The sequence below is a fragment of the Desmodus rotundus genome, chromosome 2, assembly GCF_022682495.2.
Source record: "Desmodus rotundus isolate HL8 chromosome 2, HLdesRot8A.1, whole genome shotgun sequence".
Taxonomy (NCBI): domain Eukaryota; kingdom Metazoa; phylum Chordata; class Mammalia; order Chiroptera; family Phyllostomidae; genus Desmodus; species Desmodus rotundus.
Window position 1 is genome coordinate 77560971 of NC_071388.1, and position 288358 is coordinate 77849328.

General features: G+C 37.9%; 5 protein-coding genes, 3 non-coding genes and 1 pseudogene across 13 annotated transcripts in view; 4 read left to right on the forward strand and 5 right to left on the reverse strand.

The window, feature by feature from the left end:
- PCNP (PEST proteolytic signal containing nuclear protein) overlaps positions 1–4919 on the reverse strand; it is a 14399-nt gene extending 9480 nt beyond the window's left edge. Inside the window, exons 1-2 of the mRNA XM_024558174.3 lie at positions 4772–4919; positions 1674–1888 (exon numbers count right to left, since the gene is read on the reverse strand). Of these exons, the coding sequence (XP_024413942.1) occupies positions 1674–1888; positions 4772–4835 (279 nt within the window). The 5' untranslated portion in view covers positions 4836–4919. The remainder of the gene's footprint in view (positions 1–1673; positions 1889–4771) is intronic.
- Positions 4920–14458: 9539 nt separating this feature from the next.
- Positions 14459–21958, reverse strand: TRMT10C (tRNA methyltransferase 10C, mitochondrial RNase P subunit). Of its 2 annotated transcripts, XM_045193573.2 has the most exons (3): positions 21803–21958; positions 20340–20425; positions 14459–18408 (listed from the first exon to the last, which is right to left on the reverse strand). In XM_045193573.2, exon 3 carries the CDS (start codon positions 18394–18396, stop codon positions 17137–17139), a length of 1260 nt encoding a protein of 419 aa, XP_045049508.1. In that variant the 5' UTR covers positions 18397–18408; positions 20340–20425; positions 21803–21958; the 3' UTR covers positions 14459–17136. The 2 variants fall into 2 exon arrangements, with proteins under 2 accessions (XP_045049508.1, XP_024413978.1); XM_024558210.4 differs by lacking the exon at positions 20340–20425.
- A 3068-nt stretch (positions 21959–25026) lies between these two features.
- Positions 25027–35383, reverse strand: LOC112302587 (putative protein ARB2BP). The gene is made up of 2 exons (XM_053918295.1): positions 35085–35383; positions 25027–26435 (listed from the first exon to the last, which is right to left on the reverse strand). Exons 1-2 carry the CDS (start codon positions 35307–35309, stop codon positions 25353–25355), a joined length of 1308 nt encoding a protein of 435 aa, XP_053774270.1. The 5' UTR covers positions 35310–35383; the 3' UTR covers positions 25027–25352.
- Positions 29474–29576, forward strand: LOC112302646 (U6 spliceosomal RNA). Its single transcript, XR_002974582.2, has one exon. It is a non-coding gene; the product is annotated as a U6 spliceosomal RNA (small nuclear RNA).
- SENP7 (SUMO specific peptidase 7) lies at positions 34846–154488 on the forward strand. 5 transcript variants are annotated; one of them, XM_053918294.2, is made up of 25 exons: positions 34846–35042; positions 45049–45101; positions 47447–47535; positions 48978–49076; positions 52076–52173; positions 69415–69612; positions 78508–78702; positions 95529–95647; positions 99260–99441; positions 101079–101418; positions 102211–102368; positions 105671–105808; positions 111202–111235; positions 121421–121600; positions 122941–123203; positions 124817–124950; positions 126357–126473; positions 137303–137425; positions 139294–139386; positions 147054–147187; positions 148149–148201; positions 149487–149530; positions 149622–149690; positions 150578–150728; positions 152685–154488. In XM_053918294.2, exons 4-25 carry the CDS (start codon positions 48987–48989, stop codon positions 152820–152822), a joined length of 3051 nt encoding a protein of 1016 aa, XP_053774269.1. In that variant the 5' UTR covers positions 34846–35042; positions 45049–45101; positions 47447–47535; positions 48978–48986; the 3' UTR covers positions 152823–154488. The 5 variants fall into 5 exon arrangements, with proteins under 5 accessions (XP_053774269.1, XP_045049473.2, XP_045049476.2 ...); XM_045193538.2 differs by lacking the exons at positions 34846–35042; positions 47447–47535 and adding an exon at positions 35309–35528; XM_045193541.2 differs by lacking the exons at positions 34846–35042; positions 47447–47535; positions 78508–78702 and adding an exon at positions 35309–35528.
- On the reverse strand, positions 61434–61540 carry LOC112302645 (U6 spliceosomal RNA). Its single transcript, XR_002974581.1, has one exon. It is a non-coding gene; the product is annotated as a U6 spliceosomal RNA (small nuclear RNA).
- On the forward strand, positions 79246–79352 carry LOC112302642 (U6 spliceosomal RNA). Its single transcript, XR_002974578.1, has one exon. It is a non-coding gene; the product is annotated as a U6 spliceosomal RNA (small nuclear RNA).
- Positions 154489–158319: 3831 nt separating the features above from the next.
- On the forward strand, positions 158320–233789 carry IMPG2 (interphotoreceptor matrix proteoglycan 2). Its single transcript, XM_045193572.2, has 19 exons — positions 158320–158615; positions 159075–159329; positions 170208–170374; positions 175505–175536; positions 175641–175664; positions 186180–186229; positions 187135–187217; positions 192150–192311; positions 198165–198223; positions 199676–199696; positions 204775–205019; positions 209599–209684; positions 221689–221992; positions 222973–224270; positions 225343–225562; positions 229835–230045; positions 231234–231422; positions 232810–233011; positions 233706–233789. Exons 1-19 carry the CDS (start codon positions 158531–158533, stop codon positions 233787–233789), a joined length of 3777 nt encoding a protein of 1258 aa, XP_045049507.2. The 5' UTR covers positions 158320–158530.
- On the reverse strand, positions 164518–165505 carry LOC112302630 (mortality factor 4-like protein 1; annotated as a pseudogene).
- Positions 233790–288358: the final 54569 nt, after the last annotated feature.

A 288358-nucleotide genomic window follows, 5' to 3' on the forward strand; every position in this document is an offset into this window, starting at 1 on the left:
ATTAGTGAAATCTCTGTGAAACAACATTAACCATTCCTTCTTCTAGAATATAAATACCTTTTATAAACAATGTTTCTGAAGGAATAAAAAAATGTTAATTTGGATATTATGCATAGTGCCTCTAGAAACACCCCATAATCTTCTTTTAAAGAAGTCATGTATTTGTTGTAGATAAAACCTAAGACAGTAAGTATTTGTTGGCTGAATCGACTATATCATGTAATCGAAAGCAACAATTCCAATTATTTTTTATATCCTATACTTCAACTCTCCCCAAGAAAATTATGTTTACATTATTATTTTATAAAAACAGCTTTTTGTTTTCCAAAAAGTAAGTTTTACTGAGTAGGCTTTTTTCAAACATAACCCTCCCATCTAATATGATTAACAATTACTAAATCATGTGAATGATTTAGAAAAAGTAGGAATCTGGTATCTAGTTTAGGGGGTGTGTTGAACCATAGTAAAATTTACTACCAAGGGTAACATCTGTATGAGAAGTGTACGTGAGAATGCATGTTTAATCACAATAAATAAATAAATAAATAAATAAATAAATAAATAAATAAATATATATATTTATATTTATTTATTTATGCAGGTAAGTCTATGCAACTTAAAAAAAACCCAGATTAAACAAAAAGAGTTCAGGTAGGGAGACTTGTCATAAGTAATGAAGTTACAGCTGAATGTCTTTTATTTATACTGAATTTTTTAAAAAAGGAAGAAAAAGAAAAAGGCAAAACAGCAAAAAGTGGGAACAGGGTTCTGAGGAATGGTAGCTCTTTTAAAACAAGAAGTATGGCTGAAACTTATAGCAGAAACTTGATCCGTATATTTTAAAGATCTTTGAATGAATATCTAATGCAGAAAAAAGGTATATGCATCTACCACCTGAACATTAATTTTTGTAGAACAAACATGAATAATGAAAGGCAGTTTTAGGATTTTTCTCCTTATACAAGAATGTAACTATTTTCTAAAGCCAATAGCAATCACTATAAGTAACTTTTTTTCCTTAGAGATTTACATAAAATAATCAGAAATAGTCCAATTTCTAATTTCTAGTGTGCTTCAATCTAATGTTTCAAATACTTTCCAGATAATCCGTAGTTCATAAGTACTAATTCATGGTTTACAATACATACTAAAACAAGAGATAAAAAGTTATTTGTAAGGAACTACTGTCACAGGATATGAATGTCATGTGTAAGGTAATTAGGAAGCTTTTCTTATCAAGGAATACTTTATTAATAGTAACCTTTTAAGATAAAAGAACTGATTTCTAGAGATATTATTTTTAATATTACTAAAATTGGAAGATACGAAAAATATACTGAAAATCTTTCTGAAACTGTTTTTTTAGAAGTTTCGCTCAACTTAGAAAAATTCTAAGCTATTACTTTATAAATCATATAATCCCTGTAACAGTCGTTCATTCTTGTATTCTAAATCTTTTAAAAAACTAACTTTATTGAGATATAATTTATCTAGATTTTTCTTAAACACAAAGCTAATGACTCCTTAAATATGTACAGGTAAGTTAATGTACCTTTTTATACTTATAAGTTAATGTACCTTTTTATACTTAATTTACCGAAACCATAAAAGTAGATTTCTGAAACAAATTCTTAAGACCTATTACAAATACCACATATAAAATAACAACTCACACTTGATCCAAGTTTGATGGATATGGCTGAGGCTTTCTTTGTCGTCTGACTACCTATGGCAAATCCAAACTTGGAGACCTTTGTAGGCTTTGTTGGGAGGTCTGCAGCTTCTTCTTCAGCTGATCGCTTCTCAGCGCTGCGACTGGAACTTTCCCCTCCATTACTGGAAGAAACAGTCTTAGTTTTCACAGGTTTTTCTGCTTCTTCTTCAGGTCCTGGTGAAGTCGAAACAACTTACCAAGATGAGCTATTTTTACTGAGCAGATTGATGGGAGCAGCAACCTCAAAAAGCATCATTTATAAGGAAGATACCTCTGCAGTTGTCACCTACTGACCCAACAGTCTCTTCCACTGTTTGTTAGAGTATACAGCAGGAACTGAGATTGTGTGGCAGTAGAAGAGGCTCCCATGAATTAACTAGCATAAAATACAGAGCAATTTAAAATTATAAACACAGAGTTCACAAAAAGTAAAGACCTTTCTAGAGTTCACAAGAAATAAAGACCCTTCAGCTAAACACTGTAAATTATAAAATAATCTAGTTCTTTGTGAGATTTTGCTTTTTAGAAATTAAGTTCTGTAAATTGTTCTACACAATCTAGTTAGTTAGCAATTAGTCACATCACAGGATAATACATTTGACTAATCAATTCTAATATTCTTCAGTAAGGTACTATTAGTTACACAAAGTACCTAGTTACAAACACCCCATTATAACCTGAACTGAAATGTTAATAAAGCCTGGAGTAATTTTCTTGAGTGATATGTTCCTCATGCACATTTCACACAAAACTAATATTTTAAATATATTTAATGAAATGTTTTGTATTTTGGGACTGTGGAAAACAAAATTTTGGATGACCATAGATTTTTGAAAATTTTTGTTGACTTATATTTTAAAGGATGAGTAAGTATGTGGTCAGTTTTTAAAAAAATAAGTCACAAATCAATTTATAACAACACATGAATAGTTATATCAAATAACTATATTCTTTATCAAGGAATGTTTTAATAAAAGGCATTTTTATCTAGTTTAAATTCATTCTGAACAATATATATAGATTAATTAATATGAAATCAAATTACACATTGTACAAGCACTTCCCCCCCTCCCCACCAGTGAACAGCTGAGGAGGGGAGAGCCTTGGAGCACCAAGGTATCTTACTTTGAAAAATATTACCTAATAAGAAAGTTTAGGAGTACCCTTCATGACCCATTTACACACTGGTAGCTTCTTCATCTGAAAAAAAGGGCACACAGCTACCTAACAGGACTGATGTGCAGCTTCAACGAGAACATGTTCAAGACACTCCTAGTGTCTGGAATAATAAACGTCCACTTAAAGTAGATTAACTTAAATAAGCTAAAATATCCTGACATGGCCATGATTATGATACGAATAGTTCTTTTCTAAAATTTCTATTTATTTCAAGAAGCTACACAAAAATGTAGCCAAAGGGACCAAAAAAAAAAAAAAAAAATCTACCTAAGGCCTCACCCTTGGCATTATCTCTCCTCTTTAAGATAAGAGGTGGTTTGAATTAAGCAGCTTCTCTTAGTGACATAAGTTTGTAAGTTATCTTATAAAAAATACTTGTGCTTTCAACTTACTATTCAATAGAAATTAAAAATCACAATATTTTCTAAATAAGCCCTTAGGGCAAACTTCATAGTGTATCAAAATAGTGCCTACTGGCCAAAAAATTATCAATTTACTGGCACTTACTCTAAGTCACCTACAAGGAGACTATTCATACGAGAGTTAATTGTCCCTAACTGAAAGGGTGGTGGATAAATTATAGTGGAATTATGCTAATACTTAAAAGTACATTTTGACAGCACCTTAAATGCACCTCCTATACTCTCAGTCAAGACAGTTTAAAAGCCAGATAAGATTCTTTAGGCTACCGATTTTTGTTTTTCCTCAAACAACTAATGTTGAATGTAATTTTACTCGATAATTTCCAAGGCAACATTTGAAGGAAAAAAGTTCCTAGTGAGGTAGCAAAAAACGGGGCAAGTGCGGAGGGAGGGGAGTTTGGCTCAACTAAGCACTTTACATATTTTTTTAAAAAGAACTTCTGGGTCCAAAGTAACTGAACATTACACTTTTCTGAATTTTTGTTTCCAAGACAGTTCACATTAAACATAATATTAATAGTTCCTCATAGTTGCCTTCAAATGCTATTACTGTTTTGTATTTGCTCACATTAAATACTTCCAGGGATAAGAACCTGAGGGAGTTAGACAGTAATACTTAAAACGTTCTAAAGATATTGTTATCAGCTAGCACGTGTTTAGTCGTCTTGTGACGACAAAGGGTGGCTGGAGAGATTTCCTTAATAATGCACAACACCCACATTTACAGGGGTGGAGGGGACAAAACGAAGATAGCCTGAATACAGGAACAGTCACACTAGCTTATCTGGCCACCTAAATGTGTGGCACGCAGAGCCGGCAACAGCCTAACTCAGAAAAGGTGGACACTTCAATGAAAGGAAACAAAACCCTAACTCCACACCCCGCAGCTTAAACCAGCCGGCAGACAAAGGTTTCATTCCTCTTTCCCCCCACGGCCTCAACCCACCCCGTTGCGGGGTCAGTATTCGGCTTGAAAATAAAGGTAAAAGGCCAGGGTCGTCCGTCTCCCCAGCGAAAAGCAGCAAACTGACCCGCGGGTGGAACTGAGAGGCCGGCTCTGTCGGAAACTTGGCCTGCGGCCACCGCTCGCTGACTCCCACTATGTGTGTGCGTGTTTGTGGGGATGTGCGTCTCCAGTGTGGCGGCAGCGGCTCCTGCGCCGCCGCTCCGGGTCCCACCCTGAGTTCGGATCCCCTTTCTCGCGCCCATCTCCCTTCTCCTCGGAAGCAGGGCCTCCGCTGGGGTCAAAAGGTGATGAACAGTGGCCGACTAAGCCGGTCAGGGAGGCGAAGTGGGGCCGGATCCCAGCGGGCCGCACCGGGCGTGCCCGGGGTTCATCTGGGCCCAGCACCTGGCCGGGTGAGCGCCAGATCCGCCCGTTCTTGCCCCACCCCGGGGAGCTCAAAGAAAGGCCCAGAGCATCCCACTCAGCCCGCGACGCTGGGGTTGTGTTCACCTCCGGCGGCTCCAGTTCGCTGCGGCTTCTCAGGCCTCTCCTCTCCCGCCTTCCCGTCCGCCATTTTCCCCGCCGCGGCCTCCTGCAGCCACGCCAAGGACGTCACGGTACCGCCCAGTAACCACCGAGAGGCGGCGCCGGCGGGCGAGGCGGCGGCCTAGAGCGGTCCCGGAGAGTGAGGAGGCCTTTGGAAAGAGACTGGATGTGATATCGTCGGCCAGCGACCTCTGAAGGAAGGGCGGGGAAGGTGGGGCGGTCTCTGTGAGGACTGGCCGGGGACTTTATTACTGGAGGTCTGTTAAGTTTTCATGGTCTGGCGGACCCAGAGAAGTGAGAGGAGGTGGGAGCAGCACCCTGGAAACGTTGGTGGTAAAGGTCCTGCAGATAGGGGTGTAGTTGCAGCTTAAGCTTGCGGACTCTTTCATTTTGGTGTTGCTGGATCGCATTGCCTAGTCAAAGAAACAGAAAATGTAGGGCTGTATTTTTCGCTACTTAGAGTTTATCGGGTGCCCTCTTGTGTTAGACACGATTTCGTTGACTCCCCAGAATTGTTCAATGCGGAACTATCCTCTTAATTGAGTTGAAGCCAAAGAGTAATTTGTCCAAGATCACATAGCCAAGTGGTAAAACTGCTTTTCCTAAAGGCTGTAAGTTCTGTATCAAGTTAAGAGAAATTTATTAAGTGAAGACTGCAGTGATTTCTGCTTTGCTTAGAAATCTTTAGCGGAGCCCCAGTGTTCGCAGAATGAAGTCCAAGCATTATAGTGGGCCCCAGCCTAACTTTTCAGCCTTGTTTGTGTTTCTCCTTTGTCTATATTACACTGCCCCCTTCCCATTCAGGGTTGATTGCTTGTCTATTGAACTGGAGTTTCTCAGTTTGCCCTACAATATAGAGTATTACAGAAACTGATCTTGAGGAGTCAGAGCTTGTGTTTTTCTTAAAATATATTTTATTGATTATGCTATTAGAGTTGTCACATTTTTCCCCCCCTTTATTCCCCTCCCACCTTGAACCCCCCGACCAGCATTCCCTCCACCCACCCCCACTTTAGTTCATGTCCATGGGTCGTACATATAAGTTCTTTGGCTGCTCCATTTCCTATACTATTCTTAACCTTCCCCTGTCTATTTTGTACCTACCATTTATGCTTCTTATTCCCTGTACCTTTTCCCCCATTCTCCCTCCTCCCCGTCCCTACTGATGACCCTTCAGGTGATCTCCGTTTCTGTGATTCTGTTCCTGTTCTAGTTGTTTGCTTAGTTTGTTTTACTTTTTGTTTTAGATTCAGTTGTTGATAGTTGTGACTTTGTTGTCATTTTACTGTTCATATTTTTCATCTTCCTTTTCTCATATAAGTCCCTTTAATGTTTCATAGAATAAGGGCTGGGTGATGATGAACTCCTTTAACTTGACCTTATCTGGGAGGCACTTTATCTGCCCTTCCATGCTCAATGAAAGCTTTGCTGGATAGAGTCATCTTGGATGTAGGTTCTTGCCTTTCATGACTTGGAATACTTCTTTCCAGTCCCTTCTTGCCTGCAAAGTTTCTTTTGAGAAATCAGCTGATAGTCTTATGGGAACTCCTCTGTAGGTAACTGTCTCCTTTTCTCTTGCTGCTTTTAAGATTCTCTCTTTAACTGTGGGCGACTTAATTATGATGTGCCTTGTTGTGTGCTTCCTTGGGTGCAATTTCTTTGGGACTCGCTGAGCTTCCTGAACTTCCTGGAAGTCTGTTTCCTTTGCCAGGTTGGGGAAGTCCTCCATTATTTGTTCAAATACGTTTTCAATTTCTTGCTCTTCCTCTTCTCTTTCTGGTACCCCTATGACTGGATGTTGGAATGTTTAAAGTTGTCCCAGAGGTTCCTAAGCCTCTCTTCATTTTTTGAATTCTTGTTTCTTCATTCTGTTTTGGTTGAATGTTTATTTCTTCCTTCTGCTCCAAATCGTTGATTTGAGTCCCGATTTCCTTCCCTTCACTGTTAGTTCCCTATATATTTTTATTTCACTTTGCATAGCCTTCACTTTTTCCTCCATTTTGTGACCATACTCTACCACTTTTGTGAGCATCCTGATTACCAGTGTTTTGAATTCTGCATCTGATAGGTTGGCTGTTTTTTCATCACTTACTTGTATTTTTTTCTGGAGCTTTGTTCTGTTTTTTCATTTGGGCCATATTTCTTTGTCTTGGCATTCGTTTTATGTTATAAGGGGCAAGGCTGTAGGCATTTGCCAGGGCAGGGCAACCCTCTTTGCTATGTGGTGGTGATGTAAGTAGGGAGTGGTCATAGAGGGAACAGTGCCACTTGTTTGGCTCTTGGTCAGTTTCCTGTTACTTCCCCTGCTACCCACAAGCAAATTGGGCCCTTCTGGTGCTGATTGCCGGTTAGGTGGGTTTGTATACATTCTACGACCCTGTGGTACTCTCCCATGAACTCTTCTGGGAGGCCAGGAGTCTGTCCTACCACCGCAACCCCCACAGGTTTTTACAGTCAGAGGTTTTGAGGCTTTATTTCCCCGTGTTGGAACCCTGGGTTGTGTGGTCTCTCTCGCTCCCCAGTTGTTCCTCCTGGTTTATCTGCATGAAAATGTGGGACCATCTGATCTGCCGGCTGCTGCCACCTTGCCTGCCTGGTCCTCCAGCTGCCACCTTTCTGAGCATCCTGTCTGCCCCAGCTGCCCATCTCTGCCCCTCCTACCAGTGTGAATGAAAGTTTCTTCTTTAACCCCTTGGTTGTTGGACTTCCATACAGTTCGATCTTTCTGGCAGTTTTTTTTTTTTTTTTTAAATTTGTTGTTGGCCTTCTTTTGGTTGTGCAAGGAGACAAAGTGTATCTACCTATGCCTCCATCTTGGCTGGAAATCAGAGCTTGGGTTTGAATACCCTGATCTGTCCTTGACTGGCTGATTAAATCTTAAGAGTTTCTTACTGTCAACAGGACCTACATTTCCTTCTATAAGTAAAAATAGTATCTTCTTGAAGGGTGTTCATAGGGATCAAGTGAGATAATTTCTATATACTGTTGTTTGGTCACTTTATACTTCCTTCAGTATGTGGTTTTATTTTTTTCAAGTTGTCTTCCTAGATGGCTCAAAAGTTCTGTGAATGAAAACTAAAAAAGAAAAAAGAGAAAAGTTCTTTGACAACAAAGACCTTGCCCCACAAACAGAGATCATTAAAAAATGTTTTCCTTCACAGCACTTTGTAATGTGTATTTCATAGGTGCTCAGTATGTACATGGATGGCTCCTCAGGTTGCAAGTCCAGAGAATGGAGAAAGACTCAAAGTATGTCCCATGACAAAAGCAGGGTGGTTTGGTGGTGATATGGTGATTATGTGATTTGACCTTCCTGGTCCACCATTTTTGACAGTGTATATAAATGTGTCCAGCAAAATATTATACATAGAGCAGGTAATTAATTCATGTTTGTTTTATTTTTCCTAGATGTGATCTTCACAAGTTATTTGATCTCACTTTTATCATTTTTTAAAAAAACACAAACAAGACATTTTTATGTGAAGTTGTATATATTTTTTATAGATGCCTGTATTTTTAAATGAGGAAAATTAAGTTCAGAAAGGTCAGATATGATATCTAAGAACAGATTGAGTTTCATATACTACACTGTAGACCAGAAGTGTCCAATCTGCGGTCTGCATGTGGCTCTGGATGGCTATGAATGTGGCCCAACACAAAGTTGTAAATTTACTTAAAATCTATTTATTTATTTACTTTTTTGCTCATCAGTTTTTGTTAGTGTTTGTGTATTTAGTGTGTGGCCCAAGACAACTCTTCTTCTTCCAGGGTGGCCCAGACATGCCAAAAGTCTGGACACCCCTGCTAGATGTTAAGAATGGACAATATTAATCCATTCACCTGTAAGTTTCTATGAGTTTCTATCTTGCTCACCTTTGTTTCTCCAGGACCTAGATTATACCTGTTTCAATATATATTCATTGAAGAAATGAATGCAAGCTTCCAGTAACCTCCAACAAATGGGTTAGGGAATGAAAAGTCACTGTACTGCAAGGTAAAGAACAATAGCATTGCATCAGACAAATCTGAATTTAAATTCTAACTGCCATTTGCTAATTCTGTGAGTTTGAACTGATAAAACAATTTTAGAGGGAGGACTTCCAGTCAAAATGGTGGCATACATAAACATGCTTTGGCTCCTCACACAACCACAGAAAGAATTACAACTAGACCTCAAAACAAATAACATCCAGACTTTCAAGTAAGAAAATCGAGCTCTATGGAAGTCTGACAACCAAGGATTTAAAGAAGCCACATTCATCCAGACGGGTAGGAGGGGCAGAGATGGGGAGATGGGCTGAGAGGTGTGGAGATGCTGTGTGATGCGACAGGTGGCAGCGGCATAGTGGGCAGTCCCACATTCACATGTGGTAGATAAAAATTGAGAGGGATACCTTGGGAGTGAGGGATCCCAGCTCCAGGCCAGACTGCTCAGCCCAAAGTTCAAGCACCAGGAAGATAAATCCCCATAACTTCTGTCTGTTAAAACCAGTGGGAGTTGGGGTGGCAGAAGAAACTGCCAGATTTTCAGGAGACTCTACTTAAAGGGCCCGCACAGATTTAGAATGTATGCAGACCCACCTACTCTGGGATTCAGCAGCAGGACAGCAGCTGGAAGGGCATCAGTCACATATGGGGAGCAAGTGGGGTGACTATAAACAGGGCTAGTGCTGGGCAAACCTCCAGAAGCCAGGCAGCAGCATTGTCCCCTCTCCAAGCTCTCCTCTCCCACAGAACCATAAAGCAGTGAAGTGGGTTGCCCCACCCTCGTGATAACCTAAGGCTCCACCCCACACAATTTACAGGTGCCTTTTCTATAATAGGCCACACTTCTAAGACAGCGAGTCAAAGCAGCTCTACCTAATATACAGAAACAAACAGGGAAGCTGCCAAATTAAGGAGACAAAAAAGTATAGCCGAAATGAAAGAAGAAAACAAAACCTCAGAAAAAGAACTAAACAAAACAGAGATAACCAACCTATTGGATTCTGAGTTCAAAACAGTGGTGATTGGGATGCTCAAAGAACTCATTGAGTATGTCAACAACATAAAAAAGACCCAAGAAGCAGTGAAGATTACACTAAATGAAATAAGAAAAATCAACAGGGAACCAATAGTGGAGGGGATAAAGCCAGGATTCCAATCAATGATTTGGAACATAAGGAAGAAATAAACATTCAACCACAAGCGCAAGAAGAAAAAAAATTCAAAAAAGTGAGGATAACATAAGGAACACTTGGGACATCTCCAAATGTACCAACACCTGAATCACAGGGATGCCAAAAGGAAAAGAGGAAGAGCAAGAAATTGAAGACTTATTTGAAAAAAATAATGAAAGAAAACTTCCCTAATTTGGTGAAGGAAATAGACATACAAGTCCAGGAAGCACAGAGTCCCTCAAATAAGTTGGACCCAAAGAGGACCATACCAAGAAACATCATAATTAAAATGTCAGAGGTTAAAGATAAAGAGAAAATCTTAAAAGCACCAAGAGGAAAGCAGAGTTACCTATAGAGGAGTTCCCATAAGACTCTCAGCTGATTTCTCAAAAGAAACTTTGCAGGAAAGAAGGGACTGGCAAGAATTATTCAAAGTGATGAAAAGCAAGGATCTACAACCCAGGTTACTCTAGCCAGCAAAACTGTCATTTAGAATGTAAGAGCAGGTAGAGTGCTTCTCAGACAAGGTAAAGCTATAGGAGTTCATCATCACCAAACCATTATTATGTGAAATGTTAAAGAGACTTATTTAAGAAAGAGAAGATCTCAACTATGAACATTGAAATGGCAACAAATTCACAACTATCAACAACTGAATCTAAAAAACAAACTAAGCAAACTATGAGATCAGGAATAGAAATCATAGATATGGAGATCATTTGGAAGGTTATTAGCTGGGAGGGGGAAGAAGGAGAATGGGGGAAAATGTGCAGGGATTAAGAAGCATAATTGGTTGGTACGAAATAGGGGGATGTTAAGAATAGTATAGGAAGTGGAGAAGCCAAAGAAGTTATATGCACAACCCATAGACATGAACTAATGGGGGGGGGATTGCTGGAGGAAATGGGGGTTCTAGGCAGAGTGGGGCAAAAGGTTGTCACAATCTAGGGCAACTGTAATAGCATAATCAATAAAATATATTGAATAACTTTACTGATTTTTTAAAAAGTTTATTTTTATAGAGAGGGGAAGGAAGGGAAAGAGAGAAACATCAATGTGTGGTTGCCTCTCATGTGCCCCCTACAGGGGACCTTGCCCAAAACCCAGGCATGTGCTCAGACGGGAATTGAATCCATGACCCTTTGGTTCACAGGCTGGCACTCAATCCACTGACCCACACCAGCCAGGGCTACTGATCGTGTTTTAACTATGAAATGTAATTAATATTTATAGTGTTACTGAGAGGATTGAGATAATACAGGTACAATTTGTAATACAGCGCTTGGCTCCTAGTGGGCTGTTGCTTAATGGTAGCTATTGTCCGTAACCTCTGAAGAGCGATTCAATTAATGGTTTAAACAGCTGGAAGGGACAGGAAATATGCACAATTATTATTTTAATTTAAATGTGTAATTTCTGAGGTGACTGCTATAATACCCAACATATATTCATGCTTACTATATGCTAACCATAGTTTGCAAGTTTTTAACATGAAATCAAGTACATTTAAATAATCACAATGCTAAGAATTAAGTGCTCCTATTCCTCTCACTTTTATGGAAGAGGAAACTGGATCACTGAAAAGGTAAGAGGTAGAGCTGAACTTGAAATTCAGATAGAGAGCTACAACAAAATCAGAGAGGAAGAGTAGGTAATCATGGTTTCACTAACCTTGAGTAGGTTCTTAATGCAGCCTTGTAATCCTGTTATAATTCCCTGTACCATTCTCAAATTTTAGTGTACATCAGAATCATCTGAAAGGCTTGTTAAAATAGAGAGTTAAAACCCTGGTACCACAGTTTTTGATTCAGTAGATTCACTGGGAGGGAGCCCCCAAATTTGCATTTCTAACTAGTTTCCAAGCAATGTTGATGCTACTGCTCTAGGGACCATACTTTGAGAACCACCAACCCTAATTCATTCATTTTCCTAGAATATTTCACACTTTCTGCATGATCCAAAAACATCCAGTATCTCCTCCCCCTCAACTGAATACTTTGCTTCTTATTTTCACTGAGAAAATAAGACATTCTATATATTCTCACCCTATCTGTGGTGGTACCTGCATTTGTACTTAATTTTTTGTCTTCCTTTCTGTTACTTATGTAGTAGATCCCATCTGCCTTACTCACACAAAGTCACCACTCCACTGTTTCATCAGATTTTTCTGCCTACAACAGCATACATGCATGGCTGTATAGTTCTGTCTACAAAACAAGAACAAGACTCTTCTCTTGATCCTATCTCCCTCTAGTTCATTACTTTCCCCCTTCCTATAGAAACTCTTTGAAAGGTTTGTTTATACTTACTGTCTCCAATATCTCTTTGCTATTTGGTTATTAACTACTCTGCTATCACCCTGGTCCAACCCACTGTTACCTTTCACCTTTGTTATTGCAGTAGCATCCTAACTTGTTCTGTTTTTAGTATCAACACAGTAACCAAAGTGATCCTTTTAAAAGGAATCATTGGGACAACTGTAATAAAATAAACAATAAAAAAATAAAATAAATCACAGGAAATTAGATTCATTCACTCAAGAAATTTTAAATGCTCATTATGTGCCAGGCACTGTGCCAGGCCTTAGGGATACAGCAGTGAATTAAAACAAACAAACAAAAAAACCCCACAACAAACCCTCATGGAGCTTACAATCTAGTTATACTATTTTTTTAAGATTTTATTTTTAGAAAGAGGGGAAGGGAGGGAGAAAGGGAGAGAAACATCGATATCACACATCTATTGGTCCCCTTGCATGCCCCATGTGCCCTGACCCAGAATCAAACCAGCAACCCTTTGGTTAGCAGGATGATGCCCAACCCACTGAACCATACCAGTCAGGGCTAGTTATCCTGTTAATTCATCAGGAACATGTCACTTCTTTGTTCAAGATCATCTGATTTTCCCATCATGTTCAAAATAAAAACCAAAGTCCTTACAATGGTCTAAGAGGCTTGTATGACAGACCCCTATAACCCTGATCTCACCTTCAGCTCTCTTTAGGTACTCTGCTTCTGTCACTAGCATCCTTGTACTTTAAACCCTCTCAAAGAGCCGTTGCATTCATTCCTCACTTTACTTGGAACCCTCTACCCCCGTATCTCCATAGCTCACTCTTACTTCCTTCAGATCTCTGCTCAAATATAAATCTTACTAGTCTATGCAAATTAGAAAAGAGATGCTCTCTTATTGGATGCAAAATTTTAAGCATATGATTTAAAGGCAGATAGTGCCTTTGAATGAAGAAAATGGTGCTTCTTCCTTCTTAGCAAATATAGTCCTGCACCAGACTGCACAGCTTGGAAGGGGTGGTATGGGTGCTCTTGTGCAGTGAACAACCTGCTTAGAAGGCAGTTCCCAACCACCTTTTATAAAATGTAATGCCAACTGATGCTAGCATTCCCCTTTCTCCCTTAAGGGTTTTTTTTTTTTTTTTTTGCCTTAAACAACAAACATTTCTCTCTCACAGTTCTAGAGGTGAAAAAGTTCAAGATTAAGGTGCCAGTGTGGTCAAGTTCTTATGAGAGCTTTTTTACTGGCATGAAAATGGCTGCCTTCTTGTTGTGTCCTCATACAGTGGGGGGTGGGGGAAGAGAGGAGTGGGAGCGTGCTAAACTTGATATCATGACCACTTGACATTTTACATAATTATGTCTGCCTGCTCTCTGCCCAGAATTTAATATCCATGACGGCCAGAAATACTTTGTTCATTACTGTATCACTAACATCTAAAACACTTCTGGGCTGGGCACATACCAGGTTCTCAATAAATATTTGCTAAATGAATGAATGAGCCAATGAGGAAGATAAGCTGCTAGAGTGGGAAAAATAAAACAATTGTGACATGGAAATCAAAGAGGAAGTTATGCCATGCAAATGGCCACTGAATCTGGTGAGAAACGATAGAACTGATATAAGCACAAAGCAGAGCACAGGGTTATCAAGCAGTGCTGTAGAGTTGCAGTGTTCAGTGTGATAGCCACTAGCTACACGTGACTATTAAGCACTTGAAATGCTTGCTTGAAGAATCTGGCTTAGATATAAAGTTCAACTAGGTAATATTATAGGGATAATTGTAGCAAGTAAAGGCTTCTTTTTTCTTTTAAAATTGTTCTAATTATTAAAAGCTGGGAATTTGGTAGCATGTTTGACAAGAGCAAGAGAACTAGAAATAGCATTCCATAAAAACATGTCTGTAATAGGTAAGAAGCAAAGACAATTAAAATATAGGCAACAAAAGTTGCCTTCAAAGAGGAAGAATACTATAAATTATTAGGTGTTTCAGATAGAAAAGCCATTACTCTCTACTTAGTGCCTGGGAAATTAGATCCTCTTGTTTGGAGAAATTGAAGCAGCATCTGAGGTTTTGTTAGTTCCAAATTCTGGAAAATTTGGAAAATTAAAATCAGTATGAATTCAAACTGGATGATGTTGCCATTGTGATTTATCTACATAAGAGAAAAGCAGCCTTAGAAATCAATTACAACTTGGCTGTTTGAAAGAAAGTGGTCTTTATTATTATTATTTTTTGCATTTCGACATGTTTAATAAATGAAGAAATCACATAGCATTTTTTCTCAGAGTACTGTGCCTAGTGAGAGCCTGAGTCTCTCTCTTTTTTAAAAAAAATATTTTTTAACTTTTTATTGTTATTCAATTACAGTTGTCTGCCTTTTCTCCCCATCCCTCCACCCCACCCCTGGTCTTATTTTTAATTCTAGTGTTGCATTACTCAAATAACTGCTTACTGTTACACAGAAGTAAGAATGTGCTACTTAAAGGGACACAATAACTTGTATAGTACTACTAAAAATTCCATACATTCCAATGAAATTCCACTCCATTTTGAATGTATATTCTGAATTTTTACTTAAAACTTATTGCCCTGGATAGTGTGGCTCAGTGGATTGAATACTGGCCTGCGAACCAAAAGATTGCTGGTTTGATTCCCAGTCAGGGTACATGCCTGGATTTTGGGACAAGTCCTCAGTTGGGGGTGTGCAAGAGGCAACAGATGAATGTATCTCTCACACATCTTTTTCTCCCTCCCTTCTCCTCTCTAAAAACAAAATCTTAAAAAAATAAAAAGCTTATGTGCCAGATACTGAATTGTTTTACATGAGTCAAAAAATACCATGTTTTGCTGTAATGTACACATTTTGCCCAAATTTTTGAGGGGAAAAAAAGGATGCGCGTTATACACGGGATTATTACAGACCATGGGTGTAATAAAGGGTATAATAATCCCGTGTATAACGTGCACAAAGATGTGGGTGTACACTACATGAGTGCATTATACACAGCAAATACGGTATTTCTAATCTTTTTATAGATGAGAACAAATTGGGATTCAAGAGATTAAGCAATTTGCCACGTCAAGAGGCTGCAGGGTGGAGCTGGAACCCTGGGAATAAGGCTGGGAGACTAGTGAGGTGCCCCTAGGAGCCTTATTTGCCTCACTCGAGTGCTGACCCTGCCAGGAAATCTTAACCTCTTATTCTTTAACCTCTATGCTATTTTAACTGCAGTGTATCTCAAGCAGTTCTAGTAACACCTTGCCACTTTAATAGGGTCTAACAGTTGAAATTCATTCATATCACACTTGTCATCAATTCTAAATTAACACATCACTTCCTCAAGGACCTTCCTGATCCCCTTTAGGTTAGGCATAGCCATATTTTTCCATTGCATTTTATTCTCACCTTATTAGAGTGCGTGATTTATAGGTTAAAAGCTGGGACTTTAAAGTCAGATCTTTTGAAATACTTAAAGGCCGAATTATTTTGATTAAATTTTCCTTATCTGTAAAAAAGATATTAATAATGGTACCTATAACTTGTTTAAATAAATCATGTAAACTGCATTCTGTTTGGCACAAAGTAGGTACTTAAGTATTTGGTAAAATTTAGGCCCTGCTTTAAGAAAGGTATTGAATAGCATTTTACGCTAATTTTCAGTTCAGAAACTAAGTAGAAATGCTTGGCCATATATCTCTATTTCCCTATGTTTTCAACAACTTTAATGGTGCAGTTAGTCTACAATGATTATGGTTCCTGAAGTTCACTTCTCAGAAAACAAGTATTTTCTCAAGTATATTAGGACTCATTAGGTAGCAAACCTAACTCAAACTGGCTTAGGCAAAGGAGAATTTATTAGAGGGATGCTAGGTATCACATGTGGTTTGAACAACCAATAAATGCTAAAGGAAATCTATAGCTAGACCTGAGTCAATTGGAAGCAGGGACTTGAACAGCTCCAGAAATTGTCCTTATTTCTGTAGGTAAGCTTCACTCTCTCCTGGCTTCTTTCACCGAAAAGGACATGTCCACGACCAATTTTAGAGCTTTTTATCTGTCCAAACCCACCACAAAAAAGGAACTAACACAAGCTATCTTAGTTATCAAGTCCAAAAATCTTGGACAAGTGTTGTGACGGGTCTACCTTAAAGTCAGATGCCCATCTCTAAACTTGAGTGAGGTATCTACTTGGGGATAATCAGCTGTGGCCAGGGCAGATAGGTCTGTAAAAATAGGACAACTTCCATTCGAATCAAGTGGCTGGAGGAAAGAAACTATTTCCTAGAAAAGGAAGTACTGTATGTAACACTCACCAAATAAAACTTTTTAAGAGGACAAGAAATGAGTTTTATCTCCCCAAACCCATTTTTTCATTATATAGCCAAATCCCATGGCATGCTATAGGACTGCTTACCTTTTGTTTAATATTCAGTTGAACAATATACCTTAGTGCCTTATGACATGCCCAGCACTGTACCAAATATTACTTTAATAAGTGAATGACCCCTCGAAGTTTAGAAATATTTTCTCTATCAATTTTTGATAAAAGGGTAGTTGTTGACATAGCTAAAAGAACATTTTAGAAGGGAAAATGGAGGCAGAGACTCAAAGTATTCATCAAAAAGCCACAATGATACAACTGGTTTACTGGCCTCAAAAAACCTGGACAACCCTTTTTACTAAGATTTTTCTTTATAGTAAAAAATATATACATTTCCAAAGTTTTGCAGATATTTACTTAATTGGGGAAAGTACAATACTTCAGTCAGTTTGGAAAGACAACCTCTAAGAGCAAGTGAATTCCATTCAGGAAGAGACTAACAACTGTATTTCCAATCTATTTACTTTTTAAGCTATCAAATGTTCTCTTAAGTCATCTTTTCTGTGTGTATATATTCAGAGAGCCCTTTTGAAATGACTTAATAGTCTTTGCCTTCTTCAATCTGTTGATAAACTCTTGAGAATGCTGAGGAATCTCCAGATAACCAGTATGTTTTCTCTTTGGAACAAACTTCAGAGCCTCTTCCCAACTACCATTGTTTTTCAGACATAACAAAATACGTATTACTTGATCTAAGGTGAGATTTTTTGTACCAGTGTCCCACTGTAAATACTTATCTAATGGAAGGCATTCCGTTGCCAGATTCAGCCGTTTTGCCTTGGCTAGGGATGTGCCTGGCTGCATATTCTTATCAACAAAAGCTCCCACTATATAAATTTTGTCATGCTTGAAAGTAGTCATAACATTGGGAGAATCTGCAGTTAAATATACAATACTGTCCTTTGGGAATATATCTATGTGTGACTTCTCTGTTGCTGTTAAAAGCAGTTTGTTCCACTTTTCTCCATAACGTTTAATTAACTCCCTATGAAAAGGGCCATCTATTTTAAGATTGCAGAAATAAATATGGAAAGGATCAACATCTCTTCTGTTCCATCCTTCGCTTTCTAAAAGTTGGGAAACAGTATTCTGTAGCTCTTTTGGTTTCATGTAATTATCATAAGCCATGTCAAACACCAAAGGTTGCCCAAACTGCATGGCTTGGGCACCCTTCCAGCCCATTGCTATGTCCATATTCCTATCCCAAAGTCGTAGAAATAGGAAGTTTTGCTGTTCATTTTCCTTAGTGGTTTCTAGTAGCTGGTCTTCTTTTGCTTTTTCCTTTGCTGCTGCTTTCATTTCCCTTTTAATTTGCCTAGCTTTTTTCATTTTTTCCTTAACATACAAAAATTTTAAATATTTTTTTTTTGATGATTTAGAAACACATTCCATAATCGTTTTTAGCTCTTCCTCACTGATGTGTTCTGGAACTTCTCTGCCAAGCAATCTCCACATCTCAATTAACTCCCTAGTGGCCACTAAAGGATCTTCATCCTTGGTACTTAAGACTCCTGAAACACCTTCTTGCACACCAGACTTCATTGTAGTTTTCCACCCATCCAATTCCAGCTGTTCAGGTGATGTACTCTCCTTATTAGGACAGGGCACAGGTGGTATTTTGGAAGACGTGTATCTCTGCAGAATTGATGAATATAAAACACTTCTCTTCCTGTTAAGGGTAAATGGCACCAAAACTCTGGCAAAAGGTCTCACGAAGGTGATGCTAACACTCATTTTGAGGAAAACAGTCATGAAAGAAAACCCCTATAAAAGAAGAAAAACGTAGTGAAAAGTTATACAAAGATTTTAAAAACCTCAACTAACTCAGCACGTATAAATCTGAGAGATCAAAATACAATCAATTTCTGAAACACAAAAGTGGAATCTTAGTACTTTATTTGCTGCACCATTAATTTTTCCTAGACTCCTGTGGCTTAGAGCCTCTGATAAATAAGGGTAAAACTTATTTGGGTTGTTATTTTAGACATGAATTTCAATATTGCTTTAGACAAAATACTTTGAAAATCCTTTTTATTTTTTTTAGATATAAAATTTTTATTTTTATTTTTTGTCATTTTCTTATTGTTATTCTATTACAGCTGTCCCAATTCTCCTTCTGCCCTCCTCCACCCATTCCACCACCCCCTGCCCCACTCCCACAGCCAATTCCCACACTGCTGTCCATGCTGAAGATCCTTTTTAGATTTGAGTCTAGGCCCAGAAAAATCAATGTTACTAGTTAACAAAGTTATATACCACTGATGTGGCTAAGATCATGGTGCTGTGTTCTTCTCTATTCTATACTAAACCAGATACAGGGTGGGGCAAAAGTAGGTTTATAGTTGTTCTTATGGAAAAATACAATAATTAATAAATAATAATACAAGAGTAAACTGTTTCCTGTACTCACACTGTAACCTACTTTTGTCCCACCCTATACAGACCCAAATATAAGATCCCTAACATAAGCAACACATGAAGGCAAAGGGCTGAAAAGTTATAGAATATGGCAACTAGTAAAAAAAAAAAAAAAAGCACTTAGGAGTTGCTGTACTGGTTTCCAAAACAGAAATATAGAAAGATCTACTGATTTTAAAACAAAACAAAACAAACTTCCTTTCTCCAGTACAGACTTTATTTGCAGCAAATAATGTTACTGCCAAACAAAATGTCCAAAATTAATACTCTGGTTTCTCTTCAGAATGCACAAATCTTTCGCCTTTTACAAAATGTCCAAAATTAGGGCAAATATATAAAAGCTCTACAATTTTATCCTAAGGGCCTGGAGGTCCACAAAACAGTGAAGATGCTTAAAGATGTGAAACTAGTGCCCAATTTGAAGGAAAAGCAAAAAGGAATTCGGTCCTGGCTGGTGTGGTTCAGTGGATTAAGTGTTGGCCTGTGAACCAAAGGGTTGCTGGTTTGATTTGCAGTCAGGGCACATGCCTGGGTTGTGGCGGAGTACCCAACTGGGGATGTGTCAGAGGCAACCACAGAAAAATGTTTCTCTCCTTTTTTCTCCTTCCCTTCCTCTCTCTCTAAAGATAAATAAATAAAATCTTTAAGAAAAAAGAACTTTAAAAAAAGGGAATTCAACTTTTTACAAAACGCAACTAAAACACCTGAAAAGAAAATTTTCTTCTTCCTTTGGCTTCTTTTAATGACTCTGCACCCTCCTGGATCTCCTGCCTCACTGACCTCATGGGTGCACCCATGCTCAGATGCTCCATACCCCCACCCCCTTTAAGGGTGCCTCTGAGTTCTGTCCTTAGCCCTTTTTTCAATCTAAACATATTCCCTATGAGGTCGAATTTACCTCAGTAGCTTCAATCACCATGAATCAGAAGACACCTCAAAAGCAACAAATTGAAATAATCTCTCTCCCTTTTCTTCCCAATCTGCTTCTCCCTCTGCCATTGTTTCAGGGAGAGACACAGCTATCCATTCATTTGCTAAAGCCAGAAACTGGGAGTCATTTGATTACTGTTCTCTCACACACACATCATATCTAATCCATTTGAGTTGTATTCACTTTACTTTCTATACATTTCTTGGATCCATTCATTTCTCTTCAACCCCATTTTTTTTCTTTTTAAAAATTTCTTATTAATTTGCCTTGATGGTGTAGCTCAGTTGGTTGGAGCATCATCCAGTGGCCAAAGGGTTGCAGTTTGATTCCTAGTCCGGGCACATACCTGGGATGCAGGTTTGATCCCCTGGTCCAGGTGCGTACGGGGGGGAGGCGGGGAACCAAGCAATGTTTCTCTCTCTACCTCTCTCTCTGAAAGCAAAGAAAAAAATGTCCTTGGGTGAAGATAAAAAAATTTTTATTAATTAAATTTTTGAGAGAGAAACATTGATGCATTGTTCCACTTATTTATGCATTTGTTTGTTTTTATTATGTGCCCTGACCAGAGATCAAACTCACAACCTTGGCATATTGGGATGACACTTTAACCAACTGACCTGTGCAGCCAAGACCCAACCCCATTTTCTTAATTGTATCTTCTATCCTCCAGATTTGCTCTCCCTCATCTTTAAGCCATTAGGAGCAAGTGCAAATCTGATCAATGAAGTAATATGTGTATTTCTAAGCCTACAGCTGCCAGATTAAAGTCAACATTTATAAAAAAAAGTTTACAAAGTTTTTCACAATGTCATCCTTTGCTCACCTCTTCAGCTACACCTTTCTAGCAATTCACCTCAAACTTTAGATCAAGTATTACTATTAGTTCTTATAGCACCCTGTATTTCAATAACATAGTACATAAGTTTTTCCACTGTAATTGCTTCTTATTTGCCACACTAGATGGTAAACTATCAGGACAGAGATTGTGTTTACATTAACACTGAATTCAATGCTTGGCAGTATACAGCTCTCAAAAATCACTCAAGTATTGTTTTCCTTTTTTTTTAAGAGAATTTTTCTAAGGGTTTATTTGAACCAAACTGACCACATATACATATGCAGGGAGCAAGATATTAAGTGCTCAAGTATTTTTCAAATAAACACATTTTAAAGAAAAAAAAACCCAATTTACTTTAGACTCCCCAGAATATTTAACTTGGAGTCGTCAGCCCCAATATGAGAAACTGTGATTTCAGAATAAATGTTTTTTGAGTTTTGTCTCTGTAACTGGTAAATATTTTTATACCATAGAAATGAAAACCCAAAACATAAGAAAGCGATTAAGGGTCATTTTGGGAAACACTGCTCTTGTCCGGGTATTGCACTATTTATAGTTTCGTAAATCACCGGGCTTCCATTTTTCATTAGAGAATACTTTGTTTCTGTAATCAAACTCATATAGATAGATAAGGCCTTAAATGTTTACCAAAGTGCATTACCCACATACAAATAGAAAAAAAATATGACGTTTTTAGACCAATATGGCTGTTAATTTCTGTACAATGCCAACCCAACACGGTACAACTGGGATACTTTTTCCAAAGTCGACAGCACAGCTAAAGTTTCCAAAAATTCAAATTTTATGTATTATATATATCGACCAATAGCACTATGTTATGCATCACTATGGGCTTCCTCTTAACTGCTGGTCTTCTGAGTGCACGCGCTACACTAAGTCTTATCTTAGAATGTTTCCCGCGTCCTTCCACTTCAACACACACACTGGGAGATGACAACAAACGCCCATACCAGGACTGCACAGACAGTGGCTCCTGCCGGAGAAGACGCAAGACTCCGCGGTGAAGTGCGGCCTCTCAGGACGACCGCCACACCTGCTCCACAGCACGAGTATCAGTTCTCGCAGAAACCGTCACTGACCCGCGATCCGCGACTCGCAGCCGGAAATCCCGCCCTCTCCTGTCGGCGCGATATTATGACGTCACGACGCAGGGGCAAGTATTCCAGTCTAGAAAGCGGTGCTGTGGGATAGGAGGGTGGTTCCTGCCCGTGTTCCAATGAGAGCAACCCTCTCAACCTAGACGTGCAAAGTAGGTGGGGGTTCTTGTTCTGTTCTCCCATTTTTTCTTTTTCTTTTTTTTGTTCTTCTATTATTTAAAACTCTTTCAAACCCCTTCTCTTAATCTACTTCTGCACAGTCCCTTTATAAGCATTTACTCACGCAACCCTAAAATAAAACGATGTTTTCACAAATTTGACTCAGTTTTGAAATCCTTAATGCTAGAACTTTAATTTACTAACCTTTTTGACCAGTTTATCGCCAGTACCTGGTAGAATGCTTGAACTCTGATAGGCAACACTGAATATCTCTCCCTGCCCTTAGCTCATTTGAAGATCTAATGTGAAAATGAAGTTAGGGCACATGCTGTGAATTACTGGCCTTTGGGTCAAAATGGAGTCCGTATGTGTTTCGTTTAAGCTATCACATCCCCCCCACCCCCACCCCCCGCCAGCCCAGCATTTTAAAGTGTATTAACTTAGTTGTCATTATGAAAACATAAGGCACACCATCATTTACTGGGGGAAGGAGAGCCTTTTCAATGAATGGTGGTAAACAAAGTTAGACCCTTACCCTAAAACCATACACAAAAATTAACTCAAAATGGATCAGAGACTTCAACATAACAATGAAAACTATAAATCTCTGAGAAGGAAACATAGGGGGAAAATGTCATGGCATTGGATTTGACAATGATTTCTTGGATATGACCCCAAAAGCACAGGCCACAAAAGAAAAAATACATGTTTTGGGCTTCACCAAAATTAAAATCTTGTGTACATCAAAGGACACTATTAAGAAAGTAACAAGACAACTACAAATCATACATCTGACAAGGGATTACTTTCTAGAATATACAAAGAACTACTACAACTCCATAACAAAAGAAAAGCAAACAACCAATTCAAAAGTGGGCAAAGAACTTTTAGAGATTTTATTTATTTATTTTTGGGAGGGGAAGAAAGGGAGAAAGAGGAGAGAAACATCATTGTGTGGTTGCCTCTCAAGCAGCCCCTACTGGGGACCTGGCCAGGCATGTGCCCTGACTGGGGATCGAACCGGCAACCCTTTGTTCACAGGCCGATGCTCAATCCACTGAGCCACACCAGCCAGAGTTAAAAGTGAGCAAAGAACTTAAATAGACATTCCTCTAAAGAACATACTGAAATGGCCAATAACCACATGGAAAGATGTTTAACATCACTAATCATTAACAGAACTGCAAATCAAAACTACAATGAGATACCTCCTTATACTAATGGCTATTGTGGATGAAAAGGAGGTTCTGTAGTAAAATTCACAAGTGCAATGATGGAAAGTAATCTCACAGGGTGACCTGATTATAAATTCCTCATTGGGCCCTGGCTGATGTGGATCCATAGGTTGAGTGCTGGCCAGCAAAATGAAAGGTATACACACACACACACACACACACGTATGTATATGTGTATATATACATATTTATCCTCACCTGAGGCTATGCTTATTGATTTTTACAGAGGGAGAGAAACATCTATGTGAGAGAGAAACATTGATCAGTTGCCTCTCATACGTGCCCCAACTGGGGACTGAACCTACAACCCCAGGCATGTACCCTGACCAGGAATTGAACTGTCAACCTTTCAGTTTACGGGACAATGCTCCAACCAACTGAGACACACCAGCCAGGGCAGGATATTCTTTATAAAATGTGAATCTGATAATAGTCTTCTGTCTAAAACCATTCAATGGCTTTCATTGTCATTAGCATAAAGTTGAAAATGTTAATGATGGACAATGAAGCCTTGCATAAGTTGCCTCTGCTTATTTCTCTAACTTAATTTTCCAGCTACTAATAAAGAATCTCTCCTTAACCAAATCTGAGTCTGGCTCCTCTAAGCCCTCCTGTCAACTAAGCTCCAGTGTTGGACTCTGTACTTAGTCGGCTTAGCCCAGTTTTAGCAAGAATTCTGCTGAGTCAGTTCAGTGAGAAACTCCCATCCTTGATATTGGATTATCCTTCATATGTGGTAAAATACTTCATACTCCACTCTTAGTATTGTATCACCCTGGCTTTTCTTCAGCAAGAATCTTTCTTAAGCCCTGATGTTATCATTGAGTAATTTTCCATTCAGTGACCCTTCCCCTGCTCATTGGCTACAAATCCCCTCCACTCATCCTCATGTTTTAGAGTTTATCCTAATCTCCATGCCCTACTGCAAAACCCCCATTGCAGTAATTCCTCTTGAATGTAGTCTTCCTTACTGTTGTTAATAAATGTCAATGCATAATGTTTTCTTGGCACTACTGCCTCATAATTTTTTAGCTTTAGCTGAACTGGACTTTTTCCTCCTGCTTAGTGTTCTTTTTCTATGACTGTTTTCCCAGTTAACTACTACTGTTCTTCAAACTAAGCACCATTTTCTCCAGGAACTATTCTTTGAATGCCAAGGCTTGTTAGGATCATATTAGATGTTCCATGGGATCCTTTATTTTTTTAACACTCTTCACACTTGCAATTTGTTGTTCATTGTAAACTCCATAAGGATAAAGGCAATGTTGGCCTTGTTTGCCTGTGTCCCCAAGACCTAGTATTGACTGGCACATAGTAGGCACTCAAATATTAGCTGAATGTATGAGTAAACACACACACGACAAAAAGTTTTAAACAAAAGAACACAGACATACAAAGGATGGGCCCTGACCAGTGTGGCTCAGTTGGTTGTGTGTTGTAGCACACAGTGAAAGGCTGCTGGTTCAATTCCTGGTCAGGGCACATGCTAGGTTGTGGGTTTGGTCCCTGGTCGTGGTGCCTATGAGAGGCAATCTCTCATGTGGATGCTTTTGTCCTTTTCTTTTTCCCTCCCTTCCCCTTTCTCTAAAAATAAATAAATAAAAATAAAAAAGCATACAAAGAATGGAATTCACTTATGATATTTAATTTTTATGTTCACATGTAATTTTAATATGGCATTAATCACATAGAATCAAAGATTTACTTAATATTTAATTTCTATTGACTAAAGTTATGGTGTCATTCTATTAAACCATAAGAAAAGTCACTTTTCAAAAGAAATATCCTCTAACTTAACTAATACTACAAAATTTAATGATGGTATGGACTGACTTCCTGGTTCATCAATAGGCTACAAAAGAGAAGATATTCACTTTAGAAAAATTAACAAATCAAATCTTAATCCAGAATATAATATTGTGTCTGAGCTAGAAGTTTTTTCTTCTAGTATCTACCTTAGCAAAGTTTCAGTGGAATGAAAAAAAAATCTTACATGACAAAAAAGTAACTTAAGCACTTTGCTTTATTTTCGTGGAGCTTCTAGTTACTTTTGGCACAGGGGAGAAGTTAATAGTTGTTTTGGCTTTCAGAGCTCTTTTAAAGTATTTAAAAATGGACTGAAGGCTAGAGGAAAGGGCCAAGTCATGTTTTTCCGTACCAGCAGAAACCATAGGAAACTCTTTTTTCAAAACAGTAGTTGCAGGTTTATCCAGAGGCTTAGGGCTTGTCACCCATTCACGGCAGTGGTGCTTTATCCATGCTAACAACTGTACATCACTTCCCAGCTGGTGTCCTACATGATGTTGAGAGTCAATGAGCGCAACAGCATATACTTTGCTCATCACTTCCCACTTCCTGTGAACAAGTAAGTCCATGAAAACCAAGCCTCCGTAACCATGTACAATGAAGGCAACATCCTTGCCTTCAGTCTTTGAAATGAAGTAATCCCAAATGTAAGCCATGTGTTCTTCAGGAGTGTTGCTGCATCTTTTTGGAATATACTGGAGAGATAAAAAGCTCTCAGTTTGAACCATTTTTAGGGAAGAGGACTCAATATTTTGTGTTAAAAGACCTTTCCATTCTTTTTCCATCTTTAGGTCCACAAAATTGTCATTGGGGTTTAGCACAATTACATCATAATGTGCCTGCAATGCCATTTGAATACATGGTATCTGACTTCCATGTTGCAGCCCATGATGTATTATTGCCTGCTGACTCCACTGACCAGCTCGAAGGACCCCATGGTCTTGAAGAAGGACAAGAAGAGCAGAATGATGATTTGTTAATGCTGTCTCACTCATAAAAAAAAAGCTTCTTGGTTCCTTATCAGCTTCTGGTGGGATGTATACTTTTTGTAATTTGCACACTTTCTCCAAAAGCTCATAAATGTATTTTTCGAGCAAATGGCCAAGGGCCTGGTAGCGCTTGCAATTCCTCTCAGGGAAATTTTTGTAATAATTATAGACAAATGGCCTTTGTGTCTCTAGGTGTCTCAACTCAGCTTTTTCATTGAAGTCATATTTAAGTTCTTCTAGTAAGTCAGATTGTTCAATAAATTTTTGGAAGCTCAGTTCCTGTGTCATTGGTAACCACTGAAAGTGAAAAGAAATAATATGTTAGTGGTAGAAAAAATAAAATATTCAGCTTGCTAAATTCTTCTGGTGGGAAATCATGCTAAATTAAGCACTTCACGAAGACATTAACCTCTTAGCCTATTGTAATACTCTAACTCAAAATAACTGTGAGTGATGCAAAGTAGTGAGAGACTGAACATACTAAGAAACAATGTCCAGACCATATATAAACATAGAATTTTGAAAAAAAATAGAACTTTTACCCACAACCTGCAGCAACTTGCCCAGGAACCAACCCCTTGTCTACAACAAACAGCTAGCCTCATAAAGCTAGCCTGCTGTAAGGCAGACTTACAGGAAGTCAGACTGCTACTTTAGTGACCAGGAAGCTAAACAGTAACTTTTGTTACATTTGACCCCAAATGACCAGGACTTGATTAACAACTGACAGCTTTCCTAATTTTTATCCCCACTTTCACCTTAGGACCTACAGGAGAAAGCCAAGTATGCACCCCTAACCAATCACATAGGATGCCCCATTCCTATAGTTAGCCTGCCTACAGCTTCCCCATGCCAGCAGGCTTTCCTCTCTTCCCATTATGAAGCTTCCCTACCCCTCTGCCTGCCTTTGAGTGTCTGCCAAAGTGCAAGTGAAGGTGGCTGACTCCCTTATTTTGGCAGCTCAGAATAAATAGGTTTTGCTTTTTCTCATTTAGTTGGTCTTTATTTCCACAGTAAGCATTTAATAAATTTTACAAGGGATAGCAGTGTAGGTTATAATCGGTTTATCTAATAATAGATGATTTGGTTATTCTGATATCTGAAAAGAAAAAGAGAAGTTAAGGAATTAATTTAGAGTTATTATGGACAAAGCCTAAAGGGAAACGAAAAGGCTTTGAAAGGTTAGGGCTTGCCCTAAAGCCAAACAACTATTAAATAAACGATTAGATACTGAGAGTGGTTGACTTTAAAATTTATGTTCTTAACAAATACATTAATACTCTCTCTCCCTAATTTCTTAACACTGACACTGGCAATCCACAACCTACTTCCAGTCAGTAGCATAAGCTCTTACCTTCCTGCAGTCTGTTTTCCATGATCTTTTTTAACATCTAAATTGGATCTCACACCGTAGTTCAAAATTCTCAATTTCCCCTTTCACTTTAGGAATAAAAGCCTAAGTCCTTACCAGGGCCTACAAAGTTCTACAGGGCCCTTAGCTCTCCAATGTCATTTCCTTCCGTTCTCTTGCTTATGTACTCATGTAGCTACATGACCTAGCTTGTAGCTCATTCTCAGGTATCATTTCCCACCATTCTCTTGCTTACTTCACTTTAGCCACAACTGGCCTCCTTGCCTCCAACTTGTGGAGCAAGCGACTGCTTCACGGCATTCTCCCTTTCTGTACTCACACCTTGGAACACTCTTCCTCTAGATATCCATAGGGCTTCATTTCCTTAAGGTTTCTGCCCACCTGTTTAGTGACCAGAGAAACTTTCTCTGAGCATTCTACCTGAAAGGGCAATTCCCTCTAAGCCTTCCTCCTTTCTTTACTTTTCTTTCTCTCTCTTTCCTTCATTCTCTTTCTCTCTCTTCCCCTTTCCTTTTCTTTTAGTACTTATTACCAACTGAGATATACTTGTGTATTGTCTGTTTCCCCCCTTAGAATGTAAGTTCTATGAGAGCAGGGGCAAGGACTTCGTTTAGTTCACTGCTGTTTCTCTAGTTCTTGGAATAGTGCCTGGTGAACAGCAGGCAATTAAATATTGTTGTTAGAATTTTATGATTTTTGCTAACAGCATAAGGAAGTATGTAATAGCAAAAGTCCTGTAGCTGTATATACAGGAGAAAGATGCATGCACAGCTTTAAAAAATTATAAAGACTTTTTCTATAATCCTAAAGTTAATAAATGTCAATTTATGAGTTATTTTTAGAGTATCTTATGCATCTATACACATATTTGTTTTCTCTCTTGCAAATCAAGTCGGTCCATTAAAATAAAGGAGAGCATCAAACTGTTTTATGTGCTTAGTTTTCCAAAGAATGGATTGGAGTAAGATAGCTTAGCTTCAAGAATAAGATTGTTAGAGCTGCAAGGGATGTTACTGATGATACTCTTAGCTACTCACTTTATAGAGAAGTGAGGCTTTCACAGGTAAAGTTACATACCCAAAGAAACTCAGGCAGGTCTAGGAGCCAGAGAGAAGATTAATTTTTACCAGTGATCTTAACAATGTATAGTATTTGACTGTTTATTTTATTCATTCACCAAAATTTACTGAGGGCATTTCTTAGTTATTGAGTTTCCTATAATGAGTAATCTAGTCATTTTATGTTTAATGACGTAAAAAAAGGAGAACAGTATATAATAATTAATGAGACTTTCAAATTAGGTCCTTCTGGTAATCTGGATTAGGTGGTGACACAGCTGTAATGTTTTACTGTAGATATGGTTATTATTTTTAATTGAGGTAAAATATACTAAAATTTACTGTTTTAACCATTTTTAGGTATGCAGTTTAGTGGCATTAGGTACAATCACATTATTGTGCAACCATTATTGCTATCAATCCACAGAACATTTTCATCTGCAAAACTGTAACTTTATACCCATTGGTAATAAATCCTTATTTCCCCTTACCTCTGGTTACATAGTAATACCCTATTACAGTAATTACTGTCTGTTGGCATATTTAAAAAAGTAGTTCCTTTTGTGTATCCTATGCCACTAAGAAGTACAGAATGAAGGATGCCTCTACAATATTTTAAAATATCTAAAATACTTTTTTTAAAAAAAACAATGAACATGCATTAATTAATTTATGTAGAAAAACAAAACAAAAAAGCCATTGGAAAACATATTTTAAGAAAACAATTACTGTTTTGGTACAAAAGAAGCATTATTTTTATTTTCCCAACACAGAATGCAATTATGAGGTTTTTTAAGAGAACATAATTATGCTTGTATACAATTCCATTTAGTAAATGTAAAAAATAGTAGAAAATGACAGAGCTTATAAAATTATATAGATAGTTGTTCGAAAAAAACCAGTCCCTGCTCCGGCAGCACATCTACTAGAGTTGGAGTGGCGCAGAGAAGATTAGCACGGGCCCTGTGCAAGGGTGACACACAAGTCTGTGAAGCGCTCCATATTAAAAAAAAAACTAACTAAATAGTATCCCTCCCCCCTGCCTACCTCTCAGCCAGGAAAGACAAAAATGGCTGAATTTAATCTACCTGAGGTAAAAACCTACAGAAAATAGGATATTAAGGACAGAAAGAAAAAATTCAGATGTCACCAAATCTTGGGGGTCCCAAATTTGAGTATGCAGCAGAATACCCTGGGAATATTTTAAAATTAACAGTTTAGTGAACTATTTTAGAGAGAAACACCACACAGCTGTCACTGCAACAAAGGTAGGGGATCACATATCCATTTATGTTTGTGTGTGGATGGAAAATGTCTCCTTTCTGAAAAGACACACAAGAAACCATTAACAGTGGTTGCCTTTGGGTAGAGGAACTGGGACAGGAGGTTCCTGGAGTGAGAGGAGTCTCATATTTCATTGTATATTTGTTAGGAGATTGAAGTTTTTCATCAAAAAAAAGAAGAAGAAAGAAAGAGAAGAAACACCCCTGTAACTACCCTAGGCTGGCTTTGCCAACCATCCCTAATGTGCCTTCAAAAGTCATGTCCCTCCCTCCAAAAGTAACCACTGCTTTCTATTTCCTTATGATTTATATCTCCTGAGTGTGCAGCCCTAGGATCTATAATTCAGTAGTTTAGTTTTTTTTAAATTTAATTTTTATGGTATTTTTTCCATTACCATTTAGTCCCCTTATATCCCCCACCCCCAGCAATTAGTAGTTTAGTTTTATACTTAAAAAGAAAAAATCTCATAATGTCTTCTTGGGAAATCTTTTAAACATATGGATTTTTAGGCCCCACTTCTAGGAGATTTTGATTCAAAAGATCTGAAGTTGGACTTGGAAACAGGTAATTAAAAAAAAGATGCTCCCAGCCCTGGCTGGGTAGTTCCTTTGGTTAGTGTGTTGTCCTTGAGGCTGTGGGTTCCATCTCTGGTGAGGGCACATACATGAATCAACCAATGAATACATAAATAAGTGGAACAACAAATCAATGTTTCTCTCTCTACTTTGCTCTCTCTTTTTAAAAAAGATTTTATTTACTTATTTTTTGAGAGAGGGAAAGGGAGGGAGAAAGAGAGGGAGAGAAACATCAATGTATAGTTGCCTTTTGCACGCCCCCTACTGGGGACCTGGCCTGCAACCCAGACGTGTGACCTGACTGGGAATCAAACCAGCACTCACTTTCTGTTCACAGACCAACACTCATTCCAGTGAGCCACACCAGCCAGGGCATCCTCTCTCTTTCTAAAATGAATAAACAAATTTTAAAAAAAGGTGCTCTCAAGTAATTCTGACAGCTACTTATTGGATTTACTGGCTACCTAAACTCTCAATTTTACTAAATTGTAACATGAAATATATATATTTTTTAAATTAAAAATCAACCACCCTAGCTGTTGTGGCTCACTGGATTGAGTGCTGGCCTGCGAAAAAAAGTTCGCCAGATCAATGCCTATTCAGGGCACATGCCGGGGTTGCAGGCCAGGTCCTCATTTGGGGCTGTGCCAGGGGCAACCAATCAATGTATCTTTAACACATTGATGTTTCTCTCCCTCTGTTTCTCCCTCCCCTCTCTCTAAAAGTAAATAAATACATCTTTAAAAAAAATCAACCAAATGTAGAAATGCTAAAGAAATACACATTAAGATAGAACTCTTCAAAGAAGTTAGTGGTGTATGTACAGGGTACATTGGGCTCAGTCCCAGGGCCAAATGACTGTTGAGGGATCTTAGGTTAAAGGTTTGTGCATATACTATTCCTTCTACAGCTTCCTGGATAAAAGATTACCCATCTGCTGTTCAAATACCCTGAGTTACTGCAGGTTTTCATAACTTCTGGGAACAGGCTATTTCATTTTAGGGCAGTTGCAATTATTGATTGCCCTAAAAGGGATGTTATCTTTGAAATCAAGCAGCCTACGTGCATCTTTTAATCAATCACATGTTACTTCATTTATCTGTGGAAGAGAAACTTCCTTCATGTAAAAATTCTCAATATTTTGAAGATAAGAATGAACTACTCGTGAAAATGAGGTGAATAGCACCATGATACAGTACTCCAAATAATCTCTGCAAAATCTGCTTCCCTGGATCCCACGTTACGAGCTCCAGATTGCTCATTTCAATTTTTAAAGCAGTTCAGGAAGTCAAGATATCTCCAGTGCACATCCAAACTCATTTACTTTCATATTGCACTTAAAGTTGATTCACTTGTGATGAGAAAGGGGCTTTGTAGATTTCATTAATCTCTCTTCAAAGAAATTGTTAATCAAGGGGTAAAATAAAGGGTTGACTAATTTCACACTGTCCCTAGGTCGTGAAACTGTTAAAATCATACCTACTACTTTTAAAACAAAAATACAATGAATACCCAAAATTTTAAATACTTAATAGACACTTTGGACACTCAATAAAGAACACTACCCATTAAGGTCAAACCAGTTCATCCTCTCCTCTTCTTACAAACGCTGGGCTGATGAATTTCTAATCTCAAATGATTTTAATTTAAAAGGCTTTATACAGTGTGAACTAAATGTACATAAAAAACGACATTATCCCCAAATATACTAAGAAAAATCATTCACTTTTTGGGGTCTTCATATTTTTCAAATAAGAAATCTTTCAGCTGAACATCAGAAAACATCTTAAAAGAAAACATTTAATTAGTCTTTCATAAAAGGCAAAATAGGCTGTTAAATAATTCCCTCAAAAGTAGAAGCTAAACTTTTTAGTCCTCTAGTTGTTTGCAATACAGTCAACTGCAGCAGAGACTGTTAAAGCTAAAACAAATACTGGTTAAAAGGCGTGCGCTATTGTTTGCCTTTTCCTCTTATTCTTTGAAAATCTTGGGCTTAAAGGCCATTTATCTTTAAATGTTATTCAAAACAAGCTCCAACTCAAAGAAACAAACTGGTTCATTAAGTATTAGCAGAAATGTTGTATTTGGTTCAGTGAGAAGTTTAAATGATATATTTGCAAGCTGAATAATTTGATTAACTGCTTACAGTTTCATTTCTCATATGTTTACTTCTTACTGCTAAACTTTAAAACCACTTTTATGGAAGATGCTAGTTTGGGTGGAAACAGATTAGGTTTACTTACGGTTTCCCTTTTTACGTTTCCATCTCTCAGCTCCATTTCCATCTTTTGCAGTTAGTTCGTTTTCTATGAAATTGGCTAATAAATCAAGCCAGTTTAGTTCTTGAGGTAAATGATTCAATTAAAAAGGTTTATTTATAAGTAAACTTAAAAATCAGATATTTTGCAGTAAGCAAAGTTTTTGTTTGTTAAACAGAAATAAACGAAGGCCTCTACATGAAATCCTTGTAGTGAATTTCAGTCTCAGCAAGTTCTTAAGTATTGCTGCTGTTCAGCCATCCCTGCCTTTGAAGGCACTGCCCCCTAACCCAATAGCCAGTTGCACCTGGAGGCTTACCTCTACCTCAACACAGACCTCACAGTAATTAAGATGCAGGACTCAAGCACGAGACTGGGTTGTAGTGGTGCGCTGGGAAAGTCCCTTTGTTGACCTTGGTATAATTGGGAGAAGGGAATGGGTATTATACTCAAGGATCTCCAGGATGCCTTCTAGCTTGGAACAGTACAAGCCTAATCATTTTTGCCTCTGACCAGAGTGCGCTGCTGAATTTTGTTCAGGGTATTGTGATTAAAACTTACTCATTTAAAAAAATTATTTAAGCCCTGGCTGATGTGGCTCAGTGGATTGAGCATTGACCTGCAAATTGGAAAGTTGCAGGTTCGATTCCCAGTCCAGCACATGCCTGGCTTGTGGGGCCAAGTCCCCAGTTGGGGGTGTGTAAGAGGCAACTGATTGGTGTTTCTCTCAGACATGTTTCTCTCCCTCTCTTTCTCCTTCCCTTCCCCTCTCTCTAAAAATAAATAAATAAAACCTAAAAAAATGATTTAAGTATATACATTATTGCCAATCAAATAGGGCAATTTTCTAAACCGGTGGGTTCTTTGAAAGAACTTAAAAATAAGCAGTCTAAAAATTGAGTTCAGCCCTGGTCAGGAAGTTGGTTAGAGCAACCTCCTGATATGCCAAGGTTGTGGGTTTGATCCCTGGTCAGAGAATATACAAGAATCAACCAATGAATGCATAACTAAGTGGAACAACTAATTAATGTTTCTTTCTCTAAAATCAATAAATAAAAATTTAAAAAAAGTTGAGTTCATTTAGGACAAGACTATGCCCTTAAGTGCAGTAATGAAAGTTAGTTGAAGGAATTCCAGTTTACATTCACCCACTTTCTATCATCATCTCAGCATTTTAGTATTTTAAAAATTGATGTCCAGTTTATGTTTTTTTTTCTGGGCCTTAAAAGTAAGGATCTGGAATTTAATTAATTAACTCATTCATGCATTTGCCTTTTAGAGTATAAGCTGAGGACAGTGAAACAAGGAAGGACCTAGAATAGAAAAAGCAACAGGAGAGAGCCAAGGCAAGATGCTTTGGCTCTCAAGAATGTAATGGGAAGAAGTGAGCCCAGGCAGGTCTACTGTTAGCTTACTGGAAAATCAGAGAAAGGGGGGCCTTGGAGACAGGTTCAGGGTGTAAGAAAGGCAGGAGCTGCCACTGCAAAAGGAGATTTGAGTGGGTGTGCCCTAAGGAAGGCACATCTGGGAGCTTGAAATTTTTTTTTTTAAACTTTAAAAAAAAATTGAGCTTAGTGAGAGGAAGGGAGAGAAAAACATCCATTTGTTGTTCTGCTTATTTATGCATTCACGGGTTGATTCTTGAATGTGCCCTGATGGGGGAATGAAACAGCAACCTTGGCCTATGGGGAACATGCTCTAATCCACTGAGCTTGTATTTTTAAATAAATCCCCTCTGACTTTTTTTTTCCTCAGCTGACCTAATTTATTTTCACTCAAACTGCTAAAGCAATTACCGGATCTTTTTGTTTCTCAGTTTGGGAAGCGCCTTAAGGACAAATATATAGGAGACACCTTAAGGAAGGTAATACTGCAAAAGGAGTAACGTTTTATTCCCATGTTCCTGGGGCCATCTGGCGGGATCCAGTGAACTGGTAGAATTCCTAGTTTCCCGTTTTTTAGTCAACCTAGTCTTCCGTGTCAGCAAGGCCTTTGACGATCTCCAGTTAAAACTTCGCACCCGGCTGTACTTTGTCATTGGGAGAGAGAGACAATGAAAAAAAGCGTCACTCAAAACTAAACAACAAAACTACACACTTGAAGTGGCAACCCGCAGAGAAAACAAGTCCCAGGAAGTAATTTCCGCGTGGTGGTGGGAGGGGCGCCTGATTTCCGGTCTGAGGGCACGCGACGATTCTTGCGCAAGCGCCACACACACTTTCCTGTTTTTTTTCCTTCTCCCCTCCCCCTCCCTCCCCCAAACAGAGGGGTCTTGAGGTGACAGCGACAGCAATTGCGACTACTGCAGCAGTAGAAGATGGACAAGGGGAAGGCCGGGCGACGTCGCTCTTCACCCGGTGAGAAAGGGTCGGAGGAGAGCCGAGCAGATTGTCTCCTACCGTGGGCAATGGGAGGCGCTGGCGGCGACGGGTGCCCGCGGCCCGGGCTCCGGCTGTAGCGGGGGCGGGGAGGGGCGTGGGGGGTTGGAGCGGAGGGGCGCACACAATGGAAGACTCCGAGTTCGCCCGGGTTCCCCGAGTGGAATGCCCAGTCCGAGCTGCCACGGAAGCCTCCCCAGCGCATCGCCCCAACACCCGTACAATCTTTCTTCCCCTTGGGAACATCTTGCCAGGAGCCTTATCGGCCCCGGATCTTTCCTGCTGGCTTGCCGCTGCCCTGCCACGCCTTCCCCGTAATTCCACCAATGCTCCAGTTTCATTTCCAGCTTCTTAGCGCCGGAGTCCACTTATTCTATTCCTTTGATCTCGACTTTGCTTCTTTCTTGCCCCTTACCTTCGGCTACATAGTAGCGGCTGCAAACGTGGGACGGTGGGGCTTGCCAGGTGAGGGGCTTGGTAATTCACTCTTCGTTCTTCAAAGAAATACTGCAACACGTCTCATTCTTCTGACCTGGCCCGCTGAATAATCTTTTTCTTTTCCAGCCTCCCCGTGCGTCTTTCAAAAGTGATTGAAAAGTCAAACGAAAGATTTAAAGCCGTCCTTAGGTTGTGTTTTTTATTCTCAGCATATTTGTGTTTTTGAAATTGCTTTACTTTCCGGTTTAAAAGACTATCTTCAGTCTTGGGTACTATATCACAAACTAACACCTGGTGAGCCAGTTATTTTGTATCATTTTTCTCATTTTTAAAATTGATTTATTGATGAGAGAGAGAGAGAAAGAAAGAAAAAGAGAAAGAAAGAAAACCACATCGATTTGTTGTTGCACTTACCCAGGCATTCATTGGTTGATACTCATTTGTGCCCTGACAGGGCTCGGAACCGCAACCTTGGCATATTGTATAGTCCTAGTCAACTGAGCTACCGGTCAGGGCCCTCATTTCTTACTGCACAGTTTATTTTTGCAGAGACAGCTTTAACAATGCCAACTTTATTTAGGAGTGCTCTTGTGGCAGTGCATCTCAAACTTAAATTGTTTTCTTTTTTAATTTATGGATTTTAGAAAGCGGTAAACTTGACTATGTTATTCCACTTATCCATGCATTTGTTCGTTGCTTCTTGTGTGTGCCCTGACCAGGGATGAACCTTCAACTTTGGTGTGTCTGGAGAATGCTCTAACCAACTGAGGTAGCCAGCCAGGGCCTCAAACTTTTTTGGAGGGGGCCCTCATCTGCAACAGGGATTCCGGGGGACATTGCCTAAAGCAGTTGAAAACCTAAAATCCCTTTCATAAGCAACCAGTGTTAGCGTTTGTGTGTGTGTGTACTTTAGAGATGTTCTTTGCCTTTGAAAGTACAAATACAGTTCCTCTCCCTCTTGGCAGTGCTTTTCCCTTCTCTCTTTTCTCCCCTCCAGGCAAGTTACCTTTGCTTTTCTCTCTCCTAAGCTCCGAAGGCCCTTCTTTTGCTTCTGTAATTTGTTTCCTAAGCAGCTGGCTCACTTCTCTTACCTCTGTAACTTTCTAAATAAACTGGCTCTTATATAGAGATATGTATGCCTCCAGTCGATCAGTGCTTGTTTTAAATACTTTCTTCCTCCCCAAAACCTTCAAGTAAAATTGACACATTAGGAAACTGCACACTGTTTATCTGATGTCATTTGTGTGCTTCCTAACACAGCCTTAGGGGTGGTCATTGCCTTAGTTTAAAATTCACTCATGAGAAGCTTCTCAATCCTTTCCCTGGAGTATATTGAGTCTATACTTTAAAATTATTTATAAGCATGATTATCTTATTTCCAAGTTCACTAGGATATCAGAAACAGTAAATTAAATGGGGAAAAATTAAAAAATATATTGGCATATGAGATGGTTTACTAACAATTGAATGAATTAATAATTAAATTCATGGCTCATTCAAGGGAGAATGACTATTAAAATGTTTAACAACAACAACAAAAGTATAACATACATTAGAGTTATAGATCACAATCTCAGATGGGTTATTGAACTAAAACTGGAAAGTTCAAGTAAACTTTAGGTTTTCAACTGGTTGCTTCAGGCAACATTCTTCAAGATCTGTGTTCATGTTCTTTTGGGTTAAGTGTACATGTCTTTTTGAGTACTTAAGTGTTAAGCAGTTGGTAAGGCTTTTACACACTTTAAATCTTTCAAAAGCCTTATAAGGTGGTTATTATTTCCAATTCACATATGAGGAGGCCGGGACTTAAAACTTTGTTAGCAAAAGTTAGTAATCCGGAAGCAGTGCTGGGATTCAAAGTCTGGGCTTTCTGATCACAAATTTATAATTTCAACCTCTTCTATTGTCACAGGACATTAATGAGCCTACTTGAAAAAAAGTTTCCATGGACAATTATGTGTGACAACTGTAGTTATAATATCTTTTTATTTACTGCAGGGTTTTTCAGAGCCTTTGCTATGCTACTGTATGTTGTACCTCTTCAAGAGAGTAACTCAGCATTTAGTGTTTCTCAGACTTGCTTGATTTTGAAACTCCTCCCTTCTCCCCCAGTTTTTTTGAGTAGAGAGAGACTTTCAAGTGGTATTGGGTTAGAATAGAAAGACAATTAGGGACAAGTATAAGAACTATTAATGTAAGTAATCTTGAAAGTCTTTGTTAAAACAAATTGGAGTTTGTAGTAGTAGCTGCAGTTACTACAATTATGTGACTTTCTTCAGCAGTGTTAAGTAGTCCAGGAAGAAGAATTTGGAAGAAATACGAATTTAGTTTTAATTAGGGTTAAAGGACATGACAGGATGTCAGGGCAAAAAATGGGTTCAATGTGAGTGAGGAAAGGGAAGGGTCAAAGGGCAGTATGTAGTAGAATGAGAGGTTCACATTTGAGAACTTGAAAAGTGCAACATTATTCCTTAAATCTGTTCATAAATGTATGTTTCTGAAATGAGGATGTGTAGAGGAAGTTTGTTAGAGTAGACTAAATTAAGCTGAGTCCTCTGTATTGAGTTGATTAATAGAAGTGTTAGAAATTCACACTGATGGTAGATTATAATTTTAGAGAGGAAAACCATGAATCAAGTAATAGAATATTCTAGTAATGTTAGAGAGCTGGTCTTGGCTCAGTACATGGCGATCACAAATATGGGTGGGGTAATATATCCAATTTATGGGAATTTTAAAAAATAAATTACTGCAGTTAAGATAGAATATTCATTGGAAGTGGTAGTTGAGGGAGGAGATTGTTAATCTCTACCCCTAATTTTGTAAGTTGGAGAAGAATCTTGAGAGAGTACAAAAAATAATGTAGTCAATAAAAAGCTAGGATTCAGTTAAACTAAGGTGGAAGAAATGTTCAAGGAAAAGATTCAGAACTTAAGGAAATTGTATTACTGTGCAAAGGCATTTAGTGAGCTAGAGAAGAAAGAGAATATAGATGAAAGGGTAGAGTTGAATTTCATGAGATGTAAGGCTGTAGGGATTGGCATCTTGGGTGGTGAATGTGATTCCCTGGCCTGATGAATGCAGGCAGAGGACTGGAAAGTAGATTAGAGGGACATGTAACCCAGGAAATACGTTATGGGTAGGACTGAGTAACTCCAAAGATCTAGACTGGAACTTTGTTATGGTGCTGTCTCAAACCTGTCTCCCAGATGGATCACTCTAATGGGAGTCTTCATTAATTTAGGAGGCTGGCTAATATGAGCTGCTTCGTTCCAGCTGCTGGTCAAAATTTACTCATTATCTAAAACTTAGCTCAAATTGAACCTCAGTTCAATTATGCCTTCCTAAGAACTATCTCTTAATTCAAACTTTAAGAAACATTATACCTATTTCTGAATTTTCAGTGGTTACCAATGACACAGGAACTGAGCTCCCCAAAATTTATTAAACAATCTAACTTCCTAGAACTTAAATATGACTTCAGTGAAAAGCTAAACCTCAATGGGTTCTTCCTTGCACCTCTTACATGATGTTTATCAAGATTCCATCATATATTCTACCTTGCTGAGTTGTTTAATTTGTGCTGTTTTACTGTTGACTCTGTGACAGGGACTGTCTTATCTTTAATCCCCATAGTATCCAGCATGCCTAGGGTATACTGGTTAAGAATACTGCCTCTGGAATCAGATTAGTGATGGATCAACATGGTGACCTTGGGCAAGTTATTTGGATTCTTTAAACCTAAATTCTTCATCTGTAAAATAGAGATAATACCTTTACTGATCTCATGAGACTTTTTAAAAAAAGATTTGATTGCCTCTCACATGTCCCAACTGGAGACCTGGCCCACAACCTAGGCATGTTCTCTGACTGGGAATCTATCTAACTTGCAACCTTTAGGTTTGCATCCGGTGCTCAGTCCAACAAGCAATACCAGCCAGGGACTCATGAGGCTTTTATATGTATTAAATAAAATCATTTGTGAAAAGTACTTAGCATAGTGCCTGGCAATGGTAATTGCTATTATCCTACATAAGTGTTTATTGAATAATTAAGTGAATGAGTGATCCAGAAGTTACTTGGGAAAAAGTCATGCTTTTTAATTGTTTGACTCATATTTAGAAGGAGAATAGAGAGATTTTTCTCTATGCTAATACTAATATATACTAAAGTCTCTTTTGTTTTCCTGAATACAGTTGTTTCCATTTTCCCACCACTACTTTCCCCCACCCCACCTACCCCCACCTCCCACCCTTCATCCTTCCCCCCTTTGCCTTTGTCCACAGGTCCTTTGTACATGTTTCTTGATGACCCTCTCCCTTCTTTAAAGTCTCTTAAAGTGGTATATTTTAATAGTTACCATTTATTTTGCACTAACTATATGACAGACATGATGCTGAACACTTTAATAGAGACTATCTAACTTTAGTCTTTTTATAAAAAGATTTTATTTATTTATTTTTAGAGAGAGAGGGAGGAAGAGAGGGAGAGAAACATCATAGTGTTGTTACCTTTCCCGTGCCCCCAACTGGGGACCTGGCCTACAACCAAGGCATGTGCCCTGACTGGGAATCGAACTGGTGATCCTTTGGTTTGCATGCCGGCACTCAAAATCCACTAAGCCATACCAGCCAGTGCCTAACTTTGCCTTAACAGTTGGAAAGCTATGTACTCTGAGTCTTAGAAAAGTGACAGCTAGTAAGCAAGATGTAAATTTAAGTTGTCTGGCTTTAAAAACTGTACTCTTGAGCACTATGCTATATCAGATAATCACAAGTAGAGGTAAATCTTCTTATGTTTATTAAAATGCTCTAAAACCAACCTAGTATAAGGTGGAGCAACTCAGTTATAAAAACTCCTAAAATTTTGGAAAGTCACAATAGTATTAAAGAAATAAGGTAACATGCCACAAAACAGTATAGCAGCACTTTTAACTCAATGAATCAGTTTGGAAATAGTAATCCATAAATTGTAATTTTTTTTTAAAAGTCCTCACCTTAGGGTTCATTATTGATTTGGGAGTGAGAGGAAGGGGCACAGAGAGAGAGAGAGAGAGAGAGAGAGAAAGAAGGACACTGATGTGAGAAAGAAGTACTGATTGGTTGCCTCCCATACCTGCCCAGAATGGGGATTGAACTGAAATATAGGTAAGGGTCCTGACCAGAGATTGAACTCACAACATTTTGGTGTTTAGGATGGTGTTCCAACCAACTGAGCCACCCTGCTGGTGCTGTGAATTGTAATTTAAGCAATTGATATTCCCTTCTTAAAAATCCATATTTAAGACTTCTGGCCAAGATGGAGGTGTAGGTAGATATACCTTGCATCCTTGCACAACCAAAAGAAGGATGACAACAAATGGAAAAAAAAAACAAACAACCAGAACTGCCAGAAAATCGAACTGTATGGAAGTCTGACAACCAAAAAGTTAAAGAAGAAACTTTCATCCAGACTTGTAGGTGGGAAGGAGACGGGCAGCCAGGATGGAGAGCAGCAAGGCGTCGGCTAGAGGACCAGGCAGTCCAACATTTGTGTGCGTATAAACCAGGAGGAACAACTGGGGAGTGAGATAGACTACACCAGGGTTCCAATTAAGGAAAAGAAAGCCTCAAAAACTCTGACTGTAAAAACCTGTGGGGTGTTGGGGGTAGTGATGGCAGGAGAAACTCCAAGCCTCACAGGAGAGTTCATTGGAGAGACCCACAGGGTCCTAGAATGTATACAAACTCACCTATCCGGGAATCAGCACCAGAAGGGCTCAATTTTCTTGAGGGTAGTGGGAGAAGTGATTGAAAGCCTGCCGAGAGTGGAGCAAGTGGCATTGTTCCCCCTCTGGTGTCCTCCCCCACATATAGCACCACGATGCAGTGATGTGGGTTACCCCACCCTGGTGAATACCTAAGGCTCCACCCCTTAAACATAACAGGTGCTCTGAGACAAAGAAATGTGGCCCAAATGAAAGAACAGATCAAAACTCCAAAAATAGAACTAAGTAATGAAGAGATAGCCAACCTATCAGATACAGAGTTCAAAACACTGGTAATCAGGTTGCTCACAGAAATGGTTGAGTATGGTTGCAAAATGGAGGAAAAAGTGAAGGCTACACAAAATGAAATAAAGAAAAATATACAGGGAACCAACAGTGAGGGGAAGGAAACCGGGACTCAAGTCAACGATTTGGAGCAGAAGGAATAAATAAATACTCAACCAGAACAGAATGAAGAAACAAGAATTCCAAATAAAGAGGAGAGGTTGAGGAACCTCCGGGACAACTTTTAAGTATTCGAACATCTGAATCATAGGGGTGCCAGAAGGAGAAGAGGAAGAGCAAGAAATTGAAAACTTATTTGAACAAATAATGAAGGAGAACTTCCCCAATATAGCAAAGGAAATAGACTTCCACGAAGTCCAGGAAACTCAGCAAGTCCCAAAGAAGTGGGACCCAAGGAAGCACACACCAAGGCATATCATAATTACATTACCTAAGATCAAAGATAAGGGGTGAATCTTAAAAGCAGCAAGAGAAAAGGAGAGAGTTACCTACAAAGGAGTTCCCATGAGACTGTCAGCTGATTTCTCAAAGTAAACCTTGCAGGCAAGAAGGGGCTGGAAAGAAGTATTCAAAGTCATGAAAGCACAAGGACCTACATCCAAGATTACTCTATCCAGCAAAGCAGTCATTTAGAATGGAAGGGCAGATCAAGTGCTTCCCAGATAAGGTCAAGTTAAAGGAGTTCATCATTACCAAGCCCTTATGATATGAAATGTTAAAGGGACTTATATAAGAAAAATCAACAATACCAACAATAAAATGACAACAAACACAACTGTCAACAACTGAACCTAAAAAAACAAAAACCAAATAAGCAAACAACTAGAACAGGGACACAACTAGAGAAATGGCGATCACATGGAGTCTTATCAGCAGGGAGGGAGAGGGGAGAAAGGGTGAAAAGGTACAGGAAATAAGCAGCATAAATGGTAGGTACAAAATAGACAGGGGGAGGTTAAAAATAGTATACGAAATGCCGAAGCCAAGGAACTTATACGTATGGCCCATGGATGTGAACTAAGTGGGGGAATGCTGGTGGAGGGTGGTACAGGGTGGAGGGGAGTAAAGGGGAGAAAAAATGGGACAAGTGCAATAGCATAATCAATAATATGTACTTAAAAAATAAAAGTCCATGTTTAAATTGACTAGAGAAAGACTACTTTTGGGGTAATTTCTATAGTTTGTTACTAGAGAGGTTGTTTTGAATATACAGAGTACCTGATCCCTGAGGTGGAGGTACAGCATTCTTTACAAAAAATTAAAAAGATAAAATAAAAATGATTAGAAAGTGCAATTTAAATAAGGTAAAGGGTAAAAGTTATTTAAAATAATCAAAAACTGATATAGAGTTTAGAATTTTACGTCAGGGTTTGCTCAAGAAATGATTATAGCCCTGGCTGGTGTGGCTTAGTAGATTCAGTGTTGGCCTGTGAACCAAAAGGTCACTAGTTTCATTCCCTGTTGAGGGGCATGGCTGGGTTGTGAGCCAGGTCTGCAGTTGGGAGTGTGTGAGAGGCAACTGATGGATGACTGTCTCGCACATTGATGCTTTATATGTACGTATCTGTGTAGTCATCACTTAGATCAAGATATAGGACATTTCTAGCATTTCAGAAGGCTGACTTGTATCCCTTCCAGTCAATATTTAGGACTTTTGCCCATTTTGAAGATTGGGTTGTCTGGTTTTGATTTATAGTTCTTTATTTATTTTGGTTGTATGAATTATTCTTAGGGCTTTGCCCATTTCCAAGATTGGGTTGTCTTGCCTTTGCTTTGGAGTTTTTTTTTTTTTTTAAGATTTTATTTATTTATTTTTAGAGAGAAAGGGAAGGAAGAGAGAAAGAGAAGGAGATAAACATTGATGTGTGAGAGATACATCAACAAGTTGGCCTCTTGAATGCCCCCAACCAGGAACCTGGCCCACAACCCAGGCACAGTCCCTGACTGGGAATAGAACTGGTGCCCTTTTGTTTTGCAGGCTGGTGCTCGAATCCACTGAGTCACACCAGCCAGGACTGCAGGAATTATTTATACATTTTAGTTATGAGTCAGGTGTATAAATTATGCAGTATTATTAACTGTAGTCATAATGCTGTACATATTTAGATATATGTATTAGAAATAATCTTTTTTTGGTCTGTGCTTTGCTTTCTCACTCTCTTAATGATGAGGTTTGATGAACAGAAATTCTTAATTTTTTTAAAAAGGTTTTTTAAAAAAGATTTTACTTATTTTTAGATAGATGGGAAGTAAGGAAGAAAGAGAGGAGAGAAATGTTGATGTGTAAGAGATATATTGGCTCGTTGCCTCTCTCACGCTCTCAACTGGGGACGTGGCCTGCAAACCAGGCATGTGCCCTCACTGGAAATTGAACCAGCGACCTTTCTGTTCACAGGCCAGCGCTCAATCCACTGAGACACACCAACCAGGGCAGAAGTTCTTAATTTTAATGAAGTCTAGTTTATTTGTCTTCTTCTTATGATTAATACTACTTGTGTCTTGTTTGAGAAATCTTTGCCCGCCCCAGGTCATGAAGATACTCCATTCCTTTTTATTCTAGAAGCTTTACTTATTTATTTAGTCTAGAAGCTTTATTTGCATTGTTTTTTTCTTTGACATTTGAATCTATAATCCATTTAAAATTAATTTTTATGTATAGTGTGATGTAGAGGTCAGGTTTATTTATTTATTTTCCCATTTGGTTATCAAATTGCTTCAGCATTACTTATTGAAAATACCATCCCTTCACCACTGAATTGCAGTGGTGTGTTTTTTGTAAATAACTATTTATATGTGTGGCTATCTACCATTTCTTTTTATTGTAAAATGTGATATTCTGTGATATATTCCAGTAAATTGTAAGTTCCAGGAAAGCTTGTACTTTCCTGTTTAATTTGCTCATTGCACTGTATTCACTGCTTAACACCGTGCCAGGCAGATGATAGACATTCAATAAATATTTGCTGATTGAATGAGAGAATCATTAAAAAAATCTACAGGAAGACTGAAAAATATTAATGAGGAGAGACTTAAGCTGTTCTCAGGTACATCGGTGATTAAATATGTAGTATAATTGAAAGTTTTTTGTAAAATATTTCCCACTTCTACTTCTTAGTTTCTGCTTTGTTCCCACCAATCCCAATCATAAGAATTTGAGAATTTGTCTGGTTATATGGTTCAGCCAACATTTATTGAACACTTATTGGATGTTATGACATTTGCCAGGGAATTTCTTAATTAGTTCTTAGAGCCAAGTTTACCTCTCTTTTTTAATTGTCACCAAACATATTGTTTAATGCAGACATTTTATAAGAATCTGCGACTCTTTTGGTTATTTTTTGACCTTTATGTTTTTAGTCTGTCAGGTTTTGTAAAATGTATCAATACAAATTCTAAATCTAGTAAGTCAATTGAAAGCAAAGGATGACTGTGAAAGGATTTTTTTAATTGTTTATCTCATTTGGATATTAAGTGATAACTTTTATGTCTTTGTAGAAATTGTCACAGAAGGAAAAAGGAAAAAGTCTTCACCTTCTGAGTTACATAAGGTATGCATTAGTTTTCCTTTTAACCTGTTATTTACCTTTAGAGTTACTGATATTGAAAGTATTTTGCTATTTGTCTTTTATTTATTTGGTTTTTTATCCTCACCTGAGGACATTTTTTTTTCATTGCTTTTAGAGAGAGAAGGGAAGGGAGAAAGAGAGAGAGCGGCATCAGTGTGACACAGAAGCATCTTTTGGTTGCTTTCCTGTATGCTCCCCTACCGGGGATCAAACCCTTAATCTGGGTATGTGCCCTGACTGGGAATCAGAGCCCCAACTCTTCAGTCTACTGCAAGAGTCTGGGGTGATGCTCCAACCAATTGAGCCACATTGGCCAGGGTGCTATTTGTCTTTTAAATAAAATTTTAAAGAAAATACTGTCAAGCTATAACTAGTATTTTTTGGAGAATGGTGTATCCTAACTAAACAAGGGTTAGCCAGGAAACCCTCTTTGGAAACAGCCTTGTTTAAGTCATTGTAAGATGTACCAGTATACTTTCTGAGACTCATTTTAGATTTTATATAAAATGTAAGATAGTATTTCTTTGATGATTGAATGTATTAGAGCACCTCATATTCACTTATTATAATACTGTAAACATACGAGTTTTACTCAAGTCATGTGCTGAAATTACTATTTGGAAGATGACACTTTAAACCTCTTTTTAGAAAAAATTAATTAATTAATTATTTTATTTATTCATTCATTCTCTATAAGTCAAGAGTAGCAAAACAAGCAAAATGAAGTTTCTACCTACATAGGAAGTGTTTAAAAACATTAATCCATTTTTAGAAAAATAATTTTTTCCTGTAGAATTTTGTGATTTAAATGCAGTATTACCCTAATTTACATTGTAATAATTTATTAGACACTTTTCTTTGAAGCATTTCAATTTATGTACAGAAGACTTTAATTTGGCATAGAGATCTTTAATTTGGTACATTTTGTGGAAAAAGGATGGCTATGAGAGGGAATCAAGAGTACCTTATAAGACCACAAAGAATACTCTAGATACTCTATTTCTACCTTGGCTTACTTCAGGTTTTTGGGATGTGGTTTCTTTATGTAAAATTCTGGATTCAGCTTGAGTGGGGTAAGTGAGGGAGGTTAAAAAAAGATCTTACATTGCTACTATATCCAGTTTTAATTAACTGTGTGATGACTCCTACTTTTCTGTTTAATATGTCCAGTGAAGTGAAATGCTCTGCTACAGGCTGTTGCTTCGTGCAATTTAATCTGAAGTTCCACCATTAGAAATTCATAATATTGAGTAGATACGTTTTTCTTTTTTATTTTAGATGTCATACAGTATTTTTTAAACTTTTTTTCAAGTAACTTTAGAAGTATAGAAACATTACAGAAATAATGCAGTTCTTGTCTACCCTTCACTCAACTTTTCCCAATGTTAGTATCTTACATAACCTTAGTATAATGATCAAAATTAAGAAATTAACATTACTATAATATTTAAACTACAGACATTATTTGGATTTCATCAGTTTTTCTAATAATGTCATTTTTCTGTTCCCGGATCCAGTCAGGGATCCCACATTGTATTTAGTTGTCATGTCTTCTTGATTTCCTGCCATCCATGACAGTTCTTTAGTTTTTATTCTTTCATGACACAGTTAAAGAATACTGGTCAGTATTTGGTTACATATCCCCCAGTTTTGGTTTGTTTCAAATTTCTTATGATTAGACTAAGATTATGACTTTTTGAGAAGCATACAACAGAAGTAAATGCCCTTCTCAATGTAACCTGTCAAGGGATACATGATGATCATATGTCTTATCATTGGTCAGTCCTGATCATCTGCTTAAGATAGTGTCTGCCTAGTTATTGCATTGTAAAGTTACTCTTTCCCTTTGTAATAAATAGATACCTTGGGAGAGATACTTTGAATCTGTGCAAGTATGCTTTCTCTTAAACTTTGAACCACTGTCATAGTGTCTTGCAATGGAGCTTGCCTGCAACAATTATATATATGATATTCTATTGGTGATTTTCTATTTCCCTCATTCCCTCTGTATTTATTAATTGAAATTCTTTTGTAAGGGAGAGCTGTCCATCTTCCCCCTTATTTAATTATTCAACTATTTACTTGTATCAATATGGATTCATAGGTATTTATTTTATTCTATGGGTTATAATGTATTACTATTTTTATTGGTTTATTGGCCAGAGTTTTCTAGCTTAGGCATTGGAGGGCTTTGCAGTTGGCTTCTGTGTTTTTATGACATGGTCCTATCTTTTTTTGAGCACTTCCTTACTTTACAGTACTACAAAGTACTTTCCAAGGAGGCCTGGTTCCTTTTTTTTAAAGATTTTATTTATTTATTTTTTTAGAGAGAGGTGAAAGGGAGAAAGAGAGGGAGAGGAACATAGATCAGTTGCCTCTTGCACGCCCCCAACTGGGGACCTGTCCCACAACCCAGGTATGTGCCCTGACTGGGAATTGAACTGGTGACTTTTCAGTCCACAGGCCAGCGCTCAATCCACTAAGCCACACCAGCCAGGGAGCCCTGGTTCTTTTTATTGAAGAATGATATGTGGAAATCTGGGTCTGGGTGTTAGGTATGCTCATTGCTGCTGTAGTGTCATAGTACATAGGCTCTCTCAATAGACAGGACTAGAAAAATATATGTATAGTCACCCATACACATGCACATCTCTATATTAATTTCTCTATTTACTTATCTGTACACTTACAAAAAGCCATGAATTCAATACTGATGCTTTCAATTCTAATTCAACACCAGCTTATTCTAGCCTTCCCCCTTTCCTTATTTTTAACTTTTTCCCCCATCTCTAATTATCTACAGTATATTTACTTAGTTGTTCAACAATAATATACATATAAAGTTGTACTACTGCATTTTAAAAAATGTAGAAATTCCTAGAAAATTAGCACATTAAATTCATGTTAGTAGTTTATATCATTGCTTTTTCTCTCAAGGCAGACAGGGAAATAAATTACTGAAAGAACTAGAGCTTTGATGGATATAAGGACAAGACACTGATAATATTTTGAGTTTAAAGTATTTAAAAAATATTTCTAAAACAAATCTAGTTTGTTGCAGAGAAATTAGAAAATTCAGTTGAGCAGAAAGAAGACTACCTAGACAACTAAAAACTAATACTTTGGTGTATATTCTTCTAGTTTGCCTATCTATACATCTATTTATAATAAACAAATACTTTATATATTAAAAAATAGAAATCTACAAAATACTGTTTTATAATTTGCTTTCTATTTAACTATGTTGTAAACATCATCTTTAAAAAAGATTTTATTTGTTTTTAGAGAGAGTAGAGGGGAGGGAGAAAGAGGGAGAGAAATATTGATGTGTGAGAGAAACATCTTTGGGTTACCTCTCCCATGTGCCCCTCTGGGGATCAGGCCCACAACCCAGCCATGTACCCTGACCAGGATTTGAACTGGCAACATTTCACCTTGTGGAATGATGCCCAGTCAACAGCTACACCGGTCAGGGATGAACACCATTTTCTAAAATCAGATTTAAAGCATTGCTATAAGTAATGGGTACCATCGTTGTATTTTAAGTATTGTAGCCGTACTTAGATCTGTGTATTAGAGAACTCGGGGGATAGTGTTTGAAAGATTAGAAGGGGAAGGGACTCTAGGTAAGAGGATATTTATGAAGCTATTGTGATACTTCATTTGTCAACCTTTATACTGAATGAGAAGCTTTTAAAGATAAAATTATATGTAACTGCCTATAAATTAAGCACTAATTTAAAACTCTTTAAAACTAATAGCAAAATATCAATGCAGGGTAATATAATGGTTCTGTTAGCTGATTCAGCTCTTACTTGTATTTTAATTAAACTGATTATATTCTCATTCTGGTTTCAGATAACAAAGATGTTAAATGCAAAACCCGAGGATGTTTGTGTTAAATCACCACTGTCCAAACTCAGAAGCTCAGAACGGTGGGATTTCCCTTCACAGGGGGTATATAAAAACTTACTTCTTTTAAGTATATAGTATTATTTGCTATGTTTAAAATACTGTAGTAAAACTAATTTTTTCTTTTCTTCTATGTCCTCTGTGTGTGTGTGTGTGGTGTGTTATTTGTAGTTTAAAATTAGTTTTTCAAGCGTGTTAGTATTTCAGGTGTATGTTGAACTGATGCTTTAAGCTTAAGGTCTTCAGTTTAAGTATACCTTATGCATTGCTTTTCTTCATGAATTTAATTCATTATAAAAAATTAATTTTAAGTCTATAAAATATTAAGCTTGTTAGAATCATTTGCTCTTTTACTCTTGCTTTGTAAATTTGAGAGGGTTTGTCTTAAGGGGTAACACAATTATTTTTGAAAAGATATTTTGATTATAAATCAGGACTTTAATTTTTATCACTATTAAGCATTATGATAGAGATTTCATGAATGAGGCTTAAGATAGCACCTTTTTGCTATTTTTTTCTTTTGCTTGGCACAGCTCATTGTTAATTTTTTTAAAGTAGAGTTTTTCTCAGATTTTCCAATTTATCCACTGGGTATTACAACAGTCTGCTGGGGCTAACATAACAAAATAGCACTGACAGGTGGCTTAAACAGCAGAAATTTATTTTCTTAAAATTCTGGAGGCTAGAAGTCTGACATCAAGGTGCCAACAGGGTTGGTTTCTCTGAGGCCTCTCTCCTTGGCTTACAGATGGCCATCGTCTTGCTGTGTCCTCACGTGTGCTCCCACATCCCTGGTGTTTCTGCTCCTATAAGGACGCCAGTCCTGTTGGATGAGGGCCGTGCCCTTAGGACCTTATTATTTAACCTTATTACCTCTGGACAGGCTCTGTCTCTACATACAGTTATATTGGCAGTTAAGGCTTCAATACATGAATTTGATGGGGGGAGAGGACATAATTCAGTTCATAACAGTAGATTTTAAGGTAATAAGTTTTAAATCACCTTGAATATATGTTTTTATGTTACAAGAAAAACTAATCATTTATTATAACTTGTTCTCAGAGGAAAGATTTGTCATTAACATTAGTTGCTTTGACATTATTTAAACATTTAATTATGAAATAATTCTTTCATATACAAGATACTAAAAAGGGAAATAATGAATAGGACTAGATGACATCTGTTGATATGAAAAGAAACAAAATATTTATTTAAGGTTAGAAAACTTGGACTGTCTAGAAAGGTACAGGTGAAGGTAATAAAGATTCCTTCTCTGTCCCACTTTCCTAAAGGCATACCACTATTAACAGTTTTTTCTGTCATTCCTCTTAAGAGAAAAAAATCTTATGTCAACATATGAGTTTACTTTATTTTTCGGTTGTTGCAGAAAAGGATTGTGAAATATATATTGTTGTATGCTTTGCTGTTTTTGGTTAATAATACAGGGCAGGGAAAAAGTTTACAGTTCTTCGTGTGGAAAAAGTCATGCGTGTTATGATTTTTACAAAAGCTTTATTAACTCACGTTTCTTACAACTGTAAACCTACTTTTGCCTCACCTTGTATATCCTAATTTTTTTTTCATTTTAACATTTAGATTTACCTCTTTTATTTATTTTTAAGTGGCTTTGTAGTATTCCAGAGATATACTGTGCTATAATTTATTTACTTGGTGCACTAGTGTTAGTTTGTTTTCTTTCAAAGTTTTGCTGATAGAAACATTGTTGCAATGAACATAATTTTTCATATATAAGGAACCATTTTTGAGTGGTATTACTGGGTCTAAGGAATTTTTATATTGTTTTAATAAATATTGCAAAATTGTCTCACAGAAAATTAGTACTAAATTATATTGCCACCAATGAGAGCTGCCATTTTCTCCAAAATTAGTAGCACTAGATGTTATCACACAGTGATTGTTACCAACTTAATAGAAAGGAAAAAAATTATTTTAAGAAATTTTTTTGTCTCTTTGCATTTATGTACTTATGTTTTAATATATTGAATTTATTTTGGAGTAAAACATACATAGTTGGCCCTTCCTTCTCTGTGGGTTCACCATCTGTGGATTCAACCAACCATGAATTGAAAATATTCAGAAAAAAAGTTGCGTTGTGCTGATGTGTACTATGTAGTTGTCTCATTGCCTAGGTAATTACAGGGTTTTAGGAGCTCTGTGCCAGGAACTGAGGGCAGAAAATGAAATATATTTTTCTATTATTTCATAGTTGGCAAGGTTCATCTGTGATATAATGTGTCAGAATTTCCTTCTTTTTGAAGACCTGATATATTTCATTTTATGTATATACTATTACTTTGTTTATCCATTCATCCGATGGGACACTTGAGTTGTTTCCACCTTTTAGCTGCTGTGAACAATGTTTCTATGACTGTGCATGGCTGTACAAATATCTCTTCAAGGAAAACAGTGTTTTAAATGTACTCTGTATATAATCATCATACATCCTTATTAGATTGCTACTATTACATTTATTTCCAAATAAGGAGACTAATGCATAGAACTGAAATAATTTGTCTAGATTCCAGTGGTATTTAAGTATGTCAATTTTAACTTTTGTTTCTAGTAAGATTAAATCTAAACTCTGTCAGTGAGATGTTACTCTTTCCTAAAATTTTCCATGCAGCAATTCGTAGGAAACCAATTGTAATCTCTTCCAAATGTTATAGACTCAGTTAATTCAGAATCATAGGCACTATTTAATTTCTCATGTAATAATTTTTATTACTTCCTCTAGGCACATTAAAAAATTTTCATAGTTATTTAAGCTTTAGAATCTCAAAAGTTGATTTCCTGACTAAAATTACTTTGAAACTTTGAAAATTCATTCCTATTATTTTTTGGTGGACATCTATTTCTACACTAGCAAAAGAGCCAAGTGTTTTGTAGATTGCACTTTTCCTCACTCTGTGTGAACTACTATGAATTGGACTGTTTATTTTGAATTTCTAAATAAAACAAAAATTTATGTGTTTCTTTATTGTCATATTAGTATATTTATTATTAAAATTCCATTTTTTTTTTAGTGGGAAAGAAGCCTAAGGAACAAGGTCCTTTCTCTAGATTATAAAAGTAAAAAAGGTGGCCGTGGGCGTCCTGTCACTTCTAAGACATCATCAGAAAGGTAAGATTACATGTGTATGTGACTAGGATGGGCTTAATAGTGTGAGCATGGGTGACGGGTTTGTTGTCTTCAGGTCTCAGTTAACACAACTTTTAAAATATAAGGATTAAATTCAGTGGTCTCTAAGGTTCCTTACAAGCTCTATCTTTCTTTGTAAATCATCTTACCTCCTTGTATTTGTGCATTGGGAACATCACCTTTTTCTGTGCTGCTTATATCTATGCTGGTTTCTTTTTTTTAATAAATTGTTTTATTGTTGTTCAAGTACAGTTGTCTGCATTTACCCCCCACCACTCCCCCCAACTCCAGCCATCCCTACCTCTCTCCCCTGATTCCACTCCCCCTTGGTTTTGTTCATGAGTCCTTTATAGTTGTTCCTGAAAACCCTTCCCCTTTTTTCCCCATTATCCCCTCCCACCTCTCCTCTGGTTACTGTCAGATTGTTCTTAATTTCAATGTCTCAGGTTGTATTTTGCTTGCTTGCTTCTTTGTTTTGTTGTTTAGGTTCCACTTATAGGTGAGGTCATATGGTATTCCTCTTTCACTGCCTGGCTTATTTCACTTAGCATAATGCTCTCCAGTTCCATCCATGCTGTCACAAAGGGTAGGAGCTCCTTCTTTCTTTCTGCTGCATAGTATTCCACTGTGTAAATGTACCATAGTTTTTTGATCCACTCATTTACTGATGGGCACTTAGGTTACTTCCAGCACTTGGCTATTGTAAATTGTGCTGCTATGAACATTGGGGTGCATAGGTTCATTTGAATTGGTGTTTCAGGGTTCTTAGGATATAATCCTAGCAGTGGAATTGCTGGGTCAAAAGGCAGATTCATTTTTAGTTTTCTGAGGAAATTCCATACTGTTTTCCACAGTGGTCTCACCAGTCTGCATTCCCACCAACAGTGCACTAGGGTTCCTTTTTCTCCACATCCTCTCTAACACTTGTTTGTTGATTTGTTTATGTTGGCCACTCTGACTGGTGTGAAATGGTATCTCATTGTGGTTTTAATTTGCATCTCTTTGATGGCTAGTGATGCTGAGCATCTTTTCGTATGTCTCTGGGCCCTCTGTATGTCATCCTTGGGGAAGTGTCTGTTCAAGTCTTTTGCCTATTTTTTAATTGGGTCGCTTGTCTTCTTAGAGTGGAGTCGTGTTAGTTCTTTGTGTATTTTGGAGAATAAAGCCTTTCTGAGGTATCATTGGCAAATCTTGATAAGCTTTAGCTGATGATGGAAAAGTTTCATACAGACTAGTTACAATGCTTGATTTATCATTTGTGATCTGCAGTGAAAAAGATGCTCCATTTAACAACTGTGGTCCTATAGTCATAGTATTAGTGAAATATGGATATACTGGAGTTAAATATATGGGGGATTCAGATTGTGATTATTCACAGAAGGAACTTAGAACATTCCAGGGCTGACCATCAGTAAATAATTAGAAAGTTGTTATTTTACAAAAGGGTATTGAATTTATTTTTAAAATAGTAAATGAATAAAAAATGATAACAGCAAGGTAAAATTTACAGTTACTCAGAGGATCATACAAATTAGAGGAGTAACTGGAGTTCTTGAATTTATGTCAGGGTACTCTATAAGCTACTTAGTTTTATTCTCTCCTTTCTCTAGGAAATATACAAACATTTTGGTGATTCCATAGAAGTTTATGTACCTCCTGATCCTCTGCCATACAAGGGATAAATTGTCATGAGGAACATGCAGTGATTATGCTTACAGCTTCAGAATAACCATGAACTCAATTTATATAGACTTGGTTTCTCCAAAGATTATTGTGGTCATGTCAAAAGCCGTTTTTGATTTGAGAGATGGAATACTAGGAGTAGAGGTATCATTTTTTAGTGAAAATAATCATTTTCTGAGGGTTTGCATGTACAAGGTTGTTTTTTATTGGAGACATATCCTAAAATCCTTGTGTACTTCAAAATTTGTATCATTCAAGTTTCATTTTCCCATGAGAATGCTCTTCAAGTGGTGAGAACAGGTTCTTTGAGATTATTAATGTATTGCTCCTTTAATATTTGCCTTTTAATCTTCTGGCATTGTCTCTGATATTTTTCAGTTTGTTTTTTCCTAAATTACCAGCCCAGCATAAAGTGGCAATTGTTTGGCTTTTCTTATAGAATTTACCACATCTAACTTATTTTCCTAAGTTACCGATTTTCAGGCATATTATTTGATTTGCACTGTGATATATATTTAATGACATTGTTAGAGGATTAAAAAATATTTTAAAATTTAATAGCAGTGGGTATTGAACTATTGTAAAAGTATAGCAGTGACCAAAATTAGCATGTTTTTAAAACACACAAAAAATAACAGTGTTGACATTATCCTGACAAAGGAAGGTAGATGGTTCTTTTTATTGGTCAAAGTGATTCAACCACTAGGCAATAGTGTAAGCAGTTTTATAGTTTACTTAGCCAGTTTTGGAATAATACAATGGGATTTTTTAAATTTGGAGGGCTTTATATTATTCAGAAATTGTAGCTATGTTACATTAGTTCAACTTCACAAAGTTAAAATGCTCATAAGATAGTTCTGCATTGTATTTGTGGGGAAATGTGCTTGCATATTTAAAAGTGGGGTTTTTTGCACTCTTCATTCTGGAAGCATGCCTACACTTGTCTTCCCACTCAGGTGTACATTTCCTAAACTCTAAGGGTCCCCATGAGACTTACAGAGAGCAGAGCAATGGGCAGCAGCAGCTCTTCCCAGACTAACCCCAAACCTGTCTCCTAGGCCCCTTTTTCTCTGACTTGCCAGTTAGCTGATAGCAGTCCCGCCTAGGCTCTTTGCTGTTGCTTGTTCTGGTCTAAGCCCTTCCTTGTTTCACTGTCCCCAGCTTTAATAAATGTACTCTAAAAAAAGTAGATTAAAAAAAAATCTCTGATGTATGATAGAGAGTACCTGACCAAATCCTAGTGGCATAAACTTAGGAGTGAATACCTCTGTCTCTGTACTTTAGTTTTTCTCCGCCTTTACTGAAGGTTCTCTAGAGCTTTTGATTCTTAACTTCAGATAAGAACCAATTGACTTGCTTATTTTCCAGGAGTTTTCCCTCTTTTGATCTCATTTTTACTACCAATGAGCTTTATAGAATTTGTAGTCATGGACTTAGTTCTCTGGTAATGTAATGTTCTTATTAAATCACTGTTCTTTCTACCCCACTAATTCATTTCAGCATATTAATAATGGCGTACATGAGTAATATTCTTAAGCTGGATCTGAATACCCTCTATTTATAATTATGGCAGCTAACATATATTGGGTGCTTATTACATGCTAGGAATTAGGTTAAGCTTGAATTATTTCATTTAACTTTCACAAGTCTCTGAGATGTAAGTAGTATTGTCCTTATTTCACAGATGAGGAAATTTAGGTGTTCTAATTTATTACAACATGGAGGAACATTGCTAGTATGTTTCTGGAAAATTTATTTTAATATTAGTAGACTTAATATTTTTGTTTTAGTCATATATTATTGAGTTCTGCTAGGCTGTCTGAAACATTTTATAAATTGCTACTGTACAGGGAAGTAAAAACAACAAAAATATATCTGGAGAGGGGAAAAAAATCCCTTTATATTTGTATGACTTGAGAACATGGAATCCTGTCTACTGTGTTTGCTCACTTTTGAAGATTGTAATACCTTTCAGGGTCTTTTAAAAAATTAACAGTTTTACTACAATTTAATTTACATATTTTAAATTTTACTAATTTAAAGTCTATAATAATTTTAGTACATTTAGAGAGTTGTGCAACCATCACCACAATTTAATTTTGGAACATTTTCAAAACTGCCCCCACCCTCCCCCCAAAACCCCCCGAAACATGTATTCATTCTCACCTATAGTCCAAGGCAACCACTAATCTATTTTCTGTTTCTATAGATTTTCTTCTTTTTGGATATTTTTAATGCATGAAATCGCACAATATGCTCTTGCATGTATTAGTACTTCGTTTCTTTTTATTGCTGAATAACATTCTATTCTATGGATATTTGTTGTTTATCCATTCACCAGTTAATGGACATTTGGGTTATTTCTACTTTTTGGGTATAGTGAATAATGTTGGCATAAATACTCCTATACAGGCTTTTGTGTAGGCCTATGTTTTTATTTCTCTTAGGATTGGAATTCTAGGTTGGAATTAAACTGTTGAATTGTTTTCCAAAATCACTCTATCATTTTACATGCCCATTGTCAGTATATTACTTTTCCAACTTTTCCACATCCTCACCAGTACTTATTTTCCCTCTTTCCCTCTTTCCATGGATGTCATAGTGGGTGTGAAACAGTATCTTGTTGTGGTTTTGATATGCATTTCCTAATAACATGAAGTGTTTTTATATATGTGCTGGATGGTCATTTCTTTACCTTCTTTGGAGAAATGTCTATTTAGATCCTTTGTCCATTTTATTTCATTTGATTTTATTATTTATTTATTTATTTATTTATATCCTGTGCCCATTTTGAAATTGGGATTTTATACCCATGTTTTTATTTTTGTTGTTGATTTGTAAGAGTCCTTTATATATTCTGGGTACAAGTCCTTATCAGATACATGATTTGCAATTATTTTCTCCCATCCAGATTTTCACTTTAAAAAAAAAATTTTTTTTATTGGCCCTGGCTGGTGTGGCTCAGTGGATTGAGTGCTGGCCTGCGAACCAAAGAGTCGCTGGTTTGATTCCTGTTGGGGCACATGCCTGGGTTGCAGGCCAAGTCCCCAGTAGGGAACACGTGAGAGGCAACCATACATTGATGCTTCTCTCCTTCTCTTTTTACTTTCCTGCCCCTCTCTCTAAAAATAAATAAATAAAAACTTTTTATTGTATTTTTTACTTTACCATTTAGTCCCCTTATGCCCTCTACACCCCTGCAATCACCATACTGTTGTCCATGACCATGAGTCCTTTTTCCTTCTTGCTCAACCCCTACACCGCCTAATCTCCTCCTACCCTTTAGCTGTCATCCTGCTCTCTGTGGGTCTGTCTTTATTTCACTTAATTCAGTTTGTTCATTACATTCCACATATGAGTGAAATTACATGGCCTTTATCTTTCTCTGACTGGCTTCTTTTGCTTAGCATAGTGTTCTCCATCCATACTATTATAATATGTATATAATATGCATAGGTCCATCCATACTATTATAAAGGGTAAAATTTTCTTCTTGTTTATGGCTGAATAGCATTCCATTGTGTAAATGTCCCATAGTTGTTTTATCCACTCATCTACTGATAGACACTTGGGCTGCTTCCATTATCTTGGTGATTGTAAATAACACTCCTATGAACATAAGGGTGGTTATGTTCTTTTGGAATTAGTGGTTTGGGTTCTTTCAGATATATTCCCAGAAGTGGAATCGCTGAGTCAAAAGGCAGATCCATTTTTAATTTTTTGTGGTATCTTCATACTGCTTTCCACAGTGTCTGCACCAATCTGCATTCCCACCAACAGTGCAGAAGGGTTCCCCTTTCTCCAAATCCTTGCCAGCACTTGTTATTTGTTGGTTTATTGATGATAGCCATTCTGACAGATGTGAGATAGTATCTCATTGTGGTTTTAATTTGCATTTTTCTGATGATTAATGATGTTGAAAATCTTTTCATATATCAATTGGCTATTTGTGTGTCCTTTTAGGAGAATTGTTTATTCAGGTCCTTTGCCTATTTTTTAAATTGGATTGTTTGTTTTTTGGTGTTGAGTTTGGTAAGTTTTTAAAAAATTTTGGATATTAATCTCTTATCAGATATATCGGCTCACTTTCTTCCTTTTTTTTTTTTTTTGTTGTTGTTGAAATATCTTTGGGTCATAAAGTTGGAAGCAATTTCGTGCATTTTTGTGACCTAGTCAGCTTGTCATGGTTTTTTGTACAATGCCTTCCATATTGCATAGAAGGCTCCTGTGGTGGACTGGAGAGGCAGATACTGCTGGTGGTTGATTTATCTTGATGGTTACAACACTGGCATTGAAGGGAATCTTTGGAGGTGCCCCTTACACTGACCTTAAATGCATGGAAGAGACATCTCTTTGAAGCTTGTCAATTTTTGTCTCAGGTAAAGCAATTTTGTATTTAGGAGTTTGAATTGGTTAGACTGATTGTCCATCTTCATCCCAAAGCCCTCTGTTATTGAAGTAAAATTATCCGTTTTAACTTCAAACAAATCAAATGTAGGCATGGGAGCATTAGAGGTCATGTTCTTTTCATCATTGGCCCAATTTTCTTTTTGCTCTTGCTGCTTACTTGGAGAGTTCCTCTGTGGCCACCTCATCCATCATTGGTTCTGCAACATCTAATGCCGGCATACTGTCTTCAGGCTCAGACTTGTTCTCCAGTGCCCCTCCAGGGCATCCATAGTGCTTTGGCTTAGAAGATGGTTCAGCAGATGGTGTTTGTGGCTGCTTTTGGCATGGAGATTCCTTCTTCATGTTGAGGTTTTATTGTTTGGCTATTTGGTGGTTGTGTTGATAGTTCCATCTTTTCACTTTCTTATTTATTTATAAATTGTATTTTATTGATAATGGTATTACAGTTATCCTGATTTTTCTCCCATTGCCCCCCTTCACCCAGCACCCCCTACTCCCTCAGGTAATCCCCACACCATTGTTCATGTATCATGGGTATAAGTTCTTTGGATACTCCATTTCCTATACTGTACTTTACATCCCCATGGCTATTCTGTAACTACCTATTTGTTCCTCTTAATCCCCTCACCTCTTCACCCATTATTTCCCTCTGCCATCTCATCTCGCAGCCATCTGGTAACTAACTTATTTTCTCTTGCTGCTTCTAAGAGTCTCTCTTTATCTTTAACTTTTGAGATTTTAATTATGATTTCTTTTGTTGTGGGCCTATTTCCATGCATCTTGTTTGGCATTCTCTGTGCTTCCTGGACTTGATGTCTGTTTCCTTCACCAAGTTAGGGAAGTTTTCTTTCATTACTTTTTCAAATAAGTTTCCAATTTCTTACTCTTTCTATTCTCCTTCTGGCATCCCTATGATGCAAATGTTGGCATACTTGAAGTTTTCCCAGAAGTTCCTTGCACTCTCCTTGTTTTTTTTGGAATCTTTTTTCTTTTTGTTGTTCTGATTGGTTGTTCTTTGTTTCCTTATGTTCCATATCATTGATTTGATTCTCGGCTTCATCCACTCTACTATTGATTCCCTGTAACTTATTCTCTATTTCCATTAGAGTACTCTTCATTTCTGCATGGATCTTTTTTTTGCTGTTGATTTACTCACCAAGTTCCTTTAGCATCCTTATAATCAGTGTTTTCAATTCTGCAACTGATATATTGCTCAACTCCATGTTAAGTTCTTTTTCTGGAGTTTTGTTCTGTTCTTTCATTTGGGCCATGTTTCTTTGTCTCATTTGGCAGCCTCTCTGGTTGTTTGTATTAGGTGGGCATGCTATGACTCCCTGTCTTGGTAGTGTGACCTAATGTAGTAGGTGTCCTGTAGGGTCTAGTGGCACAGCCTACCCTATCACCCAAGTGGGTACTTGAGGTGTACTCTTTGTGTGGGCTGAGTACACCCTCCTCTTGTAGTTGAGTGTTGGTTGCTTTTGGCTGATCAATAGGAGGGATTTACCCAAGATAGTCAGCTGCAGGGACCACTGACCACCAACATTTGCTATCTGTGGAAAATCAGCTGTGCAGGGACAGGGTAGTGGTGCTCCGATGTGGTCCAAGCTATCCACTGGGTGTGCTGGCCCTGGGGTTTCCAAGGTGGTGCAGGCCAAGGTCAGCCCCCACCAGTGTTTTTACCAGGGCCACCCTCCCTGAGCTGTGAAGCAATCTGAGATGGCTGCTGCTTATGCTGGGCTTGGAGATTCCCAGGTGAAGCCAAGCTATGAATCTGAGCTGGCTGCTGCTTGTGTGGGGCCTGGGGCTCACTGAAGATAGTTGTTTCTTGTTTGATAAGATTTAGGAAGTTGTGAAGCATGGGCCAAGACCAGCCTTTCGTATAGAAAAGCAACTTGGTGGGCTCATAGTTGGGTGGGATGGGGTCTCTGGGAATCTTGAGGGCGGGTCATACTGTATTAGCCAGTTGATGGAGTCTCAGATATGGCACCAGTTTACTGGCTCTATGAGGGGAAGGTTTAGCAAAGGAATAATGGCCTCTGCTCACCTTGATGCCAGACACTTCAGTTTCTCCCTGTATATCACTGGTGTCCTTCAAGCTGCTACCCTAGTGCTGGGGCTCACAGGGAGTGAGTCTGAGTAGGTGAGTGCATGTGTGGGTTCTTTAAGACGAACTGCTCAGTGCTCCTGCAGTTTCTCCCACCGACTCAATCCTTCCTGGTTGTTGCAGCCAGAAGTTGTGGGGACTTCTTCTCCTAGTACTGGAATCCTGGGCTCTGGGGCCTGGTGTGGGTTGGGACTCCTTGCTCCTGAGATACCCCGCCCAGATTTTTATCTGTGTAGGTGTCAGACCAGCCTGTTCCTTGTCTGCACCCCTCCTACCAGTTTCAATGGATGTGGTTTCTTTAATTCCATAGTGGTCAAACTTCTACTCAGCTTGATTTTGTTGTGTCAGACTTCCATTCAGTTTGATTTCTGGCAGTTCTGAGTGATGGTTGTTGTATATTTTAGTTGTAGTTTTGATGTGGTTGTACAAAGAGGTGAGCCATGTTTGCCTATGCTGCCATCTTGATGGGAAGTGCTACTTGGGAAGTTTTAAGCCATTTTTTCTTCAGATATTTTTTCTGCCTCTTTCTCTGTTTCTTTTCTTCCTGGCACAGTGTGTCTGTTGGTCAGTTTGGTGGTGTCTCACTTACCCTTCGTTTATGTTAATTTTCTTTTGTCTTTTTCTTTCTGTTCCTCAGACCTGAATTTTCATTGAAGTATCTTCAAGTTTGCTGATTTTTTTCCTTTTGCTTGGTAAATTTTTGGTCGCTACTAGGTCTGGGTTCTTACACTCCCTTCCTGAGGTGTAGATATTGCTTATCAAGGGTAATTGACATAACCTCTAATCCTTAATTGCTTTTCTGTAAAATTGGGAAGACAGTCATTAATGCATTCTTCCAAATTCATTGATACTTCTGTTTGCTGAAACTTGCTTTTGTATTCCTGTGAATTTTATTTTAATTACTGTCTTTTAGATCTAGAATTCCTTCTTATTTCTTTTTAAATGTTCTACCTCTTTGTTGATATTTCCATTTTGTTCATGTATCATGTTCACTTTCTCCAGATCTTCCTTTAGTTCTTTGAGCATCTTTAATATAGCTGTTATTTAAAATATAGAACACTTGTCGAACTTGCTTGTCATTCTTGCCCGGGTACCCTGCTTATCTTCTCTGTATTGTTGCAATTTTAGTACAGGTGCTGCTGAAACAAGCACTAACACAGCTGTTTTGAGGACTCCCTAGTACATCTGCCACATCTGCCATCTGGTCTTTTTTAGGGACAGTTTCTGTTTTGTTTTGTTTTTTTCTTTGAATGGGTCATACTTTCCTATTTCAAGTTTTACTTGTTTTTGGAGATTGTTAGAGGCTATCTCTTTGTCAAAGTTCAGCATGACCTGTAAACTTAAGGTTGTGTCAGGTCTTTTTTGAACCTTGTCCTGTGTATGTGTGTTAACTTTTGGATTTCCTCCTTTTATGAATTTAATTTTGAGTGTTATAGTCTTTAATGTCTGGTCCCCAAGAAGGGAAAAAGAGGAAAATGAATAGGAAAAAGCATGACTGGCTCTTTAAATCCTCTAGAAGTTACTACTGCCAGACAGGGTGGGTCTTGGAACAGTGGGAAGGAAGGGTAACCCCAGTGCCTGTCCCTTGTTCAGAAAGCTTGTAAAAGGTTCTGGCTGGTGTGACTCAGTTGGTTGGAGCTCTGTCCCATAACCGAAAGTTGGTGGGTTTGATCCCTGGTCTGGGCATATATGATCCCTGTTTGAGGCACATATGGTCCCCCATCTGGGTGCATACCAGAGGCATCCAATCGATGTTTCTCTTTCATGTCAATGTTTTTCTTTCTAAAAAGCAATGAAAAAATGTCCTTGGGTGTGGGTTAAAAAAAAAAAAAAGCTAGAAAAAGCTCTGGCTGTTGTAGCTCAGTTGGTTGGAGTGTCATCCCGTAAACCCGAAGGTCATGGGTTTGATTCCGGGTTGGAGGACATACCTATGTTGTGGGTTCATCCCTGGTTGGTGCATGTAGGAGGGTCTCTTGCATTGATGTTTCTCTCACTCCCTTCCTTCCCCTCTCTCTAAAATCAAGAACCGTGTTCTCAGGTGAGGGTTAAAAATAAAGCCAGAAAAAATGTTGTTAATGAAAGGTAATTACAATTATTTTTACTCACAATACTTCTGACACCAAAGTGCGTGCATATTTTCCAACACCATTTCTCCAACTCCCTGGGTAGAAGCTGTCCTACACAGGTTAGTTCAATTCAGACAATATCTACATGCTGTTAGCATCAGGTTCCAATTGAGGGCTCAGTCCCACAAAACTATACTCACTTCACATACCAGTTGCAAGTCTCAAGTGTGTCAGTAGTACTTCTGACTGATTTGTTATAAATTGGAGCTTCCCATGACCCCCTCTTCAGGTTTGATAATTTGTTAGAATGGCTCACAAAACTCAGGAAAATACATTACTTACATTTACAGGTTTATTATAAGGGATAAAATTCAGAAACAGCCAAATGGAAGAGATGTGGGACGAAGTATGGGCTTGGGGTGTGGAGCTTCCATGACCTCTTAGGGTGCGTCACCCTTTCAGCATCTCGATGTATTCACTGGAGACAAAGACCAACTGTAATTCTCATCATAGCACAGCACTAAATTGTAAAACTTTTTTCTTCTGTTATGTCTGTCTCAACTTGTATGGTGTGTATTTTTATTTATATGTCCTAAGTTAAAAGGAATTTAAATTACGATGAATTTTACTGTTCACCTTTATATTGTGAACTGCCACATTTATATTTAGATATAAGAGCATCGAACCTTTATATGCACTTACTAAATTATAATTTATAATTCATATTTCATAGTTTGTACACATATATTTCAATCTTACAATAGCAGTGGAAATGCTGCACAAAAATAACTCTGTTGCTTTTATTTTACTTTTTTATACATCCACATTTCACCAGTATACTTTACCGTTGGCATACTGATGTGTAAGGAATGACTGAAAGTAAAAGGAACCCAGAGTTGCCCTCATTCCCTTTCCTGCAGTGTCATCATTTTCAGTGTGAGTGGTTTGCTAATACAAGAAATTATTTCAAGTAAGAAAGGATATAACCCTGGCCAGTGTGGCTCAGTTGATTGGCACGTTGTCCCATAATCAAAACATTTCAGGTTCAGTTCCCATTCAGGGCACATACCTATGTTGTGGGTTCAGTCCCTGCTCTGAGAGTGTGCATTCCCCAGTCCAGATACATGTGGGAGGCACCAATCAGTGTTTCTCTCTCTCCCTTCCTCTCTCTCTAAAAGCAATGAGAAGAAAGTGTCCTCAGGTGAGGATTAAAAAAAAAAAAATACAGGAAATAGTAGAGTACCTTGGTTATTCGTGTTTTGTAGGATGGCGTTACCTTTGTGTGTGTGTTGGAACTATTGAATGGTTCGAATGAAGTATGTAGCCTTTCAGGACTTTCAGTGCCTCTGCTTATCTTATTTGCACTTTGAACCTCACAGACCTGTTGCATGTGGTGAGTCCACCAGAATTTTCTCCTCATGGACATCTCAAATTCTATATGGAGCAGCCAATATATGGTAGATACACATATTGTGAATATATTCTTGCTCATGTGCTGCATACTCTATTATTCTGTCAATTTATTTGGGAAACACAAATTCAAAGATAAAATTATTAAGATTTTCAAGATAGCAACAGCAGAACATTAAAACAAGTTTGGGGCCTTGAGCTCAGGGCCCCATATGCTGTTCAGATTGCATGTCCATGAAGCTGGTGCTAGATGCACCATTTTGGCTGCCTCTTTGTGTTTGTTTCTGTGTATTAGGTGGATCTGCAAAGACTGGTGCAGTCCTGTGTCACACGCTTCCTGTGACTGGTTCTGGGCAACCTGTTTGGATCCACAGCTTGTGGTTCTCTCTACTGGGTGTGGGTGCATGTGGAAAGGATCAAGGTGTACACCAAGGCTGGCTTTTACCAGCACTCATCCTGGGGGCAGGTCAGCAAAAGTCTCAAGGCACCCAGAAATCTGCCTCCACCTGCAGGCTGTCAGTTAGGTTTAGTCACTGGAAGAGCCTCTGGCTGTACTGTTCAGCTGGGCTTGTGCTCTACACGGCAGGACAGGAGGGATTTCTAGAAAGATGGCTTCTGTGATGCGGGGGGATGACTGAGCACAGGAATCCATGAAGCTGACCCTGCAGCACTCTTCCCAGAGTTACCAGCCCCAGAGTCTCCTCGAATGGCTGTAGTAAACTCTTCCCTGTCTCCGCCAAAGCCCAGGCTAAGTGGCTGCAAACAGAGTTTTGTGCATTGGCCTTTTAAGAGGGTGACTGCATCTTCTGTCGTCCTCCCTGCCAGACAGAAACCCTGCTGATTTTTACAGCTAGATGTTATGTGGGCACCTTTCCTAGTTTTGGTGCTCTAGGTTGGGAAGCCTGGCTTGGGGTTTAGACTTCACACTTTTCTTGGGGAACCCTCCACTCCCTGCAGCTGAGATATGTCTCCAGGACTTCAGCTGCCACTGGTGGGAGGCCAGCCAGCCCTCTTGTGCCCTTGTACCTTCTTCCAGGCTCATTGTGGCTTCTTTTGTAAGTCCTTGGTTATAAGGCTTCTCTCCAGCTAGTCTTCAGTTGGTTATTCAGGATGATTTTTTGATAATTTAGTTGTGATTTCACTTTGGTCGTGGGAGGAGGTTAGTGTAGCTTCCACCTACTTTGCCACCATCTTGGATTTTGGGCCTAGTTATTAATCATTTTATTTGTCCTTCTCAATTGCAGAACAGTTACCATTGTACCTCATAGAGTAATTGTGAGGATTAAGTGAAGTAAGTCATTGTAAAATGCTTAGCATAGTGCCTGATATATAGTGCATATTCAGTAAATATTGACCATTCTTATGTCATTTCTTAGGAAACTTACCTTTTAATTACTCTGTCTCCTGTATTTTCAACCTCTCCTGCTCTGTTCACCATTTCTCCTAAGTTCTTAAACTTACACAGATCTTTTCTATCTTAAGCTAACTAACTAATCAACCAATAATTAAGAAATCTTTCATGCACCTCACATCTATCTTCAGGTTTTGTCCTGTACCCTCTATTCACAGTCACATGTCAACTGCGTATATGTTTTGTATCCCTTTCCCAGTTACTCATCTCATTGTGTTCTGGTTTCTTCTCCCACCATTCCACTCATCTACCCCGATAAAGTCACCATTGTGTATCCAAATTGATTCTTACTGTCCTTTGACTTCAGTGTTCCCAGTTCATTTTTCATAGAAGATTAAAGCGATCTTTTAATATTTTAATGATTTATTTTTAGAGATAGGGAAAGGAGAGAGAAAGAGAGGGTGAGAAACATCAATCAGCTGCATCTCGCATGCCCCTCAACTGGGAACCTGGCCCGTAACCCAGGCCTGTGCCCTGACTGGGAACCAGCAACCTTTTAGTCCACGAGCAGTGCTCAATCCACTGAGCCACACCAGCCAGGGCAAAGTGATTTTTTTTTAAATATATTTATTGATTATGCTATTACAGTTGTCCCATTCCCCCCCCCCTCATTCCACTCCATCCTGCCCACCCCCTCCCTCCCACATTCCCCCCCTATAGTTCATGTCCATGGGTCATACTTATAAGTTCTTTGGCTTCTACATTTCCTACACTATTCTTACCCTCCCCCTGTCTATTTTCCACCTATCATCTATGCTACTTATTCTCTGTACCTTTCCCCCCCTCTCCCCCTCCCACTCCCCTGTTGACAACCCTCCATGTGATCTCCATCTCTATGGTTCTGTTCCTGTTCTAGTTGTTTGCCTAGTTTGCTCTTGTTTTTGTTTTAGGTGTGGTCGTTAATAACTGTGAGTTTGCTGTCATTTTTACTGTTCATATTTTTGATCTTCTTTTTCTTAGGTAACTCCCTTTAACATTTCATATAATATGGGCTTGGTGATGCTGAACTTCTTTAACTTGACCTTATCTGAGAAGCACTTGATCTTCCCTTCCATTCTAAACGATAGCTTTGCTGGATACAGTAATCTTGGATGTAGGTCCTTGCCTTTCATGACTTATAATACTTCTTTCCAGCCCCTTCTTGCCTGTAAGGTCTCTTTGGAGAAATCAGCTGACAGTCTTATGGGAAGTCCTTTGTAGGTAACTGTCTCCTTTTCTCTTGCTGCTTCTAAGATTCTCTCCTTCTGTTTCATCTTGGGTAATGTAATTATGATGTGCCTTGGTGTGTTCCTCCTTGGGTCCAACTTCTTTGGGACTCTCTGAGCTTCCTGGACTTCCTGGAACTCTATTTCCTCTGCCAGATTAGGGAAGTTCTCCTTCATTATTTGTTCAAATAAGTTTTCAATTTTTTGTTCTTCCTCTTCTCCTTCTGGCACCCCTATAATTCGGATGTTGGAACGTTTCAAGATGTCCTGGAGGTTCCTAAGCCTCTCCTCATTTTTCCGAATTCTTGTTTCTTCATTCTTTTCTGGTTGGATGTTTCTTTCTTCCTTCTGGTCCACACCATTGATTTGAGTCCCAGTTTCCTTCGCATCACTATTGGTTCCCTGTACATTTTCCTTTGTTTCTCTTAGCATAGGCTTCATTTTTTCATCTGGTTTTCGAACAGATTCAACCAATTCTGTGAGTGTCTTGATAACCAGTGTTTTGAACTGTGCATCCGATAGGTTGGCTATCTCTTCGTTGCTTAGTTGTATTTTTTCTGGAGCTTTGAAGTGTTCTGTCATTTGGGCCTTTTTTTTTTTTTTGTCTTGGTGTGTCTGTTATTTAAAGGGGCAGAGCCTTAGGTGTTTCCAGGGCGGGGGTTGTAACGCTGGTCGCTGCGCTGTGATGCTGTACGTGGGGGAGGGGCCAAGAGGGAGCAATGGCCCCTCCACTCTCCACCAGATTTCAATCTTTCACCCCACTACCCACAATCAAACTGGGCCCCTCTGGTTATGGTTCCCGAGTGGGTGGGCTTGTGCACGTTCTAGGCCCCTGTGGGTCTCTCCAGCGACCTCTCCTGTGAGGCTGGGAGTCTCTCCTGCTGCTGCCCCAAACCCCACGGGCGTTTTCAGTCAGAGGTTTGAGGCTTTATTTCCCCGGGCCGGAGCCCTGGGTTGCGAGGTCTGCTTTGCTCCCCGCCGTTTGTCCGGTCGCGGGGTGCTACCTGCCGCTCTGCCTGCCCCGCTCTCTGCCACTCTGAGTCTGGCCCTCTCGGTTTATCTGCGCGAATGTGGGGCCACAGGATCTGCTAGTGGTCGGATTGCCTGTGCCATTTGTCCCACACTCCGCCAGTCTCAGTCCCGCCACAGCCACGCGAGTCCTCTCTGCCCCAGCTGCCCGTCTCCGCCCCTCCTACCAGTCTGGATGAATGTTTATTTTTTATTTCCTTGGGGTCGGACTTCTTTGCCGTTCGATTTTCTGTCAGTTCTGGTTGTGTGAGGAGGCGCAGTGTGTCTACCTACGCCGCCATCTTGGTTCTTCTATTACTTATGCAAAATGATCTTTTAAAAATGCATCCCTGAGCTCATCATTCTCTTATTAAAACTAGAAGGTTTCTGTTGTTGACTTAAAGTCTCAAATCCTTAATATAGTCTGCAAGGTCCCACCTAAACTGCCCATCCTTGTCTTGCACACATTTCTTTTTCATTCTAAGCTCTTGAACCAGGTAAGTCATTTAATTTCCCTTAACAAGCATTACTCATATCAGAGCCATTTTCATTTTGTCCCCCCTCTTGGAAAACTCTGCATTTTCCACCTGTCTCCTTTGGATAGCACCTGTCCTTTGAGGTTTCAGCTTAAATGCCACGTTCTCAGTAAAACCTCTCCTGACTTGGTTCAGATGAAGTGCGGCCATCTGCACTTTTCCTTCATATCACTCATCACAATTGTAATTAAATAATTAATTGGGTAATTCTTCTCTGGAATATAAACACTATAAGGGGAAACTATAACCATCTTATTCATTGCTGAATCTCCAGATTCTAGAGTTATTCTGCTAGCAGGTATTCAGTAAGTCTTTGTTGAAAAAAGAATGAATTCTTATTCATTCAAAGAAATACCACTCATGTCTTTATTCCTTAATAATAACTCTAAAACCTATAGGTTAATTTTTAAAATCTCAAAATGTTTGGAGTGTCAGTGCTTTCTATGGAGGTTCCCCTGAAGACTGGTAACCCCTCCTTTCAGAGGACCTGGAGATATAGTCCCAAGTTGCTGGGGTAAACGTATGACTTCTTTGAGATCATTTTATCTTTAAAATACATGAGCACTTTGCTTTTTGTTTCTTAATATTTGTATGTTTGCTCAACAAACAACCAAAACCTAAAACTGGTATCAGGGAGTAGAATAGATACTCTCATGATTAAATATTTCTAATTCTTTCAGCCATTCCTTATTTGGCATTGTTTCATGACTACTTGGTAGCCTGTTTACACTACTGCAAAAACTATATTCCATGATTCCATGATTATCAGCCCAATGATGTATTGAATGAATAATGGGAAAAATGTAAAGTGGTAAAAAGCTGGAAATGCTGGCATTTATTAGTTCTAATTTTGAAATTGGTATAGGTACAATAAAAGTAAATGTTTTAAATTGACCTACTTTTAGAAATAAGGTAAAATTATATCGTATTTTAAGACTATATAGGCTTAAGACTGTAGATGATGTACTCTTGCACCCTTAGTTTTAACAATGTTGTCCAAGTCAGTAAATGCTAAAAGAGAAACATGTTTAGTGCGGAGTGGTTGCTTCTGCGTGCGATGTGCAGATCTGTATCGTTCCACTCACAGTGAGAGTAGGCCCTGTGGGTTACCAGGAAGCCAATGGCTGTACATGTGTGTGACTACAGTTGTTGTATAACAGACAGAATTCTGAAAAAAATCCCAATTTAAGTGAAATAGTCTTTACTTTTTAATGTATATTTGAGAATGGTTAGGCAAATTTTTTACTTATGATATGTACTCTTCTATTTAATTGTTTAAAGAACTGAAATTTAGAATTCCTGGAGATTTTCATTTGTTGTAGTTTGTGATGAATTCATGCATTACACATTGTTTAGTACTGTATGTATTAATTATTTATGTGTGTAACAGGCAACTCAAAGTTATGTTGACGAATGTCCTATGGACGGATTTAGGACGAAAATTCAGAAAGACCCTACCTAGAAACGATGCTAATTTATGTGATGCCAACAAGGTGCAATCAGACTCATTGCCTTCGACATCTGTTGACAGCCTAGAGACATGTCAAAAATTAGAGCCTCTTCACCAAAGCCTTAATTTATCTGAAAGGTATGTTGTTCAGTATTGATTTTGTTCAGCTTACCACATTTAGAAATAAGTCCAATAGCCTTTAAAATAAAATTGTTGGAAATGGTCTTGAAAATCTGCACATGCAGGTGTGCCCCATTTGAAAACAAATCTTAAAGCTGACAATCTTAATTTACAAACTTAATGGTACTTCTGTACTTGATTAAGTAGATTGACGGAATTCTTTTAAAAACAAGTATCAATACATTAACTTACTTTATAATTTGACTTACATATACACATTTTAAGATTCCTCTTAAAGATGTAAAATGAAGAGATGTATACATATAGGTAATGACCTAGATTAAATAACATCTAAAAGGTATGCGAACATATCTTTTCTATTTTCTGAATCTCTAACATACCTTTTAGGTGTTACTTACTTTATTTAGGTCCTTACCACTTTCAACCCATTTGAGCTTTCTTGTATTTTACATAGATTTAAAAAAAAGATGATAAGGAAATATTATCATCAGATTTTTAATGTAAGCACACAATTTAATTGTGAAAACTAGCAAGACCAGATTTGTGTTTTTTACAAGAACTGTGTATGGAGTTTGGAGCTGAAATAAGGATTAGCTCTAGAAATTTGTGATCTGTAACATAATACTTTTAATGTATTTCCATGTACAGTTTAAACTCTTAAGTGAATAGTGTTTGGAAGAGGTACTTTGCTTTTATTTAGAATACTCTGTCATTAGCTTTGGTTATATGGTCTTTAACTGAATGACACTTTATCTATAAGCGTTTTAAGCCAAGATCCAAACAAATACCACTACTTTTCAACAGTTATTTCAAAAATAAAAGTAGATCTCTGTGAAAACACCTGAATGTAATATTATATATTACTTTAAAAAAGGACACTTCTTTACAAAAGGTGAAAACATAAAAAGCCAGATAATGAGTAGTCCCTTTTATATCACACCTGATGTAAATTTAATTTCCTAAAGCACTCTAAATCTTTGGCAGGTTAGCTTCAGTAATTTATGAAGCAGTTTGTTTTCATTCTGGCTTCTAGCATTTTTCTTTTTTAGTGTGGGTGAACTAGTCCCTTACTGTGCTGATAGATTAAGGGAGGGGAGGGTGGGGTGATAGTTAAAGGATTAGCCCTTCCAATCCCTAAGACTCTTTTGAAGAGAAGCTTCAATTTTCTTGCAAATGAAAGTCTCATCAGTCCCCTCATTTCACGTCTGTCCTTTTTTAGCTAAACAGTATAATGTTTCATCCTCTTAAAAGAATAGTTTGCCTTGGCTAGTGTAGCTCAGTGGATTGAGCACCGGCTGCAAACCAAAGGGTCGCTGGTTCGATTCCCAGTCAGGGCACACGCCTGGGTTGCAGACCAGATTCCCTAGGGGGCCTTTAAGAGGCAACTACACATTGATGTTTCTCTCCCTCTCTTTCTCCTTCCCTTCCCCTTTCTCTAAAAATAAATAAATAAAATCTTAAAAAAAAAAAAGAATAGGTTGTCTCACCAGGAATTGAGTCCTAATGAGATTCTAATTTGGTTTTTACTGTGTCTGTGCTTCCCCCCCCCCCCCCCCCCCCCCCCCGCAGTTCACTTCCTGAGGTGAACTACCAGCTAGTATAGAGTTTTATTCTTATTTCCAGGTTTTGTAAATTTAACTCTTTCAAAGAAAATGAATCATCTTTGTTTTCAGACTTGTTCCTATATCTGTATCCTCTCCCTGTTGGAATATATGACTTCTCTATACACTCAGTTCTCCAAGTTAGAACTTTGTAATTGTCCTGACTCCTTGTACTTTCTTACCCTGCACATCCAGTCATTTATCATGTCTAGTTATTTTTACCTCCTAAGTCTGGGAATTATCTCCTACCCATGTTTATTGCCACTGCCTCAGTTCAAGCCCTAATAACTCCGTGCCTTTATTACCACAATAGTTAACCAGATTTGGCTTCCTGTGCATAGTCTTCTTTGTTATCTCCCTATATTGTTGCTATATTATGTTAATTCTAAAAGCAGGTATTACTTGTTACTGTCTGGTTTAGCATCTCTCTATAGCTCAACATAACCTTTGAGATAAAGTTTAAACTCCTTAGCTTGGCATATAAGGTCCTTAATGATCTCACCTTTGCCTGTTTCTAGCCTTGTATCTGTCCACTCCTCTTCATTTGTACTGTGTTTTAGACTTAGGGAACTATTGGTAGCTCACTGAACGTAGAATGAATGCCATTTTATCCTCTGAGCTCATGCTATTTGTTCTCTAATCTTGGAAGCAATTCTCATTTTTGCTTTTACGGACTTTTGTTGACCTTTAATGTTGTGCTTACAGGCCATCTTCTTGGGAAGCCTTCCTTGATTCCACCTTCCACATCTACTTTTAATCACTTTGTTTTGCTAAGCAGCCTGTTGATATATCAGAGAACTCATTATGCTACATTGTGAGTTTTGGTTTCTCTGCCTCCCTGACAGTAAGCTTCATGTAGGCAAGGACTGTATTTTATTATATTTTTCCCTATTACCATCCCTAGAACAGTCCTGGACATATAGTAAATGCTCAGTAAATGTTTGCTTAATACAAGGAAGAGATTGCTTCTCATCAGAAGCAATATCTCCAGTCTCTTTGAGTGGAATGTAGTTTCCTCTGTTAGAACCAATTATTTGCTCTATAATTTTGGTGAAAGAGAAAGGAAAGAGATCACAAGCTTCAAGTAAGTAAATTGGAGAACTGTTTAGGGTATGGCTTTAGATAGATGTTTTCTGTCTGGTACTTCCTACCTGGAATGGGAGAGTTACGCTTTTTTTAATCTTTGCTTAACTTTGACATGATGCTTTTTGTCTTATTTTTACTTAGCTAGGACTTCATTATTTCAAAAGGATGAATGGGAAAAATTTATCTTTGGTTTTAAATTTTATCTTAAAAGTTTAACTATTGAGTAATCTAAAAATTACTCATTTAATCCCAGAAATGGCATTTTGTTAGAAATTTTACTTGCATTCTGGGATCTAAAGGTAGTGATCTAAATATGTTGCCTTTTACATGAGGACAGTTTAGCCTTTTAATTTCTGGATAAGATTGAGAAGAAAAATGGAAAACACATGATCCAAATCAGTCTTCCTAAATAACGAAGAAAAGGGGCAAGAGTTTTAGAAGTATCCGACTAGCAGTATGTGAAATGAACAAATTTCTTTCTCTTTTAAAAGATTTTTATATATTTCTTTATTCATTTATTTTTTTCACATTTTTTTATTGTTTTTCAAGTACAGTTGTATATATTTATTTTTAGAAAGGAGAAAGAGAGGGAGAGAAACATCGATTGGTTGCATCTTGCATGCCCCCAACTGGGGACCTAGGCTGCAACCCAGGCATGTGCCTTGTCTGGGAATCGACCGTGCAGCCTTTTGGTTACAGGACGATACTTGACCAACTGAGCCACACTGGGCAGGGCAAGTAAACCATATTTTAGTATAGTTTTTATTCTCCATATATGGTTTAACATCTTTTTTCTTGGGAGAAAATTTTTAGAGTTTTATAAAAAATCTTGGTCAGTAGGCAAGAGAGAGCCTGGTGGGACACAAATACAAGGATTTTGAGAAGATAAACTGTCTTTCTCCTGCTTTAATCAATTAGCACCAGAGGTTTTTAGAGAAATATGGAGACAGTGTACCCATATTTTTAAGAAAAGTTAGCTTCCGGTTCTTGAAATTTCCGTAAGTGGTATAATTATATTTATTCATTTTTCCTAAATTTACATATGTTTGAAGTTTTAAAAAAGCACATATTCCAGATATTGTGTTGATAAGACTCTTTGGACACTACGGTACGTCTAGCACCTTAAGATTTCTTTAAGCTAGTAATATTTTAATTGAGTGATAATTTATTCATTTAAAATTTAGCTTAGTGAGAAAAAACAAATTTAGAAAATATGTGAATCTCATTAAGGAAATTATTTAAAAATTAATTTTTTTCTCTATATAGCTTAAGAGACTAATTTAGAAACTTTGGAGCATCTGAGTTTAGAATAGATGTATGAGAACCTTATTGAAACATCACATAGCAGTTTTAGAAAAGCATTCATGTAAATCATAACAAAGTGAAAATTAAATTAGTATTGCAATTAAAAAAAACTTATTTATTGGTTTTGAGAGAGAGAAGGAGAGAAACATCAGTTTGTTGTTCCACTTATTTGTGTATTTATTTTTTGATTCTTGTATGTGCCTTGACCGGAGATTGAACCAGCCACCTTGGCTTATTAGGAAGATTCTCTAACAAACTAAGCTACCTGACCAGGGCTGTTGTAATTTTGTTTTCTTTTTATATTATATCTTTATTACCATATGTAATTTTGTTATCTTTCATCAAGGGTTCCATTTCTTTAAAAATTTGCCGTTGACCTGAAGTTTATATTAATAGCTCTTACCAGTTTTTCAAGGTTCTTCCCCATTTAATCAGTTATTTGAATCTTACATTTGCCTTGCTACTTAGGCAGGGAAGGAATTGACAATTTGTAATTGAGAAAATTAATAATCAGAGAATAACCACGCAGAGACACAATAAATGGCATTACTTCTCAGGCCAGTATACTTTCTGCTTTCTCTCATTGCGTTACAAAATTTGTTCCTGCTTTAGTTTAGCATATGATATTTTTAAGTGTGATTTCAAAATATTACTACAGTTAAACAAATCTTGTTTTATTTTACTGATACTATCTACATACTTGGGAAAAAACTGGATAGACTGTATGAAATGACAATTTTCAGTCCTTTTATATTGAGATAGCATGAGAAATGAAGTATACACCTTTGTGTATATCTTTTAAAAATTCAGAACCTCTTGAAATGCTAGCTATCCCTGGAATTTCTGTTGCAGTGCTAATTTATATAATTGTATACCAAATAACATCGTTGGTATTATGTACTTAGTCATCATTTTATAGATTTATATTCTGTAAGACTGTCACACAAAACTCTCTGTTTCTTCAGGGTACTCAAATTGGATAAGTTGCCAGTAGTTGATGAAAGATGACTGGTCTATGGCTCTGGTATTGAACAGTTGGGTGTGCTGTAGGCATTGCCAACTTTTTAATTAGCTATTAGCTATTAGCTGATAGCATATTTTTATCAAGATTGCAGAACAAGATAAATTATGACAATTATGCACTATTTGTAAAAGTGTAACTTATAACTTTGAGCAAGGTATCAGTAATAGGGAAATTAAAATGAGTTTCCATTTATTGCGTACTTATGATGTGCCAGGACTGGTGCTAACTACTACATCTATTATTTCATTTAACCTTAACAACTTTGTCAAGTAGATATTGTTCTCCCCTTTTTAGAGATGAGATCAATGCTAGAAGGCATAAATTAAGGTAAGTAATTTACCTAAAGTGTATACAGTCATTAGGTGTTAAATCAGAACCTGACCCTATGTTTGTCTGACTCTAGAACCCTTCTCCTTAATTCCTGTGCCATACTGTTTTTCACTCAAATGAACTTTAATTTCTTTTCAATAAGTAGGAATTGGACTTTATTATGCATTTTATATGATGTCTGTTTCATTAACCTTTAAATATTCTACTTTAAATTTTTCCTTGTGGAATTGGTTCACCTTGTAATTGAGTGCTTTCTAATGGAAACGTATACTGTGATAGACATGCTGAGATAGTTTTTTGAACTTTCTGATAGCCTCAAAGGTGTATAATCTTTTCAAATGGTTTTTGGGTGAATTTTGAAATTTTTCTCTTTTAGGAAAGACTTAGCTACTAGTTTAGCTTAAAAGGCCTTATCTATACTCCAAAGTTCTTTTCTCCTATCTCTTCTTTGCTTTTTGTTCCTTTGAAATCTAGCAGCAAAGCAACTTATACAAAAATAGGATGATCATTTATTAGAAGAGAATCCTAATCTTTAAAAACTTACCCTTTCCTTGCTGATATTTATACTTTTTGTTGTTGTTGTTGATTCTCTTTAATGTTTTGTATAAGACTAGTCTTCTATGGACAATGTCTTCCCTATTTGGAGAGACAGCATTTTTTAGAGACTCAATATTTTGAAACAAATTTAAGCATACTTGTATAGTCAGACATTTAAAAGAGACACTAAATGATAGCTGACATTTCTTTGATGCGTTTCCTTATATGCCCCAAATTTTCTCTTTACTTAAATATTAGAGTTTTTGGATTTTCTTATAAGGCACATTTTAGAATTTGGTAACAATAGGGGTCTGTAAAGATATAATTCTTAAAATGAATGACCAATTTAGTATATCAGATTCTCTCATTTCTTAAAGTACAATTTTATTTATACTATAGTATTTATCTAGAAAAGGTTAGTTCTGACCTGAATAAAATTGTTCTCTGCTAATATTCCTGTATTTTTCCTAAAGTATTGAGAACCACAGTTGAGTTTTCTTTAACAATTTATTCATAGCAGTTTCTAGTGAGAGGTCACATAAAAGAAATCTTGAGACTCCTTACTGGGCCTATATTGACCGTATTTACATTTCAAGTCCAGGAGTTTAGGAAGGGTTCTGTCAGGCATCAGCTGTACAAAACAGACAATAATAAATAGGATCCTTAGAGATATAAGTAATGCGGAGTTGGAAAAATATCTCTGCCCTCCCCTCCTCACAATTAGTGGTTGTATTGGTTTGGCCAAAAAGTATGTTTAGTTTTTCCAAAAAATAAAAGACATTTTTCATTTTCACCAATAACTTTATTGATTTGGATATTTTGAGTATGTCGGCTGTCTCCTGCATGGTGTAATGTTGATTGTTCTCAATTAATGTCTTGATTTGATCACTATCAACTTCAACTGCTCTACCTGTTCATGGAGCGTCGTCCAGCAAGAAATCTCCAGCACGAAACTTCACAAACCACTTTGATACATAAGTCACAGCACCTTCTCCATACACTGCACAAATTTTTGTGTGTGTTTCAGTTGTGTTTTTTACCTTTCTTGAAATAATAAAGCATAATATGCTGAAAACGTGTATCTTCTTCTGTCTTCACTATTAAAATGGCTACATAAAAATTTACCAGTTCTGATAAGTTTTTTTTAAATGTGTGCTGATACGATAGCTGTAACAATACAGTCTAACGAAATTGTTTCAAATGAAGCTAAAGACAACTAAGTGCTTCTAGAGCCAACTAGGTGCTGGGGAAAAAACCAAACGAACTTTTTGGCTAACCCGATATTAGAAAACAGACTTCCTTTCCCTTCTTTCTTCATTTAAACACTGAGTTCAAGGAGTTGTACTGGGTTGGGCAAAAGTAGGTTTACAGTTGTTTATATGGAAAAAGTCATACAGGTTATGATTATTACAATAGCTTTATTAACTCTGTGTTTTGCATACTCACAACTGTAAACCTAGTTTGGTCCCACCCTGTATTCACTATGTCTTTGTTTTTAGATCATATGTACTACATAATTATTGAAATATATATATTTTTTGTGGTGGTTGTGCTGGAAATGAATACTTTTTAAAGGTTTCTTGAAGTATCGATAGAAAAGCTTAGTTATCTGGATCCTTTGGCATGTTAGTATTGAGGATACAATGTAATGGAATAAAAATAAAACAAAACATAATAGATCCAGATTATTCTAGGAAGAGTTCCATATACATGGACAAGCATTTAACTTTTCTGAGCTTTCAGTTCTTCATATTTAAAACAAAGAGAAAACTAAATTATTTTAAAGTTCTCCTAAGACCTGAATTTCTATGCTGTCTGGAACATCATGAAAAGAACATAGTGCCTCTGTAGCGAAAATGGAGTACCTCTCTAAGTACCACAGCAAATAAGGTGTAAGGAAGCTCACATTTTTCACTTAAACAAAAGTACTTTGACCTTTCTAAGTATTCATCTATTGTCTCGCAAAGGGTCAGTAAAGTGCTGCTAATGACATATTGATAACAGTGATACAATCTTAAAAAAATGCAGTAATAGAAACTTAAATTTATAATAATTTGTCTTGGGCCAGTCAATTCAGGGCCAAATAGTAGTCTTGAGGGCAGCATTGTAATGTGGAGAAGTCTATCAATTGTTCATAATACACTGGCCAACCAAAAAAAGATTACACTGTCCTGTTTAAGAAGACACCAGGCTTACACACAGGGTCTGGCACAAATAATGCCCCCTTTTTATTACAAAATCCCAAGCATGTAATTCTGTAACGTAACAATATCATGCCCAAGTACACCATATGACATTTTAGGTGAGTTAAATGTTCAAATTAAAACTATAAATTATTACACTCATATTACCTTACCAACCACACTCGAGCAGGCCTTACTTCTGCCTGACCCTGTAGTACATTTGATATGAACCCTTCCAATTTTAAAAGTTTGGAGCTTTAAAAATATACTTTAATTTTCTAAACACTTAATTTATTGACTCTTTCCTGATGCTATTATATAAACCATGTATATTGCTGTCAATCTATGTGCTGTTTTACTTATGGAATCTGTCATTACCATAGTTAGAATCTGAATGGTACCTTCCTTGTTGGATTTAGCATTTGTTCTTTCCCAATTCTAGGTATATAATTATTAAGGACCTTTATGATGAATGAAAAGAATAATGACTTCTTGAAAAGACTTGTAGTAATCTGTGTTTTTAATAATGACTGGAAAAGAGAAAGAAAGCAAAATTTTAAACAACCAGTAGCAGCCATTATGACAATTAAAGCCATTGTAGTGGTAGGTGAATCTATGCTAATCAGCAAGACACATGTACTTCTAGAAACAAAAAGAAATAGTGTTCATCCAAAATTTTTAGTATTTACAGGTTGATTTTTAGGATGACATTGTTCTTATAGCTCACTTGTGCTAAGATGAAAATGTTTGAAAATTCAACTTCCTAGAATATAATTTTTTATTGCAGACTTCAGTACAGTACAGTGTTTGTTATTTTGTGTGACAGGATACCCAGAGTTATATTGACGAATGTCCTGGGAACGGAGTTAGGAAGAAAATACATAAAGACCTCTCCTGTAACTGAGGCCAGTTTGGGTGATACAGACAACTTGCAATCAGAGCAGCTTTCTTCAGCATCTGATGGCAGCCTAGAATCTTGTCAAAATCTAAATCCTCACAAGAGCTTCTTTTTATCTGAAAGGTATGTTTAGTTATAACTTAACATAAATATTACACTTAGACTCATGAGCGCTTCTCTATTCTCCCCTCACAGATACATTGCATGACTGCTAATCAGTTTCAAAAAATCACTGGTCTCTTCACTGGTGATTTGGGAAAATGAATGCAGACTCTTAATGAAAATTTAGTTTCCTATTTCAGTATTTCAGTTAATGTGTCTGGTATAATTGAAATTCATTCCCCAAATATCTGTCTATTCCTCCTCCTTCTCTGTCCTATTCATCCATCTGACAGGCAGGCTGTCTGTCTGTCTGTCCATTATTCCATCCCTCCATCCCCCATCTTGTTTACTGTTTTTATATCCAGATTCTAGAACTGTACTTGGCACTTAGTTACTTAGCAATTACTTTTGAATAAATGGCTGAATGTATTTCTCACAAAAATGGTTTGAGATAACTAAATTCCAATAATAAACGTGGCTACTGTGGCAATAAGAGAAATAGAAATTCGAAGTTGCTTTTGTTTAAATTCTGTAAGAATGAGGATTATAAATAAGAAATTGTGGGTGCTCGTTTTGGCAGCACATATACTGACATTTGAACGATACAGAGAAGATGAGCATGGCCACTTTACAAGGATGACTTGCAATTTCGTGAAGTGTTCCATATTTTTAAAAAAGCATGGGAAAAAAGCTAGGGGATGTCGGTTAGTAAATAATAATAGATCTTTAACTTTCATTTTATCATGAACTTTTCTATTTAAGTTTTTGCTTTCAGCTAGTGCAATAAATAGTTTTGATTTGAATGAAAAATTATTGAAAAAATATGGAATTATCTTTAAGAAAATATTGTATTAAATTTATTGGAGTGACATTGGTTAATAAGATTATATAAGTTTCAAGTGTATGATGTTGTATCATCTGTATACATCAACTGTGTACCTGGGTAGGAGCCTGGTAGAGGTCATGTCATGTGTGATGAGCAGTCAGATGGAGGCAAAAAATTCTTGTTTTATGCCAAAAGTGAAGAAATAATAGAAAATACCAAGGATGAGTAGGAAATTTAAAATGGTCTTTCTGAAGTAGCATATTTGTTTTTTTCTAGGTGAAAATTTATTTTAACATATACATATTTATGGTATTAAGCATTATATTACTCTTGTAACAACTTTTAAGTAGTATTTATTGTCTTTACTATGATAATTACAATGTGAAGAATACCATGCCTTTATTAACTTATTTAATAAAGGCTTGAATTACAGCTCAAGCAATTTGCTTAACTTCTTTCTCTGTGCCTCAGTTTATCTCATCTGTAAAATAAGGTAATACCTAGGTATAGTGGAGGAGTAAATGAGGAAATCCAGCTTTTCTTTTTTAATTTGATAACTTTCCACATCAATAGAGCTCTATTTTTATCTTTTTTCTATGTCCATACTTCCTTATGAGTGGACATTTAGGATATTTTTCATTTTTTGTCTATATAACACAGCTATAGTATGTGGGTTACAGATATGACTGTATTCACAGAACTCCTTGTAGTGTCATTCTCTTGTATTTTAATGAGAATTAGGTGTTATTAAAATTTTTTGATAATTTCTTGGCAAAAATAAATAGTTTTCCTTTCAATATTTTTTATTTTTAGTGAAGGTGAATTTTGTATTTTTTATGTAAATTTTCTCTTTAGTCTTCATAAGTATTGATTGGGGTATTCCATCTATTTCTTACTGATTTGTAAGAACTCTTATTAAAGGTATTAACTCTTCATTATATGTGTTGCAATTTTTTTTTCATGTTTCCTATGTGTAATTTTACTTTGTAACATCTCCTGTAGTATATAAATTTAAAATTTTACTTTGTAAAATCTGTCAGTGCTTGATCCCTGTGTTTTGGTTTACCCTTGGGAAGACCTCCTCAACCCCAAGTATAGAAATAGGTCAGTCAACTACAGTTTGAATTTTTGATACTTATATGAGTTATTAGATCCAGAATAACAGTCTGGAGATTACTAACTGAAGTTCTAATTCTGTTTTGCCTTTCTGTAGTCTGATTTAAATGTCTCTGGATACTTGGTTTGTTTCTACGTTTTGGCTCTTGTGAATAACATTATTATGAACATTGGTGTGCAAGTATTTGTGTCTTTGCTTTCAATTCTTTTGGGTGTATACCCAGAAGTGGAATTGCTGGATTATATGGTAATTTTATTACTACTTTCTGAGGTACTACTGTACGGTTTTCTGTAGCAGCTGTACCATTTTACATTGCCACTAGTGGTGCTCATGAGTCCCGTTTTCTCGACATCCTTGTCAACACTTGTTTTTTTCTGGTTTTGCATAAGAGCATCTTAATAGATATAAAATGATACATCATTATGTTTTTGATATGGATTTCCCTAATGATTAGTGATGTTGAACATCTTTTCATGTACTTATTGGCTATTCATATATCTTCTTTGGAGAAATGTCTGTTCATGTCCTTTGCCCATTGATGAATCAGGTTTTTGTTTTTTAATTTTAGGAGTTCTCTCTATATTGGGAATATTAATATCTTTTCAGAAATGTGGTTTGCAAATCTTTTCTCCCATTTGTGTGTTGCCTGTTTATTGATACTGACCTTTGCTATACAAAAGTTTTAATTTTGATGAAGTTTAAATTTGTTTATTTTTCTGTGGTTGCCTATGCCTTGGAAGTCATATCCAAGAAATTATCGCCAAATTCAATGTCATGAAGATTTGCCTTTGTTCTAAGGGTTTTATAGTTTTAGCTCTTTGGTCCATTTTGAGTGAACTTTTGTAGATAGTATGTGAGTGAGTGTCCCACTTCATTCTTTTGCATGTGAATATCCAGTTTTCCCAGTAGCATTTGTTGAAAGAGCTGTTTTCCCCCAATTGAATCATCTTGGCACCCATGTAGAAAATCACTTGATCATATATGTGTGGGATTATTTGGGGGCTTTCTTATTTATTTATTTATTTATTTATTTTTTATTGTTATTCAATTATAGTTGTATGCCTTTTCTCCCCTTCCCTCCCCCCACCCCGGCTGAACCCACCTCCCTCAACCACCCCCACGGGGCTTTCTATCTATTCCATTGCTCTATATGTCTGCCTTTATGCCAGTACCGTGCTGGTTTGCTTATTGTAACTTTGTACTAAGTTGAGAAACCAGGGAGTGTGAGACCTCCAAATTGTTCTTTTTTAAGGTTATTTTGACTCTTGGCTCCCTTAAATTTCTGTGTGAATGTTAGGATAGGTTTTTCTCTCTATTTTTTAAATAATTAAAAAGTTTCCAATTACAGTTGAGACACGATATTATATTAGTTTCAGGTATATGACATGGTGATTAGACATTTTTACAACTTATAAAGTGATCACCACGATAAGTCGGAAATGATACATAGTTATTACAGTATTATTGATGGTGTTACCTGTACTGTACTTTATATCCCGGTGACTGTTTTCATAACTGGAAATTTGTAGATCTTAATCCCTTCTTCTTTTCACCTTTTCCCCTAACTTCCATCCCATCTGGTAACCATAAAATTTTCTTTGTATCTGTGAGTTTGTTCCTGTTTTATTTGTTTATTTTGATTTTTTAGGTTCCACATATAAGTGAAATGATATATTTCTGTTTCTCTGTCTGACTTATCTGGATCCATCCATGTTGTTGCATGTTGCAAGATTTCTTTCTTTATTATGGCTGAGTACTATTCCTGTGTGTATGTGTATGTGTGTGTATAAACTTCCTCTTTATCCATTTGTCTATCAGTGGACAGTTAGGTTGCTTAACATAAGGGTGCATATATTTTTTAAATTAGTGTTTTGGTTTTCTTTGGATAAAACTAGAAGTGGAATTGCTGGGTCCTTCTTTGTCTCTTGTATTAGCTTTGTTTTAAAGTCTATTTTGTATGATATAAGTACTGCTACCCCAGCCTTTTTTCTAGTTCCATTTGCATGAAGTATCTCCCTCCCTTTCTTTTCAGTCTGTATGTGCGTTTTGATCTGAAGTGGGTATCCTTTAGACAGCATATGTTGGGGTGTTGTTTTATTATTGATTCAGCCACCCTGTGTCTTTTGAGTAGAGCATTTTAGATTAGATCATTGGGCTTAGGGAATTACCTAATAATTACCTTAGACCATTATTGATGAGAGTTATTGCTATTTTATTCATGATTTTCTTCTTCTTAAAGAAATCCATTTACAATTCTTGTAATACTGGTTTTGTGGTAGTAAACTCCTTTAGCTTTTTCTTGTGTGGAAAGTTCTTTATCCGTCCTTTGATTCTAAATGATAACCTTACTGAGTAGAATAATTTTGAATGTAGGTCCTTACTTTTCATCACTTTGAGTATTTTGTGCCAGTCCCTTCTGGCCTGCAAAGTTTCTGTTGAGAAATCTTATGGGAGCTCCTTTGTAGGTTCCTCGCTGGTTTTCTCTTGCTGCTTTTTTAAGACTCTCTCTCTTGCTCTAACATTTGGCATTTTAGTTATGATATGGCTTGGTCTGGGCCTCTTTGGGTTCCTCTTTTTTGAGACTCTCTGAACTTCCTGGACTTGTATGACTGCTTCTTTTGCCAGGTTGGAGAAGTTTTCCATCATTATTTCTTCAAACAGATTTTCAGTTCCTTACACTCTTCTCTTTTTGGTACCCCTGTGATGTGAATGTTATTATGCTTGGTGTTGTCCCAGAGGGCCCTTAAACTATCCTCATTTTTTTTGTATTCTTATTTCTTCTGTTCTGACTGGGTGTTTTCTGCTTCTCTAACCCGTTAACCTCTGATTATCTAATCTGTTCTCAGTCATTGAATACTTATCTAATCTATTATCAGTTATTGTATTCTTCATTTTTGACTGCTTTTTTATGTTTTCTGTCTTTATTTTTGATTCCCACTTGTTTGTTAAAGTTTTCATTTGTTTGTTACACTTCCCCTAAGTTCATTGAGCATCCTCATAACCAGTGTTTTGAACTCTTCATGTGGTAGATTGCTTTTCTCAATTTCATTTAGGTCTTTTTCTGGAGTATTGTTCTTTTATTTGGAGCATGTTTCTATGTGTTTGTTTCTATGTATTAGGTAGATTGCTGTGTTTTCTGGTAATGGTGGAGCAGCCTAATATAGTAGGGGTCCTGTCGGAATTCAATGGCACAGTCTCTCTGTTCACTTGAGCTGGGTGCTTCTGTCAGGTCTCTTCTGTGGATTGTGTGTGCCCTCATGTTGTAGTTGAGACTTGATTGCTGTTAGCATGTCACTGGGAGGGATTGACCCCGAGGCTGATTGGTTGTGAGGAATGGCTATGACTACAGCAGACAAGGTGTTGTACGGGTGCTGACTCCATGGAGCAGAATTTACTTTAGCAGGGTTCTGGTGCTTGCTGAGTCTTCCCTTTGGGATTGTCATATGTGGTGATGGATGGGTGGTGCTCTGGTGTGGTCTGAAGCTGGCCACTGTTTATGTTGGTTCTGGGGCCTCTTGGGAGGAACTGTGCTGCAGAATAGAGTTAGCTGCTGCCTGTTTCTGGCCCAGGGTCACCTGATAGAACCTACAAAGTGATCCTTGGTTGGTAGCTGCTTGCTCTGGACTTGGAGGTGTCTGGGAGAAGCTAACCTATGAACCTAAGGTGGCTGCCACTAGAGTGAGACTTGGACTCTCTTAGCAAGAGATACAATGCATGCCAAGGTCAGATGCTACTTGTTTGGGGTTTGTGAACCTTTGAGAGGTTTTAGGAAAGTTTACATTGTCAAGCAGAGATGAGCTATTTGTATGGAAAAGCCACTGGAAGCAGCTTGGGAAGTTCTGCAGGTTGGGCGTGGCAGGGTCTTAGGGAATTACCATGGTGGAGTGAGCTTTGTTACCTGGTTTGATGGAGACTTGGACTTAGCATTAGCATACACCTACAGGCTCGATGAGGGAATGGCACCTGGCAGCACTTCTTTCCAGGGTGGAGCTGTTCCTCCATCCCTTGTCCTGAAGCTGTACAATTTACTTCTTACGCAAATGTCTCTGATGCTTTTTGAGCTGCTGCCCCAGTCCTGGAGCTCAGAGTAGGCGAGTCTTTCAACAAGTAAGTCCATGTGTGGATCCTTTAAGAGGAAGGTCTGGGACTTTAGAAGCCCTTTGTCTCACTCAGCTGCAGTCCTCACTGCTTTCACAGGCAGATGTTACTGGGATTCCTCTTCCTGTCACTGGAACCCTGATGTTGTGATGGGATTCCTTGCTCCTCAGGGGGGACTTTGTGCCAAGATATCCTTCATATGGGTGTGGGCCCAGCCTGTTTTGCATCTCCTTCTCTTCTACCAGTCTCCATGTGGCTGCTTCTTTGTATCTTTATTTATAAGAGTTCTGTTCAACTAGTCTTCAGGTGGTTCTGTAATTTAGTTGTAATTTTGCTGTGGTCATGGGAGTAAGCCAACACAGCATTTTTCTACTTCACCATCTTGGCCAGAAGTCTCTAGGTTGTTCTTTCTGCAAAAAACATCATGCACTGAATCTATAGATTGCTTTGGTTGGTATTGACATCTTAACAATATTGAGTCTTCCAATACAAGAACATGGAATGTGTTTCCATGTGTTAATGTCTTCTTTAATTTCTTTCAGTCATGTTTCGGAGCTTTATTTTATAAGTCTTTTGCCTCCTTGGTTATGTTAATTGCTAAGTTTTTTTTTAAATTTTTATTTAATTCTTATTGAAGCTATTGTAACTGGAATTGTTTTCTTAATTTCTTTTTTCATTTTATAACTCTAACAGGTTTTTTGTGTGTGGTCTTAGAGTTTTCTACATATCATATTATCTGTGAATACAGATTATTTTATTTCTACCCTTTCAATTTTAATGCTTTTTAATTTATTTTTTCTTGCGTAATTGCTCTGCCTAGAACTTTCAGTATTATGTTGACTAGAAATGGTGAAAGTAGTCATCTTTGTCTTATTCCTGATCTTAGTGGAAAAGTGTGTAGTCTTTCACTATTGGTTAGATTCACTGGTTTTTTTTTTTACATGTAACTTCTATTATATGGACATAGTTTCCTTCTATTATTAGATTGTTGAATTTTTTTGTCATCAGGAAAGGGTGTTGAATTTTGTCAAGTGCTTTTTCTGTATTAACTGAAGTGACCATGTCATTTTCCTCCTTTATTTTTGTTAATGTGGTGGATTAACATTGATAGATCTTTATATGTTGAATCATCCTTGCATTCCAACAATAAATCCATCTGGTTATGTGGTATAGCCATAATCAGATGTTGAATTTTGTTTGGAGTATTTCCTTGAGGATTTTTGTATCAATGTTCTTAAGGAATATTGGTTTGTATCTTTTTTGTGTCTTTTCTGGTTTTGGTATCAGAGTAATGTTGGCCTCATAGAATGAGATAGGAAGTATGTCTTTAGTTTTTTGGAAGAGTTTGGTATAATTCACCAGTTGAAGCTATTAGATCCAAGGCTTTCCTCTGTTGGTATGTTTTTGGTTATTGACTCAATGTCCTTACTAGTTACGTAGCTAGTCACATTTTCTTATTTCTTTGTTATTTAGCATTGGTAGATTTTTATGTTAATAGGAATTTTCCTATTAAGATAATCCAATTTGTTGGTATATAGTTATTCATTGTACTCTCTTATACTTCTTTTTATTTCTGTAAGATTCATAGAAATACCCTTATTTTTACTTGTGAATATGTTAATTTGAATTTTGTTCTTAGTTCATCTAGCTAAAGGTCTTTGAATTTTGTTGATCTTTTTGAAGAACTAACTTTTGGCTTTGTCGATCATTTTTTTTTCTGTTCTTTTTTTTAATCACTGCTCTAATCTTTATTATTTCCTTTCCTCTACTACCTTGAGTTTAGTTTCTTCTTTTTCTAGTTTCTTAAGTCATAAGTTAGGTTGCTGATATGAGCTATTTCTTATTAATGTAAATATTTACAGTTACATCTCCCATACCACTGCTTTTGCTCTGTCCCATAGTTTGGATATGTGTTTACTTTCATTTATCCCTTTTACTTGTGATTTATTTTAGACTCATTTCTTGTTTAAGAGTGTGTAGTTTAATTCCGACAAATGTGAATTTTTCAGTTTTCCTTGCATTATTGATTTCTAACTTCATCCTGTCTGGTCAGAGAAGATGTTTTGTATGTTACTCATTTTTCTAAACATAATCGAGACTTAATTTGTTGTCTACAGCATTGTCTATACTGGAAAATGTCTAATCTGCACTTGAAAGAGGAGAATATGTATTCTGTTGTTGTTGGGTAGAGTGTTCTGTTTATCTCTATTAAATCTAGTTGCTGTATTGTGTTGGTTATGTCTTTTAATTATTTGCTTCAGTTGAATTGTTCTGTTTGTTGTTGAGTGGAGTATTGAAGTTTCCAACTATTATTGTGTAACTATTTCTTCTATTAATAGCTATCAATTTTTGCATCATGTATTTTGATCATCTAATTAGGTGTATAAGTGTTCATGCAGTTGACCCTAGAACAACACATTTCAACTCCACAGGTCCACTTATATGTTGCTTTCTTTTTTTCAATAAGTGTATAGTTGGTCCTCTCTACCTCTACGTTTCATGTATACAGTATTTTCAATCTGTGTTTGGTGATCCGCAGATTCAGAGGGCTGACTGAGTGTATTATTCTATACTATCTTATGTAAGGGTCTTGAGCATTTATGGATTTTGGCATTCATAGTGAGTCCTGGACCAATCCCTCATGCAAACCGAGGCAAAACTGTATGTAAGTTTTTGGGGAGTTGAGTTATATGCCGATTTTTGACTGCATGGGGAGTTGGCACTTTAAATCCAGTGTTGTTAAAGCATGAACCATGATTTTTAAATCATTTCGTTTTAGTAATATATAATGTCCTTTGTCTCTTGTAAACTTTTTGATTTAAAGTCTGTTTTGTTTGATATTAATATAGCCATGCCTGCTCTCTTTTGACCAGTGTTTGCATAGAATACATTTTTCTACCCTTTCACTCCTATTCGTGCCTTTGGATCTAAAGTGAGTTTCTGTAGACAGCCTGAAGTTGGATCATATTTTTAAAAATTGATTCTGCCAATCTTTGCCTTTTGTTTGGAGAATATAATTACATTTAAAGCAGTTTATAAGAAGTGACTTTTTTCTATCAGTTTGATACTTGTTTTCCCTTATTTCCTGATTACTGTCTTTTTCTGTATTTCCTTGTTTTTCTTTGTGAAAAAACAGAATTTTTGTGGAGTGAAACTTTTTGATTCCCTCTAATTTCCTTTGTCTATCTTCGGTAGGTGAATTCTTTGTGGTATTCATGGGGTTTATACTTAACACTCTAAAGTCAAACACTGTAATTTGAATTTATAACAACCCAATGTTAAAAGCATTCAAAACTGTGCATCTGTACAGCTCTGTTCTCACCTCCTTTTAAATATTGATGTCATAACATTATATTTTTATGCTTTGTGTGTTCAAAAACATAGTCTAGTAATTTTTTAAAAAGCATCAGTCTTTTAAATCATGTAGAAAACATAGAGGCAAATTACAAACTAAGTTATAATAATACTAGCTTTTATAATTATCCATATATTTACCAATACTTATTTCTTCATATGGCTTTGTGTTACTGTCTAATGTCCTATCATTTCAACCTGAAGTATTCTCTTTAGTGTTTCCTGTAGGGCTGGTCTAGTTGTAATGAACTCCCTCAGTTTTTGTTTATTTTGAAATGTCTTCACTTTGTCCTCATTTTTAAAGGACAGCTTTTCCAGATGTAGCATTTCTGGTTGAGTTTTTCTCTTCAGTACTTTGAATAACCAATCCAGTGCCTTCTAGTTACCATGCTTTTTGATGACAAATCTGCTTAAAATCTTATTGATGATTCTTTGTATGTGGCAAGTAGATTTTTCTTGGTATTTTGAAGAGTCTCACATTGCCTTTGACTTTCAAATGATCTGATTACAATGTTTCTCATTGTATGCATCATTGAGTATATTCTATCACTAGTTCCTTGGGGGCCTTGGATGTTTATGTTCATGTCTTTCATCAAATTTGGAATTTTTTTGGTCTTATTTATTCAAATCTCTTCTGCTTATTTCTTTCTTCTTCTGAATTCCAATAATGTGTATATTGGTCTACTTTTTGGTGTACCACAGATTCCTTAGGCTCTGTTTACTTTTCTTAATTATTTCTCTTTGTGTTCTTCAGACTTGATAATTGTCATGGTCATGTCTTCAAGTTTACTGATTGTTTTTTTTGTTTGTTTGTTCGCTCAAATTAGTTTTTGAATCCCTCTAATGAAATTTTAATTTCAGTTAGTGCATTTTTTAGCTTCATAATTTCCTTTTGGTTCATTTATATATTTTGTCTCTGAATATTTTCATTTTTTCGGACTTTTTTCAAGACTTAGTTCAGCTCTTTGAGGATCTTTAAGATAGTCATTTTATGTCTTTTTCTATTGAGTCTGTCATCTAGATTTTTCTCAGGGACAGTTTCTGTTGATTTATATTTTTCTTTGAATTGTCCATTCTTTCCTTTTTCTTTATGTGCCTTGTGATTTTTTTTTTTTGAACACTTGACATTTGAATCTTATATGGCAAATCTGGAAATCAGATTCTTCCCCTTCCCTAGGGTTTTCTGTTTTTTTTTTTTTTCTTGTACGTTTGTTTGTTTCTTTGTATTGTTGTAACATGTCTCTGTTCCAGAGATGAACCTGATATGTAAACATAAGGTCTCAGGTCATTTCTAAGTCTGTATCTTTCCTTGGTCATTACTTTCTAAATTTTCTTATACATGTGATTGTTTTTTAATGTCCTAGTCCTTAAGTGTTTGGTTTCCAAAAGGAATAAACAAGGAAAATGAAGAGGGGGGGATAGCTGCTAACCCTTCAAACCTTCCAGAAGTCATTTTAGTTGGATGTAGAGAGTGTTGCAACAAGGGTGATGGTTGTTGCAACAATGGCTGCCTGTCTGTGTTCTGCTCATCCATGATAAAAAATGGCCATCAGTGATCAGAATACAGATTCCCAGTATTTGGAGGGCCTTGTCAAGTCTGCTTACCTTGGCCTTTGCAATCCCATGCAAGCTGTTTTAGGAACTTGGGCATAGCAGCTTGCTGTGGTACTGGGAGTAGGGGATTGTTGGTTTGTTGCTACCAATTTAAGAGCTGAAATTGACCAAAATTAACTGCAAAATTTGCTGAACCCTTTGATTGCAATCATTTAATAGACTCTAGAATTCCAAATAGTTATATCAGACGAATTTTGCCTGATGCAGTTGTTGTCTAGGTGTGAATGATAGGTGCTTCCTAATCCCTAATCTGTCTGAGGTCATTTGGTATATGTTTCGTAGTTTACTATACAGGAATTTTGATTTACTTTTTAAAATATTTTTTATTGATTATGCTGTTACAGTTGTCCCATTTTTTTTCTCTCCTTTGTTCCCCTCCACCTTGCACACAGCTTCCCACTAGCATTCTTCCACCTTAGTTCATGTCCATGGGTCGTACATATAAGTTCTTTGGCTTCTCCATTTCCCATACTATTCTTAACCTTCCCCTGTCTATTTTGTACCTACCAATTATGCCACTTATTCCCTACCTCCCCCTCTCCTCTCCCCCCCAATGATAACCTACCATGTAATCTCCATTTCTGTGATTCTCTTCTTCTAATTGTTTACTTAGTTTGTTTTTGTTTCTTTTTTTTAAGTTCAGTTGGTGATAGTTGTGAGTTTTTCATTTTACTGTTCATAGCTTTGATCATCTTCTTTTTCTTAGATAAGTCCCTTCATGTAATAAAGCCTTGGTGATGATGAACTCCATTAACTTGACCTTGTCTGGGAAGCACTTTATCTGCCTTTCCACTCTAAGTGATAGCTTTGCTGGATAGAGTCATCTTGGATATAGGTCCTTGACTTTAATGACTTAGAATACTTCTTTCCAGCCCCTTTTTGCCTGCAAGGTTTCTTTTGAGAAATCAGCTGATAATCTTATGGGAACTCCTTTGTAGGTAACTGTGTCCTTTTGTCTTGCTGCTTCTAAGATTCTCTCCTGTTTAATCTTGGGTAGTGTAATTATGATGTGCCTTGGTATATGCTTCCTTGGGTCCCACTTCTTTGGGACTCTCAGCTTCCTGGAAGTCTGTTCCCTTCATCAGATTGAGGAAGTTCTCCTTCATTACTTTTTCAAATAACATTTTCAATTTCTTGCTCTTCCTCTTCTCTTTCTGGCACCCCTATGATTCAAATGTTACAATGTTTAAAGTTGTCCTGGAGGTTCCTAAGCCTCTCCTCATTTGTTTGAATTCTTGTTTCTTCATTCTGTTCTGGTTGAATGTTTATTTCTTCCTTCTGCTCCAGATTGTTGATTTGAGTCCTGGTTTCCTTCCCTTCACAGTTGGTTCCCTGTATATTTTTCTTTATTTCACTTTGCATAACTTTTACTTCTTCCTCTATTTTGTGACTATACTCAACTAATTCTGTGAGCATCCATATTACCAGTGTTTTGAACTCTGTATCTGATAGGTTGGCTACCTCTTCATTCCTTAGTTCTATTTTTGGAGTTTTGATCTGTTCTTTCATTTGGGCCATATTTCTTTGTCTCATTGCACCTGTTAGGCTCTAAGGGGTGCAGCCTTAGTTATTCGTCAGGGCAGGGCATCCCACTTTGCTATGTTGTGGCACTATCTGTTGAGGAGGAGTCCAAGAGGGAACAATGCCACTTGCTGTGCTCTCGGCTGACTTTCATTCACTTTCCTCTGCTACCCACAATCACATTGGGCCCTTCTGGTGCTGATTCCCGGGTGGGTGGTTTTGTGTATGTTCTAGGAACCTTGTGGGTTTCTTCAGCAAACTCCTGTGAGGCTGGGAGTTTCTCTTGCCACCGCAACCCCCACAGGTTTTTTTCTGCCAAAGGTCTTGAGACTTCTTTTACTGTGCTGGAACCCTGGGTTGCGTGGTCTGTCTGGCTCCCCAGTAGTTCCTCCTGGTTTGTCTCCTCGCAAATGTGGGACTGCCTGGTCTTCCAGCTGCCGCCTTGTGGTGCATTCTCTCCACCCTGGCTGCCCATCTCTGCTCTTCCTACAGGTCTGGATCAGTGTTTCTTCTTTAACTCCTTGGTTGTCAGATTTCCATATAGCTCGATTTTCTGAGTTCTAGTTTTTTTTTTGTTTTTATTTGTTGTTGGCCTTCTTTTGGTTATGTGAGGAGCCAAAGTATTATCTACCTACACCTCCATCTTGGAAGTCTGATTTACTTTGGTATCTGATTTTTTTGTGCTTTTATAAATGGTATTGTAAATATTTATGTTTTTAACCAATTTGAAATATAGTAATTACTGTATTTATATTTTATTATAAAGGAATGCTTTAGGTTAATAATTTTATATAGCTTTTTCATTTCAAAATTTTTATCCACTTAAATAATACCATAGTGAGGTTTTTTTATTAATAATTATCATTGGAAAAAGTATTCCATGTAAAGATTGAATAATTCTATGGCTATTTGAAATAGTACCATAATGATTTCTCAATGGTTTTTTATCAATTTATTTTAAAAATTAGTGAATTTTATTGTTAGATTACTGACAGATGAAATTGTATTAACTTTAGGTATACAACATAATTTAATATATTTATTAATTGGGAAATGATTAACACAGTAAGATCAGTTACCATCCATCACTATACACAGTTACAATTTTTTTCTTGTAATGAGAACTTTTAAGATCTGTTTTGGTAACTTTCAAATACACAATACACTCACAATGGAAACTTATGCCTTTTTACCATCTTCACCTATTTTGCTGCCCCCACCCCTGCCAGCCACTAATCTATGTACATCTAGTTTATTTTTTTTTTGAAAGTGTCAACATATATATGATGTCATATAGTTTTTTTTCTTTCTCTGTCTGACTTTCCAGGTCCATCCATGTTGTCACAGTTGGCAGGGTTTCTTCCTTTTTTTGGCTGGATAATATTCCATTGTGTGTGTGTGTCACATTTTATTTATCCATTCATCTATTGATGGACGCTTTGGTTTCTTCTGTGTTTTGTAAATAATGCTGCAGTTGAACAGGGGAGAGTGTGCAGATATATTTTTGAGATAGTGATGTCATTTCTTAAGAATAAATACCCAGTAATTGAATTGCTGGATGATATGGTAGTTTTATTTTTAATATTTTGAGGAACATCCATGCTATTTTCTGTAGTGAATGCACCAATTTACATTTCTACCAACAGTGCACAAGGGTTCCCTTTTCTCCACATCCTTTCCAACCCTTGTTATTTCTTGTTATTTTTGATAATAGCCATTCTACCAGATGTGTTGTTATACCTCATTGTGGTTTTGATTTGCATTTCCATGATAATTAGTGATATTGACTATCTTTATGTCTTCTTGGAAAAATAATTACATAGTTCCTTTGCCCATTTTTCAATTGGATTTTTTTGCTACTGAATTGTATGAGTTCTTTATAAATTTTAGGTTTTAATCCCTTTCTGAATATATGATCTGCAGGTATTTATCCCATTTCATACCTTGCCTTTTCATTTTGTTGATAGTTTGCTGAAGACAAACTTTTTAGTTTGATATATTACATTGCTTTTGTTACCTTTGCTTTGATGTTATTTCCACAAATTATTAAGGTCAACATTCAAGGAGCTTACCCCCATGTTTTTTTCTTCTAGGAGTTTTATAGTTTTAGGTTTCATTCTCATTTTGAGTTGATTTTTATGTATAATTTAAGATACTAGTGCAGTTTTGTTCTCTTGCATGTGGCTGTCCAGCTTTCCCAACAACATTTATTTCCCCATTGAATATTCTTTGCTCCTTTACCATAAGTTAATTGACCACACACATGTGGATTTTTTTAATCCTTACCCAAGGACATGCTTTGATTTTAGAGAGAGGGGAAGGGAGGGAGAGGGAGGAGAGGAACATCGATTGGTTATCTCATATGGTCCCCAACTGGGACTGAACCTGCAACCAGACATGTGCCCTGACTGGAAATCGAACCCATGACCTTTGGTTTACTAGACAACACTTCAAGCAACTGAGCCATACTGGCCAGGGCTGAGTTTATTTTTGACTCCCTATTCTGTTCCATTGATCTATGTATCTGTTTTTTGACCAGTACCATACTATTTTGATTTTGTAATATAATTTTAAATCAGAAAATGTAATTGTTTGGCTTTGGTCTTTTTCAAAATGCCTTCACCATTTGGGTCTTTTGTGGTTTCATAGAAATATTAGGATTGTTCCGTCTGTGAAAAAGGACATTGTAATATTGAAAGGGATTAAGTATTGACCTATAGGTTGCTTTGGACATTTTAACAATATTAAGTCTTGTAATCCATGAGTATTGAATGCCAATACACTTATTTGTGTGGTCTTTGATATCTTTTACCAATCAGTGTCTTACAGCTTTCCATGTACAGGTCTGTTTACATCTTGGTTTGATTTATTCCTAGCTATTTTATTCTTTTTGATGTAGTTGTAAGTGGAATTGTTTTCTAAATTTCTCTGATACTTTGTTATTAGTGTATAGAAATGGAACTGTTTTTCTAAAATTTTCTTTTGATTTAAGAGAGAGAGGGGAAGGAGAGAGCAGTGGGGCCGGGGGGGGGGGGAGGAGAGATAGGCAGACATAGTTGACCCCCATATACTCACTGGCTGGGCATCAAACCCCCAACCTAGGAGTGTGCCTTCCCTGGAAATCAAACCGCAGCCTTTTGGTGTACGGGATGATACTCCAACCAACTGAGCCACCTGGCTAGGGCTCAAGGTATTTCTTGATCTCTCTTTTGGTTTGTTCAGGATCATATGGTTTAATCTCCATATATTTGAATTTTCCAGCTTTCCTCCTGTTACTGGTTTTTTGATTCATAATTTTGTGGTTGAAAAAGACACTTGGTTTGATTTCAGTCTTCTTAAATTTGCTAAGATTGTTTTGTGGTCTGTCATATCATTTTTCCTGGTGAATATTTCATGTGCACTTAAGAACAATGTATTTTGCTGGTGCTGGGAGGCATGTTCTATAAATGCATGTCAGGTCCATTTATCTAATGTATGGTTCTATTCCAGTATTTTCTTTTTTCTTTTTTTTTTTTTTTGGTCTGGATGATTTATCCATTACCAAATTGGGCTATTGAGGCCTGCCATTGTGCTTATCATCTTGTTTTTCAACTTTGTATTTTATGTATTTAACTGTTACTTTATATTTGAAATTATTTCCTCTATAGCTAAAATTTGTTACCACACTTGCAACTTTTTAAAAACATTTTATTTATTTATTTTTAGAGAGAGGGAGGGAGGGAGAAGGAGAGGGGGGGAAACATTGATTGGTTGCCTCTTGCATGCCTCTAACCTGGGACCTGGCCCACAACCCGGGCATGTGCCCTGACTGGGAATCAAACCACTGACCTTTTGGTTCATAGGCCAGCACCCCATCCATTGAGCCACACTGGCTAGGGCTTTATTTTGTATTAATATGTGAACCATGCTTGAAACATATTAACAATTACCTTTGACTTACAATTTTTAAAATACATTTAGATGTGGTTATCATGTACTTATGTTTGTGGAATTTTTACTCTTTAGACCTATTTGATGTGTTTAACACTTGTATTATTAATTTGCTCTTTTTGCATATGCAGAATTCTGTGGTGTTGGGGATCTTGTTTTTTCTTTTTTCCCCTCAAAGAAACATGGAGAATTTAAAGGTAGAACAGGGATGAGAACTCATTTCTCAAATCTTAGTTCATTGTTATTTTTTTTTTCTGTTCAGATCTTACACTCTTCTACATGGGACTTATTTTTAACTTACTGATTTTTGTCTTGAATATATGTGAACTGACTTCAGAGTTTACTTGGGTTTGGAAGAATTAAATATATTATTATTTTGTTTTGCAGGGATTCTCAACCAAGTAAGACAGTAGATAAGAATTATTCAAAGCGGGCTGCACATACCAAAGAAAAGAGAAGAGGTGACGAAGGCATTTCTCTTGTAGTGTCTGATACTCAGTCTAAAGGTCTGTTAACTTTAGAAAACTGTTGTCATTTGAATTTTTGTGTTTTGCATTCGTAGTAATTTTCAATTTTTAAATAACTTTATTTAGTTTTACATTTAAAGGATATGTGAAAATAAAGGGGGATTATTTTAGCAACTCAAAGAAGATTGCTAAATTTACTGCTTGAATTCTCTTGTATATATCTCTTGATCTATTTATTAAATCCATAAGTAAATTTGAATATTTTTTGTGTTGTTGGGGCTGGGCATATACCTGTAAAGCTATAATGTTAGTTTTGATATTTCAATTAAGTGTTGTTTCCATGGATATGTTTGGGAATTGATATTACTGTTAACTCAGTTATTAATATTAGCTTTCCATTGTTTATCCTCCTATGAAATACTTACTTTATTCATTAGAATCTCTCTCAACTCCAGGAGGATGCCAGTACAAGCCACTATTAGCATTTTTAAAGGTAAATACATCCCAGACTACTGAAAGTTCTTTGTAGGCCTCCTGGCATGTAGGGTTAATGAATTAATTTCTTTTTCCTTTTTTGTCTCTCTTTTAAAATTTTAAAATAATTTACAAGAATTTTCACAAGAACACTTTACTGCATTAGTCAGAGGTGAAACTAACATCTTTAGGGGTCTCTTGGATTATCAATAGCTCAATCTGGTGAGGTTATCTTGTTTTCTAAATGATTTTTAAATTATTCATAGAAAAAGATGGTCCTTTAATGACATTTACAATATTTCTTTGTACTTCTTTGAAACATGGCTATTTACACATTTTTAGTAGCTTTTTCATAGAAGAAAACTTAAAAGGAAACTAGACTAATAACTTTGATGTATACAAGAAACCAGCTGCAACTCTTGAGGGCAATCTTTAGAGAAAACTTTGTGACTCTGTAGTCATAATGTTTGAGTCAGTCACTTAGTACTATCTGCATATAATAAAAGACATTTCTTTTCTTATAAATTATGTTTTTCCCAGCAATAATACCTTTAGTTATCAAATACAAGTATTTGTACAAGTGGGCTCAGTTTAGGTACTATCAAGATACTGTTAAACCCTTACATTCTACTGCTTTTCTAGGGAGAGTAGGAATAGTTGAATAAAAAGGTTTCTGATTTGTGTCCTTCAGTACTTCAAAGTCGGAGTGGAATTTTAAATTTACAGAAAGGAAAAAAATGCATGATAAAAGAAATGTTTTATTCTTAAAAATTTTTTTATTCATTTATTTTTAGAAAGAGGGAAAGGGAGTGAGAAAAGAGGAGAGAAACATCAATGTGTGGTCGCCTCTCATGCGTCCCCTACTGGGGATCTGGTCCACAACCAGGCATGTGCCCTGACTGGGAATCAAACTGGCAACCCTTTGGTTTGCAGGCCAGAACTCAATCTACTGAGCCACACCATCCAGGGCAGAAATACTTTATACTTTCTTAGTATTCCTGAAGGTTCTCCATATAGGTTAGGTGATTTTAGGAAAATTACTGTATTTTTCAGACTATAAGATGCATTCCCCCCCAAATTTGGGAGGAAAAGGGGGGTGCGTCTTATAGTCTGAATGTAGCTTACATTTGGATTGGTGAAATACTATGTTATTTATGTTATTAAATATTTTATCACATTTTTTGCTTCAAAAAATTTTTTTCCTATCTTCCTTCTCCAAAACCTAAGTGTGTGTCTTATAATCTGAAAAATACAGTAGGTATTGAGCCCTGGCCAGTGTAGCTTGGTTGTTTGGAGTGTACACAGAACACAGGTTTGATTTCTGGTCAGAGCACATGCGCACGCTGTGGATTTGATCCCCGGTGGGGGCATGTAGAACAAGGTATCCAATCAATGTTTCTCTCACATAGATGTTAGTCTCTCTGTAAGAAAATTAGGTATTGAAACTTTGTTAAAATTCACCATGTTTTTATCCTGTTGATAACTGTGTCTAATACTGGTTTAACAGGAGGCCATAAATTAATGAGAATTCTGAATTACCATTGTCTTGTGGAAATTGCTTTTATGAAAATAATGCATTAGAAATATTAAATATTTTTGTTTATAGGAATTTTTTTATCTTTGATATATGCTAGTATATTTGCAAGTTAAATTATATTTATTATGCAGGTAGAATCCTGTTTTCACAATGTCTAACTATCTAATAAATTTATTTATGTTTTCCACGAGATAGTCTTGGCCAATGTGCAAATAATAAACTGTTCAAAGGAAAATTCCTGTATAATAAATTTTTTCAAGCCACTTTCATCAGTCTTTTTTGCTATAGTATTTATGTTTAGAAATTTTAATTCGGTAACAGTTTTTCTGTGTAGGAATTGTATTTAACTACTTTTACAGTTAACAAATCACAAATAAAATTTAATGTGCATTTCAAAATAACTGCGTTGATGATTTGGGGGGAGTTTGTTTTCCTGGGGGAGGGAGTAAAGAGTATTTTCTTTGGAAATTGTAAAACTGTTGACTGTCTTGGAGTTTTGCCGTCAGTCCTGTCCCAGTGCCTGCCTCTTAAGCAACAACAAAGATATGAATCATATCTTTATGAGTCATAGTCATTAGGTGTCTGTGAAGCTAGAATAAGAGCACGAATAGTTCGTAGTATTGAAGGAAATTTGAGTGAATAGAGAAGTCAGGCTAGTCAGTGTTACATGATTATAAATTATGAACTCAAGGAAGCTGTTTGTGACTTGCTGTGCGTAAACTTCCAGTTTGTATTTGAATGATATAGATTCAGAAAACAAAATAATTCAGGATAACCTTCAGTTAGGTAGAACCTATTGGAAGGTATTTTTTTGTACAGTGCATGTATTTGATAACTGAAATGCTAATCATTTTTAGTAATACTTGCCATGGGTTTCAAAAGAATGCTTTCTTGACTTAAAAAAAGGGAACGCTTTCTCTGTAGGGTAGTAGATTTTTTGGAGATTTCATATGACAGGGTCTTGATTTTTTAAAAAGAAAAAACTAACCATATAGCAAATTGATAGCTTAGTGAATGATTTTATATCCCATATTACAGATGCTGAGGCAAGGTTTTTTGGCTCTTTTTAAAAGAACAGCGATTAATACTCTTTCAAATTATTGTCCCTTTTCACTTCAAAATGTGTGTGTGTATATACACACACAAGTGTATATACTATACATGTATATATTATATACATATATATGGATGTATATATCCATACATATAAAACTTACAAGTAAAACTTGAAAAGACAATTTCTAACAAAGCATTGAATTATCAAAATGTTTTAAGACATGAATTTTCCAAATTTTATTAAGACCCACATCCCCCCACCCTCTTTATTTTGATATTATAGTTGAATGCAGTTATAGCAAAAGGTAAAAACATGGTTTGGTTGCTTTGACTTGGTTACTAATGAATATTCCCTTTTTACACATTTTTCTCATATTTATTGTACAGTGAACATTCAGTTTGTGTATGCAGTGTAAAATAGGGTATCTCTTTATATTCATCCATGTCAGTATGAGAATTTAGCAGTGGACTTCTTTATAAAATTAGATTTGGAGGTAGTATAGCAATTTTGATGTTTCTGAGAGATCTTCTAAAAGGAGTTCTTTCCGGACTTTCTGGTTATGTTTATGTCTCTTGTTTTTAAGACCTTAATAGTGGGAGTAGAGTCTATGATCAACTTGACGAGGGGACCAGAAACCAGGATGGTGCACATTCTGATTTGAAAATGGAACCCACTTTGATTTCCAGGAAGAGAAAGAAAAGGCTTAGAAGTAATTTACCTGATTCTCGTAATTCTACTTCTTTATATAAGTCAGCAGAACAGACAGTAAGTAGAGGTATTTAGATGTCACATGAAATAATTTGTACTATGATAAAAATGAATTGACCATGGCCAAATGATGTTTTCCTAGCTTTATGCTTTTATCATCAAATTTCTTTCTTTTCTTTGTCTATTTTTTGATTTAAAAAATAATTTTAATGAAACTTTTTTTGCAGTAAGTACAGTTACTGGCACAAATTTTAAATATTATGAATGACTAAAAAAGTTAAGCTTGTCCCTCCTCTGATACCACTCCTTACTTAGTCCTGTTATATATCCTTCAGACTTGTTTTCTTTTCCCTCATTTTAACCAAATTATATTCATGTTGTCTACCTAATTTCTTTTTTACTTGCCCTGTAAAATTATCATTTATTTTATCAGTAGTAATTTACTTACCTACTTCTTTAAGCTTCTGTTATCTAGAATTTAGAGAATTTTTTGTAAGTAAAGAATTATCATACTTAGTGTATACATTACCTACAGAGGGGAGGACCTAAAAAACCCCAGAATTTATTTATAAGAACTTGTGTATTTATTCTTACATGTTTAAACTTCAGGCACCTCCAAAGTGCTCTCCATTTGATGCAATACACTTATCAGACATTTTTTCCACTGCTCGAAACAGTTTTTGAACTCATCAATTTCAATGCTTTTTAGTGCTTCTGTTGTTTTTTTGTTTCCCCTCTTTCCACATCAGCAAAATGTTTCCCTTTGAGGACTTCTTTCATCTGGGGAAACAAAACAAAGTTGCTGGGGTGAGATCTGGTGAATATGGAAGGTGGGGCACAGGGATCATGCAGTTTTGGTAAAAAACTGCTGAACACTCAGCACATTGTGGGCAGGTGTGCTTGTAAATCATCCATCATGAGATGGGCAAATGCATTGAAAGAGTCTTTAAAAAAAATTCACTGAAGCTGAATGCAGCCTCTCACAACAATGCCAGCTGGTACAGGTGGAGTTCTAGAACATTCACCTAGTTGGGGAAGTCTGTACTGCAAGGGGCCTGCCCTCCAGAAGGTAATTTTGGGGGTTTTTTGGTCCCCCCTGGTATTTTTAAAGATTTAGTATTGGGTAACAAATATATAAATATATAAAGACAGCCTTTTGATTTCCCTGAATCACAGGGCATTTTAGGACTTGCAGTGCCCTTGAGTTAAATGAACATGATTTAGATTTATGCAGTAACAGAGATTTGAAAGCAGTGATTGATATTCTTAATTTTTTATAATGTTATCCTCTTTTAAGTTTTTAATTTTTTATTCTTGTTACTAGCCACATGATTTCATATGGCCTCATTACTTTTGTAAAATAAAACTGTAAAAATAATTCTCTCATTCTAAAGTTGACATAGATCATGGGAGACCATCTGAAGCACTTGTAAAAAATATGGGAGACTCACCATCCCATCTTTTTGAAAAAATGTTTAGGCGTCAGATTGGACAGACCATACTATATTTTTATACTTGAGAAACACTGGCAAGAGTATGTAGTATAATAGAGTAGATTCCTATTCCTGTAGTTACAGAAATGACATAATGTTTTTACTTTTGTATTCTTTTAGAATTTAAACTTTGGTAAAATTCTTTATGCTAGCCAAATTTGAATAATTCTAACGTTTTTGTATGCATTTATTTATGTTCAGGAAGAACAAGAAAATGACTCAACAGTATCTTCTGAATTTGAAAAGTCAAGTGAAAACCATTATGAAGACCCAAAACTGCATGAAGAAATTACACCTGAACCTGTAGAAAGTGATTTTACTAAACTGTCCTCACTCAGGAGTCAGGAGTTGGCTTCAAGTGCTGCCCCCCAAAGCACCTCTGACTGTTCAATAACTGAAACTTCTGAGAACTCTGTTTCCACTGATACTGTGGGGACATCTACCCTGGTTGAGAAGGATGAGGATAATTTGAACATGATAGAAAAGCCTGTTTTAAGTGAACACAGTGAAGGGAACCAATCGTTGATCTTAGCTGAACCAAGTAAGTAACAGGAGGTTCTTAATTTTTTCTGTTCTACTTATTTTATTTCTCATCTTGCCCAAAACATGGCTAGGCAATAAGCCATTTATGACATTACTATGGAATTTACTAACTTTTGGGACAAAAGACTTGGGATTTTGGGACTTCATAAAGTTAACAATATTGATTTAGGTAAAAACAGTGGAGTACTTGGAAGCAAAAGTAATTTTTTTTAGATTAGTGTTCCATAATTCACCTCATCAGATTTTAAAAGATTCCATAAGGACCATTATTATCATTTGGTTGATGAAGCTGAAATACACAGAGTTTAAGTGCTATTTAATTCTTGTCATTAATTTTGCTTTAATTAATTTCTAAATATATTGATGTTATCACATGGTACACATGAAAGGTCCTGAAGGATGAATAGTCTTCCACATCTTCTCCTAGCCATCCATTTATCCCTCCTGGAAGAAACTAATGTAGCAGGATTTAAAGTACAATTTTGAGTGGTGGCACAATACATGATTAGGACTAGAATTTATTCTGGAGTTCTTCTCATGGCTTTATACCTTTTAAAATGTCTTCATCCTTGGACCTGCAGGTAACTGCTAAATAATAGCACTGATTTGGAAACATTGTACATAACTAGTATAAATCAGATAATGAATGATAGACCAGTTTTTAAGTTGAATAAAAATAGTTGATTAAGGTTAATGGGATTATTAAAGGTATATTGCATGAATTAGAAAGTTCTCTTTTTGATATGTGATTATTGAGATACATTTGAAAAAACACATTTTTCCTTTTTAGTTGTTGTTTCTAGTGATGAAGAAGGACCCATTGAACATAAAAGTTCAGAAATTCTTAAATTACAATATAAGCAAGACCATGGCGTCACTAATGAAAATGAGAATATTTCTGAATCAGCGTTGTCAGAACTGCCATCGATTACATGTGAATCAGAACAGGTAATTTATTTCTGCCTTCTCACAGATAGTGAAATACTCACTGTTGGCTAATGACTATTTTTTTGAATCATCAAAGAGAATGTTGTAATAAAAATTTAAAAAATTTTAGTTTGAATTTTAAAACAAACTAAATATATTAGTTTGTTTAATACTATATTTATAAATAATAATATATTTATAAATATTATAATATATTTAACTTCCATATTAGTTTCAGAGAAATAGGAAATTGTCTTTATTTCAAAGGGAAGGGATTATACCATTTTTTTCTGGTCATTTATATTTTTTCAGTGTAAATATTCTATTCCTTGAATATTTTTCTTTTTTAATGGTTCTCATTAGACATTTAAGTGCTTTATCAAAACTTTTCTAGAGTTGCAGCTTCCAATATTTATCTGATCTTGCAATATTGTAACTACTTGGAATTATTCCTTTTCCTCATGTGCTATTAAACCAGTACAACACAAAGGAAAGAGGATGACTGTGGGAGATATCCAGACCTGTGTTCAAATCCTGGATCTGCCATTTTGGCACAGTTACTTAATTTCCCTAAGCCTGGTTTTCCTCATGTTATAAATGAGGATAATGACACCTGCCTCACAAAATTATTTTGAGTATTAAATAAAATAACATATGAAGGATTTAGAACGGTGTCACAAATCTGTCAGTTTGTTTAGTTCTTTGTATCTTTTTTCTTATAGAAAAATCATAAATGGTAGTTGCTGATTGTTTAATGTCAGGCACTGTGTTTTTGACATAGCACGTTGAAGAGTCTAGCTCTAAAGTAAGGTTCAAGTCATTTATTGTCAATATTTATTCACATATGAACCTCTGATTATCTTATTTTTAACAAGTGATTATCAGTGGCTACCAGTACAGAATTAAGGTAAATTTCTGTTGGTTTGTTTTTGAATAATGTCACAGGCTGTTACTCTATGGAGTGTGATGAAGAATTTGGTCAGTTTTATGAAAACTATCAGGGTCTGATTAGTTTCACGGGTGTTTCTATTGCCTTAGGAACTCCATACAGAGATCACCTTAGCAACTGGGTTCTAAGTTTTTGTTAAAATGTGCCCATTCTTGCCCAATGGGCCAACAGTGTAATTGATAGTTTAGTTGTACTTGTGAGTAAAGTAGTGTCATTGTTGACAGTCAGTTCAGACTTCCAGATTAGTGATTTTCAACCTTTTTCATCTCATAGCACACATGAACTAACTACTAAAATTCTGTGGCACACCAAAAAATAAATTTTTTGCTGATCTGACAGAAAACAGGTATAATTTTGATTCATTCACACTGGATGACTATTATTGTGTTGGCTATTGTCATTTTTTAATTTGACAATCTAAGGGAAAAGAGGTTACTGTGCCTATAAAGTCAGGCAGGTAGTATATATTTTAAAAATATACAGCACACGTGTTGGAAATTGCTGTTCTAGATGACTTACAGTTCCTTTGGCAGCACGTACGTTTACAGTGCAGTATGAAATGATTGTATTGTAAGGAAATAACAGGTCTTGGCAGTATAGCTCAGTTGTTTAGAGCATTGTCCTGATAAGTAAATATTGTGGGTTTGATCTCGTCAGGGCACGTACAAGAAACAACCAATGAATGCATAAATAAGTGGAACAACAAATTGATTTTTCTTTCTCTTTCTCTAAAATCAATAAATAAGAAAAATTAAAAGAAAAAAACATCTCTTGTAGAACTGACAGAATATGATCACAGCCAAACAGCAAATAATGCGGAGATCTACCAAGATCTGTAAGGCAGCCCTGACTGGCATGGCTCAGTGAGTTGGGTATGGTCCCTCAAAGCAAAGGTCACTGTTTCGATTCCTGGTCAGGGCACATGCCTGGGTTGCTGGCCTGGTTCCCATTTGGGGAAATGTGGAGAGGCAACCAGTCAGTGTTCTCTTGCACATCGATGTTTCTTTCCCTCTCTTTCTTCCTCTCTTCCCCCCTCTCTAAAAACAAGTAAAATCTTAAGCAGAATACCATAACATTTCCACATTCTCCCTTGTTTCCAGTTGTAAATGAAATTATGAGAAACATGGGTTGTTCACTTTCAGGAGGCATTTAGTCTTTACAAAATGTGAATCCCAATAAGAAATTTCTGTTCTATCCTGTACTTTTACCACACACAAACACACACTGTTCTGTGACTGATTAGAGTCACCTGTAGTTGATTTGACTCCCCTTTCAACTTGGGATATAAGAACAGTTTAGTAAACAATGAAAGATGAGAATGGCAAAGAAATTCCATTAAGCAGGTAAATGACATTATTAACTGGGTTAAAAATAATGAGTACTGTGTATGTTTCAGATGAGGACTAACCACATTTTCTAGAGGCATATAGAGAGTTAGTACACATGCATGGTTTCTCTATTGAAAATTTATTTGATTACTTGTGATGTTAGGGTTAAAGGGGGATAATGTGCAAAGACTAGGCATATGTGGAGTTGAAAAAGTAATTTCAAAGCAGTGTAAAATTCAGGAGAGATTGTGGGCAACAGCTCCTGCTGATTCTGTCTGGTCATCTGTTGTAATTTAAAAACAGTTGTGTAATTGTGTAGAAGTGGTATGATTTTTAAGGTTTTAGGCAACTGGTTTGGCCACCCTTCAGACACAGAGCATATAGTAATGTATGTAGATTTCATGTAACAGATGATTTTTAGGCACTTACATCCCTTCATTGTTCACTAAACTCTCAATAGTTGAGAACATCATCCTAGTTTATGGAAGCAATTTTATACGGTTGAAATAACCCTTGACTTGGAGATAGAGACATGAATTTATTTTAGCTTTGCCTTTTACTAACTGCATTACTTGGGCAAGTCACTTAACCAATCCAAACATCTATTAATTTAAGAAATGGAAAAAAGAATATTACTTTATGTAGTGGTTGTGGTGATTAAAAGAGAATATATTTAAAAACTCATTTTAAATTAAAACTATATCTTAATTTACTTTTGTTGAGTTAAATATGAATAAAGGGAATATTGAGTTTGAAATCATGGCTTTGATACAGAGGGAGATAATTTCTAGAGCTTAGAGTTATGAAATTAATTTCATAAGTCTTAAGGGTTTAGATAGGATTCGACTATTTAGAGTAATTTTCTCAAGGTGGATCATGTACTATTTAAGAAAAAATAATCTAGATAATCATTTCTTCACAGTATAAATCCCTTCAGCTTCATTAATAGTAATTTAAGGTATTTTATTTTGGAAAATCATTGTTGGCATATATATATATATATAATATTGAGGGTTATAAGCATCGTATAATTTATTCCATGTTAGGTTTCATCTGAATTATGTCCTGTCATGGAAAACATTTCCTGTATTACACCTAGTAATGAGATGGATCTACAACTGGATTTTATATTTACTTATGTTTATATTGGTAAAATAAAAGGAGCTTCTAAAGGTTATGTTACAGTAAGTATATTTATTTATTTAATTTTATTATTTTAGTTTTGGATCTTGGACAAGGCATTTCAGATCATCTTCTCTTTTTAGTGCAAATGAAAATAGAACTGAGAATAATTTTATGTGGGACACTTTAAATATGTTATTATACATACTTTGAAACATGTCTTTAATTAGAGGGGCATTTCTAAAATCAGGGGTATGTCCTAAAATTATATTTCTGATGTGACTATTCTAATGGAAACCATGTGTAAGAACTACGTACTGATACTCTTTGGCCTCTAAAGCTAATTTAGTAGTGAAGTATATTTTTATTCAGGGCGTAGTTGGGAGCACAAATAAAATATCTCATTTTGCTGGTTTAAATTGTTGTAAACTGACTTCTCCAAATCACTAAACTTGTTATTTAAGGATCGCCAAGAACAATTCCTACTCTGTTTTTCTACTTTTTTTTTTCTTCAGTATTCTTCCTCATGTAATGTTGATGAAAGGCAGACTGGATTTTACTTTGTTTTCTATATTTTCTCAGCATTCCTGCCTGCTAAAATCCTAGTAATCTCTTAAGGAATATGCATCATCCAGGAATCCTTTTTTGATTTCTCCTTCCTACTCAGAATTAACTTCTCCCTTTACTGTTTACAGCACTTTGCACATGTATTATAATATTTATTTTACATGTTTATAATTGTTTATATTCTTGCCGGAACCTCTCCATTAGCCTTAAGCATCTTGTGGTAAAGAGCTATGCTTTTATTCTCTTTTATCCTTCCTAAATGGCTGAAACTAAGTAGACCCTATAAACTTCAGTTAAATTGAATTGACTCCATCAGATTTATAACTCAGGTATTTTCCTAGAAGTTTTATTACTGTTTCACTGTGTTATTAGTAGAGCAGGGAATATAACAATGGTAAGACGTGGTCTCTGCTTTCAAGGAACTTGTAGTATAATGGAAGTGACAGGCACATAAATAGATATTTACATTATGGTAAAATGAACAAGGAAATATGTACAAAAGGGTACATACGAGAATGAGTACCTGTATCTGTCTGGAGGAACCGGGGAAGGCTTACAGAGAAGACAGTGCATCATTTAAGACATAAAATAGATGTTTACTCGGTGACACTGGGGGAAGACTTAATCTCAGTAAACATTATGTACAAGTCCAACAGATCTTGGGAACTATAAGTAACGAGGACTATGATAGAGTTAAAATTGCTTTGATTGAAAACACAAGAGCAATTAAGTTTAAAATTAATATTCCCTGATCACTAGTTTTCAGATAATAATGATTTTGGCATGCTTGGGGTGATTTTACAATTCTTTTGCTTTAAGGAATTTTGTTCACTGTTCATCCCCCCCTCAGCATTTTGCTTTTTCACTTTAAATTTAACCATTTTTTTTTTCTTGAGTACTTTGTAATGGCAAAATTGGGTTCTTCAGTATATGATAATAATTGATTAGCTGGGGAGGAAAACCCAACATAAATATTCAACAGTTATTTATTACAGAGTCAGGTAGGCTTGTTATGGGCAAAAAACAAAACCAAACAAAAAACTACAAATGAATTAAGGAATAATAAGAACACTCATAATCTTGCTTATCTGGAGACAACTGCCACTAATTATAAAGTGTATATCATTCTATATTCTTCATATTAGAGATATATATCTGTTTAGAATAAAAGGGTATAGCATACACACTGTTTTGTAGCTCACCATAATTATATTAAACTAATTTAATTCATTGCTTTAGGGTTCTTGGTTTGTCCTTAATTCCTGACTGTTGCACATTCCAGTTCTCTCAGTATTTTACCATTACAAATAGTAGGGGACTGTAGATATTCAATAAATGACATAAAGCAGGTCTTAAAAAAATCTGTTGCTCTGGCCGGGTGGCTCAGTTGATTGGAACATCATCCTGTACACCAGAAGGTTGCAGGTTCGATCCCAGGTCAGGGCACATGCCTAGGTTGAGGGTTCAGTCCCCTGTTGGGGCACATATGGGAGGCAACTGATAGATGTTTCTGTCTCATATTGATGTTTCCCTTCATCTGTTTCCCTTCATCTTCCCCTAAAAAATCAATAAACATGTCCTCGGGTGAGGATTAAAAAAAATATTTGTTTGTTGGAACACTTCTTATAATTAAAGTAAAAAACTTAAAAGTCTAATTATGAGAAAGTCATTAATGTACTTTAGAAAGTGCAGAGTAAATATATGCATATAAAATATATGCGTGTAAGCAAAGACTGAGAGGAAGTCTGCAAAAATGAAAAGTTATGTTATGATGGAGAGAGCATAAATAATTTAAAAAATATATAAAAATATGATTCAATCAAAGTAAGTCTTTGAGTTTTTTAAAAGGCTTTGAATATATATATATTTTTAGGCAAAGTTCATGATGCTCTGTAACTTAGAAATTAAAGAACTTATTTTTGGTGGGGTGGTAAATGTATTAGAGAATTGAACTCAGTCATTTTCCAAATGCTTAGTGAGTGTCTGCTATGTTCTGTTGCAGACACTGGAGATACAGATCTCACTCTCATGACGGTTACAATTTAGCTGAGCTGAAAAAATGCCTATTGTTGTAAACTTACATAAATTAGAGCCATTTTTTAAAACAGTTGAACATTAAGTTACTATTACTTTTTTTTCCAGTGTAGAGCAGCAATTTTCAATCTTTTTCACCTTATAGAACATATAAACTAACTACTAAAATTCTGTGGCACACCAAAAAATATATTTTTTGCCCATCTGACACCAAAAATTAGGTATAATTTTAATTCATTTACAAAAAAGTAGTAGTTACCTGCCCTTTTTGCTCCAAAGTGACTTTCTAAAAATCAGAGGCCTATATTTGTGTATAAGGATTTCTGGTACCAAGAATTAACCAATCAGATGCAACCTTATTATGCAACATGACCAATAAGATGCAATTCTGTAATATGACCTATATATTTATGGTTCAAAACAGGGCATTCACACCAGATGGCTATTGTTGTGCAGGCTGTTATCATTTTTTTTATTTGACAATTTAAGGGAAAAGAGGTCACTGCCTCTGACTAAATAGTCAGGTATTGCAAGTTTAATTCTTGTGCCATGCCGGTTGAAAATCGGTGGTGTAGAGAATGCTCCAATAGGTATGCACATTTCATGTTTAGGTCTCAACTTTATTGATAGCAGGAGAATATTTATTAAGTAGCTATTATGTTCAGAGAACTGTACTGACTGTTGTAATAGCACTTATACTCATCCTTTATTTTTAAGTTTAAATAGATATGAAATGATTTCATAGAACTGGTTTACCTTACTGCCACAGGAAACATGTTTCTTACTTTCTTAACTGGAGATTAAATTTTTGCTGGGAATAGGGCTTTGCCTTTTAGAGAGGTGACATGTTGGCTTGATCATCATCCAAAGATGTGAATGAGTATCAGATCCTTGCTGAGCTGAAAGGTTTGATAGGGCAAGAATACTTACAGTGAAAGAATGAGAGAATAACAGAAAGTAGAGGGTAAAGATACAGAGGTGCACTACTCCTAGTTCATAGTTTTGTAGTAATGACTATAAAAATTTAAAAACAAACACTCATGCATTTTGTATAACTAGTTATTTTCATTTACTAAGATAAATTTTTTTGAGATCAAAGATCCAGTGAAACATGTCAGAATTTGGCAATGGGAAATACACTCCAAATATATATAAGGTTGTGTGAAAATGACAATAATAAGGTGAATTTGACTAAATTAAACTAGATAATATACTTAATCAGATGCTCGAGTCTAATGATAATAGTTACCTTTGATTAAGGGTCTTATCTAAAGCTGAGAGAAGTTTAGTAAGTTACCTAATTTATCTACTTACTATTTGTCTAAGTAGTAGAGATAACAGAGGCAGGATTTGAAACCCAAGCTTAGCTTTAACTCGTGCATTTTGTGTGAATTTTGCTTTAGTGCCTAACTTACACAATGAAATATGAATTTTATATTTGTGAGACTACAATATGAAATAATTTTTAAATTGGCAGAAAAAAATGGAGTCACAGGAAACCTGTGGTTTCACTGAACATTGTTTTTTTATTTATTTAGTACCCATGTACTAAGACCATGCTTGATTCTGTTTTGTGCTCACAGACTGTATATACCCCTGATTTGGTCAACAGTTTCATAAATTTGTTGCTCAAAAGAGAAACATAACCAAAGAATAAATAAATAAGCATAAATTCATTTAGCATTAATAGAAAAACAAATTCAAAGCCCAAGCCTATTTTAGATGGTACATGTACGATTTAGGTGCTCTAGAAGTCTTGAGAGTTTATTATCAAAGCAACACTTAGGGAGATCAGATATGTACACAAGAGGTACCGAGAGAAAATTAGTGTCCTGGCAGAAGGACCAGAAACAGCAAGAACCTTACGGAATCCTCAGTCAGACAGGAATTTGTAACACGGAGCAAAGAAAGATGAATGTTGGGAATGTCAAAGCCAAGCATCAAACCCTGTTTTGTGGTTGGTTTATTTATCAAAGTCAGTGACATCTCTTGGCAGTTTCTTTTGGACTTTGTCTTATTCTTCTTTAAAAATTAAGGAAACATTTTGAAAAATATATTAAGCAAAGTCTTACTTGGGTTTTTAAATGAGCATATTGAGAATTAAATTATTTGCACAGAGTTCTTTTTTAAATTGAATTTATTGGGGTGACATTGGTTGATAAAATCATATAGGTTTCAGGGTTACAGTTCTATAACATGCCATCTGTACACCGTGTTGTGTGTCCCCCCCAGGTTAAGTATCCTTCCATCACCATTTATCCCCCTTTACTGTCTCTTGCTTTCCCCTCCCATCCTCCTTTCCCCTTGGTAATCGTCATACTGTGGTCTAGGAGGTAGTTGTTTTTTTTTCTTAATCCTTTCTCCTTTTTTACCCAGTCCTCCTACCCCCACCCCCTGACAGCTGTTAGTCTGTTCTCAGTATCCTTGCCCCTGTTGCTGTTTTGTTCATTGGATTCCACATATAAGTGGAATCATGTGGTATTTGTATTTTTCTGACTGACTTATTTCACTTAGCATAATACTCTCCAGGTCCTTCCATGCTGTTGCAAAGGTTAAGATTTCCTTCTTTTTTAAAGCTGAGTAGTATTCCATTCTATAAATGTACCAAAGCTTTCTCATTCACTCATTTACTGATGGACACTTGGGCTGCTTCCAATTGTAAATAACACTTGCACAGGGTTCTTAAATGTCAGTAAAACTAAGTGAAACATATTCTTGGCTTATTGATAAAAAAGCTTCAGCATTTTTAGTGTAGATTTTTAATATATTCTTGTTTGAAAAAAAAATTGAAAATTTTGAATGGAACAACATTTTGAGTGGTAACTCATTTTTTGCTTTTATATTTTTCTTTTAGTTCACGCCAAAGTATGTTAAGATCCCATTTCAAGGTAAGCTGTCATTGTCTTCTGGCCTCTTTTACTGTAATTTGGAATATAAAATTATTGGTCAGCTAAAATTCTGAAACCTTTCTGCAACAAGTTTTCCGTAATTTTTTCTAATATAGAATTTAAGTAAACCAAGGTTAATAATGTTTTTCAACTTAACACTTTTTTTTAGCAGCTTCAAAAGGAGTTAAAATGTTTAAAAATGCTGAACATAGTACACTGTTGTTTTAATGACTTTAAGTCAAGTAATATAAAGGGACTCATAATTTTTGGGGATTAACAGAAATAATGTTTTGATAGCAAGAAGAATTTTAGTGTATAAAAATAGAAGCAATAAGAACTGTAAGAAAAGAAGCATAAGGAAAATTTTTATTTTTTAAAGATTTTTTAAGTATATTTTATTGATTCTGCTATTATAGTTGTCCCATTTTTTTTCTCCCTGTTTCCCCCTTCTCCCTGCACTACCTCCACTCTCCAGCAGTCCCCCCTTAGTCATGTCAATGGGTTGTACAAATATGTTCTTTGGCTTCTTAATTTCCCATACTATTAACCTCCCCCGGTCTATTTTGTACCTACCAGTTACGCTTCTTATTCCCTGTACCTTTTTCCCCATTCTCCGCACTCCCTCTCCCCATGTGATAACTCTCCATGTGATCTCCATTTCTGTGATTCTGTTTCTGCACTCCAGTTCTGTTGTTTGCTTAGTTTTTGTTTTTTAGTTTCAGTTGTTGATAGTTGTGAGTTTGTTGTCATTTTACTATTCATAGTTTTGATCTTCTGTTTCTAAGTCCCTTTAACATTTCATATAATAAGGGCTTGGTGATGATGAACTCCTTCAACTTAACCTTATCTGAGAAGCACTTTATCTGCCCTCCCATTCTAAATGATAGCTTTGCTAGATAGAGTAATCTTAGATGTAGGTCCTTGCTTTTCATGACTTTGAACCCGGTCCTCCAGCCACCGCCTTGCCCAGTCTGCCTCCTTACCTTGCAGGTAGTGGGGGGATCTTCTCCATCCAGGTGCCCTGACTATCTGTCTCTGCTCCTTCTACCGGTCTGGATGAATGTGTCTTTAACTCCTTGGTTGTTGGACTTCCATGCAAATGGTAGTTGTGGGTGGTTCTTTGTTTTTAAATTGGTTGTTATCCTTCTTTTGGTTGTGGGGAAAAAGCAAAGTGTTTCTGCCTGTGCTTCCACCTTGGCCAGTGGCTCTATTTTTAAAAGATTTTATTTATTTATATTTAGAGAGGGGAAGGGAAGGAGAAAGAGAGGGAGAGAAACATCAATATGTGGTTGCCCCTTGAACGTCCCCCACTGGGGACCCGGTCCGCAACCTACGCATGTGCCCTCACTGGGACTGAATTGGTGACCCTTTGGTTTGCAGGATGGCCCTCAATCCACTGAGCCACACTAGCCAGGGCAGGAAAATTTTAATGTATATACACATGTAAAATAGTTTTGCATATGGGTTAAGAGAGATTTTTAAAAATACCATTTTTTTATCTGAATAATGCAAAATAGATTGGGAAATACTTGCAACCTTTAGATACTCAGGGCATTTTCTCATTCTCTGTCCATTTGAAAACCTTTCAAAATAAGTAATGATGCTAAGAAAAATAATAAGAAATATAGAGGATGACTTGTGAGAGAGTGGAATGAAGAGGAAAATATATACACAAATAGCATTTCAGAAATGAGCTAGGTAACAGGAAGCTTTAGTTCCAAGACTGAAGATGTGATCAAAATATCTTTCACTGGCCCTGGCTGGTGTAGCTCAGTGGATTGAGTGCTGGCCTGTGAACTAAAGGGTTGCTGGTTCTATTCCCAGTCAGGGCACAGGCCTGGGTTGCAGGCCAGGTCCTGGTTAGGGGGCGTGTGAGAGGCAACCACACATAAATGTTTCTTTCTCGCTCACTTCCTCTTTCTCTAAAAACAATTAAATAGAATATTTTAAAAAGTAAATAAAATCTTAAAAAAATATATCATTCATGGACTCACCAGATACCATGTACAGAAATCACAAATATATGACTCTAATAATGATTAGGTAATATGATAAGGCTATGATGATGATTCCAATAATTAGGAAGTTACTATAAGTAGTAACATTACATAAGGTACAGAATAAATACATTGATAGTTCTAATTAGGGCATTTTTATGTTATTATGGAATAATGTAACATTAGCAATTTAGCAGAAACAAATAAAGACCTGTGATTCAAAAGGAAGTAATAAATTCAAAAAATACAGGGCTATATTTAAAGACCTATGTAACAGAGTTACACATCAAATTCTTTTTTTTTAACTGAGGTATAACTGATGTATAACTTTATGTTAATTTGAGGTATGCAACATAATAATTTGGTGTTTGTATATACAGTTGACCCTTGAACAATGTGGATTTGAACTGCATTGGTCCACATACACATGGATTTTGTGTAAATAAACAGTTGGCCCTACATATCCCCAGGTTTTGCATCTGTGGGTTCAGCCAACTGTGGATTGAAGACAGTGTTTTCCATCTGTGATTGGCATTCCTCAGATGGAAATTGTTTGCTTTGTTTGGTGCCATTTTATATAAGGGATCTGTGCATGTACTGACTTTGGTGTGTGTAGGGGTCCCGGACACTGGCACCCTTAAGCCTTGTGTGGTTTGAAGGTCAACTCTATTGCATAGTGATCACCACAGAAAGTCTAAACATGCATTCCCTTACTAAGTAATAAAGAATTATTTTCATTATAATTAGGATTTTTAAGAAATCCTCTTAGGAACTTTAAAAATATATATATTTTATTTATTTTAGAGAGAGAAGAAGGTAGGGAGAAAGAGAGGGAGGGAAACATCAATGTGTGAGGGAAACATCTGTTGGTTGCCTCTCACACACACCCTAACCGGGGCCCAGGCCCACAACCCAGGCATGTGCCCTAACCAGGAATCAAATCAGTGTCCCTTCACCTTGTGGAACAACGCCAACAAACTGAGCCATGATGGTCAGGGCTCTCTTAGTGCCTTTCAAATATGCTCAATACAGTATTTTTAACTATAGTCACTGTGTTGTGTAGTAAGTCCTCATGATTTATTTATTTTATAACTGAAATTTGTACCTTTGGACCCCTTTACCTGTTTTGCCCACCCCATCCTCTGCCTCTTGGAACCATCAATCTGATCTCAATTTATGAGCTTGGTGTTGTTCTAGAATTTGTGTAATAAGGGCTATTATATGGTATTTGTCTTTCTCTGTCTGACTTATTTTAGTTAGCATAATATCCTCAAAGTCCATCCATGTTGTCACGTATGGTCATATTTCATTCTCTTTTATGGCTAAATAATATTCCATTACACACACACACACACATACACACAGTATCTTCTTTATTCATCTATGATGTGGGAACACTTAGGTCATTCCCATATCTTGGCTATTGTAAATAATGCAGCAGTGAACATGGTGATGCACATATTTTTTTTGAATTAGTGTTTTTGTTTTCTTTGGATAAATACCCAGAGTGGAATTGCTAGGTCACGTGGTAGTTCTATTTTTAGGTTTGTTTTTTCTTTAAGATTTATTTATTTATTTATTTTTAGAGACGAGGAAGGGAGGGAGAAAGTGAGGGAGAGAAACATCAGTGTGTGGTTGCCTCTCGCGCGTTCCCTACTGGGAACCTGGCCTGCAACCCAGGCATGTGCCCTGACTGGGAATCGAACCTGTGACCTTTTGGTTCGCAGGCCAGGGCTATTTTTAGGTTTTTGAGGAACCTTCCTGCTGTTTCCCACAGTGGCTGCAACAATTTATATTCCCACCAGCAGTGCACCATTGTTCTCTTTTCTTCATATTCTGACCAACACTTATGCCTTATCTTTTTGAAAATAGCTATTCTAATAGGTGTGAGGTAGTATGTTATTGTGGTTTTGATTTGTATGTTTATGATTAGTGATTCGAGCACTATTCATGTACCCATTGGCCATCTTTGGAAAAATATTTATTTAGTTTCTCTACTCACTTTTTAATTAAGGTGTTTGTTTTTGTTTTTTTCTAGTGAGTTGTATGAGTTCTTTATATATTTTGGATATTAACCCCTTGTTAGATATATGATTTGCAAACATTTTGTCTTATTCAGTAGGTTTTCTTTTTACTTTGTTGTTGATTTCCTCTGCTGTGCAGAAGCTTTTTAGTTTGATGTAGTTCTACTATATCTAACTATAATCTATAAAGGCCTGTATAACAGGGCTACCTCTCAGATTCTTATGATACAAACCTCAAAAGTGATATTTTAGGTTTTCATAGTTAATATTTCTACTTTGTTTCAAATATTGCTTTCTTTTATAACTTTCCTATCCCATATGATTTTAAAAAAATGATTTTAATTAAAAAATCTGGAAAAATAGTCAGTGGTAATGGGTTTATGATTTTATAATGGAAGAGGAAAATATTTATCTTCTTCCCAAAATTCAGTCTATGATAAGTTCCTTTACACAAAAATCTTTTAAAAACAAGACATGCATATATAATTTCTTTTGTAGATGTAGAAGCCAAAGGTCTAAATGTTTATTCTTTTTCAATAGCAGCTAAGGGAAATTGATTTATCCGTATTTATATTAGCTGCACATTATATTTGGCTGTGCCTTACAGAAAATAGTTTGTTTTTCCCTCACAATGCAGAAATCCAGAAGTAGTCTGGAAAGGGCTGATATGGTGTTTCTTTGGTCACCAGAGGCCCAGGCTTACTTACTTTTTTCTACTTTGTCATCTCTGACACATGACTTTCATCCTCAAGCTTCTCTCACGGTCCATCTGGCTGCTCATACACCAGTCATCATGTTCGTATTCCGGGTAGAAAGCAGGGGGACGGGGAAAATGGTTAACAGGACACATACCACATAACTCTTGCTCTTTTAAGGAGCCTTTTTAGATGTGCAGGCCACCTAACATCTTCTGTTTACATATTTTAGCTTGAACTTAGTCATATGATCACACATCCATTTGCAAAGGAAGCTAGGAAATAGAGCTTTTTTAATAAATATATTTTATTTATTTACTTTTAGAGAGGGAGAAGGAAGGGAAAAAGAGAGAGAGAAACATCAGTGTGTGAGAGATACATCTGTGTGTTGCCTTGCTCCCAACTGGGGACCTGGTCCACAACCCAGGCATGTGCCCTGACTAGGAACCAAACCAGTGACCTTTCCGTTCACAGGCGGGGGCTCAATCCATTGAGCCACACCAGCCAGGGCAGAAACAGAACTTTTAAAAGCTGGGTGTCTTGCTTCCTAAATAAAATTAGGGTTCTGTTAGTAAAATTTCTATCAATGGGTAGTAATAGTGATAGGCAACTCCTACTTTCAGTGTCTGCCATAGCCCTATAACAGAATAAACCAAATATTTGGGGAAATTTTGGTAATGAGGTAAATATTTCTTATGATGGTGTTAAATTCCTTTTTTAAGGAAAAAATTTAAAAGCAGTATTCCTGAAGAAAATTTAGCATTCATAGTAAAAGCTTGGAACATTTGGATTGATTTTAATTATCTAGACTTCACAGAGATACTATGAACTATTTGGGGCTGTGAGCTGCTTGAGGAAGAAATGCTGAGAAGTTTTGCTGAAGATTCTTACTCCTATTTTCTTTTAATTTAATCCGTCTTTGCTGCCAGTTTCACTGACAATTTTCAGAATGGGTGAATTTCAGTGTTTATGGATTGGAAGAGTTAATATTAAAATGTCTATACTATCCAAAGCAATCTACAGATTTTGTGTAATTCCTATCAAAATTCAGTGGTCTTTTTCACAGAAATAAAATAAAAAATCCCCAAATTTGCATGGCACAATAAAAGATCCCAAACAGTCAAAACAATCCTGAGATAAACACAGCTGGGGGCATCACACTTCCTGATTTCAAACTATATCTCAGGGCTGCGGCAATCAAAAAGTATGATATTAGCATAAAAACAGACACATAGATAAATGAAACCAGAATCGAGAGACCAGCAATAAACCCACACCTATTTGATCAATTAATTTGCAACAAAGGAGCCAAGAATAAATAATGGAGAAAGAATAGTCTCTTCAATAAATGGTGTTGGGAAAGCTGGATAGCCACATCCAAAAGAATGAAATTGAGCCCCTACCCCTACCATACACGAGAAACCAATTCAAAATGGATTAAAGACTGAACATAGGTCCTGAAACCCCTGGAAGAAACCCCTGGGAGAAAACATAGGCAGTAAGCTCCCTAACATCCATTTTGGCAGTGCTTTTTTGGGTTTGACACCAAAGCAAAGGATACAAAAGTAAAAATAAACAAGTCGCACCACAACAAACTAAAAGCTTCTGCACACCAAAGGAAACAACAAAATGAAAAGGCAACCTACAGAATGGGAGCAAATGCTTTCAAATCATGTATATGATTTGGGGTTAATATTCAAAATATAAAAAGAACTCATACAACTCAATAGCAAAACCAAACCAAACCAAAGTAAAAAAAAAATTTGATTAAAAAATGGGCAGAGGAACTGAATATTTTCCAAAGAAAAGATACTAATGGCACATGAAAAGATGCTCAACATCTCTAAACAATAGGGTAATGCAAACCCAAACCATAATGAGGGATCTCTCACCCTCACACAAGTCGTATGCGCAGTTGGGGGAAATATAAATTAATGCAGCTATTATGGAAAATAATATGGAGGTTCCTCAAAAAAAAAGTAGAAATGTTATATGATCCAGTCATCTTACTTCTGGTTATACTTCCAAAGGAAATGAAAACAGGATTTTGAAGAAATATCTGCACCCCATGTTTATTGCAGCATTATTCACAGTAGCCAAGATATGGAAACAATGTCAGTGTCTGTCAGTAGATGGATGAAGAGGCGGTACACACACACACTGGCGTATTATTCAACCATGAGAAAGAAGGAGAAAGAATGGGTGGACCTTGAAGGCATTATACTAAGTGAGAGAAGCCAAACAGAGAAAGACAAAAATAGTGCATGATATCGCTCACTTAATTGTGAAATCTAATAAAGCTGAACTCACAGAAACAGAGACTATAGTGGTGGTTAGCAGGGCAGGAGCTAGGGGGTGGGGATTGGGGATGTTGTTTAGAGTAAATACTCAGTTATAAGATGAATAACTTCTGAGGATCTGATATGCAGATTTGTTACTATAGTTAATAACAAATACTTGAAGTGGCTAAGAGTAAATCTTACATGTTCCTACCACCAAAATGAAATGGTAATATGTGCTGTGACAGAGGTGTTAGCTAACATTATGGCGGTAATTGTGTCACCAGAATGGGGACCTGGCCCTGAGCAGGTCTGTCTGTGGCCAATCAGTAGTGTGTGGGTTCTTGACTTCGTGCAGGAAAGATTTCACAACACAAATCTAGGTGATTTTTAGAGGACCTTTATTAAATCTGGAGATAGTGAAATAAGGAAGGGCCTGGGATAGAAGAAGCAATAGGAGAGGGAGTAGGTGTGGAAGTGAGCCTAGGCTGGGCTTCTCTGGCTCACTAAGAAGTCAGAGAAAAAGGGGCCTTGGGGACAGGGTAAGGGGGGTTATCTCAGGATGAGCTGCCTCTGCCCATTGCTCCCAGTTACAAGCCTCGTGAGGTCCCTTAGAGTTGAGATACATGCCTGTGGGGGAACAAGGGGAACAGAGAGGTGAGGGCTTGCTCCTGGGAGGGAGAGCATGCTGGGACCTTTGTTTGGAGGGGTTTTAAAGGCTGGGGGTTCAGGGGAGGTCTCAGGGAGGATCACAATAGAATATGGAGATGTGCCACAGCTTTATGCAGATGTGCCAAAATGAGATTTATTCTGTTAACTTCATCTGTCTGTGGGTTGGCAAAAGGCACTAACTGGATTTCTGCTAATCCTGAGTAGGGTGATTTAAGTTGTTTACTCTTGGGTTAGGAAGAAGTACAAACCATTTACTCTTAAGTGTCCTTGGTTTAGGGAAGATAGGATTCTCTAGAAGGCTGCAAACTGATTCTGTCTCAGTTTCCTTATCCCGCTTGCCCTGACTTACTAGCCTGTCCCAATTACAATGCAGAAAATAAGTGTATCAAATCAACATGTTTTATACCTAAACTCACACAATGTTTTATGTCAGTTACATCTTAATCAGCTGGAAAAAAGTGGAAGTCAGTATTTAAAAAAATACAGTAAAATAAAGAAGGATAGCTAGGGAGGGAGAGAGTAAGAGTGAGAGAATGGACTTTAAAAAGTATGAGCCAATAGAAAAGACTGTAAAATAGGTGTGAAGAGAGTTAGAACAAAAGCTAAGATGAAAACAATAGTGTTTGTTTTTCTTTGGAAGAGCCAGGAAGAAAGGAAGGAGGGAAGGTGGAGAGGGAGGGAGGAATGGAAGAGGAAAAGAGGAAGGGAGAAATAAAGTGGTGAAGGAAAGGAGGAGGAAGGAATGAAGTGAGGAAGGAAAGACAAAGGAAGAAGAAAGAAAAGGCAGACAGGCATGCAGGGCACAGACAAGCTAAGTATAGAGAAGGAAAAGGACAGGGAGCAAAAATGGAGTGAGGAAATATATAGAAAAAGGCTATAAAGAAAGAAGGAAGGAGAAGGATACAAAAGGAAGTGGAAAGAAAGAAAAGTTTGAAGTAATGAGTCTGTAACAAAGAGTAAAATCTAAAAGTGAAAGAAAGAATGTGAGTGTGAGGATTTGAAAAGGAGGAGCTACAAAGAAAATTAAGTATGATTTTGAACAGTGGGGAAAGAAATCTAAAAAGAAATCAGTTGAAATATTACAGTAAAATATAAGATGGATGACAGGTAGATAGGAAGGTTAGGTAGGTATATAAAATATATAGAGAGTCATAGATAGGTGAATGATCTATTCAAAGGAACCAGTAAATAGAGAGTAAAAGAAAGAGGGGAGATAGGGTAGGACAGGCTAGGAAGAGAGGAAAGGCAGGCATGCTAGTAGGTACAGAGGATAAATAGGAATATAGAAAGGGTGCAAGAAGATGACATGGAGAAATGGAATGAGGGAAGGAAAGAAGGAGGAAATTAAAGTGGATTAATTTATAAGAAAAAGTAAAAAAATAGAATGGCTGGCATGGGAATGTTTATTGTAAAATGCTTTTAAACTTTAATGTGCATGTGAATCACCTAGGCTTTTCTGTTAAACTGAAGATTCTGATTCAGTAGATCTAGGGTGGGGCCTGATTTGCTGTGTTCTAACAGGCTCCCAGATGATGCCAGTGTCAGAGGCTGAGGAATACATGTTGAGTGGCAAAGTGCCAGCAGATGATGAGGGGAGGAGTACTAAAAAATCTGTTTCCAGTCAGTACCCATCTTGGGTTTATACTTAGCTGATATTTCTATCCCTAGTTTAGCCGCTTGTTTTCTTAAAGTTGTACCAAATGATCTTCAGGACTTCTTTATACAAGTTTTATATATTTCTTTGAATTGAAAAAAAAATTCCTCAGAGGAGTTTTTTTTTTAGCCCACTAAGAGGGAGGAAGAGTAATAATGTAGAGTGATTACCTAGAGGTTCTGAGAAGTAAAACCTGTAAGAATTTTAAAAGAAATATCATCTTAGACCACTCAGAAGCTCATACTATTGTTGACAATCTTTTAATAGTGGCTGATCTGTGTAGTAGAATGCAGATATTTTGGGAGAAGAAAGATAGGCATACAATGGCTTATGGTAGCATTTGGAGGCTTGGTTGATAGTAATTGACCAAGATAGAAATACATAATTTTCTGTTATATTATGCTTTTTTTTTGCATTGGTAAGATAGTCTTACTCTTCTTCCTTTTCCTCCTTCTCTTCTTCCTCTTCCCCTCTTCCTCCTCCTTCCCCTCCTCCTTCTTCTTGTGGTACTCTTATTGGGACACTTACTAAGAACTTTCTCTGGTTTTATGCTTTGGAAATTTGCATTCACACTTTCCATTCCTGGATATAACTGAGATCATATAGTATAAGAGACTAAATTCCTATATTTCATTATTTAATAAATATTTGGCCCTTTCTAATTGTAATGTGATCTTTTTTACTCTAATCATATTGTTTGGGGTATTTCAGCTATGTTTAGTGAAGTGCACTGGAAATGATATTTTTGAAAAAATTGGCAAATAATTCTTTTTTGACATACAGTATACTAGAGTTAGATAGTGCTTACGTGTTGTATTTCTAAGTAGAGTAATTTATTAATTTGTTATATTTTATTTGTTTTAGTGTCCCTGAATGAGGTTTTACTGGTAGTGGATACCACACATTTAAAGAGGTTTGGCATATGGAAAAGTAAGGACGATGACCACAGCAAAAGGAGTCATGCTATTCTTTTCCTCTGGGTCTCTTCACATTATCTGCAGGAGATTCAGACCCAATTAGAGAACTCTATGTTAAGCCAGCAATGTGAGTATAAAATGATTTCTAAATTTCAAGATAACCTGAGAAGTCCTGTAAATAAAATTTTCTTTTAAAATAATTTAATAAAATGTAATTTCATGCCCAGGCTGGTGTGGCTCAGTGGGTTGAGCATGGGCCTGCAAACTAAAATGTAATTTCACTGAATTAAAATTAAGTTCATTGAATTAAAATTTTTTATCCCTTAATATAATGTAACATGAATTATTTTATTTATTCACATAATTTTTCCTGATACCTTTACTCAACCAAATGACCTTATTGTCTAACATAAAAGGACTATCTTATCTTTTAGTCAGTTACCATCCTTGACTCCGTTTCTTACGAGTTTCTTGCCCTTATTTTGTAATGAACTCTGAATGAGCTAATCAGTGGTGAAGTTAAGTAAAATACAGAAGTCTTTACCTTCAATGTTTTCTTTAGTTTCTAAAAGAGAAAATCAATTCACTTATATGTGTATCCTTTCTCTAAGAATGGGTTGAGTGCTTTTCTGTATGCTCCCACAATACTTACATAAATATGTGTATATATATTTAAAGTTAGTTATTTTGCTGTCCTAATTACTTCCAAATTAATTGGGGAAATTCATGATTACATAGCTGAGAAGTTGGAGATATACAATGAGCCATTTGTAGTCATTATGGGGGAAGAGAATGTCGTTTGAGACCTTTATGGAAATGATTGATTAAAGAAAATGATATTGAAGGAAATGTTCTAATTGGAATGTATATATATATATATATGTGTATATATATATATATATATTTTAAAGGTTTTATTTATTCTAGACAGAGGGGAAGGGAGGGAGAAAGAGAGAGAGAGAGAAACATTGATAAGTTGCCTCTTGCTCGCCCCCAACCAGGGATCTGGTTCACAACCCAGGCATGTGTCCTGACTGGGAATAGAACCAGTGACCTTTCGGTTTGCAGGCTGGCATTCAACCCACTGAGCCACACCAGCTGGAGTTGGAATTTGTTTTAATTAATAGATTTGATATATGGAGGAGGGTAGAAGAAAAATTAATTGCTTAGTTATCATTCATTTATTCATACATTCAGTAACAAATATTTAGTACTACCTACTAAATGCCAGGTCTCTAAATACAGAGGTCAGTACCATTGTGGAGTTTTCATTCTAATGCAGTAGGAGTCTAAAAATTGTGAATTTTGGTTCTAGATTACTAATGGCCTATTTTGTGATTAATTTGCCTGGGTTAGTACTTTGTTAGTAGTTATATACCAACCTTACTGTTATTAATAATCAAGTTATTTAAATGATAATATCCTTTAAAATAATACTATTGATAAAAGTTGTTTTTTTTTTAATAGCAAAGTCCAGTGAATTCATTTTCCTTGAACTACAAAATCCTGTTTCACAAAGAGAAGAATTGAAATTGAAAGATATTATGACAGAAATAAGTACAACCACTGGAGAATTAGAACTTTCTTATCCATTGTCTCGGGTTCAGGCACTTCCTTTATTTCAAAGCCTCTCTTCAAAGGAAAGTTCTTTTATTCATTATTACTATGCTTCAACTTGTTCTTTCCCTGCTGCTACTGCTGAAGAAACAAAGATGAAATCAATATCTCAGGTAAGCGTATGGCTAGTATAATTAGTGAGGGGGAGGGAAAAGGTTTGGTAAACATTCTTTCATTGAAATTAGGCTTATTTCAAAATGCTGTTTTGCCAAAATGCATGATAGCTAACCTAGAAGAATTCTCACTGCCAAAGCTAGAGCAGTTTGATTAGCAAAGTCAATAATGATAGTGTGTGATTATTACCAAAGATTAAAATGAATACCGCAGAATCTATATTGCTATGAAGAACTGAATTAATTAATGAATACATAAATAATGAATGATGGCTAAAGGACAGTTCTTTATTAGAGAAGTATTCCAATTAATAAAATATAAAAAGAATAAGACAAATACAAAACCAACTTTGGAAAAAACATAGTTAGGTTGTTGCAGGCAACGTCCAAAAGATGCTAAACTTCCTGGGTAAAAACTGAAGGAGAAACAGGATATGTGCATAATCTCAAAATCTCTTCCCCAATACATTTATCAGTTACAAAAAATAATAGCAATGGAGAATCCTGGCGGACATCACCTTAACCTAGGTGATCCAAGTAATAAGACGTTTCAACATAATGTACCTGTCACATCATGCACTGAGAAGGGTACATCACTACTGTGGCATTCTTCCCAATATTGCATAACCTCAATCTAACCTTGAGAAAAATCAGAAAAGCCCAGTTACAAAATAATTAACTGATAGTCTGTAGAAATACCAAGGTTGTGAAAGACAAGGAAAGACTGAAGCATTGTAGTAGGGGCCTGACACAGAAAAAAGACATCAGTGGAAATCAGAATAAAGTCTGTAGTTTAGTTTATAATGTTATACTAAGGTTAATTTGTTAGTTTTGACAATTGTACTATGGTTATGTAAGATGTTATTATTACTGGAATTTAGGAGAGTCTTGTTTGTTTTTTGGCAACTCTTCTGTAAGTCTAATATTATTTTGAAACAACAGTAAGTTTAAATATGTTGCGTTTTTTTAAAATAAGAGTTTGGTAATATACATGTGGCTTGTGTATCTTTGCCAAATACCTCTAGAAAGAAAAGTGATCATTAAGTTTGCTGTGGTGCATGCATATGCACGTACATGCTCACACACATGAGTTTGGTCTCTTATTTAAATCTGTTATTTAAAAGGCTTATAGGAAGCCACGTTGGGAAGACAAGGCATGAGACTACCTCTGTATGTTTTGATATTTATGTTGTAAAAATTTTGCATGGTAACTACATTGTATATGCAAATTTATATCATAGTTTTCCATTTATTTATAGAATCTTAATTTATATTATTATAAACTCAGTCTCTTTTAAATTTTTTCCATTATTTTATCACCTCTTTAGTTCATTTTAAACTGCAGAGTTTTCGGATTCTCTTTTAATTATAAGGCCCAAATCTGTAACACAAGTGAAACTTTGACCGTTGTATGTACAGTGTCTTTTGATCAAAAATATTGTTTTGATGTTTATATTTTTGCAGATATTATAAAAGCATAGATATAACTCATTGATTTGGATTTCTTTTAGTCATATATTCCTTATAAGTCTAGGTTTTTGACTGTCCTTTTGAGAGTCAATTTGTATTTGTATATTTATAAGGAGACTTTTTTTTTTGCCATTTCCTGTCAGGCCTCAAATATAGATACAGCCAAACCTAATTACACCTTCCTGCAGAAGCAAAGTAGTGGTTGCTATTCACTTTCTATTACATCTAACCCAGATGAAGAATGGCGAGAAGTCAGGCACACTGGACCTGTTCAGAAGTATGTACTGTGTCATGTCCTGTTTGTAATAGGTGGGCTCACTACTGAATTTCATTCATGTTGCTGATTTCAAGTAGTTTACCTTTTTAAATGTTTTGAGTTTTATTTTCACGGTAACAGCTAATAATAGAAATGTTTTTTTAAAAACTTATGAGAAAGTTAAAAAAATGTTACTAAGGAAACAGTTGGTGCAATTTTATTTAGTTTTGTGTTAATAAGACAGAAATGGCAGTCAAACTGTCATATTTGGTAAGATTAAAGCATTTACTAAAAATATTTGAATAGCAGTGTATGATTTTTAAGATTATATATTTCATATCTGCATATAATAGGAAAAATGAAATTGTTTACTTGAGTGTATCTCGATTTAAGGTACTTTGGAGTTTATCAGAACTTCCCTTTCAGAAATTACTTCTTTGTTTATATTTCATATTTATCTTCTCATGGTGAGAACGCAGAATTGGAGGTGTGTGCATTTGAGGGTGATTTTATTCCTCTATGTGATTCCTTTACTATGTTTTAGGGGGGGAAAACCACACAAAAACATGGTGTAGGAAAATAGCCATTAAAACAGAAGCCATAATATTAGCATTTAAAATTTTCACATATTCTTTTTTGATTTAGGTGCTATGGTTATCAAGATTAAATCAATTATAGTTGACTTTTATCTTCTTGAGTCTTTGTGATTCAAAAAGTGCATATTATACCTTTATTATTGACTACATTTGTGCAATGAGTATCACATATAGCCAGGAATTCACAACTGGTCTTATTTCTGAACTTCAAGAGGGTGCCAGAAGAAAGATGCCTAAGTAGTTGTCATCTTTTTCTACTTATTTTTGGTTGTGTTCTAATTATTCATTTCCCTATGTTCTCTTTAGTTTTACATTGTGAGCACTTTATTATGAGAAAGTTGCCTCCTAAACCTCGCATGTTATTTCTTTCTTACCCAGCTGCTGGTTAGACTAGCCACCAGTAGAAAATAGTTTCTGACTGCTGGCTTTTCTGAATGGAAAGGAACTAGGAATCTGAATAGGGATTCACTCAGAGTTGGAAAGTAGAGTATAGGAAAATCTTCTATGGTTTATTACATGAGTTTGTTGAAAGTTAAAAATTAGTCAGGAGAAAGACATCCTCAATGGTATTGTAACTATAACCCATTGATTTAACAGATGTCGAGACTAGCCCACAGGACAAGGATTGGAAATGAAAAGTTGATCAATAAGAGTACTATAAGTAGCTTGTGAAAATAAAGGAAAGAAAATATAATTGCTTGTATCCTGTCAAATTTTTTTACTCTACATATTTTAGTTATTGAATACTACTTCCCTATCACTATACCATATAACAAATCTTTTAGGTACTACAATTTTCAATACTAATATACATTATTTTTACTTTTTAAGGTTGATTGTATACCCTCCACCACCTACTAAGGGGGGATTAGGAGTAACTAATGAAGACCTGGAGTGCTTAGAAGAAGGGGAATTTCTTAATGATGTAATTATTGATTTCTACCTTAAGTAAGTATAATGCTAAGTAATCTTATTTGTTTTACAGGTTTTGATGGAAATCTTAAAGTAAATGTCTTTATATCTGAAGTATTTAATTCTGGATAAAAGTAACCTGCCAAGATACCAGATTTGAAAAAGTTTTGCCTACCTAAGGTTTTCTAGAGTTGACTAATTGAGTTTGATTCCTTTATTTCCAATAGATACTGTATACTTCAGAAGAGCTACTGTTTTTTGTTTGTTTTGGTTTTTGATTTATTCTTCTTTGACTCTTAACTCTGGTGAAAGAAGTACTTATGTAATTACAAATCAGGGAACTAACTGAAAAGCAATTCTGTGTAGTTACCTATTTCACCGTTTTAAAAAAAACAGGGATATAGAATCTTTAAACATTTTTTTAAAACATAGATTGGCTAAGAGTTCTGTAACTGGCTTTTTTCACAAATAATATATTTTAGACATCATAAAATACTAGTACATAAAAACTTGCTTCCCTTTTATTGCTGCATAATGTTCTGTCGTTTAAAGTCCATTTAACCAATCATTGTTAATGAACATTAAGGTGTTTCCAGTTTTATTGCTATTGCAAGCAATGACTCAATGAAGATCTCATACATATATCTCTGTTCATGTGTATGTTTCTGATGAACGGTTTCTTAGAAGTTGAATTCCTACTTAAGAACATGCATGTTTTCAATTTTTAGAGACTGCCAAATGGCATTTAAAAAGGCTTTATCAATTTGCATTCTCATTAATACTGTATATTATTATTTTTTTACTGTCTAGCAGTCTGATGAGCCAAAAACTGGTATCACATTGTTACGCTTTGCTTTTCCCTGATTACTTTTGCACCTGAACATATGTTTATTGGTGATATTTTTATTGTATTTTATTTTCATTACCATTTATCTCCCTTAAATCCCTTCCCTCTGGCAATCACTACACTGTTGCCCATGACCATGAGTCTTTTTTCCTTTCTGATTGATCTCTCCACCCCAGCCTTTCCCCCTAGGACTGTCTGCCTGCTCTCTATCTGTGAGTCAGTTTCTATTTTGCTTGTTAGTTCAGTTTGTTCATTAGATTCCACGTATGAGTGAAATCATATGGTGTTTGTCTTTCTCTGACTGGCTTATTTCACTTAGCATAATGTTCTCCAGGTCCATCCATGCTGTCAGAAAGGGTAAGATTTTCTTCTTTTTATGTCATAGTAGTATTCCATTGTGTAAATGTTCCATAGTTGTTTTATCCACTCATCTACTGATGGACACTTGGGCAGCTTCCAAAGCTTGGCAATTATAAATAATGCTGCAGTGAACATAGGGGTGCTTATGTTCTTTTGAGGTAGTATTTTGGGATCCTTTGGGTATATTCCCAGAACTGGAATTGCTGGGTCATAGGGCAGCTCCATTTTTAATTTTTTGAGGTATCTCTGTACTGCTTTCCATGGTGGTTCCATCAGTCTGCATTTCCACCAACAGTGCAAAAAGGTTCCCCTTTCTCCACATCCTCGCCAGCACTTGTTTGTTGATTTATTGACGATAGCCGTTCTGTCCAGTGTGAGGTGATATTTCATTGTGTTTTTAATTTGCATTTCTTTGAGGATTAGTGATGGTGAGCATCTTTTCATATCTACCGGCCATTTGTATGTCCTCTTAGGAAAAATGTCTATTCAGGTCCTTTGCCCATTTTTTAATTGGATTGTTTGATTTTTTGGTGTTGAGTTTGTTAAGTTCTTTCTAAATTTTGGATATTAACTCCTTATCAGATGTATTGGTGAATATGTTCTCCCTTTCAGTGGGTTGTCTGTTTTGTTGATGGTTTCCTTTGCTGTGCAAAAACTTTTTAGTTTGTTGTAGTCCCATTTGTTTACCTTTTGTTTCTCTTGCCTGGGGAGATATATCATAAAAAGTATTGCTATGAGTGATGTCTGAAATTTTACTGCCTGTGTTTTCTTCTCGGATTTTTATGGTTTCATGTCTAACATTTGTCTTTATTCCATTTTAAATTATTCTTTTATTTCTTTTTATTGTCTGGTTGCTGTGGCCAGGACTTCCAGTACTACGTTGACTAAGAGAGGTGAAAGCGAACATCCCTGTCTTGTTCCTGATCTTAAGGGCAATGCTTGTAGTTTTTGCCTATTGAGTATGATGTTGGCTGTGGGTTTGTCATATGTGGCCTTTATTATGTTGAGGTATGTTCCCTCTGTTCTCACTTTGCTGAGAGTTTTTATCATAAATGGGTGCTGGATTTTATGAAATGGTTTTTCTGCATCTGTTGATACAATCATGTGGTTTTTATCCTTTATTTTGTTTATGTGGTGTATCACATTTATTGGTTTGTAAATGTACCAACCTTGCATTCCTGGAATAAATCCCACTTGATTATGGTATATGATCTTGTATTGCTATATTTTGGTTTGCTAATACTTCGTTGAGGATTTTAGCATCTATGTTCATCAGGGGTTGGCCTATAATTTTCATTTTTTTGTAGTGTCCTTAACTAGTTTTGCAATCAGGATGATTCTAGCTTTGTACGATGATCTTGGGAATCTTTCCTCCTGTTGAATTTTTTGGAATGGTTTGAGAAAAAGAGGTATTAGTTTTTCTTGGAATGTTTGTTAAACTTCATCTGTGAAGCTATCTGGTCCAAGGCTTTTGTTTGTTGGGAGTTTTTTCATTACTGCTTTAATTTCAGTAAGTGTGATCTGCCTATTCAGATGCTGATGATTCCTGATTTAGTTTTGAAAGACTCTGTGTTACCAGGAATTATCCATTTCATCCAGGTTGTCTTTGTTAGCATGCAATCCTTGGTATTTCTTTGGTGTCAGTTGTTATTTCTCCTCTTTCATTTCTGATTTTATTTATTGGGTTCCTCTCTTTTTTTCTTAATGAGTCTCGTTAAAGGTTTGTCAATCTTGTTTATCTTTTCAAAGACCAGCTCTTGGATTCATTGATCTTTTGTATAATTTAAAAAAAAATTTATTTTGCTTATTCCTGCTCTGATCTTTACTACTGCATTTTGCTCCATATATGCGCTGCCATGTAAAATGTGCACCCCCATTTTTGGCCCAAATTTTCAGGAGGAAATCTTTCATTTTAATTTTTTAATTCATTTTTTTATTTATATATACAACCGATTATTGTATTCCATAGTATTATATTGCATACGGATATTGTTATTGCTTTCCAGCATTATACTTTTAATGTATAAGCATAAATAAAATAATTAAAAACATTTATATAGATACAGAATTAGTACTACCTGTGTATAATGTGCATCCTTATTTTTTCCTCAAAAATTTGGGCAAAAGGTGTGCATTATACGAGGCAAAAGGCAGTATTCTTTCCTCCTACTCACTTTGGGCTTTGTTTGTTCATTTTCTGGTTCCTTTAAGTGTAAAGTGAGATTGGTTATTAGAGCTTTTTCCTGTTTCTTGAGATAGGCCTGTAATGCTATGAATTTACCTCTTAGGATTGCTATATCTGTGTCCCACAGATATTGGATTGTTGTGTTATCATTTTCATTTGTTTCCAGGTTCTTTTTGATTTCTTCCTTGATCTCATTGTTGACCCATTCAGTGGTTAATAACATGTTATTTAGCTTCCATGTCTTTATGTATTTTTCAGTATTCTTGTGATTGATTTCTAGTTTCATAGCATTATAGTCAGAGAGAATAACTTGATTTGAGTACAGTCTTCTCAAATTCATTTAGATTTGTTTTCTGACCTAACATGTGGTCTATCCTAGAAAACGTTCCATAAGCACTTGAAAAGAATTAATATTCTGCTGATTTGGGGTGAAATGCTCTGAAGATAACACACCCATTTGATCTAGTGTGTCATTTAAGGTTGCTGTCTCCTTGATTTTCTGTCTGGAAGATGTATCCACTGAAGTCAATGGGGTGTTAAAATCCCTTATACTGACTGTATTTCTGTCGATCTCTTCTTTTTTTGTCCATCAAGACTTTACATATTTAAATGCTCTCTTGTTGGGTACATAAATGTTTACTAGGGTTATATCCTGTTGATGGATTGTTCATTTATCATTATGTAGTATCCTTCTTTGTCTCTTACTATATCCTTGGTTTTAAGTTTATTTTGTCATATATAAGTATTGCTACCCCAGCTTTTTCCCCCTATTTGCATGAAATATCTTTTTCCATCTCTTTACTTTTCATCTGTGTGTATCTTTTGTTCTGAGGTGGGTGTCTTATAGAGAGTGTATGTATGGTTCTTGTTTTTTTATTCATTCAGCTACCCTATATCTTTTGATTGGATCATTTAAGCCATTTTACATTTAAAGTGATTATTGATAGATATGTATTTTTTTGCCATTTTATGTTTTAAATATTTCCTTTTTTTTTTTTTTTACTTCTTTTCTTCTTAAAGCAAGCCCTTTAACATTTGTTGCAATACTGGTTTGGTGTTAACACTCGTTTAGCTTTTTCTTGTCTTGGTTCTCCTTATTACTCCTTCAGTTTTAAATGATAGTCTTGCTGGGTAAAGCAGCCTTTGTTGTGGGTCCTTGCTTTTCGTCAACTTGAATATTTCATGCTACTCCCTTCTGGCCTATCTAAAAAGATTAGATAGAAGACACTCAGCATTTCCACAGGCCAGGGGAATAATACCTTTTCCTATCAGCCAGGCTAGAAAACCTCATGATTAATGAGGCATTAGGTCCCAGATCCAACAGATCCAACAGACCCAACAACTTAGAACAACAGACCCAATATCTTAGAATAGATATTAGAATAAGTAGAAAAGCATACTGAAGCAGTTATTGTAACTATATTCCAAATAGTTATCATAACTAAAGAGAGACAAGGCAGATGTAAAAAGACCCAAATCAGACTTCTAGAGATTAAATCTGTGTATCTAGGGTAAAGAATAAATGACAGTATGATATTTCAGGCCTGAGTGACTGGAATAAGTATTGAATTATCAGTCAAACAATATGGCTTTAAGTAAAATAATCATAAATTTAGTCTCAGAGGGGTCAGTGAAATAGAGTCAGTTCAAAGAAGTGAGCTAAGCTCCTGCGGGGATATTTTAGTGTCTAGGGGATTCCCATTGAGAACTGTGAGGTCTAAACCCCAAGCTGGGCTCCCCAGCCTAAGCGTGAGAACCAGGAAAGGAATCCAGGTAACATCTAGCTGTGAAAAGCAGCAGGGTTACTGTCCACCAGGGAAAGACTGCTAGAGACACAAAGATCCTCCTAAAGGGCCAATGCACAAAATTTCGTTTGCAGCCACTTACCCTGGGCTCTGGCACAGGGAGGGCAGAGTGGACTAGAGATGTGTGAGGAGATTCTGGGGTTGGTGGTTCTGGGCAAAGAGCTGAAGGGTCAGCCTCCAGGATCCCTGTGCTGAGTCATTCCCCATACTGTAGAAACCATCTTTCTCCCTCCATGTGGCATCAGCCTAGGGGAAGAAATAGCCCCCACCTGCATGAATCCCTCTCTTCCCACCATATGTAACTTAAGCCAGGTTGCTGAGGAGTACAGCTGGAGGCTATTTCAGAGACAAAGCCTAACAGAAAGTTTGCAGACCAAGACCAGGTCTCTGGGAGCGCTGAACCTCCCTCAAGGCTGGTGCTGGTAAAAGACACCCTTGGAGTACATCTTGGGTTCTTCTGCACACAACATGCCCAGGCCCAGCACGGGGAGCCACAGGATGTGGATCACTGATAGCTCCAACAGGTTGCCTAAGGCCAAGTCCAGGCAGCGTCTGTCACAGGCTTGCACCAGGGTCTTTGCAGATCTACGTAATACATAGAAAAAATACAAAGAGGTAGCCGAGATGGGAAAACAAAGGAACAAGCCCAAAATAAAAGAACAAGAAAATGCTCCAGCAGAAGAACTAAATAAAATGGAGGCAAGCAATTATCAGATATAGAGTTTAGAGTAATGATTATAAGGATACTCAACAGCATGGAAAAAGACGTGGAAACCATAAAAAGAGCCACCCAGAATTAAAGAATGAAATAACTGAAATAAATAATACAATGGCCGGAATAAACAGCAGATGACAGAGAGGATCAAATCAGATTCTGGAAAACAAAGTCATAAAAAACAGCCAAGTAAAGCAGCAAAAAGAAAAAAGAATTTAAAAAATGAGAAGAGCATGAGACACATTTTGGACAACATGAAGCACACCAACATCCTCATCATGGGAATACCAGAAAGAGAAGAGAATGAGCAAGGGATCAAGAATCTATCTGAAGAAATGACCGAAAACTTCCCTAATTTTGTGAAGGAAAAAGACACACAAGTGCAGGAAGCACAGAGAGTCCAAACAAGATGGACCCAAACAGGCCCATACCAAGGCACATCATAATTAAAATGGAAAGGCTTGAAGACAAGGAGAGAATCTTAAAAGATGCAAGAGAAAAGCAGTTACATACAAGGGAGCTCCCATTAGACTTTCATATGATTTTACAACAGAAACATTTATATGTCTCTCTTTAGTTATGATAACTGTTTGGAATATAGTTACAATAACTGCTTCAGTATGCCTTTCTACTTATTCTAATATCTATTCTAAGTTCTGGGTCTGTTGGGTCTGTTGTTTGTTTTTTGCTTCTTTGCATGATTGGTCATTTTTTATTTTGGGTGCTGGGTATTTTTGTATTATTTATAAATATTCTTGAATTTTGTTCTGGAACACAGTTTATTTGTAAGCACTCTGATGTTTTAAGAGTAATGATTTTTGTGATTGGTTAGCCAAGACCAACAAATTAATATATACTTCTGAGGAAAGACCTTTCTGAGTATTCTACCTAATGCCTCATGCATCATGAGGTTTTCTAGCCTGGCTTATAGGAAAAGGTATTATTCCCCTGGCCTGTGAAAATGCTGAGTGTTTTCTATCTAATCTTTTTAGGTAGTTCTTTTCTTGGGTATTTTCCTTAAATCCCATACAGTGATCAGTATTTTTCTGATTGCTTGAAGAGGACTTTCTGAAGATGTTTGGAGTTCTCTCTATATGTGTACAGCTCTTTTCTTTCCAGTATTCAGATCTCCAAACTCTGGCTGCCTTGGTCTTCCCTGATTCTCATCATCTTTTCAACTCAGGGGCTCTGCCAGGCTTCAGTGGGTTACTCCTTCTTGTGCTGCAGCCTGGAAACTATCAAGGCAGTAGGCTGGGACATTTGTGGAGCTTACCTTGTTTGTTTCACATTTCTCAAGGGCCACTGTTCTTTGCTACCTGATGTCCAAGGTTTTGAAAACTATTATTTTAAATATTCTTGTTTGATGTCCTGCTATTTTAAGCAGGAGGATAAATCTGTTTCTTATTATTCAGTCTAGGCTGGGAGCAAAATCCCCATTATCACAAACTCTTCACCCTCCTTTCAAACCTCTTTGCATATTCACTTCCCAATTGTTGTAGATTCTGTCTCTCAAATTTATTTAATCTCTTTATTTTGTCATCATGATCTTTCTAGTTCTCCTTATCTTATTGAAATTGTTATTATGTCTTTAAGTAGACTCTGTATCTTTTGTCTCTGTTTTGCTGTTCATCGAATATATTTTTAAAGCCATTATTTTTCTTAAACTGCACTAAGAAAGCATTTCTTAGAAACTTTTAGTAATATCTTATTACCTATCAAAATGAGTTCAAACACAGTTTGACATTTGAGAGTCCTGATAGTATGATACTAATCTGTCTTTTTAGCTGTCTGCTAATATAACCCTACATATTACATAGTACAGCAAAATTGAATTTTAAACAGTTTACTAAACAAAGCCTATTCCTATTTATGCTGCTGTGTTAACGCCCTGTTTTTCTTGCTTCCTGGAATTCTCATCTCTTTATCTTAACTTGTTGAAATTTTATTCCTCTTTCAAGGTTCCTCTCAAGTAGTACCTTTATGAAATTTTTCCTGATCTTCTAAACTGATATTATTAACACCTATGAAGCTTTATTTGCATCTCTTTTATGGTACTTATAATATTTTACCTTATATTAAAGTTATTTGCTGGTTTTATGATCAATCTCCCTTTAAAGATTTAGCATCTTGAATTTTACTTATTTCTGTATCCCTATAATAGTATCAAATTTATATTTTGTGAGATGAATTGGGTCATTTTTGATACTACTTTTAATATGTTTTATTGATATTAACTTATAATTTTATTTTTAATTCAGTAGTAACTGTATCTTTCTATACTTCTTTTCATGGAACTGCCCGTACCTCTGTCCTTTATTTTCAGAGGGAATTCTAACTTTATTTTTAAACTACTTTACATTAATTTTTTAAATTGATGAACAACTTTCAAATAGTGTACAGCTCATGAGTGTTCACATATGCATCATCAGTCAGGTCAAGCATTCTTTGTGTCTTCTTCCATGCCCTCCCTGTAACCGCATTATGAAAAAACTTCAAGTTGTCTTTGTTTTTTATGCTTTTAGAAAAAGCAATTACAAGGTTATTTTCAAACTTGAGTAAACATTAAGAGTAGCAGAGTTCTCTAATCAGGAAGGGTTTAATTTTTAAATGATTGAATTATAATCTTAGGTTGAAGAATTTTTAGTATAGAAGTGGGCTAAGAATTTGGAAATTAGTCATGTCTCAGAGTTATTAAAATTTTTCTAGATTTATTTAGGATTGTCAATTTCAGTTTCATATTTGATTGATTATTTGGTTAATATTTCCTTCTATGCTCATTCCTCTGGATTGTAAGTTCTATGGGGGAAGTACTTTTTTCCTCCTCTTCTTTTGTGTCTTTGGTGTAAAAATGATGATCAACACATGTTCGGAATTTGATAAATATTTGTTAAGTAAATAAATGAATAAGTGAGCAACTTCTGCTTTAAACGGTCTTAATGTAGGTGAAGTAACTAAAGAACAAAAATAACCAAAATCAGAGCAAATTGTAAGATTACTTTGAATCTAATTGAATTTACAAATGAAGATTTCCAGAACACATAAGGTAACTGGGGGGAGTTCTGGCTAAGATGGAGTCACAGGTAGAAATACTTCACTTCTTCACACAACGAAAAGAAGGATAACAACTAATTTAAAAACAATAAAAAACCAGAACCAAAAATCAAACTGCATGGAACTCTCACAACCAAGGAGTCAAAGAAACATTAGTCCAGACTGGTAGGAGGGGTGGAGAGGACCCGTTGCAAGATGGCAGAATGCGTGGGTGAGGTGGGGGGCTGGCTGACTGGGAACTAAAGACTCAGCATCTCTGGCGGTAAAGACCTGTGGGGGTTGCGAAGGTGGGAGAAACTCCTAGACACAGGAGAGTTCGTTGGAGAGACCCACAGAGTCCTAGAATGACACAAACCCACCCACCTGGGAATCAGCATCTGAAAGGGCAATATCCATGTGTGGGAAGCAAGGGAAGTGATAGAAAGTAGGGGTAGAGCAGAGCAAGTAAGTGGCATTGTTCCCTCTCTGGCCCTTCCCCCATAGCACCACAATGCAGCAAAGAGGGTTGCCCCACCTTGGCGAATACCTAAGGCTCTGCCCCTTACAACATAATGGGTGCTCTGAGACAGACAAATATGGCCAAAACGAAAGAACAGATCAAAACTCCAAAAATAGAACTAAGCGATGAGGAGATGAATAACCTGTCGGATGCAGAGTTCAAAACACTGGTAATCAGGATGCTCACAAAAATGGTTGAGTATGGTTGCAAAATAGAGGAAGAAGTGAAGGCTATGAAAAGTGAAATAAAGACAAATATACAGGGAATCAACTTTGAAGGGAAGGAAACTGAAACTCAAATCAACGATCTGGAACAAAAGGAAGAAAGAAACATCTAACCAGAACAGAATGAAGAAACAAGAATTCAAAAAAATGAGGAGAGGCTGAGGAACCTCTGGAACAACTTTAAACATTCCAACATCCGAATCATAAGGGTGCCAGAAGGAGAATAGGAAGTGAGCAAGAAATTGAATACTTATTTGAACAAATAATGAAGGAAAACTTCCCCAGTCTGGCGAAGGAACTAGACATGCAAGTCCAGGAAACTCAGAGAGTCCCAAAGAAGTTGGATCCAAGAAGAAACACACCAAGACACATCATTATTAAATTGCCCAAGATTAAAGAGAAGGAGAGAATGTTAAAGTCAGCAAGAGGAAAGCAGAGAGTTACCTACAAAGGAGTGCCCATAAGACTGTCAGCTGATTTCTCCACAGAAGCCTTACAGGCAAGAAGGGGCTGGCAAGAAATATTCATAGTCCTGAAAGGCAAGGACTTACATCTAAGATTACTCTATCCAGCAAAGCTGTCATTTAGAATGGAAGGGCAGATAAAAGTGCTTCCCAGATAAGGTCAAGTTAAAGGAGTTCATCATCACCAAGCCCTTATTATATGAAATGTTAAAGAGACTTATCTAAGAAGTAGAAGATCAAAAACTATGAATAGTAAAATGACAACAAACTCACAACTATCAACAACTGAAACTAGAAAACAAAGACCAAAAACTAAGCAAACAAGTAAAACATGAACAGAACCAGAGAAATGGAGATCACATGGAGGGTTATCAGTGGGGAGGGGGAGGGGGAGGGGGAGGGAGAGAATGGGGAGGGAGGTACAGGGGATAATAAGCATAATTGGTAGGCATAAAATATACGGGGGGGGGGGTAAGAATAGTATAGGAAATAGAGAAGCCAAAGAACTTATATGTGTAACCCATGGGCATGAACTAAGGGGGAGCAGAATGCTGGAGGGTAGGGGAGTGCAGGGTGGAGGGGAGCAAAGGGGAGGAAAAATTGGGACAACTGTAATAGCATAATCAATCAATAAAATATACTTAAAAATATAATTGGAGGAAAACCAGGTAAAATTTGAAAATAACTTAATTTTATGGTGTTGCTATTTTACCAGGTATCTTCTTTTGGAGAAGGCATCAAATGAACTTGTTGAACGAAGTCATATTTTTAGTAGCTTTTTCTATAAATGCTTGACGAGAAAGGAAAGTAACTTAACAGAAGATAATCCAAATCTTTCGTAAGTCCATGTTCCAATGTACTTAAGTTTTGAGAGGCAAATATACCATTTTGATGTTCTTAATAGAGTATCTTCATGTAGTATTCCCTAGAGTGAGCAATATTACCACTTGTGTGGGTCTTGGGTTTGTTCGCTCTGTGAGACCATCTCACCCTCCCGTGGTACTGTTCCTTGTCATAGGGAGGCTAGCTCTTGCAGGTTTCATTTCCAATTACATGTCCTTTGGGGGACACTGGAAGTTGGAAGGTAAGGAAGGAAGAGGCGAGGCTATTTTTGTCTTACCTTCTGCCTTGGGCAATAATTCTGATAGTTTCTCATCCTAAAGTATATGCTCTGTGAGGTCAGGGACTTCATCTATCTTATTTTCTACTCCATCCTTAGTGCCTTTTGCTCAGTGCTTGGAACATACTAGGAACTCAAAGTAAAAGATAAATAATAATGTGTATTATTGAATGGGGAGAGAACTGTTAGATGTTAATTGAAGGTGTTCTACACAGTTAGGAATTGAAAATAAGATTAAATTGTGGCTCCGATGTTCTCTTCTGTCCTCCTTGCCCCGTCCTATGTGTACTATGTTCCCAATCAAATAAAGTTAGTATTATCAGGAAATCTACCAAACACCAGCATAACAAAATAGAAAACTAGTTATCTATCCTTTTGATCTGCAAATGGAAAATTCACAGACTATATACTAGTGGAAAGCAATTGTTTATAATCTTGTAATAGTTGGGTCATTCTGAAATAAGACAGTTCAGTAAATATGACTCCTGATTATTTTATGAAGTTAGTTTTCCACATGGTGTTAATTCCTACCACATCTTTTAGTCCATTCTGGATCCCATCTTACTCATCATGTCTAGCGCTCTGAATTTGGTTAGCCAGTCAGGTGTACGGGGATCGGGCAAAGATGTCTGTCTTCTGTATCAGTTCATATATAAATCTGTAAGAACTTAATGATTTGTTTAATTCCCTGCATAAAAGTCTCTTGAGTTTCTTCAAGAGACTAATCCCTGATCTAGAAGTCACATACCACCTCCTTTATGCCACTGTTAAATGCCAGCCCCTTCCTAAAATTCTTTTTTGACATCCAAACTTGGTTTGATATTTCCTTTCTTAACTTCCCTGATGATTTAAAGAAAAGAAATTGTTTGTTTTGTTTCTGTGTCCCAGTCTTTTTATAGGTGGCTTTCCTAGATGCTGTAACATAATTCCTTCTGACCCTTAGATTTAACTTATTTGTTGTGGGGTTTTTTCGACCCTCATTTTAGAATAAATTCCTTCAGGGTGGTGTGGGTGATTTTCATTACTTGTTCCTAGGAACCTAAAAGATATTGTTGAAGAAATAAAATGGAAGATGGATGAATGGTGGCTATGCTTAACTCATTGTCCTGCAGCTTCTTTATACGTAAAATGGAGATAAATTTTATCTTTAAAAATCTAAGAACATTTGTCTCCTTCCTCCTCTTATATTATGTTTTAAAACACCTCCTTATTCACAGATATAACATGTAGACAATTCTATTAAGGCTAATAACAATAATTTATATCACGCCCAGATGGAACTAAAAAGAATAAATAGGCATAGTTGTTTATATTCAGTTGTTGTACCACTTTTATAATCTATAAAACATTTAATAAATTGTTACCTTTCTTCTGTCTATTAAATTATTTATAAATAGTGATCAGATTTAAGAATACCTGGGAGTTAATAAAAGGAAATAATTTTCTATTGTGTTATATATTATATGCCTCGAAAAGAATCATTAAATAAATCAAACCTAGCAATTTCCAGTTATAAAAATGACTCTTGAAATCCTTAAGTTTTTAATTTTTTATATATCAACTGTCTCTATCTTTCACATTCCCAGAATGGCACAAAAAAGACATAAAAGGGTGAGAACATGGACTCGCAACATAAACATCTTCAATAAGGATTACATCTTTGTGCCTGTGAATGAGTCGTGAGTATTTTAGATTATTATAAAACAAACTTGAGAGGGTGATTATTATTTAAATTAATAATCAGTAAGAAGTTTGGGTACATAAATTGCAGGTATTATTTTAAATCTTTTTCTAAAGAAATAGCTAAACAACGAGTTATTTTTCTTGGATTTTGGTTTGACAGTGGTTATTCTGTAAGTATAGTGGAAAAAAAATGACAAATCAACATGAGACTGTATGACTGAGACATTGAATTTTTTGTTGGACTTAAGAAAAGATTTTATAAATAAAAGATGAAAAGATTTTTAGAGTGGATCTTCAAAGATTTGAGAATAAGCTCTTTAAGCTCTAATAGGAAAAAAGGTAATGCTATGAGTCTCTTTGTTAATGCAGATTCTTTTTCTTTTTAAGGCATATTTTACTGATTATGCTATTACTGTTGTCCCAATTTTACTCCCCTTTGTTTACCTCCCTCCTGCATTCCCCTCCCCTCCCACCAGCATTCCTCCCCCCTGCAACCCCTTAGTTCATGTCCATGGGTTGTACATATAAGTTCTTTGGCTTCCATTTTCTGTACTATTCATAAACTCCCCCTGCTATTTTGTACCTAACATTTATGCTTCTTCCTCTTTCTTTTTTGTGGTTATACAACTTTTTTAAAAATATATTTTATTGTTTATGCTATTACAGTTGTCCCACTTCTTCCCCTTTATTCCCTCTGCCCTGCACACCCCCTCCCATCCTCATTCCTCCCCGCTCTTAATTCATGTCCATGGGTCATATATATAAGTTCTTTCGCTTCTACATTTCCTATACTATTCTTAACCTCCCCTGTCTATTTTCTACCTACCATTTCTGCTACTAATTCCCTGTACCTTGTCCCCTTTTCTCCCCCTCCCCTTCCCCACTAATAATATTCCATGTGATCTCCATTTCTGTGATTCTGTTCCTGTTCTAGTTGTTTGCTTAGTTTTATTTACTTATTTATTTATTTACATTTATGCTTCTTATTCCCTGTACCCCCTCACCCCCCATTTTGCCCTTCCCTCTCCCTGCTGATGACCCTCCATGTGATCTCCATTTCTCTGGTTCCGTTCCTGTTCCAGTTGTTCCCTTTGTTTTTGGTTCAGTTGTTGGTAGTTGTGAGTTTGTTGTCATTTTACTGTTCATAGTTTTGATCTTCTTCTATTTCTTAGGAAACTTCCTTTTTTGTTGCCATCAAAGGTTTTATTCCAAGAGCAACTCCATGTATTACAGAACTTAGAGTGAGCCCTCTGGGAGCACATAATTTTAGCAAATAATTTGGGAATTCTCTTTTCTTTTCTTTTTTTATTTTATTGTTGTTCAAGTATAGTTTTCTGCCTCTTTCCCCCACCACAGTCCAACCCCAGCCCTCCCCACCTCCCTCCCATTTCCACCCCTCCTCCCCCATTATTGTCCCTGTGTCCTTTATAATTGTTCTACAAACCCTTCACCCTTTTTCCCTGAAATTCCCTCCCCTCTCCCCTCTGGTCACTGTCAGCCTGTTCTCAATTTCAATGTCTTTGCTTATATTTTGCTTGTTTCTTTGTTTTGTTGATTAGATTCCTATTAAAGGTGAGATCATATGGTATTTGTCTTTCACTGCCTGGCTTATTTCACTTAGCATAATGCTCTCCAGTTCCATCCATGCTGTCACAAAGGGTATAAGCTCCTTCTTTCTCTCTGCTGCATAGAATTCCATTGTGTAAATGTACCATAGTTTTTTGATCCACTCATTTACTGATGGGCACGTAGGTAGCTTCCAGCACTTGGCTCTTGTAAATTGTGCTGCTATGAACATTGGGGTGCATAGGTTCTTTTGGATTGGTGTTTCAGGGTTCTTAGGATATAATCCTAGCAGTGGGATTGCTGGGTCAAAAGGCAGCTGCATTTTTAGTTTTCTGAGGAAATTCCATACTGTTTTCCACAGTGGCCGCACCAGTCTGTATTCCCACCAACAGTGCACTAGGGTTCCCTTTTCTCCACATCCTCTCTAACACTTGTTGTTTGTTGATTTGTTTTTGTTGGCCACTCTGACTGGTGTGAGATGGTACCTCATTGTGGTTTTAATTTTCATCTCTCCGATGGCTAGCAATACTGAGCATCTTTTCATATGTCTTTGAACCCTCTGTATGTTCTCCTTGGAGAAGTGTCTGTTCAAGTCCTTTGCCCATTTTTTAATTGGGTTGCTTGTCTTAGAGTGGAGTCGTGTGAATTCTTTATATATTTTGGAGATTAAACCCTTGTCTGAGGTGTCATTGACAAATATGTTTTCCCATATGTTTGCTTTTCTTTTTATTCTAATACTGTTTTCTTTAGCCATGCAGAAGCTTTTTATTTTGATGAGGTCCCATTTGTTTATTCTTTCCTTTATGTCCCTTTCTCTAGGGGACATACCAGTGAAAATACTGCTGTGTACAATATCTGAGATTTTCCTGTCTATGTTCTCCTCTAGGACTTTAATGGTATCACGACTTATATTTAAATCTTTTATCCACCTTGGATTCATTTTTGTGTATGGTATAAGTTGGTGCTTGAGTTTCATTTTTTTTGCGTGTACGTGCCCAGATCTCCCAACACCATTTGTTGAAGAGGCTGTTTTTACTCCATTTTATGCTGTTGCCCCCTTTGTTGAAAATTAATTGACTGTAGAGACTTGGGTTTATTTCTGGGCTTTCTGTTCTGTTCCATTGGTTTATCTGTCTGTTTTTATGCCAGTACCAGGCTGTTTTGATTACACTGGCCTTGTAATACAGTTTGGTATCAGGTATTGCGATCCCTCCTGCTTTGCTCTTCTTTCTCAAAATTGCAGTAGCTATTCGGGGTTGTTTATGGTGCTGTTGGGAACCGCCCTGCCTGGTTTCAGAGGCTGTAACCCCCCATGGTTAAGGCTGAGTCAGAGTTGGGACCATAAGCCACTAAGGAGACACAGCTTATCTCCCTGGCAGGTGTCCCACCCCTGCCCACTTCACCCTGCTTGGCCCTGAGCTTGGCCAGTTAACCAATGACGGGTAAGAACCCTCAAGGGAGGATCAACTTAAGACAGGCTCTGGTCACCAGGAATAAGCTCGCAGGGAAGGACTCAGGGCGATGGGGGGGTGGCTGTGGAAACAGGGAGTGATGGACCCTCGCCCCTTGGCTTTGAAATAGCCTGAGTCCTCATTCTGTCTGCAAGAAGTCTCCTAATCTCTTGGCTGCCTTACTTCCCTTGCCTGACTTAAGCCTGAAGCAATAACAGAGGGCAGTGCAGTCCTGTGCTGGGAGGGGCGGATTCCCTGGGGAATCAGGCCTAAGAAAAATACATACATTCCTGTGAAACCTACTTAATTTGTACCCTTAGCTTAAAAGATAAGGGTCCAGACCTGAGAAGAGTCCGGCGCCTAAAGTTTTATGGCCCTCTAACTAATTGGCTGTAACTCAGAATAAGCCCTCAAAGTTCTCTGTAAATCATGTATTGTTTACCCCTTACTGCCTAACAATGATTGATGAGCTTTATCTGTATTCCTATGCGAATGAACCTAATAAAAGCCCATGGAGAGAAAGGCTCTGGGCTCTTCTCCTTTGAGAGATTGGCCACCTCTCCTCCCCAAGCAGATCATGCCTTGGTAGACTTATTCTTCATCCATGGCGGACTGGGGGGCTGCGTTAAAGCCCCCCGACATGGTGCCATATAAATTTTTGAAGTGTTTGTTCTATATTTGTGAAATATGCCATTGGTACTGTAATAGGTATTTCATTGAATCTATAAATTGCTTTGGGTAGTATGGACATTTTGATGATATTAATTCTTCTGATTCATGAAGGGTATATATTTCCATTTGTTTGTGTCTTCCTTGATTTCTTCAATGTTGTGTAGTTTTCTGAGTACAGGTCTTTTACCTCTTTGGTTAGTTTTATTCCTAGGTACTTTATTTTTCTTGCTGATATATCAAATAGGATTTTTTCCCTGATTTCTGCTTCCAATGTTTCATTGTTGGTATACAGAAATGCCTTTGATTTCTGGATATTGACTTTGTATCCCACTGTTTTGCCAAATTCATTAATTTGGGAATTCTTTTACTTGCAACTAAAAGCATTCTAACTTACAACTTGCATTTGAAATTCATTTCTCCTTTTTTTAAAGTATTTTTTATTGATTATGCTATTACAGTTTTCCCAATTTTTTCTCCCTTTATCCCCACTCCACCCTGCCCTCCCAAACCTCCAGCATTTCCCCCCTTAGTTCATGGGTTGTACATGTAAGTTCTTTGAGTCCTGTTTCCTATACCATTTTTTATCTCTCCCTGTCTGTTTTATACCTACTAATTTTGCTGCTTCTTCCCTGTACCTTTTCCTCCCTATTCCTTCCTTGCTACTACCCACTAAAATACCTCCATGTGATATCCATTTCTCGATTCAGTTCCTGTTCCAGTTGTTTGCCTAGTTTTTGTTTTTGTTGTTTTTATTTTCTTTTAGGTTCATTTGTTGATAGTTGTGAGTCTGTTATCATTTTACTGTTCATATTTTTTGATCTTCTTTTTCTTAGATAAGTCCCTTTAGCATCTCACATAATAATGGCTTGGTGATGATGAACTCCTTTAACCTGACCTTATCTGGGAAGCACTTTATCTGCCCTTTCGTTCTAAATGACAGCTTTGCTGGATACAGTAATCTTGGATGTAGGTCCTTGCCTTTCATGACTTGGAATACTTCTTTCCAGCCCCTTCTTGCCTGTAAGGTGTTTTTTGAGAAATCAGCTGATAGTCTAATGGGTACCCCTTTGTAGGTAACTGTCTGCATTCCCTTGCATTTTTTAGGATTTTTGTCTTTATATTTAATCTTGGGTAACTTAATGATGATGTGCCTTGGTGTGTTCCTGTTTGGCTCCAACTTCTTTGGTACTCTCTGAGCTTTGTGGACTTCCTAGAAGTCTTTTTCCTTCGCCAGATTGGGGAAGTTTCCCTTCATTATTTGTTCAGATAAGTTTTCAATTTCTTGCTGCTGTTCTTCTCCTTCTGGCACCCCTATAATTCAGCTATTGGAGCATCTCAGGTTGTCTGAGAGGTTTGTAAGACTCTCTCCACTTTTTTGAGTTTTTGTTTCTTCATTCTGTTCCTGTTGGATGTTTATTTTTTCCTTTTGTTCCAAATCATTGATTTGAGTACTGGTTTCCTTCCTGTCACTGTTGGTTCCCTGAATATTTTGCTTGATTTCACTTTGGGTATCTTTCATTTATTTTTTTTTCATTTTTCGACCAAGCGCAATTATATCTGTGAGCATTTTGATTACCAGAGCTTTAAACTCTCCATCAGATAGGTTGGCTGTGTCCTCATCATTCAGTTCTCTTTCTGAGGTTATGCTCTGTTTTTTCACTTAGGCCCTATTTCTTTCTCTTGGCACACCTGATAAATTGTAAGGGGGTGCAACCTTAGGTATTCATGGTCAGGGCAACCCTCCTTGTTGTGCTGGGGTGCTGCCTATGGCAGAGGGGCCAAAGAGGGAACAGTACTACTTGCTTGCTCGTCTCTAGTGGATTCTTGTGACACTGGGAGTTTCTTCCAATGTAGCAACTATGTATCAACTCTGAGTCTCAGTTTCCCCTTAACTCAGGCCCTCCCACGTAGCCCATTACCACACCACAGCCAGTCCTACCCCAAGGTCCATGGAGTTGCCGCGGTTTTTCCTCTGCTGGCTGGCCCTCGTGGTCCATCGCCTTACCGGTCTGGTTCTGATTGATTTTTTTCTTTAATTCCTTGGTTGTCAGAGTTCCATGCAGTTTGATTTTCTGGTGCTTCTGGTTTATTTATTTTAGATTGGTTATTATCCTCCTTTTGGTTGTGCAAGGAAGTGAAAGGTTTCTACCTATGCCTCCATCTTGGCCGGAACTTAGAAAAATTCTTTTAACAGTTTTTTATAATAAGGGCTTGGTGATGATGAACTCCTTTAACCTGACCTTATCTGGGAAGGACTTTATCTGCCCTTCCTTTCTAAATGGTAGCTTTGCTGGATAGAGTCATCTTGGGTGTAGGTCCTTGCTTTTCATGACTTCAAATACTTCTTTCTAGCCCCTTCTTGCCTGTAAGGTTTCTTTTGGGAAATCAGCTGATAGTCTTATGGGCACTCATTTGTAGGTAACTCATTTGCTTTCCTCTTGCTGCTTTTAAGAATCTCTCCTCATCTTTAATCTTGGGTAATGTAATTATGATGTGCCTTGGTGTGTGCTTCCTTGGGTCCAACTTCTTTGGGACTCGCTTAGCTTCCTGGACTTCCTGGAAGTATGCTTCCTTCACCAGATTGTGGAAGTTCTTCATTACTTTTTCAAATAAGTTTTCAATTTCTTGCTTTTCCTCTTCTCCTTCTGGCACCCCTATGATTCGGATGTTGGAATGTTTAAAGTTGTCCCAGAGGTTCCTAAGCCTTTCCTCATTTTTTTGAATTCATATTTCTTTCTGTTTTGGTTGGATATTTATTTCTTCCTTTTGTTCCAGATCGTTGATTTGAGTTTCGGTTTCCTTCCCTTCACAGTTGGTTCCCTGTATATTTGTCTTTATTTCACTTTTCATAGCCTTCACTTCTTCCTCTATTTTGTGACCATACTCAACCATTTTTGTGAGCATCCAATTACTAGTGTTTTGAACTCTGCATCTGATAGGTTGGCCATCTCTTCATTGCTTAGTTCTATTTCTGGAGTTTTGATCTGTTCTTTGATTTGGGCCATATTCCTTTGTCTCAGCATACCTGTCATGTTATAAGGGGCTGAGCTTTAGGTATTTGTCAGGGTGGGACAACCTCCTTTGCTGCATTGTACTGCTGTCTGTGGGGGTGGGGTCTGAGAGGGAATAGTGCTGCTTGCTTAGCTCTTGGCCAGCTTGCAGTCACTACCTCTGCTACCCACAAGCAAATTGGCCCTCCTAGTGCTGATTCCCAGGTGAGTGGGTTTGTGTACATTCTAGGACCCTGTGGGTCTCTCCAGCAAACCCTCCTGTGAGGCTGGGAGTTTTTTCTGCTGCCTCAAACCCCACAGGTTTTTATCGCCAGAGGTTTTGAGGCTTTCTTTTACTGTGGTGGAACCATGGGTTGCAAGTTCTGTCTCGCTTCTCTGTTGTTCCTCCCAGTTTATCTGCACATAAATGTGGGACTGCCCACTCTGCCAGCCGCTGCCTTGCTGTGCTGGTCCTCAAGCCACTGCCTTGCTGTGCTGGTCCTCAAGCCACTGCCTTGCTGCATGTCCTCTTCAGCCTGGCTGCCCCTCTCCACCCCTCCTACCAATCTGAATGTATGTTTCTTCTTTAACTCCTTGGTTGTCTGACTTCCACATAGTTTGATTTTCTGGCAGTTCTGGTTATTTTTTGTGTTTAAATTTGTTGTTGTCCTTTAGTTGTGCGAGGAGGCAGAGTTTATCCACCTACATCTCCATCTTGACAGGAAGTCTCTAAAGCAATTTCTTAATAGAAATGCTGACTATATGAAAGTAAATAAGTTTGAATTACTCAGCTTTTTCCCTAAGTATTCTTACTTCTTAGTTAATTAGTTTTGAAATGTGTGGTCTATATTATATCATGTATTGAAATTGACTTCAAAATTGATACACAGTTTGTCATACACACTTTCTTATCTGTAGCTCTGGAAGTATTCTTCTGCATTGTTTAGATACTGTGTTATTAAGAGTGTATTTCTTTTTCAACAGGTCTCACTGGTATCTTGCAGTCATTTGTTTTCCATGGTTAGAAGAAGCTGTGTATGAAGATTTTCCACAGACCATACCCCAGCAAGCCCAGGCTCAGCAAGCTGAACATGACAACAAAACAGTAGGTGATAAAGGTAATGTGAGTGGTGTTTTTAATAATGATGAAAACAGTGAAATGGTTATTGGGAACAGTATGATGTTAAAAGATGGCATAGTTATTATCATTAAACTTATTAGAAGAATAAGTCTGAAATTTTTATGATAAACGCTAGATTCATGTATAGATAAAATGTAATTCTTGAGTTATACTGTTATATCAAGTTTCATCGTATCAGTTTTTATAGAGTAATCTTGCTGACATAATTAAGAATCCATGTGATAGCCTAAAATCTTCAGGCATAGCTTAAAATCCTCCATTTTTTCTTAATGAAAGTAACAAAATTCTTGTTGACACTAGTAATTTGGCTAGTTAATATTGGGTTTCTTATAATTCTTCCAGGGTTTTTCTTATGTTACAACACTAATGTTAATTAAGCAAGCAAATAAGCCTATTTTATTTGAAGAAGAAAAATAAAAATTAATGTGTTTTACTGCTGTAGCCTAAGCAGCAAGCAGAATTAATGATAGCCATTATCATAAGTACTGATCAAAACCTGGGGAGGTGGGGTAAATGATAAAGCAAGTGATTATATCCCAATTTTCTCTAATCATCCTCTGCTTCGAAAGTGTACCTATCCAACACTTATGATCATAGGTTAAATGAACTGTTACTGGGCAAATTAACATTCTCCACATTAAAGCAGCAGACATTTTGATTAGACAATCTTTGAAGATTGTCTTTTTATAGGAAACTTGCCCAGCCAACTGGTGTTTTAGGTTTTGGCTTTGGGGTTTACATATTGTCTGATAATAGGTGACCATTATCAGTTTTATCTCTGGATTGATTTTTATTTGTAACATTAACCATGAAAAAAATTAAGTAGTTTGCTGGTATTCTTTTCCCCTTTAAATACTATGTGCATACAAATTAGAATTTAAGCTAATCTAAATACTTCAGACATAAAGACTCATAACTGCTTTGTTGTTTCCAACTAGAAGATGATCTACATACTACTTTAGCAGTGTCCTTGGGTACAGCGGATTCCCAAGTAAGTATGTTCTTTATAGATGTGAAGGCAGGAAAACTGAGGCATCTGTAAAACCCAGCAGTGCTAGGTGGGCTGTGATGGTCTGTGGTGGCCCACCATTAAATTTTGCTGCTTTAGGATTCTTCAGTGGATTTTTGCGGGGGTAGAAAAGAGAACACGAGAAATTATCATCTTTTACATCTGGTTAGTTTATTTTTAACTCCCTAGGTTTATTTATTTAGTTTTATCTGATCACCTTCATTGACGACTATTCTAATTTCTGTGGGTCAGATTTACTTTTATTTTTTATGTCAACAATTCTTTGAACTTAGTGTAATTAATAAGCTAAGCAAATATATTTTATATGTTTCTTTTTTTAATACTCTACTTTCTATTTTGAATTGTTGATAAAAATTATTCAAAATAGACTCAAGTTGAATCCACATGACTCCTGAGACTAAGATAATTACTATTAACCTTTCTATGTAAGGGCCTCTGGACTGGTATGCATGGTCCAGGTAAGGTGTTTTAATTGATTAAGATAGCCATCTAATGATTTTTTGTGTGTAGATAGATAGCAGCAGCCTCCTGGCCTAGGCCTGTGTCTTCACTGTAATGCTCTAGGGTGGGCAGAAGAAGGTGGTTTCCTTTCCTGCTGTCACAGGGGCCGGATAGGGGAGTTCTTCCTTGCTCCCAAGCCAGATTTCCCGTTGGGTTCCTTGCAATACTTGTTTTAAGATTCAGTTTATGATTGAAAAAGATTCTAAGGTCAGTTAAGTGGGGTAAACCTGTGTGCTATTCCTGTCTTAGAGTTTCGCTATTAAATTGGAATAGTAAAGATACTGAGAAGCTTTGCATTAAAGAAATGTTTAAGTTTGACTTATTGTTTCTCAAATTTATCAACAAAACATCCATCCCTTCCTTGTCCCTTAATATACATCAATATTCTGCTTTTTGTGCCTCAGAGGAAAGAAATGTCTCTACTGACATTTATTGAGACAGAGAATGTATGGAAGCATAGATTCAATTAACTTGTTTAACTTTGCTTAAGATGATAACTGAACAGAAGTAATTAAAGTTCCAGGTTGTTACTTAGGACATATTAAAGGTCTATAACTTATTGGGGCCAGATGTAAAACTGTATAAACTACTGTTTCACCGGTATAGGAAAATAAATAGATGATGAAAAAACTCTTATTTGAAATTTTAATTTCAAAGTTGTTTGAAAGTTTTTAGAGAGTAACTGAATGTTAATTTACTCAAACTAGCTTTAATTGCAAAGTCATAAAAATTCATGTTATTTCAGAGTACTGAGATGAATATGTCAATACCAAAGAAAATATGTAAAAGGTAGGTACATGGTATAACAATATTTTCAGATATTTAGGTTCACTTCATATACAGATGTTTATATCTTGATTTCTTGTTATGCTCTTTACAGGCCATGCATTCTCATACTAGACTCCTTGAAAGCCGCTTCTATACAAAACACAGTTCAGAATTTACGAGAGTAAGTAATAACAGTTTACCTCTTCAGTCTGTTATCTAAAAACCTCAATTTTAAAGCTACCTTAAGAATTATAAGACTAGCCTGGTGTGGCTCAGTGATTGAGTGCTGGCCTGTGAACCACAGGGTTTCTGGTTAGATTCCCAGTCAGGGCACATGCCTGGGTTGTGGGCCAGGTCCCTGGTAGGGGGCACGTGAGAACCACACATTGCTGTTTCTTTCCCTCTCTTTCTCTCTCTCATCCCTTCTCTAAAAAATAAATAAATAAAATCTTAAAAAAGAATTACAAGACTATATTAGAATTATATTTTATTATGTATTTAGATGAGGCCTATGAATCTGATCAATAATATATATCCTCTATTATGTGTTAATATTCAAGTATAAATATTTCTCAAGGATTATATCCAAAGTAAATTCAGAATTTGTATTCTTATTTCAAAAAAGTGTAATTTTACAAAGGAGTATTGCAGATGTTAATGATTATCAAAAGTAACACTTTAGAAAAAAAGAACTCTTACATTCTTATTGTGTGTGTATGTGTGTCTGTTTGTGTAATTTTGTAATTTACTCTAAGGATCTGGAAAAAACTAGCAGGTAAAATTTAAAAATAATTTGTTAGTTTACTTGGTGGTATAAATGACTTTATGTTTTCGAGTTGTGAAAGTTGAGTTGTTGGAAAAGGTCAAGCTTTTTAGTTGGAAACTCAGAAGATTTTCTTTAAAGTGGGACTTTTCAAGCCTCATATAATTTCTACTGTTAAAGTTCAGTCTTTGGAAATTTGGCTTGAACCAACACATGTAGAAACAAATACTTTTCACCTTTGTGAAAGTGTTGAATAATATTAAAGAGCTTTCTATTCATGTCACTCTACTTTTTGATGATTTAAGGTATTTAGAGGTAGAGTGGGAAGTTAAACGAAAAACTCATCGTGAATTCAACAAAACAAACATGGTGGACCTATGCCCTAAAGTTCCTAAACAAGATAATAGCAGTGATTGTGGAGTCTATTTGCTGCAATATGTGGAAAGCTTCTTTAAGGTATGTAAAGATATAAATAAGTTTCTTATTCACAGTTACCAGTATACAGTCACAGATTACTAGGTAAGCAAAGAAGCAGGACGTGTCATAGGTAATCAAGAAAGAAAAAAAAGAAAAGAAATGGAACCACAGATAATTCAGATATTGGAATTAGTAGATAAGAACTTAGAAGTGATTTGATTTGTATGTTAGAGAAAATAGTCAAAGATGAACAAAACAAAGAGATGGAATCTAAAAAAATCAAATGAGCATTCTAGAATTGAAAATGTATAATGATATATCTGAAATTAAGAATTTATTGAATGGGTTTAATAGCAGACTGGATTACAGCAGAAAATGCAATTAGTGAACTTCAAAAAGAAAGACAGTAGAAAGTATCCAGTTTGCTCAGAGAGAAAAGAGAATGTAAAGAAAAGAACAAGAGTGTAAGAGACAAGTGTGATATAGTCAAAAAGTCTAATTTACATATAATTGGAGTTCCAGAAGGATTATGGGTATGGGGGTGGGGGACATGTAGAGAGTAAAGCAGACAGAAATTTGAAGAAAAATTTTCAGAACTAGACTCATGTATTCAAGTAGTTCAGGAAACTAGAAACTAGAGAAATACAACAAACTATAGTAACATTAAAGAAGAAATTTCAAATGGCAAGGAATCACTCTTTGCATTTTGAACTATGAGCTTATTACCTCAGTCATTACCAGTGTTATTTATAAAGATATAGGAACCAGGGTATTTATACTTGCTTGGAAAATATTTAAAGGTACTTTCAGAGTGAGGATTATAAGGTGCAATTACACCTTTTGGAGAGGAATGATGATATATAGCAGGATGTGGTACACATGTTATGTTGGCAACAATTCTGGTCTTCTAATACTCTTTCCAGAGAAATTTGGTTTTATTTTTAGAAAATTCTGAGTGCCTTGTTATATAACATACTTGGTTATATAATTCTACTTTATATAGCCTCAGTTAGTAGAATATACTTCTAATATAGGTTGTAGCACCATTTAAAATTTCTGGGGGAAAATTCAAAGAGCTAAACCTTGTGTTTTACAAATTGAACTAATGTAACTGAGCTTTGGCAGAAAAAAAATAAAGGTTTGGGATAGACCACTCCAAACCTGTGGAACTTGTAACTAAACCGTAACAAAAACAGTGTTAATTCTAATAAAAATACTTGCGTAGTGAACTATCTCTGACATTTGCTCCAAGAGTCACAGTAAGGCTTCTGTTCATCGTTACATTGTGGGACTGTTAATTTCCTCTTCAGTATATAAGTCCTTCTTACATCTGGCTTCTAATAATTTCATCAGATTTATAAACATGATCTACAGGTAGCTTTCTTCAGCAGTTATTTATTTTTTTAAACATGGGGAAAGTCTTCGCAGTTCTAACTTGCAACTTCCTGGTTAAGCTTAACATAATGGAAAATACAGAGGTTCTTGAAGCCATTAAATTGGCTATTTCTTGCACTAAAAGAAGGCACTTCTGCAGGTTGTTAGGTTCTTTTTTCTTAAAATCTGAGATTATTCATTTATTGCTAAGGCTTTCTCTTTGTTTTAGTAGTTTCAAAATATTAACATATTGGAAAAGTTTGCATTCAAGCCAGTCTGATGTTTGTATTGTGCTGAATCATTATCTATTCACTAATTCCATTTTCCACTATGCAGTTAAATACCATTGTGGCAGAACAAAAAGGATTTAATTTGGATGTTAAAAAGTTAGCAATTTAATGAAAATGTAAAATGTAAAATTGATTGTGGTATGGTTGCGCAACTCTGACTGTACTGAGAACCATTCAGTTGAGTATTTTAGGTGAATTTCATGGGGTGTGAATGATATCTCAGTAAAGCTGTTATTAAATAAAGTTGGCAGTTGCTCATTTATTTTGTAAAATTCAAACAAATTTGAATCATATCACTAAAGTGATTGCATTCTTTCTTTTCTCTCTTTAGGATCCTATTGTTAACTTTGAACTTCCAATTCATTTGGAGAAATGGTTTCCACGTCATGTGATAAAGACCAAACGGGAGGATATTCGCGAGCTCATCTTGAAACTTCATTTACAGCAACAGAAGGGCAGCAGTAGCTAGTTAATCTGTGCAGACAGGGCACAGATGTTCTGTACGATTACTGGAAAGCTGCTTACCAGCATTTGCATTAGCCAGCTCACAGAGAGGAAAGTACCTTGTAGTAGTTTTATAAGTCATTGAGCATTATTTAAAATAGATAAGGTATATTATTAGAATTGTTGGGATCTCATAGATGGAGTAGAAATGGGGGTGATATATATAAACTTATTAGATAGAAATTAAAATTTCATAAATATTTGATATTTTTCTGATTTATTATGCTTGGATTATGCAATAGCTATGTGATGTGGGAATGCTTTTGTAGATAATAAAACCATGTGATCTGTACTTCCACATAACGGGAGTTGAGGGGACTTAGGTCCTCCCTGATGCCAGCCCCGGTGCTTGTCACAGTGTTGGCAAGTCACATTATGTTGTAATTCTATTTTTTGCAGCTCAAGCATGCAGTATGAATACTGTGTATTTTTTTTAAAGACTTTAGTATCGAGGCTTCAGAAAATGCCATTGATGGCATCCCTTCTGTATAGTGTGAAAGAAGACATGATGTTAGGAAGGTGATAAAGGTTCAGTCTTTCAATGTGCAGCTTATTTTTCTCAGTTGCTAAATGGAACCATTACTCTGCTGTAATTGTTTTGTTTTTTCCATTTTTTGATGTCGTATGTGGGGATTTGAAAGTTTAATTCAGTCAGGGTGACATTTGGAACAAAAAAATTTAGCTATACAAATTAGGTTTTAAAAATTATATATGTAGCTCAACTTAGTTTATTTGAAGTATAATTATATACTGACTCCCATATTATCCCAGATTATATGAACACAGTTTATGTAAGTATAGATGATAAAATTGGTGTCCTTATAACTTTAATTAAAAAATATCTTCAAAGTCTTATTTATTGTTAGAACTAAATATATAATTTTATAGCTCTGTTGCCCAGGATTCATCTGCAAAGCCAGATCACTCTCTTTGCTTTTCTGTTTTAAAACTGTAGTGTTCAGAGACTTGTAATCCCCATGGAACTTAATTTTTAATCAAATGTTAAGGTAACAGTTCTGAACTCATGTGATGATTGTGGTATTATACAAATACTTCACAACCTTCTAATGTTTTCAGGAATATTTTGAGGGGACTATTATAATGTATTTTCTCAGATAAGAAGAATTTTTTAAGAATATTTTAATCTTCTGTTTTAAGCATCTCTCAGATTTCCACTGTAACTGTATATTATAAAGCAGTGAAGCAGAGGCAATTTAAGATAAAGCTAAAGTAGGAACCTTTTATTTCAGAATCATGTGAATTGATATTTTCAATTAAACCTCAGTGTTTTTAAGCTTTTGTTAATCTTGTCACCATCTTTATATTGTTAAAGATATTTGTCTTTTGGAGGTTTCCTACAAAGATGCTTATAATTACATGTTTCATTTCCAGTTTGTGTGTGTGTGAGAGGGGACTCTTTTAGGTGACTATTAATTTTAAAAACCTAATTTTGGGAAAAGAAGTATATAATACATCTTCTTGTGATTTCTTAACTTTTTTGTTTGTATGTTTTTCAAAGATGCCACTGTCCTTTATCATGTTCTGAAGATTGTTTAAAATTCATTTTCCTAAATTCATTTGGAAATGCTTTGAGAATATCAATCTTTTATATTAAACATATCTCCAATTCATTAAGTGGAAGTGTAATTTTTTAAAGAAATGTGAGCCAGTGTTAGAAATAAATTTTGAATTGTACCATAGCCAGTGCCTATCCTGTAACTGATGCTTATATTAACTTTTCTTTCTGTTTTAACAAGCATATAATTAATTTGATTGTCTGTTTAGGGACATTTGACAATTTTCTACAATAAAATGAATGACAGATCTTAATTTCTGAATCATTTATAGTTTAATGGGAGAAGTGGACGTATGAACAGTCTTAATATTTTCTGGTAAAAACAATCAGTTTCTCGGGGAGCACATGAGGGAGTTCGGCGTGGGGGTGTGTGCACATGTGTGGCAGTGAGAGCCCAAGAGGTTGTAAGAGGGTTGTTGGTGGACAGGGATTGCCTTTCTAAAGAAAATAATACTGTTTTTAATTCACAGCTTTTGGGATTAAAAATAAGAGCTTTTAAAAAAAGTCATATCCAACTTAGAAAGTGTTTATTAAGATGAATTTATTAAATCAGCTTTTCTTTTTTGTTAGGGGAAAATAGGTCTAGACTTGTCATACATAGCCTTTCTAATCTGGTTTTAATCTATATCATCTTTTCCACTATCACCTACTTTTCCATCATATAAAGTTATTAATGTATACTTTAATTACTTTTGACTTAACACCAAGCTTAAACCTTTTATTCATAGGAAATTATCTTGGGTTTTCTTTCTTTCTTTCTTTCTTTCTTGCTGGTGAAAGTTTGGAATCTTTGCCCCTGGGCTATTAAAAGACATGGTTCTGTGAGGGTGAGGCTTCCTAATGCTGCCGTGGGCTGCATGAGGTCATCTCTTCTCTTACAGCTGAATGCATCCCTTTTGGGGGCTGGAGATATCAGGGTCAAGACTCCTACCTATAAAGTCTCCAGTTGAAGATGTGCTCTATTTGATACGCCGTTTTCTAGGTGTATGCTAATCCAAATTAAAGGAGCTAGGTTATGGAGTCTTGCCCTGTGAGTGTGAATGTCACTTTGAACCCAAGATTATAGGTGGCTGTTTGGAATAGGCGTTACAGCACTGTCCCGCCACACCTCAGGCCTTGCGCACACTATTCCTTCTTCCTAAAACACCCTTTTACTACTTCTTGTCAACTTTATTGTTTTTTGAAACCTGGCTCAAATGTCATCACCCTCACACTTGCTCAAACAGAGTAATTACCTCTCCTGTTTCCCCATAATGATTTTTTAATATTCTCATTAATTTTACTTCATTATTTGTTGGCATGTTTTTCCCTTTAAACTACAAGCTCCGAAAAGACAAACACTTTGTATACCGTATATATTTAGTATGGTAGTGGCATAGAGTAAACAGTCAGAACATTTTGCTGAGTCAATAAATGATTCTCAACTCAGTTGGAATTAGGGAATGGATGAAAAGAACCTGGTACTTGTTATTTCTAAGCAGAGTTTTATGTTCAGCTTTTTTTTTTTTTAACCAGATTATAAATTTTGGGACATTTCTTAAAGCATGAGGGACCATCAGATGAGATTTTGAAATATTTCTTAAAAAGAATCTCAATAAAAACTCAAGGAATGTTTTTTCTGAGTAATGAAACATTAGGTAATCTTTTCATCTATAGGAAAATTACCAAATTCTTGGTAAGACTTTGAAGAGCTTTCATAATCTACCTCTCAGCATTTTCAGCCTTCATTCCCAACCTATTTGCCCTCTGCTACCATTCCTTCTCTAGCAAAGGTCTTCCTATTTTCTGTACAGACAGTGTGTTTTCCTACCTTACTGATCATCACCAGGAGTTTCTTTTCCAACTCCCATTCCTTCCCATTAACCCTCCCACCTCTGCCCACACCAGGCCCATTCAAGGCCTAGCCAAAATGTTACCTTCTCTAATAACTCCTTTTCAGATTTCAGTTGGAATTAACCTTGCTTCTGGGTTCCCATGGCACAACCTGATGGTACTCATCACCTACTTACTGCCTTGTATCATAGATAGAGTTACTCTGAGAATGCTGTAGTTAAGAGATACATTACATGTGAAGTTAACACGAATTTGTAAAATGCCAAACCTATTTAGAAGCAAATGAACCCAGCTGAAGTTTTCATACTATTGTTTTTTTAAGTACAGTTTTCTGAAATCTTACAAACTGTATTTTATGTAATATAATAACCATTTGTCGAGTTCTTACATAAGTACTTGTGATTTAATTAGGGGAAATTTATTCTGTTTGAAACCTCTTTAAATTTTATGAACACTTGTAATAGAAGACAAATAGTAGTATACATTAGTTTACAAAGAACTTCCACATTTTGCCCTGTCTGGTGTGGCTCAGTGGATTGAGCACTGGACTGCGAACCAAAGGGTCTCCAGTTTGATTCCCAGTCAGGGCACATGTCTGGGTTGTGGGCCAGGTCCCCAGTAGGAGGTGCTTGAGAGGCAGTCACAACGTGATGTTTCTCTCTCTCACTCCCTTCTCTAAAAATAAATAAATAAAATCTTTCAAAAAAAAAAAAAGAACTTCTGCATTTCCTAATTTTCCTAGTGACTTGTGATATAGACAGATTATGATACCTAATTTCTTTGGTGAGTAAACAACTTCAAAGAGTTTAGGTTTAACAAAATCAAATATTAAGTAGTAAAAACAGAATTTGAGCCCAGTGTTGCCCAGGGTTTTTCTCATTCTAAGTATAGAAATATTTCCAGAATACCGTGAGTCTCAGAAGTTGGAGTAGGCTTGTTGGAGTAGGCCTTTACAAAGAATTTCCAACTAGTATTTGTTACCTTGAAGTTCTCCCTTGGTCTGAATTGTCAACATGAAGGTTTTCTTTGAACTTTAAAATTTCACTTAAAATTTTCAACTTTTCCCTCCCATTCAACAAAGTTTGGCAAATAAAGTTCTTATCAATATTCTGCAGATGCTTCTACGCACTCATTTAATGGTCATTTAGATTTGTTAGTGTATATAAGAGCTGAAAATGTGGATTATATGAGTTGTATTAAGAAATGCTTGGTGAGCTTCTCATAAAACATGGAACAGACGATTTAGCTAGCACAATTAGTTTAAGATTCTCCAGAGGAATGTGCTTTAGATCTTTACAAAACTTTTTTTTTTAATGAAAACTTTTCCAGAGGTACATGGCATAAAATAAAGTCATTGCTATTTGATAGTAAATTCTAGCTTCCGTAAGTATTTTAAACTAACTCAGTTGCTTTCTACTATACTTACTTGATAAAAACAACTGTCCTAACACAAAGAACTTTATTTGGTCCTATTGGGTAAAGGATGACACACTGGGCCTAATGTTTGTTAACAAATTAAGCAACAAAGTTATTACCACATAGCCATCGTTTATATTGTGTGCATAGTGTGCACCAGGCACTATTGTGAGCATTTTCTGTGTATTACCAAATTCAGCCCAAATTCAGAGGTAGCTTTACTACTTCTGTCCCTTGTTACAGATAAGGTAGGAGACATAGTGAGTGCTTGTAGTGCAAGATCTTCAATTTTTTTTATTAAGGAGGGAAATTTAGGGACAGTAGCTTTATTACAAAGAGAAACAGCTCCAGAACACTGATTTTGTTCTGTGTGTGTATCTGTGCTTCTCAGATAGGTATAGTCAGTCTGGACATTTTATGCTTATAAATTACAGGTCCTAGAAGAACTCAGAGAATATGTGAATCTATAAGTTTCAACTAATAGGTTTGTAAAAATTCGTGAAATGCATATGAAACATTTTTAAATGAACGGCTTGTTAAAGGCAAAGGGTGTTAGTAAAGAGCTTAGCTGCCTAGATTAAAGAAATTGTCTCTCCCCATCTGTCCTAATTAGCTTATCTCTCCTGCTCTCATAGCATGCTGATTTCAGAAAAGAAGTGAGAGGTACTTTGAAAGGACGCCATTTGTATTTAAGCTAATTTATAATGGTTTGGGAATGTTTGTCAGTTCTCAAACATAAACTTTTAAGTGTTAGACCTTTTCTGTAACAATTTGTTGTTGGAAGTTTCAAGACTTTGGGTGCTCGGTTAAGGATTTTGGCCTTTTCTCATCCCTTTGGTTTTGGCCAAATGATTATGTTTCCTCATTTTGAGAAGATTTCTTTGGGTATTTTGATATTTGTCCTAATAGAAGAAAACCTTCCATCATTAACAGGTATTTAAAAATTGACATTGTTTTTATCTTTTTTAGTATCTGTATTATATTCTCTCTAAAAGTAATATTTGATGAGACTGCTATAGAAATTGAATCAAATACTACTTTATTAGTCTTTAACATCACTTCATTTAAACTTTTAAAATTCAATAATGTTGGTTTTCCTCTTCATTAGTATTTATTGGTTCAAACCTTACCTCCTTTATTTCTTGTGTTGAAGTTAGATGTATATTTTGAAATTGGATGTATACTTGACTTCAATAACAATCTTGAAATGAAGGAGTAGGAATTAAATGGAGGAAAGATTGAATGCTTCGCTCCTCTCCTCAGGCACGCACATCCGTAATCTGAGATTGACTTCAAAAAGTCCTAATGTGGCACAAATGTTGGTTTTTCTTGGTTACCTTTTGTACTGTATCTTCATTTATCAGAGGCCTTGTTTATGCTTTCACTCTGTAGCACAAAGCTACCTATCTTTAGAAGAAATCCAGGAACCCAAGAGTGCAGTTTCTTTTCTGCTGGATGACTCAGAATCTGCAGACCCTTCTCCGAGTACCCTATACAGGAAACGACCCCTGGACCACAGAGAGGCCGAGAGACAGTGGCTGCTCAGAAGACGGCGATCAACTCTGTTTCCTGACGGAGTAAAGATCTGCCCAGATGACGGTGTCACAGAGGCTGTGGCAAACCATGTGAAGTATTTTCAAGTCCGAGGTAAGCACGCATCCAAACCCTTGGGCTCTGGAGTGAAATTCAAACATGGTTTCTATCATATTTGCTGTATCTCTTTATAATTCAAAATTCGTGATAATTTAGACAGCGACTGAGCCAGATATCTTTCTCCTAGCTATGGAAAAGGGACTTGCTAAGAATGTAGTAGTTACACACCTCCAGAGGAAAGGTGACATTGCTTTAAGAGGAAGTGATTTAAATCTTTTTAAGCATTTCAAAAACACCAGTTTATGTTGTGGAATATATAAGTTTTACTTCCTCATTACAGTAATTTGCCCAAATATATGCACAAAATGTATGTACCAAGTTGTACTTCCCTGTTTGACCAGTTGGTAGTTCCATATACATGGAAGTATAATTTGAACATTTCACGGTGTAGACATTCTATAGATATGCTGGTAGTTCTCCAGTGGAACTCAGGAATTTTGAGTCTAACATGATGGCATTTCTCAGAATGGGACCCTAACACAGCAAAACTAGGACTTTATTTTATTTTTATTCAGACAGTGTTATCCTTGACTTCATACCTTTTTATTATGTGAATTCATTTTCTATTTCCTATATTTACTAACCAAATTGCTTAATTGATCATAATATATCCCTTAGATATATGGAGGACTCCCAAACTTTGTTTTTTTGCCCCCCAAGAGCCAATAAAAAGCCATAATATGGCTGTGATGCTAGGAGACAAGTGGAGGTAGATGATGGAATGATAGCGAAACCAGGCTTGTTCGTTCATGGTATGTATTCAACAAATGTTTAGCACTTGCTATTTTTCAGGCCCAGGGAGGGCTCTAACATTCAGTCTGAGCTATTACTTTATCTTATTTTCCTCCATGTTGTCCCTCCCCTCTTCTTCCTTCACTAAAGCAAGTGTAAAAATAAAAAAAAAATAACAGATATTACATGTATTTATATATTTGATTGTTAAAGTGACACAATGTATTGGCACCTTTTTTTATTTTTGGAGTATATTTAAATCTCTTAATTGTATGCGGTGGCTATCAAACATTATTAAGCAGTAAGCTTCCCTTTTCCTTTTTTTGATGGAAATTCATTGACCTGGCCTTCTGTATATAGGGCATATGCCAGAAATGGCCAATTCCAGAGAGTAAGAAGAGAATAAAGGAACTGAAGATGAATGAGAATGATAGCTAAATTTATCAAAATATGATCTTACTCCCTGGATCAGAATATCTAGATAACTCTTGTTAAATAGTGAAGAGGAAATAACCAATCATTTAAGGATTGTGGTTATTATGCTTTTTTTTAAATCCTCACCCGAGGATATATTTAGTGATTTTAGAGAGAGGGAAGCAGAGGGAGGAAGGGAGGGAAAGAGAGACACACATATCGATGTGAAAGACAATCATCGATTGGCTGACTTCTGTACGGGCTCCGACTAGGGATGAACCAGCAAGCCAGGCATGTGCCCTGACTGGGAATCGAACTGGCAACCTTTCAGTTTGCAGGCTGGCACTCAATCCACTGAGCCACACCGGCCAGAGCAATACTCAGTGTAATTACTTTGAAACTCTTCCATTATGTTTTTTGTGTAGCAATCATTTGTTACCTTTTATTGTTGGGTGGGTGGTATTCCTGTTTATGAATATACTGCCTCTTGGGGTTTTGGGTTTGTTTTCAGTTGTTGGTGATTACAAAAAAAGCTGCCATGAACATTTATGTACCAGTTTCTGTATGAACATATGCCTTCATTTCCTTTGGGTAGGAGGAGTGGAATGGGTGGGTTACATGACAGATGTTAACTTTTTAAGAAGTTGCCACACTGTTTTCTGATACCGCTGTACTGCCAGCAGTGTGTTAGGGTTCCGGTTTCTCCACGTCCTGGCAACACTCGGTGGAGTCAGTCTTTGTTAACTGTAACCATTCTAGTGGCTATGAAGTGATGTTTTGTGGGTTTAATTGCATTTTCTTAATAATTAAGGACATTGAGCACCTTTTCACATGTTCATTTGCCATTAGTATTTTTTTTGGTGAAAAGTATACTCACATATTTTGCCCATTAAAAAATATAACTGAGTTGTTTATCTTACTGAGTTGTAAGAGTTCTTAATGTATTCTAAATATAAGTTGTTTGTCAGGTATATGTTTTGTATGCATTTTCTCCCAATGCGTGGCTCATCTGTTTATTTTCTTCATGATGTCTTTTGAGGAATAGAAGTTTTAAATTTTGATAAAGTTCATTTTGTCATGTTCTTGATTATGCTTTTGGTGTTGGGTCTAAATTTGCCTGACGCAAAGTTACAAAGATTTTCTCCTACTTCCTGTAGAAGTTTTGTAGTGTTTAGATCTAGGTCTATATCTGCTTCGAGCTGATTTTTGCACGACATACATGGATCGAAGTTAAAGTTTTTGCATATGCATGATCAAGATTCCAGCACCATTTATTTAAAAGATTATCCTTTCTTGCCTTTGCATTTATGTTGAAATCAGTCTTCTGTATGTGGTGGGTCTATTTTTTTACTCTTTATTCTCTTTGATCTATTTGCCAATTTTTATGCCGATACCATACTGTTTTGGTTACTCTAAGTGTTATAATAAGTCCTTGAGTCACAGAGTGTAAGTTCTTCCACTTTATTTTTCTTTTTCAAATTTGGTTATGCAAGGTCCTTTGTCTTTCATATAAATATTAGAAGCAGCTCACCAGTGTCCACAAACAAGGCTGCTGGGATTGTGATTAGGATTATGTGGAGCCTCTCAACCAATTTGGGAAGAATTGTCCTCTTAACAATATTGAGTCTTCTGATCAATGAACATGATACGTCCCTCCATTTATTTGGATTTTCTTCAATTTGTCTCAACACTATTTTGTAATTTCAGTCTGTACGTCTCACACACCTTTTGAAATCAGATTTATCTATTTCACTTTTTTCATGCTATTGTTAACGGTACTTTAGAAAATTCCAATTGTTCCTTGTTAGCACATGCAACTGATTTTTATATATTGACCTTTTATCCTGCAAGTTTGCTAAATTCACATATTAGCTCGAGTAGCTTTTTTGTAATTCCTTAGGGTTTTCACATACTAGATGATTATTTCATCTTCAAATAAAGATAGTTTTACTTCTTATCTCCCAGTTTGTATGCGTTTTATTTTTTTTCTTGCCTGATTGCACCAAATTGACTATTCCACGGGCTTTGGGCTTCACAATTATGAAAGGAAAGTATACTTCCCAAAGACAGGCTTTGCTCTGTACTGGATTTCTGTGTGCTGGGTCAGACGCGCAGCCTGAGCCGGGACAGGGTTACATGCAGATTAAACACTGGCGTTTCCTTCTTCAGAATACGAGTATTGTCACCCCATTGCTCTCCTTCCACCCTTTCCAGGGCAGGTTTTCCTTGCTAGAAGAGAGGGATTTGTAGGTTAGTTATTTTCTCAAAAATAGAAAGTAAAGCCTACGTGAAAATTGTTTGATAAGGACGGGACTTCGGAACGGTCCACTTCTGGGCCAGGTAGTGAGTATGTGGCGCTTGCCTTCGGTGAAGTTTTGCTTTCCTTAATATCTTTTCCTGGAATCGTGCAGGTTTTGCTCTTCTCTCTGCTGCCTGCAGTGTCCTATCTGGGTTTCCTCTCTCTCAGCCGCATGAATGCTGCAGACTCACCCGCACCCACCTCCCCACTCTCCTCTGTTGAAACATGGGGTCCGAATTCTGTTGTTCCAAATTAGTTAATTGGACTTCCTTGTCAGATAGCTCCCAGTTGAAAAGACATTGGATAAATTAAGGGTGTATTAGCTTTCCAGAGGGAATTGCATTTTTTTACAGTTTGCTGAGATATAATTCACATACCATACAATTCACCCATTTAATGTATAGAATTCAATATTTTTCTAGTATATTCACAGAAACCTGTAATCATCACCATACTCAGTTTAAGAGCATGTCATCATTTTAAAAACAAACCCCACACCCTTTAGCTCTCACTCTCTTATTCTTTTTTCTTCCCTACTCCTCCCTCCAGGCCTAAGCAACCACGAGCCAATCTACTTTCCATCTCTTCAAAATTGTCTGTTCTTGATCAGTCTCATAAATGAGATAATATGAAATGTGGTTTCTTTGACTGGCTTCTTTCACTTAGCATACTGTTTTTTAAGGTTCATCTGTGGTGTAGCATGAATCAGTAGTTGGTTCTTTTTATGGCTAATAATTTATTGCATGATATACCAGATTTAGTGCATCCATTTGTCATTTGATGGGCATTTGGGTTGTTTTAATTTTCTTGGGTATATACTTAGGAGTAGACTGTCGGGGTCATATGAGGAACTGCCAGATTGTTTTCCAAGGTAGGGAAACCATTTCACATTCCTACCCGCAGGGTATGAGGCTTCTGATTTCTCCATGTCTTTGCCAGCACCATGATTTATAGTGTGAGGCGTCTCTTGGTTTTGATTTACATTTCTATACTGACTAATAATGTTGAGGGTCTTTTTGTATGCTTTTTGATCATTTGAATATTTTCTGTTGAAGAGTAACTTAAGAGCCTTTTCCCATTTTTAAATTGGGTTGTCCTTTCACTTTTTTTTTAATTTAAAAAAAAATTTATTGAAGAGCTAAAAAAAAATTCCTAAAAGACTTTTCCAGCAAACTGTAGCTCTACAATGCCTTGCATCTGTCATGTTAAAACATGCATTAGATACAAATACAAAAACCATAAAACAAGCTACCACTCTTCAACAATCTGAGCAAAGATAAAATGCCTAAGAACCAACATGGATGATTTGCAAAGGATGGATTATTTACTTAAGTGCCAATTTAAAAAAAAGGAGCAGAAATAGACGAGTGTGTTTAGTTATATACACTGAATTGACCTTTTGGCACTAGGAAGCAGAGCATTCTGCCATACAGCATTAACACATACTATATTATAAAAATGCGCGTTATCAAGGGAACAGAACCATCAGCATTCAAAAGCAGCATTGTCACTAGGCAATAGAACACTCTACAGTGTGTCTCTTCATTGTCCATCAACACACTGATACCAATATTGAAATGACAAAAGAAAAAGAAAAGGAGCTAAAACCCCTTTTATTTTCTCTATTTAAAATCAAACAGGAAATAAACATCAATTCTGTTATACACTAACATTTTCAAAGTACATCATTTGTACAAGAGAAGGACTAAGAACTGAAATGTGTGAGAGATGGGGAGAAAATGCAGACAACTGTAATTGAATAACAATAAAAATTAAAAAAAAAAAAAAGAAATGTGTTACAGACATCCAAACATAAGTGTAAGTAAGTGCCTCACACAGCTTTCCAGTGGTTCTCAGGAGAAGCCACTTCATAATCATTGACATGAAACAAAGTTGCAGAATTCTTTGTCAGGTTTTTTTAGGAAATCAGGAAGATAATGCAGTAATAAAGCAAGGCCCTTTTCATCAAAGGCGTACAGGCCGACATCGCTCCCATCCTTAAGTAGATGTGGCGGCCCATACACCTGGGTGCTTCAGGGTGGTCTTCGAGGATTTCAGCACACTGCGGTCTCTCAAATTTGTAGAGTAGTTGAGTGCCCAACAGTACATTGGAGTATTCCTTTATCCCTGCTTCCTTTGTCCCAACTTCATTAACAGCACACTCCTTATTATGTGTTTCCTCAAGATTTCTTGTAATTTGCAGAATCCTCCAGAATGGATCCACATTCTTCTTTGCAGGAAGGTAAAAGAGCTGTTTCGACCATTTAAGTCCCAGTCATCAACAAGCCATGGTTTTAGTTCTTCAGGAGTCTTTTGACTTCAACTCTGTTCGAGAATGCTTCCTAGTTTTGAACTGTAGGATCCACTCGGGCTCTTTTCCTGTGAGGAAGTTGAGATGTCTGTCTCACTGGTGCTGCCACCATCTTCATTACCAGGTGTTTCCTGTTTGTTCTTTTTTGTTTTCATTTCAACATTTTTCTGTTGCAGACCAGATGTCTTGTTTCCCAGGGCAGCCCCTCTCATCTTCCCTTCTGAGTACTGCTCCTGATAGGCTTTTTGAAGTTCTCGCTCTCTGTTTCTGCAGTTGGTGTCCACGTATTTGAATACTCTGCTCTCTGGAACCCATTCATCCCAATTTTTATTCCAAGTACTGTCATATATAAAGTATTTCACTTGTTTGTCCTTTATGGCAAACGACACACTTTGCTTCATAAAGAAGAGGCCTATGAAAGCACAGTACTTGTTCACCCTCCTGGAATTCAGGGTTTTGAGTCTTGTTTCAGCACCATTTATAGGGATTTGTGGCCACTTCCTCCTCCTCCCACCTCCCAGACTAGCTCCCACCACTCTCCACCCCACCCAGCTCGGCCTTGGACACAGTGGGCAGCACCAGCTCTACGGACCGGGTGCTACTTGCCAGCACCCAAACACCTCACAGCGCCAAGGCTGCCTTCACTTTCTTGACGGCGCCCTTCATGGACAATTTTTTTTTATTTTGAAGAATTTCAGTTTATTTATTCTTCTTTTTCAAAATTGTTTTTGGCTATTCTGGGTCTTTGGCAAGTCCTTTTGAGTTTTCGAATTAGTTTTTCAATTTCTATAAAAAAGTCAGCCAATGTTTGATAGATCAGTTTATAGATATTGCCATTTTAATAATGTTAAGTCTTCCAATCCATGAAAATGGGAAAGTTTTCCATTTATTTTAGATTTTCAAGAATTTTTTTGGTTTTCAGAATATCAGTTTTTTACTTCATTTGTTAAATTTATTCCCAAGCATTTCATTTCATTTTAGTTTAGTTTAGTTTAGTTTAGTTTTTGTAAATGGAATTGTTTTCTTATGTTCATTTGTGGTTTGTTCATTGCTAGTGCACAGGCACATGGCTGGTTTTTGTATACTGACCTTGTGTCCTGAAACCTTGATGAACTTGTTAATTAGTTCTCTTAATTTTTAATTAGATTTCTTAGGATGTCCTATATTCAAGCTCATGCCATCTGCAAAAATAGATAGTTTTACTTTTTCCTTTCTGCTTTTGATATTTTTTATTTCCTTTTCTTACCTAATTGCCCTGGCTTGAACCATTGACTTTTATTTTTCTTACCGAAGTTTAGTAGATTTTCCTGAATAAATGTTTATTCACTTGTTGTATGCCCATAGTACCATTTCTAGAGACTTTGAATGGTTAGTTTTTAAATAATTTTTACCAGTTTTGCTGGGAAGTAGGTCCATGTAGCTCTTCACTCTCTCATGTGGAAAATAGAACTCTGGGTTTTGCATTTTAATAGACTAGGTATAAAATGGTTAAGCTTGAGTTAAAAGGATGAATTTCCGGTGGAGATATTTTAGGCCCAGCATTTATTGCTGAGGGCTTTTGTAGGAGGTGGGCGTCATCCCCCAGAGCTTCATTTGTTGGAGTCAGTTTGTGCTATTCTGCGAATCCATGAGAGAGAGCACGAGAAGGCCTGCTGTGAAACTTGGTATGATTCCTATCACTTTGGATGCTCCAACTGTGTTTATTCATCATATAGTAATGTTTTTCTAAGGTTTTATGAAAAATTGTAAACATAAAGAATAGTTGAAAGAATGATATAGTAAACACGATATTCTTACCACATCGCTTTGTACTTAATTTTATTATATTTGCTTTATCACATATCTATCTATCTAATCATCTTATTTCTTGGATGTATTTCATAAGTTAAAGACAACAATACATTTTCCCCTAGACACGACAGTATGAGTATCATTAACTAGAGCTTAATATTTGTTTGCCTTTTTAAAGGTGCAATGCGTAAATCTTAAGCATACCATACAGTTTTGACTAATGGAACACAGGTATAACCCAAAACCCTCTTAAATTTTAGGATAGTATCACACCAGAAAATTCCCCTATTCTCCTTCCCAGACAATCGTCCCTCCATTCCCCATCCACAAGGGAAAGACTCTTCTAATTGTTTTTTTACACCACAGCTTAGTTTCAACTGTCTAGGTCTTTATTTAGATAGAATAGTATTTACTCTTGTGTAAGGCTTCTTTCATTTGCCTTTGGAGATTCACCCATGTGGTTGCATTAGTTAGTAATCTGTTCCTTTGGATTCCATTGTGTGACCTTCTGTTTTCCTGTTGATCGATACCTGGGTGGTTTCCATTCTTAAGTTATTATGGAGGAATACCTGGGAGGGGAGTATTTTGGGGTCATAGTTTTGGTTATATTTACTTATATAAGAAATTACCTATGTTTTTTCCAAAATAGATGTACTATTTTACACTCTTGCCAAAAATGAAGTTTCTGGTTGCTTCCCATCGTTGCCAAAATTTGGTGGTGTTCTTGTAAGAAACTTTAGTCATTCTGCTTCATGTGCAGATGCTTTAATTTACTTTTAAAGACAAATTACTTTTCCCATAGTCATTGGCTGTTTGTGTCTCTTCCTTTGTGACGTGTCAGTTCCAGTCTTTTGCCTATTTCTAAAATAGAAATTTTTTCTTTTTTAAATTAGTGGGTTGTAGGAATTCTTTTTTATTTTTTAATAAGATTTTATTTATCTATTTTTAGAGGGGGAGGGAGGGAGAAAGAGGAAGAGAAACATCACTGTGTGGTTGCCTCTCAAGTGCCCCCTGCTGGGGACCTGGCTTGCAACCCAGGCTTGTGCCCTGACTGGGAATCAAACCAACAACCCTTTGGTTCGCAGGCCAGTACTCAATCCACTGAGTCATACCAGCCAGGGCAGGAATTCTTTAAATATCATAAATCCAGTTCTGTGTCAGATATATGTATTTTGAATATTTTATGGAAGAGGTGTGGCTTGCCTAATCATTTGTATTAATAGTGTCTTTGATGAGCAGAAGTTTTTAGTTTTGATCAATTCTAATTTCATTTTTTTCTTTTATAGTTGTTGCTTTCTGTGTCTTGTCTACAGAATCTTTACCTATACTTAAATCATGTACACACTCTTCTGTGTTTTCATTTTGGACTTTCATAGTCTTAGCTTTCCTATTTTAAATGATTTTTTCTGCATATTGCGAAGAAGTTATTGAGATTTATTTTTTCTTTCTTTATAGATACATAGTTATTTGGTCTCAAAATATTTTTGTACTTCCCTGAATCACCTCATTTGACAACCAGATATTATAGACATTCGCTTTTTTGCCTGTTTTTACCAATCCTGACTTTTGCTTTTGCATTGTCTTCTGGTGTTTACTGAGTTTTCATTTAGAAGTTTTAAGAAGAAGGGAACACTTATGACTCTAAAAGTGATCAGCACTGCCTCAGTCAGTCCCTGCTGGACTGTTCTGTATGTTGTAGGACCAGAAGTTCTAAAGAGCAGTAATAAGTATATAGTTTTCACTGAAAGAGAAATTAAGTTTGCAGCCCAAGCTTCAGTTCAACCCTGAAAAACCAACTGGTAGAGATACCTACGATATGCAAATATTTCACTCTCTGTTGAAGCTTAGAAGTTGATTTTTTGTCTCAGAGAGTGTTCTTGCATCACACAGCTGTCAGAAAACCAGAATGCAATATTATAACATCTGACATTTGTGTAGCATTATGTGGTTTATCAATTACTTTCACAGATAAGGTGAGTAGGGTAGTAATTATTTATAGCATAAAAAAGATAGATGAATATATCGAAGCATTGACTGGCTAAGTAATTTACCCACGGTTATCAAGCTAGTATGTGGCCAACCCAGGGCTAGAATTTACATCTTCTGAGTCTGGGAGTTTAGGGGCTCCACCTCAATATGCTGCTGGATGAGTATTCTGCCTTCTTGAGATGAAAAATAATTTCTTTGATCTCTGTCCATTTATACCCTTCTTTCTCTCTTGTTACTCTTCTCTTCCCTCCTCTCCCAATCTGTCTGTTGCCCAGTGTCCTGCATCTGGCCACTGAAATGGTTCCAGGACAGCAAGACGTTGAGTGACGTCCAGAACATGCAGATGGCCTGTTGAGCATCCTTTTGGATTTCACGCTATGGAACAACTTAGCAGATAGATTGAATTCGTTTTTATTTTACTACTCTAGGACATTTCTCCTGAATAGCATTTTTCTGTTCTTTTTAGTTCTCATGTCTTTTTTAATTAATGGATTTTATTTTTAGGGAAGTTTTAGGCTTACAGAAACATCGAGCAGAAAGTCCAGAGAGTTCCCTACACTGCCACTGCCCCCACCACTTCCCTCCCTATCCACACCTCATGTCAGTGTCACATGTGTGCAGTGGGTGGGCCCGCACTGGCGTGTGCGCTCCACCAGAGTTCACAGTTCACAGTAGCGTTTACTCTTCGTGTTGCACATTAGGGGGGTTTTGACAGATGATTAATGACATATATCCACAATGACGCTATTGTATAGAATAGTTTTACTCCCCTAAAAATCTGCTGTGCTCTACCTAGTCATCTCTCCCTACCCCCAACCCCTGGCAACTGCTGATCTATTTACAATTTCCTTAGTTCTTCCTTTTCCAGAATGTCATATAGTTGGAATCCTACATTCAGAGGGGTTTCTTTCACTTTTCCAAGTCTTCTCATGGCTTCAAATCTCATTACTTTTTATTGCTGAATAGTATTTCGTCATACAGCTGTACCAGTTTCCCTATCCATGCACCTACTGAACATCAGCTCCCCTATTGTACAACATAAACTTGGATTTCCTTTTCAAGACATGGAAAAAACCCTCCCTGCCTACTAAGAGGTGAATCAATCCCCTTTGCAGGGGAAAGGAATGGGGAATAAAAATTCTCCTCAGAACTGAGAAGTTTAAGCAGAACATGCAGCTACAGAAGGGCTTTGACTTAGAATCATTCCCATGTCCTTCCAGAAAGGCCAGTGTGGGTAAGAGCATCTTTGGAAGCTGCATAAATAGGTCCATGATCATTGCGAGAACCCCAAAGTGTGTTAACTTTTTATTAAAATATCCCTCTGTCTCTTTTCCAGTGTGTCAAGAAGCTGTCTGGGAAGCCTTCAGGACTTTTTGGGATCGACTTCCTGAGCGTGAGGAGTATCGTTACTGGATGGATTTGTGTGAAGGTGGAATCACAACTATATTTGAAATGGGCACAAAGTTTAGTCAGTCTGTGGAACATACAAGCTTAATCATGAAGGTGAGTGTGGTAACAAGGGAAGGAGTTGCTGGACTGTTGTCACAGTGTGTATGTATAGCTGGGGTCTAAAGGGAAAAAGAACAAGCAACAAATCCCTGCGTCACTCTCATTGATTGAATAGGCTATTTGGGTGAGCTGCCGTAGGGTGTGGTGTCCTCTCTGCAGCCCTAGCTCTGGCCATTGTAACAAACGCTGTGAATCCAGCAAGAGCCTCTGCCTTCTTTTTTTTTTTAGTTTTTCTCCCAGGTTTTTATTTGAATTTTTTTTTAATTTAAAAATGAACAAAAAGAGTAGTAAAATGAAAACCTATATACTCTTTTTTCAGATTCATCAATTATTAACATTTATTACATTTGCTTTATTGCTGTTTTTGTCCAGCAATTACACTCCAGCTGTTAAAAGGAAAAAGGCAGACTTGAACTCCAAAACATTGTAAATGAGATGGAAAAATGGTCTGGACATTTAGGAAACAGTTTGACAGTGTCCTACACAGTAAACATACACGTGCCTTCTGACCCAGCAATCCCAATCTTAGGTATTTACCCCAGAACAAATGTGAAAATATGCCCACACCAAGACTGATACGCAAATAGCATTTTGTTTTATTTTTTAACATATATTTGATTGATTATGCTGTTAGAGTTGTCCCATTTTTTTTCTCCCTTTTATTTCCCTCCGCCCTGCAACCCCCATCCCACCAGCATTCCACACCCTTAGTTCATGTTCAGGGGTCATACATGTAAGTTCTTTGGCTTCTACATTTCCTATACTATTCTTAACCTCTCCCTATTTCTACCTACCATATATGCTTCTTATTCCTTGTACCTTTTCCGCCATTTCCACCCTCCCTCTCCCTGCTGATAACCCTCCCTGTGATCTCCATTTCTGTGATTCTGTTCTAGTTGTTTGCTTATTTTGTTTTTGTTTTAGATTCAGTTGTTGATAGTTGTGTTTGTTGTCATTTTACTGTTCATATTTTTGATCATCTTCTTTTTCTTAGATAAATCCCTAAAACATTTCATCTAATAAGGGCTTGGTGATGATGAACTCCTTTAACTTAACCTTATTTGGGAAAAACTTTTATCTACCCTTCCATTCTAAATGATAGCTTTGCTGGATAGAGCAATCTTGGGTGTAGGTCCTTGTCTTTCATGACTTAGAATACTTCTTTCCAGCCCCTTCTTGCCTGCAAGGTTTCTTTTGAGAAATCAGCTGATAGTCTTATGGACACTCCTTTGTAGGTAACTGTCTCCTTTTCTCTTGCTGCTTTTAAGATTCTTTCCTTATCTTTAATCTTGGGTAATATAATTATGATGTGCCTTGGTGTGTTCTTCTTTGGGACTCTCTGAGCTTCCTGAACTACCTGGAAGTCTATTTCCTTTGCCAGATTAGGGAAGTTCTCCTTCATTATGTTTTCAATTTTTTGCTTTTCCTCTTCTTTTGGCACCCCTATAATTTGGATGTTGGAATGTTTAAAGTTGTCCCGGAGGTTCCTAAGCCTCTCCTCATTTGTTTGAATTCTTGTTTCTTCATTCTGTTCTGGTTGAATGTTTATTTCTTCCTTCTGCTTCAGATCGTTGATTTGAGTCCTGGTTTCCTTCCCTTCACTGTTAATTCCCTGTGTATTTTTCTTTATTTTACTTTGTACAGCCTTTACTTCTTCCTTCATTTTGTGACCATACTCAACCATTTCTGTGATCATCCTGATTACCAGTATTTTTAATTCTGCACCTGATAGGTTGGCTATCTCCTCATCACTTAGTTGTATTTTTGGAGCTTTGACCTGTTCTTTTATTTGGGCCATATTTTTTTGTCTCGGCGTGCCTGTTACATACGTAGTAATGGGCAGAGCCTTAGGTATTTGCCAGGGTGGGGCAAACGTCTTCATTGCATCGTGGTGCTGTATGTGGGGGAGGGGTCCGAGAGGGGACAATGCTGCTTGCTGGGTTCTCAGCTAGCTTTCAGTAACTACTTCCACTACCTACAAGCAGATTAGGCCCTTTTGGTGCTGTTTCCCCGGTGGGTGGGTTTGTGTACATTCTAGGACACAGTGGGTCTCTCCAGCAAACTCTCCTGTGAGTCTGGGAGTTTCTCCCATTGCCACAACCCCCGCAGGTTTTTACTACCAGAGGTTTTGAGGCTTTATGTTCCCATGCTGGAACCCTGAGTTGTGCGGTCTGTGTCACTCCCAAGTTGTTCCTCCTGGTTTATCTGTAAGCAAATGTGGGAATGTCCAGTCCACCAGCTACTGCCTCTCCCGCCCTGTCCTCCAGCTGCCATCTTGCCAGGAGTCTGAGTCCTTTCTGCCCCAGCTGCCCATCTCTGCCCCTACTACCAGTCTGGATGAATGTTTCTTCTTTAACTCCTTGGTTGTCAGACTTTCATACAGTTCAATTTTCTGGCTGTCTGTTTATTTTTTGTTTTTAAATTTTTTGCTGTCCTTTTGGTTGTGTGAGGAGGCAAAGTGTATCTACCTATGCCTCCATCTTGGCCAGAAGTACAGAGCCTCAGCCTTCTTTATAAATATCAATATTTGGAAATAGTACTCAGCAAATATTTAGGCTAATATAATTCTCTTGAGAGTTATTAAATTCCTTATCCTATATCACAAAACCAGATAGGCTGAAGCTGAAACCCAAACCCAGTTCTCTTTTCCAAAATCCATGTTTTTTTCCTTAAACCAGTGGGCCCCCTTCTCAACCATTACCAGTTTTGCACCTTGCAGTGGCTAAATGGAATGGCTGTTCAATGAATGAAAGAAATGTACACACATACACATTTATATCAGCACTGTCCATTTCATTGTGCTCCTGATATAGAATCAGCTGATAGAGCAGCAGATATATATGATGTCCAGTTATTATCCCATAATAACAGCCTCTTGTGATGTTACATTGAATCAACTGATGGTCTTCATTGGTGTCATTTCAATCCAGGAATCCCCAATTGGGGTGCAGTAAAGAAGGAAACTTTATTCAGTGTAAAACAGCTCAGTTGTGATACAAAGCTGTGTATACAGTGTAAAAACAGCACAGCTGTGTGGTGGCCTTGGAGCCAGGTGGCACTGGGGCCAGACCACTCTCCAGCTAGACAGTTCCGTTTGGCTCCTCACTGGTCTGTTCTGCTCTAAGCCCCAGTCTGATCCATTCTGCTTGAATGAGATATCTTCAGTGTTTCAGCTCAGCAGAGGATACACAGTCTTCAGTGGAAAAGGAAAGTGTGCTCCCAGAGCCATTGGGGAGCTGGTTTATAGACAGAAGTCCCTTCCCCTGGTTCCTGATTGATTTGTCCTCATGTAAATGAGGCCTCCAAATCCTTTTGCAGTTAGATTGGCCTAAAAGGCACTGTCCTGACTGGTTAGAATGGAGCTGCTCTGATTGGTTGGTGAGGAAGCTGGCGGGGGGATATAGCTGTGCAGTTCTGATTGGATGGGGAGAGCCTCAGTCCTACTGGCTGAAATAGGATTCCAGAAACTCCTTTATAAGGGCTGGTTCAGATGGCAGGAACATAGTGCAGGCAGACAGTTCAGGGTCAGCTTCTGCCTGAAGTGCAGTTTCTTACAAGTAGAAATTTTAGTAAGTTTACTTATAAAGGCATAGGATTTAATTATAAAGGCATAATTACTTTCAATAATTATTTAGTAGAACATTCAGACAAAGGCATAATGTGTTATCTGGATTGCATCTTAAATAATGAATACAAATTAGGTAAAGGAGAAGGAGTTTGAAGGGATGGACATTCTAGGCAGAGGGGACAACATGAGCCAAGGGTTTATAGGGAGTGACTTGGGCCAATATATCAGAAGTGAAAGGAGATCAGACTGGAAAAATGGATAATTTAACAAGTTTGTATTTAACACTCTAGAAAATAGGAAACCGTTGAAGGGTTTTAAGTAGGTGAGTCACTGGGGCTGATAATTTTCAATTTTAAAAAGGTCATTACGGCTTCTATACACCATAGGCTGGAACAGAGGGGACAAGACGAGTGCAGAGACCAGGTTGGATGCTGCTTCAGCACCCCAGGTCCGAGGTGATGAGGGTGCTGACTAGACCATGAGCTAGACAAAGAGAGCATGAGAAACATCAGTGGGAAGCAAGATCACTCATGTCCAGTCTCGTTTGGGTTAAAGTCATGGATTGGTGAGAGTGGAATATGATGAGAGTGGCCCAAGGACTCTCCCGGTTTCTAGCTTGGGTGACTAAAACTGAGAACCCAGGCAAGAAACCAGCTTTGTAGGTGCTGGGTGGAGGGAGAATGAGTCCACTTTTGAAAGTGTTGATTTGAGCCATCTATGAAATATGAATTGTTTGATATTGAGGTATGAAGGTATGGACAGTGGTTATAAATATAGTGACAGAATCACCAGCCTTGAGGTGATAATTATAACCATGAGAGTGGCTGATATTCTAGGAGAATCTGTAGAGTAAGAAGAGCAGTGAGTTACTTAGAATAATAGTCTCTCCATTTTATATATGAGGAAGTTGAGGCCTAACACCAGAGAGATTTGGGGATTTGCCCCTGTGGGACATGAAACTAGGTCTTCTGACTCCTAGTTATTAGTGTTCTTTTTATCATATTGGTCTCAACAGAAAACAACTAATTTAGAGGGGATTTGGGGACAAGTTGCTTTGGAATGTGGCAGAGGCATAATCCAATAATTTCTACAATTTGTCTTTTTGTATGCATTTTGGAAAAGCAGATTTGCCATTTTATCTATGTGTTTATATTATTCTAGGATGAGAGTTACTGTAAATATGTTACATCACAAGGTACTTTGATTCTAAGTTCATGGAAAGTTAATGTGAAACTAACAATCTCTAATTTGTAGATTATTTTGGGATAATTAGCAGGTAACATCTATTAATCTCTGTCCATTAAAAGAGAACATGGGAACTTTTGGGCACATGAACAGAGATTACATGTAGGGATGTCCTCACAGTCACAAAACGAACTCGGCATCGTGAGTACTTTGCTTTACCTATTCGTGCAGCTGTAGAGAATAACAACATAGATTCTGTAACGTTAGGGCATCGGTGTTCTCTGTGCAACAAGTTTTATAATATTTACAGTTTATTAACTATCATTAGCTCACAGTCTTTTTTTTTTTTTAATTATCTTTGTTTTCCTTAGAAACTGGCATATACAAAGGAAACTGTAAGCAGGTAAGTGTTTTTTTCCCCTAAGTTCACGTTTGGCAACAGAGATGTATCATACCTACTCCAAGACGCACCCCCAATTTAATGTTCCCTTTCTATTTTCTTGCCAGTTCCTGCAGTGACCAGGCCTGTGGGTAAGTCCAAATGCTTTTCCTCATCCGAGGCCACTCCCTTCCCAGACCACCGCCCAGCCACTGTGCTTGTTTACTGTCTCACCTCACCAGGAGGCAGACTTGTTCCTGTCTCTTGGGTGAAGAATTAGATTTCAGGAAATGGAATAAAAGGAATGGATCTACTGTTGTGGAGGCTTACAGACTAATGATAACATGGCTCTGAAATGGTACCACTTAGTGGAGGATGGTTTATTAAATCATGGGTGGTGGTGTGGATCACTTTATGGAGGAATGATAATTATGATTTTGAAGTCTAGGAATAGCACAACCTTGATGAATCAATCCTCCAGTGTTAGGAGTCTTGGCATCGTTGACCTTTAGGTTTAGAGTTAAGGTCATTTCTGGCTCCTGAGCAGTATCAGGACAAATAGGGCATGGAAGGTGAGAGATGTTGAGCCTACAGGGGCTAACAATTTCCAGTTCTATCCATAGTCAGAATACCTAGATTATGCCAGCATATGGGGGATTATTTAGAAAAGCACAGCTAGGGCATGAAGTCCAGGTCGGGGTCCAGGAGTTTGCCTCAAATTACAGGGAAGAACATTGAAAAACCAAGCAGGTGAGACAGCGTCCAGAGATGCAGCCTGGGCAGCAGAGTCCAGGCAGTGGCATAGTTGGGGTGTACGTGTGGGCGGTAGTGTGGTGTATGCACATTTCAAATCGAGCAGGAGGAAATAGGAGGGTAATAGGCCCCTTGGTTGTCTCATTTATTCATACAGCTAATATTGTCGCTGAGTCTCGGCTGGGGCCTGGGGCTGAGCACCTGCTTAGGTGTGGGGCCATGCGGTTGCTGGAGTGTGGAGTTGCCACCACTGGCAGGCAGAGCTCAGAGCTCCCCTGTGGTTGCCATTGCAACATGCAGGCGGGAAACTAAATAATCCGGGGAGTCCTGCCAGGGCCAGTGATCTTCGTGGTTGTACCTGATAAAAATGATAGTCATTTTATAGATCTCATGTGGTTATGAAGTCTGTACATACTGAATAAATATGGCTCTTAACCCAGGAGAAACCCTGAAGTTTGCTTGGGGAAGTGGACATTGGAAAGATGGTAGCTTGTGGGTAACGGCAGGGTGGTGGAGGGAGGGTTGCTGAAGTAGGATGGAAAGTTGTGGCGGTGTCGGAGGATGGGTGCGGCTCATGGCGCGTGGGGTGCACTGAGGTAGCCGGGAGGCATTTGAGGTGCAGCAGGCGTGTGTGTGTGTGTGTGTGTGTGTGTGTGTGTCTCACTTTAACTGGGCGCCGTTTTCTGCATTCACCAGTGTTTCTTGCAACAAAATTGTGTATACACAAAGGAGAAATTTGCATTATGCTCAATTATTTCCTAATATATTCATCACTTTGGAAGGCATTCACAAACAAGTGTCATTGCAGGACTGAAGGTGTCATACATTTTTATTGAAAAAGCACTGTCTGTATGAGGTATAAGAGGGGACTCAAAGTATTGTTCACTCTCCTTAGAAAATAAGGCATATATAAAATTAACAGTACATCTGAATGAGAATGTAACTGAATTTTTCATACAAAAGAATACTCATCAACAATAAAAAAGGAACAAAGGACGGATACATGCTCTTTGTGTGACTGATAACAACACAGTGAACCTGAAAAGTACTGTGCTAAGTAAAAGACGTCAGACACCCGATACAAAAGACTGTGTGTCATGATTTAAATATATATATAAAATTAAAATCTGAGAATTTAAAAGTTTGTGTCCTTCCCATGAGACTAGAGCAGACCAGGTTGGGTTAGGGTGGAAGTTGCTGATCTGGGGCGACCCTGAAGTTAGGTGACGTGGGGAATGAAGCCACGGGAGGTCTAAGAATTCACCAAGCCCAACCTTCTTTGACTTGAGTACTGTCGTGATCCCTTAAAGCCCTTAATTTGCCTATCATTTGTTAATATTCAGATTTATTTTTATGATTTTTGGAGACCATTTTCATATTCCCTTTGTTAAGAGACTCTTGTATTAGTTTTCTGTTGCGCTGTAAAACATTACCACAAACTTTGGTAGTTTAAAAGAACAATTTATCTTACAGTTCCAGTTTAAAAGTCTGATGCAGGCCTTAAGGTATTAGCACGCTGTGTTCCTTTCTGGGGGCTCTAGAGAAGAATCTGTTTCCGTTGCCTTTTCCAGCTTCTAGAGGCCGACCGTATTGCTTGACTCCAGACCCCCTACTATCTTCAAAGCCGGCAGTGGCTGGTGGAGTCGTTTTCACAGTCCATCACTCTGACGCTCTCCTGCCTCCCTCCTCCGCATTTAGGGCTTCTTATGGGTACATTGGGCCCACCTGTAGAAACCAGTAAGTTTTTTTCCCCCCCCTACCATAAGGCCAAATGATTAGCAACCTTAATTTCAACCAGAATTTCCCTGTGAGTAACATTATTCACCTGTTCTGGGAATCAGGATGTGGATGTGTTTGGGAGGCCATTGTTCTTCCTACCACAGTTCTGCCCTGTAATTTAAATAGCTTTTTCTATGGGAATTCTTACCCATCTGCTGGCATAGGACTTATACCAAATACTCTGCTATGTGCTGTTTTTTTTTTTTTTTGAGCAACACTTTTTATTCTTTTAATAAACCCTAATCCCATTCATGACTTTTCTCCTTCTCTTGCATAAAGAATGGTCTTTTTTTCTCCTTACTGTCCAGTTTCTACAAAGTGATAATTATATGAAGTTTTTTTGTCCTAGATTATTACCATTTTTAAATATATTTTAATGATTATGCTATTACAGTTGTCCCATTTTTCCCCCTTCACTCCCCTCTGCCCTGCACACCCCCTCCAACCCACATCCCCCCCTTTATTTAGTTCATGTCCATGGGTCATACATATAAATTCTTTGGCTTCTACATTTCCTATACTATCCTTACCCTCCCCCTGTCTATTGTCTACCTACCATGTATGCTACTTATTCTCTGTACCTTTCCCCCCTCTCTCCCCCTCCCCCTTCCCTGTTGATAACCCTCCATGTGATCTCCATTTCTGTAATTCTGTTCCTGTTCTAGTTGTTTGCTTAGTTTGCTTTTCTTTTTGTTTTATGTGTGGTTGTTATTAACTGTGAGTTTACTGCCATTTTACTGTTCATATTTTTTATCTTCTTTTTCTTAGATAAATTCCTTTAACATTTCATATAATAAGGGCTTGGTGATGATGAACTCCTTTAACTTGACCTTATCTGGGAAGCACTTTACCTACCCTTCCATTCTAAATGAAAGCTTTGCTAGATAGAGCAATCTTGGGTGTAGGTCCTTGCCTTTCATGACTTTGAATACTTCTTTCCAGCCCCTTCTTGCCTGCAAGGTTTCTTTTGAGAAATCAGCTGACAGTCTTATGGGAACTCCTTTGTAGGTAACTGTCTCCTTTTCTCTTGCTGCTGTTAAGATTCTCTACTTATCTTTAATCTTGGGTAATGTAATGATGATGTGCCTTGGTGTGTTCCTCCTTGGGTCCAACTTCTTTGGGACTCTGAGCTTCCTGGACTTCCTGGAAGTCTATTTCCTTTGCCAGATTAGGGAAGTTCTCCTTCATTATTTGTTCAGATAAGTTTTCAATTTCTTGGTCTTCCTCTTCTCCTTCTGGTACCCTTATAATTCAGATGTTGGAACATTTCAAGATGTCCTGGAGATTCCTAAGCCTCTCCTCATTTTTTTGAATTCTTGTTTCTTCATTCTTTTCTGGTTGAATGTTTCTTCCTTCTGGTCCACACCGTTGATTTGAGTCCTGGTTTCCTTCCCTTCACTGTTGGTTCCCTGTACGTTTTCCCTTATTTCTCCTAGCATAGCCTTCATTTTTTCATCTAATTTGCGACCATATTCAACCAATTCTGTGAGCATCCTGATTACCAGTGTTTTGAACTGTGCATCTGATAGGTTGGCTATCTCTTCATTGCTTAGTTGTATTTTTTCTGTAGCTTTGATCTGTTCTTTCATTTGGGTCATTTTTTTTGTCTTGGTGTGCCTGTTTTGTAAAGGGGCGGGGCCTTAGGTGTTCACCAGGGTGGGGCAGGTCACGTGGCTGTGTTATGATGCTGTATGTGGGGGAGGGTCCTATAGGGAGCAATGGCACTTGCTCTGCTCTCTGCCAGTTTTCAGTCACTTCCCCCGCGACCCACAAGCAAAGTGGACCCTTCTGATGCTGATTCCCATGTGGGTGGGTTTGTGTACGTTCTGGGACCCTGTGGGTCTCTGCAATGAGCTCTCTTGTGAGGCTGGGGGCTTCTCCCACTGCGGCCTCAACCCCCACAGGTGTTTTCCGTCAGTGATTTGAGGCTTTATTTCCCTGAGCTGGAGCCCTGGGGTTGGGAGGTTTGTTTCGCTCCTCCTTTGTTCCTCCCAGTTTGTGCGCAAATGTGGGACCACCCAGTCTGCCAGCTGCCACCTGGAGGGATCTGCCAGCTGCTGCCTCGCCGGCCAGCTGCAGCTTTGCCCACCCCATTCCACAATCCGCCACCTCGCTGAGTCCGCCAGCTGCCCTCTTGCTGTGAGTATTCTCTGCCCGGCTGCCCGTCTCCTCCTCTCCTACTGGTCTGGATAAATGTGTCTTCTTTAACTCCTTGGTTGTTAGACTTCCATACAGTTCGATTTTCTGTCAGTTCTGGTTGTTTTTGGTTTTTAAATTGTTGTTGTCCTTCTTTTGGTTGTGCGAGGAGGCACAGTGTGTCTACGCCTCCATCTTGGCCGGAATTGCTATGTGCTGTTTTAAGCTCACCCTACTGTCATCTGCTAACTCTTAAAAAACAACAACAACAACAACAAAACCCCCAAACTGTTTCCTACCTTACTCAGGACCTTATATCCAATCTTACTTTTTAGAAATCTCTGTCATTGTTTCTTTCTTTCTCCTGGGTCTTCAACTTGTCCTATTTGTAACTCATTCCCATTAACATCTGAACATGCTCAAGTCTCTGCCATGTTACCTGTTTACAAATGGCCTTCCCTCCAACACTTGTCTCTATTACAACCAGACGCTTTGAAAGCATCTCCACTTAGCTCCAGTTGGTGCTTAACTCCTGCTATCTGGTCTTACTGTTGTATCCTCAGTAACCAGTATAAAGCTCGGCCTAAGATATGTGCCCATTAAATATTTGTTAAATGAATTAACTGAATTTCTGCCTAGTCACCCAAGTCTGAGATGGCCTGTGGTGATGGTCTCAGTGCAAGGATTGCTCTTTGGGATTTTTTTTGGTACCTCAATTAACTTACATTTGTAGTTGAGGGTGCCTATCATATATCACAAAGGCAAATAACATTTTTTTTTATTCTGTGTGGGATGACACATGCCACTGCTTCAGTACACCCCATTTTCTCCTAGATTTGTTTAGCATTCCATGCTTTTCATGATGCTTCTGCACATAATATTTTGTTTAGTTTTCATCATCAGTACCTTTGTGAAATAGGGCAGGGAGGTGGTTCTGTTTTAGAGATTAGGTTCTTCAGGCCCAGAGCAACCGAGATATTTTTCCTCATCCATAAAGTTAATGATACCTCTGGGACCAGCACCCAGGATTCCTGGCTCTGTGCCTTCAGTTCCTTTGTTGTCACATGCTGATTGCAATGACCAGAGTTAAGAACAAAGCAAAGCAAAGCATAGAAACTTGTCAAGGGGAGTAGTAATCTAGACAGGAGATTATGCTTCACTTGTTTCACTATTTTTTAAATGTACTTATTTATTTTAGAGAGACAGAGGAAGGCGGGGAGAGAGAGAGTGTGTGCCATCGATTTGTTATTCACTTATTTATGAATTTGTTGGTTGATTCTTTTTTTTTTCCCATCGTTTAAAATATTTTATTTATTTTTAGAGAGAGGGGAAGGGAGGGAGAGAGGGAGAGAAACATCAGTTTGTGATTGCCTCTCATGTACTCCCCACTGGGGACCTGGCCTGCAACTCAGGCATGTGCCCTGACTGGGAATTGAACCAGCAACCCTTTGGTTTGCAGGCCCACCCTCAATCCACTGAGCTACACCAACTAAGACCATTAGTCGATTCTTGTATGTGCCCTGACTGGAGATTGAACCCCCAACCTTGGCCTATCAGGATGACGCTCTAACCAACTGAGTTGCTTGGCCAGGGCTTACTGTATTTTTAAACTTCTGTTCCATGTGGCTATTATATTTTCTGACACAATCCCACCTGAATTCCATTGACATGATTAGGCTCTAGCAGTGAGAAATAAATTATGTGCTGGATGAGCTGAGGAAATGAGACCATAGGGGGTTGTTTGCTGCAGAAATTAAACTAAAGGTCTTAGCTCAACAACTTCAAATTTGTGGTTTGGCCTAGAAATGAAGTAGCATTTCTGTCTCCAAACTCAGTAGAACTCTGTGTCCTAGTTCATTGTGAGTGACATCTTAGAGGGTCCGTGCGGAGGCCTACCTAATGAGAATATGCGAAAGGATTCTTATTGTTAAATGTTCTTTACTGTCTTTTGAAAAGAAAGTGGGAGGGCGAGGGACTAAGTGTTGGAGGTTAGACAAGTAATCCGAATTACTGCGAGTTGCCCACTTACCATCATTAAAATAATGTTATTTTGAATTCAGTAAGTGAAATCTAGTTTTATGGAGGTAAAGCAAACTTCTCCTCTGTGATTGCTTACTTAGAGAATTAGCATAAATTTGATTTTGATGTAGGGGACATTTTGATGTGGGGGACAATTTGACCAACTCCAGGTGAGGTCTGGTTTCCCTTGTCATTCCGACTTCCTGTTGCAGTTATGTGCTGTGCTCTGGACATTTTGTCTTCCTTTGACCCCTTTGCTCTTCGTACCGGGTTGCTCTCCACAGCTCTCCCACTCAGACTGGGTTTCCCTTCCTTTTTCTGGGACCTTGCACTTTGACTTTTAGGTTGTTTGGTTTATGTAGGCCACTCTCATTGAGATGAGGCAGAGCCACCTTGGCTGCCCTTCTACAGACTGGGGGTCACAAAAAGTCCGTGTTGTGAGGAATTAAAGTGAGTAAGAATGAGGTTTCTGAAATCTGTGGGCCCATTTTACATTACAGCTCTGCCATTGGTCAGCTGTGTGGCCACAGGCAAATTCTTAACCACTTCTTGAGTTAGTTTCCTCATCTGTATAAATGGGGATAACAGTATTTTCCTCTGAAGACTGAGTTAACTAAGATAAAGTACTTAGCGTGGTGCTTGGTAACAGGACTTAGTAAATTTAGTTGTAATCATTCTTGCTGTTGTTATTATTGAAAAGGGAACTGGACACAGTTAGTAGTTTTAGGTATGACCTTGGGTTATAGTGCATTATTGTGTGACCCTGGGAAAATGGCTTTACCCATTTGGGCCTCATTTTTTCATTTAACAAATGAGGATGTGGGAAGGGATTCTGCCTTGTGGACAGTTGATAGACCCTATTGAGGCCTGAATGTTTGTTTCAAATGCATCGGAATCCTATTTTGTTACATCCACTCCGTGTAACCCAAGAAGCCTCTTGATGCTTCTCATCAGCCAGACCTTCCTCTCTGCTCATCACACAGCATAATGACTTGTCCAGATGACGTATTTTTGTATGTTCTCCTAGATGACAGCTCCCTTAGTAACAGTTTCCCACAAATACGCTATGAATAACCTATAGTGATAGGTTTGGTATAATGGTTTAACACAGAGTCCAGCACAGATAAAGCCCACTTTTTATTACAAAATCTTTTATTATAAAATCATAAGCATGTAATTCTGTAACATAACAGTATCACACTCAAGACACCATATGGCATTTTAGGTGAATGTTCAAATTGCTGCCCATCTCTTGCAAGACATTCACGTACCCTACGAACCACACTCAAGCCAGCCTTACTTCCGCCGGACTTTGTATGTTATTTTTTAGACAGTGTAACCACATGCAGGTCTGGCTGCCTGCTGCTTTGAAAGCCAATACCAGAGAGGCAGGTGCTGATGTACAGACAAGTGGTTTTATTCAGGTGCTGGCAACCTGGAAGATAGGGACTCTCGTCTCAAAGCGCATCTCCACATCTCAGTGCAGGCAGAGGGTTTGTAAGGAGGGCGAGGGACGAGGAGAACAAAGAGACCAGGGGGAGAGGCTGTGGACGCGCAGGCAGTGTCCTTGCTGGCCCTGATATGGATCTTTAATGTCAGCATCGTGGAGCTGGTCAATGCCAGGCAAGTCCCTGCAGCTGGGTGATCTGCGTCACCCACAGTCGTGGTCATGGCTGTTTCTTGTACAAGCAGGAACCGGAACTGCTGGCACCTGCAGTGTGCTTACAAAGAAACTACCGGTATGTGGGTTCTTTTTACCAGTTTGTTAGTAGATCTTATTCCATTTCATGGTAAGTCAGAGTAGTATAAAGTTTTTATTCCCTGTTACAATTGCATTTTTAAAAGCCAGAAGAATCGTTATGGTAAGATTTAAAACAAACAAACAAACCAAACCTGTGTTTTTTAAATTTTCTACCAAAGCCTAGAGGTCTAGGGATCATAGCCCTAGTTGACTTGCCCCGCTCCAGTTCCAGGCATGTAATGTCTTTGAACTACATTTTATTTAATATTCATTTAAACTTCATATACTATCCATAATATGGCCACATTTTTAAAAGTATTATTTTAAACTACCTATCAGTTGTTACTTAGCTCCCCAGCTGCCTGTGCTCCAAGTAAAATTGCAGTTTCACGATGTGTGCCACGGCCCTGGCCGGTGTGGCTCAGCTGTGTGGAGTGTTGTTGCCTAAGCCAAAAGACCGTGGGTTTGATTCCTGGTCAAGGCACATGCCTAGGTTGTGGGTTCGGTCCCCAGTCAGGGTGTGTGCAAGAAGCAACAGATCAATCTTTCTCTCTCACGTTGGTATTTCTGTCTGTCTCTCTTCCTCCCTTCTCCACTCTCTAAAATCAGTAAGTGCCCTGGCTGGTATGGCTCAGTGGACTGAGTGTGGGCCTGTGAACCAAAGGGTTGCCTGTTCAATTCCCAGTCAGGGCACATGCCTGGGCTGTGGGCCAGGTCCCCATTTGGTTGTTGTGAATGGCAACCTATTGATGTATCTCTCACACATTGATGTTTCTCTCCTTCTCTTTCTCCCTCCCTTTCCCTCTCTCTAAAAATAAATAAATAAAATCTTAAAAAAAATAAAATCAATGAGCATGCCATCAGGTGAGGTGAGGTGAGGATTAAAAAAAGATGTGTGCCATGTTTATCTGGTGGCTTTGACACAACCACCCGCCCCCCAACCCAGTGGCTCATTTAGAGTGGGGCAGTCTAAAGCAGTTGTTCCGAAGATGGGACCCGCTGGCACGCTGGCCAGTCTGTGGGGAGACATTCTCGACTGTGATTGAATTACCTTAGGAGGCTGACTCGTGTAAAGTTGGAAAGACTTTCAGTGTCTGGGGGTTGAAAACCAGTGTCACCACCATCCAGCTCCTTTGCAAAGAGAAAAGGAGCAGCCTGTTCCGCTTGGGACATGTGAGGAACTTTACAGTTCTGAAACTTCCCCAAATTATGCTACAATTCAATTTTTATGTTTTTGGAGTATGTGGAAATTTGGAGTGGCAGAAACCCGCCTTCTTTCCTTTAAAGTGGGGGCTTTCTCAGATTATTTTGTGATCCTTGCTTGCAGTTCTGTGGTTACAGGATAGCGGGGAGACCTGAGGTCTGCTAGCAGTGGGGCCTACAGCAAGTCATTTCTCTAAGCTTGACTTTCTTTATATAAAAAAATGTTATGATTTCTATGATCTTGCAAATGAGATAAGATTTGTGCTTGTATGTTCCTCTTAGAAGCCAGTACTTTCCAGTCTGTACTACCTGTTGTATTTATAATCATTTATTTCGTGTCTATTTCCTATAAGACTGTGACTTTCATAGACCATGGATGTTTTGTTCACAACTGCATGACACATGCCTTCTATCCTGCACTGCCAATAGTATTTATTCATTCATTCATTCGAAAATATCTATTTAATCTCTGCTGAACAGCAGGTCCTATTTAGTCTGGAGAAACAGCAACAACAGGGCAGGCAAAGTCCCTGGTCTCGTGGAGTCTGATTCGTAAGGCAGACCCATCCAACAGCACTCTCTGTGGTGGTGGGGATGTTCGTTACTGTGCTGTTTAGTGTGGCGGCTGATAGTATCACGTGACTGTGGAGTACTTGAAATGTGACTAGTATGAATGAAGAACTGACATTTAAAGTTTATTTAATTTTAGTTAATTTAAATTGCTAACTATGTATAGTGACTACCATATTAGACAATGTCATTCTAGAGGATTAAGGGGTTAGAGACAGAGATAAAGAAATAGATAATAAATGAACAGAATAATTTCACATAGTGATAAGAACTGAGAAAAAACAAAACAGAGAAATGGTATAGTAATTACAGGAATACTTTGTATAGTGTGATTCTAGTTGAGTACGAGTCAATAAATATAAACTAAATAAATTATGAATATCTATTGAATTCCTTTTTTGGGAAAAAAAAAAGTAAACCCTCACATTTCTATCATTTTGTTAACTCCAACCTTTTTATTTCCTAGTCTTGGATTGTCATCTCTCGTTCCTGTTGGTGAGACTTCAACATTGGGAGGTACGCTTTTGTGCCTTTACATACTTTTCTTTTAAAATTATTTATGGTTTAACACAATCTTGCTAGCAATTTTTTTTTCAGGTCACATTTAAAAAGTACTGTGTTTCTCTGTCCATATATGTTGTTTATGAGCCTCAAGAAAAAGTAATTTAAAAACAAATTTATCAGTTGTGGGCACTTAAAAATCTTTTAATTATTGAATACGATACAAATCAAAAAACTGCTTAAAACAAATGCACGACCTAAAGAGTTATTGTGAGGCAAACACTCTATAACCACCGCTCATGTCGGCAGGAGGAACCTTTCTAGGTCCACCACTTGTTGTTTGTCTTGTAGTTTCCCAGAGTGAGGATTCTTCTGCTTGCGTTCTGTGGTGTACTTTAGCACGTTCCTTTGACTTCTCTATTTCCTGAAAACTGGTAGTTGCTTTCTTTATTATCAATTTTTAAAAAGCTTCTCTTTATTGGAAATTTCAAACATGTGCAAAAATGAGAATAGCACACTGAGGCCCAGCATCAGTAATGATCCATTCATGGTTGGTCTCCAACCTTCTCCCACTTTCCCTCACTGGCCGTGTTACTTCATTCAGTATTTGCCCCCGTTACTAGAGGGACAAATGAAGCTTTAAGGATAGGAACTGTGCCTGTATCCCTAGTATCTTGCATGAAGTTTGACATATATGGAGTGTTCAGTAAATGCTCGCTGGATGAATGAATGAATGATAATTATTTCTTATTCTGGGAAGACTATATGCAAATGGGTCTTAGGGTTAGAATGCATAGAATTTCCAGAGTGAGAAAGCAGCTGCCTTATGGAATGGTTTTGTAGACAATGCCTTATTTTCTGATATGAATTCTGACTTAGTTAGGGACTGGATTCATACACGTTTTTCTTTTTCTACTTAGGTACTATCCTCAGCGTCCCATATCCAGGGGTACCCTCTTACGAAGGTACCTCAGAGAGCAGCTTGGAGAGGCTGGAGGGGAGTGTGAGTGACGCTCTGTTTTATTTGGTTTCTAACATGGAGAATAGGGTTAAGAGAGATTATTATTCCATTGCAAGAGAATACAAGACTTCCTGCCATTCCCATATGGAAATATTTTGGATTCCGAAACCAGTACTTTGAAAAGAATCAGAGTCACGGGAGAGTCACGCTTATGGCGAGAAAGGCTTCAAATTGTAAATGAAATAACTTGGGGTTTGGGAGCTGTTATTATTGTAATCCCACTCACTGTCTCTTGTGGGCTGTGTGACGTAATTTACTATGGGTTTTTTTAAAAAAAGATTTTGTTTATTTAATTTTAGACAGAGGGTAAGGGAGGGACAAAGAGAGGGAAAGAAACATCAGTGTGTGGTTGCCTCTTGCACACTCCCTACTGTGGATCTGGCCCACAACCCAGGCATGTGCCCTGGCTGGGAATCAAACCAGCAACCCTTTGGTTCACAGGCTGGCGCTCAGTCCATTGAGCCACACCTGCCAGGTCTACTGTGGGGATTTTTGCCTACATTCTTATATCCCTAAATCGAGTAGGCCAGCTTCTTCTTCTTCAGTGGGAAAGGATATAGATTTTATGTAGTTTAAAAATCAAGAAGCACCATGCTTTTCAAATACATCATTATTAATAGTAACCTGGTTGCTATACAACATGGACTCTCTGTCACATTCAGATTTTTAAAAAATACACATACCCAGGAAGATAGAAAAATTTTGTAAGGAGTTTTGTTCAATATGTATTTTCAAAATTTTGACGTTCATAAATCCTTGATTACTTAATATAAAGCAAACTCTGAACATATTCCCTGAAAAGGTGCAGTTAGTTACCTGGCACTTTCTCTTCCCAAACTTGAACACTTTATCTTATGTGAAATCAGAATAAGTCAACCACTCTGCCTACCACCCTCCTTATCACTGAAAAAGGCTGTTAGTAGCTTGGGATTTCTGTGTCGATCCCCAAATCAGTATTTTTACCTTCAGTACCACCGTCTCCAAAGTTCATGATGTTAGAAGTACCACCATTTGATAAATATTTGTGAGTGAACGAGTGAATAAAAAGTGATACTGTACTTCTGAACTTGAGGCAGAATAATTATGATTTAGGTCTGGAAACACTTAGAGAGTGAGATCAAATTCCCTGTAGTGGAAATGAAGGAACTGTGTGTAATCGATTGGAACATTAATGTCCAAAACAGAAAGGATGATTTGTAGCCAATTTATAGGACAAAATACTGTAGAGATAGATACCTAATAAAAATTAGGTTGCCTCGTTCAAAATTAAGAATTAGTTCAAAATAAAGCCCAACATACAATTTTACATTTCAGTTTTTCCTAATATATTTTTCCACCTAGCATTTTAGAAATCATATACTTTATTTCTATTTTATTTGTAGTTATACTATAAGTTATAATGTATATTTAGCAAAGTTTAAGTATTTTAAAATCTTTATCCTGAGAAATATGGGAACATGAGAACACCGTAATTCAAATGATCCTTCTACTGATTTATGTTCTATTTTCAGTATTTTGGTTGTTTTTTTCCTCTATTTTAGTTTTCTCTCTTTTTACTCCCACAAATTAGACTGTACTATATTTGCTTTATACAGTTAAAGTTTGTTTTACACTTATGTAAACTAATAAGTGATGTTTATCATTTATTTTCTTTGAATTCTTTTTTGCATTTTAGACTTCTTTTTGAGACTGACTTTCCTTCTGAAATATATGTTCCTGATATTGCTTCAGGGAGAATCTCTCACTGGTTCAGTCTCAGTTTTTGATCATCTAAAAATGTCTTTATTATCCCTCTATTCTAGAAAAATATTTTAAATCTGTATTAAATTCTAGATTGAGGTTTTTTATTGTCAAGTTTTATGTCCCTATTTTCTAACTTTTATTTTGCTATTGGGAACTCAACTATCAGTTTAATTGTTATTCTGGTTATTTTTGTCAATTTTTTTAAGTCATTTTATTTTTTGCTTTTTTTTTTTTCAGAGAGATTAATTCACATGTGTCAAAAAGAACAAATATTGTAATTGGTGAAAAGTCACATATTTAACTCTGCCACCTTCCCAGTTTCTACTCTCCACACGACCCCTTCCCCACAGCCTACCAGGCAACTGCTTTTGTGATGTTCTTGTGAAATATTCCAGACTCCTTAAAGGCACATACAAGCAAATGAAATTCCTATTCTTCCCTCCAAGGGGTTCTTTAACTTGAGACTCTATAAGACAACAAAAAAGGATTATTTTAAAAATCAAAATATGCATAGTTTATAATGCAGTAAACTTAGGCATAAATAAATATAAGTAAATACATACAGTGAACTTGAGATAATAAACTAATTTAACTACATGGGGGCTCTTTTGTTTCGGGACATGTGATCCCTTTTAAAGGTTTCCTTGTCTATTTTTAAGATGTACCTACCTATCTATTATCACAAGAGATAACAGCTGAGAATTTCTCAGAATTTATGATAGATGTAAAGCCTCAGATTAAGGAAATACAACAATTCCAAAGAAAAATAAATAAGCGTAAGTATACTCCTCTTCCGGTTTTTGTGAAACTTCGGAATCCCGGATCCTGTATGTCCCATGTCCTGTGTGTATGTAAAGTACTGTACAGTGTTTGGGACTCTGCAGTTTCGCAAAAATGGCTATGAAAGAAATTCTCAGCTGTTATCTCTCAGATATGTCTCAGGTTAGATATGTCTGACTTTCTTATTTTATCTCTCATGTTTGTTAATTACTCTCTAATAACTTTAACTTCTTTGTCTTTCTGTGTTGCATTCAAGTGTGTCATTCAGAAGTTCATTAATTCTTCCTTCAACTTAGACTAATTTGTTTCAAACTGCCTGTTGAGTTTTTACAATCCATCTGTTATCGATCTGATTTTCAACACGTATGGACCTTCCACTTTGTATCCTACCCCTTGTGGTAAAAATTGAGAGTAAAGCCTAGGTCTCAGGGGACCAGAAGAGATACCATGCACATGTACAACGCTGACTCACCCCTCTGGATTCTTCTAATCTTTCTTGACCCCTTTGGGTTTTCTTTCTTGCAAATGAACTACGCATTAAAAACATTAAAAATACTTATTCAGCCTTTTAAGCATTCTGTGGCAGTAAGATTACTAAACATATTCATTTAAAAATACTATTGGAATTGGAAGGCAGAAAACTGTACTTGAACTACAAAACAATTCAAAAGTAAAAAATAAAAATAAATTTAAAAAAAACTACTGGAACTGGAAGTTTCTGTTCAAATCTAGTGAGGTAAAATTTAATGTGGAAAAATGCAGAGTCTTGTACAAAATTCAATGTAAGACTAAGAGTTTTTGTTGATGTTACTCTCAGTATGAATCAGCAGTATCATGCAGTTACTAGGGGGGAGACATCTGGTAAAGGCTAGTGTGGTTTTGGGTCGCATAATGCAAATATAGGATCTTGCTATTTTATAGCAAATATAGGGGGGTGGTAGTCCTTTAGTGGATTGGACCTCACTGTGTGTACCACACTCTAAGGGGGGGACATTAGAAGCCTGAGAAGGGTCTGGAGGAGAGGAACTAGTGAAAAGTCAGGGAAGACATGAGAGCCGCCTGTACTTACCTGAAGGGCTCTCTGGTGACTACATTGTGTGTAAGTGTCCCGGGTTACTGAGCGGGGATCAGTGATAACAGTTACAGGGTTTGCTTTTGGGCTTTATATTAAGAACTTTCCAACCATGAGAGCTTTTCTGGAAATGCAATGAGTGGTCTGCCTTTGAAAGTCATAACTCTTTCTCATCAGAACCACTTCAAATCGTCCATTTGTCAGGGACATTGTGGAGAGAATTCAAGCATCAGAAGTGATGATAGGATCTCCTAAAGTTTTGAAAGTTGCTGATTATATGCTCCATCAAAGATGAAAATGACACAGTGAAAAAAAGTCTTGTGTTCTCTTCCTGAATGTGCCAGTGGCTTGCTATGAGCACATAGGCCAGCCCTGCTTCCCTTCCAGTCCCTGGCTCTCTTGTGTCTCGAAATGGAGGGACTGGGATGAGATGAACTCAGGTGCATCTTGCATGCAGCAGTTATTACTGTATGTTCTAGTAGTGATATTCTATTTCCTGCATTCCTTCCATATGTATTGATTGGAATTCTTTAATGAGGAACTATTGTCACTTCTCATACATTTGTATATTAAATCATATTAGTACGGATACATGGATGTTTATTTTATTCTTTGGATTATAACTCAGTATTCATTTTGTTGCTTTCATTATGCCAGCTTTGGCCACTGGAAGACCTGGATTCTAATAATACACAGTACAGAAATTTGCTATGGTTTCAGATTCCATGTAGCAACAAACCATTAAGAAACTACCACCTGTTCCTGTTGAGCTTGGTGTAGTACCTAAAAAGAAATCCAGTTGCCTGAAAGGCTGTTAATATATTCCTCTCTTCTGCAGTACATTTCTGTATGGCTAGATTTTCTTCACATACTTACACTACAATGACATATTGGAACCGATTAATGCAGAAGCTGATTTGAGAGCCTAGCCGTCATCCATTAACTAATACATCAAAGAATTTGTAAAAATATAAACAATGTTGGGAACCACGTTTCTAGGCTATTTTTAGATGACAATTTTAGCACGGTCAACTGAATTTTAACTCACAGATGGTCAAATTTGGTGGTTATCTTTGAAAAATTTTCTCTTTCCCTGAACTGATCATTGTGTGTTCAAAGGAATGTACAAACACACCATAATTTCAATATTAACGTATGTCTTGATGTCCACCCAGTTAGTACCAAAGTGAAAAACTATGAAAGATGATCATCAGAAGTTGTCTTTGGCATAGCATCAGGCATGTAACAGGCAATCAATATATATTTGTTGGCTGAATAACTAAACATTAACATTTTTTATTCTTTCCCTACAAATTCAGATTAGCAATGAAATTGAGACTGTGATAGAAGATTCTACAAAACCAGCAGCTGAGCAGATTGCAGAATTCAGTATCCACCTTTCAGGGGAGCAGTACAGGGAGGAGCTACAGGACCCCTCTAGCTCCCACCACCAGAGCCTTGTAGAAGAGTTTATTTCAGAGGTGGGTGATTTTGGTTTGTTTTTATTCTTTTTTTTTTTTTTTTTTTTTTTTTGAAAAGCAAGACAGTTTTCTTGGGTTATGAATTTCCCATATTCATAACATTGCTTAAAGGTGGGTTCAGGACTCAGGCTCTCCATCTGCTTGATTCATGTGTGGTGACTTAGCCATTTCTTCAGAAAGCTCTGTGAAAAATCCACAGAAAGACAGATGAGTCATTTCATTGAAACAAAATCTTCGTACATTCACCATCTAACAAATAAATGCCATTTCCAACTTTTGCTGCAAAGCTGAGGAAGAATGCGTTCCATGGCATGGTTTTAACTTAACAGTATTTGGAGAAATGAGCATCTTTGAGAAACTACATAGAATGTATTGTTTTCTTTAGGAAGCATTAAATTAGACTATCCCACAACTTTCCTTTCTGGAAGAATTCTATAAGGGCTTGAACTCAAGGTTCGTTCAGTCAAAAATGACCATACTTGTCTCCCTTCTCGTGTGCCTTGCTGTAAGACACCAAGTGCCCGTCTTCCCTCTCTGTCCAGTTATAGGACACAACATTCCTTCCTGTTTGTTTCTTCCATTCCCTCTTGAGGGGGGTTCTTCTTGGCCACATTTTTCAATTCCATTACCTTGGACTAATTTCCTTCCCTAGACACTGTGTCTAGATGAGAAATAAAAATACGCACCTCCCAGCCACGCAGCATCATCACAGCCATCAGACACGGGCGTGTAGGCCAGACGATTAATTTTCCTAGCTGTGTGGCCAAGTTGTGAGGTGTATGGAATGTGGAAGAAATGTCAGCCAGGCCAGTGGCTACCTGGCATCAGACAGTGTCTTGGATCAGCTGTCTGGCTTTCTCTGCCCTTGGATTAAAGAACCGTTAATAAGCCTCAGTGTTTGGGTAAACAAATGTACTGCATATTTAGAGGTCATCCAATAAACACTCTGAAAAACATCTCCAGCAGCGACTTTATGAGGTGGGTAGCTGTTGGCTTGAGGTGGTTTGAAGGTAATGAAGTGTCTGGGCCTACCTTGAAACAGTTCCTTCCCTGGCCTGTCTCTACATCCCCTTTCCCTTCTCCTGGAACCAAATGTCTGCCAGTAGCCACGTGTGGCCCATGTTTGTGTGGAGCGGCAGAGTCTGGGGGCGAGTCTCTGGAAGGTCCTCTCATCATGTTTGCTATAAACAGAAGGGGACCCTCGAGTTCTCTCCCTTCCGGGCACAGTCACAGGAATTGTTCCTTCAATATTATTTCTTAGGTAATGTTGGAAGACACCCAGAGAAAAACAAAGCCTGCTTGGGGCGTTGAGGTTCAAGAGCTCCTCCTGCCCTGCCTTCTTTCTTCTCCTCCTCCTCTTCCACCTCCTTCTTCTTTCTTCTTTTCATGAGGTGAAGAGTAAGAATAAGATAAGCTTGGGACAATGCCAGGTGTGACATCAGAGAGGGAAAGGTCAGGCTGGAGGACAGCCACAGCCTCAACACAGGACCCTGGCATACTGCTTCATGTTCTGTAGGCTGCTGCGTGTCCTGCTTGCTAACAGCAGCCATGTGGGCGTGTATTTCTGTTTCACACAAGAGGCCCAGGAGATTAAGTAACTTGTTCATGGTCATTTCAGCTTCTAGCAGTAGAAGGGGACGTAAGATCTCCACCTTCTTTTCAGAGTGTTCCTTTCTTTATATTGTACAGAGCCCCTTTCATCTTAACTCAGGTGAGCAGTTGTGGTGAGCCTCGCTGTTTTCCCAGTCCTGGTTCTAGTTCTCAACTGTATTTATTGCGTGTCAGGGGAAAGAGGAAGAAGCATGCAATTCCATGAGAAAAATACAGAATTCAGTGTTAGAGGGATTTTGGGTTAAATAAATTCTGATTCAGTCACTTACCAAATGTATTACTTGGGACAAGTTAGTTGACATATGAAAGTCTCAGTTTTCTCAGCTATAAAATTGGAAAATATGTATCTCTTGAAATTGTTGCAAGGATTAGAAGTAATACTGCAAAGCACTAAGCACACAGCAGTCACTCAATACATTGTACCTATTATTAATCTTGATGTTAGTAAAGCGGAATGACTTCTTACAACTGAACACCTGTATAGTAACTAACTGGATATGATGGATTAAAATGTCTCTATGTGTTTAGACTCAAGAGATGCCAAAGCTTAAAGTAAGATGAGTTTAGTAATAATAATAATGTGCAATTATACAACATTTTGCAGTTAAGTACTTTCAGCTACATTCATTTTAATCTTACAAAGGCTGATGTGGTTGGTGAGCAGGGCAGCATTAGTTTTATAAAAGAGACACGCACGGCCCCTTTCCCAGCAAAAGCAGCTGGGACTTCATACCTCAGTCTTCAGATTCCTTGTCCTGAGGGTCCCGGCCCCACCCCCACCCTCTAAGATTTATAGCCCGACTCTCTTTCTTCTCAGAGAATAAACATGGCAAATTATTACAGTCAGAAAGTTGCATGAGTTTGGATTCTTTATTCTTAAGGCACGAAGATATTCAGTCTACCAAAATTATTTGTTTGATTATTTATTTCAGTTATAGTGGCATTCAATATTATATTAGTTTCAGCTCTAGTGGTTAGACATTTACATAACTTATGAAGTGATCACTCTGATAAATGTAGTACCCACTTGGCACCATACATAGTTGTTACAACATTGTTGACTGTATTTCCTATGCTGTACTTTACACCCCTGTGATTATTCTGTAACAACAAATTTGTACTTATTAATCCCTTTACCTTTTCATACCCACCAAACCCACCTCCCGTTTGGCAACCATCAAAACGTTCTCTGTATCTATGACTTTTATGTTTTGTTTTAAACCAAGACTTTTTAAAAATCACACTCTCCTGATTATATGAGGACTTGGTTTTAAAAGCAGATGCCTAAAGCTCCACTAATAGTTCCCAAAGTCCACTAACAACTTGCTTCCCTTCTTCTGCGGTTGGCCTCAGAGGACTTATCTGGATCAAATCTTCTGGAATGTGGTGGACTAAATGTTAAATTGTATCAAACATTTGGTATTTGTGCATAACATGGTTATTTTTAGATACTTAGTCCAGACTAGAACTCCTTTTTTCCTGCTTCAGTCACTAAGCAGACACTGATTTACTTGGTGGGATGTTCAGGACTCAGTAAGAAAACTGGTCCTGCAGATGGGATGCTCATTAACGGGTCTTTTGACCTGTGAAGTTACCCAGTCACTGATTCACGATCCCCTTTGTGACAGCCAGTGAACAAGGCCCCTCTCTGGGGGCTTAATTCAAGCCTACAGATTTTTAAAAATTAAAAAGAAAACTATATTTATTGATTTGAGAGAGAGAGAGAGGAAAGAAGGAGAGAGAGAGAGAGAGAGAGAGAATGTGAGAGAGAAGCATCGATTGGTTGCCTCCCATGCGCTCCCCGAATAAGTAGTGAACCTGCAACCTTTTGGTGTACAGGACGGTGCCCCAACCAACTGAGCCACTCGGGCAAGGGCCGGGTTTCTTCCTCCTGTTGACTGTGCCCACAGTTCCCTTGTATTGTAGGAACAAGAAACAGGCGCCACGAGACACTTTTAGGAAATGAGCTCCCGACTGTGTGTTGAAGCCAGGTTTCTAATCCAAACGATTACATTTAAAAATACTATTATAGCTTCTTTTGAAACTAATGTTTTTTTTCACATTTCATCACATAAGGGAAAAAACAGTGCTTTGCCAATAAGAAGTATGCTTTTTATAATTTGAACAAAAACTAATATTAAAGCATATGAGAAACTTAAAAGACAAAATAAAAAAGAAAACTGTATCAGTGTTGTGGTAAACACTATTTTCTAACATTGTAATTATTAGAATTTTCTTAATAACTTTCTGATCCATGTGTATCTGTGTATGTATTCAAGATTCTTTTTTTAAATATATTTATTGATTATGCTATTACAGTTGTCCCATTACCCCCCCACTCCACTCCATCCTGCCCACCTCCCTCTCTCCCACATTCCCCCCCCCATAGTTCATGTCCATGGGTCATACTTATAAGTTCTTTGGCTTCTATATTTCCTACACTATTCTTACCCTCCCCCTGTCTATTTTCCACCTATCATCTATGCTACTTATTCTCTGTACCTTTATCCCCCTCTCCCCCTCCCACTCCCTTATTGACAACTCTCATGTTCTAGTTGTTTGCCTAGTTTGCTCTTGTTTTTGTTTTAGGTGTGGTCGTTAATAACTGTGAGTTTGCTGTCATTTTTACTGTTCCCATTTTTGATCTTCTTTTTCTTAGGTAACTCCCTTTAACATTTCATATAATAAGGGCTTGGTGATGATGAGCTTCTTTAACTTGACCTTATCTGAGAAGCACTTGATCTTCCCTTCCATTCTAAGTGATAGCTTTGCTGGATACAGTAATCTTGGATGTAGGTCCTTGCGTTTAATCTTGGGTAATGTAATTATGATGTGCCTTGTTGTGTTCCTCCTTGGGTCCAGCTTCTTTGGGACTCTCTGAGCTTCCTGGACTTCCCGGAAGTCTATTTCCTTTGCCAGATCGGGGAAGTTCTCCATTATTTGTTCAAATAAGTTTTCAATTTTTTGTTCTTCCTCTTCTCCTTCTGGCACCCCTATAATTCGGATGTTGGAATGTTTCAAGGTGTCCTGGAGGTTCCTAAGCCTCTCTTCATTTTTCCAAGTTCTTGTTTCTTCATTCTTTTCTGGTTGGATGTTTGTTTCTTCCTTCTGGTCCATACCATTGATTTGAGTCCCAGTTTCCTTCTCATCACTATTGGTTCCCTGTACATTTTCCTTTGTTTCTCTTAGCATAGGCTTCATTTTTTCATCTGTTTTTCGAATAGATTCAACCAAGTCTGTGAGCATATTGATAACCAGTGCTCTGAACTGTGCATCCGATAGGTTGGCTATCTCTTCGTCGCTTAGTTGTATTTTTTCTGGAGCTTTGAAGTGTTCTGTCATTTGGGCCATTTTTTTGTTTGTTTGTTTGTCTTGGCGCGTCTATTACTTTAAGGGGCAGAGCCTTAGGTGTTCACCAGGGTGGGGTAATGCTGGTGGCTGCACTGTCACCCTGTACGTGGGGGAGGGGCCGAGAGGGAGCAATGGTGCCCGCCTCACTCTCCTCCGGATTCCAGTCTTTCACTCCGATACCCACAATCAAACTGGGCCCCTCTGGTGCTAGTTCCTGAGTGGGTGGGCTTGTACACACTCTAGGCCCCTGTGGGTCTCTCCAGCGACCTCTCCTGTGAGGCTGGGAGTCTCTCCTGCTGCCGCCCCAACCCCCAGGGGCGCTTTCAATCAGAGGTTTGAGGCTTTATTTCCCCGAGCTGGAGCCCTGGGTTGCACAGTCCGCTTCGCTGCCCGCTGTTCGTCTGGTTTATCTGTGGGTGAATGTGGTGCTGCAGGGTGCTACCCGCCACTCTGCCTGCCCCACTCTCAGCCACTCTGAGTCCGGCCCTCTGGGTTTATCTGTGCAAATGTGGGGCCGCAGGGTCTGCTAGTGCTCGGACTGCCTGCGCCGTTTGTCCCACACTCCGCCAGTCTCAGTCCCGCCACAGCCACGCGAGTCCTCTCCACCCCGGTGCCCATCTCCACCCCTCCTACCAGTCTGGATGAATGTTTATTTTCTATTTCCTTGGTGTTGGTCCCCCTTGCTGTTTGATTCTCTGTCAGTTCTGGTTGTGCGAGGAGGCACAGTGTGTCTACCTACGCCGCCATCTTGGTTCCTCCCCAAGTATTCTATTCAAGATTCTTAAGAGTTTTAAACAGTGCACTTTATGTTCTATTTCTCTCAAAGCATTATTTTCTACATCCTTTTCCACATTTCTACATAGTTATACATTTTATTTTTATTTTTAACAGGTTGAACATGCATTTACTGGGTTACCAGGCTACAGGGACATCCGTGTTCTCGACTTCAGGTAAATAGACTTCCTCTAAAAATGCATGTTTAGTAGAATTGTTTATATCAAGTACAGTATCCTTTAGTGTACACTACATATACAACAATAATTCAAAATCATTTGAATGCTGTATTTTAGTGCTACTTCTGGTCAATTTACATTCCTAATGCTAGTATTACAGGTGAGGAAACTAAGTTAGCAAAAGGCAAAATAATGTATTCAAGATCTGTGTACTAAATCTGAATAATAATAATAATAATAATGTATACTACAGGGTCCAGCACAAATAATGCCCCATTTTCATTACAAAATCTCTTATTACAAAATCGTAAGCATGTAATTCTGTAACATAACAGTATCACACTGAAGCATGCTATATAACATTTTAGATGAAGTGCTCGAATTAAAACTATAAATCATTACACCCATATTATTACCCTACCAACCGCACTCCAGCAGGCCTTACTGCTTGCTGCTGTGTATCTAATAGTACACTAATGCGTACTGGGTCTGCAGTGGCGCCAGGGTAAAAACTTAGGAATTCATGTCTCCAGCTTGCTGCTGGCATGTTACACGCTGTTATTTGGCACTGGGGGGTGCCTGAAGTCAGATTAGGTGTGACTTCGTGTCCTGCTAAAGCTTGTCAATGTTCCCTTGAGGTGACTGGGAGGTCCTGGTGTAAGGCAACTCTGCATTCACCTTCTTTTCTAACATAATAGCTCTGAGTAAATCAGAGACCTCTTCTGAAGGCATTTCTTCCCTGCTTAAGACATGCTGTATAATACCTGTGAGCATGGACTGAGTGAGTACTTTGCATGAGGCCCTGTACATTCCTGAGCTCACTTAATCTCCAGTCCTCTCAGAATAAATATTATTATTAATACTCATTTCAAAGAGAAGCAAACAGGTTTAAAGGGGTGAATTTGAGCCCAGAGTCAGAGATCCTATAAATTAGCTTGTAAATTTGAAACAAAGTGGCCAACTATAGCTCTTTGCTTTATTAATAAATAAATATTAAAGGCTATGCAATATCCTATAGGATAGTCAGTCCTGACCTTTTCCAGTCCCTTAGAACTTTATTGTGTATGACGTGATTCACTTTTCATTTATTTCAATACTACATAACACATTATATCTCCCCAAGAGGGTTCCCAATTTTGTTAATGCCAAATACTGAAGTCCCCTGCTGACTTACTAAAAAAGTTTATTTATAACGATAAACTTACATGAATTCTTTAAAAGTATTTTAATAAAGTTTAAAGATAGTAAAGACTATTTATTTTAAAATAGAACACTTTCTCCACCCTTGCTCACTTCCTGAAACCCAAAGGAATTTGTCAGCTTCTGATGCCATGTACGCATTTTCATTTAAAGAAACATTTCAGAGGGCATATATTAAGAACTTGATGAATTGTGTGGCAAATATAACTGTTTTGAGTTCTGCTTAACACTTTCAATTTTTATTTTCAGGTCCCCCAAGGAAAATGGCAGGTAGAGTACTTTTTGGTACTTTCTGTGCTATCCCATGAATGAGCAGTTAGTTTAGAAAAGGCGGTAGACCTAGGTTCAGGGGAGCCTGTCTTCATCACTTCCAACATCAGTAACCATCTTCGTACAGACCGGGGGTTGACAGGATTTTTCTGTTAAGGGTTGGATAGTAGATACTTTAAACTTTTCAGGCTCTGTGGTCTCTGTTGCAGCTACTCAACTCTGCCACTCTCCGATGAAAGTTGATACAGGCAATGCATGGAAAACGAATGTGGCTGTGTTTGAATAAATCTTAGTTTATGGGCACTGAAATATAAATTTCATGTAATTTTTCACATGTCACAGAATGTTTCTCTTTAGATTTTTTTCAACTATTCAGAAGCATAAAATCCATTCCTTGGTGACAGTAGGCTGCATTTAGCTCAGGGGCAGTGTTCTGCAGACCTCTGTTACAGACTGGTAACTGTCAAGTTCTCTTAAGTCGGGGAGGGGGGGCCAACGTTGGTTTATAGCTGTGAGTATGCGAAACAGAGTTCATTCTTGTATTATTATTTACTGATTATTGTATTATTTTCCATAAAACTGTAAACCTACTGTTGCCCCACCTGTATTGAGTCACACGCAATTTAAAATAGGAATAAAAACTTGCATTAATGTGAACACTTTCAGGCATGCTATGCATTCAATAACATAATCAAAAGTCACTTGAAGTGGTGAGTGAAGGGAAGAAAGCTGATCTATTGAAGAGTTCATTTGCAAAAACAGCCGATCTCCAGAATTTTTTAGAGGAAGCACGGTCAGTAGAAAAGCATGGTCAATATCCCCTGTGAAGGTTGCTCGTCAGCTATTTTTTTGCTTTTGGATTCCAAATTTATTGAAAATTTACTTTCTATTGGGAGATTGATAAATGTAATATAGAATTTATGAAGTATATTCATAGGCTAACTATGGGCATGTTTACCTTATATTTGGAAAGGACTTTCTGACTTCTTCATTTTCACTTATATCATTTTAGCAAGTATTTACTGAGTGCCTACTAATTAGGCAGATCCTGTGGCTACAGAAATTAGTACCTGTTGGCATCCATTGTCTAGGAACCCAGTCCCACGAAAAATACTTTCAGAGATATGTCAGAGTACTAATCTTTTATTTTTTCATTTTACTTTTTTATGTCCCTGTGGGATAGTGAAAATGAGAATTAATATTCATTCTATCTTGGTGGTGAGGAAATTTTGCCTCAGAGAGACAAATTAATTTGCGGTCAGTTTTGTGACTAGGAGGTATGCGATGTCTTGACCGAGGTGATCAGGATTTGGGTTCTGTGCTCTGAGTAAGTGTGAAGTGCTCTGTGTGTGTATATTGCAGGCATATGTGTTCCTGGTCTATACTCAGCCAAAAAGCCCGATTATTTAACTGCTGCCCCTTGTCGGTGATTAGCATGTACGACAACCCAAACTCTGCCGTTACCCATGGTCAGAAGAAGAGTATCTGGTTGTTGAGGGCTAAGTCCTCTCTGGGGACACAGACAACCATTCGATATGAAACCATTAGATTTTCTAGGTACAATTTCCAAAACTGTTCAGTAATGTCAGTTGATGAAATTTCTTCATAACTTTTTGGTATACTTTTGTTCTGAGCTGTGTACGAATGAATGTGTGGCACAAAATAGTCTATTTACCTGATATATAATCTCTTTCTAGACATCTATAAATGTTACATGTTATAAACATAACAAAATATGATCAACATAGACATTTATATGCATATGAAACCCTCTATTTGCTTTGTACCCCTTTCAAGATGTACACATTATTTTAGTTAGTAGGACGCATTTGAACTGAATCAACAACATATTTGCCTGATACACACATTTCAGAAATTCAGCTCCAGACTTCGTGTGTCTCTTCTTCCTAATAGAAGTTTTATTGAAGAAGGGATATCTGAGTTTCTCTGAAATATCTTTATTTTGATTAATCTTAATGGGAGGAGGTTGCATTATTTTTTCTATTTAAAATCTGCACATGTCAAACAGCCAACAAGGGCATTTGAGGTGAGACAATGAGATAGGGTAAATTTCACCTCCATGTGATTGAAATCTCTGGAAATAGCTGTTAGAGAAACTTCCCTCTTTAAAGCAGCTGTTTCAGTCTAGTTTGGAAGATGACAGATGACAGATGGTACATGCTGGTTGGTTACCTGGGACTTGTCAGGGCGGAGAGCCGGCACAGCTCTCTTCAATCAAATCGTATTTGTCTACCAGCATGCTTTTGGCTGCTTAGGCACTCCCCGGGCCTCCTGGCTCTCTTCTATTCTGTCGCCATCTCTGTACCCCATTTGCGGTGCCAGAGCTCAGTCTGTTCTGAGTCACAGTAAAGTGCTGGGCTCTGAGAGTAGATGGTTTCCTGATATCTCAAACATTTCTTTGAGTTCTCTTTCTAGGATAAAAACATGGTGCCCTGGCTGGTGTGGCTCAGTGGATTGAATACTGGCCTGCAAACCAATAGGTCACTGGTTTGATTCCTGGTCGGGGCACATGGCTGGGTTGCAGGCCAAGTCCCCCTAGCTGGGGGCATGTGGGAGGCATGTATCTCTCCTCCCACAATCGATGTACCTCTGGCACGATGATGTTTCTCTTCCTTTCCCTCTCTGTAAAAATAATAAATAAAATCTTTTAAAAAAAACCCAAAAGGTAATAAATTACAGCATCTCTCTGAGGATTTTTATCGTCTTTAATTAATTTATCCTCATTAGACAAAATAGATTGTAATAGAAGTGTTATTTTTTGAAATGTAGGTATTTTATTTTTTTTATTTAAGATTTTATTTTATTTTAAAAATATTTTTATTGATTATGCTATTACAGTTTTCCCAATTTTTCCCCCTCTAACCCTCCAGAAATGTTATTTTTAGATCAGGGGTATCAAACTCATTTTCACTGGAGGGCCACATCAGCCTCACAGTTGCCTTCAAAGAGCTGAATGTAATTTTAGGACTGTATAAATGTAGCTACTCTTTAACTAGGGGCAAGGAGTTCGGTGCTGCTGCTGGGTAGAAACAAGGTGCCAGGCCAGATAAAACAAGGTGGAGGGCCGGATTCAGCCAGAGGGCCTTGTGTTTGCCACCTGTGTTTTAGATACTCAAGGGAAACATTTGGGAGACAAATTTTATTTTGCCAATAAAAAGTAAGGCCAGTAATCTAACCCAGACAGCCTGCTTTGCATAGATTTGTCGATTCACGAGTATTTCTCTTGATCTTCTCTGTATGATATTTACAAGTCGTGCAAGGCACATCATAGGCTCCCAGTGAAGGCTTGCCTCTCCTTCTCTGATTTTCTCATGGTCCAGAAACCCACTCTGGTGCTAACAGGTACAGCCTTTTCTTCTCCAGTGTTTCCGTGTCGCTGTTTCCTGTTGGGGAGCCATGTTAACATGCTAGTATGTTGTGCAAAGACCCCAGGAGAAGTCCACCTTTCTGCAGATACAGGCATGGTCCATTCCACGGAGCTTGGGAAGAACATGCACATGTCCACAGGGTTGTGTTCTGGCTATGAAGCCATGCCTCTAAATAATTACTCAGAAGACCCAATTGTATGAAGAAAATATGTATACATTTTAAGGTAAAAAAATTACTCTCATATTTAGAGACTAAAAATCCTTTGGATTAAGTAAGGAATATCACATACTGTCATTTAAGTGGTATGAACTGTTTTCTTATCTGCCTGTATTAATGAGTAAGATAAACGATTTGTTTTTTCAATATTTTCATATATATTTATTGAACTGCTGTGAGCCAGGCATTGTGCTAGATGCTTCGGACACACCTGGTGTAGTGAGTTTCCACCAGCAGGTGGCCCTCTTACTGTTTTATTCCACGTTGGAGCCATCATTTGGTTATTTTAGCATATTTTACTGAATTTATTTCTCTACAAAAAAGATCAGGAATTACGCACGAATCAACATATGCCGACATGAAAAATTAAGTGGCTGAGGACATAGCAAGATGACAAGCAGATGTCTTACCATTTAGAGCAGCAGGTGTCAAAATGCTCAGTTACTATTTTAAAGTGCCCAAACCACCCCATTGGAAGTGTAAGCTTATCAGATCGGGGAGGAAAACCTATTGAAGTTACTCAGAGTGAGACAGGAAATTCAAAGAGGCCTGGCTGCTTGAATGGCAGGTGAAGGATGTCACCTTCATGGTGTCCCCTGTAGTCCAGGGTGCGATCTGCAGCCAGCAGGCCCAGGGCAGGTCCAGCACTGGCAGTGCTCTGAAGGAGAGGTCTCTTAAGGTCAGTTTTGTGGCTCGCCAAACCACAAAATACACTGCATTCTCTAGGTTGCCAATTGATCTATTTAAGGCGAGAAATGTATCTGCCAATTGACCAATTATCGGCTCATGCATTCTTTTCCCATGGGAAAATCTGTATGTAGTTGTAATCAAAAGTGCCCTTTGCAAACTTGAAATGAGAAAAAGGAAGTTGGAGAGCTTAGTGGCCAGTATCGTCAAGCTGTGCTAGCCTGTCATAGCTGTCCACCTAGGGATCTGTCTTATGAGGAAGCCACCATACACTGGTGAGAGGGATTCCACTCAATAGTAACATAAGTTAATTGACTAATTCCGTTTTTCCTAGACTTCATGAGATCATTGTCATTATGTTGATACTTTTTCTTTAGGTATGTGAATACCTTCATTAGGCTGTGGTTTTCTTTTTATGTTCAGATAGGTATAGATTTCTGTTCATTTAATAGGTACTGAGTGCCCCTCAGTTCCAGGCACCAAGCTGAACATTGGGGATAGAAACTGAAGAAGAAACTGAAAGGCAGTCACTGTAAATGAAATCTTCTTTTTTACAAAACAACCAAGCCTATAATCAAGGAATATATAAGAATATATAAATAAGTTCAGAGGAAGGAGCACTTATGCTTCGGCTTGGGAGCCATTTTGCTCCTACAGGATGGTGGTGGAAACCATGCTTTTTGAGACTGTCCCTCTAGGTCTAATGTTTGTTCTCCCTGGGTTCATAGCTCTTTCCTTTGTGCTTCCTTAGCAGGGCCTAACTTGTTCCCTCTTTCCATCCATAGTGGCATAGATGTTCACTATGAAGTTACCTTCAATGGTGAGGCCATCAGCAATACCACCTGGGACCTGATCAGCCTTCACTCCAACAAGGTGGAAAACCATGGTCTTGTGGAATTGGATGATAAACCCACTGCTGCTTACACAATTAGTAACTTCAGAGATTATATTGCCGAGACTCTGCATCAAAATTTTTTGCTGAGGAACTCCTCTTTGAATCCAGATCCTGACTCCCTGCAACTTATCAATGGTGAGTTTGATATTGATCATGAAGTACTTATATAGTTTTAGTTCTTTTCACGCATGCTGTGGTGGAAACTAATTTCCCTGAATATATGTGGTTTTGAGTATTCTCTAGACTGCATGAGATGGGAGCCATCCTGATATGAATGAAATGCTAGCCATGCAGCTATTTGGGATAGATTAATCAAGGGCTCTCTGGAATATTTGCAGACAGAAGGCCACTCTTTGTGGACAACAGCATGATAACTAGAAATAGTTTAGAGATACGGAAGCAAAGTATTAGAAAAATTAGAGGAGTACCTGGAAGTATGACTGGAAACAGGCTGTAGTGCTGCCCCAGCAACCAAGACAATAACTCCAGAGGCAAGTCAGCTGAGAAAGGCTTAAAAACCAGACAGAGCAGAAGGAGCAGCTCAGGAAAGCTGATGGAAGACCATGGTCAAAGAAGAACTGACACTGGGCGCTGGGCAGAATCCCAGAGAATCCAGTACTAAGTTTGAATGCACAGAGCTAAGTTTGGAGACCCAGTTATGATCCAAAGTCAACATGTGGATCTGGGATCAGCAAGGAGAGGCTGACTGCTCTGAATTTGGAGGCTGAAGAGTGACCTAGTCAGCCTGGGACTAAAGTTTGCTGAGTCTGGTTACCAGTGTGCAAGAGATGAACTCATTAGAAACATGGGGTCCTGTTAATTAATTACTACTTCATGTTTACTTCTCCACAATTTCTTCCCTTCTTCCCTCCCTCCTTCCTTTCTTCCATTCCCTCTCTTCCCTCCTTTCTTTTTTCCTCACCTCGGGATATTTTCATTGATCTTAGAGAGAGAGGAAACGAAGGAGAGAGACAGACATCAATGTGACAGAGAAACATTGATCATTTGCCTGCTGTATGCACCCCCGACTGGGGATTGAACCCAGAAGCTAGGTATATGCCCTGACCTGGAATTGAACCTGCAACCTTTTTGTTGTATGGGACAATGCTCCAACCAACAGAGCCACCCAGGCAGGGCTACTTCTCCACAGTTTCTTCACTCAGTGGTTTATCTTTTTAAATGTCCAGAGTATATTTTACTGAAGTGACCACATAGGAGAAGTACCAGCTGCCAAGGAAGAAAATCCACAAGTGAAAGGCAGTACTAACAATGACACATTTTTACAGCCTCTCCAGCTGCTACACATCTTGAAGGGAAAAGAAGCCTCTTTACTTTAGGCAACTACTACCTAGGCTGTGTGTGTGCGTGTGTGTGTGTGTGTGTGTGTGTATCAACCAAAGTAGACACAAGGGGGAAAGAAAAAAGAAAGTATTTTCAAAGTATATTTTATTGATTATGCTATTACAATTGTTCCAATTTCCCCCCTTTACCTCCTCTGCCCTACACCCCCTCAACCCTCTAGCATTCCCCCCCTTAGTTCATGTCCATGGGTTGTACATATAAGTTCTTTGACTTCTCTGTTTCCTATACCATTCTTAACCTCTCCCCATCTATTTTATGCCTCCCAATTATGCTTCTTGTTCCCTGTACCTTCCCCCCATTCTTCCCCTCCCCCTCCCCACTTAAGACCCTCCATGTGATGTCCATTTCTCTGATTCTCTTCCTGTTCTAGTAGTTTGCTTAGCTTTTTTTTTTTTTTTTTTTTTTTTTTTAGGTTCAGTTGTTGATAGTTGTGAGTTTATTGTCATTTTACTGTTCATAGTTTTTGATCTTCTTCAATTTCTTAGATAAGTCCCTCTTTGACCAAGGGCTTGGTGATGATGAACTCCTTTAACTTGGCCTTATCTGGGAAGCACTTTATTTGCCCTTCCATTCTAAATAATACCTTTGCTGGATAGAGTCATCTTGGATGTAAGTCCTTGCCTTTCATGACTTCAAATACTTCTTTCCAGCCTCTTCTTGCCTGTAAGGTTTCTTTTGAGAAATCAGCTGATAGCCTTATGGGAACTCATTTGTAGGTAATTGTCTCCTTTTCTCTTGCTGCTTTTAAGATTCTCTCTTTATCTTTAATCTTGGGTAACATAATGATGATGTGTCTTGGTGTGTTCTTCTTTGGGTCCAACTTCTTTGGGACTCTCTGGGCTTTCTGGACTTCCTGGAAGTCTATTTCCTTTGCCAGATTGGGAAAGGTCTCCTTCAATATTTGTTCAAGTAAGTTTTCAATTTCTTGCTCTTCCTCTTCTCCTTCTGGTACCCATTCGATCCAGATTTTGGAACATTTAAATTTGTCCCGGAGGTCCCTAAGCCTCTCTTCATTTTTTTGAATTATTGTTTCTTCATTCTGTTCCAGTTGGATGTTTATTTCTTCCTTTTGTTCCAAATCTTTGATTTGAGTCCTGGTTTCCTTCCTGTCACTGTTGGTTCCCTGAATATTTTGCTTGATTTCACTTTGGGTATCCTTCATTTGTTCTTTCATTTTTTGACCAAGCCCAATCAGTTCTCTGAGCATCTTGATTACCAATGTTTTGAATTTCACCTCAGATAGGTTGGCTATCTCCTCATTGCTTAGCTCTTTCTCTGGAATTTTGCTCTGATCTTTCATTTGGGTCATATTTCTTTGTTTCAGTGCACCAGTCTAGTTGGCTGTTTCTTTAATTCCTTGGTTGCCAGAGTTCCTTGCAGTTTGATTTTCTGGCACTTCTGGTTGTTTATTGTTTTTAGATTGGTTGTTATCCTCTTTTTGGTTGTGCAAGGAAGTGAAGGGTTTCTACTTATACCTCCATCTTGGCCAGAAGTCAAAAGAGAAAAAATTTTAACAAAATTTTACTATGATAAGTTCTTACTTCCTAAATAAGATATTTTTGGAGGACTAAGCTAAAACTTTGAATTACTTTTCAGTTATTTTGGCTGCTGAAGCTCTGATGTCTCTTTAATGTAACAGTGTGCTGATACAGACCCACAGGTTAGCCTGGATTTTATATTCGTTACATAGGACTTTAAAGTGGAGAATCTCTCCCTTCAGTGGAGGTAGTGATATTAAGCCATCACTTCTAAAACACCAGGGAGCCTTTGTATTTTAGAGCAGTGTGAGTACCCTGGGCTCACTTCCTCATTTTAGAATACCCAAGTAAGATAAAATGGTAAAAAGAGAAGAGGTTTGTTGTAATCTGAAATTGCTGAAGCCCTTTTGGCAAAGATAATATGGACTAGCTGGGGGCTACTTATGGAGATAGCATATAGGTAGAAGGTTCCAGGAATCTGGGTACTGGGATTAGAGGTCCCAGAGGATTAGAGCTAAGAGGTCATAATCTGGGGGATACGGCAACCTAAACTGAGTAGAACATGCAAACACCAAGGTCAGCTGGTAGAAGAATACTGTGAAGATTAAGGTGTGCAGTAAGCAAAGTGAGGTGGTTTAGGAAACTAAATCCACAAACAACACAGCAGGGTCTTCCTTTTGCGTGGAGCCTGCGGGTGGAGCGTCCTCCTAGAAGGTGTCCTCAAAAAGAGGTTGACAACCCTCTCAGAATTTCCACGCAAGTTCAACAAAAACTAGGATTTCAGTACAAACTAATTCAGGTGTTTGAACCTTTCATTAGATGTACATTTCAATTACTCAGAATTTTGTCCCTAAAATCTATTTCTATTGCCATGCCCACTTCAGGGTTCTGAATAGCTGTAACTTTCTAGGTACATCATCTCAAAAGGTATGTTCATCTTGATCTCTTACTGCTTATTTTCCACGGAAATCAAGATACTTGTATAGAAAACTGAAAAAGAGTTTTGGAAAATACTTAAAACCAAATAGGGTTTTTGGCTTCTGACAGATTCTTCTATGTCGGTCCAGTAAGAACAGATGAATAATGAGAGATTCTGCCTCTATTTTTGGTTTACACACCAGCTCACCCTCCTGGAAACCCCTTCCTTTTGTTTCTTTTGATTCCCTCTCCCCTTTAGGCAAAGTTAATTTCTCCTTTGTCTGAGTTTCCATACATTTTAAATATGCCCCTCATATCACTTTATAATTCGTATTTATCTCTCTGACACACGAAATACTTCCACAGGAGAAACTTGGCTTTATTAATGTTTATAGCCTCAACTGCATCCAAGTCTGTAGTAACTAGAAAGGATTTAGTAAATTTTTGTTGAATTAAATTGCACAATCTACTCCTTTAACTTTAGTGCTCTTTAATGTTGGTACAGTGACAAACCCTCTGGTGTTCTAGCCCATTTTTCAAAGATACTTTCTGCCAGAAAGAAAATCATTTTGCATAATTTTCTCCATTGTTAGTGTTGACCAAATGCGTTGGAACATCAGTTCACTTTCTTATTAAAATGAAAAAAAAAGCAATTTTAAAAACAATTGCTTCATGGGAATCTTGAAAGGAATAAAAATTACTTGAGAAAGGGAAGGAAATAATATAGGAGTGCCCTAAATGTAATAATGGGAAGAATCTTTATGTTGCAGTCTTATGGTGCTAATATAAGTAAACTATCTGAATAAAGTAGCAAGCATTTTCTAAGCAAGTCTACCTCATCTGTTCTGCCCAAATCTAAACTGTAAAAAGGAAGAAGTTGGTGTTTGGTTGTCCTTGAACCTCAAGTACAATAGTGGCTCAATTAAAAATGTTCTTGAAAACTGTTTTTTCTTCAGTGAGAGGCGTTTTACTTCCCCAAACTGAAGACCTACGTTGGAACACCCAAAGTTCAAGTCGTCCAGCAACCCCACCACCTATTCTGGTAAGTGTGCTTCTACGTGTATGCCTCGGACGTTGCCCTCAAGCTTCTCTTCCTTGTACCCTCCCCTGCTTACTTTGGCATCACTAATTTCCCAAGCTGTTTCTACTTCAAATGTTCTCTTACTTCATCCCTGGAATATTATTCTTAGTTGTCAGCTCATGGGTCCTAAGTATTGGGTTAGAAAATCTAAGCCTTCTGCAGTAGTTACATAAAAACCACACATTTGGCATTGCCAAACTCCACACATGATAGAAAACTTATTTATGGTTCATACTTGTTTGGTGATAATTAAGCTATAAGTGCCAATTGAGTTATTCTTTAAAAGCTATACAGAAATAGTTTTCATAGCCAAGACAATAAATTGCCGTACACAGGTACAGAGCATAAATTTTTGTTCTAAGGTTTGTATTGAAGAAAACGCGTAGACTCCACAGCATATAGAGCGGTGTGTGTATGGAAAGGAGAGAAGAAAGAATAAAAATATTGGCTAGCCGACAAATGACAGGGACTCTAAATCAGGCCTCCTTTTAACTTGGGCTGAAAACATCAAAGGATTTGTACAGAAATAGCATGGGATAAACTTTCCTTTTTGTTCCCACCACCCAACTCCCCTGGGCACTCTCTACTCCCTGCAAGCTCCACTTGCCGCCTTAGCTCTAGGAGTTGTTTGGCAGAAAAGAAAGTGGCTTCCGCAAGTGCAGTGAAAACGACGGCGACAACTGCCACAGCCACGACCTGCTAGAGACTCACCTGTCCGAAGTGAGCACACGCGTGTCATCGCCACATAGACACAGGAGAGGGGCCCTCCGTGTTCCCCACTCCTTCTACCCTCTTGACGCTTCTCTTCTGTCTCATTTATGACAGAAAAGAAATTGGTGATAATTACTTGGAAATACTTGCTTCTTGGCTTTAACTTAGCGTGAATTACTTGAAATACTCTTTCTTGGTTTGAAGAAATACTTATTTGAAATACTTGTTCCTTGGCTTTAATCCAGCAATGAAAATTTAAAGTCTGTCCAAACTTAACCATTAATATATGTAGCCTTCTTCTACTCAGTTATAGAGCAACGCAGTTTTGAAAAGTGAAATTACTGGGAATAGCTTTTTTTTTTTTTTTAACCAAGTTCCATATTAGATAAAAAGGGTAGGAGGAGGATTGGCATCAGAGATTCACTCATTTGCTGTTTATTCATTCATTTACTAATTCATTCTTTCAAATATATTTATTTTGTGCTTTTCATGTGCCAAGTGCAGGGAAAACTGAGATGAACAAGGTGTGGCCTTGCCTACAAGAAGTTTCCAGTCTGGTAGAAGTAGACAGACTCCTACACAAATAAAGCGATGCTATCACAGAAGTCCATCCAGGGTGCAGTGGCGTGGAGTGTGATTCACTGGGAAAATGACCCCACGAGTCTCTGTTTCTGCTAATCACACCCAGCCTGGGGCTCCTCTAAACACAGAAGATCTGTGGTGATGTGGTAGGAATTATAAAGCCAGGCATTTCTGTATAAACCAGGGGTTGCAAACCAGAGAGCAGGCAACTGGACCCACATACAGGCATGTGCTTTGGGGCCAAATTTTTACAAAGCCAATATTTAAAAACTAGTAGATTTTTTTGCATAGAAATGCAGATTTCCAACTTCCTTTATAGACCAGAAAGATCTGGTATTGTTAAGTTCACATTTCTCGGTTGCAGAAAGTGGCGAGAGCTTGGCTGGAAGGGGCGGCACCTCCCATGATGACAGCACCCACTACCCGGGCCCATCTGCGTTGCCTGGTCTGTGGTGCCATTCGCATTGAAGCCAACTCCTTCGTTTTTTGGATGTTGGTATCTGTTGGGCATTAATTAACGATTTGAGGGGACAGTGTTAATGGATGATAGTAAAACGAAAAAAAGAATGATTAATTAGAACTGTTTTGTTATTGCTTCTTTCTTGTGGTTTTCTTTTTGGCAAACTGTTAATGAGATTTTTTATTTTTTATTTTTTTTTACCAGATTTGATTTTTAGAAATTAGTTCAGGAGAGGAATGTAGGGATATTGAATTTGATACATTTTGGCACTCTGACTTGGAAAATCACTTTTTGCACAGTATTCTTTCTATAGCAGTAGCAGGCTTTTCAAGTGGCATTAGCAGAAGTGAACTGGCCAATATCGTATTAAACTTGGTAATATACTGAACTAAAAGAAAAATTCATGAGTTGAATTAGTTACTATGGGGACATTTATCCATATAAAAATAAATGAAGTGCTACTCCAAGCATGTATGTGCTCACCTTCCAAACGTATGAGAGAGCGTCATTGCCGTGCCTTTTTGGGGGTGAGGTGGGGTGTAGTTAGTTGGAATAGATGGCCTTCCTTCTTTATTTAAAGAGTGGGGTTGTGTGCTTTTGCATTTTATGTTTCTTACTTGTGACTTGATTTTTAATAAAGATGTTGTGTATTGTTTTATTTTTAACTTTTATGAATGGAAAGGCACTTAGTTTATAGAAATCTGTATACTGTTTGAGGGTTTCTCTTTCACTGGGAACTCAGCCGCTTTCCCGCTGTGTGTCAGGTCGTGGGCTCTGTCTGACAAAACGGCAGTTCTTAAGTGCACTTAAAGGGCTTACGCCATCTCACTTGGAATTTTGAAACAATATAGATTTAGAATTTGCAAGGATCTAAATACATCTAATGCAACTGAAAGCACAAGTGGTTCTAACACATCTCTAGAAGTGGTTTTTAGATAATTAGGGAAAAAGTGAATTCCCTGGTACGGTATGATTGTCATCATCATAACCACCTTTTCAGGAACAGAACTTGGTCTTGAGCAAATGGCCTTCTTACTTTTCGCTGACTACATATTCATTTTAGATATTAGAAAAAGGGAAGAAGGAAACTTTTTCTTTGATATGAACAGCCTCCATATTCAACAGAGCAGGCATTTAAATATTAAAAAGTGGCCTCTCCCCTCTCCCACCCTGCACTTTGTGTTCACTGGAGTCTTGCAGATTTGTGCACGTATGCGGTTCTTCCTTGAATGAGAATGAACCGCCAAGTCTGTTAGTTCTAGTTTCTCCTTTGGGAATCTCTTTGCCGTCTAGGTATATACACTTGTATATATCTCTCAGTGAGTAGTCTGATGTCGTGGGCAAAGCACTGGGATGACAACTCTGGAAATTCACAATCTAGTTCTAATTTTTTTCTCAATTTTTTTGTGACCACAGACATTTCACTTTTATAAACCTCAGTTCCTTATCTTTAATAGGCAAGGATGGACTACATGATTCTTAAGAGTCCTCCTCATTCTGAGATTTGGAGCTGTGTTCATGCGCATGCACACGCTTAGTCCCCCTTTCCAACATCAGGTTTTTATAAACCAGGGGGCGGCCTCATCAGGTGCCTGAGCTGCTGGAAGACAAAAGCTGGTATTGCTACTTAATGTTTTTCTTCCACATTCTGGACTTCAATTTGTTGTCTTTTTATTTATCAGAAATTAAATTCTTACTCTCTCCCTCTGGTCAATTTCCCCCCTTTCCCAGTCCTACTGAAATATAATCAACACATAACATTGTATAAATTTAAGATGTACAATGTAATGTTTTGATATGTATTGTGAAATGCTTACCAGAGTAGGAAGTTAACCCCTCAGTCACTTCACATAAGTACCAATTTTGTGTGTGTGTTGAGAACATTTAAGATTTACTCTGGGCATTATTGTTAAGTATAGTCACAATGTTGTACATTGGATCCCCAGAACTTAATCATCTTCTAACTGTAAGTTTGTACCCTTTGATAAGTCTGTTGAGAGGTTTTTTTTTGTCATGAAAGGGTGTTTCATTTTGTCAAATGCTTATTCTGCATATATTGACATCATATGATTTTTTGTGATTTTATCATTATGATTTTATCGTTAATTCTATGAATGTGGTGTATTATACTCTTTATTTTTATTAAAATATATAGCATTATTGGTAAACGCATTATTACTGTTTTGTGTACATTGGCTTATAGTTTTGTTTTCTTGTAGTGTCTTTGGCTTTGGTACCAGGGTAATGCTGGTTTCATAAAATGAGTTTGGGAGTATCCTCTTCTGTTCAATTTTTTGGGAGAGTTTAAGAAGGATTGGCATTAGTTTTTCTTCAAATAGTTGGTAGAATTCACTGGTGAAACATCTGATCCTGGCTTTTTTTTGTTAGGAGGTTTTTAAAAAATTATTGATTGAGGACTTCCAGCCAAGATAGAGGTATAGGTAGATATGCTTTTCTTCCTTGCATAACCAAAAGAAGGACAACAACCAATTTAAAAACAAAAAAATAACCAGAACTGCCAGAACATCAAATTATATGGAATTCCGGCAACCAAGGAGTTAAAGAAGAAACCTTCATCCAGACCAGTAGGAGGAGTGGAGACGGGCAACCAGGGTGGAGAGGATGTGCAGCAAGGTGGCAGAGCAGGTGAGGTGGTGACTGGTGGACTCGGTGGTCCCACATTCGTGTGAGGATAAACCTGGAGGAACAACTGGGGAACAAGATGGGCTGTGCAACTCAGGGTTCCAGTGGGGGGAAATCAAGCCTCCAAAACCCTGACTGAAAAAACCTGTGGGGGTTGCAGTGCTGGGAGAAACTCCCAGCCTCACAGCATAGTTCGTTGGAGAGACCCACAGGGTCCTAGAATGTACATAAACCCACCCACCTGGGAATCAGCACCAGAAGGGCCCAATTTGCTTGTGGGTAGTGGAGGAAGTGACTAAAAGCTGGCCAAGAGCCAAGTAAGCAGCAAGCTCTGTTCCCTCTCAGACCCCACCCCCCACAGACAGCAGTACAATGCAGCAAAGGAGGTTGTCCCACCCTGGCAAATACCTAAAGTTCAGCCCCTTATAACATCACAGGTATGCTGAGACAAAGGAATATACCTTAAATGAAAGAACAGATCAAAACTCCATAAACAGAACTAAGCGATGAGGAGATAGCCAACCTATCAGATGCAGAATTCAAAACACTGGTAATCAGGATGCTCACAGAAATGGTTGAGTATGGTCACAAAATAGAGGAAAAAGTGAAGGCTATGAAAAGTGAAATGAAAAATATACAGGAACCAACTGTGAAGGGAAGGAAACCAAAACTCAAATCAATGATTTGGAACAAAAGGAAGAAATAAACATCCAACCAGAACAGAAAGAAGAAATAAGAATTCAAAAAAAATGAGGAGAGGCTGAGGAACCTCTAGAACAACTTTAACCATTCCAACATCTGAATCATAGGGGTGCCAGAAGGAGAAGAGGAAGAGCAAGAAATTGAAAACTTATTTGGACAAATAATGAAGGAGACCTTTCCCAATCTGGCAAAGGAAATAGACTTCCAGGAAGTCCAGAAAGCCCAGAGAGTCCCAATGAAGTTGGACCCAAGGAAGCACACACCAAGGCACATCATAATTGAATTACCCAAGATTAAAGAGAAGGAGAGAACCTTAAAAGCAGCAAGAGAAAAGAAGAGAGTTACCTACAAAGGAGTGCCTTTAAGACTATTAGCTGATTTCTCAAAAGAAAGCTGGTGGGCAAGAAGAGGCTGGAAAAGAAATATTCAAAATCATGAAAGGCAAGGATGTACATCCACATTTACTCTATCCAGCAAAGCTATCCTTTAGAATGGGAGGGCAGATAAAGTGCTTCCCAAATAAAGTCAAGTTAAAGGAGTTCACCATCACCAGTTCATTTAATAACATTTTATTAAATGAAATGTTAAAGGGACTTATCTAAGAAATAGAAGATCAAAAACTATGAACAGTAAAGTGACTACAAACTCATGACTATCAACAACTGCACATAAAATAAACAAACAAACAAAGCAAACAACTAGGACAGGAGTAGAATCACAGAAATGGAGATCACATGGAGGGTTATCAGTGGGGGAGTGGGAGGGGGAGAGAGGGAGAAAAGGTACAAAGAATAAGAAGCATAAATGGTAGGTAGAAAATAGACAGGGGGAGGTTAAGAATAGTATAGGAAATGGAGGAGCCAAAGAACTTATATGGATGACCCCTGGACATGAACTAAGGGGGGAATGCTGCAGGGAGGGGGTGCAAGGTGGAGGGGGATAAGGAGGAGGTAAAAAATATGGGACAACTGTAATAGCATAATAATAAAATACACTTAAAAATAAATTATTGATTTAATCTCCTTACTCTTCTATTTCTTTATAACCAGTCTTACTAGGTTGTGGGTGTCTAGAAATTTATTTCTTATGTGTTCACCAATTTGCTGGTGTATGGGTGTTCAGAGTAGCCTGTTATGATCCTTTGTATTCCTGTGATGTCAGTAGTAATGTCTCCTCTTTCACTCTGATTTTATTTATTTGAGATCTCTCTTTTTGAGTCTAGTAAAGGTTTTTCAATTTTTTTTATTTTTCAAAGAAAAAACCAAACACACCTGGCTCTTAGTAATTTCTATTGCTTTTCTGCACTGATATTTGATATTTGATATTTTTTTCTTTCTGCTAACTTTGGGCTTAATTTGTTCTTCTTTTTCTAGTTCTCTGAGACATAAAGTTAGTTGTTTATTTGAGATCTTCCTTTTAAAAAATTGTTTGCACTATTAGAGTTGTCCCTGTTTTTCCCCCTTTGCTCCCTTCTACCCATCCCGCCCCCTACTCCCATCGACAATCCCCACACAGTTGTCCATGTACATGGGTCCTTCATGTATGTTCTTTGACGAATCCCTTCACCTTCTTTAACTGAGTCCCTGCCTTCCCCCACCCCTCTTACAATTTTCAATCTGTTCCATGATTCTATGCCTCTGATTCTATTTTGCTCATTAGTTTTATTGTAGGCATTTATTAATATTTCTCTCCTACAACTGCTTTTGATGCATCCCCTAAGTTTCAAAAATGTTGTGTTTCCATTTTTGTTTGTTTCAAAGCTTTTTAAAAAATTTCCTTTTGATTTCTTTTTTGGCCCATTGTATGTTCAAGAGTGTGTTTTTTAATTTTCACATATTTGTGAATTTTCCTGTTTTCCTCCTGTTACTAATTTCTTGTTTCATACCATTGTGGTTGGGGAAGATACTTGGTATGATTTCAATTTTCTTAAATTTTCTAAGGCTTGTTTTGTGATCTAACATATATTCTATCCTGGAGAATGTTCCATGTGCACTTTAGAGTGTACACGTATATTCTTGTGGAATGTTCTATATATGAGGGGAACCCCCCAAAACCCAGAATTTATTTATAAAAAATTGTGTCTTTATTCTTATATGTTCAAAATTCAGTCACCTTCAAAGTACTCTCCATTAAATGCAATACACCTTTTGAAACTTTTTTTCCACTGCTCAAAACAGTTTTTGAATTCGTTGATCCTGATGCCCTTTAGTGCTTCTGCCGTTTTTGTTTTACCTCTTCCACAGCTGCAAAACCATTTCCCTGCCACCATCCTGTCTGGAGGTCTCTCAGGTTCACTTCTGACAGAGAAAACCCAAGAAGTAATTTTTTTATCCCGAAATTTTTTCCTTTTTTTTACAGATCATTTGCAGTTACTTCTAGTAATTAAAGGATTACCTTCAGCTTCTTCTTTCTTTTACATGTATCTTACTTTTTTCTTATATTATTTCACTTCAACAGACTCAGGTCGTATACTCCAGCCTAATGCTAAGATGTATCTTACTTCTATTCATTTTTTTTTTGACCAAAGCCACATTGCCAAAAAATATTTGCTAATATCACATTATCTACTTTTCATCACTTCCCTCTTTCCTTTCTAGATTCTTTATTTCGAATTAAGTTTAACCAGAATAATACCATTTTGGGTTCATGTTTTGTTGTTTTAATTGATTCTCATTTCTCTTTTTTGGTCATTTGTATTTCATTGTGAACTATGTACAGAGGGCCCTTTAACAACACAGGTTTGTACTCTGTGGGTCCACTTATATGTAGAATTTTCCCAAAAAATACGAACAGTACTATAATTGTATTTGTCTTCTTTATGATTTTCTCAACAAGTTTTTTCCCTAGCTAACCTTATTGTAATAATATAATATATAGTACATGTAACATACAAAATATGTCTTAACCAATTATTTATGTTATCAGTAAGGCTTCTGGTCAACAGTAGGCTATTAGTAGTTAAGTTTTGGGAGAATTGAAAGTTATATGCAAATTTTTAACTATGTGAGAAGATGGGGTCAGTGCCCTTAGTGTCTGCGTTGTTCAAGGGTCAACTTCAGTCACCTTTTGACAGAAATGGTTCAAAATTTTATGGGCTTTTAAAATGCACTGGACTGCAAAACATGGCTCAGCCAGGGTCTCAATAGTTACAGAGACACCTAGTGGTAGTGTGTACAGGGTTAAGGGAATAAGGAAGGGATGCAGAGGTGTGCAGAGACTAACCACAGTGAGAAACCGTTACCAAACACTGGATTGTAGGGCAAGGGGAGGAAATGCTCTTACCAGAGCCCAGCTGGAGCTGCAACTGTGGAGGGATGCAGCTACTGCAAGAAACACAGCATTGAGGCTTTGAGGGAGCAGGGAAGAAATAGTCCTGCCTCTCAGTATTCCCGAACTCTGATCTTCGGCTTGTGCTTCTAAGTGGGCAAACTCAAACAGAAGACAGTTGGGGAGGGAGCAGGAGTGATGAAGTTAATGGGGGTTAGCCTCCCAGTGCAGAGAGCAAGACAAGGAAGACCTGGGGGGTGGCATAGAATAGCCAGTTTGGTAACCCACTTAAAATAGGACCTAATTAAAACAGCATAGTGTCTTTCCACTGAAGAAAATTAGTGTATTTGACAGAGTGCTTTTAGTTAAAAAATTGTAGATGGAACTGAGGGCATCTCTACACAGACCCAATGACCTACTGTTGCTGTGCATTTGTCACTGAAAAATGGATAAATTAGGACATGCCCAGGGATTTCTTGCCTCATGCTCCCTCCCTTATAATTGGGAGTGTGCTGTCTGAAGCTTCCTCACACACTAACCAAAGCAATTTATAGATTCAATGCAATCCCTATTAGAGTACCCATGACATATTTCACAGATATAGAACAAACATTTCAGAAATTCATATGGAACCATAAACGACCCCGAATAGCTGCAGCAATTTTGAGAAAGAAGAACAAAGTAGGAGGGATCACAATACCTGATATCAAACTGTATTACAAGGCCATTGTAATCAAAACAGCCTGGTACTGGCATAAAAACAGGCACATAGACCAATGGAACAGAACAGAGAGCCCAGAAATAAACTCAAGTCTTTATGGTCAATTAATATTTGACAAAGGAGGCAGGAGCATAAAATGGAGCAAAAACAGCCTCTTCAACAGATGGTGTTGGGAGATCTGGGCAGCTACACGCAAAAAAATGAAACTTGATCACCAACTTACGCCATACACTAAAATAAACTCAAGATGGATAAAAGACTTAAATATAAGTCGTAACACCATAGAAGTCCTAGAGGAAAACATTGGCAGGAAAATCTCAGACATTCCACGCAGCAACATCCTCACAGACATGTCCCCTAAAGCAAGGGACATAAAGGAAAGAATAAACAAATGGGACCTCATCAAAATAAAAAGCTTCTGCATGGCTAAAGAAAACAGCACCAAATTACAAAGAGAACCAACAGTATGGGAAAACATATTTGCCAATGGTACCTCAGACAAGGGCCTGATCTCCAAAATGTATAAAGAACTCACAAGACTCCACTCCAGGAAGACAACTCAATTAAAAAATGGGCAAAGGACTTGAACAGACACTTCTCCAAGGAAGACATACAGAAGGCCCAGAGACATATGAAAAGATGCTCAGCATCACTAGCCATAAGAGAGATGCAAATTAAAACCACAATGAGGTACCATCTCACACCAGTCAGAGTGGCCAACATAAACAAATCCACAAACAAATGTTGGAGAGGATGCGGAGAAAAGGGAACCCTAGTGCACTGTTGGTGGGAATGCAGACTGGTGAGACCACTGTGGAAAACAGTATGGAATTTCCTCAGAAAACTAAAAATGGAACTGCCCTTTGACCCAGCAATTCTACTGCTGGGATTATACCCTAAGAACCCTGAAACACCCATCCAAAAGAACCTATGCACCCCAATGTTCATAGCAGCACTATTTACAATAGCCAACTACTGGAAGCAACCTAAGTGCCCATCAGCAAATGAGTGGATCCAAAAACTATGGTATATTTACACAATGGAATTCTATGCAGCAGAGAGAAAGAAGGAGCTTATACCCTTTGCAACAGCATGGGTGGAACTGGAGAGCATTATGCTAAGTGAAATAAGCCAGGCAGTGAGGGACAAATACCATATGATCTCACCTTTAACTGGAACATAATCGACAAAAGAAAAAAGGAAACAAAATATAACCAGAGACATTGAAATTAAGAACATTGTAAGAATAGCCACAGGGGAGTGGGAAGGGGATAGTGGGGAGAGGGGTCTATAAGAGCTACTATAAAGGACACAAGGACAAAATCAAGGGGGAGGGTAGAGGTGGGGGAGGGAGGTGGGTTCGGCTGGGGTGGGGTGGAGGGATGGGGAGAAAAGGCATAAACTGTAATTGAATAACAATAAAAATTTAAAAAAAGAAAGACAAGGGGAAGTATGTAGGCAAAACATGAAAGTCTAACTCCATCATGACCTTGGGTTGAATGTCTCCATAGGCCAGTAGGTTCTGTTTAATGGCCACAGACTGAACTGCAGTTAGCCACCTTAAACCTGTATGCTTTTGTTTAGAAATCATGTGAAGCTTGAGAGTGTAAGCCACTGGTAGGAATCCCCTGGAGGAGGAGGTGGGGGTTGTAGTCAGAGTTTCTTATTCTTAGTTTTCATGGGCTTCATTTTGTCCATAGCTATTCTCTGAATTCTAGTCCTCAGGCAGGTTTATACATGTGGGAGATTTCTTGGAGGTTTTAGTTAATGAGAAATATTAAATGAGGACCATTAAAGAAATATTCTAGAGATCTAGGGTGGAATAATATGACCAGAACATGATCAGGCTATATTTTCTGCATGGGAGTTTTTGAAAGTATCATGTCTAAGTCCCATCCTCAGACCATTTAAGTTAGAATCTCTGGAATGTGCGACCTGGACCTCGGTGTTTTAAAAACATTTCCATGTGAACTGAATGCTATTTAGGGTAGAGATGATTGTTCTTTTTTATTTTTCTTCCTCTGTTTTCACCCAGGAAATATTTTATGAATTCTCTGCATGTTATACTTGTTTTTTGTTATTCATAACCCAGCATAGATGCAAACATATAAATTCCCACCAAATGTCTTGCATTGTGCCTTTCAGCATCAGTAGTGAACATTTTTACATAGACCAGTCTTCATAGGATTAAATAATTAGCAGGCTAAAAGATTATGTTTCTGTCTACTTTTCTCCTGAAGCTAAATTTGAATGTAAGATTTGTAATGTGTTAGTAAAAAGTCACTAGGAAGAGAAAATTGTATTTTGTATGTGTGATGCCATTTCACAGATGTTAATATTTGCTAGAGATAACCAGGCCTCATTTTGATGTGGTGGCATTATCTGTCAAAACAAGGATCTTAATTATTAAGTCCCTTTCAGCATAATGAATGAAAGTGCTAATTGTTCTTTTCTGCTGTGGACAATGTGCTTAGATCTTTGACAACAAATTATAGATATTAGTAACTTCTATGTGTTTAATGTACTTAAGCAACGATAGAGGAAAAGGAATTTTCTACAGCAAGAAAAACAATATTTTCTTCCACAAATTCATTTTGTTTGGAATCTTTTAAGTATATTATCTTACCTATTCCCACTTTCCAGCTGGGATTCAAGAGGTACATGGTTTTTCAACTAGTTTTTTCAACTAGTAAGTGGTGAATTGGGATTTGATTACAGATCTGTTTGCTTCTGGAGCCCACGTCTCCCTTCCCTCCAATATTACATTGCTTCCTTGTCCCTAGAAAACCTGGAAACTTAAATAGGTAGGTTGTATTTAAAATCTTTTTTATGTGTTTCTGTTTACCTATGATATGATTTAGCCTTTTTTTCCCCCCTAGGATAATACCCTTCAAGCTGAATGGCCCTCAGCAGATGAATCCACTGCCAGCAGTATTTCACCACTTGATTTCAGCCCTGGTCCTCCCTCTGCTACTGGCAGGGAACTCTGGTCAGAAAGACCTTTGGGTGATTTAGCGTCTACACCCACATTAGCCTTTCCCTCGAAGGTGGGCACCAGTTCTTCCCCAGAGGTTTTAGAGGTTAGCAGCTTGACTCTTCATTCTGTCACCCCAGCAGTGCTTCGGACCGATTGGCCTGTGGCTTCTGAGGAAGGGACTTCTGGGTCTCACTTATTAGAAGATGGTAAGAACTTACACCCACTTTCATATTTCTTTACTGTGCCAGATGACAAGGGCGTTGAGGAGAGGAAGAGATGGGTTAATAGAAAGGCATGGTTGCATGCATTAGGAAGAAATCTCTCAGGAAAGTTGTGTGAGAGAGGGACCAGATTTAATTGGTGGGAATAGGGAAAAATAATGGAAAATGGAATTGGTGGACCATGATGGGGATGAATTAATAGGCATTTTGAAGTTTCTATTAAAATATATATAATTATTACTAATAAATAACTACTTTACTTTCTTGAATATTGGAATGGTAAAGAACATTGAAAATTATCCCACTAGCTTTTAATGGGATTAATTGTAGAGGCCAGGTATAGAGATTTTTAACTTGCATTAGGCTTTGGGAGGGGAGAACCTGAACTAAGGCAGTTATAGCACAGATTAAAAAATGAAAATCAAGTAGGTGATTTAGAAGTTGTGGAGGAAAGGGAAAATTACTGCGACCCAGGCATGGAGTATACATGTGAAAGAGGAAGATGAACAAAAATATAAATAATGAGTCTGGGATTTTGAACATTAGGTGAATCTGAAGGATGATGGACACTAAAAATAACAAGGAAATGGAAATTCAAAGACAAACAATATTTCCTAGGAAATTTTATCCCTAAGTTTTCACTAGATTCTGTGTCTATAGTCAATATGGCTACCAGCAGTTCTTTAGTTTCATAGAGTAAGAAAAAAAAATCAACTGTTTAAAATGAATTATTTTAATAGCCAATATCTTGTTATTCTCAAGGAAATGGGGTATATTCATGAGTGATTGTACCATACCACAAAAACATAATCATGTCATCCTGTTGTTTCCTGGAAAAAGCAATGTAAAAGTCAGGAACTGTTCTTCCTAATCTATTGGGAAAAAATGAGGAAGCTGGTTTTATTAGGACTGGGAATAACATTTAGTAACACTGTTGGCTAATTAATGGAAAATTTTATTTTTAGGATTAACCAAAGTTGAAGGGTCAGAAGATAATCTTTCTATTGATCCATTGTCTTCAAGGCCATCCACTCATCCTGTGCCAAAAGAGACAATACCATCTGTGGAAGACTCTGGGGTGTCTTTGACATCCTCACCATATCTGGTCTCCTCTGTCACAATAGATCTTCCTGCTCAGGAAGTAAATATACCTTTTGGCTTGGACTCTTTGGTCTCCAAAGTCCAAGGCCAATTAGAAGTGAGCACTTTGATGCCAGACACATCCATGGAAAAAGAGTTCATATTTGAGAGTGGCTTGGGTTCAGGGTCTGGGCAACAGATGGATCCGATTACTTGGCCGTGGAGTGACACTTCATTAGAGAAGAGCACTGAACCACCGTCCAAGTCATGGCTGGAAGATGAGGATTCACTTTTGCCAAATGAGGTTGTAGATGAGGAACTAGTTACAGATGACAAAATAGATTCCGCAGACAGAAGTAGTGAGCACTCAAAATACGGGCATTTTGATAGAGCCACACATCTTGCAGAGGAGGAGCCCCTTGCCAGACCCGCTGTGCCCATTTCTGCAGAGACCACAACTCAGTCTGCATCTCTACTTCTCTCCAAGCACACATCAGAGGTACCTGACATTGATTATTACTCAGGTTCTAAAGCATCTCCTCTACTGACATCTACAGCTATCTCTGCTTCTACTGACAAACCAGATCAAGTAGAACCCTTTCTAAAGGAGGATATGGAACAATCTACAGAGTCATCCCGTCGTGAACGGTTTGATAGCAAGATTTCAGTAGTGAAGCCAGATGGGCAACCTTTGTGGACCACATTGCCAGAGTCAGATGTAGTTTGGGCAAAAACTTCTTCCCCAGGGAACTTGTCCAGAGACACATCATCGGCAAGTGCACCAGAGAGTAGAGACAAGCTCTGGTTGAGAGCTTCCATGACACAGTCCACCACATTGCCTCCAACCACAAGCCCCACCCTGCTGGAGGATGAAGTAATTATGGGCGTACAGGATATTTCATTAGAACTAGACCGGATAGGCACGGATTACTATCAGCCTGAGCTAATCCCAGAGGAAAATGGCAAGGTTGGTAGTTATGTGGAAATGTCTACAAATGTTCACTCTACAGAGATGGCTGTTGTGGCTCGGCCCACAAAAAGAGGTGACTCAAATCATACGCAGACCACAGGAGCTTTGCTGGTGTTCTTTAGCCTTCGAGTGACTAATATGATGTTTTCAGAAGATCTGTTTAATAAAAACTCTTTGGAGTATAAAGCCCTGGAGCAAAGATTCTTAGAATTGGTAAGCACAAGAAGTGAAATATGGTCATTAGTTAGTAATCATGTAGGAGCCACCTATTTTCCCCTCAACAATAAGGTGTGAGCCAAGGAAAATGGGGTCTGCTGTAGATACTCACTTTTTAAAAATCAACTACAAATAGTGTCAGGGCCTAGGGTTGGTAGGAAAACAATGACAGGTGTATACAAGAAACAGAAAACACAAGTGTGGCATGAGGGACATAGACAACTTAGAAACTGAAGATTGTATTCATGAATTCTGAAACTGAAACACATTGAAGATTTTTTCACAGTTTATTGTGAGACCAGTGTTTTCTGGGTACCTGGGATGCCTTCACTGTTGTGACCCTATGGTGAAACGGAGCAAATAAACTCTCTGTTATCTAGAACTGCCTGTGAGTTCCATGGGGTTCCTGAATATCACTATTTCAATCTCACAACTCTCAAATAATTCGCAACTGACCTTCTTTTTTTTTCTTTAAAATGTTTTTCAATTACAGTTTACATTCAATATTATTTTGTATTGTTTTCAAGTGTGCAACACAGTGGTTGGACAGTCATATACTTTACAAAGCATTCCCCCTGATATTTCCAGTACCCAACTGGCACCATACAGAGTGATTACAATATTATTGATTATATTTCTTATGTTGTACTTTACACCCCCATAACCATTACCATTTGCAACAGCATGAATGGACCTAGAGGGTATTATGCTAAGTGAAATAAGTCAGTCATAGAAAGACAAATACCATATGATCTCACTTATATGTGGAATCTAAACAACAATATAAATGAATAAACAAAACAGAAACAGACTCATAGATTCAGACAACATACTGATAGTTGTCAGAGGGGAGGGGGTTGGCGAACTAGGTGAAAAGGTGAAGGGATGGGGAAGTACAGATTGGTAATTACAACTGATACCTTTGTTGATGAGCAGTTTAAATAATGTAAAATAAACAGCATGCAGTTTGGAAACAGGGAAGGGTACATCTTTGTGTTTTTGTTTCTTGTATGTGTTGAACAAAATGCAAAACCATGTTAACAAACTGATCGTTTTTCATGTATTGTAGCTGGTTCCCTATCTCCAGTCAAATCTCACAGGGTTCCAGAATTTAGAAATCTTGAACTTCAGAAATGGCAGTATTGTGGTGAATAGCAGAATGAAGTTCGCCAAGTCTGTCCCTCCTAATGTTAACAATGCTGTATATATGATTCTGGAAGACTTTTGCACCACTGCCTACCAAACCATGAACTTGGCTATTGACAAATATTCCCTTGATGTGGAATCAGGTAATGATATTGACTACCCTGCTTGTTTCTTGGTGGAATCCATTAATTATTCTTAGGTATTTTCTTCTACCCAGAGTCAAGTTGAATTCAACACTTGTGGGTAAAAGAGTCCTATGTAACACAAATTTTCCACATCTTGATATTTAGTAAAATATCTCTCCAAAGGACATCAATATCATTCTCTTTTCAAAAGGGTTGTCCACAGGCCCTGGCCAGTGTGGCTCAGTTGGTTGGAGCATTGTACCGTAACCAAAAAGTCCTGGATTTGATTCCCAGTGACGGCACACACCTAGGGTGCGAGTCTGGCCCTGTCAGTCCAAGCACTTGCAATCCCTGGTCACGGTGCAGAGGGGAGGCACCCAATCAATGCTTCTCTCTCACATTGATGTTTCTGTCTCTCCCTTCCTCTCTCTCTAAAAGCAATGACAAAAATGTCCTCAGGTGAGGGGGGGAAAAAGCCCCAAAATGGTTCCATACATGCTATCTTTACTTATTTACCTCCCATTTCCTTTTCTACCTACCCTACTGGCTCTCTCTTTTACCTGTCCACTGGGTCTGTTATTGCTATACATTCCTGTGTAGCCAAGCCCAGTATATTTGTACTCTCTTGCCTTCTATACTATTTTCCTAAGTTGTTTTATCCATTTCCATTAGTGTTAGTCTAATGTAGTTGTAAATAACTCTCCACATTTTTATATGCAGATCAGACTTATCTTCTAAGCTCCATTATCAATATTTAACTACTATGTACTTGTTGATCTCAACTTGGATGTATTCTATGCATATCAAATTAAAGATATGTAACAGTGAGCTCTTGTTTTCCATATCTTGCCACCTTCCAGCTATATTTATTCCTCTCACTTTCATTATCTTGATAAACGGAAGCTGTGTCCATTCAGCTACTTGAGCCAGAAGCCTGGGAAATCATTCTGATACCTCAGTTTCCATCACTCCCAACTTTCAGTCATTCACTAAACTCAGACTGATTCTGAATTCTAAATATATGTCAAATCTATATGCCTCTCTCTCTCTCCACTGCTGCAACTCCAGGCCAGACCATTGTCATCTCTCATTTGAACCAGGTTCCCCACTACTTCTCTTGTTCCCTTGCCCCATCCATTCTCCAGACAGCAGCCAGGGTGCTCTTTCTAAAACATCCGTCAGATTACTTCACTTTCCTGCTTCAATGACTGCCTGGCTCAACAGTCACAACGCCTGGTCCCTATCTTCTTCCCCAATATCATTCAAGGAAACTAACTTCTTTGCTCACCAAGTGAAACTAGTTCATTTTTAGTTCTCCAGATTCAAAAAACTTTTCTTGCCTTAGAGCCTTTGCACACATTAGCTCCTTTGCCTGGAGCTCTTTCCCCTCTTGGCTGACTTCTGCTCACACTTTTATCCCTCAGTTCAAATATCTCTTCCTCAAGACTTTCACTGACTCACCCATAATCTAGATTGGGTCTTTCCTATTAGGTTTTTTTTTTTTTTTTTGTAACACCGTATTCTTTTCCTGCTATGGAATTTACTACTATAGCAATAATACTAATTTATCACATAGTTGCTTAATGGCTAGTATCCCCAGTTTAGCCATCCACAAGTGCTAAGACTTTATCTGTTTTATTAACCACATATAGAAGGTACTCAAAACTACTGTGAATAGAGGAAATGAAACATTGTTTTTATTTGGAAAACTTGGATAGAGAGAACGCCATTGAATCCTCAGTCTTTGTTCTTTTTTCTGTTTTATCTTCTACACACACGAGGACAGTGGTTTTGGGTAGGAGTAATGGGGAATGTCTGGGTTTGTATTTCTCCGGTGCCTTTTACTCTCAAACTTGTTTGAAAGTCAACTCTATTCTTTAACTGAGAAAGAAGCAAACATTCTTTTCTTTGAAATCCTTGAAGGACCATTATTCATTGAAAGGGAGGAAAATGATTTGGCTAATCCCCCAATATCTAAATCTATTGCCATTTGAGTTCTCTAAGGCTGATTCACATTCTTTGCCGTGTGGGATAGTGGAAGTAGCAATCGATTATAATTTGGAAAGCCTGATTCCTTGTCTCTGCTCTGCCATTTATCATGTGTGTGGTCCTAGATGAGCTATTTAATCTCTGAGCCTTAGTCCCTATATACTAAGTGGGGGTAATGTTTTGGGTGAGTTATATAAATGTCTAATCACTATGTTGTCCACCTGCAACTAATATAATATTGTACGATAACTCTAATTGAAAAATTAAAAACGTTTTAAAAGTGGGGATAATATTACCTGGCCTATGTATTTCATGGGGCTATTCAAAGGATTAAACAAATAACATATATTTGCATTTGACTAGCCATACAAATGCAAGCTGTTATGGTTTATAAAACTTTTGCAAAACTCAGTCCACTTTTTTAAAAAAGGAAAGTACAGTAAATAAGTGCATTTATGTAACTCATATGTCAGCTGCAGGCTGAGTCTTCCAGGTTTATAAGGTCACCTTTTTTAAATATTCAAATGAACAGGCATTAGCCCCTCCCATGTGCAGTATAAAATCTACATTCATGTCCCTCCCATCTTCAATATCTCTAGGAATGAACAGGGAACTTAAATATCTCTTAATTACCTCCAGCTCAAAGTTTCCTCTGCTGAGTTTCCAGTCTCACATTTGTCTTGATGCTTATGGCTGTTCTTTATGAAAACCCAATACAGATTATGGTCCCATTTTTTAAAAAAGATTTTATTTAATTTTAGAGAGAGGGGAAGGGATAGAGAGAGAGAGAGGGAGAGAAATATTGATCTGAGAGAGAAGCATCAATTGGTTGCCTCTCAATTGTGCCCCGACTGGGGTCCAAATCTGCAACCCATGCATGTGTCCTGGCCAGGAATCGAACTGGTGATCCTTTGCCTTGAAGATGATGCCCAACCAACTGAGCCACGCAGGTCAGGTCCACAGGCCCATATTTGACATTCCCAAAGCCCCTCTAACACAAGGTAGCTGATTCTGTGAGGTATTTGCTGCTGATATGAGGGTGACAGAGGAGGCTTTCTCATACCACAACAGATGGCTTAAATATTGTTAGGCATAAGTATCCTACACTTCCTCAGCATCCCTTTCAAAGTCATTTCTTATTGGCCAGCTTTTAGGACCAAGCCAGCTACCATGTTACTCTGGCTATGCTGGCTGTCTCTCCACCCTCTTCATGTTTTCTCTACTGTCATTTTTCTGGACCCATCAATCCCTCTCGTTGCCTGCCTGTGGAAAACTAGACATAATTCATTCTACAATTTAATCCCTGTCTCTTATCCCAAAGTTAGCTCCAGGCCTACCTTTGTTTTCCTATGAAGTCATTAAGGTACTCTTAAACAAAGGGGCATCTGTTCTGGGCATCCACCTTTAACCTACACAAAGGACTGGAAAAAGACTTTAAAGCGATAGTCTCTTATTTACATAATTAAAATATTAGTTTTAGTATCTCTCCTTGGACTGGAGCAGAAGGGAGCAACATCCATCTTTTTCTTCTTATAGATCCCGTTTTCCTTCCCCCAGGCATTCCCCTATACCCATCGGAGGATCACAATGTTTTAGAATTCTTAAGGAGAATTTTCCTACTACCTGTATATTTTTAGTTAAAGGCCTTCAGATGAAAGTATTATTTTACCTCAAGAGTGGCTGGAGGCAACATCGACTTGTCTCTTGCCTATCTTGTTTTCACAAACTCTTGAACTCCCATCAACAAAGGGAGTCAGTCGGTATCATCCCTCCCACTCTCTGTATACAGCGCTGTTCCTCACCTCTAGGCCAGGATCGTATTATTGTCTGAGTACAAAGTTGCACTGTGTATACTTGAATAAGACTGTGAAGACTCAGGAAATGCATAGTGGAATCCTGCTATAGAAACTGCCCATCTGTCAGCACACTTGTACGCTCTCCTTGTTATAGCAGCATCATTCCAGTGCCCCCTGGATTAGTTTCCCAGGGCTGCTGTAGCCAAGGACCACAAACTAGGCGGCTTACAAAAACAGAAATTTATTCTCTCATACTTTTGACAGCCAGAAATCTAAAATTAAGGTGTTGTCAGGGCCACTCTCCCTGTGAAGGGTCTAGAAAAGATTCCCAGATGAGTCAGAAATTTTTTGTGGTACTGGTGGCAATGGTGTATTTTAATAGTTCAGGAAAGGGGTTGTCCCACGGTACTCTGGAACAGGGAGCCTTAGTGGAGGGCCTTCATGTACTCCAACTCCTGTGTGTTGCCTTTCCTTGCATAATTTTCTGCTTTGTTTGGCATTTTAGGTGATCAAGCCAACCCTTGCAAGTTTCAGGCATGCAATGAATTTTCTGAGTGTTTGGTCAGTCCCTGGAGCGGAGAAGCAGAGTGCAGATGCCACCCTGGGTACCTGAGTGTGGGAGAACGGCCCTGTCAGAGTCTCTGTGACTTACGGCCTGACTTCTGTTTCAATGATGGAAAGTGTGACATTATGCCCGGACATGGGGCCATTTGTAGGTATGGTGTAATTAGGGGTTTTGGCTTCACAAGGTTGTAGGTACTTCCTCTGAAGAACACAGGTCTACACCTATGATTTCAGGATAATCACAGCCATATGTATTATAGAAATTATATCTAGGCAACAGGTTGGTGCCATCTAGTTCTCATGTGAAGACTGAATTGGTTAAAGGGCATGACTTACACCAAGTTCAAATGGTTATTTTATGTCATGCTCTTTGGGAGCGGCAAGAAAACTGTTGCCTAGTGTCCTAGGGTTGTGGTTCTTAGAGGTGATGGTGAGGCAGCTGGTGCCTCAATTAGGTTTCAGCATAAGATTAACACTTTGTAGTCTACCTGGAAGTGAAAACAGAGGAGTTTCATTCTGTTTGGATTATGTTTTTATGACAAGTATATTTTATTTTACATACATACCTGAGATCCATTGTTTTAAAGTAGAAGCACCCCCACCGCCTCCCCTGCTCCTCCAATGCAGCAGACAGAGGAGCAGATGCAGGTAGCCTGACCATCCTTTCCTGCCCATCCTCCGTAAACAAAGCAGAGCAAATCAATCTCCCAACCATCCACACCACAGTCACATGGTATAACAGGAGAGAATGCTGAGAATAAACAAGAGAGCAATTTGTGAGTGTGAAAATGGTCAAATACTGGCATAATGCCAAAGACAGAGCGTGTAGAAATGATTCACACTCTCCTATGTGAAAAAGTACAATGTTTAGCTAGGAAACTAAGGGGAAAAGTAGTCTCTTGATATACAGAGAAATTAATACTATTTTGAAAACCAGTGATTTCCTTGCTGCTCTGGGATTTGACGACATTTTTGCACACGTCTAGGGCCTGGGGTTTGGAGGCTGTTGCCGACTAATGGTCTGACCTCACACCAGTCACTATCCTCTGTCCTCTGGGCCCGCTTTACGTTATCCATAACTAAGGAATTTGGTTAGAATACTTCCTTTAAGTCTAGCCAGTCTTTCATTCCATCATTTACTTGACCCCCTGGCTCAGGGCCAGGCATGGTGCACAGACTTGAAACCTGTGATCACTTACCTGATACTTAACTCTTTCCTGAAGCTTCAGGTGGTCAGCATTTATTTCTTTACCTTTCCCAGTCCCGCTGAACTGTCTGCTGTTGATTATTGCTCTCCACAGAGTGAGTCCGTGTTTAGACCTGGTCACTTCTCATTGCAGATGCCGGGTGGGTGAGAACTGGTGGTACCGAGGTGAGCGCTGTGAGGAGTTCGTGTCCGAGCCCTTGGTGATAGGCATCACCATCGTCTCCGTGGTCGGACTCCTCCTTGTCTCTTCTGCTGTCATCTTCTTCCTTGTCAGGACTCTTCAAGCTCAGAATGCTAGGAGAGAAAGACAGAGGCCCTCTAGGTAAATAAAGAAAACTGCTTTCTGGTGGACTAAAATGTTCCTTTTATACATTCATTTAATGCAATACTTACCATGTGCCAAATATTGGGTAGGGGTCTAGGGTGGAGGGGAGAAAGCTATAGAATTGAATGAATACATTGTCCCTGCCCCCGAAGGGTCAACTGGGAAACACACACAAGCAGCAGTGTGAATAAGATGCTAAGGGGCCTAGGTGAGGGATGAATTAGTTTTGCCTGGGGGAGAGAGTCTTAGAAGTTTTGAAGATCATTATGGTATTTAGCTGGGCAGAAGAGTAGATGTTTACTGTGGGTGGCGTGGAACACTTTCTAGCTGGTGGAATGAGCATGAGCACAGTTAGGAAGGCATGGATGAATCTCAAGGCACACTGAGGGAAGAGCATCACTGAGTATGGCCAAAATGCCGGTTTCCTGGTTGGGGAGGGGTGCAAGGGTGATGGAGACAAGGTGAGGCCCTTGTGCGAGGACCAGATCTGTTAGTTTGTTACCCTTTGACTCATTCCGTTTTAAATCTAGACAAGAATCTGAAGAGAAATGAGATCTGGTTTTCTTTCAATTAAGTGTAGCTACATCAGTGGAGAAAATACAACCCGTTCTACTTGCTAGACTAGCAATCCAAGGGCCTTTGTGGTTTTACGTGAATATGATCTCTAGTTTTACTTTGCTTTTGTGCTTCTGTAGTCTGTAAGAGCTGCTGGTTTAGGTCTAGGTTACCTTCCCTCACCCTCGGCTTGCTAAGGAGTCACCTCTCCCGGGTTCCTAGAGCACCCAGGACATACTTCCATCATTATTCTTATCCTTTTTATTGAGTCTGACTTTGCATTAGACTGTAATCTCATTCCGGAGAGGGATTCCAGTAAATTTTTTGTATCAAGAGTATCTAGAACAGTCTTAGGTACATAATCAATGCTCAGTAATATTTGTAGGTCTGAATTGAATTTAATTGAGACCCAGCACCCCCATATTTATATTCCTATCAGATTCTCTGTGTGTTACACATTGATTTTTGATTGGTCTACTCTGGCAATGACGGCGCCATATGCATTTAATGAAATACTCTCTATTGGCAGGCATGGTTCCCCATCAGCATTTATTGAGTGCCAGGCACTGTGGGGCAAATAAAGATGAAAGAGACACGGAACAATTCCACAGGGTCCTTGCCAGATAGTCGAGGCGATAACAATTATAACACCTGATAAATAATTTTAGAGATTATCTGGATGTTTTTCACAGTCCCTTTTCCCCATTTGTGTCAGTTCACCTCTTTTTCTTCCCCAACAGAAATCTAGCTACAGGTACATAGTCTTCCAAGTAGTTGAGCATCTGAACAAGAACCTGAATCAATCATACTTTTCTTTTTGTGGCTCCAGCAGGCAGCCTGATAGCCTCTCATCCGTTGAAGATGCTGTAAAGTACAACCCTGCCTATGAAAGCCATGTGGCGGGAATTGAGCAGTACGAGGGACCCTATCCTCTGCGTCCCTTCTACAGCTCTGCAGGAGGAGAGGCCTTTGGTGGCCTGAGCAGGGAAGAAATCAGACAAATGTATGAGAACAGTGGACTTTCCAGGGAGGTAGGAAACTACTTTTCTGTTGTTGCTCTGCTGCTGCTGGTGTGTGTATGTGCATGAGCTTTAAGAAAAGATGACAAGTATTTTCTGATTAGTTCTTACCCTGTGATATCTCCCAGGTGATGTTGGATGCAGAGGGTATATACATCTGGGCTGCACCTCATTCCCCACCCAGTGGTTTCTATTTCCGTTATCAGCAAATGCGCTCTCCTTCCTCACCCCCTTACTTAGAAATATGTCTGAGTTATTCTGAGCCATTTGTGTAGTACCCAAACCTTCCATTTCTCTGTAAAGGCTGTTCTTTCCTATGCCCCTCCCCTGTTAGCCCAGAAAGCCACAATTCCCTATAAAAGTTAGAACTCTTTTAATTTATTTATATTTTTGTGGTGAATAGTGTTTATTTATGTATATATTTTAAATTAAATTTATTGGGGTGATGCTCACAAAAGCACACAGGTTTCAAGTGTACAACTCAACAAAACATCATAACATCCTCTGCACACTGCATTGTGGGCCCGTCGGCCCAAGCAAAGTCTCTTTCTGCCCCTGCTTCCCCCCTTTGCCCACTTCCACCTGTCCCCCTCCCCCTTCCCCCTGGCCATCACCACACTGTTGTCTGTGTGTTATGTATGTATGTTTTTATAATGCCATGTATAGCCTCTTTTTCTTTTCTGTTTTTTTTTTTTTTTTTTAAAAGGAAGTTCAAGAAAGAATGAGAATTTTGGAACTGTATGCCAATGATCCTGAGTTTGCAGCTTTTGTGAGAGAACACCAAATGTAAGCATTAGGAACAGTGTCCCTATTCAGGCTCTTAACAGTTTGCCTCATAGCCGTGCCTCCAGCGGGAGCACCTAATTCCTGTTCCTGTGACCCGGGCCCTGGTGGTAGCCCATGCTTGCCGAGTTCTTTACGGTTAACACACTTCCACACAGATTACCTCACTTATTTCTCATAAGGGCTCTATCAGTTGAATGGTTCTTATTTAAGTTTTATAAGTGAGGAGAAGCAGCCTTGGAGAGCTGAAGGGACCTACTGAAGATCACAGTGGTAGCAAATGGCAGAGAGAATTTAAAATGAAGACGTGACATGGTCTGGCCTAGAGCTTCCTGGACTGTGTCCTGTTTTCCCTCGTTACCATAGGTATCACCATGATTTAATGCTCTAAAATATTTGTAATAGACAGTTTCTATGAAAAGCACTTGAGTAGCCATAAATTCCAACATTTAACTATCTCTATAGACACTTTTCACTATGCTTTGAATTACACAAATTTCGTTAAAGTGTATATCTTGTCTCTAGTTCATTTTATATTTCTTTCTATCTTTGCATTTGCTTTTCTCAGCCTGCATTTTGGGCAAGTGTGTCTGCTTTTATTCCTTTTGTTCCCCAGGATCCGTAACTAGACTTAAGTTATAAAAGTAAACTATCTTATAAAGAGACCATTATGGGCATTGAGTGTCATGGGTGGAATTATACTTTGGCTTTTATAGTTGCTCCTAATGCTGCCCTCACAAAAGGGCTTCCTTATGGGCAGGTTCCACTCAGGCCAGATATCTTCACCTGGCTTGAAAAGAGAAAAACCAGAGCAATTCACTGAAGCTTGTGGAAGAAATTGATAAAGGGTCAGGATAGCACCCATGGTCCCGGAGTGTCTGCCCTTTTGCTCCAAATTCCTTTTCTCTGGTAGACAGTCTCTTCCATGATTCCTCTCTGATAGGGAGGGACAAACTGAGGAGATATTTTTCTAATTCCATGAGCACGGTAGAGACCCCTTTAAAAATCTCTGAACATCTGACTTGGCTCTTGGGAGGTACTGCCAACCTTACTTACTGCTGGTTGAATAATAGTACTAGGAGTCTGCCTTTGAAACCAGGGTACCTACTTATCCCAGCAACTGAAGCCAGCAGATGACCTGGGGCTCCATTCCAGGGGTATCTAACGAAAGAACATGACTGACGGTTTTGTCCTCCCTAAGACTTTTTATAGGCCCCTAGGAGACACCTGCCTGAATGTGTTGCCTGAATGAAAAATGCATCATCTAGGCCAAGACATCCAAAGAAAGGGTTCGGGAGAGCCTAACTGGGGGGAGACAGACTGACTACATTGCTTCAGCTTCTGCTGGTAAACTGTCTGATGATAACATATACAACACGAAATCCATGGTAACAGAAGATTCAAAAAACAAAAGATTTGTGAAACAAAAGGAAGTTCACACATGCACCATAAACTTAAGAGGGGTGTTCACTGAGGAAGATGACATTGAAAAAATGTTAGGCACATCCTTTTTGTATGAAATGTTAAAGGGACTTATCTAAGAAAAAGACAAAGGTCAAAACTATGAACAATAAAATGACAACAAACTCACAAGTATCAACAACTGAACCTAAAAAACAAAAACAAAAACAAACTAAGCAAACAACTAGAACAGGAACAGAATCACAGAAACGGAGATCACATGGAGGGTTATCAACAGGGGAGTGGGAGGGGGAGAGAGGGGGGAAAGGTACAGAGAATAAGTAGCATAAATGGTAGGTATAAAATAGACAGGAGGGGGTTAAGAATAGTATAGGAAATGGAGAAGCCAAAGAACTTATATGTACGACCCATGGATATGAACTAAGGGGTGGGGGATGCTGGTGGGAGTGGGGTGCAGGGTGGAGGGGAATAAAGGGGAGAAAAATGGGACAACTGTAGTAGCATAATCAATAAAATATACTTAAAAATGTTAGGCACATAACCCACACAACATTTTCAGTTTCACCAAATCTCAGCATTTTTATCTAACAGTATCCCAAGAAAATGTTAATAGACTTGATTTAGGATTTAGTAAAAGTATTATATGGTCTTTGTAGAGAAGGACTTTTTTTTAAAACTTAGCAAAGTGCAGGATAACTTTGTGCAGAGAAAACAAATACTAAGTACGTGTGATTTTAGGAATACAACTTGGCAATGTATTACAGCAAAAGTGCATTTCAATGTACATTCTTGCTTTTTCAATTAATTGTACATTTTTTTTTCCATGACAGGGATGAGCTTTAATCACAACTGGTATTTTGGAACTGATTAGAAGCCTAGAGAAGATAGAGATCACTCGTTACTGTATCATATAATTAACCTGGATTTGGAACTCTGTTGGAAGATGACTATTTTACTACAAAACACTAAGTTTGGGGCACAAAAATATTTTCCTAGTTTAAAATTTCAGAATGTAGTAAGAGATGTGACAATTTTTATACCTACAAAAAATTTTATACCTAAACTGTATTTAAAGAAATTCAAAACTGTGTGCATTCTGGAAAGCATTGTAGGAGAAAGTGGCCGGGCCCGGGGGTGCCTTGGGGAGGCATTGCTGTCTGCGCCTGTGCCTCAGTAGCCTCAGGAGGAAGAGAAGGCGAGACTGTTACAGGAGAAGGTGGGCTTACTAGGTGAATATTCTGCAACATGCTTGCTATTGTCAGATGGAGCGAGAAGCCTTTGATGCAGTTTTAATATAGTTTATAGTCAGATTTGTCTAATTTAAAATGTTAAGTTTTTTGGGGGGGATTAAACTGCTGAAGAAAAAGTAAACTTTTTGCTGCTCTGTAGTCTTGTACTTTATGCTTCTACCAGAGTTTTGAATTTCCTGAGTATGTTAATCAAGACCCCATTCCTGTTGTTAACTATCTCAGAATCCTTTTTTATTTTAGCTGTCAAGAACAATACATACACATGAAGCTTCGAGCCTTCCCTCAGACTAAAGATGAATTTAATTGTGGACAGGGAGGGAGTGAGGGTTAGGTCAAGGCTGCAGTGCTGAGAATATTTGGTTTGCCAATTGATGGGTGGGCTGAGCCAGAACTCATGGGTTCCTTGAACCTGCTTATGGAATCTAAAGATGTCCCAGCCAAATCCTGGATCCTCTCTAGTTTCTGATATGTTCATTCGGGAAACAGCACTTAACTACCTCACACAGTACAGGTTAGCTCATTTGGATTACTTCTCTTTTGTGTAATAACTCAAGTCTAAATTAATTCCTGCTTAATATCTTTTTATTTTATAGGTAGGATAAGATCCACATCTTATATAAATTTTAAATGAATTAGTAGCTACCCACTTTCTCTCCAGTATGTTTTTGAATGGGTACTTTTGGAAGGGGAAGGGAAAGGGCCAAATAATCATTACTATTACTATTAAATTGCATGTGCAAATAAGTTATTATTGATACCAATATTTTATGTTACATTGTCTTTATGTCTGCCAAAAGCAATCTGGAACATTTTGATTTTTTTCTGACCAGGGCTAGACTGACCATTAAGACAAAATATTGGTTAACTTGTTTTTTTTTCTTAACTTGATGACTGCCAATTTCACTCATCATGAGGACACCAGAGAGTAAATCTCCGGGCTCAGTACATGCCACAGTAAAGCTAGCGAAGCCTTGAAGATACCCAGGTAGTCTGCAAAGTGTGCATGGTAGCGGGTGTGTGCGAGGGGGGTGAAGGCAGTTCCCTTAGCTCAGTGTTTCTTTCATTCCCTCATCACACAAGGAATTCTCTCGGACTTCAGCACAGGGACAAGCCACTGCTGGGACATTTTTCGCTGGGCCCATTTGAAAGGGAGTTGATAAAAGTTAACGATACTTGTCGCTACTAAATGCTTAATCTTATTTGTAAAACTTCTAAAGATTTCTGTTTAGCTTTAACATTTTTCCTAAACTTATTTGTGTTAGATTAAAAAATTTTGTTTTATCAAAAATTAACCGTAGAATGCCACCGTTTGAATGTCTGCTTGCTGGCAGAGTTCCAGATGGACGTAAAGGGCCACTAGCGCAGGTCGGCCCGTGGGACACTCAGGAGGAGCAGAGACTGAGGTGCAGGAGCATCGATGTCTCCCAGAGGCCAGGCAGTGAAGTGGGGATCTGAGAATCCGATAGATCTCTGTCTCTGATTTTCTTGTGTGACCCTTTCATGCTAGAGCAAATACTTAGCTCTGCATGAATATCCGCTCCACACATGTTAAGTGGACGATAAAGGAAGTCCTTCACTCTCAGGGAGAGACCCGAAGGCCTCTGTCCAGGTATAAAGATGGTTGCCCCACCCTGTTACAGCTGAACCACATGGGGCAGGTCAGAGAGTGCAGTTTCCACGCTGAAGATCCACTGATGTTCACACTGCCCAGAAAGAACTTTTTTAAAAACTTAGGTATAGTTGGTATACCCTATTTTACTAGTCATATTAGTTTCAGGTGGACGATATGGTGATTTGTCACTTTTATACCTTACGTTGTGGCCATCCCACTAACTCCAGGAGTCGTCTGTCACTGTGCAACTTCATCACAATGTTATCTGTCTTCCCCTTTGGCAGACACTGTGCTAACTGAAGTCAGAGAAAGACGGATACCATATGCTCTCACTTCTATGTGGAGTCTAGAAAACAAACAAACAAAATTGAACAACCCAGATTCATAGAAACGGCAAGAGCTTCTTTTAAAAAGAGCATTCCCCAAGGTAATTCAATGACATGAAGTCATTTTAAAGTATTAGGCTCAACTCTCCTTGTAGGCTGTGTGATTGAGGAATGAAATGTTCTGATTATTAGAACATTCTCATTAACCTAGCAATATATAATATTCAAAAAGACTATCACCTTATTTGAAAACAATAAAATGCAGTTAGCACAAAAAGTGCATGGTAAATACCTCAAAAAAAAAATATATATATATTTTGATTCAGAAGGTGTTTTGGAGTCTTGTAGATACATATAGCCTTTATAGTTAAGTGTGTACACACAGTTCTTATTTTCATGGGCTCTGGATAAAGGGGAATTAATCCATTTCCATCATGTCAGTGTTTTAAGGGTATTTGTTCACATTTATGTGCTCTAAAGTCCCATTTACTTTACATAATAAAACACATGCAGGCTTTGCCTGATTTTCTTCCCGCCTCTTTCTCTTTTCTTCTGCAGTATCTGGTCACCATGGGCCGGTTACTCCCTGCCTCCCTCCCCTTTTTTACTACATAGTGCATTGTGATGTAGCGAACCACCCTGACTTAGTAGTACTTTTGAAAAAATGCTAAAAACTGTACAAATAATTTTTGTTGGCTCTAAACAATGTAGAGTCGAATATGAAATCTGATCTAATTATTCATTTGCCTGCTAGCTTTATAAGTTCGCCTTCCATTTCATGGCTTTTAGGCAGGTGGTATCTTTGTGTCATTTCCATGTTTTCTGTCGTGGACACCAGGCTGTAAATTGAATTTTCATTTTGAAATGGGAAGTGAACATATTTATACCATGAATAAATAGCTGATTTAGGAGGATAACTCATCTTTATTACATGGAGATGTTTTAGCCAAGAAAATTTTTTTTCAAGAAAATGGGTCAACATTTTTTTTCCTAGAATGTTTCTAACGATTCCCAGTAGGAATGGGTGGGGCCAGCCTTCCTCATTTATAATCCAGCTGCAAGAGTCATGGATCCCAGCTCATTCTACTCCCAAATGTGTAATAAATGCAGAAAAAAAGATGTGAAGGTCACAAACCTCAAATCAATTAATTGCATTGTATTCTACAGTAGATCCTGGCTGGGGGTGGGAAGGTGGGAGGGTACGGAAAAGTGATTGATGGTGTAGAGAATCTGCCTGGAAATTTTTTTTGGCACATGGATTTTATAAAACCTTATAATACTCCTACGAGTTGATAAGACACAGGTTAAATGGCTCCCCTCACTCGCAGAATTTACAACTACAGACTAGATTAAATGATTTCTTCTCCTGGCTTTTCCCCCCTCACTTATATTTAATTATTCCTTTAGAGATGAAGGGCATACATAGGAAAAAGGTAACCATGATATCAAAGAATACAGGTATAATTATTTATGTATCAGGACTATGTGATGTTTCTGGAATGATCATGTTCAATATGGAGTATAGATAATGAAAGGTTGTTGTTTTTCATCTTGTTTAAAATGACATTTTACCTAAACTGTGGGTCGGACAAGTTCATGCTACTGTAGCGTTTTGGGTTTTTTTTTTTAAATGCTCTAGTCTTAATTCTAGCTAATTAGCATTAAAAAGTCTTTGTGTATATAAAAGGGGCTTTCCTTCTCATGTATGAATGCCATTTTCATTTTTAATAAACTTCTCTTTTAAAAACCTTGCCTACTTTTTTTTCAATTGTAGATTATAGCAACAGTTGAGTTGTAATTACCATTCAAACATACGAGGTGAGCACGGTGTAAAAATGAAGATCATTCTTTGATTATTTTTAAAATTTATTTTGTTTGATTTAAAAAAAATTTTAATTACAATTGACATGCAATATTATATTAGTTTCAGGTGTACAACAGTGATTAGACATTTACATAACTTACAAAGTGATCACCCCCATAAGTCCACTACCCATCTGACACCATACATAGTTATTACAATATTACTGGCTGTGTTTCCTATGCTGTACTTAACATTCCCATGATTGTTTTTATAACTGATGATTCTTTTTAATCTGTTCACCTTTCCCCCCCACGCCCCAACACCCTTCCCATCTGGCTTGGATTAGCATTGGGGAAGTGCAGATGTGGGAGAGCTGGAGACAAATCCAGAGGTCAGATGCTGCCTTGAATTTTGTTGCTGTTTAATGATGCTGAGTCATTATTTGGCCTCTCTTGAACTTTACTCTTTTAACTGCTAGAAACTCTTACTTTTTTCTCATTTGCTTAAGGAAGGGATGGAAAGAAAACTGAGGGAATTGATTAAAGAAAGATTGGGGGTAGGTAGCACCAGCTGTGCTGCAATGGGAGCGAAACTATGAGCTGAGTAAAGCGGACAGAGACCGAGAGCCCTTTCCCACGGGAAGGGCAGGAGGCAACTCAGCTGCCACTTACCTGAGCATCAACACGAGAAACCTCAGTTTTCAGTTTTTTCCCTTCCTGCACTTGTGTGAGGTCTTGTTGGCAACAGAGCATGAGGCAATCCTAAGTCAGTAAAGAGGAGGGTGGTCTTGATTCGACTCCAAAGACTGCATTATAAAAACACCAAGTGGGAGAAATGTGTCTAATAAATACCTGTTGATTAACTAGTGACCAAGGTTTAAGAGAAAGTGAGTAATAACACTGTTTTTAATAAACTGAGCCAGGACAAGCCTAGGCACTTCAGCTGATTCCTCCCCATGCTGGTCCGCCTCTAGGTGCTTCTGAACACATGTCCCATGGGAGCCACTCCTTCACGGGCTGTGCCCCGTAAACTAACCCTTAAATTATCTTCTCACCAACACACACACACACACACACACACACACACATTTTGTGTCCCATGCTTTAAAGAACAAATAAATCTATGCTAATACAATAATTGTTATTGAGAAATTATGTTTTTGTAACACCAACATGGTGTGTGGGCTTTCCGGATATAATTTATTTTTGCAAATGAGTAACTCATTGTTAATATTGCACATATCATGGCAAGTTTGGGGAAGAATCTGCATATTTTTGGCAGGTGGGACTTTGAAGGAGCCTCAGAAAACCCACAAAAGTTCGTTTTTGTGCCTATTTCTGTAACATGTACATGCTTTCATTCCATTATTCACCAAGGATGTGTTGTAATTTTTTACTTATGCCATTGACTTTCCACTAAACTGAGTATTTTGATGTTGGGGCCATATCTTGCTCATCTTTATTCATGAAACCAAAGAATGCTTGACACAGAGCTTGTCTACAATTATTACAAATTCAAGTGTCTTGAGATAATGGGTAATATGTAGATATCTATTTTATGACTAGCAAGTAAACAATTATTTTGTATTCCAGGAACAAATCAGGTGAACCTATGAGTGGTTTACAAGCTATTTCAAAGGAAGTGTTTACAGAGATTTAAAAATGGTCCTGTTTCAAGAGATCAGATACACACATTTCTATCTAATTCTCCTTGAGTACCTTATGATTTATAAAGTAGTAAGCATTTTACAGAAGCCAGTCAGAAAGTATTGGACTGCTGCCGCCAGATGTGGTAGTAGCCTATCTGAGGTTCTTACGCACTGACTGAAGGAGGAGGTTGGATGAAGACGAATAGTGGGGAATGGGGCTAGGATGGTAGAAACAAGCTTCAGGTGCTGTGGGGGAGGGGCAAAAACTGAGGACTGGCGACTGGTGGGTTTGTGGGAACAAAAATTTGACTTGACTTTCTATTGGTAGAGTTGGGAGTATAATGCAATAGCAGGCATTGTTTAATCTTTAAAAAATGGTTTTTTTTAATGATTTTATTCTTTGTTAATTCTTTATTGTATAGGGCAGAATAAAATAAAGGCACCAAATTCTTCCCTTTCTTAAAAAAAAAAAACTGCCATAAAGAAGGATGAATAATTGGTTAAACCTGTCTCTGTCAGCTTTGTTTAAGTTCCCGTATTTACCTTTTCTGAAATTTTTTGGTTGTGGTTGTCCTGCACAAAGCAGAAACTGATTTTCGTATTTCTTCTCAGTTTCACAAGGTTTACCATGCGGGGAAAATTGCTTGTCTTCTCATTTTTGTAACTTAGTCCCAGCAGAGTGGCTGGTGTCCCTGTGCTCCAAAGGGAAGACCCTGAAGAGAGAAGGCTGCATGCCAGGTTCCTCTAGCACATAATTCCCCTAATGTGATGTACAACCAGGCACACCTCGGAAATATTGCCAGTTCAATTTCAGGCCTGCAAAAAAGCAAGTGTCGCAATAAAGCAGGTCTTGCCATAAAGTTGTAATCTTTTTGCTGGTGGAGGGCCTTGCCTTCAATTTGTAAAAAAAAAAAAACACAGCATCTGTGACTTGCAATAAAGTGAAGTGCAGCAAAATGAGGCATGCCCGTACTTGGAAGCATCTGTTTGGCTCCATGCTCCTAGGGGAGGGTATCAGTTTTGCTAGGTGTCAGATAATTCACAAATACTCAGCGAGAAAGATGTTGCTGCTGCTGCTATGGAGACCATCAAAGGTTTGTGTGATAGCAAAACAAATGTTAAATACTTTGCTATAATGAATGTCAGAAACTCATTTGTTTTTTTAAATATATTTTATTGATTATGCTATTACAGCTGTCCCATTCCCCCCCCCCTTTATTCCCCTCTGCCCCACACACCCCGTCCCATCTGCAATCCCATCCCTTGAGTTCATGTCCATGGGTTGTACATATAACTTCCTTGGCTTCTACATTTCATATATTATTCTTAACCTCCCCCTGTCTATTTTCTACCTACTATTTATGCTTCTCATTCTCTGTACGTTTTCCCCCTTTCTCCTCTTCCCCCTCCCCCACAGATAACCCTCAATGTGATCTCCATTTCTGTGATTCTGTTCCTGTTTTAGTTTGCTTAGTTTGTTTTGTTTTTTAGGTTCGGTTGTTGATAGTTGTGAATTTGTTATTTTACTGTTCATATTTTTTTTTCTGTGTACAGCGTTCATATCCTAGAAACACACAATTTAAAAAATGGAAGAATAATCATCAAAGTGTACATTGGAGAGTAATATTGACAAGAAAAGACATTCTTTCATTTATATATATTGGTACATTGAGGATGATTTATACAAGTCTTAGAGTACTACTGGCTTAGAGGTTAGTGTCATAATAAGGCTTGAAACAAATACTGAGAATCCAGTCTATATTTTAACCATGTTATTCAAAGGAATATTGGGTTTTCCTTCACATTTACCTTGTATTCTCATAAAAGATAAAGGAGACAGAGACTCAGGACTTCTGCTTAGTATCAGGTTATTTCTCCAATAAGCTGGTTATGGACAATGTTTCATGTCGGAAAAAAATCATGTGGAAAATTAGTATAGCATGAGCAAAGTTCTTTAAATCTATATGAAATATTAGAAACAGTTTCCTATCTACAGACAAATAGTAAGGCAATAGATTCCTCATGCTGTCATTGCATGATAAAACAAATGTATGAATGAATGCTCCACATGTTTTACTATGTTTTTTTTTAAGTATTTGAATATTTTTTTTCCTTGCATTTTTTAATATATTTATTGATTATGCTATTACAGTTGTCCCATTTCCCCCCCCCATTCCACTCCATCCTGCCCACCCCCCTCCCTCCCACATTCCCCCCCTATAGTTCATGTCCATAGGTCATACTTATAAGTTCTTTGGCTTCTACATTTCCTACACTATTTTTGCCCTCCCCCTGTCTATTTTCCACCTATCATCTATGCTACTTATTCTCTGTACCTTTCCCCCTCTCTCCCCCTCCCACTCCCTTAATGACAACCCTCATGTTCTAGTTGTTTGCCTAGTTTGCTCTCATTTTTGTTTTATGTGTGGCCGTTAATAACTGTGAGTTTGCTGTCATTTTTACTGTTCCTATTTTTGATCTTCTTTTTCTTAGGTAACTCCCTTTAACATTTCATATAATAAGGGCTTGGTGATGATGAGCTTCTTTAACTTGACCTTATCTGAGAAGCACTTTATCTTCCCTTCCATTCTAAGTGATAGCTTTGCTGGATACAGTAATCTTGGATGTAGGTCCTTGCATTTAATCTTGGGTAATGTAATTATGATGTGCCTTGGTGTGTTCCTCCTTGGGTCCAGCTTCTTTGGGACTCTCTGAGCTTCCTGGACTTCCCGGAAGTCTATTTCCTTTGCCAGATTAGGGAAGTTCTCCTTCATTATTTGTTCAAATAAGTTTTCAATTTTTTGTTCTTCCTCTTCTCCTTCTGGCACCCCTATAATTCGGATGTTGGAACGTTTCAAGGCGTCCTGGAGGTTCCTAAGCCTCTCCTCATTTTTCCAAGTTCTTGTTTCTTCATTCTTTTCTGGTTGGATGTTTGTTTCTTCCTTCTGGTCCACACCATTGATTTGAGTCCCAGTTTCCTTCTCATCACTATTGGTTCTCTGTACATTTTCCTTTGTTTCTCTTAGCATAGGCTTCATTTTTTCATCTGTTTTTCGAATAGATTCAACCAATTCTGTGAGCATATTGATAACCAGTGCTTTGAACTGTACATCCGATAGGTTGGCTATCTCTTCCTCGCTTAGTTGTATTTTTTCTGGAGCTTTGAAGTGTTCTGTAATTTGGGCCTTTTTTTTTTTTTTTTGTCTTGGCGCATCTGTTACTTTAAGGGGCGGAGCCTTAGGTGTTCACCAGGGCGGGGTAACGCTGGTCGCTGTGCTGTGACACTGTACGAAGGGGAGGGGCCGAGTGGGAGCAATGGCGCCCGCCTCACTCTCCTCCGGATTTCAATCTTTCACTCCGCTACCCACAATCAAACTGGGCCACTCTGGTGCTGGTTCCCGAGTAAGTGGGCCTGTGCACACTCTAGGCCCCTGTGGGTCTCTCCAACGACCTCTCCTGTGAGGCTGGGAGTCTCTCCTGCTGCTGCCCCAACCCCCAGGGGCGCTTTCAATCAGAGGTTTGAGGCTTTATTTCCCTGAGCTGGAGCTCTGGGTTACGCGGTCTGCTTCCCTGCCCGCCGTTCGTCCGGTTTATCTGTGCGCGAATGTGGTGCCACAGGGTGCTACCCGCCACTCTGCCTGCCCCACTCTCCACCACTCTGAGTCCGGCCCTCTGGGTTTATCTGTGCAAATGTGGGGCCGCAGGGTCTGCTAGTGCTCGGACTGCCTGCGCCATTTGTCCCACACTCCGCCAGTCTCAGTCCCGCCACAGCCACGCGAGTCCTCTCCACCCCGGTGCCCGTCTCCGCCCCTCCTACCAGTCTGGATGAATGGTTATTTTCTATTTTCTTGGTGTTGGTCCCCCTTGCTGTTCGATTCTCTGTCAGTTCTGGTTGTGCGAGGAGGCGCAGTGTGTCTACCTACGCCGCCATCTTGGTTCTCAGTCTGTTTTACTATGTTAAATAAACAACAAAGTTGTGGAAAAAAGTTCTAAACTGTGAACTGACATAATAGAGTATCATTTACTTGACTAAAAAACCTAAACTGTTAAAATAAATTTTCATTTAGGCCCTTCTCACTTGGCAAAATATTTTTCAAGAGAAAAAAATGTTCTCAAAGTGAGTTTTAAAGCATTTACCAGAATCCTATGACTGCTATGACTTGCTTGATATGTTTTTTTTTTAAAGTAAACTTATTTATTTCAACATAGCTTAAGAAGTACTTTACAAATTTATTTAAGACAAGGCCATCGATGTGGCAATTCTCCTTATTACTTATCTCACAAATAGCAGAAGTTATCTGCTACATCACAAAGTTTAAAATTTTTTAATCTTTTTCATAACATTAAGAAATGTTAATGTTAACATTTCATATAATAAGTGATGATGAACTCCTTTAACTTGACCTTACCTGGGAAGCACTTTATCTGCCCTTCCATTCTAAACGATAGCTTTCCTGGACAGAGTAAACTTGGATGTAACTCCTTGCCTTTCATGACTTGGAATACTTCTTTCCAGCCCCTTCTTGCCTGTAAGGTTTCTTTTGAGAAATCCACTGATAATCTTATGGGAACTCCTTTGTAGGTAATTGTCTCCCTTTCTCTCGCTACTTTTAAGATTCTCTCCTTATCTTTAATCTTGGGTAATGTAATTATGATGTGTGTTGGTATGTGCTTCCTTGGGTCCAACTTTTTTGGGACTCCCTGAGATTCCTGGAGTTCCTGGAAGTTTATTTCCTTTGCCAGATTGGGAAATGTGCTCCTTCATTATGTCTTCAAATAAGTTTTCCATTTCTTGCTCTTCCTTTTCTCCGAATCTGGCACCCCTACGATTCGGATGTTGGAATGTTTAAAGTTGTACTGGAGGTTCCTAAGCCTCTCCTCATTTTTTTGAATTCTTGTTTCTTCATTCTGTTCTGTTGAATGTTTATTTCTTCCTTCTGCTCCGAACTGTTCATTTGAGTCCCGATTTCCTTCCCGTCACTGTTGGTTACCTGTACATTTTCCTTTGTTTCACTTTTCCCAGCCTTCACTTTTTCCTCTATTTTGTGACCATACTTCACCATTTCTGTGAGCATTCTGATTACCAGTGTTTTGAAGTGTGCATCTGATAGGTTGGCTATCTCTTCATTGCTTAGTTGTATTTTTTCTGGAGCTTTGATCTGTTCTTTCATTTGGGCCATTTTTTTGTCTCGGTGCATCTTTTACGTAGTAAGGGGCAGGGCCTTAGGTATTCACCAATTGGGAATGTGACCCCCTCACTGCCTTGTGGTGCTGTATGTGGGGGAGGGGTCCGAGAGAGAACAATGCCACTCGCTCCACTCTCTGCTGGTTTTCAGTCACTTCCGTCACTACCCACAAGGAAATTGAGCCCTTCTATTGCTGATTCCCAGGTGGGTGGGTTTGTGTACGTTCTAGGACCCTGTGGGTCTCTCCAATGAACTCTCCTGTGAGGCTGGAAGTTTCTCCTGCTGCCGCCTCAACCCCCACAGGTGTTTTCAATCAGAGGTTTGAGGCTTTATTTCTCCTCACTGGAACCCTGGGTTGCGCGGTCTGTCTCACTTCCCAGTTGTTCCTTCTGGTGTATCCGCACACAAATGTGGGACCATCTAGTCTTCCAGCCGCCACCTTGCTGCAAGCCCTCTCTGCCCGGCTGCCCCTCTCTGCCCCTCCTACCTGTCTGGATGAATGTTTCTTCTTTAACGCCTGGTTGTCAGACTTCCATACAGTTTGATTTTCTGTCAGTTCTGGTTGGTTTTTGTTTTTAAATTTGTTGTTGTCCTTCTTTGGTTGTGAGAGGAGGCACAGTGTGTCTACCTACATCTCCATCTTGGCAGGAAGTCTCAGAAACTCATTTCTGATTCAGATTTTAAATTGCTTTTGACAGATCAGAAGATTTCTCATTAGAGAAAAGTTAGAGGAAAACTGAACTGTAATTATTTGACAACATATTGGTTTAATTTCTAATTTCTTTTTAGTGATTATTGGTTAAGATGCCCCTCTCCCTGCTTTTAAAAAATTTTACCATGAACTTCACTTTCCTACTTTAAAAATTTATATAGAAAGCTTTTATGAAATAATTGTTTTACTTTGAAGACTTTGTGCTTTTTTGATATCTCAATACCTTATTTACTACAAATGAGAGAAGGTTAATGGTCTAAATGAAAGAAAAATGGTTCTTTACCTTTTCTGTTTAAATGCTATTTGGAATTGGAATGCTACAATGAGCATCTAGGTCTCTTTCTACCATTTAGTGCCAATTTCACTTCAAAGAAATAATCAATAATTCATGTTGCAGTTTCTACTAGGAAACTAGATTAAATTGCCAATTTCCAAGGCAGATAATACTTCAAAGTATCTAGATAAGGAGACCATCAGGTTGGAATTGCCCCTTGAAATTCTGCCTGTTTCTTTTAAAAATGTAAATACAAAGGTGACATTTCAAGAGAAATTTATTTTCTTTATGAAGTGCTCTGCATGACAGTAGTGGAATAATCTCTCTTTCTCATAAAAGAAAGCTCTAAAACACATGTTGAGAATTGGAAATATCTTCTGTTCAACACTGTGAGCTAGGGGGAAATTTTCCACTGCTTCACTTTTTCTTATTTTACTTTCAGATTTGCCAGTGATGTTTCAAAATCAGAATTTAACTTGGACTTTTAAAGCTGCAAGCTTAAATAGATTTTTCCATTAATGACCAGGTTTAGACATGATTCTATTTTGAGGACAGTCTTACATTAATTTGGACTTCAAAATATAAAATTGATAGTTTGGAAAGGTCTATAAAATCAGGCAATTCTTCTCAGTTTTATTAAACCAAGATGGAGCAAGTAAGGATCTGACGTTAGTGAGCATGTTATAGAAACACTGGCTCTGACAGTACTTCTTCAGTGCTCAGGTGGGGGTCACACTGATTGACGCCCTTGGCCATTTCTCCCTGTCCCTGCCCTATGCTGCACTGCTGTCTTCCTACGCGTTTACATCGGGACCTCACAGCAACCCCCACTTGGATGGCTCAGCCCCGCGTAAAGTGTGGCTTGATCCATGGTCTCTGTTTCAGAACTCACTGGGGAAGGATGAGAGTTACATAACAGGTTTATCTCTAACCTGCAGAGAGAAACATATTAACTTGCAATACAGTTGCTCCAAGGTTTTTGTCTGTCTTTAAAAATTTTGTCCTCGATACTGTTCAATGTAGAGCATAGGGCTGGGTTCAATTACAGTTAAGTCCTTGCTTAACAGAGTTGATAGGTTCTGTGACTAAGCAAAATGACATAGATATGACAAAACCAATTTTACCAAAGGCTGGTATTAACAAGTGTTAAGTTTCTGCAGCATCTCATCAATGTTATAATGAAATGATGTTATTCAAGGACCTGCCGTATTACTTAAAATGTTCACTGTTGAGGCTATCTTTTATCACCGAATAATATGAACCAAAACATAATGTGTTTAACCTCTCGACTTTTATGTTCTTTAAAGGAGATGTTCCCTGTCAGAGGTCATAAGACTGTTCCTCAGAAACAGAAACAGGAAGTAAAATATCTTGAGAACTTTCCTACTTTGAATTTCCTTTTATCACCTAGGAGTCTAGAAAGTGTAGTAATTCTGGCCAACAGAGGTGGTTGTGGAACTTGATTTTCTAGTATTAATCTACTTGCCCAAATTAATCTACTAATCTACATGCCATTCAGAACTCATAAGCCACACTGGCCTGGAAACCTAAGTCGTGTTTTAGCCACCAGTGGGAAGGGAGGTGTTTTTGTGGTGCTGGGAACACGTAATGTCTCTACCTGACCCCTCCCCTTAATGTGACTCCTTGTTCCTCTGCATGAGCTGCTGATGGCTTCTAGTGCTGGCATCCTCTTCTCCCCTGGCCACAGTGACTGGTGTGTACTCATGGTTACCATGTGAGCTCAGCGTCTGGGTTTCAAAGTCCTCACCTTCACAGAGAGTGTGTGCCCGAGGCTGTGCAGCCAAAATGTGGGAGAGCATGTTGGGCTAATTGCTGCAAAAAGAGGCTGCAAGATCAACCTGTTGTTCAAGGGGCTGGTAGAGAAGTGGCAGATGAGTAATACCCCTTTCCTCCAAGCCCCAAACTAGACACTCTTAAAATGAACACTAAATAATTTCAGCTGCTCTACATATGAATATTATCATCAAATTTCCATTCTCAGAGGAGTAAGTTTTTGTAAAAAAATTGTTCTCTTTCATGTGCCTATCTTAGGTCTGCTACTCGTTTGGCTGTCCTATGGGATTCAGGAGTTACTGGAAAATGTGTCAACAGGTAACCCTGATTTACCCGTGGTGAAATTTTATAGCTTCCTGACAAGGAGACAGGGTTCCTCGCACTCTTATTTAATCTGGGTTTGGAGAATGTAAAATAACTTCCATAGCCGGTCAAAACATAAAAGTAAATATGGGTAAATTTGCATCATGAAAATTCACCTGATTATTTCAAGATTACCCAGTGTTTCATCTCTTTCACTCCTGGAAATGGTAACCACGTAAGAGAACATGCTTTTCTAAGTCTTCAAACACCTTTTCTCTGAAAGAGTCCTAGAATAGTGCAGAGTGGAAAATAAAGACTGGAAGAACTTATTCACGTGGGCTAAACGGGAGCAAAAAGAGAAGGGAAAGCGGGTTATGATAGAGGCGTACTATAAAAACTTCTGGCCAGTATTTGAAGAAAGCTTCCCCGAAGGACTTGCGATCATGTTTTATTGCTAGATTATGATAACCAGGGGTTGGGGGCTTGGGCAAGGAGAACCTGGAAAGGATCAGGGGCACGATCTCCAGTTCACCCACACTGACCAGAATCTGAGACATGGGTGGTAGTGGTGAGGAGGAGGTGGGGAAGAGGGTTTAGAAAAACTAGTAACTAAGCCATAGATAATGGTTTCAAAATCGGTGTGGGCTGTGGTCAGCATCATGGCAGGGAAGTCGAAGGCAGGTGTTTCTGAAGTTAAGTCAGTGAGAGCCATAAAGTCAGTGAGAGCCATAAGCTGCTTCAGAATGCAGGAGCCCAACACAAGAGCTCTGAGGATTAAGTCAGTGTCCAGGATACAAGAGTCAGGTGAAGGCAGAAAGACATCTGTGAACAACAAGACACTCTAGCAGGGGTGCCTTCCTCAAGAGGAAATTTCCGTCCTTGCTTCCAGGTTTAAATGACCCCTTAGAGACAAGACTCTCTCCCTGATGCCACCTGTGCTCTGCAGCAGAAGCAGGCAATTGGAAGAGCCTGGCTGAGGTTGGGGGTGAGGGCAAGGAGTGGTAGCGTGAAAATGACTCAGGGGTACCTGATTTCCCGTGGGGGGGGGTGGGTAGCCCTGTGGGGCTGGCCATTGAGTTACTCAGCAGGTTTCTCAATTCTAAAATTTTTATTAAGCTATATAGACTTAGTCTAAGAGTTCTTTTTGTAAATGAGTCTAAATAAAATCACACCAAATGCAGTGTTTGAATGCAATGGAAACCATTCCATTATGCACTTAATTCTGCCTTATAGCAATAACCTATGGGCATAGTATTGAAAAGTGAACACAAATCAGTAATTGATGGCATAAAAAATAAAACGTCATTGCATTTTGTTGCTTTTTTAAAAAAGATCAATCAGTTTTATGTTTATAGGCATTATTTCTGTTGGCAATTACCCATTTTACAAACTTATTCCTGGTTTTACACTTCAATGCTTATTCTAGACCTCAAAAAGTAATGCAATTGCTTATTTTCAATTCTCATTTGAGAATGAGACACTTCTACTCCCTGCCAACTCTGAATGCATTAATTTTAAAGTGACCATTTATTGTGTCTGTGGGCTAAGTGCTTCATATACAGGATTCCTTTGCACTGTCTTTATAACTACCTTCAGCAATGGTTCCAACCTGTTAATAACCCTAAGTTAGTAAGTTTTACAGCAATTCAAAATCGTGGGGCCTCACAGACAGACATTTACACACAAAATTTAACATGACCAATTGGAAAAAAGAGATTGTTGGCCTACCTGAGTTGCCCCTTTTTAGGGACATTGCACAATTAATGATGCAATTTTATTTTATTTTTATTGCCAATTCCATTTTATTTACTTATTTATTATCTTTTTATTTTTTTAATATACTTTATTGATTATGCTATTACAGTTGTCCCATTTCTCCCCCTTTTCCCTGCACACCCCCTCCCACCCGCATTCCCCATCTTTAGTTCATGTCCATGGGTCATACTTATAAGTTCTTTGGCTTCTACATTTCCTACACTATTCTTACCCTCCCCCTGTCTATTTTCTACCTACCACTTATGCTACTTATTCTCTGTACCTTTCCCCTTCTCTCCTCCTCCCACTCCCCCACTGATAACCCTCCACGTGATCTCCATTTCTGTGGTTCTATTCCTGTTCTAGTGGTTTGCTTAGTTTGTTTGGGGTTTTTTTTTTAGGTTTAGTTGTTAATAGCTGTGAGTTTGTTGTCATTTTACTGCTCATAGTTTTGATCTTTTTCTTAAATAAGTCCCCTTAACATTTCATATAATAAGGGCTTGGTGATGATGAATTCCTTTAACTTGACCACATCTGGGAAGCACTTTATCTGCCCTTTTATTATAAATGATAGCTTTGCGGGATAGAGTAATCTTGGATGTAGGTCCTTGCCCTTCAGGACCTCAAATACTTCTTTCCAGCCCCTTTTTGCCTGCAAGGTTTCTTTTGAGAAATCAGCTGATAGCCTTATGGGAACTCCTTTGTAGGAAATTGTCTCCTTTTCTCTTGCTGATTTTAAGATTCTCTCCTTATCTTTCATCTTGGGTAGTGTAATTATGATGAGCCTTGGTATGTGCTTCCTTGGGTCCAAGTTCTTTGGGACTCTCTGAGCTTCCTGGACTCCCTGAAAGTCTATTTCCTTTGCCAGACTGGGGAAGTTCTCCTTCATTATTTTTTCAAATAAGTTTTCAATTTCTCTCTTGGTCTTCCTTTTCTCCTTCTGGCATGAAGGAGACCCCTATGATTCGGATGTTGGAATGTTTAAAGTTCCTGGAGGTTCCTAAGCCTCTCCTCATTTTCTTGAATTCTTGTTTCTTCATTCTGTTTTGGTTGAATATTTCTTTCTTCCTTGTGCTCCAAACCCTTGATTTGAGTCCTAGTTTCCTTCTCATTACTGTTGGTTCCCTGTAGATTTTTCTTTATTTCACATAATGCAACCTTCATTGCTGCCTGGGTCTTTTTTATGCTGTTGAAGTACCCAGTGAGTTCCTGGAGCATGCTGATTACTACTGTTTTGAACTGTGCATTTGATAGGTTGGCTATCTCTTTGTTGCTTAATTGTATTTTTTCTGAAGCTTTGATCTGTTTTTCATTTGGGCTATTTTTGTTGTTGTTGTTGTTGTCTTGGCATGCCTGTTACTTAGTAAGGGGTGGAGCCTTTGGTGTTCACCAGGGCGGAGTAACACTCCTTGCTGCATTGTGACACTGTATGTGGGGGAGGGGTCCGAGAGGGAACAATGGAGCTTGCTCCACTCTGCCGGTTTTTAGTCACTTCCCCGCTACCCACAATCAAATTGGTCCCTTTTGGTGCTGATTCCCGGTGGATGGGCTTGTGTGTGTTCTAGGACCCAGTGGGTCTCTCCAACAAACTCTCCTGTGAGGCTGGGAATTTCTCCTGCTGCCACCTCAACCCCCACAGGTGTTTTCAATCAGTGGTTTGAAGCTTTATTTCCCTGTACTGGAGCCCTGGGTTGCAGTCTGTCTCACTCCCCAGTTCCTCCTGGTTTATCCACTCACAGATGTGGGACTGCCCTGTCTGCTAGCTGCCTCTGTGCCGTGAGTCCTCTCTGCCCGGCTGCCCATCTCCGCCCCTCCTACTGGTCTGGATAAATGTTTCTTCTTTATCCCTTGGTTTTGGACTTCCATACAGTTCAATTTTCTGTGAGTTCTGGTTGCTTTTTGTTTTTAAATTTGTCGTTGTCCTCCTTTTGGTTGTGCGAGGAGGCGGAGTATGTCTACGTTGCCTCCATCTTGGCCCAAAGTCTCCTAATGATGCAGCTTTATTACGGACCCAATGAAAGGGCTGAGCAAATGCATTTTTCCTTCTTTGGGATAGTTTTTAAAATGTTATAAAGTAATAAATTTTTATTTGGAAATTTTGAAAATACAAGAAAGTGTAAAGAAAAATCATCCATTGTCTCCCTCTAGATATAGAGATCGTGATTTTGATACCTTTCCTGTTAGTCTTTTTTTCCCACACATGGAAAAATTTAAAGTAATTTTTAAAGGTAATTAGGGCTATACACTCCTCCCTGCCTTTTGACTTAATGTTATATGAAGAACATTCTCACATGGACAACAGTGGGGTGATTGGGGCAGCGGAGGAAGGGTATAAAGTGGATAAATGGTAAGACGGGCAGCGGCTACAGGAGCAGCAGACAAAGCACTATAAACTTACTCTCACAGGTGACTGGAAACCTGTGGATGTAAGAGACATGCTGATGGCAGGACCTGGGGGACTTATTTTTCTTTCTTGGCACTTTGGTATATACTATTAGATTAGGAAAGGAATGGAGGAAAGGAGACCATTTAAATGGCTATTGTCATAGCTCAGGCATGATGTGATGAGGGTAGGGATGTGGAAGATTTTAGAGAAATGAACGCATTGAAGAAATTAATATGGGAAAAGTTGACAAGGTTTAAAGACTGGGTAGATATGGAGTAGGGGGAAAAAACTCAGATAACTCAAAAAATTTCAAATTCTAGGTGCACTATAGAGCACTATAGAGCTTTTAAATAGAAACAAAAAGGATGCTTAATTGGTTATTAGTTTATTGTACAAAGGATTATATATCCAGCTTTAGAAATTATTTCTGCTTCATCATCTCCCTCTTCTCATGAGGTTTTATTTTGGTGATATTAGAGTGCTAGATGGTAAATTTGAAGGTAAGAATTGAATTGTGGGTTAACATTTTAGACTTGTAAGATATACGGTTTTCTTCTGAGATTAATGAGCTATTTATGTTGCAGCCTACTTGGTAATTAGCATAATGTTACCAAGACAAAGATCCTGAGTTTGTTTCCTTTTGGACTAGTTAGCTTTCTCTGCCCTTTGGCAATACATATTCCTTCCTTGTATTATTTATTTCAGATATTGCATATTTTATTTCTGACTGGTCCTTTTTTATGGTCTCTATGTCTTTTTTTCCATGCTGTTGAGTATCCTTATAACTACTACTCTAAAGTCTATATCTGATAAATTGCTTATCTTCATTTCATTTTGTTCTTCTCTAGAGAATTCTCATTCTTTCATTTGGGGCCAGTTTCTTTGTCTTACCATTCTGGCTGCCTCTTTGTGTTTGTTTCTATGTATTGGGTAGGTCTGTGAAGACTCTATTGCAGGCCCATGACAGATGCTGCCTGTGCCTGGCCCTGGGCAACCTGCTTGGAGCTATCAGCAATCCATAGCTTGTGGCTCCCTCTGCTGGGCCTGGGTGTATGCAGAAGGAACCAGAGTTCACCCCATGGCTGGCTTTTACCAGCACCAGGCTTGAGAGTGTGTTGGCTGTCTTAGAGCTCTCAGAGATCCACCTTTGCTCTTAGGCTCAATCACTGATATAGCCTCCAGCTGTACTCTTCAGCGGCCTGGCATAAACTCCACAGGGTGGGGCAACAGGGATTCATGAAGGTGGGGTATTGCTTCCCCACAGGCTGATGTTGCTCAGATGGGAGTGCTCTGCCTGAGAAAGATGGCTTCTGCAGTATGGGGAATGACTCAGCACAGGGATCCTGGCGGCTATTCTTCAGCTCTCTCTCCAGAGCCACCAACCCCAGACTCTCCTCACACATCTCTAGTCCACTCTGCCCACCCTCTGCAGGAGCCCAGGATATGTGGCTGCAAATGGTATTTTGTGAATTGGCCCTTTAAGAGGCTCTATGCATCCCTAGCCATCTCTCCCTGGCAGACATAAACCCTGCTTCTTTTAACAGCTGGAGGTTATGGGTTTCCTTTCCTGGTTCTGGTGCTCCAGGCTGGGGAGCCCAGCTTGGGGGTTGAGATCCAAAACTTCTAAGGGGGAACCCCTGGATGCTAAAATATCCCTCCATAACTTCAGCTGCCACCCGTGGGTGCCCAGCCAGCCCTCTTTCATCTTTGCACTCCCTACCATTCTGTTTGTGGTAAAGTGTTTTCTTCTGTATGTCCTTGATTATAAAACTTCTCTCCAGCTAGTGTTCAATTGGTTGTTCAGGGCGATTTTTTTTTTTTAATTTAGTTATAGTAACAGTTAAGTCCTGGGAGGAGGTCAGTGTAGCTTCCACTTATTCTTTCCCCATTTTGGGTCTCCTCAAGAGACTTATTTTAATAAGCATGTTGGGATCCATTTTTAAGGCTGTTCCTAGGTCATCAGATGAGTACGAAGGGGTACTAAGTATCTCTGTTACCTTCAACAATTGTAAAAGACAGAAAACAATGATGTTTTCCTTCACATTTGTGAATCAATGAACTCTCAGTTGGTCTAAGTGGAAAAGCATCAATCACTGAGTAGCAGTGGTTGCCGAGTTCCCCTGGGAGGGAGTAATGAGTTCCCAGCCCGTAAACATGGCATTGCCACACACTGCTTTGACCTTATGTGACATATTCCTAAATCCCTCTTTGTAGGGGTTTGGATTCCAAAGGAATGTCAAGAGAAAGGGTGAGCTTAGGCACTTAGAGCCAAGAGGAGGCAAATAGTGAACTGATACTTTAAAGAGCAATAAAGATACCATATTGGTTAAGACAAGTTAGTCATGGAATGCAAACTGGAATGAAACACAAGGATGGTTTACGAAGCAAGTTGCCAGTGACAAACGTTTATTGGCTTTTTGCTGGATGTTGCATAGGGATTTAGTTTCAGTTTAAAGAATGGGGTGGATAACACAAGACTCACAAACTTAATTATAATGACATGATTTAACCTTGATTTGATTCCATAGTTCCTGGTCTCCTTTGTTAAAGATAAGCAAATAATAGATGTAACAGCAACAACAACAACAACAAAAAGGACAATGTATTTTGGTTTGTGTTAAACATCCAAAGCCAAATCTGGGAGAAGATAGTTAAGACAGCTGTTGAGAAACTGCTCCAGTACAAGTCACCAGAACTGCTTCCTGTTGCTAAACACAGAGAGGCATTTTCGATAGTTTGATTGGCCAATGTGTTCTCACAGTCCAGACCAGATGTCCTTACTCTTCTGTACCATTAATTCACACTTGCTCTTTTCTTGATGATGGAGAGTTACAATAATGACAGTTCAGATAAATTTCCTGACCACAAATCCCTTCAATTCAAATGTGTGTGTGTGTGTGTGGTAATATCGACTCCTATTAAAAATGAACATGGGAGACCGAGTGGGAAGAGCACTCTTTTGGGAATGGGGATAGTTAGAACAACTTTCACTCATGGAGTCATGGATCAGTAACAGAATAACTAAGTGACCTTGGTCAAGTAACTTCTCTGGGTTTGAATTCCTCATGTGAAAAGCAAGGAGGTTAAAGGATAGGCAATTCAAATAGTTATGAGTGGTACTCATATGAGCATATGAGGTTGCTTGTACTTGTGTACCTACCTTTATGTATGTTTAAAAATGTACATAATGTATAAAAAAATTGGAGTGCATATAAAAAAACCCAAATAGAAATGTCATTCAGCCTTCTTCCCATCCACCTGAAATGAGGAGGTTGAATGAGATAAGATAACTTTTATTCTAAAGTTCTGTTGTTCATTTTGTAATTCTACAATATGGAGCCAGGATTGTTTCAAGCCCTTTTGAGGAGTGTTACACAATCAAAAATTTCTTCCCCAGGAATGATTTTTCCAAATCAATATTAAATTCTTGATCATGCTTCCTTTGTCAATTTGCATGGAAATGTATATGTGTTTAATCGGTTATTACTGACTGGCCTGGCATGTTTTACGTGATTTATAGCCTTTTTATATAAAAATCAATGACAGGTTTCCTGATGTTGTACAAGGTAATACATTCATAGGAACACTTTCAGAAAGGGTTGGAAACTACAGCATTTTATATAATCATGTGATTTCCCATAAAAGGTATGCTTTATGGGCGGGTGATTCATGCTCAGTCTTTATGAAAATTTAAGCTTTCCACCAGTTTTTCTACTGTATTCCTCTATGTATATCCACATAGGGCTTAAGATATGAGGCAGTCAGTCAATGATTTGGTTAGCTTGCAAAGATGAATTGGATAGGTTTTCTTATTTAATGTGGCAATGCTGGTGGCATCAGCAAGCAATTCCACCCTTTCAGGTTTACTATAGTCCCCCCCTCCCCACTCGTGGTTTCACTTTCAGTTGTTTCAGTTTTCTGTGTGGTCAACGGCACTCTGAAAATATTTAGTGGGAAATTCTAGAAATAAATAATTTATTAGTTTAAATTGCGAGCTATTCTGAGTAGGGTGATGAAATCTCACGCTGTACTGCTCTGTCCTGCCTGGGACATGACTCATCCCTTTGTCCAGCAAATCTACACTCTCCACGTTCCCTACAGATTAGTCTCATAGTAGCCATCTTTTTAAAATAAATTTTTATTGAATTTGTTAGGGTGACATTGATTAATAAAACTATACAGGTTTCAAGAATACAATTCTATAATATATCATCTGTGTAATGTATTATGTGTTCACCACCCCAAGTCAAGTGTCCTCCCATTATCATTTATCCCCCACTTTTTTTACACTCTTCTTCCCCTACCCCTTTTCCCCTCTGCTGATCACCATACTATTGTCTGAGTCTATGAGTTTTGTTTTATTTTTTTGCTTAATCCCCTCATCTTTTTACCCAGTCCCCCACCCTTCTCCCTTCTGATAGCCCTGTCTTTTCTCTGTATCTATGAGTCTGTTTCTACTTTGTTTTTGTTCAGTTTTGCTCATTAGATTCCCATCTAGCTTATCAGATCACAGTGCTTGTGTTCAAGTAATCTTTATTTTATTTTATAATGGCCCCAAAACATAAAAGAAGTGATGCTGGCGTTTTGTATGTGCCAATGAGAAGTTGTAAAGTGCTTTCTTTAAGTGAAAAGGTGAGTATAGTAACAATAAGATATTTTGAGAGAGAGAGACCATGATTACATAGCTTTTATTACACTATATTGTTATAATTTTTCTATTTTATTATTAGTTATTATTGTTAATTTCTTTAATTTATAAATTAAACTTTATCATAGATATATACATCTAGAAAAAACATAGTATATGTAGTGTGTGGTACTATCTGTGGTTTCAGGCTTCCACTGGGGGTCTTGGAGCACATCCCCTGTGGCTAAGGGGGGCACTAGTGGATATTTAAACAGGAAGTCATGGGCACTGAGTAAAAAATTCCGTGGTAACCTAGATAGTAACAGAAATGCAAAGAAAGGCTTATTTTTAGAAAAGAAAACTATCAACAGCTTGATAATAGAACAAGCTGTCAAGGCCTGACATTAGGATTATTTTGGAAAGCCTTGCCTTCCATGATAACCACAAAGCTCCTTTGTCGATTTGAGTGCAATTCTTTTCTGGATGGGCCTGTTATTATGAGCAGGGCTTTGTGACAGCCACTATTTTGTAGCTAAGCCTAGTTCCAACATTATTATGTGAAATGTCAGTGGTAAGAAACAGAAATTTCTATTCATGCTAATATGCTAGCCAGAATTTGAAGTTAAAAGACTGTTGACATTTTGGAAATTGCCCTTAGGCAGATACCTGCCAAGGAGAGCCTTTCCCATTAAGTAATGATGACTTGGCAGTACCTGCCTTTTGTGAAAGGAAAATATAGTGAGAATAAAGTAGCAGCAGGAAGCCTAAAAACTAGGTTTTTTAATCATTATTTTTTATTGTTGTTTGAATACAGTTGTCTCCATCTCCCCCCCCCACCAAGCCCCACCGCTTTCTCCCTCCTCACTCACCCCCCACCTCCTACCCTCCATTCTTCTCCCCTCCATCTTTCCCCCCTTTGGCTTTGTCCATGGGTCCTTTATATGTGTTCCTTGACAACCCTTTCCCTTCTTTCCCCCGTTATCTCCCTTCCCTCTCCCCTCTGGTTACTGTCAGTTTGTTCCTTATTTCAATGTCTCTGGTTATATTTTGCTTGCTTGTTTGTTGATTAGATTCCACTAATAGGTGAGATCATACAGTACTTGTCTTTCACTTGGCTTACTTCACTTAGCATAATGTTCTCCAGTTCCATCCATGCTGTCGAAAAGGGGAAGAGCTCCTTCTTTCTTTCTGCTGCATAGAATTCCGTTGTGTAAATGTACCATAGTCTTTTGATCCACTCATTTACTAATGGGCAACTAGCTTGCTTCCAGCACTTGGCTATTGTAAATTTTGCTGCTATGAACATTGGAGTGCACAGGTTCATTTGAATTGGTGTTTCAGGGTTCTTAGGGTATAATCACGGCAATGGAATTGCTGGACAAAAAGCAGTTCCATTTTTAGTTTTCTGAGGAAATTCCATACTGCTTTCCACAGTGGCTGATCCAGTCTGCATTCCACCAACAATGTGCTAGGGTTTCTTATTCTCCACAGCCTTGCCAGCACTTATTGTAAAAGCTAGTTTTGTTTTGAGAGATGAATACAATTTGTGTAGTTATGGTTTTATATATGTCTTGCTTTCACCTGTTTTGAAATGTTGTATGATTGTATGACTGTTTCTAATTTTATTCTTTTTAAAATTGATTTTAGAGAGAGAGAGGGGGAAGAGAGAGACAAGGGGAGAGAGAGAGAGAGAAAGAGACAGAAAGAGAGAGACAGAGAGACATTGATCTGTTGTTCCATTTATGTGTTCACTGCTTGATTCTTGTATGTGCTCTGACCAGGGATTTAACCTGCATCCTTGGGGTATCAATCATTGCTCTAACCAACTGAGCTACCCAGCCAGGGCCTTAATTGATTCTTTCTACACCTTTTGATTGTCCCATCATTGGTCAGAGAACACGGTGTAGCAAAAAGGTTAAAGAATTCATACTTAGAAGATATATATTCAGGTCCTGACTTCTTTGTAGAGTGTGATACATGGGAAGATAATTTACCCCTCTAAGCCTCAGTGTGCTCATCTGTTAATTGGGAATAATAATAAGACCAACTTCACAGGTGTTAAATGAGATAATAGTTATGAAAAATATATTTCAAACTGCAAAAACTGTGTAATAATAATTATTATTGATGACATCATTGGCAGATCTGGAATCTTAGAAAGCAAGGTCTCTGTGAAGCAATGGAATATTTAAGGGGTATAAAGAGTTTCTAAGTACAGCATTCTTTCCCTGGGTATGTGCCTCACAGAATGAGAAGTATTTGTGTGTTCACTATAGTGTTCTGTATTTATTGGTCAGACTTTGCAAAGACCCCAAGAACAATACAGAAATGATACATTGCAAATGTGTACGATGAAAGGGCCTCATCCCAGAGCACAGCTCACCTCCCCTCAGTCTGGTTCACCAACACGATCTGTTGGTAGTGTAGCAAGTGTGGTCCTCTGGGTACGAAAAGTTGATGTCCAGGCTCTGCTTCAATCTTTCCTTCTCTCTCTCTCTCAGAGCCAGTTTCTCTTTTTAGAGCCATTTAAATGAACTGAAAAAAGGCTTGATCAGGTGGATGGATACCCTTTCCTTCTTTCGTATGCTTGGAATTCCTTCTAGAATACCTTGGGGATTTGTTACCAGTTTCTGTAACTGGACTACTTCACCAGCATGCACACAGTGGCACTAATTACTAGGGTTGTGAAGTTTTCCCTCCCAAGAGGTTTTGGAAACACTTCTTGCAAGGGATCTCTTCCACCTGGAGGAACACTGTAATCTCACTCCAGCTGTAGCCCCATGAACAGCTGAGAGCTTTGCATTCTCTTACAGAGAGAGGGGCTAGTGATCTGAACATGTTTGATATATAGGTTTTTATGAAAAAGGTATTGTGAAAGTTATCTTTTTAAAATAACATTTATTTTTAAAAGTTAACAAGTGCATATAATAGGAAACTGAAAAACACAAGAAACAAAGAACAAAGTCATTCATAACCATGAGCAGTTTACAGTGTGACGTGTCCTAAGTCCCTGCGTATCTGCACAACTAAGCTTTCATTTTTGTGGAATTAAGGTCGTAAAGTTATGAATCATGCTTTTTCACACATCATGAATCTCTACCATTTTAAAGTCTCAAAACTATGAGTGTTCTCATAGCCAAGAATACACTATGCCAACTCTGTCTGGAAGAAAGAAGATGTAATCCTGCCGTTCTTGGTGACAAAAATTTCATGAAAGACAAAATAGCAACTGACCCCCTAGACAAAGATATTGGCAAAGTTACAATTAAAATACTGCACTCCCTTACTGTTCAATTAAAAAGGAGACACAAAGCAACATAGTACACAAAATACAATGCTTCTAAGAGAATTCATTATGATCTATACTTTTAAAATATTAGCAAGGAGGGAGGTTTTGACTGAAATACTTTACAGTGTATTCCTACAGTACAAGCAAAAGAGATGCATGCACATCAATGATTATCATCACAATGTAACTACGGTCACATCCACACATGTTCCTTCCTCCATCCTTCCTCCTGCCCTTCCGCAGCCAGCCCAGTGAATAAGTCCTGACGCCCATTTCTGAGACGGTTTAACAATTCCGTGTCCAAGATGCCTCTTTCCTATCAATTGCATCAGAGATATTAACAAATTGGTTAATTCACTAGCTCCACTTTTTATCATATATTGTTACCTCAGGACATCTAAAAAGCTCAAGATGTTGGAAAATAATGAAACTTGTCCACAACAAACAGGTAGTTTACCAAAAAATGCACTTGTAGATCTATGGCTATAACCTAAAACTGGAAGTTGTCTTTATTGAGTGTGGCTTTATCACTGCTGGAGTGACTTTCACTTTATTCATAGACATTTATAAGGACTGTTACCAAGTCAGCTTATGCTGGGTACATTCAATATCCTTCACTGTCAGGTGAGTGGCTATGAAAATTCTCATCATTAGTTTGATGACTGTAAAAAGCGTACCTCTGTCAGGGGTCCTTTCCTTCCTGGTTTAAACTTCCTTGCATATGTAAGCAGAGCACTGTATGGCCTTGCTCAGTTTGAAGAAGGGTTGGTGTTTCTGAATTTATCTACAGCTACCCTGCAGTTTCTGTGTCCTGCTCACCCCAAAGGCTTTTGTGCGCACATTACGTTAGGCCCTTCGATTTTGCAGACCTTTACTTGGTTCATTACAAATGTCAAATTGATTTTAGCTAAGTGGCTCTGACTAATGAACTCTGTATACAAAATACTTTTAAAACAATGTTGTCTAAGAAAGTCTTTTCGTTGTGCAAAATTGACTCTGAACCCATGCAACCCTAAATTCACTGTGCTGAGTCACAGGAACAAAAAACTATTAACCCCACTAATGATTCACCACTTACATCATAGAAATAGTAAGTAATAAACATCAACAGTCAATAGGTGCTGGGGTGGGTACCATTTTGTCTCACATTTCTTGACTTATTCTTTCAATAGTTGTTGAAAAAAGTATATAAAAGTCCTTTTAATCATCACTGGCAAAATGTAATAGATGGTATATAGATAGTCCTGCTGGGGTAGATGATTCCCCAGGAAGGACATCAATGACAAATAATTAGAACAAATGACATAAAGAATTTGAAAGTTATATAGAGATCTAGAAAAATACCATCTCACCAAAAGCTTTCTTTATTCTCTTCACCAAAAACCTCATACACAGTTTATAGGAAAGGAATGGGCTTTAAGAATATTAAAGAAATAACAGATTATTACGGAGGAGATTAGTCCTGATGGAAAACACATGCTTTCTGATTCTGTAGTTGGGGTGGGTTCTGTGCTCTTGGTGCCACCTGCGCTGTTTGAAGCAGAAGGGGAATTGTTCTGCAGTTTGTAAGGGTCAGGTTTAGCTATGCCCGGGGCTGGGGCTGGAGTGCTCCCTAAGCCTCGCATTTTGGAATATGTGAAAGAACAAAGGGGTTTCGCCAGTCGTGGCTCTCCCTTCAGACTTTTCCTTCACCACATTGCAGAGTAGAGAGAGTGTGTGGTGTGGAAAGCTGCCCACTGTCAGGAGGCTGAGGGTCGCTGTGCTGTGGGTTAGCAGCACTGGCCGTTCCTTTACTACTTTATATTTATATCCCATTCTGAGTTTTCAGGTGGTTTGCGGAGTTTTGGTTCCTTAAGAACAGGTTTTATTTAGAGTATAAAGTATTAAAACTTTTCTCTTGGGATGACTGATAGTTGAAACACTTTCTGTAATTGCCTGAGTTACTCTGTGGCTATAATTTAAGCAAATTTGGCAGCTGTCTATTACCTCTGTCATGTCATCGGGATACTATTTAGTGCTCATCAAGTTTTTATTGAGTGGCCAAAGGAACACTAGTATTTTGGTAAGCACTTGGACAAACATATTAAATATTAATAAGTCTGGGGTCTGAAAGCCGCCTTAGTGCTATCCAGAGAAGAGCTTAGGCACTAGAAGAATCATAGCTTGTAATTATGCAAACATACTTTTTGGGTGAATGAGCAGATGTTACTAGTTTCGACATACCATGGCTGGACTGCAATATTATGCCTCTTGCCACTTCTAGAAACTTTGGTACAGAAAAGGGAAGATGTGCATAAGGATTTCCATGGGTGCAAATTGAACTACATTATCAATTGGAAAATGTGAGTCTAGGAAGGGAGTTTACACGTGGAGAAAAAGAAATTATCCAAACTATAAATTCACAGTGTATTTGATACTGTGCAATTACAATACTTTATCCACCCAGAAAATTAGAGTCCAGTGAGTGATGTTTCTAGTGGAATCTCAAGAATTCTCAAATTTCCTGGACTGAATATTAGCTGGGACCTTTCCTGGAGGAATTGCCACAACAGCGACAGCAGCCTGAGCCCCCATCAGGCCGACCCCTGAGTATCTTCATTCAATGAGTGTGTATTGGATGCCTGCCACAGGCCATGCACTGGGCAAGATGCACGGGGAGTTTCTCACGGACTAGGTGGGAAGCAGAGGTGTTTGTAACTAATGTGATACATCCTGCAGTAAGGATATGAACCAAGTGCTGTGGGGGCGCAGGGGTGCGGAGTTAACAACAGGAAAGACTTTTTGCGTTGAAAGGATCCTTAGGGTTACTGGTTCTGTAACGCAGGGTACTTACCACAGTCTCCCCGGCATACGGTCATTTAGCCTGTGCTAAAACCCCCCTCTAGAGGCAGCTCCTTGCATTTTCAGGCATCTCTGTTTAATTGACTCAAATTAATATTATGCAAACACTTGCCAGATATAGTGCTGAGTCATTGCATTTGTTTTCTTATTTAATTATTACCTTTGAATAAGTACTTTTAATATCCCTCTTTTCAGATGAACAGCTGAGGTTCACATAGCTTGCATAGTTTGTTCAAGTTTACATACCCAACAGTGGCAAATGTACACTGATTAAAATTTGAGGATTATAGTTCATTTTTCTAGAATGCTTTCCCGGTAGAAATGACCACCAAGAAAAGTGGCTATATTTCAAATTGAATGGTCTGCTCCACATTCACAAGTTACTAATCAAGCATAAAAAACCATCTTTCTGACCATATTTTGATGCTTAGTTTTCATATTTTGAAAAATGACCTCACTCAGCTATTTGAAAAGATTTTCAGAGGAGAGAACTCAATCTGAATTCTGAAAGACCAGCTCTTGCTCATGTCTGCTTCTGAACATCTCTACTGGAGTAATTTTTTATCTACATCAGTGATTCTCAAAGTGTGGTCCCCAGACCAGCAACCTTACTCTTATTGCATAGGAATGTGCCAGACGAGAAAACTCTCTGACTCCACCCCGGATCTGCTGAATGGGGAACTAGGAGGACAGGGTTGAGCACCACATGTTTTAACAAGCCCTCCATGTAATCCTGATGCTTGCTAAGTTTGAGAACCACTGAACTAGGATTTGAAAGCTGGTTTCAAGCTTTGTAGAATTGTTCAATACAATGTGGCCAAATTCTACTCTGACAAGGGGACAGAGAACTGTCCACATAGGAGATAGGTACCTGGTGAGGAGAAACCTCACTGCTGTTTTTTTCTCCCATTCATATAAAATAATTGTTTTCTTTTTCTTTAGGAAATCAAACTAGACTTCCTGGAGTGCCTAGAATTTACACAGATGGAACAATGCTTAGCTCAGTAGTTCAGTCAAACTCTTTGCTCCAAGAGAGGGAGAAATCCCCCTAAGAAAAGACTCCTGAAGATGAAAATTTTCTTACTCATGAAGAGCCCCATGAAATAGCTTAGGGAACTACATCTGTGTGGCTGCAAGGAGCTTGGAGAAGTTCTTTTATTTCATCACCCTCAGAAGGACTACTCTGCTCAAATAGGTAAGATTTTTCACTCATCTTAAAACCTCCAAAGACAACCACAATCAATCGTAATTATTCTGTTTAATAGCCGAAGTTTAATAGCCGTGTCAGAAAATGCATTTTTACCTTTCCTACTCTATTTACTATGTTAGGGTCACATGGCAATTCAAATATTGCTTAAAATCACTGCAGTTCTGACACATCAGTTGCTGAATTTTGTTGTTCCAAACGCTCATAGCTTAACAACAGCTTGGGAGTGGTTAACCCTCCAGGGCTTATGAAGAGGGAGAAATGGCCCTCCCCAAATCAGTACAGACTCCTTGTATCCCAACCCAAATCTCTGCAATCTGAATGTTGGTGAAAACAGTTTCCTTGGAGTTGGGTCATTAGCACGTGTGTGTGTATGTGTGTGTAAGGAGGCCATGCTTCCTCTTTAAAGCTAGTGAGAATCAATTATGAAGCATTCACAACAGGGAGTAAAATGAGGAAATAAAGTGAATAAAGTAGAGTGATTTCATATTTTATCTGCTGTCTCAAGACTATTCAACAAACCATTTTAAAAGGCTTAAACTTTTAAAATACAGTTACAATGTCAAATGATAATCAAATCCAGTTTTAAGCACAGAATTATCACTCTATTACTTAAAGATTATTTTTGCCCTAAATAGCATAGGCACTGCCAACTCAATAATTATCATTTGTGTGTATATACAAGATATACTCATATGGTAAAATAATACTGTTTTACAATTATTGGTTAAGATTTATTGTTTTTGCTATCAGGGAGCTTCTGAGAACATTTTTCTTTCCTAATTTTAGCTGCAATTACACTTCTGGTGCTATCAAATGTAGGGGGATTTGTCTGCTGTCTGGGGTTGTGTGCAGTTAAGCTGACCATTCTCACACTGGCAGAAGATTCTTCCTTTTTCCAAGTCCTGGCAGTTCTTGCCCACTGTTTCCAGGACAACAGGGGACTGTCATTATTGAGAGGCCCATAATGAATCTATGGCTCGCTGTGAAGGTAGAGAGAAGAAAATACTATTTCTACTTTATAGCCAAGGGAATAGACACGAAAGAGTGGATGGGATTCAACTTACAAAGATTTTAATTTCCATACTAGCAGTAGAACAGGGTTATCCAAACCAGTGTCTCCTAATGACCTCACTTTTATTCTGCTAAATTGAGAGAAAGACAAAGTGTGTTCTCTAGACCCTTTGTATGTTCTTTTGGTAGAAATACAATGTGAGCTATGTATGAACTTTTAAATATTCTAGCAATCACATTTAAAAGGAGAAAAAATCACATTAAAAGGTGCCACTAATTTTTAATAATATATTTTAAGTCAACATATGCAAGATTTATATTATGATTTCACCATGTCATTATAAACAATAAATAGACTATTTTACATTCTTTTAAAAATTGTCTTCAAACTCATAGCACACCGCAGTTCAAACTTGTAACAGTTTAAGCGTTAACAGCCACATGTGGCTGGCAGCTACCATACCGAAGTCTGGAATCTCCTTTTTCTACCTTTACAGACTGCTCTAACTCCCTTTCCCCACCAAAAATACAAATGTATCTGTAGATGCTGAGTTCCCTCTCTCTGGCAGTGTTTGAGTGGGGACTGCTTGGTGGAAATATTGTGAATAAAGGCCATCAGATAGTTATTTGGGCAAGAAAAGCCTTGAAAATCACTTGCTACCCCAAAGTTCTGCGATGCTCTGAAACTGAGAAGTAAGACATGGAGTTATGAGTTAGGAGAGAACTTCCTTGCCACTTCCTGCCATTATCTCCTGATTTGTAATTGACCTCTTCTCTACTTCTAATAGGGCTAAAATGACCATCTGTAGCATTCTATATAGTTTATAAACCACTCTCATAAACACTAATGGTTAGGTTAGTTAATTATTTCTTCATTCATTCGGTAAAGGCATATTGAGTCTACATTACAGAGATGTCAAATTCATTTTCACCGGGGGCCACATCAGCCTCTCGGTTGCCTTCAAAGGGCTGAATGTAATTTTAGGAGTGTATAAATGTAACTACTCCTTAACAGTTAAGGGAGAGCTGGGCGCTGCTGCCAGGTAGAAACAAGGTGCTGGGCTGGACAAAACAAGGTGGAGGGGCCGGATTCGGCCCGAGGGCCTTGTGTTTGCTCCCTGTGCTCTATAGAGTATTGCCCCCAGGGTGTATTAGACTCCCTGACAGGAGCTGGCCTGCATTAACCACAGTGGTGGGGCAGGCATGACCTCTGCGCTCACAGAGTATTCAAGCTATCTTGTTGTTCCTATCTTTCTCTTAAAAAAATTTATTTTTGTCCTCACTTGAGGGCATTCTTTTTCATTGATTTTAGAGAAAGAAGAAGGGAGAGAGAGAAACATTGATGCAAAAGAGAAGCATCGATTGGTTGCCTCTGGTATATGTCCAGACTGGGGATCATATGCACCTGGATGAGCATTGAACCCATAATTCAGGCATGTGCCCTGACCAGGAATTGAACCTGCAACCCTTTGGTTATGGGGATGATACTCCAGCAACTAAGCCACATCTGCCAGGGCTGTTCCTACTCTTGTTTATCCCTGGTTTCTTGAATCCCACTCCCCTTTGTTTGACTTGAGTCACCAGGAGCCACAAACCTGTTAGAAAAACAGTGGTCTAACAATTCAATATGATATGTTAACCCATCCTCAAATGGAAGTTTTCAGTGATGAGAAAACTGAAGTTGGGGTTGTCTGCTTTTCTGGTGTGATTAAGACAGGATCATTTTATAGTATTGAAGAGAACTAAAATCTGCTAATGTTCAGCTCCATGTACCACCTGGAATTGTAATATGTATCAAAAACTCCTTGGCTATTAGCCAGCTGATAGGTAAACACTTCATCTCCTTTAACTCTCTGCTGCATCTTTTCGTGCCCTATCCAAAAATTCTGAAAGAATTAAAGCTTCTTCTGAGGCACAGTTCATCAGTTATGATGCTCTTGCTTTATTAGAGAAAGAAATAACACAGAGACTTTGGGTGTCAGAAAAACTGGTACTTGTCCTGATCAAAAAAAAAATGAGGGTTTATGACCAAGGAAAACCATTTATAGAGAAGTATTTTAGAGATTTTATTATGATTTTCCTAGTAAATTTGAAAATATTCTTTCTGACTTGGTTCAAGTGTCCTGAACTATTTTGTGAATTTAGTTTCTAAGTTCTACTGTACTCAACTTTTCTGGAATGCATTTTAACAGGTTCGTATTACCACCAGAGAGCAGCAGAGATTTATAGGTAGCAAACGAGTACCCGCATATACCAAAAAAACAAGGACGCTCAGCCACTTGATTTGATGTCGTTAGAGTAATTAAATGGCTGAGAGAAAAAAAGAGGCAGATGATTCAGAGCCTGCCTCCCCACCCTTTCACTCTTTTTTTCTTGAAGTGTGTGTATAAGTATATGATTTTAATTTATGACATTAGCTGAGCAGAGATTTTTTGACTTTTCTAGTGGCTTTGGAGATATGGGTCATAACACAATTCTTATTTCACACTCACCCATAACAGAATGATTAGTGAATCTTACAGCAGTGAATCCAAAGTTTGAATTGAGTGTAGGGCTGTTCCGCTAGACCAGGGGTTGTCAAACTACTGTCCACAGGCCAAATCCAGCCCGCTCCCTGTTTTTGTTGATGAAGTTTCACTGGGCACACCGTTTGATTATCTGTCTATGGCTGCTTTCATGCTCCAATGGCAGAGCTGAGCGGTTGTGACCACATGAGAACATATGGCCTAAGCCTAAATTATTTACTGTTTTGCTCTTTACAGAAAAAGTTTGCTAAACCTTGCTCCACACCATATTTGTATTTTCAATTTAAATTACGAAGCAGAAGAAGTCCTGTGTTGGACCTCCAGCAACAGTTGTTCTGTTCCTAGTTCTGGTACTTGAACAAGTCTCTCACCATTTCCAGCCCTAGGTGCCCTCATCTGATCATGGGGCTTGGGGTTCTGGAGGCTGAACTTGGTAGGATCTAAGATCCTTTCCAGATCCAAAGTTCTATGGGTTTTTGGTCGCTTGTATTTTTGACATGTATATGATATACAGAGAACAAATTATTATATAGGGGTATAATTTTGCTTGGTATATGTCCCTCCAGCTTCACTTTTAATCCCATGCCAGGTGGTTGGAACAGCCTGTACCATATACCAAGGAATTCTGGTGTCTGACCTAAATATCCTTTGAAATTGTCTTAATTTCATTAAGAGAACAGGAAATGTACCATAATTTTTTGATCCACTGATTTGCTGGTGGGCACTTAGGTTGCTTCCAGTACATGGCTATTGTAAATTGTGCTGCTATGAACATTGGGGTGTATAGGTTCTTTTGGATTGGTATTTCATGGTTCTTAGGGTATAATTCCAGTAGTGGCATTGCTGGGTCAAAGGGCAGTTCCATTTTTAGTTTTCTAAGTAAATTCCATACTGTTTTCCACAGTGGCCGCACCAGTCTGCATTCCCACCAACAATGTACTAGGGTTCCCTTTTCTCCACATCCTCTCCAACATTTGTTTGTGGATTTGTTTATGTTGGTCACTCTGACTGGTGTGAGATGGTACCTCATTGTGGTTTTAATTTGCATCTCTCTGATGGCTAGTGATGCAAATGAGTGGATCAAAAAATTATGGTACATTTACACAACGGAATTCTACACAGCAGAGAGAAAGAAGGAGCTTATACCCTTTGCAATGGCATGGATGGAACTAGAGAGCATTATGCTAAGTGAAATAAGCCAGGCAGTGAGGGACAAATACCATATGATCTCACCTTTAACTGGAACATAATCAACAGAAGAAAAAAAGCAAACAAAATATAACCAGAGACATTGAAATTAAGAACAATGTAACAATAGCCAGAGGGGAGTGGGGAGGGGATAGTGGGGAGAGGGGTCTATAGGAGCTACTATAAAGTACACAAGGACAAAATCAAGGGGGAGGGTAGAGGTGGGGGAGGGAGGTGGGACTGGCTGGGGTGGGGTGGAGGGATGGGGAGAAAATGCAGACAATTGTAACTGAAAAAAATTAATTAATTAAAAATAAATAAATAAATTCAACATCTAAAAAAAAAAAAGAGAGAGAGAGAGAACAGGAAAAAGGGTAAGGCCAGGGCTTATATTTTTTACACTAGCTAAGCAGGACTGTGTTTTTCTTTCTCTGAAAGAAAATTTTGACATTTTGACAAAATTCTTAGCCTATATTCTCTGACTTGTCTCTTTGACAATGCTTTTTAAAAAATTAGAGTTATTAAATGTTGTACTATATATTAACTCAACTTGTATAATTTTGCTTTGTAATATCATGTTGCAATGTCTAATAACCCAAATCAGTGTTGATTTCCAAAGTGTAAACATGAAGAGAGGTATGTGAAGTAAAAATTTAATACCATAGCCCTGGTCAGGTGGCTCATTTGGTTGGATCATTGTCCTATACACCAAAAGAGGTGCAAGTTTGATTTCTGGTCAGGGTACATAACCTAGGTTGTGGGTTCAATCCCCAGTTGGGGTATGGATGGGAAGCAATTGATAGATGTTTCTCTCTCACATCACTGCTTCTCTTCCTTTTTTCCTTCCTCTCTCTCTAAAATCAATAAACATATCCTCAGGCAAGGATAAAAAAATAATACCATAGATAATTTGATACTGCATTTTATTTTATTGATTTAAATATTTTTTATTTTAAAATTACAGTTGATGTACAATATTATATTAGTTTCAGGTGTACAACATAGCGATGAGACATTTATATAACTTACAAAGTGATCATGCCAATAAGTCTAGTACCCATCTGACACCATATATAGTTATGATATAAGATTATTGACTTATTCCTTATGCCATACTTTATATCCCTGGGACTATTTAGTAACTATTTAATAACACACATTTGTACTCCTTAATCCATTTCCCCTTAAACCTCTCCCCCCTTTCATTTGACAACCAGCAAAATGTTTTCTGTGTCTATGAATTTGTTTCTGTTTGGTTTGTTCATTTATTTTGTATTTTAGAATCCACATATAAGTGAAATCATATGGTATTTGTCTTTCTCTGTCTGACTTATTTCACTTAGCATAATTCCCTCTAGGTCTACCTATGTTGTAGCAGATGAAAAGATTTTCTTTTTTATGGCTGAGTAATATTCTGTTCTATAGGTACCACTTCTTTATTCATTCATCTATTGATGGGCTCTTAATTGCTTGCATATATCAGCTATTGCAAATGATGCTGCAATAAACATATGGGTGCCTATGTCTTTTTGAATTAGTGTTTTTGGGTTTCTTTGGGTAAATACCCACAAGTGGAGCTGCTGAATCCCTCTTTGTCTCTTGTTATAGCCTTTGTTTTAGAGTCTGTTTTATCTGGTATAAATATTGCTACCCCAGCTTTTTTGTTTTGCTTTGTTTCTCTTTTATGAAATACCTTTTCATCCCTTTACTTATTGTCCATGTGTGTCTTTCCATCTGAACTTAGTCCCTTGCAGACAGCTGGGTCCTGTTTTGTTTCCATTTGGTCATCATATGTCTTTAGATTGGAGCATTTAGTCCATTTGCAGTTAAAGTAATCATTAATATATATGTATTTATTCCCATTTTATTATTAATATTTTTGATCTTTTTTCTTCTTCTTCTTGAAGAAGGCCCTTTAACATTTTTTGTAATACATTTTTGGTGGTAATGAATTCCTTTAGCTTTTTCTTGTCTGGGACATGGAAGCTCTTTATCTGTCCTTTGATTCTAAGTGAAGGAGTTGAGTAATATTGGTTGTAGGTCCCTGCTTTTCATCACTTTGAATATTTCATGCTACTCTTCTGGCCTGCAAAGTTTCTTTTGAGCTATGGGAGCTCCATTGGAGGTAACTAACTGCTTTTCTCTTACTTCTTTTAAGATTCTCTCTTTGTCTTTAACCTTTGGTATTTTAATTATGATGTGTCTTGGTGTGGGCCTCTTTGGCTTCATCTTGTTTGGGACTCTTTGTACTTCCTGGACTTGATACCTATTTCTTTCACCAGGTTAGGAAAGTTTTCCATTATTATTTTTTCAAATAGGTTTTCTTGTTCACCCTCTTTTCCTGGTACCCCACATGATGCAAATGTTGGTATGCTTGATATTGTCCCAGAGGCCCCTTAAAGTATCATTTTTTTTGGATTCTTTATTCTTTTTGTTGTTCTGGTTGGGTGTTTTCTGCTACTTTATCTTCCAAGTCACTGATTCAGTCCTCTGTTGCGTCCCTCACATATATACAAATATATATATGTGTGTGTTTATGTATATGTGTGTGTGTGTATATACATATACACACACACACATATACATACACACAAATATATACACACACATTCATATACACATCCTCAACCAAGGACATTTTTTCATTGCTTTCAGAGAAGGAGAGAGAGAAACATTGATACAAGAAAGAAGCATCAATTGGTTACCTTCCATATGTGCCTGACCTGGGGATCATATGCACCCAGACCAGGGATCGAACCTGCAACCTTAGTATGTGTCTTGACCAGGAATCAAACCCACAACCTATTGGTTATGGGATGATGCTCCAACCAACTAAGCCACAGCTCTAATATCTTCTTCATTTCAGTTATATTCTATATTTCTCACTGGTTCTTTTTTCTGTTTTCTATCTCCATTTTATGTTTCATATCTCTTTATTGAAGTACTCATTGAGATCATTGAGCATCCTTATTACCAGTGTTTTGAACTCTGCATCTGGTAAATTGCTTGTCTTCATTTTGTTTAGTTCTTTTTCTGGAGTTTTGTTCTGTTCTTTCATTTGCAACATGTTTCTTTGTTTCCTCATTTTGGCTGCCTCCCTGTGTTTGTTTCTATGTATTAGGTAAATCTGCTACATCTCCCCAGCTTGGTAGAGTGGCTTTACATAGTAGATGTCCTGTGGGGCCCAGTGGCACAGTCTCTCTGTTCGCCTGAGTCAGGTGCTCCAGGCATATTCTTTGTGGAGATAGTGTGTGCCCTCCTGTTGTAGTTGAGCTTTGATTGCTGCTGGCATGTCAATGGGAGGGATTGACCCTCGGGGTATTGTTTTTAAGGACTGCGTTGTGACTCCAGTGGCAGAGTTGTTGTGTACCTACTGACCTTATGGAGCAGGATTTACTTTAGGAGGCTCTGGTGTCTTCTGAGTCTGGACTTTGGGTGTGTCATTTGTGGAGGTGGTTGGGTTGTCTCTGGTATGGTCTAAAGCTGGATTCTTAATGTGTTGGTTTTGAAGCTTCTTGAGTGGGACTTTGGTGCAGATCAAGGTCAGCCTCTGCCTGTATGAGCACAGAGCACAAAGTAATCTTCAGATGGTTGCTGCTGTGCTGAGCTTTGAGATGCCTGGGTGAAGCTAAGCTATAAACTGAGAATGGCTGCAGCTAGTGCTGAGTTTGGACTGCTTAGCAAGAGGTATGAGACATGCCAAGGCCAGATGCTGCCTGTTTGGGTTTTTAGAGATTTTAGGAAAGTCCAAACCATGAGTCAAGATAGAACATTTGTATGGAAAAAACCAATGAAAGCAGCTTGAGTGGGCCCACAAGTTGGGAGGGGCTGGTTCTCAGGGAATCACCACGGTGGGGTGAACAGTGTTATCCCAGTTGATGGAGACTCAGACTTGGTATTTGTATACATGTGCAGGCTGAGTGTGGGGAGAGCTCAGCAAAGGAAAAATGGCCTCTGCTAGCACTTCTGTTTGGCAGAAAGCTACTCTTCCAGCCCTCACCCTGAAGTTAGACAATTGAGTTCCTCCCTATTCATCCTTGCCCCAATGCTGTAGCTCAGTGAATGAGTTCATCAGCAAATAAGGCCATGCTTAGGACCTTTAAGAGGAACACCTAGGACTCCAAAAGCCTTTTGTCTCTCTTAGCCACAGTCTCCACTGGTTTTCACAGCCAGAAGTTGTGGGGACTTCTCTGCTTGGCACTGGAACCTTGGGCTGGGGAGCCCAGAATGGGATAGGGACCCCCTTGCTCCTCTGGAGGGACCTCTGCCACTGAGATATCCATCTAGGCATTTAACCACCACACAGGAGTGTGGGACTAGTTTGTTCTCTGTCTCTGCCCCTCCTGCTAGTCTTGATGTGGCTTCTATATATTCTTACTTATAGGACTTCCATTCATTAGACCTCAGGCATTTCTCAATTATGGAAGTTTAGGTGTAATTTTTAAGTGAGAGGAGGCAAACAGAGCATTTATCTACTTTGCCATCTTGATCAGAAACCCAAGTTGACTTTGCATTTTAGTTTATTCTGTTTCTGATTGATTTACTGGTTTATTAATTTAATAGACATTCATTTAGTCATCTAATTACTGCTGGGAATGCAACAATGAAAAAGATAATTAAGTCCAAGATACTCACTGAAAATTTTGGGAAACAAGAAATATGTAAAACAGAACCTAATTTAGTCTAAACATATGTACCTTTGCAAAATTTTTTCAAAATGTGAATAATTATGTAGCTAACACCCATCAATAATGAGTCTAACATTTACATCTCTTCATTTATTTATATTTATTACCAAGATGATATTTCAGGCCTCTGGAAACCACTGATCAGGTGTTTATGCCCCTCATTCCTAATATCTAGTAGCTTTCACAGTGCAGTTTTATATAAATGTATTATATTCCGGATTGTCTTAAAGCCTTTAAAGTCTATATTGCAAAGATTTCTGTGTGAAAGAGGGAGGAAGCTCACTATAAGAGGTAGACATTATTATCTAACCATATGGCCCTTCAAAACTGGATATAGAGCTGTTGATACCCTTAGCCACTTAAATCCTTTTTGGAACAACAGGCATACTCCTTTCCTAGTTCTTCCCAGGGTCAGAGTTATGTGTGGAATATTTGGAGTCAGAAGAGCTGAGTTCAAATCTCTGCTCTGCTACATTGTAATTAGTTGATTTTTGACAGTCACTTCACAATCTGAGTGCCTGTGTTCTCATCTATAAAACAGAGGCAAATACCCAACCTGCCTATCTTGTAGGGTTACCAGGAAGGCAAAAAGACAATGCGAGGGTTTAAATAAAAGCAGACTCTCAAACCCTAATACCCAAGGCCAATAAATATAAGTCAAGCTGGGGTTAAAATGAAGCCCAGCAGTGACCACAGCCCATAAAGATGGACAATTGGCCTTGGGCCTTCAGGACCAATTTAGTCAGTTGGGCTAACTGGCCTTGCCACTTGAAGTTTCCTAATTCACTAACATGGACAAATGAGTTAACATTGGTCATATCAACAAATACATGTTTTGTATCAACTGTGTCCCTGCGACTGGGCTTGTGTAGTAAATACAAAGAAGTGCTCTGCCCAGAAGAGCTCGCTTATTTATTTATATATGTCAAATTTTGTTTTCAATTACAGTTTGCATTCAATATTTTTTTATGTTATACTTCAGATGTATGGCATAGTGGTTAGACAATTATGAACCCGGCACAATGCATATTTATCACAATATTATTGATTATATTCCGTGTGCTGTACTTTACATCCCTGTGGCTATTTTTTAACTACCAGTTTGTACTTCTTCATTCCTTCGCTTTTTTATTCAGCCCCTCATCCTACTCTCAGTTGGCAATTATTTGTTTGTTCTCTGTATTTATGAGTTTGTTTCTATTCATTTATTTTGTTCTTTAGATTCCACATATAAGTGAAATCATATGGCATTTGTCTTTCTCTGTCTGAATTCACTTAGCATAATACCCTCTAGGCCCATCCATGTTGTCGTAAATGGTAAGATTTCATTCTTTTTAATGGCTGAGTAATACTCCATTATGTATATGTATGCATAACACTCCATTATGTATATGTAGTGTATATGTAATATACTCCATTATACATATGTATATGTATTATATATGTAATATACTCCATTATACATATGTATATGTATATGTTTTTCCCACTTGTCTATTATTGGGCATTTGGGTTGCTTCCATATTTGGCTATGGTAAATAATGTAAGAGCTTAGTATTTAGAAGAAACGATATCAATCAGGGATAGCAGGAAAAGAGAAACTGCTTCAAATTTTCAACAGAGGGATTTATTTATTTATTTAACTTTGAAAAAATCACAAACTTTCATGATCTTGTCACTTTTGAACATTATGGGCCATTTATTTTATAGAATATCCCTCTTTTTTGGCTTTGACTGATGTTTCCGCATGATTAGATGCAGGTTCACGTGTTTGATGGGAGTACACAGAAGTCATGTTGTGTTCTTCTCAATGCATCCTATCAGGTGGCACACATTTTTCATTTATCCTATTATTGATCATGTTCACTTTGATCAATTTCTTAGAAGTCTATTAGACTTCTCTACCATAAAACTAGTACTCTCCCCTTGCGGTTACCGTATTTTGCTGTGTATAATGAACACCCACATTTTGGCCCAAACTTTCAGGAAGAGAATTTCCATTTTAATTTTTTAATTCAATTATTTATTATTTATATTTAGAAACAAAACTGATTATTGTATTCCAGGGTATTATTTTGCATATCAATATCATTATTGCTTTCTAGAGTTATCTTTTAGTGTATAAGCATAAATAAAAGAATTAAAAACATTGGTATAGATACAAAATTAGTACTACCTATGTATAATGCACATCCTTATTTTTCTCTCAAAAATTTGGACAAAAAAGTACACGTTATACACGGCAAAATACGGTACAAAGTATTTGAGGAGAGAGGTTACTTTGAGACTGTTAACATCTTGTTCTTCATCCAACTTTAATTAATTAATTCATATCAGTACAAATTCTTGGTTTTATAATTTGTTCAATGAATTATAATGTTACTTTCACTATTTTGATGTTCAAATTGTCCCTATTTTGGCCAGAGGGAGCTCTGTCCAGCTGTCTTCTGTGTCCTTTTGACATGTTCCTGCCATTCTTTGAGTACTTTCTTATATTTTGACCCCCAAAGATATTCCATGCTCATATTATTCTTCCCCTATCATAGGGGAAACCAACCATATCTCTAAGGATCTTGGACTCCTTTTAGTGGAGAATAACATATAAAGACCAGGCTCTGGCTCTGAGTAGGCTCATTACTGGTAGGATATTGCTGCTTTCAGACCCTAACAGAGGGGATAAATTCAGGGAATTGATTAAACTGGTAATGGGGAAGCTGGATCCAAATAAGGGTCAGTGGGGCAACCAGAGGAACCACTAAGACCATTAGGCAGGAAGGACAGAAGGGGGGTGTAGTGTGCTCAGGTCATCTGGAAGAAGCTAGAAAAATGCTGGACCTGTCCAGTGGAAACTTGAGTCATGGAGGAGTTGCAGCTGCTTTAAGAGAAGCCATGTGAGGAGGAGAGGTTTCTCCCTTTCTCTTGCTTCCCAGTCTACTGTCAATACCACCCATTGGCCTGACTTGGCCAGAATCCGTCTGTCACTGGGCCTAGGAAATAAAGCCTGCAGAATCAGTTCTCTGAGATAGGATACAGACGAAGGGAAGGGGTAAGAATGGAACTGAGGGCAAAAGGCCAGGAACTGCACAAAGATACGTATGTTCTTGTATCTTGGTAATTGCCATTTTAACAAAACAGAAAACAATTGTTTTTGTGACTTGAAATGGGCAACATCTTGTGTAATGCGACCACTTAAATTTAACATGTTCCAAAGAACCTTCACTCTGCCTTGTAAAACCCAGGCGTTGATTGGGTCACATAATACTAGAGAGTGGAAGTGGGTAACTGCACCTTAAAGAACCCATGCTCCCTTTCCCCTTCCTTTTATTATTATTATTATTTTTTAGGTAATCTCTGTTTTGCGAGAGGGGGCACGCAGGGTCTAAGCTAAGTCATAAAGTCTAATTCAGCTTTTTACTGGAGATATTTTTTACATTGCATACTTTGGGTTGAATTTTATGTCTCTAAAAGATGTTGAAATTTTGACTCAGTACCTGAATATGTGACTTTTTTGGCGGGGGGAAATGGGGTCTTTGCAGATGATCAAATTAGGTTGAGATCATTAAGGTGAGCCCTAATCTAATACAACTGATATCCTTACAAAAAGGAAAAATTTGGACACAGACACACTCATACAGGGGAGATCCCACATGAACATCAGTTCAGAGATTGGATTCATGCATCTATAAGCCAAGAAATGCCAGCCTGCCAGCAAACCACCTGAGGCTGGGGAGAGGCATGGAACAGTCTTCCTCACAGTCCTCAGAAGGATTCAACCAACACCTTGGTCTAGGACTTCTAGCCTCCAGAATGAGGAGAGAGTAAATTTATATTAGATCACTCAGTTTCTAATACTTTGTTGTGACAACCCTAACAAATTAACACACAGCATTAGACATGGACATCAGGTACTCAAGCATCTATTGATAAATTGATACTTGGTCTCCTACGGTGGAATGTGGTGTAATAAAGCGACTGAAGAGAGGAGGTGTGGCCCAAAAGACCTACTCCTTGTCCTTAACACTTCTGTGTAGGAACAATTTGGTCAGTATTGAGTATATCAGTCCCTGTTCCTCCTCTGCCTTCCCTAGTGGGAGGCCTGCCTTTGGCCAATACTGGTAATGGTGCTAGTGTTGGGCAAAGCTGGTAGCCAGCTCTTTTTGTGATGGTGTTCAGGCCTGGCCTCTGCAGCTGGTCAAGGGATGGGATCAGGGATTCCACATGTCTTTTCATGTCCCTCCTACATGAGCCTCCTACTTTGGGCCTCAGGTTTAAGTATGTCTGACTCTGGCTCACCACTTGGATAGAGGAAAAGAGTCTGTGAAACAGTATCCTGCTGGTGTCAATCAAAATACCATCCTCTGCTCATGGGACAGGGTTTATGCACTCATGAATACGAAAAAGAAAAAAGTTGTTATTCTGGCTTGTTACTTGGTTTACTTGATTATTTTGTCTATATAATGTCACCTGCTAAAGCCAAGGAAAGATCAGCTTTTAGGTTTATTTTGACCCAGTTTCTCACACATGATAAGTTGAGGGTTAATTATAGGCATTTCAGAAGGCTTCTCACCAAATACTGAAGATTAACATCATCTAGCTCAAGAGAAGGCACAAACTAGAAGTGTGCAATGAGATCATGTGGCAGAGACATTACAGTCCTATCCCCAGAGAATTGACCTTTATGGAACTTGGCCTCGGTATAGAACATATTGCCGACATATGCTATGTGTTATTTCATTATATAAATATGTGTGACTCACTACACAGTGCTTCATTGTTATTAACCCTACACGTTTTGGCCTATGGAAATTTGAAATGAGGGAGAACTTTTACCTTCAAGTACTTAGATGTGAAGCGTGTGTCACTGATATCAGAAAAGGTGACAGAACAAATGCTCTGGGGTCTTGGACTAAGGAATAAGAAGTGTAGTGTAGAGCTTCAACTATTAACTTTGATAATGACAATTTCCTCTGTTTTCTCTAAAATAGTAGAGAAAACTGGTCGGCATAAGGTCAGTTACTGGTTCTTGGTGTCAGGACTGCTTTTCAGTCTTAAAACTGAGGACTCTGAACAACTATGTATGAATTATAGCAATCAATATTTACCATACTCAAAATTAAAACTAATTGAAAAATATTTATTAATTAACTTAAAACAACATTAATAAGCCATTACATTTCAACTTCATCAATTGTTTTTAATGAAAAATTACATTTTCCCAAACAAACAAACATCAATGAGAAGAGTGTCATTGTTTTCCATTTGTGCAAATATCTTTGGTGCTTGGCTAAACAGATAGCAACTGGGTTCTAATATCTTATTGTGCATTTAATCTCTTCTAATCTCTTTTTTCATTGACATATATAAAGAAAATGTGGCATAACACAGATGCACAGTTAGAGAGATAGGCATTTTTTTGTTGGCCTCTTCAGGTAATTGTGAGTAGTCTTCTTTAATAGTATACCAAAATTTGAAAGTGATAACTTCTTAAAGGTTGGTTGCAATGTGGAAGTTAAAGCCATATTAACAACGTTTAACAGTCTATTACATTAAAATCTATTGATTCTTCTCGCACACTGAAAATGTGGAGGAATTGTTTACCCATGCATGATTTGATACTAGCATGCAGTACTCATCTGAAAAATATTGGTTCACTTAGCTCATCAGGCCTTTTAATGTGAATGTGTTTATGATTCAATGTAAAAAAATTCACACTACCAATCTGATTAGAAAAGTTCTTAATATTGGGAAGCTCTGATGTTTATTGTGGTGTACATAAGTTTTCCAAAATTTTAATTTTCACTTAAAAACTTGAATTTTATCTTTGGTAACAAATACTATGAGCTGTTTTCCAAGAAGTGACAGGCTTATTTTGTTATTTTAAGGAAATTTCTGCCAAATACCCAAGTCTGAAAAATCATAGTTTGTCTATTATTCATTATTTCAAGTAAAAATGATGTTTGCGGGAAGCAGAATAATGGCCCCCACCCCCCAAGATATCTATGCCCTAATCCCTGGAACTGTGAATATGTTACTTTACATAGCAAAAGACACATTGACTATGTGATTTAGTTAAGAATTTTTTTAGCAATATTTTATTATCTCAAAATTAGAATATATTTAATCAGAATATAATAAAGGTAATATTTCATCTGTTTTAAAGCTATATTTCATTTTTCTACCTTAAAATAACTTTTTTCTAAACTAAAGATCTCATTTATTATAATGTATGTTCTGTCTTTGAAAGGCTATACCTCAAGCTACATTAGTGATGTTATTAAAGTCATTTTATAATTTGTATTGTTTTCCAGTTTCAAATTTATAATTAAGAATTGTGAATGTGTAAGAATCTAGCCATCTACATATTACTGAAAGATAAGAACTTGTTTATATTATACATTTTTCAAAGACTTAATTCATATTAATATTTTCTAAACATTATTCAAAATTATTATCCTGACTGTATTACTGCTTATTTACAACTTCATTACTTGTTTTTTACCTAACGATCCATGGTCTACATATAAAGAAAAAATATAGTAGATTTTTTTTATTGTTGTTCAACTACAATTGTCCCAGTTCCCCCTTCACCTCTTGCTTTCCCCTGCCCACCACCCGCTCCCACAGTCAATCCCCACATTTTTGTCCATGCCCATTGGTCCTTTATTCGTGTTCCTTGACTAGAGTCTTTCCTTTTGTTCCCCTGTTGTTATCCTCCTTCCCCTCCCCTCTGGTCACTGTCAGTTTGTTCCTTATTTCCATGTCTCTGTTTCTATTTTGCTTATTTGTTTTGTTGATTATGTTCCACTTGTAGGTGAGATCATATGGTATTTGTCTCTCATCACCTGGCTTATTTCACTTAGCATAATGCTCTCCAGTTCCATCCATGCTGCTGCGAAGGGTCGGAGCTCCTTCTTTCTCTCTGCTGCGTAGTATTCCATTGTGTATATCAGGGTATCAAACTCATCTTCACCAGGGCCACATCAGCCTCGCTGTTGCCTTCAAAGGGCCGAATGTAATTTTAGGACTGTATAAATGTAACTACTCCCTAACTAGGGGAAAGGAGCTCGGCACCACCGCTTGGTAGAAACAAGGTGCCAGGCTGGATAAAACTAGGTGGAGGGTTAGATTCAGCCTGCGGGCCTTGTGTTTGCCACCTGTGCTGTATATGTACCACATTTTTTTTATCCACTCATTTACTGATGGGTACCTGGATTATTTTCAGCACTTGGCTCTTGTAAATAATGCTGCTATGAACATGGAGGTGCCTAGGTTCTTTAGAATTGGTGTTTCAGGGTCCTTAGGGTATAATCCCAGCAGGGGAATTGCTGGGTCAAAAGGCAGTTCCATTTTTAGTTTTCTGAGGAAATTTCATACAGTTTTTCCACAGTGGCTACACCAGTCTGCATTCCCACCAACATTGCACTAGAGTTCCTTTTTCTCCACAACCTCGCCAGCACTTGTTGTTTGTTGGTTTGTCAATGATAGCCATTCTGACCGTGTGAAGTGATATCTCATTGTGATTTTAATTTGCATCTCTCTGATGGCTACCGATTTTGAGCATTCTTTATTAAGTTTATGGATCCTTGGTATGTCCTCCTTGGTTTAGGACCTTTGCCCATTTTTAAATTCGGTTGTTTGTCTTCCTGGTGTTGAGTTGTATGAGTTCTTTATATATTTTGGAGAACGAACGCTTGTCTGAGGTATCATTGGCAAATATCTTTTCCCATACAGTTGTTTCCCTTTTCATTTTGCTGATGTTTTCTTTAGCCCTGTAGAAGCTTTTTGGTTTGATATAGTCCCATTTGTTTATTCTTTCCTTTACATCCCTTGCCCTAGAAGATATATCAGTGAAAATATTGCTGCATGGGATGTCTGAAATTTTTATGCCTATCTTCTCCTCTAGGACTTTTGTCATGACTTATATTTAAGTCTTTTATCCATCTTGAGTTTGTTTTGGTGTGTAGTGTAAGTCAGTGGTCTAGTTTCATATTTTTGCACGTAGCTGTCTAGATCTCCCAACACCATTTATCGAAGAGGCTACTTTTACTCCATTTTATGCTCCTGCCCCCTTTGTCAAATATTAATTGACCAGAGAGACATGGGTTATTTCTGGGCTCTCTATTCTGTTCCATTGATCTATGTGTCTGTTCTTATGCCAGTAGCAGACTGTTTTGATTACAGTGGTCTTATATATAGTTTGATATCAGGTATTGTGATCCCTCTTACTTTGTTCATCTTGCTCAAAAATGCTGTGGCTATTTGGGGTTGTTTATGGTTCCATGTACATTTTTGAAATGTTTGGAATGATTTGAAATGTCAAATGAAATGATATAATAACATTAATCATTTTTACTACTTCATCAGGGGTATTGTGAACCTTTGCTTCCTTTCTTACTGTGCATATGTGGTGGTAAAGAACGCAATGACTACTAGTTAGTCTGGTGCCACTGCCTCGATTCATGCTAAGGCACCAGCAGTTTTACTCCCTGTTCCTTTCGAACCCTCAGGACAAATATCAATGTAGTCAGAAGGCAAATAATGTCTTAGGATTCTTTTGAAATTAGTTTTGACCTTGTGAACCCCCTGAAAGTATTTGGGAGATAGATGGCCAGGGTCTGCAGTGTGAAGACTGCTGGGGTAAATTCTCATATTACAAGAGATTCTCTTCTATTAATACTGTTACAGAACCCTGCCTGTGCTGCTCTGGAAGAGCTATGGGGTTTGATTGCTTGCCGCCAAGAAGCGTGACTCCCAATGCAAGAGTTTGGTGAAAAAGGAAAAGGGTTGTTTATTTAAAAGTTATACAGATTCAGAATAATGGTGGTTTAAGTCCCACTCCCCCTAAAACACCCCAAAACACATAATCCCGCCTCCCTTTGCCAAACCAGGCTAGTTTCAGAATACACCAGTCAGAGTTATCACCTTTCAGAAAAGCAGAAGTCTGTGGCTCAGCATTGGGGGTTACAGCTCAGCATTCTAGGCATCTCCCCGAATCTGTGCTTGGTTAGGCAGGTCCCCGCAATTCCCAGCTCCATCAGCTCTGCTGCCATGCTCTCCAGGCAGGTTTCCAGTTCTTAATCCAAAATGTATGGCATCTCCTTATTCCAAACTGTGTGGCGCCTCCTTACACATCAGACCTCATGGCCGATGTGGGGTGGAGGGGGACTTCTACACCCTTTCAAACCTCTGGCTGCCACTCACGGCTACTACTCTACCTTCCCCGCTTCATGGTGGACCAGCCCCTACTTTAAATGCTGACCTGGAGCTCCCTCTGTGACCTCATATTCTGCACTACACATTCTGCACTATACAGACCTTTTACCTGGGTGGCAGTATGCTTCCCTTCAGGAAGGACACGGCTATCCACTCGCCATTGTTATGAAAATTATCTTAAGCCACATCATCTGCTCTCCCTTCCCCCAACCAAGGGCTGTGGGGAATATCTCCTATATTTTGGGGACCCCTTGCTTGCACCCTGTTATAATACTGCTCCTCTGTTTCATGGAGGGGTGGGAAAAGCCAAAATACTCTTTACAGACTTCTGGAAAATCCCCATTTCCTCTCAACAGTCCTTTTATACCAACTGGGAAGGGGTGGTACTGGAATAGTAGCTTATGGTAGTAGGATTGGCCCTGAAGAGGGTGTTTGGGCCTCAAGGCTACTGAATATCTCTTTTCTCAAGTTTCAGGTCACTCAGTATTCAGTTCACAAGTCTCTGAAATTTGCAGTGGGGGTTGAAATTACAAATAAAGGTTCTATTTTAAAGGGAATTTCTGGTCCTACTTTTAGCATGAGTTAAATGCCATCCCAAATCACAATGTTGCTTTAAAAATCAGAATACAAATCAGGAAGCAATTTGGAAAACGCTTTATTATAACCCATTGTTAACTGTATTCAGAAGGCCTGGTGTGCTCCTGAGGAACCGAAACTGCAAAGTGGTCCAAATAAACAGCACTCGAAAGCCTGCGAGTATCCTGAGCTCCTCTAAGAGCAATTGTGACCTTTGTTTTAGTTCTTGTATTTGGTTTTCTGCCAAAAAAATTGTCACTGACTGACAGAGAAGGACTAGGAGAAAAGTTGGGTGGACTTGATGGTGGCAAAGTTTCAAGCAGGAAAAGCTGCTTCATTATACTCAGATCCTCCAGGGAAGCAGTAGGGTTGTATGCCCAATGTATGGGTTTGTGTACTGCTTCATACTTTCTTGCTATGTGATTTTGGAAAAGTTAAGCATTTTGAGCCTCATTTCAATCTCTTGTGAAAATGAAGATAATAAAAGTACCTAATGTTGATTATGGGTATCTAATAATCTAATGGTGTGTGTTTAGGTTTAGTCGGCAGCATACCATTCAGATGTTAAATCCAGTGTAATCATTAGCTTAGATGGCTTTCAGGGTAAGTGTGAGGGCAGCATGACAGTGAGGAGTGGGGCAGAGGAGGGAGAGTCAGGCCCACTGGCCATAATGCCTTCCTTGCCCCTCATCTCTGCCCCTCACTCTAAGCTGAGACTCAGCAGCTTCTGTCTGTGTGATCCTGGACGTGGTTTCAATATATTTTCATAGTGCGTTCTGGAGACCACCTACATCAGAATCATCTGGGATGATTGTTAAATACTTAGGGTATACCCTCCTTCAGTCAGATTCCTGGCCTTTCCCTCCAGATCCACTCACTGATGCTGGAGTCAAATAGTTTTTTTTCCCCCTTCTTTTCATTGATTTTATTGGGATGATATTGGTTAACAAAATTATGAAGGTGTCAGGTGCACAATTCCACAACGCAGCATATGTACACTGTATTGTGTGTTCATCACCCCAAGTCAAGTCTCCGTCCATCACCATTTATTCCCCCTTTATTCACCTCGACTGCTGCCATCCCACCTTCCCATGACAGCCCCCCTCTGTTGTTCATGTCCATAAGTTTTTTTCTCTTTTTCCTCAATCCCTCCACCCTCCCAAACCCCAGATGATCGCTGTCAGCCTGCTACTGTCTGTAAGTCTATCTCAATTTTGCTTAATAGTTTATTTTGTTCATTAGCTTCCACATATGAGTGAGGTACTTGTCTTTCTCTGACTGGCTTATTTCACTTAGCATAATGTTCTCCAGGTCCACCCATGCTGTTGCAAAGGGTACAATTTTCTTCTTCTTTTTTTTTTACAACCAAGTATTATTTTATTGTGTAAATGTACCTCAGCTTTTTTCTTTATCCACTCATCTACTGATGGACACCTGGGCTGCTTCCAAATCTTGGTTATTTTAGTGATGCTGCAATGAACATGGGGGGGGATATATACTTTCAAATTAGTGTTTTTGGTTTCTTTAGATAAATTCCCAAAAGTAGAGCCACTGGGTCATAAGGCAATTTCATTTTTAATATTTTGAGGTATCTCCATACTGCTTTCCAAAGTGGCTGCACCAGTCTGCATTCCTGCCAACAGTACATGAGGGTTCCTTTTCTCCACACCTAACCAGCACTTGTTTGTTGATTTATTGATGATAGCCATTCTGACAAGTGTGAGATGGTATCTCATTGTTTCCATTTGCATTTCTCTGATGATTAGTGATATTGAGCATCTTTTCATATGTCTATTGGCCATCTGTATGTCTATTTGAAGAAGTGTGTATTCAGTCCCTCTGTCCATTTTTTAATTGGTTGTTTGGGGTTTTTTTTTTGGAGTTGAGCTTTGTAAGTTCTTTATGAATTTTGGATATTAACCCTTCAGAAATATCACTGGCAAATATGTTCTTCCATTCTGTGGGTTGTATTTTCATTTTGTTGATGGTTTCTTTTGCTGTGCAAAACCTTTTTAGTTTGGTGTAGCCCCATGTGTTTCCTCAGGGTGATATATCAGAAAAAAATATTACTACAAGAAATGCCTGATGGTGAGCAATGGGGAGAAGGTGGGACAATTGTAACAGAAAAACAATAAAAACAAAGATGTCTGAGATTTTACTGCCTATATTTTCTTCTAGGATTTTTGTGGTTTCAAGTCTAATATTTAAGTTTTTAACCCATCTTGAATTTATTGTATGGTGTAAGAAAGTGGGGTGTTTTTTTTTTTTTGCATGTACCTGTCCAATTTTTGAAACACTTTATTGAATAGACTATCTTTACCTCATTGTATGTTTTTGCCTTTCTCAAATATTAATTGACTACAAAGGTGTAGGTTTATCTGTGGACTCTCAATTCTGTTCCATTAATCTATATGTCTGTTTTTATGGCAGTATCATGCTGTTTAGATTACTATGGCCTTCTAATATAGTTTGATATCAGAAAGCATGATTCTTCCAACTTTAATCTTCTTTTTGAAGATTGCTGTTGCTATTTGGGGACTTCTGTGGTTCCACATAAATTTTTGGAATATTTATTCTAGTTACGTGAAGTATGCCATTGGTATCTTGATAGGAATTGTGTGTTGAATCTGTAGATTGCTTTGGGTAGTATGGGCATTTTAATGTTAATTCTTCCCATCCATGAACACGGTATATGCTTCCATTTACTTGTATCTTCTTCAGTTTCTTTATTCAGTGTTTTATAATTTTCTGAGTACAGGTCTTTTACATCCTTGGTTAAATTTACTTCTAGTTATTTTATTATTTTGAAGCTATTGTGAATGGGGTTGTTTCCTTAATTTCTCTTTCTGATAGTTCATTATTGGTGTATAAAAATGCAACTGATTTCTAGATATTTATTTTGTATCCTGTTACTTTACTGAATTCATTTATCAGTT

What these genes read in the sequence shown, in the direction of transcription:
- IMPG2 (XM_045193572.2), top strand. Translation starts at nt 158,531, where the DNA reads ATGATTATGTTTCCTCATTTTGAGAAGATTTCTTTGGGTATTTTGATA. An exon ending in ATACAAGCTTAATCATGAAG is followed by an intron (nt 170,375 to 175,504) that starts GTGAGTGTGGTA and finishes TGTTTTCCTTAG; the next exon opens with AAACTGGCATATACAAAGGA. An exon ending in AGCAAAGATTCTTAGAATTG is followed by an intron (nt 224,271 to 225,342) that starts GTAAGCACAAGA and finishes CATGTATTGTAG; the next exon opens with CTGGTTCCCTATCTCCAGTC.
- SENP7 (XM_045193538.2), top strand. Translation starts at nt 35,390, where the DNA reads ATGCTCCAGTTTCATTTCCAGCTTCTTAGCGCCGGAGTCCACTTATTC. An exon ending in TCTAAGACATCATCAGAAAG is followed by an intron (nt 52,174 to 69,414) that starts GTAAGATTACAT and finishes TGTGTGTAACAG; the next exon opens with GCAACTCAAAGTTATGTTGA. An exon ending in ATTATTGATTTCTACCTTAA is followed by an intron (nt 126,474 to 137,302) that starts GTAAGTATAATG and finishes CTATTTTACCAG; the next exon opens with GTATCTTCTTTTGGAGAAGG.
- TRMT10C (XM_024558210.4), bottom strand. Translation starts at nt 18,396, where the DNA reads ATGACTGTTTTCCTCAAAATGAGTGTTAGCATCACCTTCGTGAGACCT.
- LOC112302587 (XM_053918295.1), bottom strand. Translation starts at nt 35,309, where the DNA reads ATGTTCCCAAGGGGAAGAAAGATTGTACGGGTGTTGGGGCGATGCGCT. An exon ending in AGCGCCTCCCATTGCCCACG is followed by an intron (nt 26,436 to 35,084) that starts GTAGGAGACAAT and finishes TTTCACTTTCAG; the next exon opens with TGGTTACCAATGACACAGGA.